Raw genomic sequence first — 216,584 nt, 5'->3', positions numbered from 1 at the left:
CAGAATGTTAGTGTTGAGGCACTCCAACTCCAGAACCAGTCCTCGCAGACATGACCCTATGAAAGCTCCCATTAAGGTGCCCTTCAGATGCCATCAAGCCTCGTGCTTTCAAATTAGGAGGCGCATCCACTGGGGATACAATTTCCACTAGTCCACGCAGAGTTTTATGAAAATCCATGTCCAGGTTCTCAACCAACCTGGTTCTCCTTCCCCACCTTCCCTTTTTCAGCTGCCCTTCTCCCATTTGACAAAATAAAAGTGCATCCCTTATCCATCCAAACCTTCCCGTGGGGCATTGCCCTAGATGGACCACTCTGGCTTGGGGGCAGAGAGGAGAGGGCACCGAACAGAGGGAAGATTCCAAAAACTGGGGAACAGGAGTTCCTTTTTTTTTTTTTTTAAGATTTTATTTATTTGACAGAGAGAGAGAGAGATCACAAGCAGGCAGAGCGGCCCGAAGAGGGAGAGGGAGAAGCAGACTCCCCGCTGAGCAGGGAGCCCGACGTGGGGCCCGATCCCAGGACCCTGGGATCATGACCTGAGCGGAAGGCAGATGCTTAACCGACTGAGCCACCCAGGCGCCCCCAGAAGTTCCTTTAACAAAGACTCCAAATCCTTCTCCCATCCATATCATTAAGAGAAAAACCTCTGGGTGGCTCAGTCGTTAAGTGTCTGCATTTGGCTCAGGTCATGATCCCAGGGTCCTGGCATCGAGCCCCACGTCGGGCTCCTTGCTCTGGGCTCCTTGCTCTGAGGGGAGCCTGCTTATCCCTCTCCCTCTGCCCCTGCTTGTGTTCCCTGTCTGTCTCTCTCTGTCAAATAAATAAATAAATAATCTAAAAAAAAAAAGAGTTTGTCTGTCTCGGGGTGCCTGGGTGGCTCAGTCAGTTAAGCTTCTGCCTTTGGCTCAGGTCATGATCCCAGGTCCCTGGGATCGAATCCCACATCGGGCTCCCTGCTCAGAGGGGAGCCTGCTTCTTCCTCTCCCTCTGCTGCTCCCCCCAGTTTGTGCTCTCTTTCTCTCTCTGCCAAATAAATAAATAAAATGTATATATTACAAGTTTGTCTTTTTTTAAATGGATGGCGGTGGGTATAAAATCGCTATGTTTAAATGTCATTGGATGTATATAAAAGAATGATGTAAATTTTATTTTTAAATGCTAATATTTACAATATGCAGGATATGACATCCTTTACAACTATTTAAAACCACGAGGACAAATTTTTTTATCTACATGATTATGTGATTTTTTTCAGAATTCTTCTGGAGGTACAGGAGCAAAACAATCAAACCAAAAAAACCCGCAAAGTCCTCTGATTTTGCCCAGCCTCTCTTTTTACAGATGAGGCATTTGCAATCCAAAGAGTAAAAAGGATTTACCCGAGGTCACAGGGCAGAACAGTACCTGAGCTAGGACCAAAAGAAAAGCCTCAGGACTCCCAACACCGCCCTGTTTTCCTTATCAATGCTGACTTCCTGTGTCATTCAGAGCCCCAGCAGGTCCCAGCATTTGAAAGCCATGAAAGGCAGGAAAGTTAATCACTTGTCTATTTATGGTGGTGAGGGCAGGGTCAAGGGAAAGCCATTGGGGCTGGCGAAGTACCAAGGACTAGCAAAGGTGCAAAGCCATTTCCACCCCTGGGCTGAAGGGGCAAAGAGGAAGAGAGCTTACCTGGACTCTGTGGGACCTGTAGCTGGAGGAGAGCACTACCAAGTGCAGGAACCTGTCTTAAGTAGAGGAAGAGGATCTCCGACACGCCACACCTAGCAGGGAGAGAGCTGGGGGAATAAATGCAATGATCTCTGTCTCCTCCCTCATGGCTTTCCTGCTGGTTCTTTTCATTGGTCCAGTCTCTCAGAAGCCAGAGGGCAAGGGAGCTGGTTGATACATTCCTTAGAGGTCAACCTCCAGGGCACAGAGCAAAACAGAGGAGGGCGGAGGGTGGGTCAGGACCACTCTCCAGGTGACCAGAAAATGTCCACCACGCTTTCCATTTTGAACTTGACATTTGTATTTAAACAAAAAGATTGGGCTTTCCAGTCAAGGTAAGCTGCAGCACAATAAAGAGATCTGTCCCCAGAGGAATGCCAAAGCCTATGTTTATGAGGCAGGAGGAATTTCAGGGATGTTTAGAAGGATTTTTATTTTTCATTTTGTAACCATGATACACACAGATAGCTACTTATTTAAATAGTATAATTTTTTTGGCATCTCCTTACATTGGAAACTGATCTTTATTTCTCTGACAATTCCCTTGTTAAATCCCCATTCATGGATGCTTTCACAGATCACTACAAACTCCAACTCAAACCCAGGAGTTGAGGGAAAGTCTCTGAGAAAAGTAATGCAAATGGACATTTTAAACAGAATTATATTATTAAAGATAACAACATAAATTATTAATAGTCATCTATTAAAGACAGATTAATCCTGCTACAATTAGATTGAAAGAATGCATGCAATTGCCATACTCCAAAATGCTATAAATTTAAATCACCTTTCTAGGCAACTTGTGGTTTTAGGCTAGAAAGAGCAGCGCCATCTAGGGGTAGGGAGCTCCAATGACCTAATGCCCTTTGACCTGCGCTTTTCTGGCTCAAAGCGGGTGTGGTGGAGTCAGGTAGATAGGGAAGAAGGGTGGGGTAGTGAGGAGGCTTACTCTTATCCCCAGTCCTCCGCCAAAAGCAGGCAGCTGGGTGATACACAAAGGAAGACCCAAGTTCTAGTTCAGGTAGTTGTTGACTCATGATACACCCTTGGTCAATGTCCTTCTCTGAATCCAAGTTTTCTCACTTGTAAATATTTGTCTCCAATATTTCTTATACCTCAATTGCCTTAGCTCTAAAACTAGAATGATAAAAACAAAATTTTTACATGGTTGTCTTGGGCACCAAATACAGTTAATACTTGTGGGGAAAAAAAAACTTGTCAGGTACTAAACCAACACAATGGAGGTCACGTGGTGTGGTACAGAAAACACATGCTCAGTATCAGTTAATCAGTATAAACTATAGCCTCAAATTTAGACATTTGGCTATGGCCATGTAAAGAGATGAAGAAATATAAATATTTGAAGAAATAATAGCAAAAAACCCCAACTTTGAGGAAAATTTTAATTTAGACATCCCAGAGACTAAATGAACCCCCAGTAGAATAAATACAAAAGATCCATACCTAGACACTTCAGAGTCAAAACATAGAAAGACAAAGACAAAGGGAACATCTTGAAAGAGAGAAAAATGATTCAGCACATACAGGAAAACATCAATACTTTCAATTACTGGCTTTCCATGTGAAATAATGGAGACTAGAAGGACGTATTAAAAGCACTGAAGGGAAAAAAAAAGCCTGTCAACCAAGAATCTTATATTAAATAAAACTATCCTTCAAAAGTGAAAGCTAAATAAAGACATTCTCAGATTAAAGAAAAAATGGCTGAGAGTATTCATGGCAATCAGACTGCCTTACCAGATACTATAAGAAGTCCTTCAGGCCCAAAGGAATTGACACCAGATGGTAATTTGAATCTACAGGAAGAAATAAAAACTATCAGAAATGATAAATATGTTATAAGAGTTAAAATAAGAGAATTAATTTGAGAATCTATTTTATTCTCTTAATGTTTGAAAAAGACATAAAATTGTATAATTTTATAAAACAATTGTATAAATCATATAAATTTGTCATATAAAACAATATTAACACTATTGTTATATATAATAACATATATATAAAATAAGAATAGCATAAAGGAAAAGGTAGGAATGGAGAAAAGTTTCTATATTTTGCCAAAATGAAGTTCATATTAATTTTAAGTACACTATGATAAGTTAACATGCACATTATATTCCTAAAGCAACCAATAAGAAAATAACTAAAAAATATATATAGGACTTAAAATAGCACACAGAAATATTTAATACAAGATACGAACTGAAGGAAAAACAAGAACGAAATAGATAAGAGATCCATAGAAAACAAATTACAGAATGGCAAATGTAAATGTAAATGGTCCAATCACTTCAATTAAAAGGAAGAGATTGGGGGCACCTGGGTGGCTCAGTCACTTGAGCTTCTAACTCTTGATTTTTGCTTGGGCCGTGATCTCAGCGTCCTGGAATCAAGCCCCAAGTTGGGCTCCGTGCTCAGCACGGAGTCTGCTTGGGATTCTCTCTCTCCTTCTCCCTCTGCTCCTCTCCCAGCTCGTGCTCTCTAAATTAATTGATTAATTAAAATCTTTTAAAAGGAAGAGCTTTTTTTTTAAAGATTTTATATATTTATTTGTCAGAGAGAGCATGCACAAGCAGTGGGAGCAGCAGGCAGAGGGAGAAGCAGGCTCGCTGCTGAGCAAGGAGCCCAATGCAGGACTCAATCCCAGGACCCTGGGAACATGACCTGAACCGCAGGCAAATGCTTAACTGACTGAGCCACCCAGGCATCCCTAAAAGGAAGAGATTGTCAGATCATGATCCAACCACATGCTCTCTATAAGAGACATACAAAACTATGACATGCACACAGTAACCAAAAAAGAGCTGGAGTGGCTATGTTAATATCATAAAAACAGACCTTATGACAAGAAATATTACCAGAGTCAAAAAAGGACATTTCATAATAATATAGGAAAATGCAAATGTTATATGAGGCATATAACATGCCTCATAATACATGAAACAAAACTGACAGAATTGAAAGGCAAAACAGACAATTCAGAAACAATAGTTGGAGAATTCAATACCATGCAAGGCCCAACCCATGCACTTGGGAACCTTCCCCCCCCACCCCCCCGCTCCACCTACCCTAGCTCTTAACCACCATGACCCCCCAAACCAGTCTCCTTTCCTTGCCCCTCTCAGGTTCTTTTATGTACTGCTTGGCAACCTTCCCCAGTCTTTCCAGAAAGCCTCATGATGTGAGTAATAAACCTTTTCTTACCCTTGTTGGTACATGTGTAGCATCATCAGATTTGAATGCAATAATCCTCAACAAAATACTAGCAAAGTGAATTCAGCAGCACTGTAAAAGTACTAAACACCAAGACTAAGTGGGTTTTATTTCAGAAATGCAAGGTTGGTTCAACACACAGATGTCAATCAATATGATGCATCTTATTAATAGAATAAAAAGAAAACAAGCACGGGGCGCCTGGGTGGCTCAGTTGGTTAAGCGACTGCCTTCGGCTCAGGTCATGATTCCATGGTCCTGGGATTGAGCCCCGCACTGGGCTCCATGCTCGGCAGGAAGCCTGCTTCTCCCTCTCCCACTCCACGTTGCTTGTGTTCCGTCTCTCGCTGTCTCTCTCTGTCAATTAAATAAATAAATAAAATCTTAAAAAAAAAAAAATACAGCACATAACCATCTCCATAGCCACACAAAAATCACTTGACAAAAATCTAACAACTGTTCAGATAAAAACACAACAAACTAGGAAAAGAGAGGCATCTGCAAAAAAAAACCCCTGTTAACATCTTCCTTAATGGTGAAAGACTGAATGCTTTATCCTTAAGATCAGGAACAAGGGAAGGATATCCCCTTCCTCACACCACTTCAGCATTGTACAGGAAGTTTCTGCCAAGTGCAATAAGGCAAAAACAACAACAAACAAAACCAACAACAACATACAAATTGAAAAGGAAAAAATAAAATCACAGATGACACGATCCTTTATGTGCACAACCCCAAGGAGTCCACAAAAGAGCTGTGACAGCTATGAAACAAGTTGAGAAAGGTCACAGGATACAAGTTCAATGTGGAAACATTAATTATATTTCCATATACTAGCAACAAACCATGCAATTAAGTGATTCCATTCACAATGAAAAAGAATAGAATACTTAGTAATAAGTTAACAAAAGTAGTGCTAGACATGGAGACTACAAACTATAAACATTTCTGAGGGAAATTCAAGAAGAACTAAAATTGGGAAATATCCAATGTTCATGGATTGGGAAACTCAATATTGTCATCAATTCTCCCCAAGCTGATCTATAAATCCGTTCTCTTTCTGAGGAACTTGCTTAACCCCTGTTTAAGGGCTGTCTCCTCATCTGCAAAATGGACACAATAATCCCTTCCTCATGAAGTGGTTGTGAGGATTAAATGAGATAATGTATGTCAGGTGATTAGCATAGTATGTGGCACAGCATAAGAGAAATATAAGGAGATATATATTAAATGGAGGGAGAAAGATGGGGATATTCAGATGGCACTTCTGATGGAGGTGTGAGTTATTTTAAGGCCTTGTCTGCATTTCCAATCCAATTTTGATCACAACTTTTGCTTTTGCTAAATTTCATTAGACTATTTTCAATTCCCATTTCATAGAGCCCATAGTAATCTGTGCAACCAAGGTGAAGTTACACCAATTGGCTAAGAAACTCATGTCTGAGACAAAGATAGTATCCCAGGCCACTTTTGGGTTGACATTTAAGGAAACTTCCTTACTGAGAGGTTGGGCACTGAATTCTTTTGCAGAAATGTTCATTTGTTCAACAACATCTATTGAGAACCTACTATGTGCCAGAGACTGCAAATAATAGCCGTGGAAAAGGACGTTTTCCACCACAGAGCTCACAGTCTAGAGAGGGGGACCAGTGATGAACAGATAAATATAAATATAAAAATATTGTTATATAAATACAAAAGCAAACATCGCATAGTGTGATGAGTGTTATGGAGAAACACAAAGCAGGGTAAAGATACAGAAAGATACGGGGTGCTATATTAGCCAGGGGGACCAGGAAGGTTCTCTGAGGAGACATTTCATCAGAGACCAGACAGAAGTGAGGGAACCAGCCACCTTCATGGCTATTTTCATTTTTAAAAGGTGGAATTCTGGGATCAAATAAATTTGGAAAATGCAAATTCAATGTGAGTTGACAGGTCCCTTCCTAAGCCTTTTTCAGGGGCTTTATTGTGCCTACTGGCCAAGAACATCTCCAGGAGGGAAATATGGTTTGCACCACCTCCCAACGTTTCTGAGCATGGCCTCCTCTATCCCAGAGTCTCTTGCAGAAGCACCATTCCACCGGGCAGTGGGACGCCAGACTGGGAAACCCTGATCCTCACCAGCTGGCGGTGTGGTTTTGCTGGAAGCAGGCACGGGCATTCTAGCACCCCAGCATGCCGTGCTCTGGGTTCAGAAGCCACACGAGGGTGATGGCAGCCTTCCAGCCAAGATGCATCTGTTTCCTGAAGAGAAGGGGAGCCCGCCTGTGCCAGCTCTTTGGAAGGAGCCTGTTCGGGGTGTAGCAGCTGAGCTGAAGTCAGCAAATGTAAAACACGCGGCGGCCGAGACCAGCCCGCCGTCACCACCCACTGATGGTGCGAAGACAGGCAAGGCAATGGGGGGAATCCCCTCTTCTCGGAACTTCCTTTTTTTTTTTTTTAAAGGCTCGCCTCTTCCTCCGAGAAAACATGTGGCTGGGGGGGGGGGGGGGGCGGAGGGAGGGGCCTGGGAGTCTTGACGGCCACAGCAGCCTCCCTGGGTGACCTTCGCCAAGTCACATCTCCTCTGGGCCTCAGTAGCCTTGTCAGTTGATCGGGAGGTCCCGAGTCTCTGCATGACGCCAGTCTACGGGGAACGGCAGGTAGTGGTGGGATCTCGGGGAGTTCTTCGGTCTGATCAGACCTGATGCATCTAATAAATATATTTAACCACGAGGTAAATGACAGCAGCAAGGGAAACTCCACTACTGAGCTCACATCTGTGATCTTTATATACATTATTTCACGTAAAATCAAAACTATTCTGTGAGGTATGCACTATTATTAGCCCCAAGTTCACAGGTGAGGAAGCAGGCTCAGAGAGAGAAAGTCAGTTGCCCAAGGTCACACAGCATTTAAGTGGTTGAATTATTTTTTTTTTTTTTAAGATTTTATTTATTTATTTGACAGAGAGAGACCCAGCGAGAGAGGGAACACAAGCAGGGGGAGTGGGAGAGGGAGAAGCAGGCTTCCCACTGAGCGGGGAGCCCAATGCGGAGCTCAATCCCAGGACCCCGGGATCATGACCTGAGCAGAAGGCAGATGCTTAATGACTGAGCCACCCAGGCGCCCCTAAGTGGTTGAATTATTATTTGATCCCCAAATCCTATGCTCTTGGAGTACTCTGTCCTAATCCTTGGCCCCCCCGCTGGGTGAGGGAGCCAGGTGGAAGGAGTAGGAGGAAGGCAACCAGCTCTTTCTCAGCCCATGCCAAAACCTCAGTCCCTCTGGCTTCTCACCAGTCACAGAAAAGATTTTTGCCAGCTGCTGGTGGGCACTACTTAGGCAGAAAAAACAGGTTAGGGTTAGGATGTGCCAGACACAGAGATGAGCCTTGTTCCTCGATGAAAACTTGTTGAATGAGTGACTGGTATTGGGAACAGGAGGCAAAATGAGATTTCATCCCAAATTTTCATGGGTTAGTAAGGGGTTTACTGCATCTGGCCCAGTCCTAGGGCCTCAGCTACAAAGCAGGTAGCTTCCTGGGCTGGTGGAAGGCAGAGTCTGATGGAAGATACAGGTTCATAAGCAGTTAATAATGTGGGTGATGAATCGCTGGGCTGTGTTCTGAGCCAACGGGGTTGGTGAGGATGGAAGTTGCGAGTGGTAAACTGGGCATGGCCATGTTCGCCCTTCGCAGGGGCGCGGTGGGATCTAAAGAGGAGTGGTGGTCAGTCATCAGCGCAACAGAGAATGGAACCAGAGAGGCGAGTGGGCAGGGTGGAGCCCATGCACTCAGGGACTCGTTTCTGATCCCCTGGCAGAGGGGACAGAAGCCTAGATCCATGAGCTGAGGCAACTCAACACACAGATCGTTCCTGACTGTCTGGGGGTCTGAGGTTTTTGAGGGAGTTTTCCCCCAGCCCGAGGAAGAAGCACATGGGCTTCAGCTGCCCAGACTCCCAGACAGCTTGGCGATCTTCTCTCATCGCACATTTATACCATTTACAGTGGCCAACAACACAGTCCTCCAGAGCCTGGGCCAGTCCTTTATGATCCATCCCCTGGACTTCCCTCCACATGGAGCTGACAAAGCGTGTGTATCTGAAGTATTAAAGACCAAACTAAGTTGGGTGGCAGCCTAAGCGTGATTTAAAAGAAATATTATTGGCAAAAGTCATCCATGTCTAGTGTTGAAAAAATCAGCAAAAACAGCAAAAAAGTAAAATCATTTTTAAGCCTCCCACTAAAGCTCACAAGTCTTAGTATTTTATTGCACAGCCTGACAAATACTTTCTACATTTATGTATAATACAGATATGTAAATAATAAGCTTTTAAAAACAATGAAATGGGATTCTATGTGCTGCCTGGGATGGTACTTTTATAGTTGTATCATGAACCTGTCTCCACGTCAATAAATACGTATTTATAACATTTTAATGATAGTATAATATTTCATCACATGAATATGCCATACCCGTATGATATGGTACATATAATATATGGTATATCCAAATATGCCAAACACTCATTATATGGTATATATAAATATTCCAAACCTTTATTATTGACCATTTAGGTTGTTTCTGATATTTTCATTCACAGAGACAATATTGTGAAGAGCTTCTTGAACATTCCTGTTTATGAATCTTCCTGAATATTGTTTTAAAAGGAATTGCTGCATCAGAATTATGAACATTTTAAGAATTCACCTAAATACTTCCAAATCCACCTCCACTCCATCCCAAACCATTGCTCCAACGCAAATTTTCTTTTCTCCACACATTAACCGGTGGATAGCATGATTCATTTTAACTCTTGACCAGTGTGCAAGGTGAAAACTGATAACCTTGTTCTTATGTTCAGTTTGATACAATCGAGTTGAGCATCTTTTCTTATGCTTTCTGGCCACTCCTGTTTATTCATAAATCTGCCATAGCTGCCCACGTTTCTATTGGAGTGTTCAAGCTTTTCTTATTGATCTTTGGGTCTTTATTTTTTACACTATTCATTATTTTTATGCAATTTTTATATTATTGTGTAGTCAAATCTTTTTTTCCTATGCTTAGAAGAGCTTTTTCTAGTTCAAGATTATATAAATATTTCTCTGCATTTCTAATTGTTCTAAGTATCTCCTTGATATTTAATTTTTTTTAAGATTTTATTTATTTATTTGACAGAGAGAGACACAGCGAGAGAGGGAACACAAGCAGGGGGAGTGGGAGAGGGAGAAGCAGGCTTCCCGCAGAGCAGGGAGCCCAATGCGGGGCTCAATCCCAGGACCCTGGCATCATGACCTGAGCCGAAGGCAGATGCTTAACGACCGAGCCACCCAGGCGCTCCTCCTTGATATTTAAATCTTTGATGCTACTGGGATTTATTTTGGTGTATATGAGTTAGGCATCTAACTTTTTTTTTCCAAAATGACTAGCCAGTTGTACCACCATTTATTGAATAACCCTCTTTTTCCTTTGAATTTGAGATGTCCCCCCTGTTACATACTAAATTGGTATACACCTGGGGTGTTCTGGGGACTTTCTATTGTTTCAATAATGTGCCTATTTATTCTAGTCTCAAACCTACGTTATTTTCATACTGCATTTTTTTTTTAAAGATTTTATTTATTTATTCGACAGAGAGAGTGAAAGAGCACAAGCAAGGGGAGCAGCGGAAAGAGAGGGAGAAGCAGGCTCCCCGACACAGGGCTCAATCCCAGGACCCTGAGATCATGACCTGAGCCAAAGGTAGACACTTAACCGACTGATCCACCCAGGTGCCCAAATACTGCAAATTTTTAATACATATTAACCTTTAATCAAACAGACCCAACACTCCCACCCTTTCTTTTCCTCGAGATTTTGTTTTGCTCTTCTTGCATATTTATTTTTTTAATCACATTTGGTTCTCTATAAACACTCTAAAAATAATTTTATCAAGTTCAAAATTAATAACATTGTTAAATACACAGATTAACTTGGGGAGAGTTCTATTTTATAGAAAACAGTATTGAACCCTCTCATTTAGGATAATGATATAGCTTCTTTTATGTCCTCAGTCAAGTTCTGTTCTTCATATATGTTCTGCATATATTTATTAAGTTTGAATGGTCCTTGCTGTCAAGGAAAGGTGTATATAGATGTAGATCAATATAAATGTTGATTCACACACAGACACATACGCATTTTTATTTTGTGATAGGTTTTTCTTACCAAATGCCCGAAGTACTCTGAATTTTTGTTTTATTTTCTTGGCTTTCATATGTCGGTATATCACCACCAAAGAGTGATGATTCTAACTCTCCATCTGAAATATTTATAATTCTCAGCAGAGCTGATATTCCGTGGTAGTTACCGGTACGATCTACCCATCTTTAAATTTGGAAATACTTCCCTACCAATTGATAAGGAGTGTACCCATAACAGCAAGGTACGGCAAAACCCATTAATGCTAGAGATTCCAATGTAACTCCATTAGTTCAAGTTAATGGCTACCGCATGTGACGAGTGCTGGGCTGTGGACCTCCCATCAGAGTGACACCCGAGCTATTTGTGTAGCATTCCCTGCCAGTCTGGCTGGTTTCATGGAAGGCAGCAACAAGGCTTCGTGGCAAATACTCTGAGAAGCACTCGGGACTTTAGGACAGTGGTTCTCAGCCTGCGGGTGGGTGACCTCTGGAGGACTCTGAGACCCTTTTAAGAATCTGTGAGGACAAAACTTCTAATGATCCCCACACATCATTCGCCTTTTCCACTCTTTCCCCCAGGAGTGTGAGTGGAGTTTTCCAGAGGCCATGGCGTGATGTGTGATATCACAGCCCATTGAACTCAGAAGCGGACCTCGGCATCCAGCTGAATTCTATTAAGCTAGACATTAAAGAGATTTGCAGAAATGTATAACAATGGTGGTACCCTTTTTTTTTTCATTTTGGAAAACAATTTTCATAAAATATTTTATGTTAACCTTCACCAGGTTATTACTGTTATTTTTAACCGAATAAATACAAAAATGAAAAGTTCTCGGTTGTAACTTTTTTTTTTAATATTATTTATTTGACAGAGAGCACGCACACAAGCGGGGGGAGTGGGGGGAGTGGGGGGGGGAGCGAGAAGCAGGCTCCCCGAGGAGCAGGGAGCCCGATGCGGGGCTCGATCCCAGGACTCTGGGATCATGACCTGAGCCGAAGGCAGACGCTTAACTGACTAAGCCACCCAGGCATCCCCTGGTTGTAACTTCTAATAGCGTAAGTATCGATAGATGTCACCCACATAAACAAAAGACCTAAGGCTGCCTTAACTAATTTTTAACTCTGTGAAAGGGTCCTGAGACCAAAAAGTTTGAGAACCGCTGTTTTGAGAGAATTCACATTTTATTATTATGCCCGAATTATGTAATTGCCCCTCCTCTAAATATTGCAATTTTTACTTTCATTTTACAGTTAGTGTGCTGTAATTCTTTGTGGAAGTCGTCATGGTGCAGTGTTCTGATGTTTATAAACTTAATAATAAAATATTAAAAATGAAACCCAGAGTGAAGATACAGTAGAGTTTGGATAAGTTTCTTCAGGTTCTCTTAAAATATTATAAACATGTATCTTCTGACTGTGAAGACCAAAGAAGAAATGATATTAATAATGAACCACCCCTGGAATAGCTTCTGATCCTAAATGGAAACCAAAACCCGGGACATCTTTTGAAACTGCGTAAGAAACAAAGCAAAATAAAATGAAGAAGTTGTATAAATGGCATGAAAACAACTCAGTTATTCCAATAAAAATAACATGAGCGACTATAGTTAGCATGTAAGTGTTGCTCAGATGACCAGCATGCAAACCTTGTATACAATTAAATGTTGAAAGTGTGATACTCTCATCAAATGGCAATTATGTTCTGTTAAAACTCATGGTTTAAATAAAGTTTCTCTCCTCGACGAGGAAAATTATAAGAATGTTATAAATCCGTTTCACATAAAAAACATTTGTAATAATAAAAACTTCTGAAAAAATGTATCACAATATTGATAAAGCAAATGAAAACCATCTAGAAAATACCATCTGTATGGTTGAAACTAATTGAACATTGTCAAATATAAAATATTTAATAGAACTTTTAAAAAGAGCAATATCAATATGGGTTTATCATAGCACTCTAAATTTATGGACTTGTTTGTTGCAAAATATTTATCTGCTGGTATGAGAAAGCAAGTTTTTGGAAAATGTATAAATCAAGGCATTAAAATTTCAATCATTATTGATGAAGCTTCAACTCTTTCATATAAACTAGTTTTAATAATTTACTTAAAATGTGAAATTCAAGACTTTGAAGATAATTTAATGGTTTTTGTTGATCTCATGAAGCAGGAAGGAACAACATCTGAAATAATTTATCAGAATTTATTGTTGACACATGAGAAAAATGGTTTCAATGGGAAATATTTTCATGAAAACCTTATTGAATTTTACACAAACAGTGTCTGTAAATAGCAAGGGACAGAGTCTGCAGTTTCAGCCAAAATTTAGGAAAATTTTTGAATGTTTTAATTTGGCACTGTCCAAGTCACTGAATTCAATTATCCTTGAATGATGCAATAAAATACATAAAGTAAGTAATTATAAATGTTTTCTTAATTTATTACCGTACATCATGTAACGTCAGGAAAAATTTAGAACCTGTCTGAAGATTTGGGTATTGAGACCATGAAAATTAGAATCTTTGGCCAGAATGCCAGTATTACAAAAGCAGTTTGAAATTCATTTCAAGTTTACCAATTGAACAAAAATTGTGTCATGAAGCAAATGGTTAACAATTACTCTTTTTTAAAAAGAGATTTTACTTTAAGCTAATTCATTCATTAAAATATCAATGATGTATTTAGCTTATTTTTTTTAAAGATATTATTTATTTATAAACAGAGAGCGAGAGAGGGAAGACAAGCAGGGGGAGTGGGGGAGGGAGAAGCAGGCTTCCCGCTGAGCAGGGAGCCCGACGCGGGGCTTAATCCCTGAGCCAAAGGCAGGTGCTTAACGACGGAGCCACCCAGGCGCCCTGATGTATTTAGCTTAATAGAAAGTTTTACTAAGTATAGGGGACAATTAATGCCCCCAAATTAAAAATGTGTAAGTAGGGGCGCCTGGGTGGCTCCGTCGTTAAGCGTCTGCCTTCGGCTCAGGTCATGATCTCAGGGTTCTGGGATTGAGCCCCGCATCGGGAGCCTGCTTCTCCCTCTCCCACTCCCCCTGCTTGTGTTCCCTCTCTCACTGTGTCTTTCTCTGTCAAATAAATAAATAAAATCTTTAAGAAAAAAAAATGTGTAAGTATATAAAACTAAAGAAAAATGGAGATTTTATAGAAAGAGTATACTCTTCTAAATAAGATAAAGGATTAATTGAAAGAGAAAATGTATTAAATTGATAAATTATCAGAAATGTATTTGTTTAACAACAAAAATAAAAGTAATAATATTTTAATTTCATTTACCTTATTTTTTTAATAAATAGTGTTCTTTAATTTATTAAATTATTAATGTTGCTTTGGCCATTATTTGACCAAAAATAGTGTTTATGAAGCCCATGGATTAAAAGTAAATGAAGATTAATAAATGATTTTTATAATTAAATACAGCATTATAACAAAAACATTTGTGGCTTATTTAAAATAGAAATTAAATATATAAAATCCCAAATATATTATAGGCTAAAGAAAATCAGCAGAAGCTGAGCTGAGTCACAATTGTGTACAATATTTTGGACCCTAAGAGACATGCTTTTAAGGGCACCTGGGTGGTTCAGTTGTTAAGCGTCTGCCTTCGGGTCAGGTCACGATCCCAGGGTCCTGGGATGGAGCCCCACATCGGGCTCCCTGCTCAGCCCGGAGCCTGCTTCTCCCTCTCCCACCCCCCCTGCTTGTGTTCCCTCTCTTGCTGTCTTTCTCTCTGTCAAATAAATAAAAATCTTAAAAAAAAAAAAAAGACATGCTTTTAGGGGCACCCGGGTGGCTCAGTCGGTTAAGCACCTGCTTTTGGCTCAGGTCCTGGGATCAGCTCTGTGTCAGGCTCCCTGCTCAGTGAGGAGCCTGCTTCTCCCTCTCCCTCTGCCCCCTCCTCCTGCTTGTTTGTGCTCTCTCTCATAAATAAATTAAATCTTTAAAAAAAAAAAAAAAGACATACTTTTAACCAAGTCACTCAGTGACTACCAATTAATGGTAAATTGTATAAAGAATTTGGTGCAATTCATGTGTCAGATTGTAGCTCAGAGAGAGCATCATTTAATTAAGATGCCTATGTTTTACAAAATTGCACCAATGGTTTCTAAAAATCAGAAAATGGTTTGGAAATTATTAGAATGATCTATCTGATTAAAAAAAATTTATCTATAACCTCTACTGATTGGCAATTTTATATCTCAGTTTCCTTAGAAAGCAAAAGGGACCAAATTTTAATGTTTTTAATGAATGTATTGGTTTATATTACTATCTCCTTGTTAAATATTTTAAATATTAAAAAAATATATATTTTAAATATTGCCCCTGCTTTTGGTACAGTTTATCATCTAATTGTGTTAGGAAGCACTTATATTACAAAGTTAAGTAACATTAATGGTAGAGGGCCTTGTCTTCTTTCTGATTTTAATTACAATGTTTCTAGTGCTTTGCCATTAAGCATAATGTTGACATTTGATTTGATATAGATTAAAAAAATAAAACTGTGTAAGTATGATCTCTGGTATGTAAAGAGTTTAATATGGTTTCCCATCTTTGACATTAATATGATTAGTTATAATAGTGGATTTTTAATATTGAATTGACCTTCTATTCTCATAATGAGCCCTATTTGGTGGTGGTATATTATTTTTCTAATGCACATCTGGGTCCAATCATGCTTTTATTTTTTTAAAGAAACTTTATATCCATAACCCAAAGCATGACTGGTTATTAGTTTTCTTTTCTATATATGTGTATGTTTCATCAGACTTGAGTTTGAAAGATCTACTGATGAAGCTGTATAGATTTAATACCTTTATGGTACAATTCTCTGACAACCATCTTGAAATCAGCTAGGATTTGTAGTCTATACACATTTTCTATTTCTTTTTGCATCCATTTCGGGGATACATATTCTCATAAAATAATCTAGTTCTTTTAAATTTTTAATTTTTGGAGCATAGAGCATTTTCTAATTTCTAGGTAATATGTGCTTACAAACAACATTTTCCCCTCTAGATCTTTGATTCAAACTGCCTTATTATTCCCAATACTGTGAATTTTTGTATTGAGATATAATTCACATAAAATTCACCCTTTTAAAGTGAACCATTCACCGATTTTTAATAGATTCACAGGTTTTACAAGCATCGCTACTATGTAATTCCAGAATATTTTCATCATTCCAAAAAGAAATCTGGCACCCATTAAGTGGTCACTCCCCATTGTCCCCTCCCCCTCAGCCCCTGGCAACAGTGATATACTTCCTGTCTCTATGGATTTGTCTAATCTGGACATTTCATATAAATGGGATCACACAATACGTGGCCTATCATGGCTGGCTTCTTTCATTCAGCATAATATTTTCAAGATTCATCCACACTGTAAAATATATCAGCATTTTATTCCTTTTCATGACTGAATAATATTCACCCTTGATGAGTGTTCGGGTTGTTTCCATTTTCTGGCTATTATGAATAATGCTGAACATTCATGTACAGGTTTTTTGTGTGAACACATGTTTTTGATTCTCTTGGGCATACACCTAGAGGTGGAATTGCTGAGTCATATGGTAACTCTATGCTTATCCTTTTGAGGAACTACCAAACTGGTTTTCAAAATGGCTTTACCGTTAGACATTACTTACAGCAATGTATGAGCGTTCCAACTTCTCCACGTACTTGCTAACACTTTTTATTGTCTATCTTCTATATTATGGTCATCCTAGCAGGTATGGAGTGGTATCTCATTGTAGTTTTTATTTATAACTCCCTAAAACATATATTCTTTGGAGAAATGCTTATTCACATCCTTTGCCTATAGGGTTATCTTCATTTGAGTTATCTGTCTTTTTAGGGTATTTTTTTTTAAGTTTGTTTATTTTTTTAGTAATCTCTACACCCAGTGTGGGGCATGAACTCACACCCTGAGGTCAAGAGTTGCATGCTCCACCAACTGAGCCAACAAGGTACCCCTGTCTTTTTATTGTTAAGTTGTAGAAGTTCTTTATATATTCTGGATACAAGTCAGTTTCAGATACATGATTATCATATGATTTGCAAATATGTTCTTCCATCTTATGGGTTGCCTTTTCAAGTTCTTGATAGTTTTTGAAGCATACAAGTTTAAAATTTTTTTTGGAATGTGAAAATTGATTACTATCCTGTTTTCACCTTCAAAATTTACGATCTTGGTCTTTTCTTTTTTTTTTTTTTAAGATTTTATTTATTTGACAGAGAGAGACACAGTGAGAGAGGGAACACAAGCAGGGGGAGCGGGAGAGGGAGAAGCAGGCTTCCCGCCGAGCAGGAAGCCTGATGCAGGGCTTGATCCCAGGACCCTAAGATCATGACCTGAGCCAAAGGCAGATGCTTAAAGTCTGAGCCAACCAGGTGTCCCCCCCCCCCCCCCGCTTTTTTTTAAAGACTTTGTTTGGTCTTTCCTTTTGTCTTTGTAGAAGGCCAAGAGAGACATTGGTTACTTTGACAACCTTAAAGTGAACTCCAGGAACGTCACCTACAGCATGACCTTTGTGATCAAATCCAACAACCAGAACTTCTTCATTTTCCTCACTCAAATTCAAATAACCATCACTGAGTACAAAGGCTGTGATTTTCTTGCCACTCTTGATTAGCTGGACCCTGACACACTTCCTGATGGCAGAATCTGTCTGTTGGGCTTCTACCCCAACTTTTCCCAGCACAATTCCCTTTGTATGGGAAGTGCCTCCAAAAGGGTTGGCCTTCAGGGCTGTGCCCAAATGGGCTTTCTTGTACTGTTTATCATGCCACTTCTGATCTCATCGGTGACCACAGAGCTTCCTGGCACCACAAATACCTTGACACTTGCCCATCCTGCTAGCGCCATGGGCCTGAGTAAAAGAGGAAGTTTTAAATTTTGATAAAATTTATCGATTTTTCCCCTTTGGTTCCTTGAGCTTTAGATGTTATATCTAAGAAAATAATGCTCAACTAAAAATCACAGCAATTGAGCACTACTGGGTATTTACCCCAAAGATACAAATGTAGGGATCCGAAGGGGTATGTGCACCCCGATGTTTATAGCAGCAATGTCCACAATAGCCAAACTGTGGAAAGAGCCAAGATGTCCATCGACTGATGAATGGATAAAGAAGAGGTGGTATATATATACAATGGACTATTATGCAGCCATCAAAAAGAATGAAATCTTGCCATTTGCAATGACATGGATGGAACTGGAGGGTATTATGCTGAGCGAAATAAGTCAATCAGAGAAAGACATGTATCATATGACCTCACTGATATGAGGAATTCTTAATCTCAGGAAACAAACTGAGGGTTGCTGGAGTGGTGGGGGGGTGGGAGGGATGGGGTGCCTGGGTGATAGACATTGGGGAGGGTATGTGCTATGGTGAGCGCTGTGAATTGTGCAAGACTGTTGAATCACAGATCTGTACCTCTGAAGCAAATAATACATTATACGTTTAAAAAAAAAAAGAAGAAGAAGAAGATAGCAGGAAGGGAAGAATGAAGTGGGGGAAATCAGAGGGGGAGACGAACCATGAGAGAACTGAGGGTTCTGGAGGGGAGGGGGGGTGGTAGGATGGGTTAGCCTGGTGATGGGTATTAAAGAGGGCATGTTCTGCATGGAGCACTGGGTGTTATATGCAAACAAGGAATCATGGAACACTACATCAAAAACTAATGATGTAATGTATGGTGATTAACATAACATAATAATAAAAAAATAAAAATTAAAAAAAAATTTAAAATATTTTAAAAAATCACAGCAATTGAAACTTAGTTTTCTTCTAAGAGTTTTATAGTTTTAGTCTCTGTTTTACCTTTGATCCAATTTGTGAAGTAGATCTCTATGGTGTGAAGTAGGGCTCCAACTTTATTCTCATGGATGTGGATAACCAATTATTCCTGCACCATTTATTGAAAAGACTCTTCTTTCCTCATTGAAGTTTCTTGGCCCCCTATGGGATATCAGTTGACCATAGGTGTATGGGTTTATTTCTGGATTCTCAATTCTATAGCACTGATCTATATGTCTCTCCTTATGCTATTACCACAATGGCTTGATTACTGCAGCTTTGTACTAAGTTTTAAAATTGGAAAGTAGGAGTCTTTCAACTTTGTTTTTCCTTTTCAAGGTTGTTTTGGTTATTCTTAGTCCCTTGTATTTTCACGTGAATTTTAAGATCAGCGTGTGAATTTCTGAAGAAAAAAAAAATGACAGCTAAAATTTTAATGTCAGAGATTTTTCAAAGTCCAATGCATATCTCATTCCCCAGGTTCTTTTATTAAGCTTTTTTGTTTTATCTATTGTTTGGCCCAACTATTTTCCACCACCTTGAGGAGCCAGAAAGTTAAAAAATTGCCTGTAATTGTTTCTGACAAACACCTTTAGGGAAGAGGTTCCTTGCACAGGGCAAGCACTGACTCGGGTTAAAGATAGCATTGAACATGGAGTTTTCCAAGTACTCACTAGATGGGGCAGATCATGAAAAGTGATTGGGAATAAGGCTTTGAAAAAGATATAGTACTGTTCTGCTCCATCTATTAGCCACCAGGCTACTGGTTTTCACCGCAAACGCAGACTGTTAGTTTTCAAGACTACTGCAGAGCTGGAGAATGGAAGATCAGATTAAAGCAATTAAAATACCACAAAGTTTTCTGTTCTTACTGGGATTCAGCTGTTTTCTTGAACAAACACTTCCCACAGAACTGTAAGCCTTTGGTGAATTTCCAGAGTTCTGAAAAAGCTGATTCTGACCACTTTTGCCAGTTTTCTCATTATTTTTATGAAGGAGCAGATTTCTGGATGTCCTTGCCTTGTCCTTTTTATTGACATCACCCAAATAACGTTAATTTAGCTTTTTTTTCTTATCTCTCTCGCTTTCTTGATTAGTTTTGCCAGAAATTTGTCTTATTGTTACTATTTTTTTAAAACCAAATGTAGGCTTTATTAATTTGTGGTTTCCTTTTTTTTCCAATTCATCAACTTTAACCTTATTAATTCTTTTCTCTTTCTTTAGGAAAATCCAGTAAATTTCCCTTCTTTACTTCCTGAAATGTTTAGTTCATTTATTTTGACTCTTCTTTGTTTCATAGTAAATAACATTAAAAGTTATGAATTATCCTCTGAGCATTACCTTAGCATCTCATAAGTTTGATACAGTGTTATCATAATTATTTTCCAGCCTGTAGTTGCAATGTTATTTTGTTTTTGACTTAAGCTTTATTTATGAGGGCATTTTTAATTTTCCAAGTGATGTTTATTTATTATTTTGCAATCCATTTCTTATTTTATTGCATTGCAGTATGTGAATGTATCAGTGAAATCCTACTTCTATAGGATTAATTTTTTTCTTGGTAACCTATGAGATCATCAATTTAAAAACTGGTCTGAGAATAATGTATGCATAGAATATCCTATTCATTTTTTTCTCTCTCATCTATCATAATTAAACATAATATTCAGTTCCTCTATTTCCTTCTTTGATCTATCAAAGACTGAGAATTGTTTCTTTTAAATCAATTTCATTGATTTAAACAAAAACTAATTTCTGTATAAATTACATACATTAAAATGTATTCATTTTAAGTGTACATTTTGATTAGTGTGACCCATGCTCCAGTCAAGATAGAGAATATTTCCATCATTCCAGAAAGTTTTCTTATGGCCTTTCCAATTCAACCTTTTCCCTCTCCCCTCAAAGTTGGCCCCAGACCGAAACTCTTCTGTTTCTTGTTACCAGAAATTAGATTTGCCTCTTCAGAATTTCATACAAGGGGTGAAATAGAGATTATACTCTTTTGTGTCTGATTTCTTTGGTCGGCATAATATTTTGAGATTCATCCAAGTAGATCCTAGTATCACTAGTTCCATTTCTCTTTGTTGCTGAGTTGTGCTTCATTGTATGGATATACCACAGTTTGTTTTTCCCCTCACCAGTTAATGGGCATTTGGATTTTTTCCAGTTTGGGTTACTACAATTAAAGCTGCTATAAATATTTGTGTACAAGTCTTCATGTGACATATGATTTCATTTCTCTGGGTTGTATTTTAAGTGAAGAGTTAACTTTATAAGAAACTGCTAAACTTGTTTCCATAGTGGCTATGCATTTGACATTCTCATCAGCAACATGGGAGTTTCAGTGGTTCCACATTCTCACTGATATCAGTGTTTTAAATTTGGGGCCATTAAAGTGAATGTATAGTGATATCTCATTGTGGTTTTAATTTCCATTTCCCAGATGATTGATGATGTTTGTGCATTGACACTTTATACATCTTTTGTGAAATCATCTGTTTCAATCTTTGCCCATTTTAAAAGTTGGGTTTTCTCCCTTTTATACTTGAGTTGTGAGAATTCTTTATATATTCTTTTTTTTTTTTTTTTTTTTTTTAGGTAGGCTCCACACCCAACATGTGGCTTGAACTCATGACCCTGAAATTAAGAGTTGCATGCTCTACCAACTGCGCCAGCCAGGCACTCCACTTTATATATTCTTGGTACAAGTTTCTTGTCTGATAGAAGTCTTGATTACCCCAGCTATATGTCTTGAAATTCGATAGACTGATTCCTTCCACTTCCTTTTCAAAATTGTTTCAGCTATTCTAGCTTCTTTGCCTGTTCATACAAATTTTTTAAAGTCTTGTGTATATCTACAAGATCTTACTGGGATATTGATAGAAATTTCAAAATTTCATATCAATTTGGGGGAGAATTGATATTTTACTATGTTGAGTCTTCCAAAACATGAACATAATATGTCTCTCCATTTCTTTTTTTTAAAGATGTTTTATCTATTTATTTGACAGAGAGAGAGACAGCAAGCAAGGAAACACAAGCAGGGGGGTGGGAGAGGGAGAAGCAGGCTTCCCGCTGAGCAGAGAGCCTGATGCGGGGCTCGATCCCAGGACCCTGGGATCATGACCTGAGCCGAAGGCAGATGCTTAACGACTGAGCCACCCAGGTGCCCCTGTCTCTACATTTATTTAGATCTTCTTGGCTTTCTTTCATTAGCATTTTATAATTTTCAGGATATGAGTCTTCTTTATGTTTTGTTGGATTTATACCTAAGTATCTAATTTTGTTTTGAGCAACTGCAAGTGGTATTGCATTTTAAATTTTGGTGTCCACGTGTTTATTGCTAATATTTAGAAATGCAATTGATTGAAACACTTGGGTGGGGCAGTTGGTTAAGAATCCGACTCTCAAGGTTGTGAGATTGAGCCCCTTGTTAGGCTCTGCACTCAGCGTGGAATCTGCTGGAGATTCTCTCTTCCTCTCCCTCTGCCCCTCCTGCTTGTGCTCTCTCTTGCTCTCTCTCTCAAATAAATAAATAAATCTTTAAGAAAAAAGAAATGCAGGGGCGCCTGGGTGGCTCAGTCGTTAAGCGTCTGCCTTCGGCTCAGGTCATGATCCCGGAGTCCTAGGATCAAGCCCCACATCAGGCTCCCTGCTCAGCAGGGAGTCTGCTTCTCCTTCTCCCTCTGTCTACCACTCTGCCTACTTGTGCTCTCTCTCTGTCAAATAAATAAATAAAATCTTTAAAAAAAAAAAAAAGAAAAGAAAAAGAAAAAAGAAATGCAATTGATTAACATTTTTTTTTTTTTAATCTTAGAACTTGGAACCTTGCTGAGCTCACTTATTAATTCCAGGATTTTTTTGGAGATTCCTTGGGATTTTCTACATAAACAATTATGTCATCTGTAACCAGGGACAGTTTTATTTCTTTCTTTCTGATTGGTATCCTTTTTAATTTTTTCTTGTCTTATTGCACTGGCTAGGCTCTCCAGCACTAAGTTGAGTAAGAATGACATAGCAGACATCCTTCCCTTTCCCCAGACTTAGGCAAAAAGCACTTATTCTTTCACCAGCAACTATAATGTTAGCAGATTTTTTTTGTAGATGTGTTTTATCAATCTTAGGAAATTCTCCTCTTCCTGTTTCTCTGAAAGTTTTAATCATGGATGGGTGTTGAATTTTGTCAAATGCTTTTTCTGCGTCACTTGATATGATCATGTGATTTTTTTTCCTTAGTTGATCACATTGACTGACCTTTAAATATTGCATCAGCTTTGCTTTTTTTTTTTTTTAAGATTTTATTTATTTGTTTGACAGCGAGAGAGGGAACACAAGCAGGGGGAGTGGGGGTGGGAGAATCAGGCTTCCCACTGAGCAGGGAGCCCGATGAGGGGCTCGATCCCAGGACCCTGGGATCATGACCTGAGCCAAAGGCAGATGCTTAATGACTGAGACACCCATGTGCCCCAGCCTTGCATTTTTGAAATAAACTCCTCTTGATCATGGTGAATAATTCTTTTAATATATTGCTAAATTCTACTTGTTAATATATTTTAAGAAATTGTATGCCTAGGGGTGCCTGGTTGGCTCAGTCAGTAAGCGGCTGCCTTTGGCTCAGGTCATGATCCCAGGGTCCTGGGATCGAGTCCCGCATCAGGCTCCCCGCTCTGCGGGAAGCCTGCTTCTCCCTCTTCCCCTGCTTGTGTTCCCTCTCTTGCTGTGTTTCTCTCTGTCAAATAAAAAAATAAAATCTTTAAGAAAAAAAAAAAAGAAATTGTATGCCTATATTGATGAGGGATATCAATGTCTAGTTTTCCTTTTTTTTTTTTTTCTTCTACTTCTTTGTCTGGTTTTAGTAGAAGAGTAAAACTATCTTTATAAAAGGCATTTAAAGTGTCCCCTTCTTTTTTTTTTTTCCTGGAAGAGATTCTGTTAAATGTTTATATGTTTGCTAGAATTCTCCAGTGAAGCCCTCTGGGCTTCATGATTTCCTTAGGAGGAATTTTTATTTTATTTATTTTTAAGTTATTATTTATTTATTTGTCAGCAAGGGAGGGAGAGAGAGGACAAGCAGGGGGAGCAGCAGAGATCATGACCTGAGCTGAAGGCAGACGCTTTAACCAACTGAGCCACACAGGCACCCTGTGAGGACTTTTTAAATTACTAATTTAATTTCTTATAATTTATAGGCATATTCAAATTATCTATTTAATATTGGGTTGTGGTAGTTTGTATTTTTCAGAGTTTAGTCCATTCCATCTATATTTTCAAATTTATGTGTTTAGAGTTGTTTTTAGTATTCCCTTAAAACTCTTTTGATTTCTGCAGTCCATAGTAATTCCTCCTGTTTTATTGTTGATATTGCTAAACAGGCTTCTCTCTCTTTTTTTTTGTTAGTATTGCTAGATAATTCTCAATTATTGATCTTTTCAAAGAATGAGTTCTTTGTTTCATTTATTATCAATTGTTTTTCATTTTAAAATTTCATTGATTTGTGTTCTTATATTTATTATTTCCTTCCTTCTTGCTTTTTTTTTTTCCCCCTGAGATTCTTGATGGGGGAGCTTGGATGATTGATTTAGGACCTTTTCTCTCTTTTTTTAATTTTTAATTATTTATTTATTTATTTATTTTTAAGATTTTATTTATTTATTTGACATAGACATAGTGAGAGCAGGAACACAAGCAGGGGGAGTGGGAGAGGGAGAAGCAGGCTTCCCGCGGAGCAGGGAGCCCAATGTGGGACTCGATCCCAGGACCCTGGGATCATGACCTGAGCCGAAGGCAGACGCTTAACAACTGAGCCACCCAGGCGCCCTCTCTCTTTTTTTTAAAGTAGGCTCCATGCCCAGTGTGGAGCCCAATGTAGGGTTCAAACTCATGACCCTGAAATCAAGGCCTGAGCTGAGATCAAGAGTCAGATGGTTAGGGACACCTGGGTGGCTCAGTCGGTTAAACATCTGCCTTTGGCTCAGGTCATGATCCTAGGGTCCTGGGATCAAGCCCCACATCAGGCTCCTTGCTCAGCGGGGAGTCTGCTTCTCCCTCTCCCTCTGCCTGCTGCTCCTGCGGCTTGTGCTCACTCTCTCTCTGATGAATAAATAAATAAAATCTTAAAAAAAAAAAAAAAAGAGTCAGCCGCTCAAACAACTGAGCCACCCAGGCATCCATCTTTCCTGTTTTCTAATATATGCATTTACTGTTACAAGTTTTCCTCTCAGGACTTCTCTAGTTTTGTCTCACAAATTTTGATACGTTGTATTTTCACTTTCATTCACTTCAATGTATTTTTTTTTTTTTTTTTACTTCCCTTAAGACTTCCTCTCTGATCTATGGGTTATTCAGAAGTCATTTAGTGTTTGTTAGTTTCCAAGATTTTGGAGATTTCCCTGTTATCTCTCTGTTACAGTCTTCTAGTTTGAATCCATGTGGTTGGAGAACACACTATTATTGCAATTCTTTTAAATGTGTTGATATTTCTCTTACGGCCGAAAATGTGGTCTTTCTTGATATATGTCCTATAGGGACTTGAAGAGAATATGTGTCCTTCTCTTATTGGGTAGAATGTTCTATGAATGTTAATTAAATACTGTTGGTTGGTGGTGGTATTGAGTTCTACATATTTGCTGATTTTCTGTCTAGCTGTTTTACCTATTGTTGAGAGAGGACTGTGGAAGTCTCCAAATATAACTGTGGGTTTTTCTATCTCATCTTTAAGTTCTACCAGTTTTTGCTTCACATTTTGCAGCTTTATATTTTGGTGCATACAGATTAAGGATTGCTGTGTCTTCTTTGTGGATTAATTTTTTATCATTATATAATGTCTTTCTTTGTCTCTGATAACTTTCATTCCTCTAAAGCCTCCTTTATTTGATATTAATATAGCCATTCCTGGTCTATTTTGATTAGTGTTTGCATGATACAGCTTTTCATATCTTTTTACTTTCAACTTGTCTATATCACTATATTTGAAATGGTTTTCTTGTAGTTTGGTCATGTCTTTTAACCTATTCTGTCAATATCTGTCTCTTAATTGGTATATTTAGACTGTTTACATGTAAGGGGATTATGGATATATTGGGGCTTAAGTTTCCCATTTTATTTTTCTGTTATCTGTTCTGTTTTTCATATCTGTTTTCTATTTCCTGTCATCTCTGGGTTACTTGAACATTTTTAGAAATCCATCTTGGCTTATCCATCATGTTGTCTGTAGTGTATATCTTTGTATAGATTTTTAGTGGCTGCTGTATTACTTAGATATCTATAGGTGTTATATATATAATATATTATCTACTATACAGATATATAGAGAGATTTAGATATATCTTATCACAGTGTACTGGTTTTCTCATTTTACCAGTTCAAAACCTTACTTCCCTTTATGTCCCTTTACCCTTCCCTATTTATATATAATCATCAGATATATTTCCTCTACATTGAAATTCAAGGCATATCAAACAGTGCTATACTTTTTCTTCAACCATCAAACATAATTTTGAAGATTCAACAGAAGGAGAGTCTCTTGTATTTACCCATATTTTTGCCTACTGTGTTCTTTATTCCTTCCGGATGTTCCAAGATTCCTTTTTTGTCTCCTTTCTGCTTGGAGAAATTTCTTTAGCCTTTCTTTTAGGGTAAATTCTCTAGTAACACATTTTCTTAGTTTTCCTTCATCTGAGAATGTCTTGATTTATCCTTCATTCCTGAAGGATATTTTCTCTGGATATAGGATTCTGAGTTGATAATTCTTTTCTTTGAACACTTGAAAAATACTGTGTCACTTCCTCTGGCCTCTGTGGTTTCTGATAATAACCCCTTTGTCAACCTAATTGTTTTCCCTAGATAAGGTGTCATTTGTCTTCTGCTTTCAAGTTGTCTTTTGTTTGTTTCTTTCTTTTGTCTTTAGTTTTTGGAAATTTGACTATGAAACTCTTGGTGTGGATTTCCTTGGGTTTTGCTTAGGATTCACCAAAGTTTTTGAATCTGAAAATTTATATCTTTTGCCAAACTGGGCATTTTTCAGCTATTTTTAAAGTACTTTTTCAGCTCTGATCTCTTTCTTTTCCCCTTCTGTCACTTTGGTGACACAAATATTATATTTTTTGTTACAGCTTCACAGGTTCCTTAAGCTTTGCTTATTTTCTTTTTTCATATATTTTCTCTCTGTTCTCAGGTTGGATAATTTCAATTGTTATGCCTTCCAGCTTACTGATTTTTTTCCTCCTGTATCCTCTCCATTCCACTCTTGAGCCTACCCATTGAGTCCTTTATTTTGGTTATTGGATTTTTCAGTTCAAACATTTCCATTTGGTCTTCTTTATGCCTTCTGTTTCTTTGCTGAGACTTTTTGTTTCTTTGCTGAAAATCCCTAGTTTTTCATTTGTTTCAAGCATGTTTGTAATTTTTCTGATGACTGCTTTAAAATTTTCATCAGCTCTAGCATCTTTGTCATCTCAGTGTAGGTATATACTGATTATGATTTTTCATTCATTTGGAGAGCTTCCTGTTTCCTGGTATGACGAGTGATTTTTTATTAAAAGCTGGACATTTTAGGGGCGCCTGGGTGGCTCAGTCGTTGGGCGTCTGCCTTTGGCTCAGGTCATGATCCTGGAGTCCTGGGATTGAGCCCCGCATCGGGCTCCCTGCTCGGTGGGAGGCCTGCTTCTCCCTCTCCCGCTCCCCCTGCTTGTGTTCCCTCTCTCACTGTGTCTCTCTCTGTCAAATAAATAAAAATCTTTAAAAAAAAAAAAAAAGCTGGACATTTTAGGCATATTATGAGACTTGTATGTTACTTAGACTCTATGTTTTGCCTGGATTACTCTGGCACCGCCTCAATACCGCCAGGTAATGGCAGTCAACTAATTTTCCTACTCAGCCTCTGGTTGACACCCAAGGTGGAGCACTCTTCATTACTGTTGAGCTTTATGGGAATTCCAGATTCCCGTTAGGCCTCTACTAATACCTTCTTGGCTGGAAGAATGAGAAATGCCTTCTTCCCGCTCCCCTTGGGCTCTGTTGGCTCTACAGGATGGCCCTGGTCTTGCTGAGAGTAGTGGCAAAAGTCCTTACTTTCCACTCAGCTTTTTGAGGAGCACCTGGGTGGCTTCATCAGTTGAGCAGCTGACTCCTGACTTGGATCAGGTCATGATCTCAAGGTTGTGAGATCGAGCCCCATGTCGGGCTCTGTGCTGGGCATGGAGTCTTCTTAAGATTCTCTCTCATCCCCCTCCCCCTGTCCCTCCCCCCACCACTCACACATGTGCACATACACTCTCTCTCTCTAAAAATAATAAAAATAATAGTAATAATACAGGCAAAATAGCAAAGGATATTCTGAAAAAAGGCAATAATAATAGATGACATTTAAATAACTCATTAAAGAATAACTGAAATCATGTGGTACTAGAGCAAATTAGATCTACAACTTGATGAATCCAAAGGTCCAAAAACCAATGATGACATAAGAGAATTTAACATATGAAAAGGATGTCACAAAAATGATAGGAAAAGGAAACACCATGGAGTAAAGGAATTGGACAGTAGACAAGCAGAGAAATTAGTTTAGGTGTACACCTAGAAATAAATTCCAGATTTAGGATGGATCCATTAAAAAATATAGAAGACCCAGTGAGATATACAATGGTGTATTTATCATATATATATATGATGTCCAGGGTTTTTAGTTATAGTCAATGGAAAAAATAAGGAAAACTCCATCTACTCCACCTTCTCCATCTTTTACTTACTCTCTGTTTCATTTTGGATAGTTTCTATTGTCACGTCTTCAACTCTACTAACCTTTTCCTATACAATGTCAAAACTGCTGTTCATTCTAACCACTGTATGTTTTATCCAAGATATTATAATTTTCATCTATAGAATTTCGATTTTTTATATATTTTTTTATATCTACTGTGTCTACACTTAACTTACTCTACCTTTTCTAGCTTCCTGAACATATGAAACACAGTTATAATACTATTTTAATGTTCTTGCTTACCCATCTATATCATTTCTGGGTCCATTTCAATTGACTGATTTTTCTCTTCTTTATTGCTTGTATTTTTAGATTTCTTTACATTATTGGTAATTTTTAAAAAGTTTTATTTATTTATTTTTAAGTAAGCTTTACACTCAGTGGGGGGCTCAAACTCATGACCCCAAGAAAGTCGCAGGCTCTTCCAACTGAGCCAGCCAGGTGCCCCCATGATTGGTAATTTTTTTTTTTTTTAATCTCAGACTTGCCTGAACTCAGTTGCCTCATGTATTCTGTTCAGTTTTCTAGATGTTTATGGCAGGAGGGCTAGTCTGATTCCAGTTACTCCATCATGACCAGAAATGAAAGTGTGGGTAGTGTTTGTAAAGCCTCTCATTGTGAATATTTTCTATATTGTTTTTTTTTTTAATTTTTTTTTATTTTCTATATTGTAATGTCATGTTATTTAGTGCCTAAAGTTCATGACATCATAAATGAGAATTTTACTTTTATCAAAGCAATTTAGTCCTATCTTATGTAAAATTTTGGTTTGAATTTAATGTTTTTTCCCTTTTAAAAAAATTTAAATTCAATCAGCCAACTTTAGTTTCAGACGTAGTGTTTAATAATTTATCAATTGTGTATAACACCCAGTGCTCATCACATCATGTGCGCTCCTTAATGCCCATCACCCAATTACCCCATCTCCTCACCGACCTCCCCTCTAGCAACCCTCAGTTTGTTTCCTAGAGTTAAGAATTTAACTTTTTATTTAAATAGAAAGTGTATAATTTATTTTATTATTTTTTGAAGATTTTATTTATTTATTTGAGAGAGAGAGAGCACATGAGGAGAGTGAGAGGGAGAAGCAGACTCCCCACTGAGCAGAGAGCCCAAACATGGGACTTGATCCCAGGACTCCAAGATCACGACCCGAGCCGAAGGCAGATGCTTAACCAACTGAGCCACCCAGGCGTCCAAGAATTTAACTTTTTATAATAATATTGTCCTTGTATTTTGCAGACTAACAGTTGCCTTATATTTTTTTTACCCATTCTTTTACTTTAAACATTATCATTTTGAGTTTGCTTTTAGAATTAATATGATAATCTTTGTCTTTTGATAGAGAAGTTTGAACTATTGATCTATTTATTGTGATGACTAATATATTCTTAATTCTGTCATTTTTTTAAAGTTTTCTTATTTTTTTCTGTCTTTTGTTATATTTTCATATTTTTCATTTTCTCATTTTCTACTCCTCCAGAAGTTACATGTATTCTCTTATTTTTATTTTGGTTGATCCTATTTTTAAAATTTAAATTCTATTAATCTTTGACTCCTTTCCTGCTTGTTTGACATTTGGAAATTTCACCAGGATACGTCTAGATGTATACTCTTTTAATTAATTTTACCTGCTCTTGGTGGCTGCTTTTCTCTCGAACTGTTATCACTACTTATAGATTTACTCTGATGTTTTTGCTCATCTTCTTTCATTTCACTATGCTTCTCTCAGAATTCTAGATTTTCTTTTTTTAACAGCCAATTTAAATTATTAATTCAGTGTTCTTCAATGTTTAATATGCTCTTCACTGCCCCTACATTTTAAAAATACTGTAATCATGGTTTTTCATCTTAAAGTAAAATCGTCTTATCTCAGATGACTACCTTTTCATAAATACATTTTCTAATCTCATGGAAAATAGAAATTTTATATTAAAAATTTTTCCTTCTGGTTCTTGGAGTAAGCCTGCTTTATAGGGGAACATTTGTTCAGATTGTATGTCTGATTTAATTCCAGGTGAAAGTAACAGTTTGATGCTTGTCCTTGTTTATTTACCCTTTGGAGACAGGTCTGGGTTTTCAGTGAAAGTTTCTTGGAGGAGCATGTTCAGTTCTTTTGATCTCAGACATGGAGACAGAAAAATTTGATGTTTCTGAAGGTTTGGTTGGCTAATCAGGGCATTCAATGTACCACATGGGGTAGGTTATAACTGTATGTAAGGCAATCATTTGGTAGGGAAGCTCCCTTCTCTGTGGAACATGTCCTTTCACCCCCTCTGGGTGCGGGCATGGGCAGACACAGTAACTCAAGCCATTCTTGGGATTGAGATTAGCTCTCTTCTCATTGCCTCATGACTCACCTTCAATGTTAACCCCTAATTCTACGCATCTGGATGAAGTCTTAGGTCCAGATGCCAGTGGGGATTGGAAAAGGTCTCTACTAAAGGGCCCTATAGATCAGGGACATTCAGGGTTCAATCAAACATATCTTGCTTTTAATATGAGTTAGTGGGGGACACAGGCTTCTTCATGAGCCAGTCTGACTATCCATCTCGACTTAGTGTACCACATTTTAGTGTACCTCAGGGGAAAATGGGCAAATTCTGCAGCCAAGTGCCCTGAGTATGGGCCTGGAGCAGTTCCTGAAATCTTTTGATTTGCCTCTATTGACCACCGTGTGGTCCTCCATAGTCATGATTTGCTCAGAGTTTTAGGATTTTCAAGCTTGCTTGTCTTTGCTTCTTAGGTGGCTCTTTTTTTGGTCCCATTCCTCCATCCATCCATCCATCCATCCACCTGATATTTATTGAGCAGTTACTATGTGCCAAATACTGTTCTGGATGCTAAGATTCAGTGGTGGAAGAAGACAGAAGTGGATCTTGCATTCTAGAGAAGAAATGCATTACTTGATGTGGGGACTTTTATCTCCCTCAATCTGAGCTCATTTATATCACATTACTTTAAAATATCTTCATATTCTAGCAATGATCCAGATGTTTTGAATGCTCTATGAGTTTGATAGGATTTGGGGAGGTAGGATGTTCAAATCACGATTATAAAGTATAAGAATCACCCACTTGTAGGAAAGAAGAAAAAGGAAAAAAGAGAGAAAGAGAAGATAGGGAACTAACAGTTCATCATAGAAGTTCCTAGGGCCCTACTTGTCTCAGATAGCTCATGTGGATAATTAGACGAAGTCAAAGGTCCTGGATTTGAGTGGCAGCCCCATTTGTCTCTACAATCCCTCCCTTTCTTATATTCTACTCTAGTATGATGTCCTCTCCATCCTTGGCATAAAGCTTTTCATGTATTACATTAAGGGCAATTAAAAAAATAAATGTATCAGGCGCCTGGGTGGCTCAGATGGTTAAGCGTCTGCCTTCGGCTCAGGTCATGATCTCAGGGTCCTGGGATCGAGTCCCGCATCGGGCTCCCTGCTCCTTGGGAGCCTGCTTCTCCCTCTGCCTCTCTCTCTCTCTCTCTCTCTGTCTCTCATGAATAAATAAATAAAATTTAAAAAAATGTATCATTCATCATCATTTTTGTAATTAAAACTATACACTTTCATTTTACTTTTTAATTTAACATATCATAATCATTTTTAAATTTTCATTTTAATGGCCATATATTATTCCATTATGTTGATTCCTCAAATTGTTTAGCTGTTCCCTGTCCTTTTCCTATTTATAGGGTTCTCCTTTTGCACTACCACTATTCATAAATGGTGTGATGAGAGTCTTCGAGGAGCTTTGTTCCCGAAATTTATTTCATGAGTATAAATTCCCAGAAAAAGGACAATTAGGTCAAAAAGTATTGATGTTGTGGGGCTCCTGTTAGATATTTTAAATTACTTTTCTAAAGGGACCAGCAATGTGGCAATTTTCCTGAAACCTCATCAACATTAGTTTGCTTTTAAAAATCAGTTTCATACCAATTTGATAACTTAGTAGACAAAAATTGGAGCATATTTTATGCCTATTGATCATCTGTCCTTGCGTTTACTATTTCTATCTCCTTTTCAGTGAATTGTTTGGTCATGTCATCTGCTCATTTATTTGGCTTTGGGGTGTTCTTACATATTTTAATGTACTCTATTCTGTCTAGATGAGGTATTCTTTTTTTTTTTTTTTTTTACTTTTATTTATTTATTTGAGAGAGAGAATGAGAGACAGAGAGCACGAGAGGGAAGCGGGTCAGAGGGAGAAGCAGACCCTCCGCTGAGCAGGGAGCCCGATGCGGGACTCGATCCCGGGACTCCAGGATCATGACCTGAGCCGAAGGCGGTCGCTTAACCAACTGAGCCACCCAGGCGCCCCTAGATGAGGTATTCTTAATCTTGGAGCCAAAGAGGGCCTTAGAAAGTCCATCAGCCCCATACAAGTATACCTACCATTTATGTGCATCTGTGTTTATGTATGTGTAGGTCTGCATGTGTCAGTGTGAATGTGTATGTGTTCCTGTGTGTCTTTGTATGTATGTGTATGTATGCATGTCTACATATATATGTGAAAAGGTCCTAAGTTTCCTTAGATTCTCAAAAACATCAAATTTTGAAAAAGTTAAGAGCCCATTTGGTAGCAATCTTCTCAATACATTCCTTTTCTTTTTCAGTTTATGTTTGCATACATTTAGCTTTGTGATACAGCTTACTCTATCATTTTTTCCTCTTTGAATCTCTATTTCTTCTATCTTGACTTATTATTATTATTTCTTAGATAGGATAAACATACCATTGTATATTTCACTGGGTCTTCTATATTTTTTGATTGATCCATTCTAAATCCGGAATTTATTTTTAGATGTACACCTAAACTAATTTCCCTGCTTGTCTACTGTCCAACCCCTTTATTCCATGGTGTTTCCTTTCCCTATCATTTTGTGACCTCCTTTTTATATGCTAAGTTCTCTTTTGTCATAGTCTGCTTTTGGACCTTTGGCTTTAGCAAGTTATAGATCTAAATTGCTCTAATACTACTTTATTTCAGTTATTGTTTATTAATGACTTATTTATTTTTAAGATTTTATTTATTTTAGGGGGAGAGGGGCAAAGGGAAAGGGGAAGAGAGAGAATCTTTTTTTTTTTTTTTAAAGATTTTATTTATTTATTTGAGAGAGAGAGAATGAGAGACAGAGAGCATGAGAGGGAGGAGGGTCAGAGGGAGAAGCAGACCCTCCGCTGAGCAGGGAGCCCGATGCGGGACTCGATCCCGGGACTCCAGGATCATGACCTGAGCCAAAGGCAGTTGGTTAACCAACTGAGCCACCCAGGCACCCGGGAAGAGAGAGAATCTTAAGCAGGCTCCACACTCAGCACGGAGCCTGATCCAGGGCTCAACCTCACAACCCTGAGATCACGACCTGAGCTGAAATCAAGAGTTGGATGGATGCTCAACCAACTGAGCCAACCAGGTGCCCCTCAAAATTATTTTTAAATGCATGTTATCAAATTCTGTAGGAAATCCTTTTTTTTTTTTTTTAAGATTTTATTTATTTATTTGAGACAGAGAGAATGAGAGAGAGAGAGCACATGAGAGGGGGGAGGGCCAGAGGCAGAAGCAGGCTCCCTGCCAAGCAGGGAGCCAGTAGGAAATCCTTTTGTATTATTCTGAGATTATCTTGACTTAATAATCAGAAAATTAGAGTATTTATACTTTTTGTTGAGAAACATGATATTTTTCTATTATTCACATTTTCTACTATGCTTTCCAGGAAAATTTTGAAATTTTTTGTGTCCCATGTTTATGTCTGGGTATTTAATTAGTTATATTGGATTATGAATTGGATCTCATTCTTTAATTTGTTTCCTGTCTTGTCTTTGCATTTAGTTAAGAAAGTTATTGATTTTTAAAACACTTCTCATGGGGCACCTAAGTGGCTCAGTTGTTTAAGCGACTGCCTTCGGCTCAGGTCATGATCCTGGAGTCCCGGGATCGAGTCCCACATCGGGCTCCCTGCTCGGCAGGGAGTCTGCTTCTCCCTCTGACCCTCCTCCCTCTCATGCTCTCTGTCTCTCATTCTCTCTCTCGCAAATAAATAAAATCTTTTTTTTTTAAAGATTTTATTTATTTGTTAGAGAGAGAGAGACACAGCGAGGGAGGGAACACAAGCAGGGGGAGTGGGAGAGGGAGAAGCAGGCCCCCCGTGGAGCAGGAGCCCGATGTGGGACTCGATCCCAGGACTCTGGGATCATGACCTGAGCCGAAGGCAGACGCTTAACGACTGAGCCACCCAGGCGCCCGCAAATAAATAAAATCTTAAAAAAATAATAATAAGGGCGCCTGGGTGGCTCAGTTGGTTAAGCGACTGCCTTCAGCTCAGGTCATGATCCCAGGGTCCTGGGATCGAGTCCCGCATCGGGCTCCCTGCTCTGCGGGGAGCCTGCTTCTCCCTCTCCCACTCCCCCTGTTTGTGTTCCCTCTCTCGCTGTGTCTCTCTCTGTCAAATAAATAAACAAAATCTTAAAAAAAAAAAAAATAATAATAATAATAATAATAAAATAAAATACTTATCATGTATCCATAGCTAGCCAGTTATTGAACTTTTATATTATTGCTAATGGTAGTTTAGATGAGAACATCAGATTTTTAAAGGCTATAATTGTATCATCTGCGAATGAAGCTTTCTATCTTTCTAATAACTAGTCTTACGGTTTCTTTTTCGTGTCTTATTACATCAGCCAGATTTATCAATATGATATTAAATAATAATGGTGATAGAGAGCTTATTTATTTTGTGCCCCTTTTTAATGGGAAAATCTCTAATGTTTTTCCATTAAAAAGGATGCTGGCTCGGTTTTAAATAGATCCTTATTATGTTAAGGAAGTGTCATTCTATTCTTATTTTTAAGAATGTTTTGACATCTATCGAAATGCATTTTTTGGCATCCATTAGGATGAGCATATGGTTCGTATTATTTAATCTATTGATCTGATGTGTTGTATTAATAGATACCCTTGTGCTGAACTTTCTTTGCATTGCTAGAGAAACCCTTTGCGGTTATGGTGTTTTAGTCCCTTAATGTGCTGCTGAACCCTATTTGCTGGGACTGTACTCTCAAATGATATTGGATCCTGTTTCCTTTAAAAAAAAATTCCCTATCACGGCTTAAAATCAGGACTGCATTTGCCTTGCAAAATGAATTAGCAGTTTTTTAAAACCATTTTTCCTATGTTAAAGAATAATTTATGTAACATGGAAATGCACTCTCCTGTAAAATTTGGAAAGATTTATCTAGAGACTTCAGGGTTGGTACAGATGTCCTGTTCAGGGGTGGGGTGGGTCATTCTTTAATAAATTTCTCATTCTCTTAGAGTTTTCCTTGTTTGCTGATCTAACTTACACTTCTTATTGTATCAGTTGGATTATTTTATTTTTTGTCACCTATTGTCTGTTTGATAATTTAAAATAAATTTGCTAAAGAATTATGTACAATGTCACCCCCCCTCGAAATTTATAATCTGTTAGATCTGTCATTGTAATCACTTCTTCATTTCTGATTTCATTTAGGCCTTTTTTCTTGATTATATTTGCTAGAGGTTGGTCTATTTTATTAGCTCTCTCAAAGAATCAGCTTTTGGTTTTATTTACTGATTCTACGGTTCTTGTGTTTCCTAATTTGTTTATTCCTGCTATTATCTTTCTTTCCTGCCTACTATTGTCCTTTGGTGTGTGGTGGGGGTGGGTGGAGGTGGGGCAGGGAGGTCTGTTTTCCAAGATCTAAAGCAGTAAGCTTAGGTCTTTTTTTTTTTTTAATTTACAAAGCATCTAAATTGTAATTTATCCTTTGTACTAACCGAGTTGCTTTTCATGACCTTAGCATGCCGTGTTTTGGACCCCTGTCTGTCGGTCCAATGCGTAATGTGGTATGAACTTGTATTGGGCTGTGGCGTCATGGGTGGGGGATGGTATCTGACCCAAACATGAACCCTTGTTGGGATTCTTTTATGTCTCCCCGTGTCCCCTTCACCATCTTGGGCTCCATAGGTGGCTGACTGTTTGTGTTCATGTGTTTATAAAAAGAGACACCTTTTCCAAAAAGAGAGCTGATGCAGTGTGGGACGCTTCATCATTAATAAAAACAGTTTCCAACACCTGCATGGGCGATTAACTGTAGGTGTACAGTTGGAATTCAGGAGGTTTGTAAATTTGAATGGGAGAGAAGACTATGTTTATTTTTCTTTACTTTCACTAATTTTGTAACGGAAATGTAGCAGTTCCTCCCCTTTGAATGTAGGCAGCAAACCACAGTCACATTAGCAATATGATGATGTGCCACCCATAAAATCACAGATGTTTTTCTACCACAATACAGGTGCTGCAGACATCTCAAAATATCATTTAGGGTCATCCTTATTTCAGAATCGTGTTAGCTGTTAGACCTGTCGCTGGAGCTTGTTATTTAATGCATTAATAAGGCAACGTATCTATTACTATTTTCCGTATTTGTTCCTTTAATATGTTGAAAATGATATTTCAATGTAATTGATTTTCTTTGCCATCTTATAAAATACTTTCACCAAAAAAATCATATGCACTTAAATATATATACATTATTTCCATTTAAAAACATTATTCTGAGAGGGGATCCACGGGCTCCCCCAGACAGTCAAAGACGTCAACGGCCCCCCAGAAATGGTCAGGAACTCTGCTCTGATGCATGGTGGTAACAGGGTCTTCCAGACCTCAGTGGGATTTCAGGAGGATTCAAAGAATGTTGTGAACATTTTGAAAAGCTATACCACCCAAAAGGGGAGGGGAGGGGAGTTCTTCCAAAATCTGATTTTAAAATATTGCCACTTTCATTCTTTTTTTTCCAAAATGGAGTGTCTGCAAGGTGCCCGGCAGAGCCGGAGTCCCTTCCCTCAGAATGGGGGCAGGGCGGCAGGCATTACAGGGAGTCACCTGTTCCTGCCCCTGCCCCCAACCTTCCTACTTAAGGCAGATGCCTAATAATAACAGGGGTAACTTTGGGGCACCTGGGTGGCTCAGTCGTTAAGCGTCTGCCTTCGGCTCAGGTCATGATCCCAGGGTCCTGGGATCGAGCCCCGCATCGAGCCCCGCATCGAGCCCCGCATCGAGCCCCGCATCGGGCTTCCTGCTCGGCGGGGAGCCTGCTTCTCTCTCTCCCACTCCCCCTGCTTGTGTTCCCTCTCTCACTGTGTCTCTCTGTCAAATAAATAAATAAAATCTTTAAAAAAAAAAAAATAACAGGGGTAACTTTTACCGCAAATTGGTCTCTCCTTCCAGTTTTAGAGACAGCCTGTGTCTCCTCAGTTCTGTATTCTCTGCGCCCCAAGCAGGGGGTGGTGTGGGGTAGGCAGTAAGGACATGGATGATCTAGGACAGGAAACGGACCTAAAAGGTCCACTTTCTGTCCTGTGGTTTCATATGAAAGCCCTGGCATTTGTGTCGACCTTTACAAAACTCAATTGCTTGCGCCATCTTGCTTGACCAACCCATTTTACAGATGCGGAAATGAAGGCTCTGAGATGTTAGGACAGCTATTCAAGGCTACAGCACTCGTTGATGACCATTGTTAAGAGTTAAACTCAGCTCTTCTGACTCCCAGTTAACTGCTTTGCCCACTTTGCTGCAACGCTTTCTGTAAATTTTAATTTTCTCTACTCATACGTGTAGCGCAATGATTGTGGGAATTTTTCTTCATTTTCGATATTACTCTATTCATGTCCTAAATGGGACTACCAAATATGCTTGAGGCGTTTCTAGGTAATGGAGATGACATCCACCAATCTTCTGCTTCAACCCGATATGTTTCCCCTGAGCTCTGGGGAAAATCTATAAATCTGGAAAATTCTCCCTTCAATCCATCTTTGTTCGCAGTCACAATCCTTCCCACTGAAACTTTTCTTTAGTGGAAAGAAAAAATAACTTATCACTCTTCGTGCATTTGTTCAAAATTTTTAGTTGAACACCTACTATGTGCCAGGCGCTCCACCTGTGACATGTTGGGTGTAGAAAAGTGTAGAAACACAGAGAAGACAGCCCAGATGTCCACCAGCATTAGAATGGGTAGCTGAATTGTAATACAGACACAAAATTGACTACTGCCCAGCATAAACACGCACTAACTGTAGCCACATGCAAAACAAGGATACATTTTAGAGACATAATCTTGATTTAAAGACAGCATACCCACAAAGTACTACGGTATGATTCCATTTTTATAAATTTCAAAAATAGGGAAAAAACTATTATTTGGGGATGTCTGGTCTGGAGTAAAACTCTGAAAAATAAAAACAGAAACAAACAGCTGCCTGTCAAGAAGCAGGAATTGGTTTGTCGAGCATCGAGAGGCCTAGGGGTGGCAATGAAGGTGGTTCACTTTCTTTTCTTTCTTTCTTTTAGATTTTATTTATTTATTTGACAGAGAGAAAGAGCACAAGCAGAGGGAGCGGCAGGTAGAGGGAGAAGCAGGCTCCCCACTGAGCAAGGAGCCAAGGAGCCGGATGCAGGGCTCCATCCCAGGACCCGGGGGATCATGACCTGAGCCGCAGGCAGCCGCTTAACCGACTGAGCCACCCAGGTGTCCTGGTGGTTCACTTTCTAATTATTTCTTCACCTCCACATTTATGTGTCATGCACTCATCTGTATGTGTGCTTTATTTCACTTAAAAAAAAAAAGGTTTAAATTTTCAGATAAGGAGGAGGAAAAATAAAATAAAATAAAGGCCAAAAAGAAAAAAAAAAAAAGCAGAAGAAGAAGGGGGAAATCCACGTTTCTACCCCTGACTGTGAACACTTTGGGTGTATTCTCCCCGCCACTTTTCCTCTGTGCCTCTACAGTTTTCCCTAACAAAAGTGAGAGCACACTGTAATAAAATTTTGATTTCTCATTGTTCCCTTATCAAAGATTCTTAGCCTCCCTTCCCGCAGGCGCCCTCCCGCCAGGCGAGCACAGCGGGTGGGCTGGATGGGGGAGCCGCCCTGCCTCAAGGCCAGCAAAAGGACCTGCGCTGGGCTTCCGAGTCGCTGAACTTGCTGCCAAACGACCGCCCCTGAAACTCGGAGGAGAGCCTGAGCCCCCAGCCTTACACCGTACAAAGCCACGCCCTTGGGCCCCTGTCCCGCTTTACAGATGGAGGGACAGAGGACCAGAGAGCGAAGTGACTCGCCCAAGGGCACGGAGCAAGCAGGTCAGTGGCGCAGCTGGCCTCCTTCTCCGGCCTCGCCGAGCCCCCGTTTACCCATTCTAAAATAAGATCGCCCCCTCCTCCCCGCCCCGAGCACCCACTCTTGCTTCCGCAGGGCGTCAGCTTGCCTCCCCAGAGCCTGAGCGGTGCGGCCGCCGCTCCAGCGAGGGAGCGGGGATGGCCCGGGGCTGCGGGCCGCGCGCCTGCCAGGGCTCCGGGGGCCGCTGATTGCATCATCACTCACGCCTTGTCAGGTCTTATGGCTCCAACATCCCCTAAATGACAAAGTTGGATTCATTAAGTGTAAATTCAATCAAACTTGAGAGTGAGAGAGAAAATAAAAGTGACTCGGAAGAAGAGAAATGGAAGCGCTTGGTAAGCGGTTGTCACTTCGGTTGGGAGAAGGGGTGCGCGGCTGCACGGGGCCCCGCAGTCGGGGAAGTGTCAGGGCGGGGCTCGAGCTGGGGCAAGTCTCACCCCCCCACCCCCCCCCACCCCCCCGGCACTTGCTAGCCACGAGGCCTCGGGCAACTGCGTCACCTCCCGGAGCCTCTACCTTCTCATCCGTAGGTGGGGTACTGGCAACCCCGAGAGCTTGCATCCAGGATCTAATGGCCTGGGCGTGCTATCAGACTATTACATAATGGAGGGTAGGCGGTTACCAGATCTTTCCCGCTGCTGGGGAAGCCGATGGCCCCGCGTCGAAATCTAGCTGGGTAGGGGTGCCTGGGCAGCTTGGGGCAAAGGGCAAGAGATATGGATTGCAGAATACGGAGTTGGAATCCCCCTCAGATGGGCTTCTCAGAACTGAGAGACTCTGATGCATAAGATGAAACCCCTTTTACATCAGGCATTTTGGGTAGTAGACACATGCACATGTGTGTTTGTGTATATAAAATTGCGACAATTAATAAAATGTTTAGCCGTACTATGACAGATATATGCTAGTATTTTTTAAATTCTTTTCTTCTAAACACCCACGAAACGGATTTCATGACCTACTAATGATGGTGCTGGCTAAGGTCACGTAGCAAGCTCGAGGTGAAACTGGGGCCAGAACCAGATCTCCTGGCCTCTAGTCGATCCGGGGTGACTTCGATCACCTCTCCCTGTCTGGTATCCAGTTTAGGCTGGGTGAGTACTCCATCCCAGTGAGCACGGCCTAGGAAGCAGTGGGAGGTGGCAGACAAGGAAGTTGACGGGATTGGGAATCGCCCAGGCTGGAGCAATAAATTGCACGGCCAAGCGCATGGCATTTGTACCCACTAGGAATCTAATAAATAGGGGCTGAAGGACAGATGATATTCAGAGACCCCTCAGCCTCTGGGTATGATCCTGGTTCTGCCATTTCTGCACTTCTACTCACTGGGCTTCACTTTTCCCTTTCTGGATGTGTGTATGGGGTGGGGGGTGGGAGGGCTCCATGTACTTGGTGAGAAGGGTTAATAGGAAGTTCCTTCAGGCAGCCCACAGGCCGCTTTGAAGCACTGCCACCTACCGGTCACTCCCTCTCATTACACCCCTGAGGGCTCTACCTTGGAAGAGTAACTCCTTAAATGCTTGGTCCTTTCCAAAACCCACCCATGTGACGCAAGTTCCCTGAATCCTCCGAGCAACCCTGTGAGAAAAGCTGATATCCTTATATTTACCTTATCGAGGAATTTGGGGGTCAGAGAGGTTAAGTGATTCACCCAAGGACACACAGGATTTGCACAAGGATGCCCTGATTTCCCAGTTCAGTGCTCCTGCTGCCCATACTGGGTAAGGACCCCCAGCATGCTGGTGCAGGGGTGCAGATTTCTGATCATAGGGGAGGTGAGGGCAGGACAGCTTATTTGGGCAGTGGGTGCCAGGAAACACTGTCCGGTGTGGTACATTTCATCCTGGCCAGCCTGTCTTGCTTTGTGCACTCTAAGAGCCTAGACAGAGGAGTGATTCCAAAGCAATGTCATCTGGCTTCATTCTGTTTGAGGTGGTTTGGGGATGTGACAATTTCCAGGTTAATTTGGTCCATGCAGACAGCTGAACTGTCCAGCTTAGACCCTGGCAGAGTCCGATTTCATTTTTTTTTTTCAAGATGTAATAAGCAAACAGAGCTGGCATGGTATGATGGCTAAGAGGCGGGTTCTCATGGCATAATCCCATTCTGCCATTTTACTTGCCACGTGACCTTGAGCCAATTACTCAGTTTCTTCATCTGTAAAATGGGGACACCAATATAGTACTTTATCTCACTGGCTGTTGTATGAGTAAAAGGAGCTAATGTATATAAAGTATTAGAGAGTAACTGGACTGTGATAGGCACTTAATAAATATTAAATATTTTTATAAGACTTGGGAGGAAGAATTTGAGTTATGCCGACCTGGATGAAAATCCCAACTTTCTCACTCGTTTTGCAATCTTGGGCAGTCCTCCCCCTTTCCGGGTCTTCCCCACCTGGACCACCCTGCTGGGCCGTTCGCTGACTCCCGTGACCGCTGTGTGGTGACCATGTCACAGTCGAAGCTCACACTCAAGGTCAGCTCGGGGGTGGGTTCCCTGGTGTGCAGGAGGGGCGGGCGGGCTGGGACACATCTGCTCCCTTGGCTAGAATTACCCTCGTCTATTTTTCCCCCTTGGAACTATTTTATGCAGCAAGGTCAAGCGAGCAAGTCTACAAATCAATTTAAACAAAAGCGCTGAGGCAGGTACCCTTGAACTCCAGTGACTTAAAATAGCCTCGTCGTCATCCTTAGCCAAACACTCAGTACCTGAGTTCACTTAGCCTGTCATCGCCAACTAATAAACCATCCCCCTCATGGAAACTGACCGGAATGAAACCTTTGAATCAAAGTGGATGTGAGGCCTGCTTGGATTAATATAGCTGCATCTGCCTCCCCCTATGTTCCCGGGATCGCTAGAGAGGTTGATGCATTCTTAGGGAAATGAATATCTTATTCATTAATATCGGGGAAGACCAGCCCAGCCATCTTAATAACCACCCTGGCTGCTCTGTGAGTAGCCAAGCATAGCACAGCCTCCTTTGTGGAATGCCTCAAAGTTCGACCTTAGGAGCGGGGGTGGAATTGTTTAAAGAGGGGTGAGGATGGAGGGGGGCAGTGGGGAGTGTTTGTTGGGAAAGGAAAGAAAATGAACACTTCGCACTTACTGTGGGCCTAGCTCTGTGCTAGGAGCTTTAGGTACCACAAGTCATTTCTTCTCCACAATTACCCTGTATGGTGGATGTTTTGATACCAGCTTTTAAAATAACAGCTTTATTGAGGGCTAATCCACATACCATCTGTACTAGTCAGGGGTCTCCAGAGAAACAGAACCAATAGGATATATAGATATAAATATATATCTGTATATCTATCTATATATATACATATAACATATATAAATATATATTTCTAAGAGAATTATAAAAAAAAGAGGCTTATTATAAGGAATTGGCTCCCGTGGTTATGGAGGCTAATTCCCACAATCTGTTAGTTGTGAGCTGCAGAGCTGGGGACAGCCAGCCATAGTTTCAGTCCCATTCCAAAGGCCTGAGAACCAGGAGCACCAATGGTGTAAGTCCTGGTCCAAGGGCAGCAGGAGATGGATGTCTCAGCTCAAGCAGTCAGGCAGAGAGAGAATTCAACCTTCTTCTGCCTTTTTGTTCTATTCAGACCCTCCATGGGTGGGATGATGCCCATCCACTCTGGGAAGGGCAGTCTGCCTCCTTCAGTCCATGCATTTCAAATGCTAATCTCTTCCAGAAACACCCTCACGGATACACCAGAATCATGTTTCTCATCACCCGGGCACCTTGTGTCCTAGTCACGTTAACACATACAATTAACCATCACACCATCAGGTCACCTTTTTGAAGCAGACAGGTCAGTGGCTTTAGTACATTTACCAAGTTGTGCAACCCTACCATGTCTACTTTCAGAACATTTCAGCACCCCACAAAGAAAACCCACACCCTGGGGCGTCTCTGTGGCTCAGTCCGTTGGGCGTCTACATTCGGCTCAGGTCATGATCCCAGGGTCCTGGGATCGAGCCCCATGTCGGGCTCCCTGCTCAGTGGGGAGCCTGCTTCTCCCTCTCCCACTCCCCCTGCTTGTGCGCATGTGCTCGTTCTCTCTCTGTCAAAGAAATAGATAAAAATCTTTTTTTTTCTTTTTTTAAAGATTTTATTTATTTATTTGAGAGAGAGCACATGAGAGGGGGGAGGGTCAGAGGGAGAAGCAGACCCCCCGCTGAGCAGGGAGCCCGATGAGGGACTCGATCCCGGGACTCCAGGATCATGACCTGAGCCGAAGGCAGTCGCTTAACCAACTGAGCCACCCAGGCGCCCCAAGAGATAAAAATCTTAAAAAAAAAAGAAAGAAAGAAAGAAATCCCACACCCATTCCCGCGCCCCATTCCCCCTCCCCCAGCCTCTGGCAACCACTAATCCACTCTCTGTCTGCATGGGTCTGTCAAATCCAGACATTTCCATGTAGAGGGAATCATATCATATGTGACCATTAGCATCGGATTTCTTTCACTTCGCATGATGTTTTCTTTTTTTTTTTTTAAAGATTTTATTTATTTATTTGAGAGAGAGAGAGAGAAACAGCATGAGAGGAGAGAGGGTCAGAGGGAGAAGCAGGCTCCCCGCTGAGCTTGGAGCCTGATGTGGGACTCGATCCCAGGACTCCGGGACCCTGACCTGAGCTGAAGGCAGTCGCTTAACCAACTGAGCCACCCAGGCGCCCCTTCGCATGATGTTTTCAAAGTTCATCCATGTGGTAGTGTGTGTCAGTACTTTGTTCCTTTTTATGGGTGAATAATATTCAGTTGCATGGATATGACACATCTCGTTTATCCAACTTTCAGTGGATGGACATTTGCGCAGTTTCTACTTTTTGCCTATTACGAATAATGCTGCTATGAACATTCACATACACATTTTTGTGTGGACATCTGCTTTCAATTCTCTTGAAATTGGGAGAAGTGCTGAGGGTACAAGTGTGGGGTCATATGGTCACTTTTGGAGAACTGCCATACTGTCTCCCCAAGGAGCTACGCCATATTTCCCCCACAGCCACACGGGAAGGCTCCATTTCCTTCAGGTCTTCAACAATGCTTGTTAGTGCCCATCTTTTTTATTGTAACAACCCTAGAGGATGTGTAATCGGATCTCACTGTGCTTTTGATTTGCATTTCTCTAATGACTAATGGTGTTGTTGAGCATCTCTCTATGTGCTCATTGGCCATTCACATGTCCTCTTGAGGATGTGCGCATCTGAGAAATGTGTATTTCAAATCTTTTGATATCTGATTAAAAAATCCAATTTTAATTGGGTTATTTATCTTTTTATTGTTGAACCGTAAGATTTCTTTATATATTCCCTTATCAGATACGTGATTTGCACATAGTTCATTCTCTCTGTAACTTTCTTGATGATGTCCTTTGAAGCACAAAAGTTTTTGATTTTGATGAAGTCCAAATTATTTTCCTTTTGTCACTGATTTTTTTTTTTTAAGATATTGTTTGCCTTTTTTTTTTTTTTAAAGATTTTATTTATTTATTTGAGACAGAGAGAATGAGATACAGAGAGCATGAGAGGGAGGAGGGTCAGAGGGAGAAGCAGGCTCCCTGCTGAGCAGGGAGCCCGATGCGGGACTCGATCCCAGGACTCCAGGATCATGACCTGAGCCGAAGGCAGTCGCTTAACCAACTGAGCCACCCAGGTGCCCCTGTCACTGATGTTTTTGATGCCAGATCTAAGAAATCATTGCCTATTCCAAGGTCATGAAGACTTAAATTTATGTTTTCTTCGAAGAGCTTTATAGTTTTAGCTCGTACATTTAGATCTATGATCCGTTTTCTGTTAATTTTGGAATGATGTGTGAGGTAGGGGGTCCAATTTCATTTTTTTTACATGCGGATGGCCAGTTGTCCCAACACCATTTATCCAAAGAGTATTCTTGCCCCATTTCATTGTCTCGGCACCTTTGTTGAAAAATCAGTTGGCCATAGATGTCTGAATTTATTTCTGCATGCTCAGTTCTATGTTATTGATTTATATGTTTCTCCTTATGCCAGGACCACACTGTCTTGATTACTATATGAAAGTTTTGTAGAAACTTTTGTGGAAGTTTTGTAGAAAGTTCTGACATTGGGAAGTTATAGTTGAAATTGTGAGCTTTCTGACTTTATTTTTCTTTTTCCAGATTGTTTTTTTTTTTTTTTAAAGATTTTATTTATTTATTTGAGAGAGAGAGAATGACATTGTAGAAAGTTTTGACATTGGGAAGTTATAGTTGAAATTGTGAGCTTTCTGACTTTATTTTTCTTTTTCCAGATTGTTTTTTTTTTTTAAAGATTTTATTTATTTATTTGAGAGAGAGAGAATGAGAGAGAGCACATGAGAGAGGGGAGGGTCAGAGGGCGAAGCAGACTCCCTGCCGAGCAGGAAGCCCGATGCGGGACTCGATCCCGGGACTCCAGGATCATGACCTGAGCCGAAGGCAGTCGTTTAACCGACTGAGCCACCCAGGCGCCCCGTTTTTCCAGATTGTTTGGGATATTCTCAGTTCCTTGCATTTCTTGTTTTCAGGTTGGCTTGTCAGTTTCTGAAGAAAAGACCTTGGGATTTTGCAGAGATTGTATTAATGATGTAGCTCAATTGATAATGAGTATTGGTAAGTCTTCCATGAACACAGGATGTCTACATTTATTTAGGTCTTCTTTAATTTCTTTCAAAAATGTTTTGCAGTTTTTAGTGTACAAGTCTTGTACTTTTTTTTTTTTTTAAAGATTTTATTTATTTATTTGACAGAGAGAGACATAGCAAGAGCAGGAACACAAGCAGGGGGAGTGGGAGAGGGAGAAGCAGGCTTCCCGCGGAGCAGGGAGCCCAATGCGGGGCTCAATCCCAGGACCCTGGGATCATGACCTGAGCCGAAGGCAGACGCTTAACGACTGAGCCACCCAGGCGCCCCAAGTCTTGTACTTCTTTTGTTAAATGTATTCCTAAGTATTTTATTTTTTTTAAAAGATATTTATTTATTTATTTATTTATTTATTTATTTATTTATCAGAGAGAGAGAGCACAAGCAGCAGGGAGGAGCGGCAGGCAGAAGGAGAAGCAGGCCCCCTGCTGGGCTAGGAGCCCGATGTGGGACTCGATCCCAGGACCCTGGGACCATGACCTGAGCAGAAGGCAGACACTTAACCGACTAAGCCACCCAGGTGTCCCTATTTTATTCTTTCTGAAGCTATTATAAGTGAAATTGTTTTCCTGATTTTCTTTTTGGATTGTTTTTTGCTAGTATACAGAAATATGGTTGATTTTTTAAATATTAATCTTGTAAATTAATCCTGCAACATTGCTACTGACACTATTTTACAGATGAGAAAACAGAAGACCAGATGGTGTGAGTGACTGATTTAAGATTACATAGTTTTTTATCTTCCCAATCTCTTTTTCTTTGCAAAACCACTTTTCCTGGCTGCATGGAAATCCTGTTCAGTCTGTGTATCAGGCTCATTCTACCTCCTCTTGCTCACCCCAGGGATGGGCTGTGGCCATCCTTTCCCATCATTGATGAAACCCTGCTGAGGAATGAAGTCACTATAGAGAAAATCACAGCTAAGAGTTGGGGAGAAAAAGAGAGTTCTGTCATCATCATTGAGCGCCTGGATCCAGCCATACCTAAAGCCAGTTCCTTTGGGTTTTTAGATACATTAGCTAATTATTTTTTTTAGCTTAAGATAATATCAGTTGAGTTTTTTTTTTAAAGATTTTATTTATTTATTTGACAGAGAGAGACACAGCGAGAGAGGGAACACAAGCAGGGAGAGTGGGAGAGGGAGAAGCAGGCTTCCCGCGGAGCAGGGAGCCCAATGCGGGGCTCGATCCCAGGACCCTGGGATCATGACCTGAGCCAAAGACAGACGCCCAATGACTGAGCCACCCAGGCGCCCCTCAGTTGAGTTTTTGCCTCATGTCACATTCTTTTTTTTTTTTTTTAAGATTTTATTTATTTATTTGACCAAGAGAGACACGGTGAGAGAGGGAACACAAGCAGGGGGAGTGGGAGAGGGAGAAGCAGATTAAGGCAGACGCTTAACGACTGAGCCACCCAGGCGCCTCTCATGTCACATTCTTTTGGTGAAAGGAATCCTGACTTATACAGCTAGTAAAGGGCAGAGTATGGGCTTGACACCAGGCCTATATGATTCCAAAGTTGTACTCACTTCAGTGTCTCTGCATTGCCCCTTCCGGACACTGAAACTGGTTGGGTGAATGTTTGAGTGGCTTCCAGGGAGAAGTGGAGCTTGCAGCAGATAAGGAACAGGGAGACCAGAGTTCAAGACCCCTGAGACACACAAGTGTGAGGAAAGGCTCAGGAAACCAGGCACAAGGACAGCTGGGGTCAAAGGCAGACCCCAAATCTTCCTGCCTGTGGGGCCTTGGCCAGTCTCAGTCTCTCTGAGGCACAGTTTCCTGGGATCAGACACCTTTTTCTTGTTGTATTTCAGGCCTATCTTGGGCACAAAGGCCCCAGAAGAGATCAGGACAGTTCCTAAAATGCACCTGCCTATTAACATATGAAATTGCCAGGGGAGCTCTGGGAGGCCAGGAGGGCAGGTGATCCTGGCCATTGTATAGATGGGGAAACTGAGGCTAGACAGGGTTCAGTGACTTATTTAGAGACTTTCATCTCCTGAAAGGCTGAGTGGAGCCTAGGTCTCATGTCCTTGTGCCTAATATTCTCACAGTAAACCAGGGGAGGCGGTGGTGCCTCCTTGGGATTTGCCTGGGGCCTGAGATTTCCCATAATCCAATTAATAAATTGTCCAAGATGGAGGGCCAGCTCCCAATTAGTCTTCCTCCCTCCCTGGTGCCTCTCTGAGCTTTGTGGGTAGCAACTCCCTGGAAAGAGAGGAGAAGCCCCCACCCTGCAAGTTCCCTCCTTGGGAATGAGGGGTCTAGAAATTAGCTGATTCTTGATAAGCCCTAATTATAAATTAGGTCTTATTATCTGTGGCTCCTGAAACTATGCTGGATGAATTAAAACTCTAGGAAAAGGACTATTTCAATTAACCATATGAACTCAGGTAATTGCCTACCGAGGAAAAGCCCTTACGAACGAGTCCTGGAGCGGTTATGAGGACATCAGAAGGGGAAGGCCAGAGCCAATGTGTGCATGGTCTGCGTGAGCCCGAAATGAGGCGTGGGCCCCTCGGAGGCAGACGTTTTCTAGACACGTGTCCTGGAAATGGCAGGACCTGCAGATGCCTCGTTGCCAGCACCCGGGGCTTGGAATCAGAGCACCAGGGTTGCGGTCCTGTCTCTGCCATCTATTGCTTTGGAGACTCTGTGCCTCAATTTCCTCACCTGAAAATGGGCCGGTCACAGCAAATGATGGCTACGAGAGGGTTCTGTCAGCACGCACACCAGGCATTATGGTTTGGGTGCAGTTAGATGCCCGTCAAAGGGAAAGAGAGAACAAGGGAGAAGGGGCTGGAAAATTTTGTTTTAACTGACTTCAGGAGGCAAGAAGGGGTGATTTTAAAAGGGCCCCGGCCTCTGTTGACATTCATTCATTTGTTCATCCTACCAACGTTTCAGGGATGTCCTCCACATGCCAGGCGGGCACTGAGCTCGGCAGCTTAGGGCATGGAGAGTGGAGGAGTCAAGTGCGTAGGGAGAGAGACTGGAAGGCAACCAGGCAGGGCGCTCAAGGACAGGGTCGGCCGGTAGCTGCCTTCCGTGAGGATATATTGGATGAGGGCAACTGACGCCCACGATGGCCCTGGGGCCCCTTGAACAAAGCAAAGGTCAGCATGAAGTCATGGAGATTTTCCCCCAAACGAAGCCATACTTTCCCTTCCAGTTTATACACAGAGCCGGCGAACGACTGAGAGTCCCAAACTTCCTATGGGGAATTCCAGAAATCCCTAAAGTATTTCCAACCCCCCCCCCCCCCCACCACTGCCGATGGCTGGAATCTGATTCCTGAGGTCTAGAAGGAGGTGGAGATGCCAATCCTGTGACAAGGTCACTCCTTGTAGTAGGCACAGACAGCACTTACTCCCCCCGAGTCCTTCCTAGCTCTCCTGACCACTCTCTTTAAGAAGGCACATCAGAGAAGTCTGAAGTTTAGAATTACGTTCAATAAGATTCAGCGTGAAGCGTATGCAATGACTCAGAAGAGCCCGCCACATCACCAGGCCTGCAGGAATGAGTGACCAGAAAAGAGCAGAATGGATGAGTCATCTGAGAGGAGCGCATTTTCTGCTAGCAGGAACGTGCCACTAAAATCCTGTAAATTGGTGATAAATTCCCCTTATAACCTTCCCTGTCACTCTTGCTAAAAGATGTTCCTGTGCGGGTCCCATACACAGATCTCTGTACCTCAAAAATACTAATCCCTTCTCCAATGTTGGAATCCCCTTTATAGCTCAGCAGTTTACAAGTTAGGCTTGAATACCACCAGCAATGGGGGACTCACTACCTCAAAAACGAGTTCGGTCCATCACCAGATGGTTGTCGTCATTGTAAAGTTCCTCTTTATAAGGGACTGAAACCTCACTCTTGCTACATTGGTGGGGAAGGGCCAGGATTGTTGCTGGATGAAGGTAGGAAAGTCCTTCGTATCCAGTGAAGGAAACCTCCTTCCTCTTATTTGCTGGTGCAACCAAACATTTAATTATAAAAGCTTCTCCAAGGCAATAGATGTTAAAAATGAAGATGAATACACTCATTTTGGCCAGTAGCACAAACTGCTATTACTCTGAAAGTCCCAATTCATTACTGTATATTGTAACGGAACATTAACACTCGCATAACGACCCTAAGACCTGTCTCGCATGCACAATCAGTACGCCCTGCCCAGTCTCCTTTATACCCAGGAAAGAAAGGAAAAAACCCAGATGCCCTCAGAAAATTGCCTTTCCAGCGGAAACATTAACAGACCTTTAATTACAAGAGCTTACCATGCACAGGCTGATGCCACAGCTCAATTCCTGGGCCAGCCCAGTGATGTGGGGGAAGGGGAGGGAGGCAGGGGAGAAGCGGGGCGGTGGGGGGGCCAGGTTCTCCAGATCTCCTGACCCACCTGAATGCCCTTCTGCTGCTGTGTCTCCTCCACCCGCCAGAGACTGCCTCAGTTTCCCTGCCCGGAGTGCCTGGGAGAGCTGGCTAAAAGTCAGGCAGGCATCCAGGGACTATTCCCCATGGACCCCACCCTCCGCCCCAGGAATATCCAGGTACCTTGGAGACAAAGAGCAGCTCTCAAGTGGACCCTATCATCCTCTACTTGAAAACCTTTAATGGCTCCCATCGCCCTCGGGATAAAATCCCAAGTCCTGACAGAGGCCCATAGGCGGTGTGGTTCAGTCCCAGACTAGCCCTCTGGCCTCTTCCTCTTCCCTTCCTACCACTCTGGACTATCTTCTCTGTCTCTCTAAACTCTTTCCTGACTCAGGGCTCTCGCACATGCTGTTCCCTCCACACCATTCCTCTCACTTCTGGGCTGGCTAATTCCCCTCCTTTGTCAGCTTGGAGGACCCCCTTGATGGGAAAGTCAGGGTGATGGGGATACAGGAATGGGCCACGTTTCTCTCCCACCTGCTCTAAATCAAGGCCTGTTCATTCTCATTAAGTCAGCTGTGTGACCTGAGAGCCAGGGCTTCTCAAACAGGAATTTTCTTTTTTTTTTTTTTTTTTAAAGATTTTATTTATTTGTCAGAGAGAGAGAGAGAGAGAAAACACAAGCAGGGGGAGCGGCAGGCAGAGGGAGAAGCAGGCTTCCTGCCGAGCAAGGAGCCCGACGTGGGACTCGATCCCAGGACCCTGAGATCATGACCTGAGCTGAAGGCAGATGCTTAACCAACTGAGCCGCCCAGGTGTCTCTCAAACAGGAATTTTCTTAAAAGCACAGACACATAAACTCATGCCCATCCTACTTTGTTAATGCAATGAGCTTGTGGACAACCATGAAAGGAGGTCCTCCTCCATTCCTGTCCCACAACGCTGTGGCCAGGACACGGGCCTGTGGTCATAGACAGCTTGTTTTGTTGTAAGGATTTTATTTATTTATTCATTTGAGAGAGGGAGAGAGAAAGAGCTCAAGCAGGTGGAGGGGCAGAGGGAGAGGGAGAAGCAGACTCCCCGCGGAGCAGGGAGCCCGATGCGGGGCTCGATCCCAGGACCCTGGGATCATGATCTGAGCCGAAGGCAGACGCTTAACCGACTGAGCCACCCAGGCACCCCCAGACAGCTTATTTTCTTTTAGGTGGGACAATATTCTGAAACAAAAATGAGTATTTTAGAAGTATTTCCATTTACCACTTGACCTTTCCCTCATTTCAGTCACACAGGCTAGTATTCTGTGGGGTATGACCCCTCAGCAAGTAATGAAGTCAACATCATAGGTGGCAGCTCGAATTGAAAAATCAGGAATGGGTGCCTGAGTGGCTCAGTCGTTAAGCGTCTGCCTTTGGCTCAGGTCATGATCCCAGGGTCCTAGGATTGAGCCCCACATCAGGTTCCCTGCTCAGTGGGAAGCCTGCTTCTCCCTCTCCCACTCCCCCTGCTTGTGTTCCCTCTCTCGCTGTGTCTCTCTCTGTCAAATAAATAAAGTAAAATCTTTAAAAAGAAAAGAAAAATCAGGAGTGGTGGCTGGAAAACCCCCAAAATGTGTGGGACATGAACCAATGGGTTCTGGGCTTCACATCCCAGGGGGGAGCCTTAGAGGCCTGCTGGATATCCTCAGAGAGGGGGCCCCAGAGAGCAGGCAGGGCCTCAACTTTCTCCCCGAGGCCCCTGTACCTAGCTAGGTGTGCCAAAGGCGGCACAGAAGCAGCAGTCCCTCCAGGGTCCCCATAGAGGGGACATGGAGGTGACTCAGTGGCCGCTAGCATGGGGCCACAGCTGAGGATGGGGTGAACCGGTAGCTGTCCCAGCAGGTGTCCCTAACACCTTAACACTACATAAGGGCCTTGGAACTTAGAAACAACCTCAGAAAAAGAGGGTGTAGGGAACTGACAGGGGCTCAAGGGAGGAATTAAAGTCAGTGATAAAAAAATATTTATATACATTCATATATTTGCAAAACCACATTCACTACGATATTATGATGTCCATTTGAAATCAGAGGAAGTGGAGGCCCGCAGTGCTATGGATGCAGGCCACCATGTAATGGACGGGTACCATGGACGAGGTACTGTGTGATCATCGTGGGGCCGGGGTCTGCCTCCTTCCACCTTGGAATTCATCTGCCCCGCACAGCGCCCGGCATCAAATTAGTGTTCGGTATGTCATAGTTAAATACACGATGGAATTTCCCGTGTGCATAATACCTGCCATCTTTTTTTTTTTTTTTTTAAGATTTTATTTATTTATTCATGAGAGACAGAGAGAGAGAGAGGCAGAGGGAGAGAGAGGCAGAGGGAGAAGCAGGCTCCCAAGGAGCAGGGAGCCCGATGCGGGACTCGATCCCAGGACCCTGAGATCATGACCTGAGCCGAAGGCAGACGCTTAACCATCTGAGCCACCCAGGCACCCAATACCTGCCATCTTATTTAATTCTCATGGTACCTCCATGAATTAGGTATAATCCTCACCCCCCATTTTGTAGACGAGGAAACAGCACAGAGAGTTGGGACGACTTGCCCAAAGCCCCCCAGCTGTGAGAAGCAGGCCTGGGATTCAGAGCTTAATTTTCCTCTGTGCGATGCCTGCTTTCAAGAAGGTACTATGGATGTGTTGGGCTCAGCACAAACACTCTGAGAAGCCTTCCTTGATTCCTCGACTCTTGCCCTGATCACATAGGTCATACCCCCTCTTTGGACCTCCCAAGGCTGGCACTGCCTTGTTCTTGTTTATGCCAGTGTCCGGTTTAGTCTCTCCAAGGCTTCGCTGAGTCCTCCGTGAAAGTTTGCCGGATGATGGATGAACCTGGAGACTCTAGGAATGGGTTGGAGATCTGGTCTGGGGGGTGGGGGTGGGGGGCAGGAAGTGAGCACTTACTACCTAGCTTCACTAAAGCAAAAGTGAATTGCAATCTGGCCAACAAGGGAGAGGTCATGGGGCGCTGAGCTCCCAAGCTCACCTTAAGATGTTCTCAAAAATCACACCGTGGTGCCTGGTCAGACCTTTTGGGCTTGGCTCTTCCAGAAGACATCAAAGCTGAGGCCAAAATTGGCTCCCTTACCTAACACTCTGTTTGCTTGCTGTGCTCCCAGTAATATACTGCTTCACGCATGACTTTTTAAAACAATGAAAATGTAAAATTAAAGGGCTCAGCTACAAGGAGAAAGATGAATGATCAGGACTGATAGACTTGATTTAGTGTCCATTTCTAAGTAAATGGGGGAGCGTTGACATTACCCAGAGCACCCTGAATGCAGATTGTTCTTTCCCAAGATTTCAGGGAACAGAAGGTCGAACAGCCCCCACCAACCCTTAGTTGATTTAAAGGTTTTCCAATTTGTAAACAAATATATTTAGAAAAAGACCCCCTGTGGGAGAACTAAGTCAAATTCCTTTTGTCAAGGAAACTGTTGTCAGACATATTTTTCCTCGAATTTCCAAAGCCAGACTCTTAATCTTGGGTATCAAGATAGAGTAGCTATAAAAACCATGAATGTTAATTTTGAAAAATCCCAACCTCGCCATCCTTGGGGAAGTTGGATTTGCCAGAACCACTTTGTCCCTTGTGTCATGATTGTTCCTATACGTGTGTTCTTTATCCTTCTCTCTAGATTGTCAGCCCCTTGAGGGAAGAGTCCATTAGGCATCTTCATCCTTCACCTTTCATCCTCCCTGTTTCGTAGCGCTGCCTGAGTCCCATATGCAGCAGCAATGGTGAGCTAGTGGCCCCTGGCAGAGCAGAGTGGGTGCCAGGGTTAAATGGGAGAGTCTACCCCCAACCCCTGCCCACACACCTGGTAAAGGAAGGTTAGCTTGTGTTTGGTGATGGGGACAGTTCGGGTGACCAGCCATCTTGGCTTGCTGGGGACTGAGAGGTTCCTGGGATGGACAGTCCTGGGTGATCAGAGTCGTAGGGATGGCAGTGATTCCTGAGTGTGGATGACTTGTCAGGAATGGTGCTGGGTAATTATATGGATTATCTCACTTAAACCCCACAACAGCTCTGGGAGCTGGTTGTGAGGATCTCATTTTACAGAGGCAGAAATGAAAGCTTTGTCATATCTCTTCAGCTGCTAGCTCCTTACCCCTTAGAATACTGATCTTTAAACTAAGAAATGAATTATTTGTTGTTTCATTGCACTCTACTAAATTGAACGCCTCTCTTCCTGCCGATTCTTCACTCCTCTCTGCAGCTACACCCTTGCCATGTGATTTGGGTTTGGCCATGTGACTTGCTTTGACCAATAGCATGTGGACAGAAGTGTCCCACCGAGCCAATCCCAGGCATTCCTTGCATGTTTCTGTTCATCTTCCTGAGCCTCTCCCACCCCCATTGGAAGAGCATGCCCTGGCCAATCCGCTGGTCCAAGGAGCTGGGAGATACACAAAGCAGAACTGCCTAGCTGAGTCACACACTTGCAGTGAGAAGAGGTAGACAAGCCCAGCCTAGATCAGCCAAACCCCCACTGACCAACAGATGGGTAAGTGCCAAAGAATAATTCTTTCTAAGCACCTGAGTTTTGAGGTTTGTTACACAGCTCTAGCTAACTGATATATCCACCATCTTGCCATAATGGTGTGGATGAGCAGATTTTATTGCTAACGGTGTCTGATGAGCTCAGCTTATGTATTAAGTCTGGCTAAGTATTCCATATTGCTAGGGTTTTAATTTAGGGAACTGTTGCTATTCCTTTTAGGGGTATTTCTAAAGGGTTAGAAGGGAAGTGGAAGGAGGATGCTTACTGTGTGCTCTGGGCAGTGCTCAGTGCTTTCAGATGTTTCCCGCTTCAGTTAAGTGACATGGACCTGCTGCTGGCCCTGAGCTAGCCCGACCCTCTCCAGGCCTCTGCGTCCCCATGGCTAGCTAGTGTTTGGCACTGGCTGTGGCCAGGCCGCCCAGAGCAGCTGTGTGTAAGGTGGTTTTGCACAAAGGTTCTGGAGCCAGACCCGGGTTTCTATCCTCCTACCTGCTCTGTGAGCTGTGTGAGCTTGGGCAAGCTGCTTCACCTCTCTGATCTCAGCTCTCCTCTCTGGAAGAGAGTCACTGTGAACCCTCAATGCAGCAACAGAGTGATGGGCCTGGCACGGGAGGCCCTCAATCAGCGGTGCTTGTTATTACTAACATGGCACAACTGGTTAGTCTCCTGAAATCAGTCATCTCGAAATAGCAATCAGTTACTTCCAACAGAGTAAATATTTTTCTTCTTCTGCATCATTTCAAGCATTCCCTCCTTAATTTTACAGTTGCACTTACAAAAGAGTTATTTACAGCGCAGAGGGACAGGATGGGCTGCCTCCTTGAAATGGCTTCGCCAATTCCCTCTGCTTCCTGTTAAGATATTAGCGCCCAGTAATTGTCGCTCTATATAAATGTGGAGCCTCGGCTGCGAACGCGCCCTGTAGTAATTGTGAGTTGTCTTGACGCTAATTACAGAGGGGAGCCTGTTTAATTGCCAGTTAAATTGACTGTGTGTGTTTTCTCTAATCTGTGTTTCCGGGCAAGTTGGATGACATCAACTGCCCGTTGGACTAAGCCTGAATTTGGAAGACCCGAAGAGGCCGCTGTGGGGCGGGGTGGGGGGTGGGGGGTGGGGGGCGGAAAAGTGAGGCCAGTGGAGGGTGGGTGGGGAACATCAGCCAACAACAATGCGACTGTGTATGGTTCCTGGGAGCCAGCCTGGCTCTCCTGGGATTGGGGAAAGGAAGGCGATCTGGAGGAAAATCGAGGTCGGGCCGCACAGGGCAGGACGCGCATCAGCTGAGTCCCACCCGATGGCACCCAGATCTGCCACAGCATCGCTGTGCCGGCTGCACCTGCATGTTCCCCTCCAGGCCTCTGCTGATGCTGGGTCCTTCTACCTGGAGTAAGGGTCCCAGTCCTCGGTCCCCCATCCTTCTAACTCCACATCTGTAGTGTCATTTAATGCCTCCTTTTCCAGGAAGCCTTTCTTGATTTTCCAGTTGGGAGAAAGGATCCTTTCTTTCTGGCCCAACCCCCCCAGAACTTCTCTGTCTTCTCCTGAGTCCATGCCAACTTTCCTCCTTGTATTTGAACTAATTGAGAACCAAAATATGAGCTTCCTGAGGACAGGTGATGCCTCCTACAGAGTGAGGGCTAAGCAACCGGAGGCAGGGATCAGGAGAGAGGAGGGAGACAGGAAGAGGTGGAGGAGGGGGGAAGAGGAGGAGGGGGAGAAGAGAGGTAGCAAAGGAAGAAAGAAAAATGGAGGAGTAAGAATAGCAACTAATACTTTTTTTTTTTTTTAAGATTTTTATTTATTTATTTGAGAGAGGGAATGAGATAGAGCATGAGAGAGGGGAGGGTCAGAGGGAGAAGCAGACTCCCTGCTGAGCAGGGAGCCTGATGAGGGACTTGATCCTGGGACTCCAGGATCATGACCTGAGCCGAAGGCAGTCGCTTAACCAACTGAGCCACCCAGGCGCCCGCAACTAATACTTCTTTGTGGTGTGTGTTCATGCACCAAGCACTGTCCTAAGTACTCCATCCTTGTTAATTTATTTAATCTTCCCCACAGTCCTGAAGTAGGTATCATTATCACCCCCATTTCACAGATGAGGGAACTGAGGACTTTGAGAAGCTAGGCAACTTGTTAACAGAGCTTAAGTGGTAGATCCGGGACTACCCGGGAGCCTTCAACTCCAGGGCTGAGCTATCTAGAAAGAAGGAAGGGAGGGCCGGAAGAGGGAGGCCGGGAGGCAGGGAGGGAGGGAGAGGAGAGCTGAATTCCATAGCATGAGTTCTCCTGATGTTTAAAAACCTCTCCAGCCTTCCACACATGCTTTCTCCTTAGCTCAAAAGCTAAATTAGAGTGGATTGCACTCTCCTCACTTTAGTAATTTAGATAAAAGTAAAATTTTGTCTGAGAGCAGAAGCAATTATAGCGCGGGTTTTGTGATTAACTTGATTAACACTGTTTCACTCTAAAAATGATACCCCCCTCCCTTTGCTGGCGTACTGTAATCAGAGCCCTGTCTTTCAACTGTGTTACAGCTGCTGTCTCTCCCCCCCACTCCCCAAAAAGGATTTTGACATAAATACTTATTAGGGAGAACTCTAGGCTCCGGCTGGAACAGTCAAGCAAGGAGGAGGAAAACCTCTCTCCACATTAGCATCTGTAGCCGGTTAAAAGGCTGTCGCCCGCTACCGGGTTACTGACAAAGATCCCAATTATGCGGCAATGAAATATACATACGTGATACAGGAGGGCTAATACATTTTTAATTTTTTTTTTCAAAGAGAAAACGTTCAGAGCAAACTCTAATTAGAGATTTCAGTTCTTTAAGAGGAAAATGATATGTGGGTTCAAGAAAGATTATTTGGGGTTATGGGTGGGCAATTGTGAATCCTTCCAATCCCAGGGCTCTGCTCCTGAGCAAGGGACTGGAGCCAGCTGGGTGACTGGGCAGTTATGGAAATGCTGAGGTCTTTGAGATTTGAATCCCAGGTGGGTTTGGGGTTTGGGCGCCTCCTCCCCTGGGACACTCCTCTGGGCTCCTGGCACTCACACTCTCCTCCGTTCCCCTGATTCTCAGACCAGCTTCCTAGAAGTCCTGCCCAGATCTTCCTGATCATTAGGGTAGCAGGTGCTACTTTAAAATCCCCCCATCCAGCCAGGTGATCCACAGAATCCTCTCATTTAACCAAACCTACCAACCTAGAGGTAGAATTTGTGATTACCTGCATGGTGGCAGATGATAAAGAGATGAGCTCCGAGAGCTCAGGTCACTTGCCCAAGGCCACATGGTGCTTGGTGGTGAAGCTGGATTTGAACCCACTGCCTGCTGACTCCAGAGCCCCAGCTTACTCTCCTGGCTGTGCAGACATTTGGAAAATCAGAGTGTTAAAGCTCAGAGGGACTATGCGGAGGGGTGACCACCCCACTCAGCAGCAGAGGAAACTGTGGCCCCAGAAGGGTAAGGGACTTGTGTAGAGCCACAGAGCCTCCAGTCTGAGGTAGGCTGTGTGGCTGGCTCCCCAGGCCCTGGCTCCCCACCTCTGGGGTCAGACCAGCTCCGTCTGCCTTGCAGGTGGCCACCCTCTCGGCTCTGTCTTCACATGACCTTTTCTCCATATGTGCACACTTTTGGGGTCCCTTCCTCCTGGCTCCCCAGGCCCTCCGCCCACCTCTGGGGTCAGACCAGCTCCGTCTAGCATTCCTCTGTACTGACCTGTATGAACTGGATTTTGTCCTCTCCCCTCTGCCCCCCGCCCCCAATTTCATATGTTGAAGTCCTAACCCTCAATAGGACTGTGTTTGGAGATTGGGTCTTTAAGGAGGTGATTAAGTTAAATGAGGATATGAGGGTGGGGCCCTAATCCAATAGGACCTGTGTTCCTATAAGAAGAGGAAGGGACCCCAAAAGTGTGCACATATGGAGAAAAGGTCATGTGAAGACAGAGCCGAGAGGGTGGCCACCTGCAAGGTAGAAACCAACCCTGCTGACACCTGGATCTTTCTGACCTCCAGAACTGCAAGGAAGTTTCTATTGTCACCGCCCCCCCCACCCCCCCACCCCCATCTGTGGCATTCTGTATCGCACGCAGCCCAGGCTGACTCAGTGTCTAAGACTTGCCTGCTTTAGCATCCATGCTTGACCCGGGTCGGAACAAACAGAGGAGGGGGCTCCTATTCCTGGAATCCACAGGCTTTTCCTAGAAATGTGTTTGCCACGGCTGGCTTCTAGACCATCTCTAAAATCTTTTCGGACCCTCTGACACCCCTGTGTACACAGAAGTCCCACACGGCACGACTTCCCTGTCCGTGTCTCTGCAGTTTATCTAGAGCTTCTCACTGAAATCGAATTTCTGCACATTTCATGTCATCGATGGGCTCAGATTTTTCAGTTTATCTTGATTTCCCATGTACCCTCCATGCAGGCAATCCCATCTGGACACCTAGAGCCTTCTCTCTGTCTTTCTCACCCCATGTACCATGGCGGTGTTCTCCCGGGGAAGGCAAAGCAGAAGTGACATTGGGATGCCTCATTGAGAGGAGCTCTGGGGCTACCCTGGGTTCAAATCCCAGCTCAGCCCCCTCGTCAGCTCGGTGGCCTCCAGCAGTTTCATTGACCTCTCTGGGCCTCAGTTTCCCCATCTGAAACATGAGGATGGCAATAACTGTACAGATCTCCTAGGACCGAAGTTAAATCAGGTTATTCGTTGAAGGTACACAGACCAGAGCGCGGAGTGGACTCTCCACGGTAGCGTGGTTATCATCACGACATGCATGCCTGGGCTGAGCCCTATGAATCGGTCCTTCTGCAGGGTAAAGCAGGTAACCTATCTGTGGTTCCATATGTTCCTACCTAATATCTACTGAGCACTCAATAGATATTAGATGCTGCACTTGACAGACGCCACCTGGGTACGTACGTGCGGATGGGGACACCCAGAGAGGGCCGGGCCACAGCTGGTGGAGAGCAGAGCAGGAATTCAAACCCAGGCCTCCCGGTTCTCAGCCTCCTGGACACGCAGCCTCCCCCCGCAGCCTGAGCCACATCTCTGAGCCCCAGGTCCTGCTCTTTCTTCCCTGCACCTCCCTCCTCCTGCCCAGATGGAGGCAGACAGCCAGCCTGCGGGTGGAGGCACGGGGCTGGTAGAGTTCATCCTCTTCCTCTCTGTCCCCCTGTCCCGGAGGGGCCCATGGGAGTCCATCTCCACCCCAGAGGCCCTCCGGCCTTATCAGCCCCCTCCCATCCAGCCCACAGCTGGCCTCCTGATTTCCCATCCTGTGCCACCAGCCTCCTTCCTGCCTTTCCTGGGGCGGGCTCAGGCCTGGCACCACTCCAGAATGGCTTAATCAGAATAAATCCTGAGAAAGCACATGTATTATTTATTCCAGCAAAGGTTAAATAATTTGATGAATTTCTCAGGACGCTGCCGGAATGCTGATGGCCTCTTGGAAAGAAAAAAATAAAAACTCCACACACATATAAACACAAACAACAACAACAAAAAACGCCAACACATTTCTCTCCACACACACGCACAAACACACGCACGCACACGCGCGCTCGGGGAGCAGCTACTGTCCCTTGCCCCATGTCCCTTGCCCCATGTCCCTTGCCCCATGTCCCTTGCCCCACGTTGGCTCATGCAGGAGACAGGGTGGGCAGGCCTCAGGGACACAAGCGCTGGGGCCCAGGAGAGGACATAGATTTTCCTTCTCGCAGACTGAGGATGGCAGTTCCGCCCCCGGTCCTCCTGGCATGATGCATTATCTGGAGCTTGACTATACCTCTGATTCTGCAAATGGCCAAGGAGAGCCTATTGATTTCCCCGCCCAAATGACGGCCTTGCCCGAAACATATTTGCTTATGGAGCTCCTGGCACTCGTGGCTCTGGGGCCCTTGAGATCAAGGAAGGGACTTCTGGGGAGACAGGAGAGTATGGGGAGAAGCCCCTGCCTGGGGACTGTGGGTGACCGGGCCTGTCTTGCCCATGGCCTCCACGGCGGGTTGGCTCACCTGAGTGGGGAGGCCAGACACAAAGGCAAGTTGGAGCAGGTAACAGGTATCCCCTGTTCTTGTTCTCTTCCTCCCCTAATCCTCCCCCTAATCCTCCTCCTGGCTCCCAGAGTGGCTGCCATCCACCTACCACTTACATGTGCCAAGCACGGGGCTGAGTGTTTTATGTACATCGTGTCCTGAAATCCTCCCAAAAGCCCCGGTGAGCTCGGCACTTGCATTTAAATCTCCATTTAAGAGATAAATAGTCCCCGAGAGGTTCCGTGAGTTGCCAAAGGGCACGGAACCATCAGGGAGAGCCAGGCTTCTCGCCTCCGCCTCTCTGGGCACCAGGCCTGCACTCTCTGCAGGGGGAAGGAGCACGAGCTCTGGAGGCAGATGACCGAGGGGGAGAGCCTGCTTCTACGCGGGCAGCCGTGTGATGCTGCCGAAGGTCCCCAGCACCCTGTCCCTGTAAGATGGAGATGCTCCTGGGGCTGGGGTGCGAGTTGCGTGGGTTCGTGTCATGAATGATGCTCAGAGCCGTGCCTGGCACAGACTCGGAGCGGAGCGCCGTTGACCCCCGCTGTCTTCGCTGCAAGCAACCACACCCCACAAACCTGACACGCGCTTCTTCGTCACACGGATTCATCCAGTCCTTAGTTCCCAAACCCATTTTACAGACAAGGAAGAAGAAGAGCCAGAGAGGTCTGGTGGAGCTTCCTCCAGTTTCAGAGCACCCCCAGGGAGGCAGCAGATGTCGGATGGAGGGGATGCGGTCCTTGGGCCGCATAGACCTGGACAGGAGTCATGGCTCTGGCCAATTTGTGGCAGGAGCAGGGGGCCTTAAGTTCTAGCTCTCTGACCTTTAGTTTCCCTTTAGGGAAAAACTGGGGGAAACACAAACTTTGTCATAGAGTTGTTCCTTATGTGGACCCGGCACTGGGCTAAACACTGCGCAGGCGTTTCAGACTTGACCTTGTCACATGTGGATGTCCTGCCATGCCTGGTGTGTGGTACTTGGAGATCGCAGCCGCCACTACCCTCCCACTGAACTGTCCTGCCGGCCCACCCCAAGTCTGCTCCCTCCCTCTGCCTCCTTGCTTCTTTGGGCCCTGCCTCCTGTTTAACCTCCTTATCCCATCCCCGCCAATGCGCTCCCCACCACTCCCCCCAAAATAAATTTGTACTAATTTCCTACTCCAGTGATGCCCTTTAACTTTTCTTCTGCCCATGCAGACTGCCCTTTGGTCTGGAGCCTGCTGTCCTCAGGGACACTGCCTTCTGTCCCACTTTGTTTAGTGCTCTGTTCCCTGGCAGAGGACGGATGTGTGTTCCTTTGGTTTGCCTGGATGGGGCACGGGTGGGGGGTAGGTCAAGAGACACTCTATGAACCTGCTGATCTTCTGGGGATAGAAGGTGGAGGCTTCAGAAGCCTCCCTCAGACTGAGTGCCCCTCCAAGGCAGGCATGGGGTTCACTGCTCTGTTTCTGGCAGCCCTTTAAGGGACCCAGTACACAGTAGGTGTCCAGAAAATGTTTGCCAAGCCCCAAGCTAAGCCTGGACCCAGGGTCCCCAGCAAGGTTCCCACAGCTGTTAATCTTTCCAAACAACATCCTGCCCTGAACACAGGGGATGTGATTTATAGACTTAGAAGCCTACTTTGGAGTCATTTCAGAATGCGGTTGTTCAGTGTATTTGTGTTAGTCACGAATACTTCTAAGAGCCGCCTCGTAGGGTGGAATTGAATGTTAATCCACTGGTCATGCAGTCCAGGCTACAGCTCACTGAGAAGCATCCAGATTATATGATGCCTGAAGAGGCTTCTTCTCCATGATCTCAGTCATCCATGAAAGGTGAGAAGAAATAGTGGAAAAGCTACCAAGATGGATATGGAACGGTTACCAGAACAGTGTTGATCCATGGGCATTGCTTCTAACTGGGTGAATAACATGTATACCCAGCTTTCTACCCATCCATCCATCCATTCATCCATCCATCCATCCATCCACCCACCCATCCATCCAGCCATCTATCCATCTGTCCATCCACCCATCCATCCATCCATCTATCCATCCATTCATCCAGCCATCTATCCGTCTGTCCATCCATCCATCCAACCATCCACCCATTCATCCATCTAACCATCCATCCATCCATCCACCCATCCATCCATCCATCTATCCATCTGTCCATCCATCCATCCAACCATCCACCCATTCATCCATCTAACCATCCATCCATCCATCTATCCATCCATTCATCCATCCATCTATCCATCCGCCCATCCATCCATCCAACCATCCACCCATCCACCCACGCACCCACCCATCCATCCAGCCATCTATCCATCTGTCCATCCACCCATCCATCCATCCATCTATCCATCCATTCATCCAGCCATCTATCCATCTGTCCATCCATCCATCCAACCATCCACCCATTCACCCATCTAACCATCCATCCATCCATCCATCCGTCCATCCATCCATTCAACCATCCACCCATTCATCCATCTAACCATCCATCCATCCATCCACCCACCCATCCATCCATCCATCCATCTATCCATCCATTCATCCATCCATCTATCCATCTGTCCATCCATCCATCCAACCATCCACCCATTCATCCATCTAACCATCCATCCAGCCAGCCAGCCACCCACAATATGGGTGACAGTTCAGCCACAGCCCCTGCTTGCCACAGTGCATTGGCCTTAAAGCTTCAAAAGGATTATGAGACCCTAGTGTTAGTCAGGTTGGACTGCCATAACAAAATACCACGGATTCAGTGGCTTAAACAACAGAGATGTGTTTTCTCACAGTTCTGGGGGCTGAAAGTGTGAGATCAGGGTGCCCTCATGGTTGACTTCTGTTCTCTCTTCCTGGCTTAACAGATAGCCACCTTCTTTGTGTGTTCACATGGCCTTTCCTCAGTGCATGTGCATGAAGAGAGAGATCTCTTTCCTTTCTTCTTCTTCTAAGGCCACCAATCCCATCAGGTTAGGGCCTCACCCTTATGGCCTCATTTAACCTTAATTGCCTCTGGAAAACCTTATCTCCGAGTTCAGTCACATTGGGGATTAGGGCTCCAACATGAATTTGGGGGAACACAATTCAAACCGTTGCAAGCCTCAAGGACAGGATCTCTTATTGAGCCCCCTCCTCCTACACTCATAGCTTAGCAGGATACAAAATATCTGCTAGTCTACTATTTGGCTTTGACCAATTTTACCCCCACTACCATGGGAAGTAAGAAGCGCAGGCTGGAATATTTGGCATCAAGCAGATATGAATTTAATTCCAGGCTCTATCTTTCAGCTGGATAAGAGACAGCATTTAATCTCTCAGCACCTAGTTTCTCCATCTGTAAAAGGGGGCTAATTATAATACCTACTTCATAAGATGAGATCCCTCATGTCAAGCACAGAGCATAGCTTCTGAAACAGAGTAGGCATTTAACAACTGGCAAAGCCGACTATTAGGAAGGGGCCCATGCCCAGGAAAGAGCATTTCATAAAGGTGAGAGGCAGCTGAGTATAGTGATTAAGGGAGTGAGCTCTAGAGCCAGACTCCGGGAGTTTAAATCCTAGCTTTGCCTCTTCTTGTTGAATGACCTGTGGCCTGTGCCTCAGTTTCCTTATCTGGAAATACGGAGACGCTAACGGCAGCTTATCTCATGAGAATGGTATGACTTGATACCTCCAAGTTCTTAAGACAGTAAAAATTTAAAATATTGGTTCTGATGATCTGAGAACCAAGGAATTGTGGCTAATCTCCAGGGGGCAACACTGTTTCCCCTCAGATGCACTTTGTTAATTTGCAATAATTTTTATTAACTTACACCACTTGCTGGTGTGAGACATAGGGCACTCCCTGAGGCGTGTCCCCATGTCTTCCCTCCCTCTGCGCCTCACCCGGGCGAACTCTGCCTGGGCCAGGAGCATAGGCCCCGGGGCAGACCCCCTAACTGCCCCGGGTCCCACTAGATCCAGTGGGCCAGGCCCCAGTGGGAAGATATGATTGGAGAGACAGCATGCTGTTCCCCCTTTTTAATTACTGCTTCCTTAATTGAGTCACAAGTGGTGTTTGTGTTGCCATCAAACCCACGAGGACCTTGTTGTTTATGTGAATGACTCTCAGTGGAGTGACAGCTCTGAAATGTGAGATGTTCTGTTCGTACCAGTTTTAACAAAGTGGCGGGTGTTGGCTACACATTTCCTTCTTAACACACGGCTTGGGAGCTCCTAAGAGGGGCTAGTCTTTCCTTTGCAAAGAATGACATGAAACAGAATGGAACCCTGGTGTCACAGGACCCTGGAACCATGGGACATTGGAGCCAGGGAACCTTAAAGTCTTTGAGCCATGGAAGGTCTCCCATCTGCTGCTCGAATGTTCCTACAGATGGTGAGCTTTGTATCTTCTAAGGCAGCTCATTCCCTGCTGAGACCACCGGCTGTTGGGAAGATCTCCCTTGCTCATTAAGCTACTCTCTGCATTTCACTGACGCTAGCTGAGTCCTCTGGAACAGTCCTGTCTGGAGGGACAGTTGAAATGGGAAACAGTTGGAGGGGGCCAGGACACATGGTGACTCAGACCGTTAAGTCAACAGCTATATACCGAGATTTACTAGGGGCTGGGCTTGTGCTGGCAGCTACAGAGAGGACAAAAGGAAGTTCCACCAGGGCTCTGTCCCTGAGAAATCCCCATCCAGGCTGGCAAGGGCCACAGCCACGGAACAATGGCAGTGGTACTTGAGAGAATTAAGAACGGGGTCTGGTGGCATATATTCTACACATAACCAGGGAAGGAAGTCAGGGAAGGCTTCCTGAAGGAGGGAATATGGTGTGAACTGAGCCATGAGGGATGAGCACAGTGAGGAAGGATAAGGCAGGAGGCGGAGCAAAGGGAACAGGCAAGGTTTCTAACCCTCAGCGGGTCAAATGCAGCCACATCCCACGCACTGTCCCCTCACACCCTCCCGAGACCCTGGCCAGCCACCAACCCCGGAGGAGGCTGTCAGTGGAGTTTCCCACTTATTTATTTTTTTCGGTTTATGAAAAGATAATTCAGGAGACATTATTTCAATCAGACCCCTACGCAGTTTAGGAATGCTAATGCTTCCTCTATTAAAAAGGTGTGGAATAATTAGGATGCTGATGAAGACTGGGGGCGAACTCTGGAGAAATCCATTACCCAGTGCTCAAGGCTTTTCCCGTCCCCTCCGTATCCCCGAGTGACAAATTAACACGAAATAGAACAACGGCTACTAACACTTAGGGCACGTTTAGCTCGGATTGGAAGCTAGGATTTTCCTGGCTCAGCCTTGGAACAATGTGGGATCGAAGAAAGGAGCCAGAAGAGGGGAGCAGTGTAGAGACCGAGGGCCAGGGAGGCACAGAGCCTCAAGGCCATGAGACCAGCACTGGATTCGGGAAAGAGGTCTGGGTTTTCATCCTGTGGACTTGCAGTGTGACCTTGGGGTACCACAACCTTCTATTTGGGGACAGTGAAAGAGAGAGCCTCACTGGAGGGAAGAAACAGGGAAGGCTTCAAAAAACATAAAAATAATAGTAATTAACATTCACGGAACACTTCTTCTGAGCCAGGCACTCTTCAAAGGGTTTACTTGTATGGATTCATTTAACCCTCCCTACAATCCACTGGAAGTAAGTACTGGTATTATCCCCATTTTAAAGATGAAGAAATTGAGGCACAGAGCACATAAGTGACCTGGGAGGTGGCAGAACAGAAATGAGAACTCAGACATAACTATGAGCAGTGTGGAAGCCAGAACTGGGACTCCCCAGGACTGGGAGTGCCGCGCAGCCCAGGAAAGACCTTCCAAATCAGGTGTTATGGGCTGAGTGAGCCCACCCAAAAGATGTTGAGGTCCTAACCCCACTACCTGTGCATGTGACCTTCTTTGGAAATAGGGTCTTTGAAGATGATCTGGTTAAGGTGAAGTCGTGCGGGCGGGCCCTCATTCAATATGACCCGTGCCCTTGTGAAAAGGGGAACTTTGGCCACAGAGACAGACGCACACAGCGGGTGAGGTGAAGACCCAGGGAGAATGCCATCTACCAGCCGAGGATCGCCCGAGGCTCCTGGAAGCTAGGAGAAAGGATAGAACATGCTCCCTCCTCACCCTCAGAAGGAACCAACTCTGCCAGCACTTCGATCTTGGGTGGGCTTCCCAGGGACCTGGGCAATGAGGAGCTATTGCAGATTTCGGAGCAAGGGAATCACGTGCAATTGGCACTTTAAAAAGATTACTCCAGTGGTATGGAGACCCAGGGTCTGGTAGGGTGGAAAAGGGGGAGGCAGGAGAAGAGCTACCACTATCTTGTGTGAGATGGTGTGAGAGCCGGCTGGGGGCTGCCTGGGGACCGTGGGGTGGAGGCAGGAATCCTGGCATCATCAACAGGAAAAGGATGCAGTAATAATGACATTAAATAACTGTATTCACTAAATCAACTGCCCGCTTTCATCGCTTCATCCCCAGGGAAGACTGAAATGCTCTGAGTTAATATCTAAAAGAAAAAAAAAATGAAATTCAGGGATCAAACAACTTTTTTGATGAGGGAAGTGTTATTTCTACCAAGCTAAGACATCAAAGCCTGTGAATGGCGCTTTTTAGGTAATATTAAAGTGGGCTCTAAATAATGTTTGAATATTTCTCTGCTTTTCCTCAGGGATCACAGATAGTCTACCCTAGAGGAAGAACACCAGTGATGCCCCAAGCCAGCCTGCTCGCCAGGAGGACCAGTGGGTTTCCCTGGAATGCAACCCTTGCGTAGATATGGCTGAAATTGCATTTCGCAGCCCAGGCATTAAAATTCATTGTTCTAGGCATAACACGCATTTCTGTAGATTACATTGGCTAAAAGCCTGACAAATAATTCAACTATGTTCTGACAGTTCTATTCACTTAGATGGCCCTTGCATTAGGAGATATATCTGCATTATGACAAAGTCACCTATCAAGTGAGTTTCTGAAAAACATATTTCATTTCCTCATTGATTCCTGTTATTAAATGGTAAAATAACTTTCCAATCTACTTGTAACGGTTAGCTTCTGCTGTGTAACAAACCATCCCAAGACCTAGTGGCTCATAACAACCACCATTTTATTATTGCTCATGAATCTGTGGGCCGACTAGACAGTTCTGTATTCAGCTAGTGGGTTGGCTGAGGGTTGGTGGGTCTGGAATGGCCTCACTCACATATTGACTAGAGTGAGCAGGGGGAAACTAGCCACCTGTCTCTGCCCATCCAGTAGACTAGGCCAGGCTCCCTCACATGGCCCTAGTTTCAGAGTTCCCAAGTATATTTTGCAAGTCTCTGCTGGTGCCATATTTGCGAATGCCCCATCACCCAAAGCAAATCACATAACCACACCCAGTTCCCACCTGGAGATAGAGATTCTGCCTCTAGAATGGAGGAGAGAGAATATCACTTTGCAGGTGGGTATGCTACAGGGATGAAGTTTGGCCCAAACTTCAATCTACCATCCTCTTTCTCCTCGTAAACATAAAGGAGGCTAGCATATTTTAACTTACTCTGGGCCAGCAAGGTTCTTTATAAATTAAATCTCATTTAACCAGAGAAGTTATGTAACTTAAGATCACACACCTAGTCATCACTGGAGCCAAGATTCAGCCTCAGGACCGCCGGAGCCTAAATCTTATACTATTTGTTTCTGTCTCCTAATTGTGGAGTTGAATTTATCATTTTTGAGTTCTTAGAGTACATTATTCAACTCTTCATTATATTTTAGTTTCTGTTCTATTTTCTCCACTGGTTAGTCATCCAATCTCCACTTGCCTACCTCCAATGACAGGGACCTCACTACCTATCTGGACAACCTACTTAGAGTTGAAAGCTCAATCTATTACAAGCTTCTTTAAAATCAAAATGAGATGCTAAAAAACCTGGGTGGGAATGAGGGGAGTTGACAAAATTTTGTTTAAGTTTTCTTTTCTGCTCTGATATCTACAGTTTATCTTTCTGAGCTGCCTGGTTTTGTACTTGTGGTTATCTTTCGTTCTGCGTTATTTGGAAAATGCAATTTGCATTGAAAGAACCAACATAGGAAACTTTTGATCAGCTAGGTGAGGATTTTTTTTTTCCTTAAAGAAAAGAAAGATAAGAAAACAAATGTTTAAAAAGGCTTATTTATAAAACAGGAACGATGATAATCACCTCCCTGGAACTCCTGGAGCCATTCACTTGTGGCGTCTCTGACAGTTTGCATTCTGGGAAGGCAGGGGCTGTGTGCAGGGGATGATGTTCATGGAATCTTTCATTCATTCATTCATTCATCAAACATGAATAGAGGTTACTATATTCAAGACACTCTATTGGGTAAACTAGAGAGTATATGAATTATAAACAGCCCTTACTCTAGGCTTTCCAGAGCCTACAAGGGGAATAAGGCAGATGAATCTGGCCTAAGGAAAGAGGTGCCAGGGGCTTTTTAAAGGTACCAAGTGCAGGGGCGCCTGGGTGGCTCAGTTGGTTGAGCGACTGCCTTCGGCTCAGGTCATGATCCTAGAGTCCCGGGATCGAGTCCCGCATCGGGCTCCCTGCTCAGCGGGGAGTCTGCTTCTCCCTCTGACCCTCCTCCGTCTCATGCTCTCTGTCTCTCATTCTCTCTGTCTCAAATAAATAAATAAAATCTTTAAAAAAAAAAAAAAAGGTACCAAGTGCAGCAGGGGCTCAGAGGAGGATGTGATTACATTGAGGGGGATCATTTCTGGGTCTTTCCCCTTCACCTGAAGGCAGGAAACTGCTCATCACACCGTGCATGAAATTATTAAACCTGGCTCTTGAGGACTACCCTTCTCTGAAAGCCCCTCCAACCACACACACACACACACACACACACACAGTGTGAAATCTCAAAAGTCAAGGCTGTTCCTATGCAAATTCAAAACTCCAAAGGACCCAGAGATGAGCAACCCTGTGGTCAGCCTCTAGTGGGTGGAAGGAGTGGCTCTGGGTGGTGGAGACATTGGGGAAAATCAGTCCCAGAGCTGGGGCACTCCGTGAGCTGCTTCAGCTTCCTCCCTGCAGATGGTTTCAGATGTTCTCTCAATAAAAATTACCACTGGGCAAACACAAATAAACTTAACGGATTTAACTGACAGAGTTAAACAAGCAGAAGATAGGATTTCTCTTAATGAGAATAAACTACTTGCATATGAAAAAGATTTAAAACTAAAGCCCCAGTAACTCGCCAGAAACTTGGAACAGATTCACAGAATTGGATGGGGAGAGGGGGGAGCCCTCCGGGCGGGAAAACCCCGTCTGGAAAGTGGGTGCTGCTGAAGGACAAGGCCATGCAGCGGAGGCAGTGGGAAAGGCACGACTGTGGGAAATGGGCCTGCAATGAGCTCCAGCCCCAGCCACTGACTGGCAGACCAGCAGATACCAGTAAAGGGTTTCAGCAGAAGGGGATTAAATGAAGTCCATGCCTTTGAAAGATTACTCCGCTCCGCTGCACAACGGGAGGCGAGGAAACAGGTCAGAAGGGAGTTGTCAGGCTGGGAAGTGATCCAGTTTCAGGTTTAAGACTAATGTCAGAACCTGGCCACTGCCACTGCCTAGCTGGTGAACTTGGCCCTTACCTTACCACTTAGTGCTTTAGAGAACAACGCCTCCCTAGCAGGGTTTGTAAAGGATTCTAGGGGATAAGACTCATGTATTATTTATTTTTTTAACAAATATTTCCTGAGAACCTGCCACGGGCCAGGTACTGTTCACAGCACTGAGGATGCAGTAGTGAACAAGATTGATATGACCCCCTTGGGGCACCTGGGTGGCTCAGTCGGTTATTATCTGCCTTCGGCTCGGGTCATGATCTCAGGGTCCTGGGATCGAGCCCCACGTCCGTCTCCTTGCTCAGCAGGGAGCCTGCTTCTCCCTCTGCCTGCCACTCCCCTTGCTCGTGCCCCGCACTCTGACAAATAAATAAAATCTTAAAAAAAAAAAAAGATATGGCCCCGCTCTTGCACAGTTATGTTCTTGTGGACCTTAGATTCTAATGCAATCGTCTGAACTTTTTGTTTGCAATTAACAGAAACCCAACTTGCTCAGGGAATGGACTGGTTCCGATGGTTCGATGTATCATGAGGTAGCCCACTGAAGCTGAGGAAGAGCTATAGGGACCAGGGTCTTGGCATCTGGAACTGAGGACTGGATTCTGAACCACCAACTGTCCCTCTGCATGTGAATCTTTTTTTTTTTTTTAAGATTTTATTTATTTATTTGAGAGAGAGAATGAGAGAGAGAGAGCACATGAGAGGGGGGAGGGCCAGAGGGAGAAGCAGACTCCCTGCCGAGCAGGGAGCCCGATGCGGGACTCGATCCCGGGACTCCAGGATCATGACCTGAGCCGAAGGCAGTCGCTTAACCAACTGAGCCACCCAGGCGCCCTGCATGTGAATCTTGTCTCTGCTTTTCTGCACGTTGGCTTCTTTCTCCCCTAGCACAGAGATGCCTTCCCACTGGGGTGGGGACCTGGCCACCAGCAGCCCCAGCTTCTTAAGCCCCAAAGGGAAAGTGCTTCCGTCTCCCAGCATCTGCAGGGCAATCCCAGAGAAGGTCCCTCTAGACTCTGCTTGGGTCACCTTCCCCCACTCTAGAACTAAGTAGTTATTGTTGCCAGGAGGATAGAGAAGCATGATTGGCCATTGAGGGAGGTTTACTGTGTACCGCAATTAGTGGCTCCACCAGAAACACATGGAGAGGAGAAGGAACGTTCCCCCAAAAGAAGGGAAGCAGGGAAACCAAAACAGCTGACGTCCTCCCATGAAAAGCACTCCCCAGGGCACGTGTGATAAGGGGTAGCTTGAAGTGGTGATCGTCCTTAGGAAGCGCTGGGAGAAAACCCAGGTTGTCTTTATCTGTTCTGCTAATGGGAAAACTAAGGCCCAGAGAAGGAAAGGACCAATCTTAGAAATGGGGATGCAGTCTTTGGAAAATCCAGTCTGTAGTCTCCGATGCTCCTCTTTAACCAGCTGAGTTATCCGAGGAGAGCTGCCACCCACTGGATTTCTGTATCTCAAGCCCAGATGGGACCGCTGAGAGCCACCCGGGGATACTCACGTGGCCGCCATAGGATTAAGTAAGAGGACGAGTACAGCACACAAATATAGGCAGAAACCGAGTCCTGGCAGCTGCAGCTGAGTCTGGTCCACAGATGTTTTGTTTGGCTCATCCAATGTTTGCAAAGAGTTGAGCCAACATTTAATAATTGGAAGATTTTACATTAAAAATGCAGATTTCTGGTTTCTCTTGAAAAAAAGTCAAGAGACCTGACAGCATCAGATCTGAATTCCCACATGGCAGCAGTCAGCTGAAACTGAGTAGCGACCGTCCCTTTAGACAGGGCCTGTGCCTGACACTGCTCCCCGCAGTCCCCACCACTCCCTCTTGTCCCTGCCACTGAGGCCCAGGCACAGGCCCTGTTTCTCACTGTGCTTGCACTGTTGTTTTCCTATAGTGGAGAAATGTATCTCTTGGTTCATTTCTTGTTCAGAATGCAAAATCAAATAGAATTGAGGAGGTCACACGATGTTTCTTATACCCAGTGCACTTCTATTCCTGGCCCCCTTAGGCATTTCAGCTTGTGAATATTGTTGTATGGGATTATTACTTCTATTAGGTTATTATTTCCCAACCAAGAGAACAACAGGCAGGCATGGCAGTAACCTTTCTAGAAATAATAATAGCAAGCACTTTCTCAGCACTTATGTGCCAGATACCATTCTAAGCCCTTCACATACAGTATTTCAGTGAATCCTCAAAACAACCCTATAAAATGGGTGCTATTATTCTTCTCATTTATAAATGGGGAAACTGAGGCACAGAGAGACTAAGTAATTTGCCCAAGGTTAGCATTGCAGGGATTTGAACCCACATCACCTGACCCCAGAGTCCAGGCTCTCAACCAGAAATTCTATCAAGATTGCTGGTGGGGGCGCCTGGGTGGCTCAGTCGGTTAAACGTCCAACTCTTGGTTTCAGCTCAGGTTGTGATCTCATGGTCGTGGGACTGAGCCCTGCGTCAGGGTCCACACTGAGCATGGAGCCTGCTTGAGACTCTCTCTCCCTCTGCCCCTTCCCCCACTCACAAGTGCTCTCTCTTTCTCTAAAATAAATAAATCTTAAAAAAAATAAAAAGAAAAAGATTGCTGATGCACATATGTGTGGGTGGACACAGATTGTGTGTTATTGAACGTATACACAAGTGTAAGTCGTAATGCTGTGGATTATATGGGTCGGCCAACAGGATGGCTGCGTGGAAAGGACCAAAATATCATGGAATTGAAAACTGGATTCTGCTCTGAAAAGCAGAGTGGCTGGATCTTAGTCATGAGTCTACTGCTCATTTGGGCAATCTCCCCATGAGTGTGGGCCTCAAGTATTCCATCTCTATAATCAGGTGAAGGGTTTGGATTAAATGATCTCTAAAGAGTCTCTTGGCTCTACTGTTCTGTGATTCTCTGACTTTCTCTCCTCTCTTTCTAACTGTTACCCAGAGATGAACCGTGGCCAAGTGGGAGCCATGTGTCAGCTTGGAAAAGGCAGGGAAGCTTTATCCAAGCTGGTGTCTCCATTTAGGCTGTGCCAGCGACGAGAGTGTGCCGTTCACTATGGGGGAGTCCTGCCATTGCAAATTCTTAGCAGCTGGAGCCCTGAAACAGCCTGCCAAACTTCCAACTGGCTTGCCAACTTCTCCCATGGGATTTTCTTGGAAAACTGGAAGATATGTTCCTTAGCTACTTGGCTTCTGGCTGCAGGGAATTTTCCAGATTTTGAAAGAATGATGGCCCGGCAGCCTGGAGACCTGAAACCTACTTCTGGCCCTTGGAGAGTGCCCTCAGGACCTGTCGGGGCTCTCATTCCCCATGTGACTTGCCCCCTTTGAGCCTGTTTCCTCACCTCCCTTGCCTTAGCAGTCTCTGAGTGCTATACAGGAGGAAGGGATGATTGACATTATTTGCACAGAAGTCAGTTTCCCCTTAAACTGGCTGGGACCATGGACTACAGAGAGACCTCCACAGAATGAGGAAGGGTGACTGCAGGGGGTCCTGGACCCCCTGCTAGACCCTGTGGGAGAGACAGCAGTGAGGAAGGCTGGATTCCTGCAACCCTCCCCTCGAAGAGGGCAAAGTGACCCCCACCCCCCAAGATATCCACCCTCTACTCCCTAGTACCTGTGAACATGTTAGGTTATAGTGGCAAAAGGGACTTTTAAAGTAGGGAGATGATCCTGCATTATTCAGGGGGCCTAATCTAGCCACAGGAGCCCTTACAAGCCGAGAACTCTCTCTGGCTGGACTTGGGAATGCAGGCGCCTCTGGCAGCAAAGATCCAGCCCCAGATGGCAGCCAGCAAGGGAACGGGGATGCAGTCCTACAGCCACAAGGAACTGAATTCTGCCAACAACCCACATGGGCTCAGAAGCATAATCTGCCCTGGAGCTTCCAGGTGAGAGCCCAGCCCAGCCCCCACCAGGTGAGCCCTTCAGCCGAAGACCCAGCTGGGTATTGTGCGCAGACTTTGGGCCCACAGAACTGTGAGATAATAAATGGCTGTGCTTTTCAGCCACTCAGCTTGTGGTAATTTGTTACGGCAGAACTAGACAGTGGATATAGGCCTCTTGTCACAGGTTGAGACCAATGGGAGAGAAAATGGCAGCATATGGCCTGGTGAGGTTCTGACTGGGTCGGGACGTGAGCTCGGAAAAGGACAGCAACGGCCACTGGCTTAATGGAGCGCACTACTCAGGGAGCAGAGCTGGAAGCGTCGGTCAGATTGGGAGACAAGAGAGCAAGGGCAGCTCCCTCTAGGGGGGATTTTGCCCAGTCCCCAGAAAATACCCACGTCAGTGCCACAGAGAGCCTCTGGGGGTTTGAATGACCCTGCTGAGCAGAGAAAGAGAGGGGTGTATCATGGGAGAGCAATCTTTAGATGCCGGAAGCATCCCTCGGTTCATGAGTGTTCCAGGGAATCGATAGCCCTCTTCAATGAACATGATAAATGATTGCACTAATATTTCACACTTTCCCTCTATTACATATTTCCTTCATGTCTGAAAGGCCATAGAATCAAAATCAGAAATGTAAATGACCAGAAACAGAGGGTGTTTGTAGGATGAAATTCTTCTTTGTAATCACAAAATGATGATAAATCGGGCCCCTCCGCCATTTCCTCCTTTGTTGCAGTTTTATCCCACAAAGTCTAGGCTGAAAGGGCTTTAAAGGAACAGGAAGGTGACAGACTTCTCTGCTGACTCAGTTCAGGCCAACAAGCATTTACTTCACACCCACTGTGTGCTCTGAGCTCTGCAAGGAAAGTAGTGGGATAAGGACATTTTGAAAATCATGGTGGAGCTGAAGTTCGTGCCTGAACAGGGACGGTCATTGACCTGATCTCATCATGACCAGTTTTGTCTTAAAGTAGATTAGCAAAGAGCAAAGCAACACTGTACTTCCTAGCATTCACACATTCACATGTCCTGTTCCTGTCCCTGGGCTTGCACTCCCTCCTCAGACCCTCCACTTCAGTTGAAATCTGATCTGTTGGGACTGGTAGTCTATAGTCTTTAAAAGTCTCAATATAGTATTTGCCCTTGGACTCTGCAATTTGCCTTCCAGGAATTGATCTTTTATTTTTTTATCTTTTAAAGATCTTATTTATTTATTTGACACACAGAGAGAGATAGCCAGAGCAGGAACACAAGCAGGGGGAGTGGGAGAGGGAGAAGCAGGCTTCCTGCTGAGCAGGGAGCCCAATGTGGGGCTCCATTCCAGGACCCTGGGATCATGCCCTGAGCCAAAGGCAGACACTTAACGACTGAGCCACCCAGGTGCCCCTGATCTTTTATTTTTTTTAATGAAGATTTTACTTATTTATTTGAGAGAGAGAGAGAGCACAAGCAGGGGGAGCGGCAGGCAGAGTGAGAGGGAGAAGCAGGCTTCCCCCTGAGCAGAGAGCCTGATGTGGGGCTCAATCCCAGAACCCTGGGATTACAACCTGAGCCGAAGGCAGATGCTTAACCGATTGAGCCACCCAGGTGTCCCTAGGAATTGATCTTTCAGAAAGAACGATGGATATGCACAATGATGCATGTCCAAAGTTACTCATCACAGGTTGAAAACCACCTGGATACCCACAGATAGAAAATTGGTTACACAAATCATCATGTATCCATAACACAGAATATCTATGTGGCTGTTCAAAGTAATGTAGATGCATGTTTACTGTTATGGAAACAGTCATCTTGCAATGCCAGAAGGAATCCGGTCTACGAAATACTACACCAATATCAGTTTTCCGAGACCTAATGGTGATTTACCCACAGCAGAGAACCTCTTCAGGATAGTAAATCAGAAATCTTTCCTCCATAAAGAAAAATCTATAAATACGTTCCGGTTCAGAATATCAAATGTGTCTCTGGACGCCAAGCACCTGAAATTGTCAGTTTTCTCAGAATTTCAAAGATATCTGGTACCCAGGCACAGTTTTAAAGGATCTTGTCTCAAAAATATAAAGGAAGGGCTATAAGCTGAGTCTGCAAAGCGTAGCCATGGGCCAGGGGCACAACCATGGGGAGTGCCAAGGATCAGGAAGGAGGGAGCCGGGCGCCTGGGTGGCTCAGTTGGTTAAGCGACTGCCTTCGGTTCAGGTCATGATCCTGAAGTCCCGGGATCAAGTCCCGCATCGGGCTCCCTGCTCGGCAGGGAGTCTGCTTCTCCCTCTGACCCTCCTCCCTCTCATGCTCTCTGTCTCTCATTCTCTCTGTCTCAAATAAATAAATAAAATCTTTAAAAAAAAAAAAAAGAGGAAGAAGAAGACAGGCAAACTTCCTGGCATGATAAGAAATAAAAAAAAAAAAAAGAAAAAAGGAAGGAGGGAGCCTCCTTCCCTCTGGCTTCGGAGTTTATCAGTGAGAGCAAGAGAAAGGCAAGAGGTGTCGGGATCTTTGGCAGAGGAAAAGCCACAAACGAATATGTCCCCAGACTAAGTGCATCTTTGGGGAAGACAATAGACTCAATTAAGAACCAGACTCATAAAAGTACGCAAATTTCCCAAACAAAACATAATTGAGCGGAGAGATGAGACCTGATCCCATAAATAACCCACCGTAATTAGAACATATCAACAGTTCCTATTAAAGAAACATCAGGCAGTCAGTATTGGAAGTCTGGGAAAATTGAGTTCTTAATTAAATCCTCATCAGAATTACTAGTCCCCATATCTTCCACATCCCATTTCCCCAAGTCTCAATTGTAGGTGCATCAGGAAGTTGCTTGGTTCCGTGTAATCACATGAAATGAATTCTTCCCCCCGTTCAATCCTAACAAGGACCGACACAGAGGCACTGGGTCCTAATTCTTGAAACACTACACTTTAGAGAAATCTGGCTGAATTTCAGTATTCCCAGAGAGGAGCCATGCATGCAGTCATCTTTGGGGAAAAAAAAAAAAAGTTTGTCTTCTCTTAATTACACTGCTCTTACTCAACACCCTGCCTTGGTTCCCTAATGTCTATAGAGTATAGTTGGAATTCCTAGAACTGGAAATTCCAAAGACTTCGCCTCTCTCTCCCTCATTCCCTAAACATGGCTCATTCTTCGTTGGCCCCTTTTTTTCTGATTGAGTCTCCTTAGCCTGGAGTGTTTTTTCATTCTCTGCCATCAAAATCTCACTAAGATCCCACCAACCTTGACTTATCAAGGCCACCTGCCATGTCCACTCTTCAGCCCCTCTGAGCAGCATTTGGTCTGGGGGCCGCTTGATCCTTCTAGAAAGACTCCCTAGGTCTGTGACTCCGTTCCTTCTTGGTTTCCCTCCCATTTCTCTCCTGAGGCTCCTTTTACGCTCCTCCTCCCCTCGCCCAATCTAAAGAGCTGTGTGTGGTTCCCTGGATTCTCTCCCTGTCACTGCCTCAGTGGTTACCCCTGCACCCCGTCTCTATGTCCATGACTCCCCGGCCTGACGGGTAGGAGTGGGAGGCCTGGGTGTGAGGTGTGCTCACTGCTCAGAGGATATCATTGCCTCTGGACCTTCTCAGTTGACAGATCAAGGAAACATATGGGTGTTTCCCAACCCACGTAAATACACTAATGTATAACTTTTTCAGTATATAACCATCTATATCTATATATTTTTTTTAAAGATTTTATTTATTTACTTGACAGAGAGAGACCTAGCGAGAGAGGAAACACAAGCAGGGGGAGTGGGAGAGGGAGAAGCAGGCTCCCCGCAGAGCAGGGAGCCCGATGCGGGACTCGATCCCAGGACCCTGGGATCATGACCTGAGCTGAAGGCAGTCGCCTAACCAACTGAGCCACCCAGGCGCCCCACCATCTGTATCTACATTAAGCTGACTATGAATTAATACTGATCTTGTCTTCATCGTATTGTTCTGGACTTGACTTAGGAACCAAGTTCAATTTGGAAAGGAGCACATGTTGGGCATCTTTTGCCGTTGCGGATTTGAGCAGAGCTGAGCTGGGTCTCGAGCAGCTTCAGGACGCGGCGGAGGTGTCCTCCTGCTGGGAGCAGAGCTAGCATGTTTCTGAATCCAACCTTGGTGGCCCAGTCCTGCCACGTGGCTCTAGCAGTTGTATCTCCATGCCTGTGCTGGGCTTCATTTCCCCATTAACTGTGCAACGAAGCTCTTGCTGCTCACAACTGGCTACAAAAGATTTTATTCTCTGCAGGGGAACCATGACAGACACGCTTTGGGAAGCATGGAAAGGAGATGCTACGGCCTTCACTGTAGATAAAGGCAAGTCTTTTTTTAGGTCTAAGAGAGCCTGGAGAAGGTGCTGTTACTGAATGACGTCATCAATATAACGTCAGTACTTGAACAACTGGCTGAAAGACGGAGACGATTTGATCTGGCCAGCCTCAGTTTCCTTATCTCTAAAATGGGAATGATAATGCTGGCTTCATAGGGTTGTTGTAAGTCTTAGAGGCAACAGTGAACGCTTAGCCTGGCATCTGGTCCAGAGCAGGTGCTCAGTAAAACCTTCAGGAATTAACAATAGTTATTTACCTTACATTTGGGTATATTCTTCGGTGTTAATAATCTGGCCATTTTATTAATTTTTGGTTGCTTTATTTATAATGGTCCTGGATAAAATTTCTGGATCGTTAACAAGAAACGGGTGAAGTTTTTTCAATATTACTTAAAATTGTTTTTTAATCAAGGACATCGTCAACTAGGAAAAAAAGTCGAGGGTATTTGTGAAGGGATCAGTCCTCCAGTGGTCAAAGCTTGAGCAGGAGAGCTCTAATCAAAGCCACTGCGAAATATGAGGGCAGAAGCAAGGACTTATCAGCCACTAACGGTATTTTGCCTAGAAGTGTTTTCCACTCTCAAGTTTTTCTGTGTGTTGGTGAGGCATTTTTTTTTTTAAAGCAACTTTTGCCAAAAATAGCATCATTTGATTCATCATCTCTTTTGACAAATATGTAATGAAACAGGAAGTGACTTTGAAAGCCCTCTTCACTACCCTGCTCCGCATTCGTTTAAGCTGTGGTGGGGGAGGGTGCTCAACTGAAGAGACTGAAAGAATACTGGCTCTGCCCAGAGAGTCTCAGGAGGCTCAGGGCCCGTGCAGCCCAGAGCAGCGCCCCAGGTCAGAAGGGGTCCAGGAAGTCACCACCAGCAGAGCGGCCACCCAGACTCTGTGGCTTGCGCAACCCACCCCAGTGATGGGACCCTTGCGCTGTCACTGTGCCTGGTGGCCACTGCCACTTGCCACACCGAATTTCTGCCAAGTTTCTAATTCTTTTTTTTTTTTAAAGATTTTATTTATTTATTTGAGACAGAGAGAATGAGAGAGACAGAGAGCACATGAGAGGGGGGAGGGTCAGAGGGAGAAGCAGACTCCCTGCCGAGCAGGGAGCCCGATGCGGAACTCGATCCCGGGACTCCAGGATCATGACCTGAGCCGAAGGCAGTCGCTTAACCAACTGAGCCACCCAGGCGCCCCAAGTTTCTAATTCTTTATGCTGCTGGTTTCTAACTCAAAGTCCGGGGTTCTATAGGTGAACATCAGAAGCTGCGTAGCATACCTCTACCCCAGCTGCAAGGGAGGCTGGGAAAGTGAGTTTGTGCCACTCATCTTTTTACAGCAAGAGGTGGCCTCTGTCTCATAAAGATGAAAACCCTCCAAGTATGTACATCAGGATGGGGAGTGCAATTAGGGCCCCAAAGTGAGGATGAAGAGTTAGCCCTAGGCACTCCGGACTCTAAAGAGCCAGGAACAATTGGGGCAGGGCACCCCAATCGGGGTCTCCTTGAGAGGCAGCTGAGCAGGCTGTGCCCCGCTCACATCTAAGCAGACATGGAAGCTGGAGGGAAAGGCAATTAGTGAACTATCTACAGGAAGGACAGTGTGTTTCCCATCTCTGTGCACTCTTTGGGGGAGAACAGGGTGCCGCTCTTTTGTCCCCAAGGCAGGTGATGCGGAAGGCCTCCAAGTAATTTGCTCATAGAGACTGAGGGTGCATGCAAAAAGACAGGTAGCTCATGCCCCCAAGTTGGTATTTACTCAGCAGAAGACTTGTCCATCTGCCCTTCGGTCCTATTTGAGCAGGAAGAAGAGAAGAGAAGGTAGGGTGGAGAGAGAGAGAGCAAAATTTCTAGATCAGGTGGATGCTGGCCAGGGTCTTGCCATCTTGCCAGGACCCCACTCAAAAGATCTGCCCACCAGGCAAGGGACCCCGGCAGAGGCAGGAGGGTGTTGGGTGGAGGGGGGAGGGCACTGAGGAAGCCAAAGGGATCACCCTGGAGCTGCATCTGAAGCATCCAAGGCGCTGTGTGCACCTGCTGCCCAGAAGGGCGTTGACCTTCAACAGGCCTGGCTGGAGAAGCTGGAACAGCCAACGGAGACAGGACCAAACCAAAATAACTAAGTAAAGAGAGCATTCTTCCATCTCCCGTTCTCCCCTCAGGCCACAGTGCCAGAGGCATCAGGTCCAAGAAGGGGGAGTAGGAGGAAGTCTCAATTCTTCTTCTCCACGCTCTGATGCTGGAGCATGAGAAGGAGGAAGCAGACCGCGCAGCCCGCTTCGGGTCCACGGGCCACAGTTCTGGCTGCTGGCAGGTGCGGGGAAGTGGGCTTGGACATGGGCTTGGACCTGACTGACTCTTGACGGCCACAAGGGCCCCAAAAGCCAGGGGAGCTTTCTGAGATGCCAGTAGGGATTTGCCATTGGTGAGGGGACTCCTCATGGGGGGAAATAAACCCCCTGCCCACCCGTGGTCCTCTAGATTCACACTGCTCCATATACCAGGCACAGACCGGAAGAGCTTCAGAGACTGGAAGACAAAATGAATGAAAACTGCCCCCTACAGTCTTCAATACTTAGTTTGCTCTATGGACAGACTTCAGAACAAAGGGAGTGGGGATAAAACCTTTGGAAATGTGGTTCACAGATATTTAATTTCTTTTTTTTTCTTTTTAAAGATTTTATTTATTTATTTGACAGAGAAAGACACAGCGAGAGAGGGAACACAAACGGGGAGTGGGAGAGGGAGAAGCAGACTCCCTGCCGAGCAGGGAGCCTGATGCGGGACTCGATCCCGGGACTCCAGGATCATGACCTGAGCCGAAGGCAGTCGCTTAACCAACTGAGCCACCCAGGCGACCCTGATATTTAATTTCTAAAAATATCTACCAAACTTCTTTCAGGCTGGTCCCTGTCAGACAACTGCAATGCCAACCAAGTTATATACTGCCCAAGACAAGTCTGAGAACTAGATGGAAAAGTCGATGATGGGGAAGAATATCACACGTTGAAAATGATAGCATTCATGGAAAATTAGAGGCCCTCCCAGGCCCTCAGCACCAGTGAGATTTCCTCAGTGGAAACGTGCTCTGTTGAGCATTGTCCTGAGATAGAAGAAAAAAGGACCAATGAGGCAAGTGATCTGACCTCTCAACAGGATGAGGCTGTCATCGAGAATTTTTTTTTTAAGATTTTATTTATTTATTCATGACAGGCAGAGAGAGAGAGAGAGAGAGGCAGAGGGAGAAGCAGGCTCCCAAGGAGCAGGGAGCCTGATGTGGGACTCGATCCCAGGACCCTGGATCATGACCTGAGCCGAAGGCAGGCGCTTAACCATCTGAGCCACCCAGGCGCCCCGAGAATTTTTTTTTAAAACGTTTATTAAGTAATTGCTACACCCAATGTGGGGCTCGAACTCATGACCCCAAGATCAAGAGCCACTCCCTCTAATGACTGAGCCAGCCAGGTGCCCCCGAGAATTTTCTGAGGTCGTCTTGAGAACACTGACTGTACCATGCACCTTTCTACCGCTTTCTGAGGCTCTACCCTTCAAATCATTGATGGGGCTTACAAAAGTAAAATTAAAAATCTTTGAATCCACGTATTCACCCAAGTCTGGATTCTGAAAATACTGTAACTAAGAGAAGAAAACTGGCCTGGAGTCTAACCTGACGGGATGGCATCACCCTTCCAGGCGGCCCCCTTTCCCTGGCAGTGCCGGACTCGGGCTGCCGAGTGCACGGTTCCCATGCTTGGGTTTTAGAGTCACGTGGGCATGAGTTACTTAATCTCTCCAAACAGAAGAAGAGCTCACGGCGTGATAACTGGCAGAGAAGTGTCCAGTAACCAGCAGTTACTGGTTTTTTTAAGATTTATTTATTTATTTGAGAGAGAGAGAGAGCACACGTGCAAGTGGGGCTGGGGTGGGGGGCAGAGGGAGAGGGAGAAGCAGACTCCCTGCTGAGCAGGACCCCGGGATCATGACCTGAGCCAAAGGCAGACACTTAACCGACTGAGCCACCCAGGAGCCCCAACAGTTACTCTTGCTACAGAAAGTGACTCCCCATTCACCTATGAGCCAGCTCGAAGTCTTTTGTGGTTGACTTTTGGTTTTCCCCCTAGTTGGGGATCATTTTAAGCACTTCCGTGTTATAAACATAAAAGAGTATGAAGTGGGGTACAAATCACATGAATTTTTAGCCTCAAGCACAAAACTTGAGACGCATTTCCACTTCACCATGACCCCTGTGGGCATTGCCCCCTGCTCCCGTGGGGGAGGCAGCTGTGTGGCTCAAGTTCTTACTCCCTTTCCTCAGCCATTAGGGAGATTTGAGAGACAAGTCTGCAGGGCACACAGAGAGTTCTTGGGATGACCTGTTACCATCGCCTCCATTCAAAGACAAGGAACCAGAGGCACTGAGAGGTCAAGATCATCTGGCTGCAAACCCTTTTGGTCCATCCCAAGGATCTTTCCTTGCTGCAGTGCCTTTCCCTCTGTACTGTGTGGGGATCCTTTGCCACCCCTGCCAGGGCCCGTTCCCAAATTTGTAAGGTCAAAGGTGATCCTTTGGTCAAAATTTACCAAATGCTTCCATTTGCATGTCTGAGATGTTAAACCTCAGCTCCCCCCTTCTCTTGAACATTCATTTCTTTCCTGCAAATAAGCAAAACATAGTCTTTTCCTTGAAATTCTGCATGTTCAGCGGGGTATTTTTGGGCACTGAGGTGGATTGTAATGCAAATGCCCTTGATTTCCTTGGGACTCTCTTTCTCTTGTGAATTTCAGTGAGTGATAGGCCCCCTTGAAATAAAAGCGCTTTTGATAGATGAAAATTCCCTTTTTCCTTGTGAAATGTGCTTGGCAGCAGATACTTCCATTTGGTGGCATTTGCTTAATAACACAGTGTCATGCAGGGCTCAGCTGAGCAGACCTGTAAGAGGAAGTAGGACCCAGGGCTGGGACTCAGACAGGGCCCTTGGGAATAGGGTCTGGGGCTAGAAACTGGGTTTTCCCCATCAACCGAGAGCCAGGAACTGGGGTCACCTGGAGGTGATTAAAGGGGTGCAAAGCACACACTTAGGTCCAAGGTCAGCAGAGTGGGGAGAGGGATACGGAAGAGCAGAACCCGGGAGTGGGAGACACCAGGGTAGCTTTATTCTGCTCTCTGTATGGAAGCTGCAAATGTCACAAGAGCCACATTTTACGCCATACATGCTTCTCTGTCAGAGTCCTTGCTGGAGAGCAACCTGTGGGCTCTCTCCACTGGAGCGCTTGGGGGTGTGAGCAGCTTTGTGTGGTGGTCTTCAGCTCCCCAAAGAAACCTGTATAGGGTTTGTCACAGGGCCAGTGCTTTCCAGCATCATGGGCCTCTCACAAGGTCGTCATAGTCAAGGGACCTGGGGGGACATTGGCCCAGAGAGGAAAAGGCACAGCTGTGTTGAGTGGACACTGCAGGGAGGCAGCTTTCAACTCATTATAAGGAAGAATTCTCTCCTGGTTAACTCCTGCTCATCCGTCAAGTCCCCTCCTCCTGGAAGCCCCCCTTCCGTCTGCCCTGAGAAGAGATTAGGCATTTCCTCTGGGCTTCCACGGCTCCTGTCCTTCCCATTTCATAACACTTCGCAGGCTGCTCTGTAAGTGACTCAAACACTGGGAGCAATCAGGGACCTAGTGGTCAGGGAAACGTCTGCCTGTCCGTCTTTGAATCCCCAGTGCCCAGCACCCTGCCTGAACCTAGTGAATGCTCAGTGCAAGCCTATTGATTTTGAAGTGGTTGAATGTCTGCAATCACTATCCCCCCAACCCTTTTGGTCAGACCTTAGGCTGCCTGGCAGAGTGCAGAGATTTGGTTTTCATGGCTGACTTTGGAACACTGGGGCCTGAAGTTTAATTAAATTTTTTTTAATTTTTAAAAATTAAAAAATGTCCCCCAAATTCATCCTATGAGTATGAAGATTTCTTAGAAGGTTAATTGAGTCAAAAATAGAGAACATCTGTCTTTTACTCCCAGAGAGAAGACAGCATCCCCTCCACAGAGGCAAGTTGCTAATGAACAGAACGCTTAGCTTAGAGAGACCAGGACTCTAATTCTGGCTCCTCCATTAACCTGCTGTGTGACCTTGGGCTAACTGCCTACTCTCTCTGGGCATCATTCATTTGACAAATATTTATTGCAGTCCTACCATGTCCCCAGCACTTTGAAAGTTACAAGGTAGAGAGAGGTAATTGAACACATTCACAATCCTTGCCCTCTGGGGATTTACAATCTAGTGGAGAGATAGACAATACATCAGCAAATGACCAAAAAATAAATATCTAAATATAAATTGTGATAAGAGCTACAAAGGAACTGAATAATGTAGAGTAACAGAATAATGGAGGTAAGTATGAAAGAAATCTACTTAGATGCTGAAGAGATGATATTTTTAAGTCTTAAGATATTAAGGATACAAAAAAAGCCAATGATGGAATGTTCCAAGCAGATGGGTAATGGCAGGTGCAATGGTCCTGAGGCATACATAATTAAGAAAGAGAGGAGGGGCACCTGGAAGGGTTAGTTGGTTGGGCATCTGGCTCTTGGTTTCAGCTCAAGTCATGATCTCAGGGTCATGAGATCGAGCCCTGAGTCAGGCTCCACACTGGGCGTGGAGTCTGCTTAGGATTCTCTCTCTCTCCCTCTGCCCCTCCCCCCTGCTCTCTCTCTCTCTCTCTAAGGGAAAAAAAAAAAGAGATTGATGGGCCTACAGAATAATGCGTAAGGGGGAATATCCTCATGTTGAAATGAGTGTGGTAATGTTTGCACTAGCTACCTCTCAGGACTTTAATAAGTGCAGGTGGTGGTCAGATTTTTCCCAGTACCAAGCACATAATAGTTGATCCACAAATATCAGTTGAATGAATAAATGAATGATCTCGTGCTTCCTTTGCAAGAATGAAAATATTTGAACTGGCAATTATTGGCCATTCATCAATAATTTTCAAAGGTTGTATTTGGCCTTCAGGATTCCCAGGGATAAGAACAGCTGCTTGAATACAAATCTGTCTATACATTCTCCTAAAAACTTTACAGAACAAAAAGGAGAGCAGATAAAATTACTCTTCTCCCATGTCTATGACATAACCACAAGTCAGAAAATACTGGAAGCTTCAGTTTATTTGTAAGTGGGAAAATAAGCATCTGCATCGAGTAGAGTTGAATCTGAGTCCACAGCAGAGTGTAATTCCAGGCAGAGTCTGCATGGAAGAGAGACCAAGGCTGTGAAAGGTCCTAGAGTGATAGAACCCAGATGACACCAACCAGATCTCACTCCCAGAAAGAGAGGTATTTCTCCATCCTGAGTAAGAAAGCACCACTAAGAATGGGTCTGAGTCCTGGCAGATTAAATATTATCTGTGGAAAGTCAAAAGGAGAGATCCATGAAGTGTGGCATCCAGAAGTGGCAGCCTTAAGTGACTGCTTCCAGGAAGAGGAAAGATTCTTGGAAAGGAGAGTATAACTTGGCTTCGTAGTAGTGAAAAGAAAGAAAAAATAACCCAAAATACTCAAACACGACACTATGGAAGAATCAGACTAAGTTAGATAAAAAAAGACCCAATTTATTAAAGAATCTGCCTTTATCTGTGGCAACAAAAGAAGGGAAATTTCAAACCCAGAATCCAACAAGCCCTCCATCCTCTCTTTAGGCTTACCTGGTAGGAAGGTCCTACCTAAAGAAATAACAATCAACATTTTTTAAAAACCCACAGAATCCACACTAAGTTTAAAAAGAAATTAGAAAATGAGAATCAGAACTTTTTAGCCAATAAACACACACACATAAATACATGACCCAGAGGAAAACTGTAACACAACATTCCAGCAGGAGCTAAATATAATTCAACAAGAAATTTTAGGTATTAAAGATCAACATTTTTTGAACAAGTTCAAAACTAGGAAAAGGAATGGTATAAGTAACAGGAAGACAGAAAATGGAAGGTGGCTAAACTCAGGAAATAAATGGAAAGAAAAGTTAAAATCACATGAGGAAAAAAATTAAATTATGAGGTATCCAAGGAAAAACAGACAGAACCAAGTGGATGGAAATGAAGAGAGTCAAGAAAATAAAACCAAGGGGCGCCTGGGTGGCTCAGTCAGTTAAGCGACTGCCTTCGGCTCAGGTCATGATCACAGGGTCCTGGGATTGAACCCCGCATTGGGCTCCCTGCTCTGTGGGAAGCCTGCTTCTCCTTCTCCCACTCCCCCTGCTTGTGTTCCTGCTCTCGTGGTCTCTCTCTCTGTCAAATAAATAAATAAAATCTTAAAAAAAAAAAAAAAAAAGAAAACCAAAAGAAAGGGTTTTAAGGATCAGAGAGAAAGTGATAGATATAGAACATAAGCAAAGACCAATATGTGTATAATTGGGGTTTTTGAACTAGAAAAGAAAACAATGAACAGAACTCTCCATTAAAACTATAATTCAGGAAAACTTCCTGAAATAAAATAAGACATAAATTTACATATCAAAAAGCCACCCTGCTTGCCTGGGGAAATTGACCCAGAACACTGAACACCAAGTCCTATCTTAATGAAAATATTAGATGTTCAAGTTAAAAGAAAATATCTTCTGAGCCTTCAGACATAGAGAGCAAGGAAAAAAAATAATCTTGGCATCGTATTTCTCAATAAGAACATATAAAACTAGTCATCAATAGAGTAACATATTCAAGAAACTCAAGTATATAAAATCATGGAAGGAAGAAATTTTATATCCAGTCATCTGTTCTTCACTATTAAGATGAAGAAAAATAGTTCTACATATGCAAAGATTCACACAATATTGTATTCATGAGTCTTTCCTGAGGAATCTACCAGAGGAAGAACTTCATCCAACCCAGAGATGATTAGAGAAACACTGGTCAAAAGACTGAGTTCGGTGACAGATCTGTGACTAAAATTTAGATTTCCACAAATGTGGAAAAACAGTATGCAAACATCATCTGTTCTGAGAATGATGAAATTATATAACTAAAAAGGGGCAAGGAGAGAGGAAAAGCAAAGTAAAATTAGTTCATTATTGCTGCATAGTGAATGAATACCATTTAAAGTTACTACCCAAATAGTAGAAAACACAAGGAAAGAGAGGGGGAGTAAGGGCACTAAATGAAAGCATTAGTGTGGACAAAACCACTAAAACAAAACCACAATCCTTTCTAAACACCAAAAGAAACCCAAACACGAAATAAAAGAGAAAAGTTTAAGTAAATAGAGTCCATAGCAAAAGATACATAGTAAATATAAAATAAGACAGAACAGGGCGCCTGGGTGGCTCAGTTGGTTAAGTGACTGCCTTCGGCTCAGGTCATGATCCTGGAGTCCTGGGATCGAGTCCCACATCGGGCTCCCTGCTCAGCGGGAAGTCTGCTTCTCCCTCTGACCCTCCTCCCTCTCATGCTCTCTGTCTCTCATTGTCTCTCTCGCAAATAAAATCTTAAAAAAAAAAAAATTATTAAAAAAAAAAAAAAAAAGACAGAACTGAGCCTGAACTTAAATCCTATCAGTAATGTAGATAGGCTTAACTCATTGTATTAGTCAGGTTTCTCCAGAGAAACAGACTTAATTGCATGTATGTCAATATAGAGAAAAAGATTTATGACAAGGGATAGGCTCATGTGATCATGGAGGCTGAGAAGTTCTGTGACGATATGCCATTTGCAGGCTGGATACCAGGAAAGTCGATGGTGTAGTTCCAGTTGGAACCCCACATCCTGAGAACCAAGGGAACCAATGTTGTAAGTCCCAGCCTAGGTCCAAAGGCCCAAGAATTGGAACTTTGATGTCTGAAGGCAGAAGGATGTCTCAGTTCAAGCAGAGAGAGAATTTGCCCTTCATCCACCTTTTTGTTCTCTTCAGGCCCTTAACGGATCGGATGCTGCCCACCTGCATTGGGGAGGGTATCTCCTTTACTCAGTCTACTGACTCAAATACTAATCTCTTCTGGAAAGACCCTCACAGACACATCTAGAAATAATGTTTTACCAGCTCACTGGGCATCCTTTAGCTCGGTCGACAAGTAAAATTAATGATTGATTACAAGTATTTCTATCTTCATCTGTTCAGGTTGCTATAACCTGAATAACAGAGACTAGGTGCCTTTTAAACAACAGAAATGTATTTCTCACAGTTCTAGAGGCTGGGAAGTCCAAGATCAATGCACCAGCAGATTCAGTGACTGGTAAGGGTTTCCTGGTTCATAGACGGCTATTTCTCATTATATCCTCACATGGCAGAAAAGGCAAGGGAGTTCTCAGAGGTCTCCTTTATAAAGACACTGATCCCATTCACAAGAGCTCTACCCTAATCACCTTCCAAAGCGCCCCCCCAATACCATCACATCTGGAATTAAGTTTCAACATGTGGATTTTGAAGTGGGACACAAGCATTTGGTTTATAGCACTTACCTACTAGAAGAAAAAGATGTTCAGATCGGCTTACAAACAAACAGACTTGAAAGTAAGCGATTCAGGAAAGCTAAACATAAAGGATTGGGCCAAAGTGTGCCAGGCAAAAAGAAAATGAGTACTCTCATCTAAAACAAGCTAAATAAAATTCAGGCCAAAGAAATTAAGGGAGACGAAGCAGAACATTGATAATGTTACAGACTGCAATTCGAAATGAAGATGTAACTGTTGTGAGTATCACTGCACCAAATAATGCACAGCAATCTCCATAAAGCAGGCACTGTAGGAGATGCAAAGTGAAATGTACAGAAACCACTAATGAAGTGAGATTTTAGCACATCACTCTCACTCCAAGAAAGATGAAGTGGACAAAAGATAAAGATGGATAGAACTCCTAAGCAACATTAATCAATAAAGTCGATCTGATGTATATCTATCAAAATGTATACCCTGATTGATAAGAGAATATGCCTTCTTCTCAAGTTCACATGAAACATTCACACAAATGAACAATACATTAGGTCACAGCAGAGACCTTAGTAAGTTCCATAAAAAATAAAAGCCCACAGGCTAAACAGATAGAGAACTAAGCCATGAGAAATGTGCAGAAAGAACAAATACACAAAATAAGGTTATAATACAAAGAAGAAATATCTATTGAAACAGAAGAAATTCTTAAGATCTCTTTGTAAGATTGTATGCAAAGAAATTTTAAAGTCTAGATGAAAAAGACAATTTTCTAGGAAAAATGCCATTTACCAAAATTGACACAAATAAGGGTAGCTTATATAGATCAATTTTCACAATAGATAGAGAAAGTTATGAAAGAGCTAACTCCATAAAATTTCCAGGCCTGGATGTTGTCTTCCATTGTTTTGAAAATCAGATAATCCCACTGCCATTCAAACTGTTCCAAATAACAGAAAAAAGAATGCAAACTTCTGAATTTTTTGCATAAAGTGAAAATAATAATGATATATAAACCTGACAAATATTGTGCAAGAAAATCTGCAGACCAACCTCAACCTTATCAATGACCATACAAAAATCCCAAATAGAATTTTATTAACAGATCCAACAGCACATTTAAAACAATATATATGACCACATTTTATTACAACAATTCAAGGATGGTTCAATATTAGGAAATAAATACAATTCTAAACATTAATAATTCTAATAATAAAAATGATGTGATCACCCCCACAGATGTTCTTCTCAGGTAAGACAACTTACTCCATCCAAAGGTAATATAAACAGTCAGCATTTTTCTTTTTTTTAGCATTTTTCTTTTTTCTGGAAAAAGACAACTTGATTTTTTTTTTTAAGATTTTATTTATTTATTTGAGAGAGAGAATGAGAGAGAGAGAGCATGAGACGGGGGAGGGTCAGAGGGAGAAGCAGACTCCCTGCCGAGCAGGGAGCCCAATGCCGGACTCGATCCTGGGACTCCAGGATCATGACCTGAGCCGAAGGCAGTCGCTTAACCAACTGAGCCACCCAGGCGCCCAAGACACCTTGATTTTAAAGTTCATATGGAAACAAGCAAGAGCATCCAGAAAAACTCCAAAACCTTAGAGCAATGGCAAGGGGAATTAGTTTTCTTAGATGTGAAAACATGTAAGAAAGCCTCTGAAATTAAAATAACATGGTATTGACACATAACTTTTTTTTTTAAGATTTTATTTATTTATCTGACAGAGAGAGAGAGACAGCGAGAGAGGGAACACAAGCAGGGGGAGTGGGAGAGGGAGAAGCAGGCTTCCTGGCAAGCAGGGAGCCTGATGCGGGGCTCGATCCCAGGACCCTGGGATCATGACCTGAGCCGAAGGCAGACGCCCAACGACTGAGCCACCCAGGTGCCCCGGGGGAACCTTTTTTAAAGGCACAGGAGTTGACTTGAAGGGGCTCCCATTTGCCAGATTAGGACAATGCAAGCATTAAAACCAATAATGAAAGTAATGGATTATAACAGAATGCATGAGTTTAAAAATCCATGAATCCTTAGTGAATGTGGAGAGAGAGAGAGACTCAGATGCCAACACTGAATGTGACAATTACTCCAATTCCTTACTTTGAAACTTGGTATTAAAAAGGAAAGCATTAAGCCCTACTTGATCATTTCAGGAAGATCTATAGTCTATGCCAACTAGTTCATGGAAAATAAAAGGGGTAGAGGAAAAAGTTAAGTTATACTGGAAGGAAACAATAAGAAAGCTTCAAAATGCAGCATATTCTGCAAGACAGAGGCCACGGATTTCCAAAAATCAATAAAGGCCTGTGTGTGAGAGACATTTTAGATTAAAAGAGAAAGCAGAGCTGTAACAGTCAAATGCAGTATATGAATTTTGATTGGTTCTTGGTTGAGGGGAAACTATAAAAGATACTTTGGGGACAACTGGAGAATTTTAATGAGGACTGGATCTTGGATTACAATATAAAATTAGTATTAATGTTCTTGGATGCAAAATGGCATTTGGTTATAGATTTCCTTATTTTTAGGATATATGAGGGATAGAGAATCATTGTGTCTTCTACCTCCTTCAAGTGCTGCAGCCAAAAAAAAAAAAAAAAAGACAGATGTCTAGATAGATCTAGATAGATAAATAGATATGTAAGTAATGGATGGATGGGTATATAGATAGAGCTAGATCTATAGACAAAGTATATATAGCCAGATGTTAACAACTATTGAATCTAAGTCATGAATATGCAGGTGTTTTGAACACACCTATACACTTAGATACATAAATATTGCCTAAAACTCAGATTTCATGGTTATTGACGTCCTACTATGTGCCAGGCCCACCGCTCGGCACTCTTACATATATACATTTGTACTTAATCCTCATTAATGCCCTTTTAGGTAGGCATTTCTCTATTTTTTTAAAAGATTTTTTTTTAAAGATTTTATTTATTTATTTGACAGAGAGAGACACAGCGAGAGAGGGAACACAAGCAGGGGGAGTGAGAGAGGGAGAAGCAGGCTCCCGGAAGAGCAGGGAGCCCAATGCAGGGCTGGATCCCAGGACCCCAGGATCATGACCTGAGCTGAAGGCAGACACTTAATGAATGAGCCACCCAAGCGCCCCAGCATTTCTCTATTTTATGAATAAATAAATGGAACTACCAATTCTTCATTAGTGTCAAAAGTGTAACTCAAACCCACATCTGTCTGACCTCAAGTCCAACGTTTATTAAACTGCAGCCTTATCTACAAAGGAACCAGGCAAAGTTAGGAAGGCAGAAACTTAAACACAACTCATGAGAATCATATAGAAAATATTAAACTAAAATATTAAATTAAGATATTAAATTAAAATATTAAATTAAAATCACTCCAAGTCTCTTCCAAGTATTCTTCCAGGTATTCCCAACAGAGGGCATGGAGCAAACAGAGGCAAGAGGACTGGAAATGGAGTATGCTCTAGAACAGCATCTGTTCCTGGCTTTGGGAGTGTGTTGGAAGAGAGAAGCTGAGCTAGAAAGGGTAGTTGGGCCAAGTCATGGCAGGTCTTGAACGCCATGGTGAGAATCATGGGCTTTCTTTGGTTGCCAAGAGGGAGCCATGGAAGGTTTGTATACAGGCGAAGGACATGACCAGATAGTGATGTGTTCACTGCTTTCTTCCTCCCCAGGGGGAGACCATACTAAAACAAACACAAACAAACGGAATCTAAGAAGAAATTGGAACAAATTTTCGATGTTTTATTTATGAACTGAGCATTGGTCAAGTGAAGAAAAAAAAAAAAACACCTTAACAAGATTAAAAATTGATGTACGAAGAACCACTCAGTGGCTTGTAATAGCCCTTAGTAGAGAGGGAAAAAATGAAAAGCTATTTCATAAAAGATTGAAACTCCAGGGTACTCAAGGTTTAAGTGCAGGCAGAAAGCTCTCTTGGCACCATGGCTCTTAAGTAAATGGAGTGTTTCTGGGATGGGAAGGCTTCATGGGGAGTAGACATTTTCTGTGCTGGTTGGGGCCCTGGCCATTGTCCCAGGTCATCCGGAGCCACCAAGCCTGGGGAGGACCCTCCTACCCTCTCACCACACCACTGGGCCAGAGGCCAAGGTGGGGAGTCCTTCAGACTTGGAAAGGCTAAAAAGGTCCAGCACCCTCCATCTGGTTCTTTGAATCCACCCTCATCATCGCCATCAAGGGATTACCTGCATTTTCTTCTCAAACAAGCAAACAAAGCATTTACTGTTCATTTATTTCTGACCACAAAACTAACACATGTTCACTGGTAATTTGGAAAACATGAAAAGGTACAAAGAAGAAAATAAAAGTCACTTATCACTTTACCATCCAGAAACAGCTGGTTATATACATCTAACAAAATGTAATGCTATTGAATATGCTATTTTGTAATGTGCTTTCTTTACCTAATAATATAAAATTTTACTCATGTAAATGAATAATCCTCTATGGTACCATTTAAAATCACAATTTTACATGTGCCTGGGTGGCTCAGTCAGTTGAGCATCCAACTTTTGATTTCGGCTCAGGTCATGATCTCAGGGGTCATGAGCTCGAGCCCCACATCAGGCTCTGCGCTCAGCATGGACTCTGCTTCAGATTCTCTTTCCCTCTCCCTCTGCCCCTCCTGCTCATGCTCGCTCTCTCTCTCTCTCTCTCAAATAAATAAATAAATCTTTAAAAAAAGAATAAAAAGAAGAAAATCACAATTTTACTAATCCCCTTTTGCTGGACATCTGTTTCCAAATTAAAAAATAATAATAATTACAGGTCACTCTTGAACAGCATGGGGGTTAGAGGCACCAACCCACCATGCAGTCAAAAATCCAAGTATAATTTTTAATTCCACCAAGACGTAACTACTAATAGCCTACTGTTGACCAGAAGCCTTACTGATAACATTGGCAGTCAATTAATGCATTTTTTGAATGTTCTGTGTATTATATACTGTATTCTAATAAACTAAGGTAGAGAAAAGGAAATGTTAACAAAATCATAAAGAAGAGAAAATACATTCATACTACTGTACTGTATTTATCAAACAAAATCCGCATCTAAGTGTACCCACAGTTCAGACCCATGTTGTTCAAGGGCCAACTGTATACACAATGCTACAATAGACGCCCTTGAACACAAGTCTTTTTGTGCATTCTGGTTAATCCATAGAAAAATAACTTTTCAAGATGTAAAAGCCCACGTTTTTCCCTCTCTGTGAGTCATGGTGTCCTGTCACTCCCCATCTATTAAATCAACGGCCTTGTGGTTTCAGTGGGGAGGCCTAGGTACCACCCAGAGTGTAGATCAAGGATGTCATTGCCCAACTTCAAATCAAACTAGTTTTGAGGCAAGATAGTAGCCTTGAAAGATAGGCTTTGTTGAGAAAGATTAAAGTCTTTACATTCTAAATGTTTCTTTACTATCAAGAAGAAAGCCCAGAGGTGTGAGATTATTGAATTTTTTCATAATCCTATCATAGAAGACAATGGGTATCAATGAGGTAGGTTCCCATCAGAGGGAAAGGGGAAGGGGTAGAAAGAAGTGGAGAGAGAAGGAATTATACGGACTGTGGATGAGAGACTTAAGTGTCCTGGCTCCATTTAGCCTACAGGATGAACTACAGAATCTAGTACTGGGGCCAAAATGCAGGGGATGTAGTACCAGGTAGAGCCATTGGAGTGGGGACTTGGTTAACGGGAAAATGGCAGAACTTCCTGCGAACAACCATGAAGCATTTCCAGAACACTGTCCTCTATAATGAAGTGCCTTATCCTTCCTGTTCTTGAAGTCACTGTCTTAGCTCTTTTCTTTTTGAGATTTAATTGACATGTAACACTGTGTAAATTTAAGGTGTGTATATATTGATTTGACACATCTGTACTGCAATATGATTGCATCATGGTGTAGCTAACACCTCTAGGTGAATCTCGTAATTATTATTTCTTTTAGTCCTTAGCTGTTAAGGTGCCTGGTTGGATGTAATTCAGGGCCTGAATTCTCAACACTGGAAATGCATTCACCACTTACCAATGGGGACTTGGATGCGTTCCTTGCCACTGGACACGACCATGGGAAAGAATGGAGAGAAGCAGCTTTTTCTTGACCAGTGACAAGAAACTCACTGCCCCCCAGAGAAATGTACTTCATCTTTGCTTATAACAAAATGTTCTTGCTTAACGTTAATGGGCTCTCCATCATTGCCCTATCCCTGTGTTCCAGATAAAGTTTCACAAGTATGGTTTATCTCTTACTTCAGCTCCATTCAATTGGTGGGGAGAGTTTGAGGCACTGTGTTGAGAAGGATTCTGAGGTTTGGTGTGGCTCTCTAGGAAAATGTCCATGATCAATTAGTGTTGTTTGTCACAGACTTGAGATGGGTGTGGTGGCACTGGGGCCAGTTATCTGCAATCCCTTTTCTAAAGCCAATAAAATAAAAATAATCTGGCGTTTACACACTAGTCCTGCAGTTATGGAAGACTGCCCTTACTTTCATTCTGCCTTCTCTTCTCCAGGTTCAACATCCCAGGATTTTTCCTTGTCCCCTCAGTGACATGGTTTCCAGACTCCTTGTTAGTACTGGGCAGTTTAGTTTTGCCGCCCCACCCCCACCATAAAATGGGACACACAGAAACAAACATATTCAAGGCTTAATACAGAGACTCTTCACACACTCACTGAGCATTTACAAGTACCCGCCATGTTCCAGACTCTCCCGTTGGCACAGTGTGAACAAAGAGACGGCTGCCCTGACCTGTTTCTACGTGGTGTGACCAGGGAGCATTGCAAGAGATGACCACCTGCCCTACTTTGGTCATGAGGAGTCTGCTAAAAGATCTGGAATCACCATCTGCTGACACCCCTAAGGTCTTTGCATGCCTGCTACTGTGGAGCTCCATCACCCTGACTACACTGGGGCCTCTACACTGGGGTTGGAACTCGGGACAGGACATCCCTTCTGTCTCTGTCCATTCCATCTGACTCGGTTTGACCCATCTCTCCTGGCTGTTGAGGTTTCTCTGACTCAACCCTGCCACTCCTCATGTGTGTTCTCAGGCCAGTCCTCATGGAAACAAAGGGGCCCGATGGGGCTCCAGCTTCCTACAAGATGGAAAAGCAAAGCCAGCCCCACCACCACAGGGCCTCACTGCAGAGCGTACGCTTCGTCATCCCCGGCCAACCGTCTCTTGCACTGGGTTCCTCCCTCAGTGTCCAGCAAAGTTGGGAACACACAAGCATGTGATACATTCCACATTCATCGAAAAGTTATCGCACATGTGCTGTGTGCCAGGCATACGTGTGGGTGTACAAAGATCCTAGCCCTTGTGGAGCTTACATTCCAGTGGGGGTGGCGGGGTGGGGAGACAGACAAGAAAGTTAGTAAAGCATATAGTGGGTTAGAAGCCAATAAGGACATGAGGAAAGAAAATGTAGTTTGGAAACGGGCATGCCGATGGATGGATTGCAGCATTCAATCTGGTGGTCAGGTGGGCATTATTGAGAAGGTGACACTGGAATGAAGGCTTGAAAGAGGTGAGGGCATGAGCCACGCAGATCTATGGGTGAAAAGCAGAGGAAAACGGCAAGGTCAGTGTGGCTGAAGCAAAGCAAGTGTCACAGAGGAGGCTGGTAGATCAGGTCAGGAAGGCAATGGGGGCCGATCATGGAGGGTGTGTGGTCCATGTGAGGATCTGGTTTCTTCCTGGGGTGAGATGGGCAGCCATTCTGGGAGTGCTGGGATCTGCCCATACGTGTATAAAGGGCAAAGGTGGAAGAGGAGACTAAGTCAGGGAGACCGGAAATGGAGCCCCGAGACAGGCTTGAGGTGTCCAAGGTCACACAGAAAGTAGGGGAAAGAGCAGGAAGAGGACCAGTTCTCCCTAGTGCTGCTGCCCAGGGCTCTTCACTCCACCCCCCGCTACACCAGGCGCCCCCCTGGCCGACAGTCCAACAGTCCAGCCGGTCGGAGGATCCTCAAGCCAGTCCCCAAGCCCCGAATGAGGCTTTCATGAAGACATGGCGAGAGCAGCTCTGTGATTACAGCCTTAATTTTGCTCTGATTCAACACAGCTCTCCCCTCCGGCATGATTAGTCAGGTACCATTACCATTTTGTAATGAGATTAATGAGAGAATTCATTCAGAAGTCATTATCTTACCTAATAATGACCTTACTGATTGCTGTATCTCCTTCAACTAGGTTACTGATTTTGATGAAAATATAATAAATATAGCTTGCAGCACCTGGAAATTTGTTCTCTGCCTGGAATAGTTCTGAGGTGAAGACTTATTTTTAAGAATTTCTTGAAAGTGATTAAATATTTTGGTTCTCCTGAGGCGGTATTTCTGTGTTTTCACAGATGACATTTTTGAAATGTATGAAATATTTGATGATAAAATATTTAATAAGCCTGGCGTTCATATTTTTCAGACATCTGTTTCTACTTTGAGACTGTCTGAATGTGATTTTACATGAAATTTCTATTTGCATGTTGTGTTGGTTTAAGAAAAGGCTGTGCAATGCATGACATGTGCGTCTCATAAAATAATGAATGCCCGCGCCTCGCAGTCCAGAGATATTGTACAAGAAGCATTGTGGTCTGCATATTAAAATGCACCTAAACAAATCATTAAATAAGAACAGAACCATTTCCAGGGGGGTAATAACGCAACTCAACTCTGATTAATGGAGAACCTACTAGGTACGAAGGTATTCTAGAAAATAAGGGATTAATTTTTTTTTATATAATTTTTTTTTTATTTTTATTTATTTATTTGACAGAGAGAGACACAGCGAGAGAGGGAACACAAGCAGGGGGAGGGGGAGAGGGAGAAGCAGGCTCCCCACAGAGCAGGGAGCCTGATGCAGGGCTTGATCCCAGGACCCTGGGATCATGACCTGAGCCGAAGGCAGTCGCTTAACCGACTGAGCCACCCAGGCGCCCAATAAGGGATTAATCTGATATGAGTTTTGTCCTCAAGATTCAGGTTGAATAAAGGTATCTTGAGCTCCTACACAGCACCTGCCGTTTTTAGATGCATCATTTCATTTATGAGATAGAGTGGTATAAGGACTTAGGTTTCTGGACTCAAATACAAGGGTTTTGAAGGCTGCTTTATTTCTTGGTCATCATGTCACCTTGGGCAAGTCACTTCTCAGTGCCTCAGTTTCAAGAACTGTAAAATGGGGTTAGTAACAAACTCCTCGGTTTATTGTAAGGATGAATAACAGAATGAGAAAACAGATTCTAAGGGGTTAAAAGACTTTCTCAAAATCACAAGTCTAGCTGGTAGTGAAGCTGGGAGTCCCGGACCCTCAGACTTCAAGCTCCAAGGCCATTCTATTGCGACATCCTGTCTCTTATCCCTGAAGTTCAACCTTGCTGTGAAAACAAAACAAATTTCAATTTTGGGACTTGGTGAAAGCTCTTATGTGATTTTCATAAATCTAAATAGTTATTGTATGATACCTACTCCACTCCCTGTTCATCTTAATCTATGTGTCACCTGTAAAGATGGATGAATAATTTGGAAGCTTGATTGATATGGGTTTTGCCTTATGACTTTCCTCGAAGTTAATGGGAGCCATGCAGTCCCAGATCCATGAATCACCACAGCTGGAAATGCTCCATTAGAAGGAAAGAGGACAGAAGATCAGAATGCTGGGGAAACAGCCACACTCGGGGCTAAAAAACTCAGGGTAATAAAACTTGGCATTTGGAAGTATGGAGGGGTGCAGCAAGCACTGGACCTGGAGTCAGATCTGGTCTCGACTGTGCCACCATTCTTGCTGTGGAATCCTGAATGCAAGTCATTTCTCCTCCTTGAGTCTCGGGTTCCTCAGCTTCCCCCACAGGACTGAGGAATTATAACATCACCGACTGTGATCGAGGGCCTCCTGTGTGTCAGGCTTATTCTGCGTGCCTCACATACATTATCTCATTCGATCTCCACAAGGACCTTCGGAAGCATCATTAGCCACATTTTGCAGATGATGAATTGGAAGCACAGAGAGGTTAAGTAACTTGCCCAAGGCCGCGCAGCTCAAAAGTAGCAGGGGCAGGATTTGAATATAGGTGGGCGGACTCTGGAGCCCTGGCCCATAGCCTCTACCTATACTGTCTTGTGGGTATTAAAGTGCTTCGTGCACATGTGAGGCCTGCTGTTACCATTAGCTACGGTATCCTGATTCAGGTTCTTAATGAAAAGGGGGGCTCAAAGAAAATGAAAAGAAATGACTTTGTGTAACAGGGAAAGACAACTCAGGGAACAAGAGTGGCATACACAAACATCAACATGTTGCTGCCTGGTTGTCCAGCTAGGGAAAGAGAATCGGACAAGATGGAGCAAAGTCTGGGAGAACGGCCCCGCAGGAAAAATGTATGAAAATAAGGAAGAGTCAAAGCTCTACATAGATGGAGATCCGCCTCCATCCTTGAGTTTATCTGTCCATACCCCCTATGCAAAACCGAATGGGAAAACTTCTGGATGGCACGAGCAAGTGAAGTGTTGCTATTCGAAACCTGCTAGGTGAACCAATAGCGACATTACTCAGGGCTGGTTGGAAATGCAGACTCTCAGGCCCCAGGCCCAAGGCCCACTGCATCAGAATCTGCATTTTCACGAGACACCCAGGTGATTCCTTCGCACACTGCAGCCGGAGAGGCCCTACTCTAAAGCCCCATGTTGGCAATTCGGGCGGGATCAGGCTGCCGATCCAGAGGTGGAAATTGTGACCCAGGAAAGCAGGCTCTGTTTGAGAGATGCCTAGTTTATGTTTTCTCAAAGGCAAAGGACACCAAGTCATGGAAATTAAGCCACAGAGAGTAGACATACAAATGGGGCTGAGGCTCGGGTAAGCTCCGGCATTTTTATTGGGGTGATTAGTCTGAGTGCAGTAGCCCAGTAGGAATCAGACTGAGGGGGGTCTCATCTAAACCCTGACACCGTTGCCCTGTGAAACTTCGGAAAAAGCCAGGTTACGGAGTGGACAGCTGGACAAGTGCCCAGGGCACAAATCCATGAGGGAAGCTAACGGATCGCTAGAATAAATGGATGAGATAGAACAGGGTTCTGCTTCCACCAAAGTACACAGCGCCCTCCAGTGGAAAAGAAAGTAAAGTGTTCTTCCCAAGCGCGGGCGTCTTCAGGGGACGACAGGTCACGGCGGCCCACGAGTCTGTAAAACTCTGTTCCACGGAGCTGGGCTGTTTACTGGGAACAAGTGGCTTGTTTCAGTCTCTAAATATGAAACCCTTTAAGATATCCGCCAGAGGGTTGTACAGTTCAGCAAATTACAAAAGAAAACGGAAACGTGTAAGAACCACAAGATAGTGGGAATATTTGGCAGGTGTTTCTGAGAACGTTGATACCACTTCTGCCCAAGGAGGCAAATTAGCAAGGGAATTTCTTTTTCTGCACCATTTCTGCATAGTCTCTCCTTGCCCTCTTGATAAAGATGCTCGACAACTATTTAAGGACATTCGTTTGAAAGGTTACCAACCAACCCAGCAGCCCGAGCCCCTCATGGACTTTAATCCCGCTGTGCCCCATCCAGTCCTTCCCTCCACACGGGTAGTAGGAGGCTCAAGGGAAAACGTGGAATTTCAAAATAGTAGGCAGGGGCGCCTGGGTGGCTCAGTTGGTTAAGCAACTGCCTTCGGCTCAAGTCATGATCCTGGAGTCCCGGGATCGAGTCCCGCATCAGGCTCCCTGCTCAGCGGGGGGTCTGCTTCTCCCTCTGACCCTCTTCCCTCTCGTGCTCTCTGTCTCTCATTCTCTCTCTCTCAAATAAATAAATAAATAAGGGCGCCTGCGTGGCTCAGTTGGTTAAGCGACTGCCTTCGGCTCAGGTCATGATCCTGGAGTCCCGGGATCGAGTCCCGCATCGGGCTCCCTGCTCGGCGGGGGGTCTGCTTCTCCCTCTGACCCTCCCCCCTCTCATGTGCTCTCTCTCTCTCTCATTCTGTCTCAAATAAATAAATAAAATCTTAAAAAATAATAATAATACATAAATAAATAAATAAATAAATCTTTAAAAAAAAAAATAGTAGGCAAAGTGCTTCACACCTTCAAATCCAACACAGGAACATCCCGTGGAAAAAGAGTTGAGAATGTCCCCAGGGCAGCATCACTGGCAGTTGTTCTTCAGTGAACTGTCCTGGTAAAGAAACTTGGCTGAACGCGGGACTGGGACAAAGCAGCAACAAGCATGAGCCAAAACACCCAGGCCTTTAGACCAAACTGCCATGAGGCTTTCAATAAATTCTTGCTTAGCAGTGCTGGGAATGGGGAGGTATTTTATTTAACATCTCCCTCAAAGTGCTTACAAGCTACTGGAGCTAGTGACGAAAAGCCAGAGTCTGGAACTAGACAGACTTGGCTGCAAAATTCCCTGCCACCTAATACCTACGTGAGCCTCACAAGTCACGGTGCTTCTCACAGTGCTGGCTTCCTGGTCTATAACGTGGCAGAACAGTGCCTCTCGTTAGGGATTGCTTTGGGGAAACCTTCATTCCCCTTCCCTCGCATTCCCATTGGGATGGAACAGCAGGGGAGCGACGCTCTGGCCTCTTGCCCCACACCTTCCCCTTTCCGCCCCGCGGAGGAAGAATGAGCTACTGGATGTGGAGCCTTTGGACCACACTTCTCAGTGGCTGGAGCTAATTCATTAAATGGCTGTGAGACTGGGGCATGTTTTCTTGTCTTGTTCCCCTGTTCCACACTAGTGCAAGGCTGGAATGCCGAATACGTGGGTGACTCTGAAGTCCAAACTTACCCCCTGGTGGGCTGTTCAAGGTCCATAGGGGAAAGTGGAGTGCAGAGAGCCCTTTGACCACAGATATGAAGCCACGCTGTCCGGCTTATCAATAAAAAGCTCACACTGCTCTCCCATTCACCAGTCTCCTGGATCCTATTTCCATTCGATCCTCATTTTGGAAGGGAAAGAGAGAAGTGTTTTTATTGAGCCCCTAAAATCCCACTAAGGGCATCATGGGAAGAAAACGAGATACCTATATAAAGTATCTGCTTTTAATAGGCATCAAGAAAAGATTACTGTGGTCATTTTGGCCCAGCTAGTAGCTCACAGAGGAGGCTTTTTATTTACATCTGAGGAAGATTAGCATTACCATATAGGATTCCATGAGGAGATCAAGCATATAAATTGAGCCTTGAGAGATGAGAGATGTCAGGGCATTTAGACAGAAGACTTATAGGAGTAAAGCCATGGATGCTTTGTTTCCTCAACATGCCTTGTCATCTGTCCGTCTTTGATGTCACCTTCTCCCTTATTGGACTTCCTTATGGTCAAGTCCATCTTCATCCACCCTGGCTGGTCTTTCTGTTCTCACAGCCATCATCCGCAGCCAGCCGTTCTCCCATATCAGCTCTCCCCTTTCCCCCCATGGTGATAGAGCCTTCCCTGCCTCTCTTGCAGCTGGCTGTGACCACGTGAGTCAGTTCTGGCTAATGGGATGTGAGAGAAAGTGATGTATGCAACTTCTCGGCCATGCCCTTGAAACGGGAAGACCTGCCCTACCTGCTCACCTCCATTTTGGAGGGCTCATCCCGGATCTTCTTCTTGTTCTTCCTCCTCTTCCCCACCCCCGCCCCAGAACAGTGACAGAGAGCCATCTTGAACAGTGAGGACAAAGGATGTGTCTTCAAGATATAGAAAAATCTAGAAGGAATCTGCACTACAGACAACTCTGTAAATCAGAGCCTCTGTGCCAGTGAGGTCTTTTAGGTGTAAAAGCTGCTAACTACTATCTAATGTAAGCTACTGTTATTTGGTCCATCCATATACTGCTAAAATGATCCTATTATTAGCTGCCTATGACAAAATATATGAGGAAAGGCTTCCAGGAGGAGGGAAGAGCAGGGATGTATCTCTAGGTAGAGGGCACAGCATAAATACAGGTATGGAAGCTGGAAGAATTCTCAGACCTGCAAGTAGCTGGGTGTGTCTGGGGTCCAGTTCAGGGTAGAAGAAGAATGGATAAGGATAAGGCAAAAGAGGCTAGCAGAGTCCAGAGCAAGCAGGGCCCTTTATGGACTTGACAGATTTGGATGGTACGCTGAAATCATGGAAGTGTTTAGACAAGTGAATTCACCTGTTAAGTGAAGTATAACGACAAGGCTGTCCCAATATGCAGGGAGTTGGAAGAGTCAGATTGGAGCCTCCATCAGGGGTCTCCTTCTCCCCAGGACAGAATTGCCCACCTGCCCCAGGAGACACATCCCACCATCTTCTCCAAGATCCATCCCTTCACAAGAGAGAACCTACAGATCAAAGAGGAGGTTTGATTTCAGCTGCTTATTAAAAAGAGGTTTCTCCAGAACTATGTCTGCCATTCCTCTATGTCTCAACACTAAAATAAATGAATTTCTGGACCCTTCAGAGCTATATCCCTAGCCGACTATTATTATTTTCATTTCTAGAACACGGACAGATGGGTTGATCCATAAAAGCCAACAGGAAATGTTCAAATAAAGCCATTCATTGTTTCCTCATTGTTGGGCCTTCCATCATATGGAGAAGTTTGTTCTTCAACCTTCAGCTGTCACCGGAGGCACCTGATCCTCAGGCCTACTACCCAGAAACCACTTCCCCGACGGTCGTCAGCCCAGCATGGACCACAGTGTATTTAATTCCTCTCCCCCTCTCCTAGAGAAGGAATGGTATCTTTTTGCTGCTGGAATCCCCTCAGTGCCTAGGACAACAAGTTGCACCCCATAGAAATTCGATAAAACTTGGTCAAATTGGATCAGGCTAATCTATGCCTTAAACTTCTAGCTCGTGAAGTTTTCTCCAACTGGGCATTACAGTTTTTCATCCAGGTTCATATATATGTCTACAAATATCATAATTGGATGGAATCATGGTTTTTCTGGGAATTAATTCTATCCTCCACAGAGCCACTTCTTCACCCTCATAAAACATGCTTGACAAAAGAAAAGGAAAAGTTCCTTGTTATGGTGATTGGTGCCTTATTTCTGTGTTTTCCTAGAAAGCAAAATTAAGATAGATGCTTGGTATATTTATACAATTCTGAAAGCAGCCACAGTAGTTTTGTCAAAGAAACAGACTTGTTTCTTTGTCAAAGAAACACACCAGGGGCAGTGTGCGGGCATGCCATAAATAGGTATTGTCATTTTTAATCATTTTAGGCTAATTTCCTCATCTATCAGGGCAGAGAGTCACTAGATACTGTCTCGGGTTGAAAAATAGTTTAAAATTTTAAATGATGGCAGACCTTTCACAATGTCGAGTCGAGATGACATTGTTCATTATGCCTCGTCTACCCCCGACACCCCTCAGCCCTCTTGCTCCTAACCCACAGTGACAATAAATAAGGAGAGAAAATTAAAAAGACATTGTCCAGCTCAAACACAAGAAGCATCTCCATAGATGAGAAATGAAAAGTGGGAGAGAGGGCTGTAATATGAACCTCCAGGGCTCTAGGTTGGGAAGCGAGCAGAGGGAGAGGGAATTTGGCTCCTAGGATGGGGGCAGGTGTAACAGCCTCCAACAGGGGATGGGGCACTGGAACCACATCAAGGGTTTGACTGGGTACCCTCCCCTCTTGAAAGGAAGGGGCCAAAGTCTTCGGATGGCTTTCAGGGATTACATCTCATATGAAACTACAAGCTTAGGGAGAAAGAGGAAGGACAGAGCCTTACATCAGGACCTCAATCAAGCTGCGGACTCAGTGAGATCTGCCATATGCCCAGAGTCACGCCTGTGATAGAGCCCCGGGCTGCTAATGCAAGAGCTCATTCTGAACTAAGGGTCCCAAGGAGTTGGGTAGAGAGCGCCACATACCTGCCAGGCAGGGAGGAATGCAGGGAGAGAAAAAGAGCTCTCCTACTTAAGATGAGCCTAGAAAACAAAATTCAAAAACCAGATGAACAGGTAGTATCGGTGAAAATGGCAGAGTAAGGACTTCCAAAAATTCTCGTTCATAAAAACAAGAAAACTGAAAAAAAATTTCAGAATCAACTTTTTAAGAACTCTTGGAAGTGAATCAAAGGCTTGCAGCAAGCCAAGGAACATTTCTTCAAGAAAAACAGCTAAATGTTGGTAAGGTCAGCAAGGGTTGTGGCATTTTAATTTGCCCTATTCCTGTCTCACGCTACCCGGTTCGATGGTAGCCCTGAAAATCAGCACCCCAACATCACGGTAAAAGCCAATACCCTGATGGCCACCCTCTGGTGGAGCAGAACAGAGCTGAAGCTCCTTCAAATTCCAGAGACTTGGGGCACCTGGGTGGCTCAATCGGTGAAGCATCTGCCTTTGGCTCAGGCCATGATCTCAGGGTCCTGGGATCGAGGCCCGAGTCAGGCTCCCTGCTCAACGGGGAGCCTGCTTCTCCCTCTCGCTCTCCCTCTGTGCTCTCTCTCTCACTCTCTCTCGCCATCTCTCTCTCAATAAAAATCTTTAAAAAAAACAAAAAACACAAATTCCAGAGACTTATCGTTCTTTGACCTGTTTCATGGTGACCTGAAGGACCCCACTTAAAATGCAGTCTTGGGGTGACTGGGTGGCTCAGTCGGTTGAGCGTCTGCCTTCAGCTCACAGGGTCCTGGGATCGATCCCCACATCGGGCTCCCTGCTCAGTGGGGAGTCTGCTTCTCCCTCTCCCTCTGCCCCTCCCCCTGCTCGTGCTCTCTCTCTCAAATAAAATCTTTTTAAAAATATATATATATATATATTTTTATTATTTTTTTAAAGGCTGTCTTTATATGACCTGACTCATAGCTCACACAGTGCTGAGGATAGCCACCAATCTAGATTTCTCTACCCTGCTGAGCCATCATTCCAGAGGGAGGGCAAAACACAGATGTTTTCCCCAGATGTACCATTTACTACCCACTGACCTTTGCATCAAGAAGAAGTGTGAAATTGAAGAGAAGAGAATGTAAAGAAAATGATGAACATAAGAGTTGATAAAATATGGTAGCAAATTTATTATTGAGGGAATAATAACCATCATGCCATTTCCTATATTTTGACAGAAGAGAAACTGAAGACCCACAAGGAAGATTGGTTAATGAATGTGAGAAAAAGTGTGCCAACATCCTCAACCTACTCTACAGAGTAGTAAACATACTGAGTAACTTCAGATTGCATTAGAGTAACTAGTCATTGAATACACACATTCATTTAAAGATAACCACCAAAGGAATAGAAATAAAATCTAAGCTTCCTAACCAGCCAGGACAAAAAGGAGGAAGATATACAGAAAAATTCATTAGTTCAACAGAAGGCAGGAAAGAAGAAAAAGAAACAAAGAAAAATAATAAAAATGCTTAAAGATGGAAATAAATCCAAAAACTGGGGATCGAATAAGTATAAAAAGGGTAAACTGACATTAACACCAGAGACTATCAGATTTCACTGAGAGAAAAATAACAATGGTTTTGACCACTTAAAGTTTTTCATACCATTCATCTCTTAACTTTATTATTTTTTTTAAGATTTTATTTATTTATTTATCAGAGAGAACAAGCAGGGGGAGCAGCAGGCAGAGGGAGAAGCAGACTCCCTGTGGAGCAGGGAGCCTGATGCGGGACTCAATCTCAGGACCGTGGGATCATGACCTGAGCTGAAGGCAGATGCTTAACCCACTGAGCCACCCAGGCGTCCCGCATCTCTTAATTTTAGATGAATCTTCAGCAACCAATATTGCTTCTTTGCATAAATGTTTATTTGAAGTCTCACTCTGTTTCTTTCTCTATTGTTAAATTTAAGCATAATTAAATTCAATGATTTCAATTTTAAACTAGCATGGACATTATAAAATTCTCATGAGATTATTTCTTTCTTTTTTCTCTTTCTCCCCCATGTCTTCTCTCCTTTCTTTCTGGGCATATCCACAGGCAGAGGCTGACATGGTCAGAAGTAACCATATGCTACCTGGTCTTGTGGGAAGCTGTGACGTTTGCACTGGGCCAATCTTGAAGTAAGACCCAAACATACCTTGGGTCTATCATTAAGAATTCCACTTATTCCAGGGGCGCCTGAGTGGCTCAGTCGTTAAGTGTCTGCCTTTGGCTCAGGTCATGATCCCAGGGTCCTGGGATTGAGCCCCACATCGGGCTCCCTGCCCTTCGGGGAGCCTGCTTCTCCCTCTCCCACTCTCCCTGCTTGTGTTCCCTCTCTCGCTGTGTCTCTCTCTGTCAAATAAATAAAATCTTAAAAAAAAGAATTCCACTCATTCCAGAGGCACCTGGGTGGCTAAGTTGGTTAAGCATCTGCCTTCCGCTCAGGTCATGATCCCGGGGTCCTGGGGTTCCCTGCTCAGCAGAGAGCCTGCTTGTCCCTCTCCCTCTGCTGCTCCCCCTGCTTATGCTCTCTCTCTCTGTCAAATAAATAAATAAAATCTTAAGAAAAAAAAAAAAAGAATTCCATTCATTCCAAAGGATTTGTGAGCTGAGTCGATGTTGCTGGCGATATGACAGGAGAAATAGAGACAGTGCTCACTGCACACAATTAGCGCAAACAGTTCAATGAATCTCCATCAGATACCCCCCAGTCAAGTCCTCCTATGGCACCATGGTCAGCTAGGAAGGACCACTATTTCCCTGGACCCTTCCCTTCTCTCTCAATCTTCTCAGCCTCTGACTTTAGCTCCCTGCCTCCTGTAATCCTCAGCCTCTTTCCCTTTCTCATGCAGGGCAGCCCAGCTTTGCTGAAGCCCCTCCTCTTATTACCCGTACCCGTCACCCCACTTAGCCAAGTTACTAAGGACGCTCTGCTCCCACTCCCGCTCCCAATACCAGGATGCCTTCTCATTAGAAAGTAGCAAGGACTATGAATACCGATTAACTAACTCTTTCCTTTCACATAAGAATTGGCCTAAGTGGTTATCAACAGTAGCCAAACTATGGAGAGAGCCCAAATCCATCAGCTGATGAATGGATAAAGAAGATGTGCTATATAAATACACCATGGAATATCACTCAGCCATCAAAAAGAATGAATTCTTGCCATTTGCAACGACTCGGATGGAGCTAGAGAGGCTAATGCTGAGTGAAGTTCGTCAGTCAAAGACAAATACCACATGATCTCACTCACATGTGGAATATAAGAAACAAAACAGATGAACATATGGGAAGGGGAAGTGAAAAAAAGGAGAGAGGGAAACTAGCCGTAAATGACTTAATGATAGAGAATGATAGAGAACAAACTGACGGTTAATGGAGGGAGGCAGGTGGGGGATGGGCTAGATGGGGGATGGGCATTAAGGAGGGCGCTGCACGTGATGAGCACTGGATGTGTAAGTGATGAATCACTGAATTCTACTCCTGAAACCAATATCACACTGGATGTTAACTACCTAAAACTTAAATTAAAAATAAATAAATAGGGTGCCTGGGTGGCTCAGTTGGTTAAGCGACTGCCTTCAGCTCAGGTCGTGATCCCAGGGTCCTGGGATCGAGTCCCACATCAGGCTCCCTGCTCTGCCGGAAGCCTGCTTCTCCCTCTCCCACTCCCCCTGCTTGTGTTCCCTCTCTCGCTGTGTCTCTCTCTGTCAAATAAATAAATAAAATCTTTAAAAAAAATAAAAATAAAAAAATAATAAAATAGAATAAAAACCTCTTTGAAAAAAATGAAATGGCTTAAGTGTACATAAAACTTAAAAGTTCATCTTTGGTGTTTTCAGTGGAACCATATTGCTGAAAGAAAAATCCAAACAAGATACTTAGATGACTTCTTTCAGACGAATGGCGGGGGGCGCGGGTGGTGGGGTACAATAACCTTAAAGAGAATTTTGAGTAAAAAATTCCACCACCCTAGTACAGCATTATTGTTACTGTTGTTGTTGTTGTTGTTGTTATTGTGTTGCAATCTCCCTTAAATTTCCACAGGTTTTAAATCAATTCACCTATGGTCAGTTCCCCAAGAAGGATTCACCTACAATGTAACCCTGAGTTAAATCCACTGAGCATCTTATTCTTTCTTGCCATCTTTTTAGCATCTTATACTGATTAAATCATCAGCATTCCATAAATGATACTTTCATCCTTTAGGACATCCATCCATGTCTTGCTTGACCCCATAACTTTGGTGACGGAATTCTTGTGAAGGAGCAAGACAGAGGAGCTTTGACAGTTGATTATACTTAGTGTCTTGGGTACCCTTGAAAAGTGTGTTAGGAATATTAAATTTTGAAGAAAGGATCTTTAACAAATAGCCTAACAAGTCCTTAAATTATTCAAAAGTAGATTAAAAAGGAACGAATTCCACACACAAGAATAAAAACAATCCCATAATCAAGGATGGTGCAAATGTTTAAAATACCTCTTCAAAATATGAAATTATCAAAAGGACCCTTAGACAGTGGATAACAAATACTTAACACGTCAAAAAATGATAAAATGAAAAAGAGGATGATAACTGAATAGACACAAAACACCTAAAGGCAGAGGGGTGAATTTTCAGGGAACTGGTTATTAGATGTATCGATAATTAGGCAAAGTGGTTTTCAGAGATTTGACCTGTTACCGTTTCAACCTAGTTGCAATCTGAATATTCATTTCATGTTGTATTTCCTCATTTCACATTATAACTAAAGCATTTTCTTCTTTGTCCCCCTTCTTTATAAAGAATTAATTGCTAGTTCAATGACATTTTTTTTCCGATTATAAAGGTAGTATGTGTTCATTATAGAAAAATCGAAAAATACGTAAAAGCATAAAGGAGAAAACAAAAATCAACTATAATCCCCTCGATCAGGAAATAACCATTGTTTGTTTTAATGAGCATCATCCTGGTCTGCGTGGGTTGGGAAGGGTGCTAATATGCATGCAGTCACTATTTTTAATGTCAGTTTGTGATTCTGTCATAAATTGTTCTGTAATTCTATTAGTTACTTCCAATTTGTGGCTTACTTTTTTTCACTTCTGCCTTTTGCCTCTATAGATAACACTCTAATTTTCTGCTTTTGTTGAATTTTTCCCCCTGGAGGGGAGGCGGGGGGAGGAATATTCCTAAGTGTTAGATTACAGGATCAAAGGTTCTTATTATGTAAAATTTCAACACTCCCCCGCTCCCAACCCTGACTGCTCAAAAGAGAAGACTGAGGCCCAAAGAGCAGAAAGGACTTGTCTGAGGTTATTCAGCCTTTGAGTAGCTCAGGACCCAGGTCTCCCAGCTCCTGTGGTTTTGAACCCCTCCGCCATTTAGGATGGCAAGACATTCCAGATATGGAGACTCCATTGTTGTTGGAGGCCATTCGTTATTCTTCGCCCATTAAATTAAAGAGCTATAAAAGTTTTCTAATAACCAAATCCTTCAAAATGAACTGTTTGAAGGCTCTGAAGTCTCACCCTGGGGCAAGACATTTACTAGACTAAAATAAATCTCTGCAAAGCCTTTATAGGAGCCTTAAAACCCGATTCTGCGGCAAAATGCTTGTTTTTATTATAAATTGAGTTTTTATTATCAGCACGAATGCAAACCGTGCTGCCACCACGGTAAACGTAAAGCATATGAGCCGTCATAAATATTCCACATACCTTTGGCAGAAACAGTGGTTACCTGGAGCAACAGTTCTGGCCAAATTCTGCTGGGCACTCCCGGAGAAACGGAGGATTGGAAATGTGAGGCTGTCCCCGCTCCCCGCACAGGAAACGGCGGAGGGGGACAAAGATGGCTGAGAGGGTCTGGGTGGGGGTGGCTGCTCTGTGGGAAACATGAAAGGCCCGGACAGAGGGGCCCTGTCTGTGCAGGGTGCACAGAGGCGGCGCAGGATGAGAAGACGGGCCGCCGGGCACCACGGTCCCATCCACCCCACTTCTGCTTTATTTCCATTGTGATAAAATTCACCGTTTTATTTTATTTTATTTTTTTATTTTTTTTAAAGATTTATTTATTTATTTGAGAGAGCGAGAATGAGAGAGAGTACATGAGAGGGGGGAGGGTCAGAGGGAGAAGCAGGCTCCTCGCTGAGCAGGGAGCCCATTGCGGGACTTGATCCCAGGACTCCAGGATCATGACCTGAGCCGAAGGCAGTCGCTTTAACCAACTGAGCCACCCAGGCGCCCCAAATTCACCCTTTTAAAGTGTATCGTTCAATAGCATGTAGTACAATCACCATGTTGTGCAACCATCAGCCCTACTTCCAAAACTTTTTCGTCACCCAGAGGGAAACCCCGCAGTCACTAAGCAGTCACTCCCTGTGTCCCCATCCTCCCCTTACCCTGCCCTTGGCATCCACTAATCTGCTTCCCGTCTCTACCGACTTGCCCGTGCTCAACATTTTGTGTTCATGGAATCATCCACCGTGTGACCTTCTTCTGTGTCTGGCTTCATTCACTCGGCATCATCGCTTCAAGGTCCGGCCATGTTGTAGCAGGTGTCAGGACTCGACTCCTCTTTATGGCTGAGTAATATTCCATCGTGTGGCTCTACCATATCTCGGTCATCCATTCACCAGTTGGTAGACATTTGGGTTGATTTTTACCTTTTGGCCATTGTGCCTAGTACTGCAGTGAGTGAACACAGGTCCACGTTTTGTTTCACTACCTTTTCCAACTCTTTTGGATCTATTCCCAGGAGGGCACTTGCTGGGTCACATGGAGTTCTATGTTCAGCTTTGTGAGGCACTGCTCAACTATTTTCCACAGGGGCTGCACCATCTGACATTTCTACAGGCCATGTACAAGGGTTCCAATTTCTCTACACGCCCGCCAACGCTTGTCATGTTCCATTGTTATTATAATTCTCACTCAGTCAAGGGTAAAGTCGGCTCTCCTGTGGTTTTGCATTTCCTTAATAACTAATGATGTTGAGCATTTTTCAGGTGCTTGTTGGCCACTTGTAGACCTTCCATGGAGAAATGTCTCTTCAAGCCCTTTGCCCATTTTTTTTTTTAAAGATTTTATTTATTTATTTGAGACAGAGAGAATGAGAGACAGAGAGCATGAGAGGGGGGAGGGTCAGAGGGAGAAGCAGACTCCCTGCCGAGCAGGGAGCCCGATGCGGGACTCGATCCCGGGACTCCAGGATCATGACCTGAGCCGAAGGCAGTCGCTTAACCAACTGAGCCACCCAGGCGCCCCAAGCCCTTTGCCCATTTTTTAATCAGGTCTCTTTGTTGTTGGGTTTTAAGAGTTCCTGATATACTCTAGATACACCTTCCTTATTAGATATATGATTTGTAAGTCTTTTCTCCCATTCCACATGTTGTTTTCCCCCTTCTTGATAGTGTCCTCTGATGTACAAAAGCTTTTAATTTTGATGAAGGTCCAACTTACCTATTTTTTTCTTTTGTTGCTTCTGCTTTTGATGTCATAGCTAAGATTCATCACCAAATCCAAGGTCATGAAGATTTACACCTATGTTTTCTTCTAAGAGCGGTATTAATTTTAGCTTTTACATTTAGGTCTTTGATCTATTTTAAGTTAATTTTTCTATATGGCATGAGAAAGGGTCTAACTTGATTCTTTCACATTTTGCAACTAATTGTCCCAGCACCTTTTGTTAGAGAGACTCTTTTTCATTCTTTGCACATTCTTGGGATCCTTATCAAAATAACTGACCACAGATGCATTGGTTTATTTCTGGACTCTCAATTCTATTCCATTGACTTATCTATGCATCTTTTTGCCAGCAACACACTGTTTAGATTCCTGAAGCTTCGGAATAAGCTTTGAAATTGGGAAATAGGAGTTCTCTGACTTTGTTCTTTTTCAAAACTCTTTCTGCTATTCGGGATCCCTTGCAATTGTATACGAATTTGAGGATCAACTTTTCCATTTTGCAAAAAAGGCCAGTGGGAATTTGATAGGGATTGCATTGAATCAGTAGATCATTTTAAGAAGTATTGACATCTTAACACTATTAAAATCTTCCAATCTGTGAACAAGGGATGTGTTTCTATTTATTTGGATCTTTTACACTTTCTCTCAGCAATGTTTTATAGTCTCCAGTGTATAAGTTTTGCATCTCTTTGGTTAAGTTTACTTCCAAATATTTTATTCCTCTTGATGATATTTTAAATGGAATTATTTTCTTAATTTTCTTTTTAGGTTATTCACTGCTAGCATATAGAAATGCAACTGGGGGCGCCTGGGTGGCTCAGTTGGTTAAGCGACTGCCTTCGGCTCAGGTCATGATCCTGGAGTCCCTGGATCGAGTCCCGCATCGGGCTCCCTGCTCGGCAGGGAGTCTGCTTCTCCCTCTGACCCTCCTCCCTCTCATGCTCTCTGTCTCTCATTCTGTCTCAAATAAATAAATAAAATCTTAAAAAAAAAAAAAGAAATGCAACTGATTTTTGCATGTTAATCTTTTATCCTATAACATTGCTGAAATCATTTATTAGCACCAATAATTTGTTGATTCTTTAAAATTTTCTCTAAGATCATGTCATCTGTGGGCAGAAAAAATTGTACTTCTTACTTTCTAATCTGGATGCTTCTTAACTCATTTAAGAAATTGGCTCGACGGCCCTAGCCATTAACTGTTGAATGTAAGTGGCAAGCATGGGCATCCTCCTCCTGTTCCTGATCATAGGGGAAAGGCTTTCTGTCCTTCCCCCCACCAAGTGTGATGTTAGTTGTGGGTTTTTCACAAATGCTCTTTGTCACATTGAGGACATTCCCTCCTTTCCCCAGTTTGTTGCATGCTTTCATCCTGAACGCCCTAGTTCTTATTCACTCATTTCACAACACCTACTAGCTGTCGAGGTATCCTGTGATTTGTGCTGGGAAGTGCCTTCTCGTTCCCCGCTCACACTGACATGGGGGAGGTGAACACACAGACAATTATAACACAGAATGGTAGGTACCTGAATAATAGAAAAATGGAAAGGCATCTACCCCTGTCTGAGTGAGAGCAGGGGTGTCTAGGTTTGGGTCCCTGGAAAGCAGAGCCTGAAGCAAGGACTTGGGAGCAGGGAGCTTATTTGGGTGGCAATCCCAGGACACAGGAGTGAGGGCATGGGGGTATTAGACAAGGAAAGAAAGCCACTGAGGGTGTAGAATTGGGGTGGGTACATTGTGGTAACCAGGGCTCAATTCAAGGGGACGCTCTGAGAAACTGTTCAGAAAATGGCTCAGAATCGTCCTTCCAAAGGATGGGAGAGTGGGGCCAAAAAGTCAGAGAGCCCTTGCAGGCCCTCGAGGTGGAGGCCTGGCCTGGCGGTGGGGGCAATGTCCTCAGGAAGTGCCCACCCGGGTTGCAGCAGCAGGTGCAGGGGATGAGGGGGTGGGGGTGCAGCAAGGTGGCATGAAGACCAACGGCATTTCCTATAAGGAGGCAGGGGAGCTCTCCAGAAGGGAAGTTATGGCAGCATCAAGAAAACGGAGAGCAGTTAGCTGGACAGAGTAGGCAGGGGAGATCATGCGGGACTCCGGACACTTTGTTCTGAGCGCACTTGGGGAACCACCAAGGAAGGAGTTGTGGCCTGGAAGGGCCCTGATGGGCTTGAAGCTTTTGACTGATGTCTCTGGTCGAGGCACAGAGAAAGAATAGAAGGGAGGCCAGTGTGAAAGCAGAGGTAGCAGGTCAGAGGCTGCCGCAGAGCTCCAGACCCGAGATAGGGGGCCTTACGGTGACTGCGGCGGAGCAATGGATCAAGCCGGATTTGCCAGGGGCTCAGAGGGGCGGCTCCACAGCAGGGGCCGATGGACCGCGCGGAGGAAGTGAGTTGGAGGAAGTCACGGATATCACCCCAATTTGGGGCCTTGGCTGTAAGGTTTCCAAGGGTGTCGCTCATGAGGACAGAGAATCCAGAAGGAGAAGACCAACATGATGAAGTCTGCTTGGGACAAGCAGAAGTGGAGATACCTGGGGGAAGCTCCAATGGGGAGGGAGGTCCCCACAAGGCGGCTCCAGCCTCATCTCGCCAGCCCTAAGAGCCGAGCTGGTGTGCTCTCCTTCTCAGTAAGGAGGCAAGAAATCTTCGTGGCTTGAATAAATGAGCCACTGACCGCTGGCCCTCAAAGCTACCTTGCTCACTTTGCTCTGGTCCCTTCGTTTCTTTCTTTCCCTTACCTGTTTATCTGGCCTGTTCCATTAAGAGCCACCTGCTCCACGAGCGGCCACCTCTGTGGCCAGGAACCCCGAGGAGCCCTGGGGGTCGGGGGGTGTGACACACACGGGGATCGCTCCATCGGCAGGCAGCCGCTGGGGTGCAGAACGGATTCACGCGCTCCTCTGGCCTGGACATAGCAATGATGGAGGGCCTCCAGAGCAAGGCCCAGGCTGTAAGGAAACCTCTGCGGAAAAGGCCAGACATGCTCAGCTGATGCGGGAGCAGGGAGCCCTCTGGCTGGGACCGTTCCCTGTCTGCCCGCCCAAGCATAAGCCTCATTGATGGCAGCCCCGGAGCCAAGAGGCCCTGCCAAGGCGGCTGGAATGGAGCAGTTGCCTGTGATGTGGGTCAGTGTGTCAGACGCAGAAGCCGGGAGGCAGCCAAGAAGGACGAAGCAGGCGTCCCTGCTCTCGGGGCCCAGGAGCAAGCTGCGATGGGGGGCAGGAATGGCAGTGCAGAGACGCTGCCAGGTTCCCAGGCCTAAGGCATGCCTTCTGGGCCAGTCGGCTCCCTTTCCCCACAGTACCCCGCACACTTGGCACTGAAGTCCCACATCCCTGCCTTTGCTTCTGCAGAACTATCACCGTGATGCGTTTCCCTGTTCTCTCTGCCCATCCCCAGGCTCCTCCTCGCTCACAGCCTGAGTCAAGGAGATGTTCAGTCCTTAGCGGTCACTTCTTTGATTCAGGGTCACTTGCCCCAGGGAGCCCTCCCTGCCTCTTCCTGCCCCTCCCAACCTCCCCTCCTGGGGGCACCTATAGTCCTGAGGTAGCCAGTAGTGAAGAGAGACTAAAAGGCCAGACTCTGGGTTCAGACTCTGGTTCCAGCACTTAAGAGCGGTGAGCGTCTCAGCAAACGGCTTACCCTCTCTGCGCCTCGGCTTTCTCACCCGGTTTGCGCCTGTTAACAGTAGTTCCTACTCCTACACCGCAGAGCTGTTGGGGGCGGAAGTGGGCAGTGCTTGTGAAGTGTTAGCACAGGGCCTGGCGAGGGGAAGGCTTAGCAGCCACTGTCACTTGGGAAGTCCCCATTCCCTGGACTTTTCTCTGATGTGCGTGTGGGTATGAACGTGCACGTGCCCGTGTGGCAGAGCGTCTCTCTCCAACAGCAGTGGGCTGGGGAAATTCAAACACTCCATGCTTCCAATGCAGTTTATAAATAAAATAACCCCGCGTGTTGCTTTTGATGAAGGTCAAGGGACAGCAGTCAGAGAGAACCGGACATCTGGGAGGGGCTCACTCCCCAACCGGCCCGAGAGGGAGCCGGGTTTGCAGAGCCCTCGGCCACGCCATCATGCGCCCCACGTATACCCCAAGTCAGGGGATCTCAGGAGGTTTACCAGCTCATCCTCTCCCTTTGCTTCCCCTAGTCAGATTAATCAGCATGCAGCATGAAGCTCCCGAAGGGCAGGGACCGGGTCCTACGCACCGCACGGCGCCCCCTGCAGGGACTGGAAGGAAGCGGCCATGCGTTGAGCACTTACCACGCGCCAGGGGCCATCCCGAGGGTTGTAGATACGTACTCTCTAATGCTCACAGGGGTCTCCTGACGTATTATTCCCTCCACTTGAGAGATGAGCCATCTGAGACTCGCGAGGTTAAACAGGCAGCCTAATACCATCATGGCACCAGGGGTGGCAGGATGGAGTCCCCACCCATAGCAGTGCCAGGCACACAGTAGGTGCTCATATGTACTTGCCAGGGGACGGGTGGGCCCCTCCAGCAGTCCTCTTCGAACTGCCCATCGCCCCATCCTGACAGTCGCTGGGAAACTCTTAAAAACACATTATTTAGGGGCGCCTGGGGGCTCAGTCCGTTAAGCGTCTGCCTTCGGCTCAGGTCATGACCCCAGGGTCGCCGGATAGAGTCCCGCATTGGGCTCCCTGCTCAGCGGGGAGCCTGCCTCTCCTTCTGCATGCCATGCCCCCTGCTTGTGCTCTCTCGCTGACAAATAAAGAAAATGTTTTTTTAAAAAACCACGTGATCTGAAAGAGTCTTTAGAGGGTGCTCCTTTGGACACAGATCTTGGGCCTGCAGAGGGATTCCTGTAGGGTAGCAGCCGGCCCAGCAGGAAAGAACTCACGGCAGATACCTTACATGTGGACCCGGCGAGACCGAGCTGCTACCGCCCTGGGCGCCCCAACCAGCTACTCTGCGCGGAGAGATGAGCCTTCCCCCACCTGGGACAGACAGAGGGAAGGCAAAAAGTATTGAAATGAGGCTATAGGGACTGTCCCCTCATTTCCAATCCCCTATTGGTTTCCTTTTTCTTAGACACTGTATATGCCCCTTAACCCTTCACCCCCCAATCCAACCACTGAGAGTATAAACCCCCACATGATAATCTCTGTTATAGGTAAACTCGTGGGTCTGAGTGATGAAAACCTTGGACTAACTGAGAGTCTGTCAGGCTTGGATTTGAATCTACCTGCCAGCTCTGTGAGCTTTAACAAGTTATCCCACTGGTCTGAGCCTCAGTTTCTTCATCTGTAAAATGGGGACAATGGAGCTCATTTACACGGTTCTGTGAGGGATAAAATGAGATATTGTCTGCAGAGTGGAAGTGGTGGTGCATCGCCCAACCTCCTCCTTCCAGATGGGGGCTGCCGGCAGGAGGGGCTGAGGCCTCCCTTGCACTGAGGCTCAGCTTCTCTGTCTGTTTCATGCTATTTTCTTCTTCTTCTTTTTTTTTTTTTTAAGATTTTATTTATTTATTTTACAGAGAGAGTGAGAGCACACGCAGGGGGAGCAGTAGAAGGAGAGAGAGAAGCAGGCTCCCCGCCGAGCAGGGAGCCCGATGTGGGGCTCGATCCTAGGACCCTAGAATCATGACCTGAGCCGAAGGCAGACGCCCAACCGACTGAGCCACCCAGGCGCCCCTGCTTTGTGCTATTTTCCTCACTCCCCCAAGAGCACTCCCCATAAACCATCTGCATGCGCCTCTCCTGCTCAGGATCTGTTTCCCAGTGTGATGGTTAATCTTACGTGTCAACTTGGCCACGGCACCTAGGTAGTTGGTCAAACACCAGTCTGGATATATTCATTATGGTATTTTTTAGATGAGATTAATATTTAAATTGGTAGGCTGTGAGTTAAGCAAATTACCCTCCATAATGGGGGGTTGGCCTCATAAAATCAGTGGAAAGCTTTAAGGGAAAACAGACTGAGATTCCAGGAAAAGGGTATTCCGCCCCCAGATTGTCTTCAGACTCGAGCTCTAGCATTAGATCTTCCTTGGGGCTGTAGCCTTTGACCTGCCCTGCAAATTTTGGATGTGCCACCCTCCATAACCTGGTGAGCCAATTCCTTAAAATAAATCTGTCTATATCTCTGTCTATATATCGTGCATGCACACATACATCCTACTGGTTCCGTTTCCCTGGAGAACCCTGACTAACAAACCCTGGAACCCACCCTGAGACTTACAAAGTGCCTGTGGGAAGCACTCCTCAGATGGTCATTTATATTAATTCACTGAAGAGTTAAGGGGGGGCGGGTCTCTGTACCTCTGTGGGACTCTGTCTTCTCGACTATAAGTGGGGGCCCCATCTTCACAGTCTCTATCAGCTCCCACACCCTGTGGATCCATGTAGATATTCCTGGCTAGGCTGATATGGGATGCTTGAATAAGACCCAAGATCCTTAACTCAGGCTCCTTGCAATGAGATGAACTTTGAGGGAAGACTATATCTGGAGACTCTAACTCATGTTTTCCCTTTGATTTCCTTTCTGGTACTGTATTTTGACATTAGCCTGTGTTAAATAGAAATGGTTTATGACAAACTAAAATTTTTCTCCCAGCAAGTACAGTGTGGTGAGTAGCCACGTTCCCGCCTGGGTAACATCTGAGCGCTATCATTGGGTTTTGGTGTCTACAATAGTTTCCTATAAATAGACGTTAAAAAAGACATACCCTAAGTCTTACTCTGCAGTTACGATTATGAACATCTGTCCATGTTTACAGAGGACCCAGATTAAGTTAGAAAATGTCAAAGCAAAGAATGTACAAGAAAACACCCACACCCGTCAGCTTTTGCTTTCATCCACAAATGTGTTGGGACACTCAGAGCGCAGTCCTCCTCATGGGGTGAGTTCACGATCGTGAAAGCACGAAACCCATGTGCCAAATGTGCCCATTACATCAGCGGTCCTCGATGCAGGATCTTTCCAGGAGAAGGCAGCTCAGTTTGAAAAGCTGGACCTTCACCAGAATTTAGGTGTGTCTGGATGCACAAACCTGGCCTAGGAGCACACTCCCACGTCTTCAACCTCCCCAAGCAAAAGAGGGGGAGGCTGTGCCCCAGAAATGGCTGAGCTGTCTTGGGGCTTGGAAGAAAATTTTAGCCTCTGGCAAATGATGTCATCTGGTCCGGCAACTCTGATGCATGTTACTAATATTTTGAGGCTCATCTTGACATGCTTGATCAGCTTCTGGCAGAGGTTTCCCTTTCTATTTATTGATTTGATTAATTTTTATTTTGTCAAGAGGAAAGGAAAGCTGACTCTCAGAACAATTTGGCCTGAAAGCTAGATCATGCTGCCTGGGTTTTCCTGGTGTCTGATGCGCAGCCTGTGAACGGAGGTATGTCTTTGGAGGCCCGCGGGAGTGTATGTATTTGTCAAAAATGAGCCCTTCTCTGAGGATGTTCCTATTGTAGGACCATGAGACCGTGCACGGCATTTCATTATCTGTGTTAATCTCTTTTATCTCAGGAGTTACGCCCCTTTCTCATTTTGTTTGTGTCCTTTCTTCCTTTGATTAGATTGCCAGAGTTTGTATACTTTATCATTCTTTTTTTTTTAAGATTTTATTTATTTATTTGAGAGAGAGAGAATGAGAGAGAGAGCACATGAGAGGGGGGAGGGTCAGAGGGAGAAGCAGACTCCCTGCTGAGCAGGGAACCCGATGCGGGACTTGATCCCGGGACTCCAGGATCATGACCTGAGCCGAAGGCAGTTGCTTAACCAACTGAGCCACCCAGGCGCCCTACTTTATCATTCTTTTTAAAGAGCTAGCTCTCGGTTTTATTTATCAATTCCAAAGGCTTTGTTGTTGTTGTTCTCTAATTTTTTTAACTTTCATCTTCCTTATTCTATTATTCTTACTATTTTCTTTTGGGTTGTTTCTGTTCCTTTTCTAGTGAGTAAAGTTGGCCCGTTTTCTTTTTTTGATAATAACATTGTTGTGCATCTCCCTATAAATACCCTATAAATAGCTGCCTCCTGCAAAATCATCTCTTTATTATTTTGATTGGTCTAGATATGTTTTTATAGACACATGAGATATTTGAGATATTTTAGAGGAAAAATCATGATAAGCAACAAAACAATCAAACAAAAAAGGAAAAACCTGAACCAGAACTCTCATTTCCTAGAGAGATATGTTAGTATTTTAGTACACATTTGCTAGGTTTTTAAAAAATCTTTACAAAATGGCGTCACCCTTAACACCATTTTGCAATATGCTTAATTTATCTAAGTAATAAAATTAGAACATCTTTCTTTGTCATTATACTAGATTTACACTATCGCTCTTAATAGCAGTCAAGGATTTATTCCGGGGTGCAGATATTCCATAATGTACATTACCAGTGGCCTATTATTAGACATTTAGACTGTTTTCACTTATTTTATCATCATAAAACACACACACACACACACGCTGCACTCTATATTCTTGTTATGGATATTTGCAGACCTCTGTGATTATTTCCTCCAGATAAGGGAGTAGTGACAGACTCGCTGGCTCAAGGAGCAAGTATGGCTTAAACTTTTTAATGCTTCATCTTTCATTTTTCCCCAGAACAGCTATATGTTTCATTTTGGAGTATTGGTGGGGGGAGAAATGGTGATTTTCTTCTGAATTTATTTTATTATTAGATTTTTTATTATTTATTAGCAAATTATGAGTTTTTTATACATTTACTGGCCCCTGTCTTTTTTGGACTGCCTTTTCCTATTCCTGACCCTTTCTTCTTTATTCTGATGAATCTGCAAAGGCTTTTTGCTCTTTGTCATATTTATTACAAATATTTTCGCCATTGTATTGTTACACATTCAAATTCATTTAGGTATTCCTGCCCTACGGAATTTTAAAAGTTCTACTCAGCTAAGTGTATCAAACTTTTTCCTTTCACAGTTTTCATCTTTGCACCTGTTTCGAAAGATCTTACATAGTGAAGATCACATTATTACTCATTTGTTATGATTTACTTGTTTACATTTAAATGTTCTAAGCATGTGGGATTTATTTTAGTGTGTGATATAGAAGCCGATTTTATTTTTTCCTGGTAGCCAGTTGGTCTCAGTCGTGCCCCATCCTTTCCCTGAGGAAATGCCCTTATCATATAAAAAAATCTATACAGATACACACAAAATCACACCCTTACATATTTCAATTTTTGCAACATTGTCCCTTATTCTCCGAACCAGCTGCAGGTCACCGTAGGGGCAGAAAGGGCTAGCCCTGGACCCATTTTGCCAACACTCGAGCCTGGCCCCCTCAACAAATGCATGGACCTGAGAGCAAGTCACTTAAACTAACTGAACTTTGGTTTCCTCAAGGGTGGTTGTGAGGATTAAGGAAGAGGATGTGGACAGAGTTCCTGGCTTGGTACCTGGCACTTTCCAGGATTCGATAAGGTGGATGTGACCTGCTGTTGACGCAGACATACCAGCGGAACCCGGAGGTCAGCCAAGTACCCTCTCGCCCCTCCGGGTAAACTTGGCTTCATCCCCCAGAGCGGGTGGGAAGAGGGAGTTGTGCAAACCCAGAGCCCACTCAAGATTCCAGCACATGCCGGGGCATCCCTGCTGATCTTGACTACTCATCCCAGTTGTGAAGGTCTATCCCTGCTTAGCGTTCCAGCGCCCGCCCCATTAGATTTCTCCCCCACAGCACTGATGACCACAGACTTTCCTAAGTCCAGGAAGTGGGGGGAACAGAGGAGGCACTCATAAAGACGGGCATATAAAGTGGAGGAGGCCCCACCCTCCACTCGGACTGCTGGTCAGGCTCCCACCATGGGTGTCCCTTGCCTACCTCTCTGCATAACCTCCCCTCTCCCACCCTCCCCCCCCCCCACTCCTTTCTCAACCCCCAGAATCAAAACCACAAATGCTTCTCATGCCTCCAACATTGCAGCGCCCGCATGTCTGACACCCGGCTCCTGACAAGCCCACACCCACGGGCTCTCCTCCTCCCCAAGTGGACCTCACAGGGCGTGTGCCCAAGCAAGACGCTGCCTTCCCTAAGAGGGGTTCGTGCCATGTGCCAAGATGCTGGAGTGGTCTTCATCTTGTTATATTTCTACAACTACCACTGCTAATAATAATGATAGCATCCAGGGGTGCCTGGGTGGCTCAGTTGTTAAGCGTCTGCCTTCGGCTCAGGTCATGATCCCAGGGTCCTGGGATCGAGCCCCGCATCGGGCTCCCTGCTTGGCGGGAAGCCTGCTTCTCCCTCTCCCACTCCCCCTGCTTGTGTTCCCTCTCTCGCTGTGTCTCTCTCTGTCAAATAAATAAATAAAATCTTAAAAAAAAAAAAAATGATAGCATCCATAGTTATTCAATGCTTGCTGTAAGCCAGGCGCATGCTCTGCATTATGTCTTTCAAACTTCACAACAACTCTACAAGGCAGCCATTGGGTGGGAATGTTACGGGAGGAACGTGATTGGGGTTCAGAGAACATGAGACTAGACAGGGCCACGGGGACGTATTGGTGGGGGCTCTGCGCCTACAGATGCCTGACTCCAAAACCTGGGCTCTCACTTAGACCCTGAGCACCCGCCTTTTTAAGGCTCTTGATAAATACTTCTAACTTGTCCATCTGGAAGTTTCTACCAGCCTGCTGGTTTCAGGCAGGGGAATGACAGGATCCAGTGTGCATGAAAGAAAGATCCTCCTGGCTATAGTCAAGAGGGTAGAGGGATCACCTTGCCCACCATTATGCCTGGCCCAGGACTCTACATGGCATGGATTTGGGCAGCATATTTTAAACAGCACTGTTTATCTTCTGCCCTGAGTTTGCATCTCTATAAAATAGGGTTTGGGGTCTCTGCTTTCATACCACTACACCTGGACGGTGACATAAAGCTAAATGCACATCCCAAGTAACAGCCACAGGAGAAAGTTAGTCAGGTGTCCTTATACCCACTTTATAACTGGAGGGACGGTGAGGTACAGAGAGGTTAGGTGACCAGGAAGCTCTGGACAGCAGGTTTCTGGCAGAGCTGGGATAAAATTCCAGACCTCCCAACACCAGGACTGGTGACACCTGCTGAGCCACACTGCTTCCAGCTACCTGTTCTCACAGCCCCTCAGGGACCCCCAGGCTCTGCTTCCAAGAATAGCTCCCATGTCTTCTTTCTGCCAGGAGTGCTGATCTTGCTTCTTTTGGTTACACTGAGTCTCTGTTCAGGTCTGTGTTATACGGGGGCTGAATTGCCCAGACCCTCCCAACCCTTACATGGTCAGGACCTGGGCTGGTCACTATATCCTCAAGACCACTCTGTGAGAGGGAAATTAACATCCCTTGCACCGGGGCTGCCCTACCCACAGCCAAGCCTCGCCTCCCACAGCCCCTGCTGGGAAATAGAGCTGGGTGCTCCTTTGTGCAGGACCAGTTCTGATTGGTCCAGGGAGCCACTTGGCCCACAGAGGGCCCACTCACAGACTGGCCACCTATGACACAGTGGACCCTGCAGTTCCCTGCACACATCAGTGCATGCATACATGCATTCTCTCATTTTCCTGTTGACATTCTACCTGCCCCTCAGAACCCATTACAACTACCCCTCCTCCAGGAAGTCCTCCCTGATTTCCCTACACACAGTTCTCTCTCCATCTTCATCCCACAGCTTCCTCCCCTACCCTAAGTGGTGGGTCATCTCTGCCTTTGACTGGCTCCCTAGCAATGACAGGACAGGACCTGGGCTATATTCATGTCTGAGAACCCAGCACCTGGAGCTCTGCAGGTTACAGACTACCCTCAAGTCCATTCTCTGTCTCTAACGCTGCCCAAGAGCAAGCAGGGCAGAGACCCATCCCATTTCACAGACGAGGGAAGTAAGCCTGCAGGAGGGGTGGTGCCAGCCAGGCCCAGGCCACACTGGCCTCATTAAAAAGTTCTGTTTCCTGGACTTGACTTTGCAATGCAGATTTCATGCAAACGCTGGGCAGTGAGTGACTCCGAATAAATATTTACAGGTTTGTCAAGTGTTGCAATGAGCCCGCAGATTCCTGCATAAAGAGACCTCATGAACGCCAATGAAGTCACACTTCCCGCACCCAGAGTCCCTGCCTGCCGGCGCCAGGGCTGTCCCTCCCAGGGTGAGTTCCCGCTGCATATATTCACATGCAGCAGGCCAGGCGCCATCGGCTCGTGGGCCCAGTTGGACGCCCCACATCCTCACTAAGCCAGCTGAGGAAGAGGGGTGAGTGATGTTCCCCAGTCTTGGAATAAGCTTGAAGCGGGCACTTTCTCGCTCACTGGGGAGACCTGGAATTGGGGTTTGAGCAGGTTACAACTGGACCCCTCCCACAGTCTTTTGCTCTCTCTGAATCAGTCAGGATGGTGCGTCATGCAGTAACAATTCCCAAATCTCTGTCCCTGACACTACAAACGTTTATTTCTTGCTCCTGAAAATCCACCATGGTCCCAGCCAGCAAAGGGACTCTGCGTGCGATACAGCCAGCTTCGATCTCCCGGCCCATCCCCATCAGCGTGAGGGCCCCTCCCCAATTGCTATGGCAGAGGAGGGAGAAGCCAGGGAACTCAGGGACCTGCACTGGGACTACAGTGGCCTGAAACCACCACACAGCACTCCCACGCATGCTGGGTACGCCAGAAATAGTTACATGGTCCTGACACCAGCCAGAGAGCTGGAGAGTTTCCTGTATGCCAAAGGGAAAAGGGCATCTGGACATTCGTAATGTCCATTATATGCTTTTCAGGGACCCAAACATTGTGGGTCTTTCCATTTCCCCTCCATTCTTAAAGATACTCATCTTGGGGCGGGGGGGGGGGGGGGCGCACCTGGGTGGCTCAGTCGGTTAAGCATCTGCCTTCGGCTCAGCTCATGATCTCAGGGTCCTGGGATGGAGCCCTGTGTTGGGATCCCTGCTCAGCGGTGAGCCTGTTTCTCCCTATCCCCCTCTTCCCCACCCATGTGCACTCTCCCTCTCTAATAAATAAATAAAATCTTTTAAAAAAAGATACTCATTTGGGGACGTGCATTAGTCAGCCCCTGGTATGTTAATGCTGTGTAACAAACCATTCCAAAATGCAGTGGTTTATAACAATAAGCATTTACTTCTCTTGTTCACAAGTCTGCAGAATGACTGCCATGGCTGTGCCCCAGGTTCCAGGCTGGACTGGCTTGGCTGCAGGCACTGAGTTGGATTCACTCCGTTCCTTGGATCAGCAGCTGCTCTGGGTGTATTCTTATCTTGGTGGATATCAGAGCACAAGAGGCCAGACCATGCAGCATCTTTAAGGCCTCTGCACACATCACATCTGCTAAGAGTCCACTGGCCAAACCCAAAGTCAGGGATGGGGAGGTGCCCACCATGAAACCATGGCCAGCATGAGGATGGATAATTCTCTTAAGGGGAAAAGCAAAGATTTGGGAACAATGATCCAATCACCAGGAAAGCTCTTTGGGGAAACCCTGGTGGTTTGAATCCCAGCTCTACCCTGACCAAGCCTCTCTACCCCATGTGCTTCAGCAGCCACTTCTATAAAAGGGGCTAATACCTTTTTCTCAGATTTCCAGTGTGAAGCAATCATCACAAATAACACCACATGTCAAGCACCAGGGGAAATGTTTTGTCCACCAATAGCTCTTCAGCCCTTGAGGGCACCCTTCCTTCCCCCCATCACTCACACATTTGTGTGGATTAGTATGTGGAGTGGATCCCAACCAGAGAATAGATTTGGGCCCTGGGAGCCCAGGGATCTACCAGAGCAGAGGGAAGGGTGCTGAAAGGAAAGCAAGAAAGATCTGAAGGTCAAAGTCTCCAACTTCACAGATCCTGTGACTGCTGCCCCATGGGATTTGGAAGCACTGGGGATTCAAGGGTGCGGCACTGCCATACAGATCCCTTCTCACTCTTGCTCAGGCACTCTTTCCTTCAACAAGTGTTGATTGAATGCTAGCCCTTCCCTAGGCTCTAATGACGGGGAAACTGACACACAGAGAGATTGCCACACCCCTGTTCTTACTAAATGTACAGTGTGTATTAGTCAGGGTTCTCCAGAGAAACAGAACCAGTGGGAGATACAAATGGAGAGACAGAGAGAGAGACTTATCATAAGGAATTGGCTCAAGTGATTATATGGAAACTGAGAAGGCCCAAGATCTGTAATCAGCAAGCTGGAGACTCAGGAGAGCCAATGGTATAAGTTTCACTGCCAAGCCAACAGGCTCAAGACCTAAGAAAAATCAGTATTTTAGTTCAAGACCAAAAGCAAAAAAGGGGGAAAAAAGCCCATGTCCCAGCTCAATCAGTCAGGTGCAAAGAGTTTCCTTTTACTCAAGGAGGATCAGCCTTCTCTAGTCATCCCTTCAACAGATTAGATGAGGCCCACCCACATTAGGGAGGGCAATCTGCTCTACTCAATCTACCAATTCAGATGTTATACTCATCCCAAAACACTCTCAAAGATACACCGAAATAATGTTTGACCAAATATCTGGGCTCCCTGTGGCCAGTTAGGTTGACACATAAAATGAACCATACACAGGCTAACAAGGAAGAAAGAAACTGAAGGAGAAAATACAAGTGGGACGAGGATAAGGGAGAAGAATCAGGCTCTGTGAGAACTCACAGTGAGGGGTGTTTGCCTGGCGTGAGAATACTTTGTGCTTGAATGATGGAAAGAGAAGCAGAAGACACTCAGTTTCCAGAGTCCGTGAGCACGTGAAGGGGGCATTTTTGGAGCTAGAGAACTTTCTCTCCGCCCATGAATTATGCAGGGATGATCACAGCCATCAAGCTCTCCATGGTGCTTGGAGGGGAAGGCAGTAATATTAAGATTTCCCACCGAAATCAAAATTCTTACAGGTAGAAAAATTTGACTTAGTGTGGTTGATCTGTGAGAGGATTATCAAGATTCAATGGCAATATTGGTCACCTCAAGGTGAGAGTAAGGTCTTGCTAGTCCTTGGCTTTTTTTTTTTTTTTTTAAGATTACCAGGTTTCGGGCGCCTGGGTGGCTCAGTCGTTAAGCGTCTGCCTTCGGCTCAGGTCATGATCCTGGAGTCCCAGGATCCAGTCCCGCATCGGGCTCCCTGCTCGGCAGGGAGTCTGCTTCTCCCTCTGACCCTCCTCCCTCTCATGCTCTCTGTCTCTCATTTTCTCTCTCAAATAAATAAATAAAATCTTTATAAAAAAAAAAAAGATTACCAGGTTTCTTTTTATTATTTATTTATTTATTTATTTAACAGAGAGAGAGAGCACAAGCAGGGGGAGCGGCAGGCAGAGGGAGAAGGAGAAGCAGACCCTCTGCTGAGCAGGGACCCTGATGCGGGGCTCGGTCCCAGGATCCCAGGATCGTGACCTGAGCCAAAGGCAGCCACTTAACCAACTGAGCCACCCAGGTGCCCCCTTTCGAGTTCTTTTTAAAAAATTAATTCATTTCATCCTCACAACAATTCTCTGAAGGAGGGATTATTATTTCTATTCCTTTTTTTCAGAGAAGACACTGAGGGGTTAAATAACCAGCCCAACTTCCCACAGCCAGGCAGCCCCGCCTCAGGGTTTATGCTCCAACACCAGACCAACGTCTCACCTGGTTTTGTCCACCCAGAATTTCAGTGTCTGTTTCTCAACAGCTGGATGACCTGTGTCCGCCCGAGGATCCCCTCCAGGAGGACCTTCTGAACCAGACTGGGTTAATGGTGACTGCGACAATCCACATTCACTTGGCTACCCATTCCCTTATGTGAACAGCCCACTGCTGAACGTATACACATGGGAGGGCGGTACCTGCCTTCAAGGACTCCCCAGATTCCTGACATTCCACACCTCCACCTTCCCTCCTTTGGCTAAAGGACTTAAGGCCACTTTAACTAGAGAGTCGTGCAGTTAGGCAAGTCTAACTAGCTGCCGCAAGAGGACCCCAAATCACAGGCTCCGCCATGGCTCTACTTTGCATCTGAGCACCTGCCCATGGCTCTACTTTGCATCTGAGCACCTGCTGCAGTTTTTCTGGAACAAGAATGGGCTTGAGGTCCTCTTGGTTAAGGGTAAACCAATATTTGCTCTTGATTTTGAAAAAGGGAGGGGATCCAATCTGCCGGTCCCAGCCGTGCCTGGCAGAGGTTAGAAGGTGACTTTTCCATTAAAAGCCCAGCTCATGTTTTATGTATTTCTAAAGAGCCACAATTTGAACTGAATTCCTCTTCCTTTTAAGAAAAGAACTCCAAAGTTAGTATTTAAAATGTCACATGCAGCCCGCGGCCTCAGTGGGTCACGGAGGGCTGGACAATTTATACTGGGAAGTAATGAAATTGATGCTGAATGACTTCAAGACCCTGACAGTTGCCCAAGAGGTCGGGAAGAGAACACTTGAAACCAAACCATGAATAAATCTTAGGAAAGCTAAGAGCAGAGCTTTCAAGAAAGGAAGCTGGTAAATAGGCTGAATTTTAACTTTGAATCCACATTATGAGGGTTAGTGAAAGGCAGTGATCCTTAGGCTGGCAGTGAACTGTGGAGGGTCAGTGTGCGCCTGAAGTCGGCCCCTCACCAAGGTCACCTCACCTGGAGCGGTGTCCTTGTTTGCCAACAAGACCACTGAGACCCTGGGGCCACAGAGCCAGCAAGAGGCAAAGCTGGAGTTTGAGCCCGAGTCTGCCTGGATTCATGCACACGAGGGACTGGGAACAGGGCTGGGCACTCAGGAAGCACTGGATCCATGCGGCTGTTACTTTTACTGCTATTTATTACTATCAGTTATTACTTCACTCTTTATTACTATCAGTTATTACTTCAAAGCCTAATGCCATAAGCTTTCAGGCCTCGTGGGTCTCATGGTGTGATCCCTTCCAAAAAAAAAACTCTTCCAAAAGTGACCTCAGTGCTTCTGGAAACTCAGAGGGTGTGTTGTCATGAGTGGAACGTGGCAGAAGCTGTTAACCATCACTGACGCATCCCCCTACCCATGGCTGCCCCCAAATAACCGCAGGGAGTCACAGCTTTCGATTGCCCCTCCTATCTTGCAATTGCTTTATTTACCAACACATGTGCACACCTCCCCATATGGTACCCAGAGCGGGCACCTCCGGACCCCTGGCCACAGCAGGCTGCAAGGTTTAAGACTCCGGCAGCCCTGGGGCCAGGAAAGACGCCCTGTGCTGTGATGGATTTTGTGCAGCTTATCATCTCTCCCCATAACCAAACCTAATTATTACCATCCTTCAAATTAATTCCCTCTGAGATGGAGCAATTTGGCCATGAAGTTTGGGTGGGTCTGTGAACCGACTCCATGCTCGCATACACACTGGGGCGTGGAGGGCAGGGCCACTCCGTTTTGTTGAGTTCTGGTCTGTTCTGTTTTGTGTAAGCATCTACACCCCTAGAGCAACTCTTTTGCAGTTTCTGGCTGCACAATTCCTCCATTTCAGCCCTGCTCAGCCCACCCTGCCCCTCCCCAGCCTTTCACTTCCCCGCGGAATCCCTGTCCTCCCTCGAAGCCTGTTGCTCCCAACCTGGGCTGCACATGTGAACCACCCAAGGAGCTTTTGAAAACTCCTGAGGCCTGAGCAGAGCTCCAGCCGATTTAACCAGCACTCTGGGGGCAGGGCCTGGGCATCTGGGGTTCTGAAGCTCTGCAGGTGACCCCAATGTGTGACCAGTGGGAAACACCCAATTCTAAACCAGCCCTTAATGCTTCTTTCTGCACACGACCTCTAATTTCACCTGCTCCCACCATAACGTACACACACCCCACAATTATTTTTCTTTATAATAAAAATGTTCCTTCTCTTTGTTCATTTTGGAGGAGGTAATAGAAGCAACAGTGTAAGAGTACAAAAGAGTATGGGAAAAAGTCTTCCTCCCACCCGGTCAGCCCCCAGCCCCGCCACCGCTGCGCCGCTCACCACCCCAGAGGGAAAGGCTCTCTGAGGGGACCGTGACTGGGGAATGGCAGAGTCTTTGGTCACAGAGGCCTGGGTTTGAGTCCTCCTTCTGCCATTGATTTCCTATAGGACCTTGGATTGGTCATTTCAGCTCTCCGATACTGTTTCCTGTCCGTCAAGGGAAGTCAACAACCCCTGCCTCTGGAAGATGGGAAGGAGGGTTAAGGAGGCGTTTGGGGTCTCTGTTGCAATCATCTTAGCAAATGATCCCAGCACTTAAGAAAAACAAGCATTCTCTTTGCTCATGGTTCTATGCGCGTGGAACTCAGGCCTGGGTGGTCCTGGTCCCTGAGGTGTTCCCTGGGGTTATTCTCCTGGCTGGTGGCTGGGCTGGACTAAGAAGATCCAAGACAGGTCCCCTCACCTGACTGACACATTGGGGCCCCTCGACATGGCCCCTCCCCTGGTGACCAGCTTGGGCTTCCCCACAGCATGGCGTCTGGGGTTTGGACACAGATGGCCCTCAACAAGCACGTAAAGCAGGAAAGTGGATATGCTGCTAATCTCTTAAGAGTATCAAAACTCACACGGCCCACCCAGATTCAAGGGGAGGAGAAATCCACACCAAGTCGCGACAGGAAAGTGGTATAGTCACACCACAAAAGAGCATGCGGGACGGGACACTGTTGCAGTATCTTTGGAAACACGATGCACCTCAGGAGGAGTGAATGCAGAGTGCCCAGCACGTGGCAGGTGCCCAACCAATGTTAGTTCCCATTTTTCTTAGCACACAGCTTTTCAGCCTTTTACACTCTTCATTGTTTAGATATGTCCTTTCTGTTCCATCCCCAGTGCCTGGCCAAGAGCCTGGCACAGAATAGACGTCCAGTGAATGTTTCTAGGACATCTCAGAGGTGATCCTTCACTCAGGCCTGTGGGGACAACTGGGGTGGATTCCTAAAATGCCAAGTCATGAGATTCCCCCTCCCTGACGTCACCCTACCCTCTTACCTGCCGGCCCCGGTCTGCTGTGCCTACCACCTGACACGTCCTCCTTGTCTCTTCTCATCACGGAGTCTTCCTGTCCAGATTCTCCACGTTCGCCACCAGGAAACAACTCACAGTCCCCTTGTGCCCGAAGACTCCTAAGCGGGAAGACAGAGCACATCTATGTTTGAGCACCTGCCAAGGCGTGGACTCTTCGACAGGCACTGGGTAAGGACAAGATCAAGAGGGGATTAGGCGACCAGGCCAAGCAAGGTCTCCAATGCCCTGTAAAGGGTTGGAGCTTCATTCTCCAGGCAAAAAGGGAACCCTCGTGGGCATTTCTGGGAGAGGAGAGACATCACTAGACAAACAGGCATCTGGGCAGCACCAGGTGAGCAGGGGGCAGAGACACGAGGTTTCACTGCGCACCATCTTGGTAGTCCGAGCTCTGACACCTGGACAGTCAGAGCAAGGCTATCCACTCCAAAATCCCCTCCTCACAGACAGGGAGACTGAGGCCTGGGAGGGGAAGGGACCGAGGGCCACGGGGACCACGGGCCTTTGGCCATGCAGCTGGATTCCAGAGGATTTGTCTGCAAGACATGCGTCTGACATTGAGAAATGTCTTCGCAGCAGAGGGGTAATGATTGATAGGTCTGATGAATGCATCCCCATTATTATTGAAATTTATACACAGTCTACCAATCGAAGACTCTCTCCGTGTGTGCATCTCATTTTGCATTCACAGCTGTTGTTTTTCAGCCGGGAACCTGGGAGTCTGGCCCCTGGATTGACAAAGCTGAAAACTGGGGGCATCTTCCAGAAAGCAAATTCTGGACATAAAGGCCCTATTTGGAAACTGCCCTCTGCCACTAATTCACAAGGGGCCCCGGGCAAGGTGGCTATTGAACATGAGCCATATTCTAGGAAGATGAAGCAGGTCACGCACGAGATGATCCAGCCCAGACCCTCACATAGCCAAGAAGGCTCTGGTTCCCTCCAACAACTCAGTCATTCATTAACAGCTATTTTGAATACCTACTATTTGCCAGGTGCTACAGCAGGTGCTTAGGATACAGGAAGATAACCATAGGCAAGGATTCTGCTCTCCTGTGCCTTATTGTGATGGGGAGCAGACAGACTATAAAGGACACAAATCAACAAAGCAAAATAAAAATAAATACAGCTCGTGATAAGAGCCGTGAAGGAAATGAGCAGAATGTTGTGAGAGGCATGCACTGTGAAAAGCTATTTGATTTGGGGGTATTATTGCATGAACGCTCCTGAGCCCTAAGACATGCCGGACTCTGGGCTGAGCCTTTATAAGCCAATCAATAGAGCTGGCCCAAGATTGCAAAGGGACAAGTGACGTCCGGAGCTAGACATGGCACAGAGGCAGACATCAGCATTGACCAATCTGCATGCTCACCCAAGTTTTGTCTCCAAAAACTCAGATAGTCTCTGCTCAGGGTTCTAACTCCACTATGTTCTAGGGCCTGAGACATACTGCTTAGCCTTGCGGAGCCTCAGTGTCCTGACTTGTACCATGATGGTAATGATAGGACTGCCCTCACAGGGTCGTTGTGAGGGTTAGAACATTTAGTACACATAAAGGCTTAGAACAGTGTCTGGTGCCTGGTCTTAGCTACTATTACTCCCCACATCCTTGGATGGGGCTGTCACTGGCTTTGAGGGTCTTTTGTATGGAGCTGGCTGAGGGGAAAGGGTGCCAGGCGGAGGCCTGTCTTCGTTTGGGATCCCCAGAAGCACACCCTGAGGCAAGGAGTTGCACATAGTAGCTTACTGGGGAGGTGAAGGGGATACTGCTAGGAAATGCAGAAGTGAGCGGGGAAGGTCGCCAGGAAAGGGTGTGTTATCATGCCCCTGTGCACTGTGCGTAACTGGAGCTTAGTCACCGAGGGGAACTCCAGAGCCAGTGAAGTCCACAGCCTTAAATTTATCCCATGACAGGGCAAGGGAGTTGGGGTACTGATACACCAGCTCTTTCTCATTGACTGAGGGCTACAGTCGTGGTACCAGGAGTGGTGGTGTGAGGAAGAGAGAGCATGAATTTTCAGCAAGGCTATCCTCCACCCTGGCGGGCAAAGTAGGCCCTGGCAGCCTCAGAAAACCCTCCGAGGAGCCATGGAGGTCTCAGAAGTCGGGACGTAGGCACTGCAGTGGCCCGGACGCAGAGATGAGGATGGGCTCCAACAGAGCCCAGTGCAGAGGTGCAGCATGAGGAGAGACACAGTCAAGCACAGCGGACAGCAGGTCATTATCTTCCAGGGGCTGAAGAAGAGCAGTGGGAGATACGTCATGCTGATCCCAGGACAGAGGGGGCCTTGAATGCCAGGCTAAGGAATTGGGACTCCATTCTGTGGGCAGCAGACCACCCCTCGAGGTGTTAGAGAAAGGGAGTGATACAGAGCTGTACTACAGATAAGAAACAACAAAATCATTGAGGTTGTGGGTCTATCCCACCCCGACACGTTCCCAGAAGCTGCTGATCCTGTTCCTGCTATGCTCCTCCCGCAGCCCAGAAAGATGGGCCAGCCAGGAGGTTTCCTAAAGACACAAACTCTAGGGATGGCTTAGGAGGGGTACTCGCCAAACCACCTGGGTGGGGGAAGATGCCCCCCAGGGACATTCTCAAGGAAGAGCAGGATCAATCACCACCTCCCAAGAATGGTAATAGGAATGAAGAGTCAGATATGCAAGTTTGGCCCAGAGCTGGATTCCTGGACACAACAGTCCAAGGGCTTCCAACAGAGGTTCTCCTTTGCCCCTCACCTTGGCCACCCCACCCTTCCTCTGAATAAATGTCAATTACTAGAGACTGTTGTTTGAAAGACGACCATGCCGCTAGTGTTCTCAAGACATGTAGGTCTCAGCCTGACCCTGGCACTACCAGAGGGGGACGGAGGAGGAAGAGAGTCACTGTCCCTTTGAGCGCCCAGGCACTGCGTTGGGTGTGTGCACTGTGCGAGGCCCCCACTCAATTCCCTCCATCACGGGGCAGGAAAGAGGGTGTCACCTCCATTATCCAGAGCTAAAAATGCAGGCTACAAGAGGCTACGTAGAAGTTTGTCTTAGCTAAGAGCAGAACTGGGATTATAACTGGGGGGATTCAAATACTCTGGATTAAGGAATCCAGATTTATAAAAGTACAAAAAGGTGATTGGTCAAGTACAAAAAGGTGAATCCATCAGAGTGGGAATCCTCCTGCAGAAGCCATGTGATAGACTTGAGGTGAAGGAGGGGAGGGAAATAGGCCCCAAAGTTCCCCAAGTCCTGAATGTTCACATCACCACAGTTTATAGACAAGACACCAAGTTGGGAGAAGGGAAGCAAGGGACAAATTGTTGGAAAGTCTGCGCATGAACCAGCCGGCCGTCTGCAGCAACACCTAGGAGAAAATGCAGAATGCCAACACTATTATTAAAGGAGACATTTTGCTGACATGAGTAAATCAGAGCCCGGGAAAAGTGACAGAAGGGGAGGCCAGGGGCATGAGGAGCGGGCGTGCAGCTCAGAAAGCCCAGGCACTGCTCCCGAGCTCCCAGAGGCAGCGAAAGGGATCCTTGCCCCATTCTGGACGTGTGTGTGTGTGTGCATACATGTGCATGCACAAGTCTGTGTGTGTACCTGGGGGGGGTGAGAGTGTGTGTGCTTACGCATGTATACATGCCTGTGAGTTTGTCTGCATGCAGGTGTGACCATGTGCTCACACTAATCTATTGTGATGTGTGCAAGCATGCATGGGAGTGGGTGCACACATCCACATGTGCATGTGCACTCGTGCACCCAGGCACGCGTGTACGTCGCGAGCACATGTACATTCATGCGCCTGTGCATTGGAGGGGAGGTCGCTATCATGTTTGCCAATCCAAGTGGCAAATTGGCGGGCAGAGGCAGGGCGCTCATCTCATAGTCTTGGCACTTAGTAGGTGCTAATATTTTAAGTCAGGCCTAAAAACTTGGGTTCTTGCCCTGAGCACTCACGGTCTGAGCCCCCAAAGAAATGAAGAGTTTAGGAGCAGCAGTTCAGGGTAGGTTTCCATTCTCTGCCAGCAGAATGGGAACGGATTTCCTTCCCTTGTCTTCCCTGTTGTGATTTCTGGTCTCACCTCATCCCTGCCTCCCCCCGCCCTTTGTTCCAGCCCTTCCTTCCGCTCCAGGGTTCACCCTCCCCTCCTCAGGACCTTCGCTGGGTGCTGATTCTAAAGCACTCACTCTCACACCTCCTTCTCCGTGACCCCAACCCTCCACCCAAACGTCACCTCCCTCCCCACTCGTGCCACTGGTCTCGGCTTACACATCACCTCTTCCTGGAAGCCTTCAGTGTCCCATGGTTGTTTTTGTTTACCTTTTTTTTTTTTTTAGAGCAGCTCTGCTGATATATTCACATACACGCAATCCACTCATTTAAAGTGTATAAGTCAGTGGGCTCAGTGTATTCACATGGTTGTGCTACCATTACCGCAGTCTAATTTTAAGACATTTTCATCCCACCAAAAGAAATCCCATAACCATTAAAGATCACTCCCCATTCCCCCTTCCCCCAACCACATACCTACTTTATGTCTCTATTCTGGGCATTTCACATCAATGGAATCCTACAATATGTGGTCTTTTGTGACCAGGTGATTTCACTCAGCCTAATGTTTTCCAAGTTCATCCATGTTGTAAAATGTATCAATACTTTATGCCTTTTTATTGCCAAGTAACATTTGGCATGAGGTATGGATGTACCACATTGTATTTAGCCCTTCCTCAGTTGATGGACATTTGGGCTGCTTCCATCCATTCTTTGGCAATATGAATAAGGCTGCTATGAACGTTTGTGGACAAGTTTTCTATGAAAGTAGGTTTTCAGTTCTCTTGGGAATATATGTAAGCGTGGAACCGCTGGGTCATCCGGTAACTCTCAGTTAAAATTTCCGAGAAACTGCCAAACTGTTTTCCATAGTGGCTGCAGCATTTTACATTCCCACCAGCAATCTAGGATGAATGCAACCTGTCCACATTCTCACTGTCACTTGGGAGGGTCTGACTTTGATCCGAGCCATCCTGTAGGTGTGAAGTCGTATCCCAGCGTGGTTTTGATTTGCATTCTCTGCTAACAAATGATGTTGAGCATCTTTGCGTGTGCTTATTGCCATTTGTAGATCTTCTTTGGAGAAACATCTGTTCAAATGCTTCGCCCATCTTTTTTCAATTGTTTGTCTTCTTTTTTTTTTTTTTTTAAGTTTTTTTTGACAGAGAGAGACACAGTGAGAGAGGGAACACAAGCAGAGGGAGCGGGAGAGGGAGAAGCAGGCTTCCCGCGGAGCAGGGAGCCCGATGTGGGGCTCGATCCCAGGACCCTGGGACCATGACCCGAGCTGAAGGCAGACACTTAATGACTGAGCCACCCAGGCGCCCCCAATTGTTTGTCTTCTTGTTGTTGCGTTGTAAGAGGGCTTTACATCCTTCTGAACACTACACCCTTAACAAACATACGATTTGCAAGCATTTTCTCCCACTCTGTGGATTGTCTTTTCATTTTCTTGATGGTAAACTTTGAAGCACAATTTTTTTTCATCTTGATATTACCCAAATCTACCTATTTTTCTTTTGTTGCTTGGGCTTTTGGTGTCATTTCTAAGAAAACCACTACCTAATCCGTGGTCATGAAAATTTACTCCTATGTTGTCTTCTAAAAGGTTTATAGTTTTAGGTCTTACATGTAGGTCAATGATCCATTCTGAGCATTCCACAGATTTTACTGAGCAGCTACTATGTGCCAGCTACTGATCTAGGGCTGGGGATACCTCAATGCGTCAGGGAACAAAGCCAGCAACCCCCCGCCCTTGAAGAGCTGCCATCCAGGAGAGGAAACAGATAATAGCCAAGGAAACAATCAAGATAGTCTGAGCAGGGATTGAGCCCTAAGTACTGAACCCACACGGCATGTTCAGGAAAGTGGGCAGTTTCATGAGCCAAGAGCCCTCGAGTAGGTGTTAGGGGCCTCGGTGGGAGGTGAGATCATGGGTGCTGGCCAAAAGGGCTTTCTTAATTCTTACCTTATTTACAAATGACAGACTGGGGGTGCCTGGGTGGCTCAGTTGGTTGAGCGACTGCCTTCGGCTCAGGTCATGATCCTGGAGTCCCGGGATCGAGTCCCGCATCGGGCTCCCCGCTCGGCAGGGAGTCTGCTTCTCCCTCTGACCCTCCTCCCTCTCATGCTCTCTGTCTCTCATTCTCTCTCTCTCAAATAAATAAATAATCTTTAAAAAAAAAACCAAAAAACAAAAAACAAAAAAAAAACAAATGACAGGCTGAGGCCCAAGGAGGTGAGATAAGGTGTCCAGCTCCGCACAGTGAGGCAGCGACAGCACCCAGACAGGACTTCTGGTTCCTATAGGTCTGACTTCTACCGCTTCCCTGCGGTTGGGAGTCAGGCTGTGGCTGCAGGAACACCGTGCATTTTCTACACAGCAAGGTTTGTGTTTCTATCCTAGCACGACGGGGAGAAAGTAGCAGGAAACACTGTGATAGTTCCTGAGCTGTGTCTTGCATGAAGTACTAAACCCCTCTCAGATTAGATAATCCATGAGGGGTGATTTTTATGAGCAATCTCCTCACTGTGAATGGTTCCGCTTTAAGATGGGCTATTCTGCCTTTGGTTTTGATAAGATAGTATCTCAGTTAATCCATTTCTCTGTTGGGCTCTGCTGAAACTTCTCCCCTAATCTTCATTATCTCCTACCGTGCACTTTGGTTGGGACTTGAGTGGACCAGATTCACCCCAAGGGCTTCCACAAAGCTCTAAGAATTGGAGATAAAATTCAGACCTCTGCCTGTCTGGGGCCAGATGGGCTGTCACTCACCTGAATTGTCATTTGTCATCAGTTGGACTCTTGGGCTCCCAGGCCATAGAAAAGTCCCGTAGCCTGACCCATTTTCCCTTTTGGGGTGGGGAGATCTGTGGCTACTTTGTGGGACCCTCTTGGCCATGGGAAAGAACAAAAACCCAAGTATTAGTCTGCCACGAGGGCTCTGTGCCAGGTAACATCATTTTGGGATTTTAACGGTAATTAGAATGGTCTCCATTGGAGACCATCTTGCAGGTCACCTCGGACCCTGTCCTCAGGGAGAGGGAGAATCAGCCTACCACAGTTGGGGGTGTGGGGGGGTCCCTTCCCTGCTGGTGGAGACAGCGCTCCACCAGGACTCAGGAGACTTGGGTCATGGGTCATTAGATAAGTCACACCCCGCTCTCTGGGTCTCGGTTTTTCTCTATGTCATTGCAGATCCAGCTTGGCGGTTGTGTAAGGCTCCTGGTGACTAAGCCGGCTTCGGAACTCAGGCCTGGTGACTGCTCCATGCTACAGGGGGCCTTCACTGGGGGGCGGAGGGAGATTTACTTCCTAGCTGAGATCATTTCTGCATGTTTGGATCTGCCACGTCCACCCAGCTGCCACTAGCCACATGTGACTTTTTTTATTTAAATGGATTTAAACTAAGTGAAATTTAAAATACAGGATTTTAAAATAAATAAGTTAATTAATTAAAATAAAGTACAGGACTTTGTTAGCAAAACTTCAAGAGCTTGATGGCCACACGGGGCAACGATGGTGCTGGGAACTTGATTCAGTTCCACTTGGCTTCCCAGAGAATGCTTTCTCATCCACAGTGTGATTCACTCCTCATCTTGTCAAAGAAAATGTCCTTGGGCGCCTGGGTGGCTCAGTTGGTTAAGCGACTGCCTTCGGCTCAGGTCATGATCCTGGAGTCCCAGGATCGAGTCCCGCATCAGGCTCCCTGCTCGGCAGGGAGTCTGCTTCTCCCTCTGACCCTCCTCCCTCTCATGCTCTCTGTCTCTCATTCTCTCTCTCAAATAAATAAATAAAATCTTTAAAAAAAAGAAAATGTCCTTGTTTCCTTCTTCTCAATGAGAAAACTGGCCTGAGAAGCAAAGTGATTTACCCTAAGTTACTTGGCGGGCACAGTGGCAACCAGACAGAGCGGGGCACTTGTATCCTCCAGATGCAGAGACCGAGGCTGGGGAGGTGACAGGGTGTGAGCCAGGCTTCCCCACTGGAGCTCCCCCCAGGGACCTGCCAGGCAGGTGCCCCCTGCAGCTGGACCTGGGCTCTAAAAGGAATGCTTTCTGTCTGGGAAAGGATAAAACAAGAGAAAAGTCATGCTTTTGCAGTGATGCAAAGGAAAATTTCCAATTTGCTAGTCAAAAGCATGTCCCTGTTTAGAGATAAGAGTAAATTTGAGTCTTTGTTATGAGTGATTAATTCATTACAATGCAAGTCTCCTTGCAGTACCCAGCCCCACTGCGTGGTCTAGGAGGCTGGCGAACCTGGTGGGAGGAGCTGGTCCATCCCCAAACTGTGCGTGTGACCCTGTTACCATGTCTGCGGCTATCTCATTAGGTCAGAAAAATGAGGGAAGTGTTCAGTGAAGCAGGCTTCTCACCAATATCTTAACACGAAGCACTGGATGGGGTGGGTGTTGGGAGACCCGGGCCCTGAGCCTTTCAATTTAATTTAATAAGAATTTATTGTTTTTCCAGAAAGTTGCTAGCCACCCGGGAGCAAAATGGGTTTCAGCTTTCGTGCTGGCTGTGATTGATTGGTAGTCACTGCCTCCAGTCCGACCTCAAGAAGGCTTCTGAGGACACCAAGAGGCTCTGCCGGCAAGAACACCCTGGTTGATTGTTCATGTCTGCTGGGGCCCCAGAGAGGGGAGTGGCCACATCCCACAGTAAACCGAGGTAAATAATAATGAGGATATACATAGTAATCATAGTAATGACAGTAAAACCTCCCTGGTCAGGTCACTGGGAATATCAGGTAAGATTATGGATGTGAAGGTGCTTTGTGACCTGGACAGATGGCTTCATGATATCTGGCCTCTTATTAATACTTTGCGAATCACAATTTCCCTGTTCATGCTACTTGATCTTTCCCGCTAGAGCGATGCCGGGTCTTACAAGCCTGGAGTGGGGCGACGTGGAAGGAGACCCAGGGGCCAATGCACATGCATACATTCATTCCTGCATCCGGCATCTCCAGCTCTGTTCACTCATCCAGGATACATTTCGAAGGGTCCTCTCAGATCTAGGTCCTGGCACCAAGACCAACCAGATGTCTATCTCCTCAGAGCTCCTAGAACAGTTGACCTCTGGACTTGATCTTCAGGGAAGGGAGAAGGTTTGGTTTCCACCCAGGCTCGTGGCCTCTTAGAGCCTCCGGTGCCGGTTAATTGCCACCCTGCCAGGACCACGAGGGGAAGATGCCAAGCTCCAGAGAGGAGTGCATGCTTTATTTGGTTGGTGATCCCAGGAAGCATTGTCAAAGGGTGGGGACAGGACTCAGGGAAGCAAAGGAAGCCGGTTCAGGGGGCATTCATGAATAGGTTTCCACTGTGGGTGAGTGGGGCTCCCTCTAGCGGGGCAAGGACAGGAAGCATAATATAGAAAGGCCTCCGAGCTGCCCCACCCCAGAGTGAGGAAGTTCGGGTATCTGTCCACCAGCTCCCATCCATCGGTGGTTGAGGACTCCTCCCTGCCTTTTCTGGCTATCCCTGCATGCAGGCCAAGTTTGCCCCTGTAGCCAGAGAAAGCAGCAGGGCAGAGTTGCAGGTGTTGGGTTAGGAAGCCTGGGGTATGTACAGATCTGGTGAGCTCCCAGAGGCCCTGGGCAGGGTACCCACAGCATCTTCTCCGTCCCTAAGCAGCATAGACATTCAGATCAGCTGCAGCATTTAAAGATCATCTGATCAGCCATCTCATTACCCGACAGGGGGAAACAAAGTTCAGAGAAGGTAGGAGACACACAAATTTAAATAACAGGCCAATGGCAATGGTAATACCCTAATAATGCCAGTTAACGTGTAATGAGAGCCAGGCACAGTGGGAGGGGCTTTGCATACTTGGCTCTAAGCCTTGCATTATCCCACGAGGTAGGTGTTACTGTTCCATTTTACAGTTAAGAAAACTGGACTCTGAGAAGTGATTTACCCAAGGACACCAAGCATAAGCAGCAGAGACAGAATTTAAACCCAGAATTTAAATCCAGGTCTGTACCCTGGGATCTTTTCATCACTCTGCAGAGCCAGCAGGAGTTTCCAGGGCTAGTTCTGAGCCCAGAGTTCTGCCCACTGCCCCAGGCAGTCAACACAAGGGGCGCCCTCTAGGTCAAGGGCCTCAAAGTGGAGTTGGTGAAACTCCCTCAAGAGCTCAGAGCTAGCCCACCCCGGGTGGCCTCTCTGGCTTCCCCTGCCAGCTATGCCTTGTCCTCAGAGGAATGGCCTGGAGAGAAGGCAGGAGTGGGTTGGGAGCCAAGACCAACAGGGAAGCAAAATGGGGAATCCCAGGGAGCTTAACATCACCAAGGAGCTGCAGAAGGAATCAGTTACCCATCTGCAAACGGGAAGATGCTAACAACAGGAAAGGGTTAATGGGCACTTCATGTACCTGTCAATCTTCTAAACACTTTAGATGTATGAACACACCGAATTCTCAAACTAACCACAGTGGGTACCACTAACACCATCCCCACTTCACCTAGGAGGAAACTGAGGCACAGAAAAACGGAGTGACTAGCCCCAGGTCATCGCGTCCTGGGATTAGAATCCAGGCGGCTTGATTGCACATCTGTCATTTTAACCACTCTAGGCACAAAAAAGACCACAACGTTGAGTCCCCTTCCCCCGGCTAGCATCCCTAGTCCGTGCTCACCAGGTGGTTTTGGCAAGCACTTATCATTCACAGGGTGAAGTACTACTACGGTCTGCATAGTTTTCTAAAGAGGACACAGATCAGAGAGGGGTCAAGGTCAACAGGAAGTCAGGTGTAGAGCCAAGTGTCGATGCCCCGCTCCCCAGTCGCGCGCGCTCTCTGGTCGGGGGCCCCCCGAGGGCGGAGGGGCGTCGGGCTGGGAGACGGGAGCGGGCGCGAGCTGCGCGGCGGGGGGCCTCCCCCTCTCGGCTCCCAGCCGCCCCCACCCGGCCCGCAGGGCGCAGCGCCGCGGCCGCGCTGACTAGGCAGTTCGCGGGCCTCGGGGCCCCCGAGCGGAGCCCGCGCCGCACCGCGCAGCCTGGCGACGTCCCCAGGGCACCTGCCTGCGGCGGCGAGGGCGAGCGCCCGCGGGGAGCGTTCCTAAGGGAGCCCGGCGCAGGAGGGATAATTGTAGAGGCTCCCTCCGGGCCAGAGAAGCCAGCGGGGGTTGGGGAGTAGAGGGGAGCGCTGAGGGAGGAGGCGGAGGGAGGTGGGAAGAGGGAGAAGGTTGGAGGACCAGCACAGAATTACTGGAAGCAGGAAAGCGCGATGATCCGCCACGTGTGGGCGGCTCCGGAACCCAGCATGATTCCCCGAACCCCCACATGTGTCTATAAGCCGCATTTCTCACTCTACCTGGCCACTCACCCCCCAACACACACAAAGAGTAAGAAAGCCACCAGACCAGGAAGCAGGGGAAGGGGGAGATAGAAAACCAGCAGAAAGGACTCCAGGAGGCCTCCTGGTCCAGTCCCACCTTGCTCAGAAGGAGAAACTGAGACCCAGGAGGAGGGGCCCAGGGACTCGCAAGGCCTGGCTAGAGAGTTACATCGGTAATCGATGTGCAGGGCCAAGTCCCAAGGCCCTCTCTCCCTCCTCCTTCACCTCCCTACCCTTCTCCTCCCCATCCCCAGCAGCTGCAGAGGTTCCAAGACGGATTGTCCCAGTCTCTGCCTGTAAGGGGACCCCCGTTTTCCCACCACCCTCAAAGACTTTCCTTTTCAACTCCTGCCTCTGTCCCTATAGGAGGGGTTGGCTTTGTCTGTGGGTGTCTCAGCCCACCTCCAATGCCCTGCTACTGGTGGAACAGGTTGGGGAAGAAAAGGAAGGAGCCTGAGCAAGCCTGGGGGACGGGAGGGGCTCCCCAGGCACACAGAGACCTGGCTTCCAGCCTCAGTGCCCCCAAGTTCCCAAGGACTCTGAGCTCCCTCACCTGTGTCGGGGACCACCACCACCACAAGTCCTGCTGCCCTTCAGGAGAGCCCACATTCCCAGAAGAGTCTGCAAGATCTAGTCCTACCTCCTTGGCCTTTCCTCCCTGCCCAGCTCCACGCATCACTCTTTCCAGTCTCCTAATTTCCTCAGGAGTTCCTTGCCTCCTGACCTCAAACATTTGCACCTGCTCTACCCTCCACCTGGAGTGCCTCCCACAGTGATTGCAAATTAAAGATGGCTGAGGACCCCTCCCTGCTGTGGGCAGAGTAGGGGTTGGGCAGGTCTGTGGGGGAGGGAGGAGATTCACAGTGTGGCCTCTCCAACCAGCTCCAGGACCCTGCCAGGCTGGAAGGCTTGGTCCATGGAATCAGAGCCGCCTGTGTTCTCTTAAGAAACCCAGTTCCCAGGGGCGCCTGGGTGGCTCAGTTGGTTAAGCGACTGCCTTCAGCTCAGGTCATGATCCTGGAGTCCCGGAATCAAGTCCCACATCAGGCTCCCTGCTCAGCAGGGAGTCTGCTTCTCCCTCTGACCCTCCTCCCTCTCATGCTCTCTGTCTCTCATTCTCTCTCTCGCAAATAAATAAAAAATTAAAAAAGAAAAAGAAACCCAGTTCCCAGGCCCAAGGGCGGAGGGAGGGTGGGCTCCTTTGCAGGGGGTGGGGAGGGAGAGGAGACAGTAAGGAAATTTGCACATCTTTGGGCCATTGTCTTCAAGGCAAGGGTTTTTCTTTTGAGTTTATTGGGGTGTGTTATTACACAAGAAATCCATGTTTCATACGGAATGCAAAAACACACCAAAAGGAAGAGAAAAAACTCCCCACACCCTCAGCACCCAGAGATAAAAAGCACTAAGGTTTTGGTGTGGAGCCTTCCAAATGCATACATGTGTGTATGGTGGGTGTGACTTTTACTCCAGAAACTCCAGGTGCAAGAAGTATCACAGCACCTTGTTTTTCTAGAATGAAAACGAAAGCTCACTCCAGGCCCTGTCTCACCTGCAGCCCCGTGCCGTGGGATTCTCAGCCCCAAGCTTCCTCCTCTGTGTCCCCACAGCCACTTCCAGTCCGGCCCACTCAGCAACCAGAGTCCTGGGCGCTCCTCTGTTCAAGCCCCACGGGTGGCTCCCCATTGCCCGGGGTTGGGTGGGAGGGGGAGACGCTGGCCCTAGCCATGCCCATGAGGGATGGCCCCAGCCTGCCCCACATCGCCCTCCTGCCCTGTTCCCGCCACTCCACCCAGAGAGCCTCCCTTCAAACACCTCCACACATACCCTTCCCTCTGCCTGAAATACTGTTCCCTTTTCTTCCCTTGCCCCTGGTTAAAGTCGCCCCCTTGTTCAGATCTTAGTGGAGCCGCTTTCCCTCCAGACTGCGGCCGGATCAGAGCAGCTCGTTACCCCCCCCCAGACCTCCCGCCTTGCCCGCACCCCAGTCTGTCATTTCATACACCTGCGGTAGGTCACGTGTGAGGGCAGGCCCGCCCCTCACTGCTCCGCCCCCAGGGCCCGGCGGTGGGGGGGGGGGGTGTAAAGCCGGCGGCCGGCGTGGCTGAAGGAGCGAAGGTGCCCGTGGTGCAGGCGTGAGTGTGTGGATTCCCACAGGTCACACCCGTAACGAAATGTCCCTTCATTCCTCTCTGCTTCTCACCCCCACATTCAGTCCATCAGAGAATCCCCTAGACTCTAGCTCCGCACCAAGCTCCAAATCCATCCCCTCTCTGTCCGCCCCTCCCTTCCCGGTCAGAGCCCTGTCCTCCCTCGGCAACAGCCTCCCACCGGTCTCCCCTCTTCCTCTCTTGGCCTCCCCCATACAGATTAGTCTCCGTGCGGATGAAAAGAGCAGCCAGGGGTCCTTTTAAAATATGTCATTCAGATTCTGCTGTGACCCCGCTTAAAGCTCCCTTAGTGGGCTTCCCGTTGTGCTTCAGGTAGCATCCAACTGCCTTCTGGTGGCTTCCCCAGCTCCACGGGGTCTCGACCGCCCCCTTCTCTGGCCCCTCTCCCACCCCACACTGCCCCATGGCTCTGCTTCAGCCACGCTGGCCTTTGGGCCTTCTCCAAACATGATCAACTGGTTCCCACCGGGAGCCTTGGCACTTGCCCTTCCCCCAGCCTGGCACCTTCTCCCCAGAACTCCACGGGCCTCGGCTCAGATGTCACCTCCAGGGAGAGGCTGATCTGGCCGCGTGTCCCCCTGTTTTATGGTCTTCACAGCTCTTATCATTTCCCCGACCTCTTTGACGAGACTATCGGCCGCCCCTCACCCCTCTGCCAGGGACCCTGCCCTGACAGCTCACCACCAGGGCCCCCAGCACCTCCACAGGCTGGTGCTTAGTAGGTGCTCAATACCTATTTGTCAAGTAACTGGAAGGACCTGCATGCGCCTGCGCCTCTTGTACATCTGTTTGGGGTTGCCATATAGACCCAGATGTGTTATTTTCCCTTGTTAATTACTGCAGAGTAATTATAGTGAGAAGTGTAAGTACAGAATGCATTAATGGGGGAAAACATAAAAGATTTCATGCACTGGCTCACCGAACGCCCGAACCAGAGATGAGCTTCCCTGTAGCCCGCTAGAATTCTCACTTGGGTCATTTCCTCCTGGGTCTGGAGCCTGAGCCCTAACCCACGCCTGTTTTCCTCCCCTTCTCTGGAAAGTTACTCCCAAGCCTGTCTGTGCCTCAGTAGAGATAGGGGTGGAGCTGGGAGAGCCTGGGCCCTTCTGGGGTTAAAATCTAGCTTCTGTGTGTCCCCAAAGAACTGGGAGAGGGGGTGATGTTGGGCAGATGAGTTAACTTCTCTGAGCCTCAGTGTTTCCATCTGTAAAATGGGGATAGTGACAGCTCCCTCCCAGGATTGTTGTGGGTTCTAGAAGGGAGACATATGCAAAGTGCTTCTAACGGGTTTCAGCCACATTGGCTCCCTCTGTCCCTCCCTCCTCAGTGTCAGAAGACATGCTCCCCACTTTCCCACCTCGGGCCCTTGTGACTCTCTTCTTCAGGAGAAATGGTGCCTTGCTTTTCCCTCCCCTACTCTGAAAAACCAGGCTGACTTTGACAAGATTGGTTAAAAAAAATGCCTTTAATATGGTTGTTGCAGACCCAGAGTTTTGAAAAGGGGGTGGGAGCTCCGTATCTTTCTGAAAGAACTCCCAGATGTACAGCCAGCTGTGCAACTTAGAGCAGCCTGTTTATGTCTCTGCTCACCCCAGACGCTCGCTTGCTCGCTCACTCACTCACTCACGCCCAGGCAAAGAGAGAACCACAAATGCCCCCAGGAGTGGAAATCGCTGGGAGGATGAGATCTGTGAGGCTCTAATAACAAGGGGAAGAGAAAGAGGCTAATGTCAAATGTAAAGTGCTGGAGAAGCAGGGTCACTGCTGAGATTCCAGAACCTGTTCTTTGGCCATTTACAGGTGAGGAGGTAGATCTCGGGCTTGAATTTTGCGTCCTGACGACCCTGAGACGCCCTCTTGTGGGCCTCAGCGGTAGCAGCAGGCTTTCCAACTTGCCCTGCCAGATGGAATACTGCTTTCGTTCCTTTTTAAAAAAAGTACTCTTTAATTCAGTGCCACAATTCTTATATGATACCCCCAAATAAACACTTTGCTACTTTCCATAGCACCGAACAATAAAAGATCCAATCTCATTATTGATCCTACCTTTAAAAAAATAAACATTTGGGGCGCCTGGGTGGCTCAGGCTCGGGTCATGATCTCAGGGTCCTGGGATCGAGCCCCGCATCGGGCTCCCTGCTCTGCGGGGGGCCTGCTTCTCCCTCTGCCCCTCACCCTGCTTGTGTTCCCTCTCTCACTGTCTCTCTCTCTGTCAATTAAATAAATGAATAAAATCTTTAAAAAAATAAAAAATTAAAATTAAAAAATAAACATTTATTTTGCTTTTGAAAAATCATCATGGGGCGCCTGGGTGGCTCAGTCAGTGAAGTGTCTGCCTTCGGCTCAGGTCATGATCTTGGGGTCTTGGGATCGAGCCCCACACGGGGCTCCCTGCTCAGCGGGGAGTCTGCTTCTCCTTCTCCCTCTTCTCTTCCCCCCCATACTCCTCTCTCTCAAATAAATAAAATCTTTAAAAAATTAAAATCATTATATAAAATTTTCAAAATACTGAAAAGCACAAAGAAAAGGGTAAAACTCAAGAGTAAGCTTTTCTAACTACAATACAGACAGCAGGAGAAAGGATTTGAGGTTACTGTCTTGGTTCACCAAGGGTTCATTGAGAAAACATTTCGGCAAAACATTTTGCTGCTTTGAGCTCATTTCCCAGCTCGTGAAGGAGGGCGGGCATCTGGCAACTCAGTCCAAGCTGTTGATCCCATAACTGAAATCTCTTTCTGAGGTCCTCTCCCCAAACCCACTTTCTTCCCTCCCACAGAGTGGGAGGTTAGCTGTGCAGTTAGCTCAGTGGAGAAACGGGCTCTGGAGTGTTGGGCTCATTCATTTATTCCACACTGTTTATTGACCATCTATTTGGGGCAACACTGTTTATGGACCATCTGCTTTGGGCCAGACTCCGTGCTGGCTCCTAGAGATACAGAGAACATGGTCCCTGACGCTCCAAACCCATGGTCTGGAGTGGACACAGATAATCCCGAGATGATGGGGGGAGGAACAAGGTACTATGAGAACATGGAGGCTAATCCTGGCTCCACCAGCCCCAGCTGTGTTAACACAGCCCCTCTCCGAACTTCAGTTCCCATATCTGTAAAATAATAGCGCCTCCCTCGTTAAATTATGGTGCAGACTGAACAGAGATAAGGACAGAGAAGTCAATTGTGAAATGCTACTTCTCTTCATCCATACCGTTGTCACTCTTTACTCTGGGAAGAGGAAACTTGACCACAATTCCCCGTCTGGACTTTGGGGGAAATCACAACATTTTAGTAGTTGGTGTTGGAAAGGATCCTAGACATCATTCAGCTAAGCCCCCTTATTTCAGAGAAGAGGACGCGGGGCCCAGAAAGGGAGGGAAGAGACCGAGGTGACACAGCAGATCTGAAGATGCACTGTGCTTGGTCCTTAGGATCGCAGCCTCCGGAGGGAGGAGCCTGTCCCGAACCCAGGGCTCCACTGCGTGCTGGCTTGGGCAAATCAGGTCAACTCTCCATGCCTCCGTACCTTCATCTATAAAACGGGTGTAACAACAACCTTCGTCCCAGGGCTTATGGGAGAACTACAGGAACTGACTCCCAATCCAGTGCTCCGTCTACTATTCCTAGAATTTACATAGCGCAGAATTTTAGGAAAGCACCGTTTCATCCTGACTCTGCACATCTTGCATCCAGAATTCCTGGGTCAGGACTTGGCTCAAAATCTTCCCGAAACGTAAAGGCCTCTGGGTGGGAGCCTTGGGTGAAAGGAAGCAAGCTCCTATTCCAGACAGCCTAGGGGTGAATTATGATCACACAGTTAAGATCAAAGCAGTACCTCCTCCCCACCCCCACCCCAGATGACCTCACTCGATTGACGTCACGTGGCTGGGTCATAATTTAAGAAAATAGGCAGCACCTTGGTCACTGCCTTTCTGCGCATGCCCAAGATAAATTATACCGGTTCAAGGTCAAAAACAAAATGCCAGCAATTGCATCAAAACATCAGATTAAGTAAAAATAAACACAAGCAAACAGTAGAATAAGTTAGCATCTGGGTGAACTATTGTTAATGGTGGTCAGCCCTCAGCGTTTCCTCTTTTCTTTCAAAAATAGCTATGTGCCCAGAAGCCTTTCAGGGGTCACCCAAATAGAAAAGAAATCCCTGGAGATTGGTTGCAAATTCCAGTTTATCCATTTCTCCTTCTATATCACAATGGAAAATCACCAAGGCCACATGGAGATTTGTAACGATTTTCTGTACACTCGTGTAAACAAAAGAACATACAATTTTCCTTTTCTTCCCAGTAGAGTGTTTTATTTCTTATTTTCCTAGTTCAGGGAAAGTGTTAAGATCATTGAGGGGGGTTGTTGAAATGTCTTGAAATCAAACACACAATATTAAAGAAATATTTGGAGAAGAAAGAAGCCAGTTGAAGGGGCTGTTATTTGTCGTGAGGCCAGTTGTTTTATTTCATTATGAGGTTTTAGTGTTTTCATGAAGCAAATACAAGAGGGAAGGGAGAGGTGGAAAGTTCCAGAAAGGGAAGGATGCCAGGCTCTGATGGAGGGCAGGTGCACCTACTTTAGGTGGGTAAGGCAGTTTATATTCTTAAATGGTTAGTTGATAGACCATTTTCAAGGACAGTAATTGCCCACAACCTGAGCACTCTGGGCGGCGTGGCAGGCCACGTGTGGAAAGACTCAGCTTTCAGCTCAAACTAAGGTCTCTCTCCAACGCTGCCATTATTGGCCAGTGACCCTGTACGAGTGGTTTTACCCCCATGAGCCTGTTTCCTTGTCAGCAAAGTGCGATGTTTATTATCGCAATATCGTTTGAGAAGCACCCAGAACAGGGCCCGAGACATAAGTTAATGCTGTTCCCCTTCACTCTATTGCTGTCAACATTCTCTGACAAATAGCGTCTCACTCGCTTCTCCGAAACATCTGAGGTTCTCAGAGTTGGAATCCTCATTCCTACTTCCCGTCTCCTGAAGACAGTTCACTTCTTAGTTAAGAGCGTGGGCATTTTGAGGGGCGCTTGGGGGGCTGAGTCACTTGTGCCTCTGGCTCTTGATTTCGGCTCGGGTCATCATCTTGGGGTTGTGGGATCGAGCCCCGTGTCAGGCTCTGCGCTAAGTGAGGAGTCAGTTTGAGGATTCTCTCTCTCCCTCTCCCTCTGCCCCTTCCCCCGGCTCTGGAGCTATAAATTAATTAAATTTAAAAAAAAGTAGAGCATGGGTGTCTTGAAAGGACAGGGCGACCTGGGCTTTAGTCCCAACTCCACCAAGTGATGCCCTCACTCGATGACATCTTGTATGTGATTTTATGTCTGCGTACCAAGTTTCCCCCTCTGTGTTCACCCACTGCCCTGGTTCCTGCATGAACAACATCCTGGACACGGAAAGAACTTACCAGATTCTGTCCCCTCTGCATGGTCCCCATACTTCAGGGAATAGCTTGGGGGCCATCAGAGCACCCAAGGACGTCCACGGAGGACAGTCTGATCAAGAAAGCAGGCAGCTTCCCCAAGCCGCAAGCTTGTGGGCCATACTTTTGTAGGATGGCCTTCCCCCTCATCATCTCATTTGTCTTCCCATGTCCCAGTTTGCCTCTTTCCCCAAGGGACCCCCAAGGGTCCAGCTGCTCACATCAGCAGGGCTGAGCTCAGGGAGAGGTCAGGGAACGTGACTGACGTGGTCGGAGGTGTGACGTCTGCGCACGACTTGGGCCCAGGAGGCCCCGTGGAGAGCATGGGAGCTCCCAGCTCCCAGCTCCCTTGATCCCAAGTGTCTGAGTTCATTTCAGCCTCCCAAATCTTGGCGCTCTGAAGCCAGGTTTGCAAGAAAGAGAAGGAAGGAGGGAGGGAGGAAGGATCTTCGAGATCAAGGGGAAAGGCTGTGGAAGAGCCCTGTGCAGCGTGTCAGGTGACCACGGGTCCTATGCTTGCTCTGCCTGGGTGACCTTGAATATGACCTCAACTTCCGCATCTGTACAACAGGAGGTTGAACGGAGTTAGTGGTGTTTCTCAAAGTCTACTTCAAAGAACATCAGTTCTTATTCCGGAGGTCCAATAACTCTGGGAAACGCTGTATGTCTTACCCGCTTTGGGTGATGCCTGTTAATATATTAAAGGCTCTGAGAAATCCTGCAGAAAAGAAAACTCTGCAACCTTCTTACTAGACTATAAGCCCCAAGCGGGGTTTCTGTCTGTTTGGGGTTTGGTTTTGGATGTGCTCCCAGACCCTGAAACGCTGGCACACCATACATGTTCCTCCCAAACTTATTTGCTCACAGAATCTTATTTTATTCCTCAGCACGCTCCCTATATCCCTGGAAGGTGGCCCTCCTAGGACCACACTGACTGGAGTCTAAGACGGTGACCAGGCCCCACTGAGATCCACCGAACCTGGCTGGGATCGGAACTTCTGAGCTGCCCCAGAGCTTCATGAACGGGTGTGGTTGTTACTTTCAGCCACTTCATTTTGGGGCAATTTGCCGCAGAGCAATAGAGAACTGATAGATACCATCAGAACTCTGCTGGTGGACCTCCTTCCTTTCTTCTTTTCTGTTTTTGTATTTTCCCCCCTGGTGGGTGGGGGCTAGGGATTTCCAGCCACCTTGCGGCCCAGCGGAGGGCAGTGCTGAGCCTTCTCCCCGCCCTGGGACTTCCCACCTCTGAGCATTCTGTGAGACACATGACACCTTTTCCTTACTCCAACCTGAGACAGTTTGTATTATTTCTTAGCCACACACATTCCCAAGACAGTGAATCAATAAATGACCTTGCTCGCTTAAGCTAGGTTGAGTTGGATTTCTGATCGTCACCAAAACAACCCCATACGGTGTTCCTGTTCATTGATTCCTTTTGTTTTGTAGCTTTATAAACACAGTTCTTATCAAATGGCAGGTTTATAAAATGCAATTTTTCATGGCCCCTTCTGGTGACCTTTCAGGCTACAGACCAAAGGACCTCCTGGGGTTGGGGCCACGGGGAGACAGTGCCGTGAGGTTGGTTGTAAGGTAGCTGCACACTTTGGAAACTTCTTGGGGAGGAAAAGTAACACCTGTGATCCTAGAGCCCATCAAAGTGTCAGGAGGCAACTCTGGGTCCCCTATTTCTCGCATCGAAGGTGACTTTCTTGTGACCAGGCAGTAGCTTGGCCTGCCCTGCAGAGCCAAGAATCAAAACACTTCCCACAAAGGCTGGGCTCTGCGAATCCCCTACTCTTTTTTCCAAAGGACCACGTGAGTGATGGTTTTATTTTAATCATCTGCTCTTTAGTTCATCGCTGGGAAATTTTCTCTGTATGCCCCGGAGTAGGAGCTGAGAAAATGTCTGTCAGGTGAAGGAACGGAAGAGTTGGGAAGGACTGTGTCCTCCCCTTCTCCCTCTCTCCCTGTCCCTCCTCTCCCTTGCCCTCTCCCTCCCCCCCCTCCCCCCCACTCTCTCTCCCCCTCCCTCCCCACCCCCCTCCTTCTTCCTCCCTCTTCCCTCTCCCTCCACCTCTCTCCCTCTCTCTCCATCTCCCTCACTCTCCCCCCTCCCCCTCCCTCCACCTCTTCCTCCGCCTCCCTGTCTCCCCCCACTGTTTTGTGACACCCCCTTTCTCTGCCATTCGCATCTTCCCCTCCCTCTCAGAAACACTGAGAAACAGGATGAGCCCCAGCCCCGTGGCTAGGTGATTACCCCATGCTTCTGAGAACTAAATATGACTCACCAAACAGAGATTCATCGGACCCGCCTTGGCGGGGGGTGGACTGGAGCAGGACACAGCCCCTGCCTCAGAGAAGCCCCCAGTCTGGCAGGAACATGGGTGTGGACAGACGATGACCGTCCAGCGCGGAGGTCCTCAGTAGAGCACACAGGACTGTGGCAGTCCAAGAGAGCAGCACCAGACCCAATCCAAGCGGGAGCCAGGATGGTCTCCCAGAACAAATCAGGAGTACTTGCTTCTTCTGGGTTAAGTAGGACTTCATGAGAAAGAAGCCCTTCCAAGAGAAAGAGAGACCATCTGCAGAGATGCACGTCCAGTTTGCCGCCCAGTGGTGCTACCTGTGGTCCCGAGGGGCTGGAAAGCCCGTGCGAGGAGAGGAGCAACCACAGAGGGTGGCTAGGGGCTGAGCACAGACAGGCTGACATTCCTGCTAACAGCCTTTAAAGAAAGACCTTCTTATACCTGCAGTGCAATCCCAGGGAGGGATGCTGATTGGCCCGCTTTGGTCCATCTGCCCATCCCTGGGTCAGGGGAGGAAGCAGTGGTTTTCAAACTTGGATACCTTCTAGAACCACTTGAAGCATTCTTAAAAAATCCTGATGCCCAAGCCATACCCCAGACCAATCAAACCCTAACATCTGGGGATGCCCTACCCGAGCCACATCAAGCGAGGAAGGGGCAGCTCCCTGAAGACAAGGACCACGGGGACTAGGGAAGGAAAGCTGGGTCGACCAGATGCCCCCCACCACAAGGCCAGGTGGGGAGGGAACACTAGGAATGGAGCTGAGGAGCCCAACAGGACTGGCAGCTCATGGGCAGAGAGGGAGCTGGCCTACGTCTGGCCTTCTCTTCCTGCCCTGGGGGATGGCTGGGATGCAGTGTGGAGCCCTGGAGGAGTAAGGAGTAACTGCAGGCCCAAACCTGGCTCTACCCCAATGCAGTGCCATGCTGCCCCTCTCCCGGCCTCAGTTTCCCTGCCACTACTAAGGCTCGTCCAGCACCAACAACCTATGATTCGTGCTCTGTCTAGCTGGGCCCGGCCCCTCCGGGCTGGATCTGCTTCCCAATGTCTGGAAGAAGGACACGTGCACATCTCCCACCCCCACCCCCCACCCCCCACTAGCCCAGACAGTGACTCAGATGAAATCGCAGACAAATGGATAGGGATGATTTGTAAGGACAGGAGCAAAATAACCGAGCAAATGCTTTGGGGGGGAAATTCAAATTCCGTGTCATTGGAAAGTAATATTTATGCCAATCATTAACCGAACAGCAGTGATAGGTCAGGGCACACAGGTTTCCTTTCTTAGGGGCGAAAAGGGATGAAACCAGGGCTGGCAGACCTCAGGGAGGGCACAGAGGGTCTGGCCCTGCAGGCTTTTGTCTTGGGCGCTCCTCGCCCAACCGTACTGGCATTCTGGGGAGTGCCGAGGGGTGGGGGCTCTTGGCCTGGCCTTTTATAACCTTGCTAGGCTGAAGGAACAGGTCCATTTGCTGATGGGGAACCGCTGAGGGGTCGGGGGCCATCAGCAGCTGGCCGAGCGAACACTGTTTGTTATTTAAATTAACCGTCAGGCCGCTCCGTTTCCTCCACCTGAAGGGGCACCTCGTGCATGTCGTTGTAATTAGCCAGAGGGAAACTGGTTGCCAGAAGACTGTGTTGTTGGAGCATTTGTCTTGTTTCTAACAGGGCCCAACAAGGCCATCGTCGTGTGGAAATCAAGAAACACAAACGAGTGATTCAAGGGAAATGGCAGAGAAAACAACTGCCATGGAGATGAGTTTGCGTCTATGAAAAGGCGAGCCTCGCGGCGAGAGATCTCCCCTCCCGACTGTGCCGCGGAAACACTAGAAACACTAATCGTACCTTCCAGCCTGGCACCTCGGGCTTTATTTTTCATCTTAATACAGTCTCGGCGTCCGGAGCAAGATCCCAAATTACGGGCGCCTGCCTGGCTCGCTCGGTGGAGCGTGTGACTCTTGATGTCGGGGTCGTGAGTTCGAGGTCTGCGTCGGGTGGAGAGATTACTTATAAAAAAAATAAATAAAAGATGCAGAATTAGGGACGCCTGGGTGGCTCAGTCGGTTAAGCACCTGCCTTCAGCTCAGGTCATGATCTCGGGCTCCCTGCTCAGCGGGGAGTCTGCTTCTCCCTCTGTCCCTCCCCACTGCTTGTGCTCTCTCGCTCTCTCTCTGTCAAATAAATAAATAAGAGCTTTAAAAAAAAAAAAAAAAGATGCAGAATTAGGTGGCCGACCCTGGTGCCCCTTCATGGGATCTCTCTCTGTGGACGAGCCATGGCTTTGCAGATTCACAGGGAACGAATGCATCAAAAGATGACTTTTTCATTCTTTGGGAGAAGTTATACCTTCCAAGAACTACCAGTGTCTCCCCAGAAGAACGCTGGACGAGACGTCTTCTCCAACGATGCAAGCCTGTTGGTTCCCCTCATTGTTTGTTCATCGATTGGTTGATGCGTTTGCTCCACCCACATCTGTTCACGAGGACTGTCAGCGAGGCAGGGCTGGTGGTGGGTGTGGGGATCCCGCAAAAAGCCAGGCAGGCTTGGTCCTTCCATGGCGGGGGGGGGGGGGGGGACTGACATTCAGGGGGAGAGACTCAAAACGAACCAGGACTTACAACCTGGAAGGAGGCTGTGAATGAAAGCAAGTGCACAGATAGGACTGGATAGGACGGAAGGGGGGTGGTCAGGACGCCGAGACCCCCGAGGGGAAAGTGGAAAGGCTCCCTGGTGTGCTCCCTGAAACGTGGGACAGGCAGTGGGAGAATAAACAGGGGCTGGTTCTTATAGGGCCTCGCAGGCATGAGCTCTTGGGCTTCATCCTGGGAACAAGGGGGGATGATGAATGCATTTTCGGGGAAGAGGTACCAGCAGTCTTGCTCTTTCCAGACACCCCTTTGGTTCCAGGATAAGTGGCTTGTAGGAAGTAGATGCGGGGAGGACTCTGCATCTTTTTCGATACTCAGCCGCTATGTCAGTCTATTTAGCTACTTTTGAATAGGATAAAGAGTTGGATTGCAAAACATCGATTGGAAAAATGGAGGAGCATCATACAAATTAAGGCATTCTCAAGTGTCGTCTGGCTTGGGTCAAAAGGAAATGGGTAAGTCAGGAGGACACCGGGTGTAACAAACAACCCCAAGTGTCAATGTCAAAAACACAATAAATGCTTAATTTTGCTCATTCAACTGTCCAGCGAGGGTGTTTCTGGTTATAAAACTTTTCTGGGTGTTTCTCCTACAAGAGGTGACTTGGGGACCTGGTCTCCTTCTCAACCGGGGCTCTGTGGGATCTCCTGCAACCCACCAGCACATAGAGTAAGAACATAGGAAATCACACGGGGAGGTTTTCGTGGATCAGACCTGGGAGTGAAATATACCACTTCTGGGGTGCCAAGGTGGCTCAGTCGTTAAGCGTCTGCCTTTGGCTCAGGTCATGATCCCAGGCTCCTGGAATCGAGCCCCGGGAGCCTGCTTCTCCCTGTCCCACTCCCCCTGCCTGTGTTCCCTCTCTTGCTGTGTCTCTCTCTGTCAAATAAATAAATAAAATCTTAAAAAAAAAAAAAAAAGAAATATACCACTTCCATCCACATTCCATCGGCCAGAACCCAATAGTTTGGCAGCACCTAACTTTAAAGGAAATGCAGGCAAACTGAGCCAGGAGGAAAGGGAAATCGTTGGAGGGAAATCCAGCCCATGTCTTCCACCGAGGAGCCACTCCTGGGAAACTGAGACCCCCGAGAGGAAAACTCCTTTTCGTAAGTTAACCCATCAGGTTGGTGATAGGAAGGAGACCAGAAACCTAAAATCTTGATTCTGAGGTCACACCACTTTCCCCTTCATTGCAATTGACACATTTATTAATGTAGGGTGGTGTCATGCCACTCTGAACTGCCAGATAATAGGAAACCAATTCAGCGGCTTTTATTAGGGCCTGCTGTTGGTGATCGGTAGAGAGAGAGATGACAAATAAGTGATTTTCCACCTTCTAGCTGCTCATGATTTCCCAAGTGGAGTGGGGAGTGTGCCAGGGGTGCTCAGAGGAGCAAAGAAATGGCTCCCAGGTCCTTGAAGGAGACAGGGAGGGTTTTACTTTTGCTTCTGTTCCCTTGTCTTTCCACTTTTACCGGCCCCAATGGCACCTCTGTGAGAACTAGCAAAGGCACCCCCTCCTGGCTAGCAGGCACGTGGTGATTTGTGTGAATGGGGGCGTTGGGGGCTCCCCTTCCTTCGGCATAACCAGCCCTAGGCCAGGGGCTTGACGTTGTCAGGGAGAGCCTGGCTTTCAGGATGCCCTCGGCCCCTCCACTCAGGGCCGCCGTGCCACGTCCTCAGCGTTGCTGGGAACAGCCCCCAAGGGCAGGGCCCCCGGCCCCAGCAAGCCTTCCTCTTTCTCTTTTTTTTTTTTTTTAAAGATTTTATTTATTTATTTGAGAGAGAGAGAATAAGAGAGAGCACTTGAGACGGGGGAGGGTCAGAGGGAGAAGCAGACTCCCCGCCGAGCAGGGAGCCCGATGCGGGACTCGATCTCGGGACTCCAGGATCATGACCTGAGCTGAAGGCAGTCGCTTAACCAACTGAGCCACCCAGGCGCCCCAAGCCTTCCTCTCTTGTCCCTGCATCCTTGGTGTCTCCTGCTTAAGTTCCGCCCTTCCGAGGTGGCAGAGGCGGCTTCCATGTGGAGTTTTCCCTTGCATATCTCGGATGTTAGTTCATGCGCACATCTCTTCATGAGCTGTGGCCATTTGACCCTCTGCCTCTGGGAGCTCCCTGGTCTCAAGCTTCGGCATCTGCCTGCCCCCTTTGTCTCTGCTCTCCTGTGCCGGACAGAAACCCCTAATTTCGATGGAGTCCAATCTAGCCATGTTTGGCCCCATGGTTTGTGCCTTTTTGGTCTTGGCTGGGAAGGCTTTTCCAACACCGCCTCCCAATCAAAAATCTAGGGTCCCCCGATTTTCTTCTATTCCCTATAGGGTGTTAACTTTATGCCTTTAACCTGTTTGCCTGTTTGGGGGGGTGGTGGCGAGGCAGGTCAGGCTCCGGAGAGCAGGCCAGCTTTCTGCACACTAAGGATCTGTCCTTCCCCACCGCCTCACGCACCTCCTTCCCATCACACCTATCAAGTCTGTCCCACTGTCTAGGGACTTTTCTAGATCCTTCATCACCGGGGAAGGACACATCACCCCTGGGGATGGAGCATACAAGCTCTACCCACAATAACCGGAACAGTCTGCCCCCTCCTCTTCACGTCACCAGCTCCTTCTTACCCTTCACCTCTTGAGCAAAACATCACCTCCTCAGAGAAGTGGTCTGCACCCCCCCCCGACCTAAGAAGCCCCATCTCTCCGTATCACAGACCTTACTCATGTCCATATGTTAACACGCGAGGTTGTGATTTGAAGAGAACTTGCTTATTTATAGACTCTTTCTCTCACCAGTCAGCAAACTCTTCAAGGACAGAAGCTTGGTCCTTCTTAAGGGGTGCCCAGCACACCAGGCCCACAGCTAGAGTTCTCATTTAATGAGTGCCTAGGCTCTATGCTAAGCACGTCCCCTGTATGTTTATTCACCCCCTCCCCATCAACACCAACCCTATCAGTAGGTACTGTTATTACCTCCATTTTACAGACAGGGAAACTGAGGCACAGAGAGGTTCAGTGACTTGCCCAAGGCCACACAGCTGCAAAGTAGAGGAGTTTGGTTTTGAACTCAGACAATCTGGCTCTAGAGTTCACGTTCACATCCACCAGCAGTCCCCCTCTCCATATACCACAGAGACAGTGAATGAATGGAAGAATTAATAAATGCAGGGGAGAGAGGGGAGGGTGGGCCAAATGATTACAAGAGCATTAGCAAACACACTTGGGCACAGCTTCTTTTTCCAAGTTATTATGCTGCTAATGAGAGTTATTTTTCCTCTAAGATGATGATTTTCATAAATTATGGAAAATTCTTTGGCCATTGCTTTTTATGTTATGGCCTGGGGTGGAGCACGGGGCGGGGGGGGGGGGGTGCAGTGATGAATGACTTTTTAAATTCCTTCACATTGAGTCTCTAAGACAAGACCGCATGTAGAATCTATAATTAATTATTATTCACACTTAATATAGTTAGATAATGTGAACACATACTTTCCATTAATTTATGTGGCTGACTCCTCATCATTTTCCCATAGGTATAGTTCACTGATTTCTCAAGTTATTAAAAATTAAAATTTATATTAGGGAATTAGAGGAGCCTGGTGTCCCTATACCTATTTTTAGTCTAAAGTCACAAGCTGGGTGGGGGGTTTATAGCAACTGCTTCCTTTGGACAATTTTACACTAAAATGGGTAGATGCATTTATTCTTTGACTTGTTAATTCCTTAGATGTTAATTCTGGACTACTTTGGCAGTTCTGGGCTATGTGCATGGGGGTCTCTGTTTCTAGTTAACCAGGACAAGAAACCAGCTAATAAACGCTATCAAGAGAGCTAGGCATTGAGGGTGCTTGGGCTTGCCTGGGGTTGGGGGCAGGAGGACGTAATATCTAAGCTGGCCTGTGAAGGGCCAGGAGTTAGACAGGCAGAAGAGAGAAAAGGTTGCTGGGGCACAGAAACAGCATGTGCAAAATGTGAGAAGAAAAGGTGGGGCAAACAGTTCCAGGGGGTGGGGTGGGTGGCAAACGAGGGGTGGTGGGATTGAGTGCTGAAGAGGGCGTAGGGCCAGGGTCATCATCAGCAGAGTTTTGAAAAAAAAGAGGATGGTACTTTTCAGAAGCCTTAATATGGGATCCTGGAGACTCAGGTCATCACAGGGCTTTAAGCTCATTCATCTATTTTGTTTAGTTTAATTTTAATTTATTTGTTATTATTTTTTAAGGAAGCTCTACGCCCAATGTGGGGCTCAAACTCACGACCCCAAGATCAAGAGTCACATGCTCCACTGAGTCCCGCAGCTGCCCCTCATCCACCCATTTTGGAGATGAGGAAATGAAGCCCACTTGTTTATAAAGTTTATTCTCTTTTAAATAATCTCTACACCCAACGTGGGGCTTAAACTCACAACCCTGAGATCGAGAGTCGTATGCTCTTCCGACTGAGCCCGCTGGGCGCCCCTGAGGCCCACCCTGGTTAAAAACAAAAACAAGAACTTTTCAGGTCAACTAAATTCATCCCTGCCCAGATATGTGGCACTAAGATGGTCCATATGGCAGGGGCATTTACATTCCAGTTCCTGGGTACACTTAGAGGGGACTTGAAAGCGGGTGTGACCTTGTGGAAAGCTGCCCAGTACCCTTCCTGCTGCCCAAGCCACCGGGAAGCTCTGCAGGTAGAACTTTTCAGATCAGAGAAGCACAGGTACTATCCTGGTTACAACACAACCAGGGCCACCCCTCATTTGCATATTCTGCATAGCTTTGCATAAAGCATTGACAAGTCTCTGAACCTGTAAAAGAAAACTAATTAGAGCAGCATCTTTTTTTTTTTTTTAAAGATTTTATTTATTTGACAGAGAGAGAGACAGCGAGAGAGGGAACACAAGCAGCGGGGAGTGGGAGAAGCAGGCTTCCTGCCGAGCAGGGAGCCCGATGCGGGACTCGATCCCAGGACCCTGGGATCGTGACCTGAGCCAAAGGCAGACGCTCAACCATCTGAGCCACCCAGGCGTCCCCTTAGAGCAGCATCTTGCCCTGGTATCCAGACTTCACATCCAGGGGAAGGGGAGGGGGCGTTTTTGTCCCCCTAACTGCTCACTCAAGCATAGCTCTGGGAGCTGGTTTAGAATACTGGAATGAGAAGCTGGGTTCAAATCCTAATTCTGCTGCTTACTATCTGGGTAACTCTGGGCATATCATCTCACCCTCTGAAAGTAAGTAATCGGTGACCACCAATCCTAGATGCACAAAGGAGTGGGCACGGTCAGATGCTTGAGTGTGTCCATCATGCCTGCCACAGTGTCCAACACATATTCAACACTCAACAGATATTTAAGAACGTGGGTCTGATCCAGGTGCTGCAAAATTTTCCACTAAGATTCATTGCCAAAAATACGCTGATCGCACTTCTGAGCTGATTCCTTTATACCTCCCAGGACACAAAAACCTACCCCTAAAACGGAAGGGAAATCCCAGGTCCCCAGAAAATGACCTTCCACTGATGAGGTCATGGTATCAGAACCTTTGTACTGAAAATCAAATCCAACCCAGCCAGAGAACTGAAGCCCAGACGAGGGAAGTGAAAATCAGGGGCTAGAACCCAGATTTCCCGACTTCCTGCTGGAGTTCCCGCAACTGTCCCACATGCACCTGGATTTAGGACATTTTTTCTTCCTCGTCTGACTGTCCTCAGGATTCCAGCCCCGTAGGGATAAATCTGGCTGGAGTTTCCAAAGATCAATGCTGCTTCCGATACTCTCTCCCTGAGGCAAGCTCACGACATATTTTTTCACAAGTAATAATTAGCGACAGAAATATCTGACCTACTTACAACTCCACAAATACACACATTTGGCGGCTTCCACATCAGCTCTGAGGCCGTCAGAAGGAGCCTGTTTGGGAATAGCTTTTTTTAACCTGGTTAAATGACAATTCCACAGCGGGCAGTTCAGGATGCTAATTTCTGCCCACCTTAACGTGTGAGGCCGGCTCTGCCCCCTGCACTCCACCTCCTCCTGTCAAGGCGGCATTCAAACCCTAAAGCTGGTGATTATTTTTACATTCTGTTCCCATGAGCAAAGGAGGATGGAGATTCTGTCTTTGGAAAGATACATTATGCCTAAGTCTTTGCAGATTTCTAAAGCAATTTAGGCAACGTGGTGTGTATTTCTTTTTAATGCTAAACAAAAAAGGGTAGTTTAGTGAATGTCCAGTTATCTGAGGTTGGTTCTGCCCTTGCATTTTCTAAACACAGACTTTGAGGCTTTGGGCAGAGCCTTCTGCCTGTTATCACTGTTCGCGTGTACCGCGACCAGAAGTCCCCTCTTTTTCCTTTGCCCGCAAATGCTTTCCTGGATTCTACAGTGTTCTTAATAAAATTGCACTAATAGGATGTGTGGTCTGGGGGCAGGCCAAGGGCAGAGCTGAAGGATTTGTTTCAGAAGACTGGGATATTCTAGAGCTGCCTTGCTAGAGAAGGTGGACCCTTCTGACTGTTCTTCCCAGGAGCCCAGCACGTCGGGATTAGGTCTCCAGGGGACATTGTACAGCACTTCCTTCTAGTGGAGGTTCGGCTCGGGTAGGTTCGCCCGCAGTGATTGAGGCCCTGCTCCTGGGCCCTGGAGACCATGAATAAGACCTGCCCCTCAGAGCCCAGTGCAGGAAGGGATGCCAGAGTGTCTGAAACTCAACTGGATCCAGGAGGCATGGAGGGCACGAATGGATGAAAGAATGCAGCATGGGGTGGTGGTGGGGGGAACCTCACCCAGTCAGGGACATCAGAGACGGGTTCCTGGAAGAGATGCACCCGAGCCCTATCTTAGTCTCCTCCAGGTAGAGATGGGGTGGGAAGGGCAAGGCCATTGAGCCCAGGGAAGCAGCTTGTGTGAAGGCACAGAGGTCTGTGGAGAGCGTGGTGCATTGAGGAATGGGCACCAAGTCCAAGGGCAGCGTGGGGAACTAAGGCTGGAGAGGAGGGAATGATGGATCCTCTACAGAACTCTGGGAAGCATAATAAGGGACTCAGACCCTCACTCGAGGGCAATGGGGGAGGGGATAAGTTGCTTCAAAAAGGGAGTCATATGATCAGCTTGAGTTTTTCTTTTTAAGACTATTTTTAAGTAATGTCTACACCCAACGTGAGGCTCAAACTTACAACCCCAAGATCAAGAGTCACATGTTCTACAGACTGAGGCAGCCAGGCGCCCCTCAGCTTTGTTTTTTTTTTGTTTTTGTGTTTGTTTTAAGATTCCATTTATTTATTTGACAGAGAGAGACAAAGCGAGAGAAGGAACACAAGCAGGAGGAGGGGGAGAGGGAGAAGCAGGCTTCCCACCGAGCAGAGAGCCCAGTGTGGGGCTCAATCCCAGGGCCCTGGGATCATGATCTGAGCCGAAGGCAGATTCTTAACCACTGAGCCACCCAGGGGCCCCTCAGCTTGGGTTTTTAAAAGAATACTTCATAAGTACAAAGAGCCATCTGGAAGAGAAAAAAACAGGAAAATGCTTCACACCTTCTCCTCCTCCCCCTCCCCATTCCCTGACCCAGGGCCCGTGCCAACCAGGACATGAGGAGCTGTCCTCTGTAACCTTCAAAAATTGAAGAGGAGAACGTTGGCAAGAAGGCAGCTCTTCTGAGACATGGAGTCCAGTCCAGAGGGAGGCATGAGAAAATGTCCGTGGTAATGCCCCCAGTGGGGACAATTCTGTCAACCAACGTCACTCAGAGGGATGGAGAAGCAGATGATGGAGGTGACAGGCAAGTCACAAAGACCCCGTGAAAATCTGCCAGAGACAGGAAATTGGACTGCTATGTGCAAACATCCACTTGCCCTCCTGCTGGAGGACCAGAGGTGCAGATCCCCAGCCCTGCAAAGAGAGAGCAAATCGGCCATCCAGCCTCACTCAAGGATGAGTAAGGAGGGGAAAACCAACATGGAGGCTATGAGCAAAGCAACTGCAGGGCACCTGGATGGTTGGTTAGGCATCTGGCTCTTGGTTTCAGCTCAGGTCATGAGTGCGTCGGGCTCCACATTCAGTGGGGAGTCTGCTTAAGATTCTCTCTCCCTCTCCCTCTGCCCCTCTCTCTCGTGCTCTCTCTCAAATAAATAAATAATAATTTAAAAAAGCAACTGTACTTTCTCTTATGAGAAACGTGGCCGTGTCTAGGAGGTGAGCAAACCTTCAAAAATGACCCGCCAAAGGTCATTTCAGGCATCCTCATGAAGCCCAAGAAGGCAGGGAGTCTCTGAAAAGCAACAAGATGAGATGCAAAAGGGGGGTGCATGAGATGTGGGGTGGGAAGGATGGCAAGGAAGCCAAGAGCATGAAGGCAGGACCCAAGCCACACTTAAACAGTAAACAGTAAACGGAAGCATGGATGCCGCACATCATCGAATGGGTGGTTTGAAGGAAGAACGCAGAAGAAAAAGACAAATGAATAAAAATCACAATTGATAGCATGATTGTTTCAGAAAAATGGGGAAGAAGAGACAAGCAATGAATAAAAAAAAATGATGTTCATGAACAAGAACCCACAAATGAAACAATCTCTATCATTAAAGAGGCAACACAAAGAACCTCTTCTGAGCTGCAGAAACAACTGTGTGTACAGATCAAAAGGACCCAGGACATTCTGGGTGATGTCAGGGCAACATTTTCAAAGCAGAAATAAAAAGAAAAGTCCTAAGAAGTATCCACGTAGAAAAGGCAGCTCATACCGTGGGAAGCGGGATGGAGAACAAACAGAATTTCTGCAGTTCTAAATGCCAATGAGATAGGAGCTCATGTTTACAGATGGTGCTGCACTCTAGACTTAACCCTGCTTTTAAGATCTGTTCCAAGGTGCCATCAGGTCACATACTTGGTAGCTGCTCTTTGCCAAATGGCATCCCTTATGGACGTCCTCCTCTGTGCTCACTGAGTCATTCCCCAGGCGCCAGGCTCCTGGGGTGCCTCTTACTTCCCGTTCATCCCAAACAGTGCTGCTCTGGGTAAGGATTTCTCCAGGTTGTAAAGTCAAGGAGTGGGTTTGCTGGTTCCAGATGGTTCTCCAGAATGACCATACTATTTGTGTTTGTATCTACAGCTGCCCTCCCCGACCCCCGCCTAACTGGTGGTGCATGATGGCTGTTTCCCACATTCATTCCTACATTTAATACCATCCAACTTGCTACTTTGCTAATCTTCTGGGTGGGTTGTGTTTTTTTTAAGATTTTATTTATTTATTTATTTGAGAGAAAGAGAGAGCACACGAGTGGGAGGGACAGAGGGAAAGGGAGAGGGAGAATCTCAAGCAGATGCCGTGCTGAACATGGAGCATGATGTGGGGCTCGATCTCACAACTCATGACCTGAGGCGAAACCAAGAGTCAGACGCTCAACCAACTGAGCCACCCAGACACCCCTGGGTGGTGTTGGGTTTTTTGTTTTGTTTTGTTTTTTAAAGATGTTATTTATTTATTTGACAGAGAGAGAGCGAGAGAGCACAAGCAGGGGGAGAAGGAGAGGGAGAAAGCAGGCTTCCAGCCGAGCAGGGAGCCCGATGTGGGGCTCGATCCCAGGACCCTGAGATCATGACCTGAGCCAAAGACAGATAGTTAAGTGACTGAGCCACCCAGTTGCCCCTGGGTGGTGGTGTTTTTTTTTTAAAGATTTTATTTATTTATTTGAGAGAGAGAGAATGAGAGACAGAGAGCATGAGAGGGAAGAGGGCAGAGGGAGAAGCAGACTCCCCGCCGAGCAGGGAGCCCGATGCGGGACTCGATCCCGGGACTCCAGGATCATGACCTGAGCCGAAGGCAGTCGCCCAACCAACTGAGCCACCCAGGCGTCCCGAGGGTGGTGGTGTTTTAACTTGTACTTCTTGAACGTCACTTGAGCCCAGATACTTATGACACTTATCTACAAGTGATCCAGTCTCTATGTTGGGAAATCGCCTGGTCATCTCTCTGGGGAGAGACTTAAGTGGCCTCAATACAGCCACCGCTTACACTGGGCTGGAATCCAGGCCCATAGCCTGTGTCTGCCGCTTCCTTTATGCCCCCTCGTGTGGAAAGGCCAGCACTCGACCGGAGTGACAAACACGGAGTACCAAGCAGCCAGGTAACAGGACCACAGGAGACAGGCACACCCAGGGCATGGTGGTCCCTTGGCTCAAACACGACAATCATACAGTAGTTCCAAAGGACATTTCTCTCAGTCACAGTGATTCAGTCTTCAATCACGGCAAGTGTGAACACTCCATCGCAGGCGGGCGGATACCTGCAGCCAAAGGGATCGTGGGCACCTTTTTTTGTTTACTTGTACTTTCAAAAATTGTCTATACTAAAACTACATTACTTGCGTAATTTTTAAGAATTAAACCAATTAGGGGCGCCTTGGTGGCTCAGTCGTTAAGCATCTGCCTTCGGGTCAGGTCATGATCCCAGGGTCCTGGGATCAAGCCCCGCATCGGGCTCCGGGCTCAGCGGGGAGCCTGCTTCTCCCTCTCCCACTCCCCCTGCTTGTGTTCCCTCTCTCGCTGTGTCTCTGTCAAATAAATAAATAAAATCTTAAAAAAAAAAAAAAAGAATTAAACCAATTAAAAGATCCAGTTCAGGGTACCCATCACAGGGTCCCGCCTCCTTGTCTGCTCGTTTTAGGGGGATTCACATGCATCCCCTCATTCTTCTTCATGTCCTCATCACTGCCCGCATGATTTTATACAGCTCTGGGAACCTGCTTACTCTCGGCCCCCCTTCCCCAGCAGCAATTCCATCTGCTGTCATTCCTGGCCCTACCTCTGCACCTCGGAACAGGAACTGGCACATAATGCGTGTTCAAGTAACACTGACAAAATGAACTCCTGGTCACATATCAGACAAGATGCCCTTGCTCCTTGCCAGGCCTTTAAAAAGTCTAAATGCTTCTCTTTATAAGGCAGTGAGAGAAAGATTCAGAACTCCAAGAGGGAGACACCGGCTGAAAGGGGTTTTCTGCGATCGACTCAAAACAGTATCAAGTTGTGATCCCAGGTCTTCAGGCCCCTACTACTGAGGTTTCTCTCATGGTTTTCAAAGTTTCAGCTGCAGAGATGGCCCCTCCCCTGCTACAGATTAGGCGGCCCCCAGCTCCCCCACTACACTGAGGAACAAGGGGACCTGCCCCCTCTTACATGGAGGTGACAACACACCTGCTCATAACTTTGGCCTTTTGGGGGCATTCAGAGAGGAGGACGCCCTCCGTCTCCTAATAAAAATAATAGCAAGCAAGCAATAACTCAGAGCCAGATTAAAAGATTGTGAAAAAAATCTCACGCTTTTGTTCTCTCTCCTGGTTAAAACTTTGATCTCTTGGGATGCAGGGCCCACGGCCCCCTGGTGACACTTTATCAAGCCATCTTTTCCTCCTGCTGCCAGCCTTCTCCCATCCTCCCCTCCTCCCCTCCTCCTCTCTCTTCCTCCCTTCCTTCTCCCTCACTCCTCGACTCATTGAACACCAGTCTGGGTCAGAGGCCACATGAGGTCCCCAGATACTGAGCAGAGCACAGGTAAGTCTCCCCCAAAGAGCTCACAGAGAAAGGGGGGTGGCAGATGCTCCAAGCAGAGGAAAGCACTGTGAAGGCCTAGAGGTGAGAGGGGACAAGAAGGGGTTAGGGGGTAGTGGGGAGAGTGGGGACCAGGCCCCACGAATCACCCACAGCATTTGGCAAAACCAAGCACTCCGGGGTGGGCAAGGCTCCAGGGTGGCTGAGAGTTTCCCAGAACGGGGAACCAGGGAGAGACCTCGCCTCCTACATGCTGCCATCTGAGAAGTGGCCACAAGGTGGCAGCAGAGGATCGGTGGGGTCATCTGGCCAGGGCCGGAGTCAGCAGATACCCCAGGAGCCCTGGTCATCAGGCTGTGGCTATGCCAGGCCCTGAGGCAAGGCAGACCTGCCCCAGCAGGATGGGGGGGGGGTCAGAGTCAGGGTGTCACAAGTGCATGTGCGTGCACATGCATGCGTGTATGCATGGCCATCTGTGTGGACATTATGGTCGTGTGCACATGTGTGCACATGGGTATGTATTGTATGCATACGTATGCATCCATGTCCATGCATGTGTACATGTGCATGGGTGTGCATATGAGTTCATGTGTATACATAGGCATGTGTGCATGTCTATGTGTGCATATACTTGTGCACTCACACCTGGTCACACACGTGTGCGTATGTTTTAGCAAAAAATTCTGCTCAGCCTAGCAAGAATCCCCCTACCCTTGATATCTACTAAGTTCTTGACCTGCCTTTAGCAAGAATCCTATTAGGTCAGTTTAGCAAACACTTCCCTACCCTTCCTCCTCTTAGTCATTTCCCATCCACTGACAGCCCCCTCTGCTCCTTGCTATAAATCCCCTGCTGTCTTTGCTGTATTCAGAGTGAAGCCCAACCTCTCTCCCCTATTGCAATAGTCTTAAATAAACTCTTTACTATGCTAGCAAGTGTCAGAAAAACTGTTCTTTAACAAAGCAAGAGCAGAGTGGAGTGATTGAGGGGAAATTGGAGGAAAGGAAGTGGTAGGTGGTGGGGGCAGATTCTGTGATTCCAAAACTTTGGAATCAGCCTCTGAGTCTTCATCCCTGTTCCCTGGTTGTCCCTGCCCCTCCCACCTGGACACCTGCAACAGCCCCCATCTCGTGTCCCTGGTTCAGGTCTCACTTCCCCGCCCCTGCCCACCCCTCCACTCTGCAGCCCAAGGCTCTTCCAAAGCCCCAACCTGACCACGTCCTTCCCCTGAAGGGCCCCCAGCACACAGGCAGCCCAGTTCCTCAGCCTGCTAGGGAAGCCTGAACCTCAGAGCCTGTAGTGAGCTTTATTTTTTCACCCTCCAGCAGCCGCATACCCCATTCCCTCTGCTTCTGCCCCTCCCACAACATTGTGCATCCGAATCCTACTCATTTCTCTAGGCCCACCCCTCACCTCCTCTGAAAAGCCTTCCTTGGCTCTCTGCACCCTTGGCCTTCATCTCCCTCCTTAGCAGGGTTGGTTCTGGGTGGACCTGCCCACCTTTCTGTGGTTTGGGGGGACCTGCCCACCTTTCTGTGACCCAATCAAGGCTTGGTGAAGGAAGGAGTAATGTGTGTGAACAGACCTGTGAGAGGCAGGGGCCATCCATGGTACCCTCTCTTCCCCAATCTCTCCAAGCCATGGGACAGGATGCTACTCAGCCATCTTGGATGGTTTGGAGACAGGGGACCAGCCAGGATGAGCTCTTCTGATCCTTCTTGGCTAGGGAAGGAGGGCACATGGCCCTGGATTTGTGGCGACCATCACTGAAGCCTTGGATGTCAAAGCTCCTAGAATTCGCCCGTGTAGCATGGTGCTAAGGAGAGAGGTTCTGGAGCCAAAACACCTGGGCTCAAGTCCTGGTTCCACCATTTTGCAGCTAAGTGACCTTGGGCAAGTTACCTAGCCTCTCTGTGTCCTGTTTCCCCCTCTGCAGGTGGGATAACCACAGGGTTGTTGTCAGGATAAAACAAGTTAACACACATGTAGGGAACACTGAGTTTGGCGCCTGGAACAGCACTGGGGCTCATGTAGCTATCAGCGGTGATCATTACAACCGGACTCAGATCTGGTGGCATCTGTGTGACCTTGGACGAGTCAGTTAATGCCTGGTCCATCAACGTGCTGGTCTCTCTCTCACACACACATACACACATTCTGTGTGTTCATGGCATTTACTGTCTTCCCTCCTCCTGGCAGACTAAATGGACGCTCCATTGGGGTAGAAAGTGAAGCACCAGCTCCCAGCAAAGTGCTTGGTAAATAATAGGTACTCGATGAATATTTTCCAGCTAAATGAGCAGATGAGGGCTTTCTTCATTGATTAAATGGGCAATAATAACCCCGGTCTCACAGGGCTGTTGTCTGCAGTAACAACACAGCGAAAACTCCCAGGCGGTTTCCTTCATGGAGCGGGAGGGCCTGGGGCCGTTATCTTAGAAGTGGACACCAGGGGGCAGCACAGGACCAAGTCACTTAGGCCACACATAGCCCTTGCCCAAGGGAGCTGGAAGAGGGACTTCCTGGGAGAAGGGGAGGGGAGAGGGGAGCTGGACACCTTTAAACTCCACGCCCCCCCCCCAAGCCCAGGCTGTCAGGGAGCCTCTCACAGGTCTGTTCACACACATCACTCCTTCCTTCACCAAGCCTTGATTGGGTCACAGAAAGGTGGGGGCAGAGTGTCACTTTCATGTTGCTCACAGCCTAGAGAGGAGACAGTCTCTGAACAAGTAGTGATTAAAGTAATGACTTAAATTAAAGTAATTAAAGCAAACAAATGTGTGTTCCGAAGGTGGTGTGCAGGCTGCTTTGAACACAATGACCCTGTGTTTCAGGCTGAGATGTGCCAAATAAGCAAGAGATAAGCCGGTAAAGAGGGAGGCCGGTGAGCTGAGTTGTTAGGCAGGTGAGTGCTGTTAGGCAGGGATAACCAGGGCAAAGGCCCTGGGGCAGGAAAAAGCAGGGCTCTTCAATCTTTGGCGGGAACGGAAGAGACTCCCTGAGGCCGCACAGTGAGAAGCAGAGCCAGGGCCGGAGCCCAGGCTTACTGGCTCCCAGTCCAGGGCTCCTTCCCTCGCCCCTGGTTCCCCTTCCAACAAGCTTCATGTTCGATGCCTCGATGCCTCAGCGGCAGCTGTGCCCGAGGCAGAGGGATTTTGGCCCCCATACCGGCCAACCCAACTTCCCTAGTACATGAGCTGATAAGAGATTTTCATTCTGATGTCTAGACTAAGACAATGACCAAACGTCCTGCAGCAGATTGGCTGATAAGAGCCTGTATTTGGGGGAAGGGGCGGCCCTCTCTGTGCTCATGGGTCAGTGGCCCTCGGCCAGGGCAAGGGGATGGCCAGAGGCTGGCAGAGCCAAGCTCAGAGGCTCCTAGCGGGGTGAGGGCATTGGCTCGGGTCGGAGACGCTTGGGAAGTGCCTGCTAAGACTGACCCTCCTCTAGATGAGCGTTCCAGAGAGCCTTGGCCAGGGACAGGGCAACCCTGCTTTATCGGTGGTATAGATAAGGTTGTACTGGAAACAAAACAATTCCCAAATCCAAGAGGCTTAAAGCCACAAAGACGTATTTCTCACTCATTCAGAGTCCACCCCGGGTGCAGGCAGGACCTCGTGCAGGCTCCGCAGGGCCCCTGCCTGTCAACGTGGGAAGAGAGCTAGGGAAGCGGAGCCTCTGTAGTTAAATGCCTCCACCTGGTGGCCACAGCAAGGCACGTGGCCATGCCCAGCCTCAAGGTGATGGTTCCCCACGGCCATCCCATGGGCCAGAAGAGGAGACCTAGGAGGAGCAGTACTGATGTCCAGCCACCCACAGCAGAATGGACAGTCAGAGGTGCCTGGGAAACCTCAGCTGGGGCCAGCCCTCACTTAGGTGAACATTCCAGAAAGGCTGGGGCTGGGGCGGGACAACCTGCCGTGGGCAGTCATGTCATTTACTGAGCACTGGCCGTCAGCCCAGTGCCCCACTGGCATCCTGATATTTAATCCCCACAACCACACCGTCGGTGGGTACTCATGTTCTCTCCCATTGTACAGATGAGGAAGCCGAGGTACAGAACGCTTTAAGCAGCTTGGCCAAGTATAGGATGCTGGAGTGAACTGTCACACCCAGGCATCCTACCTGCAAAAAGGATTCTATAGGGAACAGTTTCCCTAACAAGTGAGACTCTGAATAGAAGATGGGTGGAGAGGATATTTAAGATATTTTTTCTGTCACAGGATGTAAGTCTTAAGTCTTATCTGTTTTTCTCTTGGAGAGATTTCAGTCAGGATTTATGGCTTTTCAGTGCCTTTTTTTATTTTGAAAATGTTCTAACCCACTGGATGGTTGAGAGAATACCCTTCACCGAGATGACCTCTGTGTGTGCTCGAGTCTGTCTGTCTCTGTCTCTCCCTCTCCACACACACATTTCCCTTTTGCCAAACCACCCAAAAGGAAGGTGGGACATCATGATACTTCATCCCCAAACACGTGAGGGTGCATCTCCCCAGAAGGAGGACATTGCCCTCCACAATCCCACACCAACAATAATCAGCATTAACACGGCAATCACCCAACATCACCCAAAGCCATGCTCACGTCTCCCCGGTGGCCTCCCAAACGTGCTTTGTGGCTGTTTTTCCTAGCCCGGGATCCAATCAAGCATCATGTACGGCCTTGGGCAGTTATGTCACCCCTACTCTGTTCCTCATGATACTAGACCCTTTGAAGAACCCAGGCCAGAAGCCCTGCAGAATGTCCCACAGGATTCCCATGTTCGCCTGAGGCCAACTGTCTCCAGCAAGGGTGGTATCTCAGCATGGCCAAGGTCCAGCTGATGGCCCGTGTAGGTGGTCACTGCCAGACCTCCCAGCACCAAAGCACACTCCCCTCTGTAGTTAACAAGTAATCTTTGGGGTGACACTTCCAAGACTGATGGTATCCTGTTACCCAACACTTCCCACCCTGTGGCCCCAGCGCACACGGATGATTCTTGCCTGAGTCACTTATCACACTGGAGGTTATGATATGTTCATCTTCTAATTCTTCAGTTGGACAGAGAAGACCTGGTTTCTTGGGGATACAGCACCACCTGAGCCTGGTGTCAGGCACTCTGTGCTCTCCAGGTCCACTGACGGCAGGTGCAGGGAGGGTGGGCAGGTGCAGTGGGGCAGAGGAGGCTGGCGGCAGCCCCAGTGCCATTACTAAATAAATGGCTGTGGGGTCCAAGGGTGACCTTGAACCAGCAACATTGGCTCGCCTGGGAGATGCCTGGAAATGCAGGTTCCCGCATTGGAACCCACAGCCAGACTCCCCCTGGGAGTCTGTGTGCCCGGGACTGTCAGAGCAATGGGCTGAGGAACACCCCGAGCCTCTCTGAGCCTCAGCTTTCCCAGGTGAGACCATGGGGTCTGGCTTTGTCAGAAAAGAGGATTCTAACAGCTGCTCGTGGGAGAAGATGGTGATGGTGGTAATGACGACCACTTCTAAGGACGGGAAATGAGCTCAGACATTTCATCAAGATTTCTGAATGGCAAGTTTATAATAAATAAGAGCAGAGTTTGCCAAAGGAGGGGTCCAGGAGTGGGGGGAGGGTTGACCTGTGCAGTCACGGGACCACACAAACTTTCTCCCTAAAGTTCCTCTCCTACAGAAAGAGAATGGGACAGGCACCAGCAGGGGGGTGGCGGTGGAGACTGGAAGGGAGCAGGGCAGAGCCAGGGAGGGCAAAGCCTGCCCTCGGCTTGGGGTCTCTCCAGCCTGGTGTTTTACCTTCAGTCCGTACGCCACATTGTCCTTCTGTTTCAGAATGTATTCATGTTTGCTTCAATATGTTCAAAAACGTCTTGAGTTGCCATCAGAAGAGAATAAGCTTCCTACCCTATTGGCCCCGTGTCCCTTGTCCCATGGCGCAGCCCCAGGACCCAGCAGTTTGTGGAGTCCGTGAAGCAGGCATGCCGAGGTCACAGGCACACCAACCCAAGGCCCCGCCCACAGCCGCAGGAGGGCCGGCGAGACTCAGATTTGTCCGGAGTCACACCTGAAGATGATTTCTCTCTGCACAATCCTCACCTGTGTCCAGTGCTTGACTTTGCGAAGGTCTCCCCTTCCACCACCCCTCCCAGCAGGTTTTATACAAGCCCCGTGGGCCCTGCAGGGGTTATGAACATCTCCATCCTACAGATGAGAAAACTAAGGCCAAGAAAAGCAAAACAACTCACCCAAAATGACATAGCAAGTACTGGTAGACTCGATGTGGTGCAGACTCAGGTGTTCTCATTCCCAGACCAGTGAATCTTCTGCTGGCCTGTCCCAGAACTCTCGTCCCTCCTCCCATGAGGTCCAGGCAAGGGCTCGCAGGCTCCTCTCCTGCCTCGGGGGGAGGGGGGGGCGGGCGGGGAGAGAGGACGGTTCCCTCCTGCCGGCCCACAGGGCAGTCCCAGCCTCAGCGGGAGCCAGGTGAGGGGGCTGCAGGGAGATCCGTCAGCGCTCGGAGCAAGGGAGCAGCCAATGGGCCCACTTCCAGGAGGGATCTTGACTAGGAGTCAGGTGGAGGGTACTTTCTCATAGTCCGAGCTAACCTGCTCCAGGAAGTAGTGAGCTTCCTGTCTGGGAGTGGTCCAAGCAGAGGCTAGTTGACCTCACTCTCCCACAGGGATGCCGAAGAGGGTTTAGGGCCAAGAACTGTGTTGAGCCTCTGAAGCCCCTTCCATTAGGAAGGTGAAGTAAGCCTCCGTGCTTTGATCCTTGCCATCATTTTCAGCTCCCCCATGAGGGGTGATGGAGGCCCTCAGCGCGGAAGGCCATACCTGCTGTCCCCACATGGTCTGGCAGAGAGAACAGTGGTCTCCTGGGGAGGAGATGACCGCAGAGCTAGAAATCAAAAAACCTCCATCCAATCCCACAGTTTTGTGGATGCTGTGTGTCATTGAGCAAGTCACTGCACCTCTCTGAGCTGTCAATTCCCTTCAGGGAGTGATAATACTGCTCTTCCTATCTCAGAGGGCAGGCTTTGGAAGCTCTCAAGAAATGGACAGATTTTCAAAATAGACTCTCTGCTGTCTAGAAGGCCTTAGCATACTATTACCCCATTTTTCAGATGGAAAAACTAAGGCCCAGAGAAAAGCAGCAGCTTGTCAAGGTCACACAGCATGTCAGAGACAGACTTAGGACTTGAACCTGTGATTCCCAGTTGCAGTGCGGAGTTTTCTCTCTCAAAAGACTCCACGAGCAGGGTCACCAAAGACAGGCAGGCTCTCCTCTCCCGGGGGATGCATCTCTTTGCCAGTAAAGGGTTTAGGAGCCCAGTGTGGCCTTGCAGCAGGAATTAACCTGACTGAACAGGTGGACGCTGGCTATCTTTCCCCTTCCTAGAATGGTGGGTGTCCCTTCTGGAAAACCTCATGGCTCCGAGGCCCACACTCAGGCCAGATAAGAAAGATGATCACACCTACCTTGTGGTACGAGGAAGGCTGGGGACCCCAAGCATCACCCTAATCTGTAAGGTGTCCTAGTTCCTAAAGAGCGGGGTGACCTTGGGCACGTCCCTGCCATCCATCAGTTTTCCCCATCTGTAAGTTGAACCAGGCGTTGGGGTCAATCTCGAATTCCCTTTGGCTCAGAACCAGCTCTGGTGTATACTACAAAAATGAAGATTCAATTTCTTTCTTAAACCGGACAGATTAAAATATTTGGCTCTGAGGCAGCTTTGTTCTGTGTTTAGCCTCCCCTTGGCTCTAAAAACCGAGCATCCTCCCAGGTCCGAGGGCTCCTCTGGCTGCCACCCCCCCTCCCGCTGGCACCAGGCCAGATACGGCCCAGGGCACATCTGCTTCCACTCAGCGTGCTCAGCCAGCTGCTCTGCCAAGGGCTTGGCCCACGGCCTCCCCAGGTCTCCAATTATGGGAGAGACAAAGGCCCCTGACAGGGCAGCACCTGCAGCTCTCACAAGGCCCTCCCCACCCTGAACCAGCAGCCAGGCCTGCCCTCGGCTCAGACCCAGTCAGCCAGCCGGGGCGGTTGCTGAGTGACTGGGGGGGCAGCTCGTGGGGACAAAGGAGATGCTAAGACAGGCCTTGAGTGATTTACTCAAACACTGACCCTATGGGGCCAAGGCGCAGGGAAGGAGGGCAGGACCCAGAGGTCTAGTCCAGGCCCTGGGTGCCGGAGGGAGGACTGAGGGGCAGCCTGGGCCTGGTTGTGGATGAGGGCATCGGCTTCAATGTTGGTGGGACCTGAGTTCAAATCTCTGAGACCTCAGATCTCAAATCTAAGACCTCAGGCACACCCCCCCGCTCTCTCTGGTTCCTTATCTGTAAAACGGGATGGTGATGTAAAACTAGGTTTGGGGGTGGCTTGTTACCCAAGTCATACAGCCACTGTGAGCAATGAACAAGCCAAGATACACAAAATATCTTACGCAGAGTACGTGCCAAGTGAATTGCAGTTGCTAGTATTACTGTTAGTATTAGTATTGACATTAACGTTGCAGAGGACGAAGAAGGTCCCGGTTCAACAACATGCTTCGAATACGCTGACCCAAATGGTGAGTTGGGCAGGCTTGCCCCTTGGGCCACAACACAGGGGGATGGAGCAGAGGATCCCATGGGGACTCAGTGGGTAGAATCAGACCCGGGAGGCAGAGGCCGGCCTGTTCCACTGATGCGACCCCACCCGGCGGCCTCAGCCCACCGACCCCACAGGGGCTCAGGACCCGCAGGCTCTGATCTTTGAGTTCTGAAACTCCAGACGTCCTCCCTCACAGGGTGGCCTTTAATCTATTTTAAGATCGAAGCACAGTGGAGCAAGGCCTACACGTCCCCTGGGGCAGAATGGCCTGACCCTCGGGGCAGGGCGGTGTGACTTCCAGTGGGAGCGTGGCTGCCGGCCGCAAGCATTCAGGCTGTCCTGTGAACCTCATTTCTAATGACAAGGGCAGCCTTGGGGCTCGGGCTAAGTGTGGGAGCTGCTTTCTCTAGGACCCCCCTTCTGGGATATGGCAGCTCAGGGAAGGGGACTGACCTCCCAGAGGCACAGCGTAACATGTTCTCCTTTCTCCAAGAATGCAGCCCTGATGGGTCATTAGCTGATGCACAAATGTTTCTTGAGCAATTTCTATGTGTCAAGCCCTGGGCTGAGCCTGGAGGCACGAAGAACGCACAGAGTGGTCCCTGCCTCCTGCCAAGCCCTGGGACCACACACACACACACACACACACACACACACATAAGAGGATTACAGGTTGTGCTGGGGGCTGTGAAGGAAGCAGACCGGGGCTGTCACCGAAAAGAACTGGGGGAGGACCATTGTCCCCCAGGATGGTCAGGGGAAGGTATGCAAGGAAAAGGCAGAGTATAAGAAGGTACTAGACAGAAAGAAGGGGCAGGGATGAAGATGCCCCTATTTTGCTCCTTTCTCTGTGTCTAGACTTTGCCCTGAGACCTTACAGTTCTTCTCACTCAAGAGACAGAGTCTATTTATTTCCCCACCCTTGAATCTGGGCTTGACCATGGACTTGCTTTAGCAATAGGCCATTAGGAGTCTTGACCAGAGCAGAGGCTTGAAAGCATGCTTGCCAGAGCCTACCTTCCTTTGGGCTTCTGCCTTCACCCCTAACAAGCCTGCTGGAGAGGTGGCAGAGGCACATGGAGGAGAGCCACGGTGTCTCAGCCATCCCAGCCAATGCCAGCCTAGAGCAGCCAACAGCCCTTGGATCAGCAGTGTGTGAGGGAGCCCAACCAAGATCAACCAAGTCCCTCCCAGACCAGCAGAACCATTTGGCTGACCCACTGGCTCCTAAGAAATCATGAATGGTTGTTGTTTTAAATTTTTTTTAAAGATTTTATTTATTTATTTATTTGACAGAGAGAGAGAAACAGCGAGAGAGGGAACACAAGCAGGGGAAGTGGGAGAGGGAGAAGCAGGCTTCCCGCCGAGCAGGGAGCCCAATGCAGGGCTGGAGCCCAATGCAGGGCTCGATCCCAGGACCCTGGGATCATGACCTGAGCCAAAAGCAGACGCTTAACGACTGAGCCACCTAGGCGCCCCTGGTTGTTGTTTTAAGACACTAGGTTTGGGGGTGGTTTGTTACCCAGCAATAGTTAACTGATACAAGGAAGAGCATTCCTGACAGTGGGAATAGCATTTGCAAAGGCTCAGAGGCAAGAGAGAGCCTTGTGGTTTGAGAGAAACAGAAAAAGACGGCATGGCTGGAATGCAGTGAGAAACCGGGAGGGAGAGAGAAAATGAGATCCAGGGGGTGGACAGGACTGGGTCAGGCAGGGCTTTGAAGGCTATGGTAGGTGATTGCTTATTTTCATAAGCTGAGTGGGAGCCAGTGGAAGGTTTTAAGAATGTGGGGGAGCAAGGGCAGGGCAGTCATCTGATGCATTTACTATAAAAACTCCCTCCGGCCACCCTGGGGAAATGAATTGGAAGGAGCATTTGTGGAAGTTAGAGGGCCATTTACATACACATTTGTCAAAACATACATTTAAATGGATACGTTTTATTGCCATGTAAGCTATATTTCAATAAATCTGCTTTTTGAAAGCATTCTTTAAACAAAAAATTTGTGGAAGGCAGGTAGAATGGAAGAATCAACAGCATTTACTAATCATAACTCCAGCATTTACTGAGGACCTATGATGTGCCAAGGTCCTCTTGGAAGAACTTTGGGGAGAAGGCAGACAGATGATGCTTTCAAGGAGCTTGCAAAATTGTTACAGGGAGGTTGGCGCCATAGAGGGTAAGTGGAATCCTGTCATATTCGAAAGTTGGTTCTTAAGTCAGCATGTAAAAACACTGGGCATCGTTATAATCATCCTTGAAAATTCTTTACAGAGGTGCCATGTTGGAGAACAATATTCTAGAACATCTCTCAGTACATCCAACACAGCCAGCTTCCCTCCAGCATGGATCTGATTGCAGTTTCATTGATTGAATGCAAGATGAGATGAGATAACTGGCTTGCTGGGGCTTTGTTGCACACATGTTTTCAAACACCAGATTCACACCCAGCCTGGAAAGATGCTCAAGCCTTGAGTGGCTTGTGGGAACTGATACCTTTAGGGAGAACCAGGGATCAGGGCCGGGGAAGGGGGTGGGGTGGGCAGACACATAAACATCTATAATCCAGTGCTAAGTGCTTCGAAGGCTGAGTGCAGAAGTTCAGAGGGGTGTGTGTGTGTGTGTGTGTGTGTGTGTGTGTGTGTGTGAGCAGAACTTGAAAGGTTGATTCTAAAATGCGTATGGAGGGACGCCTGGATGCTCAGTTGGTTAAGCATATGCCTTCAGCTTGGGTTGTGATCCCGGGGGTCCTGGGATCGAGCCCCACCCCCCATCGGGCTCCCTGCTTCTCCTTCTCCCTCTACCTCTCCTGCTGGTGTGCTCTCTGTCTCTCTTTCGTGCTCACTGTCCCTCTCTCTCTCAAATAAATAAATAGAATCTTTAAAAAAAATAAAATGCATATGGAAATTCAAAGGGACAAGACACTCTTTTTTTTTTTTAAAGTATTTTTAAGTAATATCTACACCCAATACGGGGCTTGAACTCAGGATCCCAACATCAAGAGTCACATGCTCTTCTGACTGAGCCTGCCAGGTGGCCCAGGACAAGACACTCTTAGAGAAGAGTAACAAGATGGAAGACTTGCTCTACCAGTTGTCAAGACTTAGTATAAAGCTATAGCATAAGGACACCTGGGTGGCACAGTCATTTAAGCATCCGACTCTTGGTTTCGGCCCAGGTAGTGATCTCAGGGTTGTGAGATCAAGCCCTGTACTGGGCTCCCCGCTCAGCACAGAGTCTGCTTGAGACTCTCTGTCCCTCCCTCGAGCACTCGCTCTCTCTCTCTCTCTCTCTAAAGTAAATAAGTAGGAGTGCCTGGGTGGCTCAGTTGTTAAGCGTCTGCCTTCGGCTCAGGTCATGATCCCAGGGTTCTGGGATCGAGCCCCACATCGGGGTCCCAACTGGGCGGGAAGCCTGCTTCTCCCTCTCCCACTCCCCCTGCTTGTGTTCCCTCTCTCGCTGTGTCTCTCTCTGTCAAATAAATAAACTAAAAAAAAAAAAAAAAAAGAATGGACACACAGTCCAGTGAAACAGAATCTAACAGATCCAGGCACAGGTAGACACCTGATTTATGAAAAGGGGATGTAGTCAGGAAAGAACATTTTTTTCAACAAGTGATGCTGAGTCTATTGGATATTCATGTGGAAGAAAAAAATGAACCTCGATCTCTACCTCACACCATACCAAAAAACCACAAAAAAATAAAATAAATAAAAACTCAAGCCCGTGTAGACTGCAGATCTAAACATGAAAAGCAACTATAAAGTTTTAAAAAGATGTTATGAACCCAAGGTAGGGAAGGATTTCTTAAAAAGCACTAAACATAAAGGAAAAGTTTGATACATTTTATTACATTAAAATTTCCCAAGTCTGGTCACCAAAACATGCAATTAAGGGAGTAAAAGGACAAAACTCAGGGTGGGAGAGGATATTCACAACACATGTCTGACAAAGAACTCGTGTCCAGAATAAATTCCAATAATCAATAAGAAAAAGAAACAACAAAAGTCTTGGAAAGACACTTCCCAAAAAAAGGAAATCCAAATGGCTTATAACAATATGAAATGATGCTTAAGCTTACCGGTCCAGACGGAAATGCAAACGAAGATCATGAGATGCAATAATATACCCACCAGGTGGGCCAAAATTTAAAATCTGGCAATAGGGCGCCTGGGTGGCTCAGTTGGTTGGGCAACTGCCTTCGGCTCAGGTCATGGTCCCGGAGTCCTGGGATCGAGTCCCGCATCGGGCTCCCGGCTTGGTGGGGAGCCTGCTTCTCCCTCTGACCCTCTCCCCTCTCATGCTGTTTCTCTCTCTCTCTCTCTCTCTCTCTCAAATAAATAAATAAAATCTTAAAAAAATAAAATAAAATCTGGCAATAGCAAGTGTCGACAAGACCATGGAGCAACGGAACTCTCATTCACAGCTAAGGGAGTGTAAATTGCTACACTTTAGAAAATAGTTTGGCATTAATAAAATTGATGCAGTGTATATCCTCTGACCCAAGGGTTCCACTCCTAGGTATATACCCTAAAATTTGAAGGCACGGGTGTTTTAGGAGACAAAAGAGAAAGCCTATAGCAGCACAGTTAAACTCTAATGAATAAATAAATGGTGTCACACTATAGAATATTCTATCTACAGCAAAGGAAATGAACTGCCATCACATGCTGCACATGAATGAGCCTCCCAAACATAATATTGAGCCAAAGAAGCCAAACACACATAAAAAATATGTGCAGTATGATTCTGTGCACATAAATCTCCAAAAATGGGCAACATTAAACTCTGTGGTTTAGGAATGCCTATGTAGATAGCAAAACTATAAAGCAAGAAAATGATCAAAAAGCAAGGTCAGGGGCACCTGGGTGGCTCAGTTGGTTAAGCGACTGCCTTTGGCTCAGGTCATGATCCTGGAGTCCTGGGATCGAGTCCCGCATCGGGCTCCCTGCTCGGCGGGGAGTCTGCTTCTCCCTCTGACCCTCCTCCCTCTCGTGCTCTCTGTCTCTCATTCTCTCTCTCTCAAATAAATAAATAAAATCTTAAAAAAAAAAAAAAAGCAAGGTCATAGCTAACTCTTGTGGGGAGGGACAGGCACACTAGGGGTTTGAGTTGCAGATTATGTTCTTTATCCTGACCTGGGTGGTAGTTAAGTGGGTGTTTGCTTGAAGATTATTTTTTTTAACCTGTACACACACTTTATATACTTTTCTGTATGCATAAAATATTTCAGAAAAAAATTCATAAGCGAAGTCAGATGAGAAAGAAAGCAATAAGAGATGTGCAGATGTGAGAGAAACTACCTGAGGAAATCAGGGAAGAGTTCATGGAAGAGCAGATTCACTCTTCAGATGCATAGTGAGAGTTCTCCCCCTTCTAGACTCTGAGATGACAAAAGTGATCAACCACCAGGCTCTCTGCCCTTGTAGAATTTACATTCTAGGGAGGGAGGCATATAGGAATCATACAAACACACTATAAATGCTTAATTTACAGACCATGATGATGACCTTGAGGGTGAAGCCCTTACTCTGTGTGAGGTGCCATCTGAGCTGAGATCTGAATGGTGAGTATGGGTTGCTCAGAAATGGTGGGTGGGAGAATCTGGAGGGAAGCAGGGCCGTGAAGGTTCTCAAGAGGCAAGCTGGCCCCAAAGAGCCCCTGGAAAGCTCTTGTGGCCACATGCAGAGAACTACTGAGGAAGTGGCATGAGATGAGTAGCCCGGAGAGGATATTTGAAACTGGGCTTTGAAGGTTGAATAGGAGTTCATCAGGCAGAAACTGTAAAATCCTCAAAGGCTGGGATCCTACGTCTCGCTTACCTATGCTCAGTCCATAGTTGCGCTCAGTAAATACACGATTTCTCTCAGAAAGTGAAAAGCCAGAGAACAGAAGACGAATTTAGACGTTACCAAACTGAGGCCACAGAGAAATGGGGGTGCAGCACGTTCAGGGCTGGGGGAGGGAGTTTCCTTAGCATCGTGGGCTCAGTCTCCTCCAGGAGCAGCTTTAGTGGGCCGGTGAAGTCACCGACAGAGGGAGGAGGGAGCTGGAAAGGAAAACGCCAAGAGAAAAGCCATCTGCTCCTGGAAGCAGCTGATGCCCCACCCCAGCCCAAACCCCAGGGTCTCATGAGAGTGACAGCAGCAGGGCCCGGGGACACCGGAGCCAGACGCATTGGGAGTGAGCAGCCGCGGCTGCGGTGGCCTCGGGAATCTGGTCGTTAGCGGGCAGCTGAGGGAGTCACGCTGTCTCCCCTGTGTTTACTTGGCTTCACTGAGGGGCTGGAAATTTGATCTCCATGGGGACTGTGCCTGGTCAGCCCCTGCCCAGAGTCTCCGGCAGAGCCCTGGCCTCTCAGAGCTGCTCAGAAGAAGATGTCCTGTTATCTGGAGAAAGTGAGACCAGAGAGCAAAGCAGAGACAGGACTTGGCCCAGTCACAATCTGAGTGAAAGCAGCCCCCATTTGTGGGGGTGCTTATGACGTGCCAAGCACTGGGCTAAATGCTCTACACGCAACATCCCTGCAAAGAAAGTGTTCTTGTTAAATCGTTGGGGAAACGGAGCCTCAGAGAGGGCAAGGAACTTGTCCAAGGTCACACAGAGCTGGAGCTGGGGTGGAGTCCAGGTACGCCCAATTCCAAAGTCAGTGCTCCTAACCGTCCTACCCTCCTGCTTCCAAGGGGCATTCACTATACAACTGGGACGCGAAAACCCAGGCACTCCAGTGAGGGACTCCAAGAACATCTCCATCCACTGCGAACCTCCCTCTGTGACTGATCCTGGAGCTAGGGACATCTGTCCTCACCTAGCCTGACCTCTGGGTGCCCTCTCTGATCCCACCTTTCTCAAGCACCTGCATCCCTAATGAGGCTTCTTGCTCCCTGAATGCCTCTGGGATGGGTCTACAGACTTTGAGTTTCCAACAGCAGAAATTCCTCCTCTGAACCAGCCAGAGAGGGTAAAACCAGGAGGATGGGGTCTGACCTGTTGTCCCTAGAATCCCCACCATGTGGCACAGTGCCTGGTAGAGAAGGAATGAGATAAGGCCCCAGCTGGGGCATCCAGCGTGGACATCGGGGGCACACTGGGGAAAGCCAGGTCTACCCCTGGCAGCTGTGTGGCCCTGAACATGGGATGCAGCCTCTCTGAGCACACCGCCTCTCCATGATATAGGGACCTTTAATACTATTTTCTCCACGTATTCCCCAGTCTCTTGTACACAAAGTACTTAGCGCCCAGCAAGCGCTCAATAAATACTACATCCTGGATTTGAACTTTTATTGTTTTTTACTTTTGACTGGTTTTCAGACCCCTTCCAGCAACGGGCTGCAAGTTTCTGAGAAACAGCCCATGTACCCATTGCCAAGACACCCAACACAGTACCAGGAATATGACCGATACTAAGAACTCCACTGTTGATTTGAAAGCTTATCTTCCCCCATTCTTCTCCGTTTTTGCTCAGTTCCTGTGGGTTTCTGTAAGCCGTGTTGAACCTGTTTACAACTTCCGACTGAAGCCCATATGGAGTAAGAGACCCTAGTGATTGCTTTATCAGGTGGAACTGAGTGTCTAACCTGAATCCCTCTTGCTGTAATTCCAGTCCATTTTCTCACACTCAGCCCTGAGGTGATGGGAACAGCTGTTCTTTTTCCTCCGTGAGGTCACTGCCCTAAGCAGGAAGAAAGCACCCCCCACCCAAGAATGTCCCCCGTACCTTTCCTACCGGAAATTTCTGCACCAAATTGCTTTCCTTTTCTTTGATGCAATAATGTTTCTTTGGGCCAGTCATTCACCCACCAGGCCTTTTAGGGGAATACTCCTGCATTTTCCCAGCTTGGGGAATTCCAAGGAATTCCAGTCAGGCATCCAGGACCCTGCTCACCCCACAGGAGTGGCCCAGGCCACTTCCAGATGGAAAGGAAAGAAAGGATGATGGAAAATAAGGTCACCCAATGAGTTAGTGGCGCAGCAGCTTCGTGACTCAGTGTCTCCTACTCCCAGGCCACCGGACCCACCTGTGGGGCTCTCAATCCCCCTGTCTCCTGAGGCCGGGCACCCTCTGGCCAGCCCCAGGGAACAGAAGCCAGGCTTGCTGCATAAAGAATGTCAGGGACACAGTGGTCGCCAAGCCTTCAGCTCTCCCCTGTCAACTTCCTCCTGGAATTTTGTGCCCATATCCTGTGTCAGCACCTGTGACCTTGAGTGCAGACTATTCCTTGTGAGGTGACCTCACCAGAAGGCTGGGGCTCTTGGTGAGGGAAATAAAGCAATGTTGATTCAGCACGCGCACGCACACACACACACGTGCACGCACGCATACCACCTCTGCATGTGTTAAGGGCCACAGTGGCCTCTTGGGTCTGCAGGCTTTCTTGGCACCCCCTGGCCCTCTAACCTCATGACCCAGGCCTGGAAACTCACCAGTAAATTCCCACAACCCTTCCCAAGGCCTGAAACTAGTCACAGAATTGAATCCTAGAGCGAGGACCCTTCTGTGCTCCTGCCCAGGGCAGCAACCCCCTACCAGTTTGCCTAGGGACAGGGAGCTCATGACCTGTCAAGGGACCTCACCCCACTGTCAGCCTCAGCCCCTGAAGGCTGCCCGGAGGAGCAGCGGGACTGGGGCTCTGGGGTCAGAGAGACCTGAGTTCAAACCTGACTCCAGGGCTGGCTAGCTGCGTGGCCCCAAGGGAAGTTGCTCTCCCTCTCTGTGCCTCCACTTCTCATCTGCACAGCGGGGAGCTGAATATTTGCCTAATGGAACTGGTGTGAGGACGAAAGGAGAGAACATATGGGAACCCAAATGTCAGCCGCAGTCCCCCTGTCCCTGAAGATACGGAGCATAGTGACTATCATCATGATAACCACGGGTTTACCATGGACTGCGTTCTGTGCCTTATGTGCATTATACTACCTAATCTTCACAATGAGCTCCACGGGGAGCGCTGACGTTGCCCCCATTTTACAGATGAGCAAGCCGACACTTAGAGCTAAGTGTGTGTAACTTGCCAAGGCCACACAGCTAACTGGAACTGATAACCTGCTTGCTTACCCACCCCCCCACCCCCCCGCCCATTACATATGACTCTCCAAACCTGCTCTGCGTGGGTAAGCAGTCAATTAATGCCAGTCGTCCTCGAGATTGGAGTTACTGGATTGCCATGAGCCCCTGGCTCCCAGTCCCAAGCCCTCCCCAGGATTTCGACGTGAGAGGTTTTCTTTCTCATGGTTTCTCTGCTTCTCCTCTGCAACCTGCTCAGAGTTAACTCAGTGGGGATGATTCGGGAGCCCCTGGAGCACTGTCTCGGTTCCTTGGTGCATCTGCTGGGAGCCATACTCAGCCCCTTCCTCTACTACCAGGAAGAACCCATTCCCCAAAGGCATCTGTGGGGGTGCTCTAGATTTAGCTAAAGAAGGAATGTGGGAAAATGTTTACACTGCAGAACACAACTTTATATTGAACATTTGACATCCCTGTTTTAAGGCATCCTTTTTTTCTCACCAATTCCACACCTCCAAGAATTTTGCCCTGCTCACTTTGCCTCCTGGGGCCCCCGCCTCCCAAGGACCCAGCATTCTGCCCCCTGAGGGTCTCTACCCCCATCCTACCTCTCCTCCCAGGCCCCAACTCCAGCCTGTTAGGGACAGGACTGCTGCTGCCAGCCCTTAATCCCAAAACTTCCCTCAGTGACACCCACCAAGGGGCCTTCCAATTAACTAGAGTCACCCTCTTACAGGGCAATGCGGTCTTTGATGGCTTCCTCGTTCCTTGGCACTGTGCCTGATGCTCAGTGGGCTCAGTGATGGTAACTATAATAGCGTGAGAAAATTCTTCCTCAGATTAAGCAGCAACAGGCTTTTTTTCCCCATTAATGATCCTAAAATACCAAAAGTCTCAAACCTTGAAAAATTATCTTATCCAGAATTCCTCAATGAGACATGACCAGCCCTCACTGTGTGGGACTGGCCCACACAGTGGGACGTTTAGAATCCCTGGCTTTCGTTAAGCAACTGCCTTCGGCTCAGGTCATGATCCTGGAGTCCCGGGATCGAGTCCCGCATCGGGCTCCCTGCTCGGCGGGGAGTCTGCTTCTCCCTCTGACCCTCCCCCCTCTCATGTGCTCTCTGTCTCTCTCATTCTCTCTGTCTCAGATAAATAAATAAAATCTTTAAAAAAAAAAAAAAGAGAATCCCTGGCTTTCCCCTGTTCTGTGTCAACAGCACCCCACCTCCGTCTCTGTGACAACCCCAAATGCCCCCCATTTCCCAAGCCCCCATCTCTCCCTCACACACACCTGTACATACAAGCACATGCGTACACACACATGAGCTCACACACACACACACACACACACACGGTGGAGAAGCACTCCTCCCATTTTCACACGAAGGGTAGCAGAAGGTCACCCCACAATATGCTGCTTTGGTCTATTCATTATTTTGAGCTGTCGGCTCCTGAAAAGCCGCAGATGCAGGAAAGGCTTTCTCTGAACTCCCCGATTTGCCTAAAGACAGGTCCTCCTAAAGGAACTCAACAGTCCTAGATCCCCTGGTGTGTGTGTGGGGGCGGGGGCAGGGGTTGACTCTAGACTCAGGAGAGGATCCTAGAAAGTGAATGCCACACCCAGACACACAGTGTCACAAACTATCACACCTCCCATCTATTCTTCTAAGAGCCCATTCGTCTTTCCGAAAAACCACTTCCTCTCCTCTAGAGGTCTCCATTCCCCTCCCCCCTTTCCCTATTAAGATGGTGCTTAAGCCTGAATTCTAAGGGGGGGGTTACTCTTCCTGGAAATCTCCCTTGGATCCATGAAGTATACGTGGTAATAAACTGCTGCTTGGTTTTCTCTTGTAAATTTGTCCTGTATCTCAGTTAAGAGCTCAAAAGGGTAGAGGGAAAATTACGAGTCCTCCCTACATCTGCATGGGCTCAGGTGACCCTGAGGGCAGCCTGCTGTGCCTGAGATCACAGGGCAAGTGAGGCGGGGGCGCAGGACTCTTGCCTCTGGGGGCGGGCGGGGGGGGGGCAGCCCAAGAGAATTGCCCCCCCACTTATCCCTCATCTCCTTGGGCTCCAGGTCTCTGTAAACCCAATTCCTTGGCCCTCCCTGGAAGGGCCAGGAGGGTGCCAGGCAGACACCAGCAGAAAAAACCTCAGCATCTCATATTTTGAGGACTCCATGGATTCTGCCTGGTTCCCAGTAAACCAGAAACATCGACATCAAGTGAGGTTAGCATGGAGCTCTGCCTGAGAAAGGCTGAGCCAGCCAGACCTCCCCCCTGGCAGCTCTCCGGAGAGGAGGCAGCGATCCTTCCCAGAGCCTGGCCCCCTCCAGCCTGGCAGCAGGGCTCCTGCTGTCAGCTGCTCAGAGATGGAGGGTAGGGGACAGAAGGGGGGATTTCCAGAATCTAAAAGCCAAACGTGCCAGCAAGCCATGCTTTCCAGACATGAGGACCCACAGGCCAAACACACAGCTCCAGTCCCTGCCAGAGACAGTGCCTGGGTGGGGGAGGGCAGGCCCAAGGAGAAGGGCATGACCTTGACTGCACCCCTGACTGTGCACAGAGCACCTCTACTCACGCTTGAAAGGCTCCGAAGACCCTGCAGGGTAACTCACCGCACCCCCATTCCCCAGACGGGGAGACAGAGACTCTAAGGCAGGCCTGTCCCTCACAGAGGCCCGCACATCTGCCACTTACATGCTGTGTGACCGAGGACAAGCACTCTCATGGCTCTGGGCTTTAGTTTCTCCTTCCGGATCATCAGGAGGGCGATGCCTGCTTCTAGGAGCATCGTGAGGCCATATGAGGCTTGCGCTCCTTGCAGCAGGTGAAGGCCTGGCTCACAGCAGCTACTGGAGCCAGCAGGTTGAACAGGCCGGGCGGGTGAGAGAATCAAAAACAGAACTTGATTTTTGTGTCTCCCGATCTCTTTGAAATGCACTCGATGGGGGCAGCTCTGGGTTCGAGCAACTTTTCGGCTTGGCCCTAGGTAAGGACAGTCCTTCTGAGACAAATCATGAGAATCGGAATGCCCAGAACCAAGTGGAATTTTCTGGTCCAGAAATAGGGGCAGGAGTTAGCATCTTCTCTCCCCACTGCCACAGCCCAGAGTCCAGGCTGCAGTTTGAACCCAGCCAGGGTTGAGCAGCAGTAGGGAAGCCAGCACAAGGAAGGAACGGGGAACTTCTTCCCCGGCTGCTTCTGTGTGAGGCTCCCACTTGGGCCAGCGTTCTCCCTCTGCCTTCCCACACACAGTCCCCCCCCCCCACCCATGAAGGCTCCTCCCCATAAACACTCCCCCAGGAAGACCCCTCCCCTTTCCAGAAGATTCTCTTGTGCGGGTCTACTCTCCTGGCCCACAGAGGCTTCAGGGAAGACCCTCTGGGAGGAGGGTCACTCATCCCTGACTCAGTGCGCCCCCCTTCCCTGACAGAGGCTACTTGCACTTTCTCCAGTCCCCAGTGACCCCCGACTTCAGGGAATGCATGTCAAGCTCTCTTCAGCTGGTTCATTAAGGCACAGGAGGTAGAAGCCCCCTCACACCCCTGCCCCCCTCGTGCCCCAGCCCCCACACAAAACCTTCCTTCAAGGAGTTTCTCACAAATCTTCTCTCCCTTTCCCTTTTCTCAATGGTTTAGATTCAAGGGTCAGGGCGTTCTCTGCCCAATTTCTTGCAAATTCCATATCGAGTGACCTAGCCCAGCCCTCCTGGGCTCTGATAGCTTTTTTTTTTTTTTTTTTTGCTTTTTTAAAAATTGTTATTTATTTATCTGTCAGAGAGAAAGAGAGAACACAAGCCAGGGGGAGCGGCAGGCAGAGGGAGAAGCAGGCTCCCCACTGAGGAAGGAGCCCGATTGATTTAAAATCCTATTTTAAATCAATAAAGGAATATGTGTTCATTGCAGAAAATTCAAACAAGCTTAAAGAAAAAGAATGAAAACCACCTATAATTCCACCCACAGAGACAAATGCTATAAAAATGTCAAGTCTTGTGCTAAGTGTCCTAGAAGAAGAGGGGTAGAGGGGCTTTAGGATCAGAGAGGAAGGAAAAGAGGGAGGGGTGAGGAGGGGAATGGAGGGGAGCCTGGAGGGGGTGGCTTTGAGGAGGTCCAGGGAGGCTGAACCCCAAACACACCCCACTCCCCCAACCCCCCTCCATACCCCAAGGAAGCACCTGGCCAGATTGAAGAGAACCTGAAAGGCCCACCTCCCCTGCTGGTGAGGATAGAGAGGAGAGGAACGAGCCCCCAAGTGACTGAGACTGAATTTCCTACTGGTTCAGTGGGCCAGGGTCTGAGTCAGATCTAAGGTCATTTTAAAAATTGAGACAGGGCGCCTGGGTGGCTCAGTTGGTTAAGCGACTGCCTTCGGCTCAGGTCATGATCCTGGAGTCCCGGGATCGAGTCCCGCATCGGGCTCCCTGCTCAGCAGGGAGCCTGCTTCTCCCTCTGACCCTCCCCCTCTCATGTGCTCTCTGTCTCTCTCATTCTCTCTGTCTCAAATAAATAAATAAAATCTTCAAAAAAATAAAAAATAAAAAAATAAAAATAAAAATTGAGACAGACATGACATTTCTTACATGTTTGAGTTTGTGGTTGCATATCTGTACTTCCTACTCTCTAATAATTTTTAGAAATTGTGGTCTGTATAGATTATAGCACATATTGCAGCTAGATTATGTACCCGCCATTATCCCTTTAATAAATCATGAGCACTCTCTATCATTGAAGACGCTTTTAATTAATTTCCTGAGATGTAATTCACATAACCTAAAATTCACCATTTAAAATATACAGCTCAAGGGGCGCCTGGCTGGCTCAGTGGGTAGAGCATGTGACTCTTGATCTCCAGGTTGTGAGTTCGAGTCCCACATTGGGGGTAGAATTTACTTTAAAATTGTTTTTCTTAAAATAATAAAGTGTACAACTCAGTGGCTTTTGGTATATTTGCTAGGTTGTACAGCGATCCCTACTAATTCCAGAACATTTCCAATCTTCCCCAAAAGAAACTGGTACCTATTACCAGTCAGCCCCAAATCTTCCCTCTCCCTACCGCCTGACAACCACTAATCCACTTTCTATCTACAGATTCGCCATTCTGGAGAGGTCATCAATGGAATCATGTCTGACTTCTTTCTCTTAACATGTTTTCAAGGCTGAGCCGTGTTGTGGCATGAATATTGGCTGAATATTATTCCACTGTGTGGACTTACCATGTTTTGTTTATCCCCTCATTAGTTGATTGACATTTGGATGTTTCCCCTCTTTGGATATTATGAAGGATGCGGCTGTGAACATTCACATATGAGTTTTTGTGTGGACAAATGTTTTCATTTCTCTTGGCTATATACCTAGGCATTGAATTGCTGGGTCATATGGTAATTCTATGTTTAGCTCTTTGAGAAACTGCCAGGCTTTTTTTTCCACAGCGGCCACACCATTTCACATTACCATCAGCAATGTTTGAGAATTCCAATTTCTCCACATCCTAACCAACACTGCTTATTTCCCCTCACCCTTCTTTTTTAAATTACAGCCATTCTATTGAGTGCGATGTAGTATCTCATTATGGTTTTGATTTGTATTTCCCTAATGACTAATGATGTTGGGTATGAATATGCTTTTAAACAGTGATTTTAGGGGCGCCTGGTGGCTCAGTTGTTGGGCGTCTGCTTTCGGCTCAGGTCATGATCTCAGGATCCTGGGATCGAGCCCCACATCCGGCTCCCTGCTCGGCGGGAAGCCTGCTTCTCCCTTTCCCACTCCCCTTGCTTATACTCCCTCTCTTGCTGTGTCTCTCTCTGTCAAATAAATAAATAAAATCTTTAAAAATAATAATAATAAAACAATAAACAGTGATTTTAGTGACCATGTAAATTCCTGGTAGATTACTAAATGTATTTTTCATTGGCTATTCTTGAATATTCAAGTTGTTTCATTTTCCTAATTCACTCATACATATAAGCTTTTGTATATTATAATTATCTCTGATTCAACCTCATTCATTCATTCATTCATTCAATCATTCATTCAGCAGCTGTTACTAAGCCAGACCTACTCCAGGTGCTTCTGCCCAGCACTGAACACAACAGGATTGATCCCTGCCTTCCTGGAGCTTAGGTCTAGTGATTTAGTAAACAATCCTGCAAAGAAGTCTATCATTAGAAAGCCTAATGAGTATGATTAAGGAAATGTACAGGGAGGAGTGTGTCACTCAGAGTGGGAGGCCAGGTAGGGCCCGAGGAGCGGGACTTGGCCAGCAGGGGGAGTGCAGGCAGAGAAGAGCATTCTATTTTTTTTAAGATTTTTATTTACTTTTTATTTATTTATTTTTTTTTGAGAGAGAGTGTGTGCACATGAGCAGGGTGAGGGGCAGAGGGAGAGGGAGAAGCAGACTCCCTGCTAAGCAGGGAGCCCCACATGGGACTCGATCCCGGGACCCTGGGTTCATGACCTGAGCCAAAGGCAGATGCCCAACTGACTGAGCCACCCAGGCACCCAGATAGATAGATAGATAGATAGATAGATAGATAGATAGATAGATAGATAGATAGATAAGATAGGTGATAGAATCTATCTATTTTTCTAAAGTAATCTCCACACCCAATGTGGGGCTCAAACTCACAATCCTGAGATCAAGAGTCAGACGTTAGACCAGCTGAGCCAGCCAGGTGCCCAAAAAGAGCATTCTAGATAGAAAAGGCTTTGCTGGATTCCTGTCTCACATTTAGGTCTTTCATCTATTTTGAGTTTATCTTTGTGTATGGTGTTAAGAGAATGGTCCAGTTTCATTCTTCTGCATGTGACTGTCCAATTTTACCAGCACCATTGGTTGAAGAGACTGTCTTTATTCCATTGGATATTAGTTAACCGTAGAGTTGAGGGTCCATTTCTGGGCTCTCTATTCTGTTCCATCGATCTGTGTGTCTGTTTTTGTGCCAGTACCATACTGTCTTGATGATGACAGCTTTGTAATACAGCTTGAAGTCAGGCATTGTGATGCCCCCAGCTTTGGTTTTTTTGTCAAAATTCCCCTGGCTATTCGGGGTCTTTTCTGGTTCCATACAAATTTTAGCATTGTTTGTTCCAGCTCTGTGAACAATGTCAATGGTATTTTGATAGGGATTTGACTCTGGGAAACAAACTGAGGGTTGCGGAAGGGGAGGTGGTGGGGGGAATGGGGTAACTGGGTGATGGGCATTAGTGAGGATATGTGATGTGATGAGCACAGGGTGTTATACGCAATTGATGAATCACTGAATATCTGAATTATCTGAAACTAATGATGTACTATATGTTGGCTAATTGAATTTAAATTTTTTTTTAATTTAAAAAATTTTTAAAAAGGCTTTGCTTATTTCTGCAACAGAAGACCTGAGTGACTGGGTGGGCGTGAGGAGAGAAGGGGCTGGGGGTGAGGTGGAGCATGGAAGTGGAGAGAGAATGGGCCTTTGATCTACAGGCAGCTGCAGGATGGCGAAATCTGCAGACAGTTGTTTTCAATGTGTCATTTAAAATAGCAAAGGAGAGGGACGCCTAGCTGGCTTGGTCAGTAGAGCATGCGACTCATGGGGCTCGAACTCACAACCCTGAGATTACTTAAAACTAAAATCTTTAAAAAAAAATAATAAAATACTGGGGGTGCCTGGGTGGCTCTATCAGTTAAGCATCTGAGTCTTGATTTTGGCTCAGGTTGTGATCTCAGGGTCATGAGATCGAGCCCTGTGTCAGGCTCCGCTCTGGGCATGGAACCTGCTTAAAATTCTCTCTGTCCCTCTGCCTCTGCCCCTCCGACCCCCTTCATGCACTTGCTCTCTCTCTCAAAAAAAAAAAAAAAGGCAAAAGAGAGGTGACAAGAAGGAAGGAGTAGGGGAGAGAGGATTTCTGAAGACAGCACACTTAAACGCAGGGATTCTTCTCCTAGATGTCCCTGTACCAATCAGTGACTCCCAGGTGCCCGGCCACTTCCATCACCGGCTGTGTCCGCGCCCCATCTGAGCGGCTTGCATGCGGCCACCAACAGCATACTGCATGATCCTCCCCCGGGGCCAGAGCTGCCTGGACCAAAGTGGGTGTTTGACCTAAGAGCAGCTGATCTTGAAGTTGGCTGGTGGCCTGAGAAGTGGTCTTTGTTCCTGGTTCCTCATACAGAGGTCCTAAATCCCTTGGAGTTGACTGTCTTTTCTATGCTAATGAGACACCTTGCAGGGGGCCCCTGGATCGGTTCAGGATGGGGGCTGGCTGTCCCCGCGGCCCCTCCAACCTCCTGGGAGGGGAAAGAGGCTGGGGATGGAATTCAATCACCAATGGCCAGCGATTAAATCTACCAGGCCTACATAACTTCTCTAACAACCCCGAAACAGGGTCCGGAGAGCTTCCGGGTTGGTGACTATGAACTTGCCGGGGGAGAGTGGCAGGCCTGGAAAGGGCAGGAAACTGTGCCATCCCACCCACCAACTGCTATATTTCATCCTAGGCATCGATCTCTTCCCAATGCCTGCTTGTGAGTTCCATCTGCTCTAATAAACCTGTAATACTAAGTAAAGCACGTTCCTGAGTTTTGTGAGTTGTTCTGGCAAATTATGGAACCTCAAGAGGGGGATGTGGGAACCCCTGAATTCATAGCCCGTTGGTCAGGAGTACTGATGGTCCCTGGGACTTGGGACTGGCATCTGAAGTGGGGACAGTCTTGCGGGACCGAGCCCCAAACCTGTGGGGTCTGCACTAACCCTGAGGGTTAGTGTCGCGATCGAACTGTTGGACATCCTGTTGGTGTGAAAGATTAGAGCCCGTGTATAGGAGTTCCTTTAATCCATGGCTTGTCCGGGTCGGGGACTTCCAAGCCAACCAAGTCCTCTCTTCGGGGGACACTGAGTGTAAATTGGGAGTGAGAGCCGGGGCTGAGAGATACATGCAGGGAGGCAAAGGGAAGCCACAGGGCTGCAGAGGGCTTGAGCTCAGAGGAGCTGTGCGCAGCAGAAACCAGGGGCAGGCAGAGGCCACGAAGCAACAGAAACCCTGAGACAGCTCGGAGAGGCCAGGAGGCAGGAGGCGACGGTGGCAGGTGCAGGACGCCAGGCTGACGTTAGAGAAGGATCCTGGAGAAGACAGAGTACCCGGATCTGATCGGCTCTCCAGTTCTCCACCGAGCTCGCCAGCCCTGCGGCCCCGGCCCTGCTGTAGCCGAGCTGCCGTCTTCCTAGCTTCCCCGTGCATCCCGCGTGCTGGAAGTGACGCGCAGTATCCCCGCTCCTTACCCGCGTCTCATGTTCCAGGCACAGGAGCCTGGGCCTGGCTCAAGAATCTGCGGCCCCATTTTGCAGAGGGGGAGCTTGGAAGCGGGAGAAAGCTCTGTGGAAAGGCATTGGAAGCCCTCAGCCTGAGCGATGGAGCAGCTACTGAGAACAGGGGTGTTGGCGGTGGGGGGGGGGGGTGTACAGGGAAGGCAGTTGGCGCCCGCTCAGTCCCAGGAGCCAGAAAGCCCAGATCTGACTCTGCATCACAGTGGGACCCTGAATGGATCCTGCGCCCTCTCCCTACAGTTTCCCCGTCTGTGAAAGTAGCTGACTTCTCCGTCCCATCTCAGCGAGAATATGTGGCGAGTCCAGGACATGAGAGGCAAAAATCGTCGTTTTAAAAAAAAAAAAAAAAAAAAAAAAGCCCTGGAATCTTAAAAATCCAATAAGCCAACAAATATTATCATCAGTTTTTAAGAAGCACCGCATTACAAAATTTAAGATGATCACTGCAGTTTTGTTTTTAAAATCTGGAATGAAAAATCGCATAAGGTCAGGATATTTGAAATACTGGCCCCAAGTGCTGGTGGGAGGAGAGAGGCCATGTCTGCTGGTGAATGTCCATCTCTACACCGAAAGGGCATCTTCCACGCTAAGATCGAAAGGGCCCTCAGTTTAAATCCCTCAACATCCCAGGGCGCCTGGGTGGCTCAGCTGGTTAAGCAACTGCCTTCAGCTCAGGTCATGATCCCAGGGTCCTGGGATCGAGTCCCACATCGGGCTCCCAGCTCAGCAGGGAGCCTGCTTCTCCCTCTGATCCTCTCCTCTCTCATGCTGTTTCTCTCTCGCTTGCTCTCTAATAAATAAATAAATAAAATCTTTTAAAAATAAATAAATAAATAAATAAATAAATCCCTCAACATCCCAGAATGTTCAGAAGAGTCCAAGATTCCAAAAGTGCTCCGGATTTTAATATTTAACATTAAGGTTAGAAAATTTCTGAGATTTCAAGACTTCTGAAGATCCCCAAAGCTCTCACATTTCCAAGATTCTCAAAGTTCCAAAGGCCTCAACTTCCCAAATTCTGAGCCCCCCAAAACCCACTTTGGGCTCATGCGGGATCTGGCCTGACGAACTTGAAGGTAGGGCCACCATCTTTACCTCCTGCTCTTTCTCCAGCCAGCAGGGATGGCCATCCCTTTGGTTCATGGCTATCCCTGAGGGTCCGCGGAGGAGGTGGTGTTTTCGGAGTTCAGAGGGGTCTCCATGACTCCTGAGCAGCATGAGCGGGGCCTTGGTTCTTCTCCATGTCCCACTGAGCCCTTGCTGCTCTTCCTGCCCCATTGGGGCCCCTAATCCTTCTCTAGGAAAGGACAGTGTTGTCTGGGGCCCTGGGACCCCAAGTCCCACCTCCTCATTTATTCCAGTGCTCTGCCCTCAGATGCTCATGCAGTAAGGAACCCAGAAAGGGATCTTAGCAGTGCAGGGGCATGGCCTGGCTTGACTCCTTTTTTGGGGGGCGGATCTGAGGTCCTGGCCTACCACTTACTGCCTGCCACCCTGCGGCTGCACCCAGGTCCCATCCCAAGGATGTCAGTCCCTGGCTCCTGCCAAAGGAGGAAGATTCTTGGAGGGTCTAGTTAGCAGTAGGCTGCTGGGCACCCCAAGATTATTGCCCACCTTGACCTCCTGCTGGCTTGGACCCGTCGCTCTGTCTGCCCACCCCAAGCCCAGTTCTCCACCTCATGCCCTATCGGGGCATCTCCAACTCAACTTCAGCTCTGGTTCGGCAGCTCCCTAAGCTGAAGCCTCATTTTTGTCCCTGATCCTCAGGACATGACCACACCTCTAGGTCTCAGGGAGAGAAGAAAAGCTGTCCGTCAGGACCTCCCCAAGGGGCTGTCGCATGGCAACAGCAGGGAAAGGGAAGAGATTTGGGGAGAAGACACAGATCCAGAGCCCAAATTTGATTATATACCCCTTGGCTGTGAACTCTGGAAACTTCCATTTCCTCCACGTAAAAGGGGATTTTCAATCTTACCTCACAAAGCTGTAGGGGAATTGGGCTCCTTGCTTGTTAAAGGAACCATCAGTGCACTCCACCCCTCCCCTCGGGTCCCCCTTCAAGGCACACAATCCCCCCAACCCTGAGCAAGTCTCCCCTCCAGCAGCCACACACAGAAGGGGCGGTGCTGAGGCCCAGGGGTGGAGAGCCAGGGGCTCGGTTTTAACACAAACACTAATTGTGGGTCCCTGAATGGCCCTCCCTGGCTCCATTCATGAAAGTGGTATTTTTAGCTCAGAACTGGCCGCCTGCTGTCCCTGGGGGGGCGGCCAGGCCATGTGTCATGTCTGAGCGATCATGGACTCACTCTGCCCAGCAAACAGGCCCACGGGACCAGCTGCGGGATCTCAGCGCTGCCACCACATCTGGGAAAAGGTAGATGGTCAGCAGCATTGGAAGCTGAAACCTCCTCACCCGAGCGGGGTACCACGGGGCGTGGGCTGGGAGCTGTCGTTAGCACACGGGGTAGTCGCTCGTGTCAGGCGCTGTTCTGACTTTACATGTATTAACTTACTTAATCCTTACGATGAGATAGATATTATCATTATCATTCCCATTTTATAGATGAGGAAATTAAGGCTGGAGCCATTCATGTAACATACTTGAGCCCACAAGTAGCAGCGGGTGGAGCAGGACAGTCAGCTCCAGAACCTTCCAGCTTGTCTGGTCACTTAGAATCTGGACCACAGGTGGACAGTCAGCTACGGCCACTAGGTTCTCCTGTTCCAGGCTCCAGAGCCTGACCCCACTCTCAGCCCACAGAGTTCTCTGGGATTGCAGTGAACATCCGGTCCCACTTTCCTTTGGAAGTAAGGACATGGAGGCCCAGAAAGGAGTCCAAGGCTATGGAGCCAGTTGGCTATGATGCTCAGGCCAGGACTCTTCTCTCTGAATGATTCCATGGGACCCGTTCATCTTGTAACTGCCCACCTCCTCGGCCTATCCCTGGCTCCAGAACTCAGCACTAAGGCTCTTCAGAGTAAGGAGCCTAGGCTCTGGAAGCAGATCTGAGCCCAGCTCCTGACTTGCTGTGTGACCTTGGGCAAGTCACCTCCCCTCTCTGACATTCAGTTTCCTCCTGTAAAATGGGAGGGATTGGGATATCTTCATAAGACTGTGTGGCATGTATAAATTGCCTGGGGAGTCAATAGAGGTGGATTTCCTTATCTTGGGCTTTTCAAACCATTAACCAATCTTTCTTGTGAATAAGACAACAGTATTCACCTGCCCAGGGCTACTTCTGGAAATAGAAGATGGTGGAATTGCAGACACTGTGACCAGCTTTGGGGGAGACATTTGGAGAAAATCATGCCATGCAGGCACCTGCCTAGTCCTCAGATTCCCAGCTGATGAGATTGTGGCAGAAGAGAGAGGAAACATGGCCTGCCAGCCTCTCAGCCAGTTGCCCGAATAGGAAGCAGAACAAGCATGGCAGAGTTCAGGTCCAGCTTAGCCACATCCCCACATACCCTCTGGGTGACCTTGGGTCTGTCTCTGCCCCTCCCAGGGTCTCAGTCTCCCAAATATAGAGAAAAGAGCCAGGGCTCTTTTGGGGCTTTCATGGCCCCAATTTTCTGTGAATTGATTAGGGCAAGCTTGGAACTTGGGACACTTGTGTTGCCCCTCCCCCCATCACCATCACCACCACACCCCCTGCCCTGCATCTCTGCTCAAGGGATTCCATAGCCTAGCTTCAGGCTCTGGGCTTGCCCATGACCCATGAGGGCAGCTCCCCATGGCGGTCTCAGCCCCTGAGTCACAGGGCCTGCAAGTTCAGCTCCCCATGGGTGACTTTTTCCAGTTCTGAGTCCCAGTTGCAAATTTCCTGGCTAGAGAATCTGATTGGCCCGTGTGAGATCAGGAGGCCAATGAGCTGGGTCTTGTGTCATGGGCTAGAGATGGAGCAGTTTCTCCAAGAACAGGGTGTGGATGAGGAGGAAATGAAAGCATCTCTAATTCAGAAGCAAAACAAATCCACCTGGAATGTAAATTACTTAGTGGAAAATGGTATCTGCACTAATTTCTCATTTATCCAGAAGATGATCAGAGGCCTTTGGGACTGGGCTTAAAATTAGAAAGACAAGACTGCCTTCGGCTCAGGTCATGATCCTGGAGTCCCGGGATCGAGTCCCACATCGGGCTCCCTGCTCGGCAGGGAGTCTGCTTCTCCCTCTGACCCTCCTCCCTCTCATTCTCTCTCTCTCAAATAAATAAATAAAATCTTTAAAAAAAAATTAGAAAGACAAAAGCTATCCTCTATTCCTAGCTGCCAAAATAAAAGTAAAAAGTCAATGCCCTCAGCTCATCAGAGAATCTTCTCATCTGTTGCTTATTAACTCTTAGGCTACAAAGAATTCTAACGTGTGTGGGTTACCGGTTTTCCACTAGAGGGCGTCGTCATGATAGTGGTAAGAAGTAATTGCCCACGTGCTGTGAGGCAGAAATATTTCAAAATAAAATAATAAAAGCAAAACAAAACGTTTAAAAGCAAACACAAGATTTAGCATCTTGGGGGGGGGGCTGTATGTAGTGCTCAGGCACAGTGACCACACAGTTCAGGAGTCCCTAAAAGCATTGTGCATACAAGAGCTGAAGCTCACAATGACAGTCCTTGGGCATCCAGGAGTAAAATTATGTTCCCTGACCTCCATTTCAGGTGATATAAATAGGTAACACATACTGAAAGACTTCCATTTAATATAAAAAGAAAGATTTTTTTTTTCTTAGTTTTTCACAGAAGGAATAGACCTCATCTGGAAAATGCATTCTTGTGGAATAATGCAGTTATAAATGATGTATGACTATACAAGGGTTTACAAGCCATTCCAACAAAAATAATAAATGGCACAATTTTGAAACCAAACTCTATAACTAGCAGCTCGAGTTTCATCACTGGAGGAATAAAGTGCTTTACCAGTGACTTCAGTTGGATTGAGAACCTTGGGGACCCTGCCAAGAGCTTGAAAGCAGATAATTTTCAGGAGCAATGCCCAGTCCCGACCCACCACATAACTGTACCCCTCCCCTCCGCTGAGACCCTCACACTTGGTGATTAGAGGGGGAAAGGAGACCCTGCAGAACTCTAGTGTGTTCAAACTTGAGACCTGGAGGAGGAAATGTGGGGTTCTTCAGGCCCCCAAATTAAGCGCATTAAAATCACTTGGAAGCTCATTCAAAGCTGTAGGACATCTGAGGGAGGAATCAGGAATATGCATTTTAAATACATTCCTTAAGGGATTCTGATCCTGTGATCCGTGGACCACATGTTGAGAAACCCTGCTCCTCCCACTTCACAGATGGGGAAATTGAGGCCCGGAAAGGGTTAGAGCAATGGCTTGAAGTCACACAGCAAGTCAGAAGCTGAGCTGGCCTCTGGCCTGTCCAGGGCTCCTTTCCACCAAATTCCGCCTGCCCACGAACTGCCTCCCGGGGCTGCTAACATTCCAAGGAACCTTGTAACAGGAAAGGAAATGTCAGCCGAGCCTGTTCTGATGTTCAGGCTCCCATCGTGACTCCAGGTTCTGCCAGACACAGCCCCTTGGAGCTTGGGCAGCCAAGCTCTGTGAGCCTGGCTTTTCCAGATGGGATTGGGGATGGGATTACAAGAACCAGCATTTATTTTTATTTCCCCAAGAAAATAAAAAGGCAGTTTTGCTCCAAGAAAAGTGGTCAGAGGAAGCAGTGTTCCTAGCCAGGAGGAGGTCCTGGACCCTGGCCAGCCCCTCACGGCCCCCTCCAGGGCCGCCTTCACATCCTGAGGGTGTCTGACATGGAGTCGCGTCCTCAGACAAAGCACCCGTGAGCTTCAGATTCCAGAACCCTCTCCTGCCCACAGCAGTGGCTAAAGGGCTCAGGAGGTGGAGGGCTACTTTCTTCCTGGGGACAAAAGGAACTTTTCCCAGCCTCTCCTATTGCAAAAAAGTCTAAAAATGGAAGGTGGTAGAATATGCGATTGCGGCCGGGTTCCACAACTACAGAACTGGTTCTCAAGGGAGGACGGACGGTTTTGCTCTCTCCTGGGGTGGGAGGGGACATCTGGCAATAGCTGGATCTGTTTGTTGGTTGTCACAACTCAGGGGAGGTGCTCCTGTCATCTAGTGGGTAGAGGCCAGGGAGAGGCCCACTACACATTCTACATTGCACAGGACCGCCCCCACAACAAAGCCCCCCTCACCCAAAATGTCAACAGTGCTGAGACTGGGAGACCTTGAACTATGGGCTATTGGCCCAGAGTGTCAGGAGTTGGGGTGTGAGTCCAGTGTTTTTCCTCTAAATCCTGTGTGAGCTTGGGCCAGGCCCTGCCCTCTCTGAGCCTCAGACTCCCAACTGCGTAAAGAAGAGGTGGAGAGGCTTCTCTCTGGGGACCCTTGCGGTTTTGCTCATTCATGGCTCCAGAAGCTCAGCCTTCTGCACCTTAGATGTGTCTGTCAGAGTGTTTGTGGGGGGTGTCTACCCAGTCCCCCCCCATGTCTAAGGGGGTGGATAACCAGCTCTCGCGAACCCCTCCCCCACAGCACAATATCTGGAACTCCTGCTCCACCAGGAACGGAAAAACCATTATCTGCAGATGATATCACTTTGCAAAAATGCAAGCGGGTGGTTGCTGAGCAGAACTCCAGGGAACGGGTGGGAAGAGAGGGCTGAGCGTACCAAGCCCAGACAGCGCCAACATCCAGCACCTGTGTGCATCTCAGGACAGCCCAGGGCAAGTCACTCAACTTCTCCGCACTGCAGCGCCCCCATCTCCACAGGGAGGCGCTAGACCTGGGGGATGGACATCTTCCCCTGGGGAGAGCCCAAGACCCTGTGACTCTTCCAGGTTAAGTCTTGGAGGGCCTCTGGGCTGCAGGTGGACACAGGGAGGCCCTCCAGGCACAGGGCATGCAGGGTTGGGGGATGGAAGGCGAGAAAAGCGGCCACTCTGCCCAACTGAGCCACACAGAGGTCACTGGTGCCACCAAAGAGCTTGAAAACAGACTCTCTTCCCAGAGGGCTGGTTGCATGTCTCACTCACCAACCCAGTTTTTTTTTTTTTTCCTGGTCTGGAGTTTGGAAGAGCATCCTGAACCAGTAGAGTGCTGGGGGCCTGCTTCAGTGGATGCATGAGACTAATCCACGATCCAGCATCTTTGGGCCTGTGGGCTCCCAGGAGGTGACAGCCCAGTCACGGCTGCCTCTGGTGCGCAGAGCAGGCCCGGCTACACTGGAGGACCCCTGGGATGACAGGCAGGAGGCTGGGGGGCTAGTCCCAGCTGGGAGACAGGCCTCCATCTCTCCTTCTGAACAATGAGAAGCTTGGTCCAGAGAACCTGTGGAGTCTCTCTCAGCTCTAGGATTTGGTGGCCCCAGGAGCAGATAAGAAGCAGCCAAGGTTGGACCTCCCATAGGGGCAGAGCTCAACAGAGCTGGATGTCTTCAGTGAGTGACAGGTCCCTCCCCTGCCCCCAGCCCCATCAAGAACAAAATTTGCCATTCAACCTGATGACTTTCTCAGTGCAAGAGGAAGGAGGGAGAAGGAGGCAGATCAGCCTGGCCAAGTTCAAGGGAGGGGCTGCCACCGTGGCTGAAGGAGCCCCCTCCCACGCTGCATGAGCATCGCCCACCACCAGGAGACAGCACAGCCCATCGCTAGAATATTCAGGCTGGCATCACCTAGACCAGTGTTCAAATCTTGGTCTGATGACCTCCCAGCTGTGCGGAATTTGACTCCGTTTCCTCAACTAAAAAATGGAGTTAGTGACAGACACCTCTTTCAGGGGTTATTTTGTTTGCCCTGCCCCTTGCCCCCCAGATTCACCTCTCCCTGCCCTGCTCCCCAGGAGACTGACCTCACCCAGGCTGGAGGTTGGAGGGTGCCAGGAGGAGAGAGAGGTCAGGGAGTTTCCATACGCCCTCTGCTGGGCCATAGTTCTGGGGGTCACCTCTCCTGTCGGGCAGCCCCTATTCCACACCTCCTGTTCTGGTGGGTTCTGACAGTGCTGTGCCCACCTCTTGCCAACAAGTGCTTACAGCTTCCTGCTGGCACTGGTCTCTGGGGCGTCCTCATCCCCTATTGGGTCCTTAACCCCTCACCACACTTCAGTGAAAAATCCTTTCATTGATCTCCCAAGATGATAGAGAAATGCCCAACAAGCACACAAAAAGATGTTTCATGTCACTACACATTAGAGAATGCAACTCGAAACCACAGTCAGGTGGCATCTCCTATGAAAGGCCATTATCAACAAAACAAAACAAACAGGAAATACCAAGTGCCTGCGAGGATGGAGAGAAGCTGGAAGCCTTGTGCCCTGGGGGGGGGGGGGCAGGGGGGGAGAACGTGTGATGGTGCAGCCACTGTGGAAAACAGTATGGAGGTTCCTCAAAAAATTAAAAATAGAACTACCCTATGATCCAGCCATCCCACCTCCAGGTCTTGAAAGCAAGGTATCAAAGAGATATTTGTACGCCCGTGTTCATAGTAGCATTATTTACAAGAGCCAGGAAGCCATGGAAGCAACCCAAGCATCCACAAATGGATGAACAAATGAGCATGATGTGGTTCACACCTACAATGGAATATGATCCAGTCTTAAAAAGGAAGGATATTCGGACACCTGCTACAACATGGATGGACCCTGAGGACACTCTGCTAAGTGAAATAAGCCAATCACAAGAAGATAAATACTGTCTGAATTCCACTTACATGAGGCACCTAGAGTAGGCAAAGTCACAGAGACAGAAAGTAGAGGGATGGTTGCTGGGGAGGGAGGAGGGGGAGATGGGGAGTCGTTGCTTAATGGGTACACAGTTTCAGTTTTGCAAGATAAGAAGTTCTGGAGATCCACTGCACAACAATGTGAATAGACTCAACACTACTGAACCATAACACTTAAAAATGATTAAGATGGTGAACAAAAACCTCATCAAATTATATAGTTTAAGTAAATGCAGTTGACTGTATGTTAACAATACCTCAGTAAAGCTCTTTTTTTTAAATCCCTTTATTACACTTTTCACGAAAGCCCACAGTGCCCAAACTTGTCAATACACTAGAATCTTCTGGAATCCTTTAAAAATTTCAAAACCCCAGGCGAACACCCCAGACCGATGAAATCACAACCCCTGGGGGCAGGACACGAGCACCAGGGTTCTGATGCCCCCAGTGACTCAAGTTTGACACCCACTGAATCCACTCTTTCATCAGGCCTTGTGTTTCTTTTAGGAGTCTGCACCATTAACTACTTCTCAGGCTTATTGTGCGGATCGAAAGCAAGAATGAACGCAAAGCATTTAGCACGGCTACCAGTACTTACTGCTTGATAAAATGCACCAAGAACATCACTGGCTTTACGATCATCATATTATTCTTACATCATCATCACTTCTCCAATTGCCCTGGATCTCCGAGAAGCTCCAGAGGAAGTGAGAGGGGTGTCAGGATGAAATCTAAAGTAAGACAGGAAAGCTCTCGGCAGGTGGGAGGGGTCCAGGCTGAGGCAGAGAAAAGCGGGGATTGCAGGGTGGCTGGGAGTTTTGGGAGCAAGACTGTGAGGATCCCTGAGTCAGGAAGATGGCAGACTCGCCACAATGCCAGGAGGCACCTGCTTCTAGGGGCTGTCGCTGCTGGCACCACTCAGAGGCTCCAGCAAACACTGAGGGACATCTAGGGCCAATGGGAGAGTTGGCCCAAGATGCAGCATGGGCTGCAGTGGGCACGAGCGTGCACGGACGCACACGCACACACACTCACCCCATAATGACTTTTAGCTCATCTGCCCCTGGGGGACCCCCTTCTACTTTTTCAGGGGCCCCCAACCACTCCTGGTAGCCCCAGTACCCTTAAGGTCACTACTGACCATCACCTCCATTTACCTCCCAGTGTCTGCGCTGGTGTCCACTCACCTTGCTGGGCTGGGCACTGTGGGGGATGGGGGAGCAGCCTTCAGGCAGCCAGGTCTCCCTCGGTGGCTCATGGAACCTGGAGAGGAGCGAAGGGCCATTGCATTGGGGTTGCCCGAAGGGGAGGCGTCTCTCCAGGCCAGGGAAGGACTTTGGCTGAGGAGGCTCTGGCCCAGCCTGGATTTTCTCCCCAGGCCATCCAGCCATCCCGCAAACATTCCCTGAACCCCCACTGTGTGGCCTGCAGGGCCTGGGATCCCACGATGGTTAGAGGGGGCAGGGGGTGGCAGGAAGGACAGGATCCCGAGGCAGAGCGGCCCCAGGCTGGCACACAAGGCTCGGATCCCAGCTCTCCTCTGTAACTGCTGTAGGTCTTGGGGAAAGACGATTCACCCCTCGGGCCTCAGTTTTGTCTTCTGTGAAAGGGTGACAAACCCATCCTCACAGGTTCCATGGGGGAATGAGACAGGATGACATGAGTGTCCCCATTAAGCATCACTTGGAAGTCCCGTCCCCAGGAGGGAGGAACAGGCCTCATGGGCTTCTCACCTGCAGCGCACGGCTGATGGGGGCGACAGCTTTCTGGGGACAGAGTTGTATTGGGAAACCAGCCCCTCCTCCAGAGCCTGGGTGCCCACCCTACTGGCTGTTGGTGTGCTGGGTGACAGAGGGCTGTCCCTTCCCCATCTGTCATCAGGGCCTCATGAGCCGGCCCGGAACGGATCTTCCAGAGAAAGGGACAAATCTCACGGTCCCATTTTGCAGGAAGCCTTCCTGTTCCCCATATCAGACATGACCTCTGCCTCCCCTAGGCCACCAGAGGACTCCTTTAGTTTGGCTCTGGGCATCTCGAGTACCCATCTGTGTCCCTCAGTAGAGGAGTACCTGGGGGCAGAATCCGAGTCACAGATGACACCTGCCTCTTGCCATCTTGTCATCCTTGCACCAAGAATTGAAAGAAGGGCTAAGTGACCCCTGGTGCCCTGAGCCCACAGCAGGACAAACGAGCAGGGACTCTTGGGTCCCCACTTGGGACACAACTCCAGGGTAGAGGTGGCTGGAGGCTGGGCCCGGCGCCCAGACACAGGCATGGACCCCGCCTCCAACGGCTGTTTGTGTTTTCCTTCTCCCTGGGCAAAAGCTGCGGGGGCTGTTCTAAGCCACAGCTGGTTTTTATTGCATCAAGGCTCAAAAAAGGTCTGAGCATATTTTTAGAGAGAAGGGGGAAAAAGAATATTTTCTTCCCTGACCCAAGAGGAGGGCTTGCTCCAATTTTCCATCTGCTCTCCCTTCTGGGTGGAGCTGACCAGGAAGTTTCTCTGCAGGAGGATCCTGGGGATGGTGGTTCATGAGCTCATAGATGTGGCAGGGTGAAGGCTGCCCGGCACGATGCCCGCCTCCCTCCCCCAACACACACACACACACACAGATACACACATGCACGCACACAGCCTCGGGCCTGGGATGTGGAGAGAAGCCATGCACAGGATGAGGACAGTGGAGGAGCAAGAGACTTGGAGCCCAAAGTCTCCCTGGAAGGGAGAGACTGAAGGGTGGCTCGAACCAGGGGTCCCCACCGTGGCATCCCGGAGCTCTGGCATGTGCAGCATCCCCACTGGGGTGCCTGGATCCATACGATCTGGGCACTGTCTGGGACCAGAATAAACAATGTGTTTGGTGTAGCTTTGAATGGCTGGTTTCCACTTGTCCAAAGACACTCTGGGGATGAATGAAATGCCAAATCATTTTTGAGCATCACCAAACCCCTGAAGCTTTTGTTATTTTCTCAATCAAAAGATGCTAAATGGGGCTGCCTGGGTGGCTCAGTTGGTTAAGCATCTGCCTTCGGCTCAGGTCGTGATCCCCGGGGTCCTGGTTGGGCTCCCTGCGCAGCGGGGAGCCTGCTTCTTCCTCTCCCTCTGCCCCTCCCCCTGCTTGTGCGTGCACGTGCTCTCTCTCTCTCTCATGTAAATAATTTGTTTTTTAAAAGATGCTAAATACAGGGGTCTGCTTCTCCCTCTGACCCTCTTCCCTCTTGTGCTGTCTCTCATTCTCTCTCTCAAATAAATAAATTAAAAAAAAATCTTTAAAAAAAAAAAAAAGGGCACCTGGGTGGCTCAGTTGGTTAAGCGACTGCCTTCGGCTCAGGTCATGATCCTGGAGTCCCGGGATCGAGTCCCGCATCGGGCTCCCTGCTCAGCGGGGGGTCTGCTTCTCCCTCTGACCCTCTTCCCTCTTGTGCTGTCTCTCATTCTCTCTCTCAAATAAATAAAAATAAAATAAAAATCTTTAAAAAAAAAGATACTAAATATCCTAGAGTTCTGTAGGCATCTGTGTGTGTGTATAAATCTGTGTCTGATAATGTATGAATATGGCCCATGTGTATGACATGCGTGGTGGAGTATGTGCATATATATTGTGTACGTGGAGATGGGCTTTTTGGAAAGAAAGACCCAGAGTCAAGGCCTTTCTACAGAGCCCAGGGGCCTTGGGCAAGTCCTTCTCCCTCCCTGAGGCCTGGTTTCCTGGTAAGGTAGGGATACAGGATCTGCCTTCTGGGACAGTTGGGGAAGCACATGTGGGTGTGTGAGGCACGTGGCCCAGGCCAGGCACCGGGGAGGCACTTGACTGACGCGTGTCCTGTTCCCGGCCCCGGCCGCCCAGGTCAGCGAGAGTTACAAGCAGGGCTCGACTGGCTTGAGGGCCCCTCCCCTCCTGGCCCGAGCAGGAGCTGCATGGGAGAAAGAAACAGCAATTCTTGGAAAGCCACCATCAAGCCCTTCTTGGAATAGGCAGGCCATTCATCAAGATGCCATCCAGGAACCACCCCAACTGCCGAGCCTGGAGTGGCCCTCTGCGACCTCTGGGCTGCCTGACACCGAGCTCCCTGGTCCTATTCACCACTCCACGTGTACCCCGACACCAGGCACTGAGGGCTCGTCAAAGGCCATTGGGCATTTCCCTCCCTGGGATCACGTCACTTGACCACCCCTGCGTAAAGCCTCTCCTGCCTCCCCATTGCAGTAAAGCCTTCAGTCACATCTCAACACCCCCCTCGGTCAGGCCAGCACCCCTCCTCCTCTCTCCTGCACCTTCTCACCTTGAACCTATCACACCAGCCAGTCCCTCGTGGCCACCTGCTTTCATTACCTATGGGGAGCACTTCGCTGGGGGCCTGGCACATGGGAGACAGCTCAGCAAGGTGGGATTCAGCCTCTGCAGACAACAGGCGGATGCCTTTGCCCTCCTCTGGCAATCTCCGATGCACATTTCAAGACTCACCTTAGTCTTGGGGTCCCCGGGTGGTGCAGTTGGCTAAGCGTCGGACTCTTGGTTTTGGCTGGGGTCGTGATCTCCGGGTCGTGGGATCAAGCCCGGTGTTGAGCCCCACACTCAGCGCAGAGTCTGCTTGGCATTCTCTCTCCCTCTTTCTCTGCCCCTCCCACCGCGCTTACGCTCTCGCACGTGCGCACGCGCTCTTTCTCTCCCTCAAATAAAAAAAAAGACCCATCTTAGTCTTCACTTCCTCCAGGAAGCCTTCCCTGATGCCCACCACTCCAAGCCAGTGTAGGTGCCTTCTTCCCAAGGAGAACTGCCTGTTGTCCCCATATCCCCCTGTCCTGTGTGATAAGATTACTCCAGTCCCCACCCTGCGGCCTGGCATATCCTCCCCCGGGGTTCATGTGGATTTCGGCAGGCTTATGTCCTCATTGGTCCTCCTTGCTCTCTGCCCCTACAGCTGCCCTCCGTCCCAGCGGCCCACTGGGCTCCAGTCTGGAAACACCGCACCCCCCACCTTATCCCAAAGGCCTTGCAATGCAGAGTTACTTTGGATAGCGGAGTTCACTGGCGTCGTGGAGACTGCGGAGAGCGATTCCAGCGCCCACGACAAGCTGCCATTCAGGGGCAGCGCAGCTCCCGGGAGTTTGTCAGGCATCCCTGACCCCAGAGAATCTCTAACCAGCTGGGACGGCGGAGGGACCTGCCCTCCTGAGAGTGTTCTGGAAACCCCGCCCCCTCGGAGCCCCTCCCCCTTCTCCTGTTCGGTGGGAGACCTCCCTCTGGCTGGCTCCTGGGAGACTTGGAGACCCCTGGAGGGGCCTCACCGGAGACAGATTCACTCTGTGCCAGTAGGCAGAGCAGCTGTTGTCTGTTATTTTAAAGAGCCATTGTTCTGGGCTGAATTGTGTCCTAACCCCAGGCCCCCAGAATATGACTGTAGGCAAGATAGGGGCCTTCGAAGAGGTGATTAAGTCAAAATGAAGTCAATAGAGTGGTCGGAATCCAGTGGGACTGGTGTCCTTATCTGAAGAGGAGATTTTGACAGAGACTCGCACAGAGGGCCATGATGTGGAGACCCGGGGAGAAGGCGACCACCTGCAAGCCAAGGAGAGAGGGCTCAGGAGAAACAACTGTTCACAACTCAACCTGGGACTCCCAGCCCCCAGCACAGGGAGGAAATCGTCTCTGTTGTCTCGGCCAGTGGGTCTGTGGCGCTCAGCTATGGCCCCAAGGAGGCTCGCCTAGCGCTGCTGTTTTCATGCATGGGTCTCAGGGCACTGCCGTCACCGACTGGTGGGCCTGCCGCCCCTTCCAGACTGAATCGCCTGCGGGCACTGGACAGAGCTGCCCTTCCCATCCTTCAGAGCTGCCAAGCCACCACACCCCCAGAACTCTGGGGAGCATTTCCTGGCTGAACAGCTTCCGGGATGAACAGCACTTCGGTTCCTGGCTCTTTAAATCATCGAAAGCTGGGAAGGAGAGAGGCCCCACCACGCACGACCCCTCCCCATCTCTGGAGCATCATCCCCCTTGGCCCCTGGTTCCACCCCAACAACCCCGAAAGTGCACAGATGAGTAAACTGAGGCCCAGAGAAGGCAAGTGATGTGCCCAAGGTGGTTCATGGAGTCAAAGCCGGGAGGAAGGAGAGACCAATGCCCACAAGTCCCAGGGAGGACCTGAGAGGGGGAGGCAGGGGCCGGAGAGCCCTGCAGTGTCCCGCCCACCGGATGGAGACAGAGAGGACCTGGGTCCAAGTCCCGTCTACGCCTCTTGCTCGCTGTGTGAGCCGGGGCCTCAGTTTCCACATCTGTACAATGAGGCTGACAAAGACGAGACGGCACGTGTGGTGCTTAGCCCAGGGTCTGGCCCGCAGAAAGGGCTTAAGAAGTGTTCGTGCCGCGGCCGCTGAGAACAGTCTTCTGGAGCGGCTCAGCTGGCCCAGCACCTGGCCCCACAGGAAGTCTGACAAAGAGCTCTCAATAGAATCTCTTCCTGCCTGTGGGCTGGTCGGCATGGGGGGCAGGCAACTTCTGTCCTCCGGGCCTCGAACACTGCCCCCCTGTCCCCAGCACACACACTGTCACTTGCCCTCCAACGGGCCTCACAGGGCACAGGGCTGGATAAGGCTCAATGGCCCATTGTTCTCCCTCCAGGCCCAGAGCAGGCCCGGCCTGCCGGGAACCAGCCGCTGAAAATAGTCCCACCGGAGTGTTGGGGTCCAGCTGCTTATCTCACTGCAGGGGTCAGGAGCGGCCCCACTCTTCCTGGCCACTACTCTGGGCCAAGTCCAGCTTGGCCAGCTCCCAGATCACCCTCAGGGGAGAGTCCAAACTCACACCCGCAAAATATTTAGTGGAAAATTGAGACCAGTTATAATTCCCTGAGGGCAGGCCCTTGGTGCGGACTGTGGCTGGTTCCGAGGAAAACCCTGGAAGAACAGGCCATGACTGACAAAGCAAAGAGAAATAGGGAAAGGCACTCCAGATGGCGGGAACAGCAGAAGCAAAGGGAGGAGAGACGAGGCCAGGCAGAACAGTGAGAGGCTGTGGGAAGGGAGCCTTGAAGGGCAGCTCAGGCTCCGTGGAGCAGGGCCCAGAATGCCAGGCAAGGCTTTCCTGACCTTCCAGGCCATGCCTTGGCTGGGGCGGGTCTGTGGTCACGCTCACTTCCGGGTGAATATGGTGGAGCAGTCCTGAAGGAGAAGCCCAGGGCTGAGGAGGACAGAAAGGTGCCCTTGGCACCCCCCTCCAGGCGTGAGAGGGCGCTGCTCCCCAGAGACACATGAGGTGGACCCCAGAGGATCTGCCTGTGGGGCTGTGATCACCACAGTCAGCTTCTGGACATTCAGGCTTTCAGCAGTCAGCCTTGAAGCTCCTGCTTGGTGCTGAACCCTGGGCTGGGTGCCGGGGACCCAGACAGCCACTCCGTTCCAGCCTTTGAGGGGCTCACAGTTCAGAAAAGAAGCAGTGAGTGGCACTGGGGCAGCTCAGAGAAGCGTTCTCCTGACTTGGGACGTCGGCAAAGGGTCCCTGGAGGACATACCCTCTGAGCTGAGTTTTGAAGGTTAAGAAGGAGATGGCCAGGTAAAGAGGAGGCAGGAAAGCCATGAGAACAACATGTGCAAAGGTCCTGGGGTGCACCTGGGGTGTGTGGGGGGGTACAGGGCAGAGATGGGTGTGCCAGTAATGAGGCTGTAAATGTCTGCAGGGACCAGATTTCATTCTTCTCTGCATTCCCCACGGACGCAAACACAGTACTCACTAACACAAAGGCTGGTGAATGAAACAGTAAACAGTTGAAAAACTGGGAATGGGGCATCTGGGTGGCTCAATCAGTTGAGCGTCTGCCTTTGGCTCAGGTCATGATCTCGAGGTCCCGGGATCGAGCCCCGCATTGGGCTCCCTGCTCAGCAGGGAGTCTGCTTCTCCCTCTGCCTCTGCCCCTCTGCCTGCTGGTGCGCACTCTCTCTCAAATAAATAAAATCTTAAAAAAAAAAGAAAGAAAGAAAGAAAAATGGGAATAAACTAAATTGAGTAGATTAAATCCTGTTTTCGGAGCTCACTTACAGTCTGGGAATTTGATAACTGATTATTCTGTAAGCAAGGTCTTCTGTCATTTCCACATTGGGGGTTTGATTAATAAGCTGTGCTTAAGTTGAGAGTACCTATATCACACAGACCCATCCAGAAGCCCCTGGTGGGAGGGTCCAGTCAGGCAGATGTGGATTCCAGTAAGGACCCGCATGCGCTGGCCTGTGAGTGCTTACAGCCTGGAGTGAAGAGCTTCGCTGGGTGAAATATACCCCAAAGGTGAGCTCCTCTGTGATTGCCCCATTGGTCCCAGTTCTTCACCCCTCCCAGCACGCACTCGGTTTGCCATGTGAGTTCCCAGCTCCGCCTGCTGGAGGTGGACCATCCTTCCCACCCTCCCCGTGGGGCCCAGCCAGGTGACTAATCTTGGCCAATAGGACAACAGCAGACAAGTTTCAAACAGAGGCTTAATGTACACTTGCATCTGAAAGAAAAACACCCATTCTATACAATCTGTCCCAGAAAACAAAAGACGAGGGAGCACTTCCCAATTCCTTTTAGGAATCCAGTATTACCTTGATACCAAAACCAAAGACAGTACAAAAAAGAAAAACCACAGACCAATAGTTCTGTAGATGAAGCACAAATCCTTAACAAAATATTAGCAAAGAGAATTCAGCAACATATTAAGAAATCAAATACCATTACCAAATGAAGTTTATTTCAGGGAGGCAAGACTGGTTTGATACTTGAAAAATCAGTCAGTGTAATCCACCATATTCACAGGCTTACCAAGAAAAGTCCTATCATCATACCAATTGATGCACAAAAAAAAAGTTTTTAACAGAATTCAACACCCACTCAGGGAAAAACTTTTCAGAAGATTAGGAATAGAGAGCAATTCACATATAAACAAACGTCCTCTATAAACATATGTAAATATAAATATATAAACACGCTACATAAATAAAATAGCTTAGTAAATAGCATTTAGAAAACACCGACTGCTCATATCATTCCTACTGGTGAAAGACTGAAACCCAACAAGACTAGAAAGGTAAGTAAATGACATACGGATCAGGAAAGAAAAAATAAAACTATCTATTTGCAGATGACATGATTGTTTGTGCAGAAAACTCTAAGGCATCTGCAAAAAAACCTCCCAGAACTACTGAACTCAGCAAGGTCACAAGCTACAAGGTCAATGTACAAAAATCCACTGCCTTCCAATGTGCAAGCAATGAACATGGAAACTGAAACTCATATTCTTTACAATCACTAAAAAAAGAATGGAATACTTGGGTTTAAATCTAACAAAATGGGACTTGTATGCTGGGAACGACAGTATGCTGATGAAAGAAATCAAAACAGATCTAAATAAATGGCGAGACATGGCAGGCTTGTGAATTGGAATATTCCACATCGTAAAGATACCAGTTCTCCACAAATTGAAATACAGGTTTAACACAATTACTATCAAGATCTCAGGAAGACTTTTTGTAGACGAGGCAAGATTATCCTAAAATTTATATAGAAAGGCAAAGGAACTAGAAGAGGTAGAACAATTTTGAAAAAAAAAAAAGAACAAAATAGGAAAATCGGTCTACTTAATTCAAGACTTAATTATGTAGCTACAGTAATCAAGACCCTACAGCATTGGTGGAAGGACAGAAACACTGATCAACAGAACAGAATAGAGAAGCGAGAAATAGACCCCTAGAAGTATAGCCAACCGATTTTTGCAAAAGCGCAAAAGCAATTCAATGATAACACCTTACACCCATGAGGATGGCTGAAATAAAAAAGACATTATAACAAGGGTTTAGTAAAAATGTGGAGATTGGAGGCCTCACATACTGCTGGTGGGAAAGTACATGGTGAAGCTTGAAACGCAGTTCCTCCAAAGTTTAAGCATATAGGGTTTGTTTACGACTAAACCTACATATACACACAAGAGAACTGAAAACGTATGTCCACCCAAAACCTTGCACATGGATGTTCATAGCAGCACTATTCATAATAACCAAAAAACGGAAACGACTCAAAGGCCCATCAACTGATGAATGGGTAAATACAGTGTGATCTATTACATGGTACATAGGATCGATACAATGGAATATTACCAAGCAGTACAAAAAAAAGGAAGGACTGATCCACAGTATCACATGACAGACCTTGAAAATGTTATGCTAAGTCAAAGAAGCCAGACAGAAAAGACCACATATCGTATGATTTCATTTGCATGAAATGTCCAGAATAGGCAAATTGTAGAGACAGAAAGCAGATTAGTGGTTGCCCAAAGCTGGGAAGGTAGGGATGTAGAGAAGGGAGTGACCACTAATAGGTATGGAGATTTTTTAGGGGGTGATGAAAATGTTCTAAAATTGATTGTGGTGATGGTTGTACAGCTCTGTGAAAATACTAAAAACCATTGAGTTGTACACTTTAAATAGGTAGATTACATGATGTGCAGTTACATCTCAGTAAAGCTGGGTTTTTTTAAAAAACAATTTTATAGGTGAAGGATAGTCTTTTCAACAAATGGTGCTAAAGCAAATGGACATCCTTGTGCCCCCCCCAAAAAAACCCAAAACAAAACAAAAAACAAACCAAGAATCTCAATTTCAACTTCACATCTTCCACAAGAATTAACGGGGGACTATAGATTAAAACATAAAACTATGAAATGTGTAGGAGAAAATCTTTAGACCAAGGGATTGGTGAAAAGTTTTGAGACATAACACCCAAAACATGATCTAAAAGAAAAAAAGCAGGAAAAGCATAACCACCACAACAAAATAAAGAGAAAAGGACAGAAAAGAGAAAGGAAAGGAAAGGAAACAAAAGGAAACGAAAGGAAAGGAAAGGAAGAAAGGGGGCACCTGGCTGGCTCAGTCGGAGAAGCGTGTGACTTGATCTCAGGGTTGTGAGTTTGAGCCCCATGATGGGTGTAGAGATTACTTAAAAATACAATTAGAAACTTTAAAAAAACTAAAAAGAAAAAAGTGATAAATTGAACTTGGTCAACATTAAAAAACTTTTGCTTTGCAAAAGATGCGTTAGGAGCATGGAAAGACAAGTTGCAAACCCAGAGAAATGATTTGCAAATCACATACATGACAACGGATTCATTCACAGAATATATAAAGTGCTCTCAAACTCAAAATGGTAAAAAAGCAAACACTCTAACTAGGAAATGAGCCGGAAACGTGAAGTGACATTTCACCAAAGAGGATATACAGATGGAGGATAAGTACACAAGAAGATGCCCAATATCAGTCATCGGGGAAACACAAATGAAATCCTGAGATTGCACCCCACAATTATTGGAACAGCTACAGTAAAAAACATAGGGGCAACATTAAATGCTGGCAAGGAAGCAGAGAAACTCGATCTCTCACTGTGCAGCTACTCAGGGAAGACAGTGTGGCAGTTTCTTACAAATTGAACCTATACTTACCATACGACCGAGCAATTGCACTCCCGGACATTTATCCCAGACAAATGAAAACTTGTGTCCACAAAAAATTCTCTGCACAACTGCCCGTAGCAGCTTCATATGGAAACTGGGTCCGTCAATAAGTGAATGGTTGGGACGCCTGGGTGGCTCAGTCGGTGAAGCATCTGCCTTGGCTCAGGTCATGATCCCAGGGGCCTGGGATCAAGTCCTGCATCGGGCTCTTTGCTCGGCGGGGAGTCTGCTTCTCCCTCTACTCCTCCCCCCTGCTTGTGCTCTCTCTCTCTTTGACGAATAAATAAATAAAATCTAAAAAAAACCAAAAAAACAAAAAAATAAGTGAATGGTGAAACCAGATGTGGTACATCCATACCACAGAACACTACTCAACAATAAACAGGATCGAACTATTGGTACACACAGCAACTTGGACGGATCTCAAGGGCATTATGATGCGTGCAGAAAGACAATCTCGAAAGGTCACATAGTGCATGCTTCCATTTATATAACATTCTTAAAATGACAAAATTATAGAGCTGGAGAGCAGATGAGTGGTTTCCAGGGGTTAGGGATGGGGGGTCGGGGATGGGTGTGACTATAAAAGAGTATCCAGGGAGATCTTTGTGGTGACACGGTTCTGTGTTTCCATTTCCATAGTGGTTCCATAATCAACACATGTGACAAAATAACAGAAACACACACTGTACCAATGTCCGAATTTGGTTTTGAGATTGTACTATAACTATGGGAGATGTAGCTACAGGGGGAAACTAGGTGAAGGGGACATGGGACATTTCTTGGCAGTTTCCTGTGAACATATAATTATTTCAAAATGAAAAATGAAAAAGAAAACCCAAACCACTTCCATTTTGGTGAGACCTTTCCCTGGGGAGAGGCTGATCCTTCTGCCCAGAGCAGATCTGAGCCCAGGGGTGGAGTGTGGTGCATTGGAGGACCTGAACACGGACCAGGAGGATGGTAAGCAGGGAGCTCACAACCTGCTTTCAGCCTCCACAACAACCCTACTAGTGGGAACTATTTTTACCCCCTCTTTCTCGATGAGGACACAGTGGCTCGGAAAGATGAAGTGACTTGTCCACGGTCACACAGTGAGTAAGCGTCCGAGCCTGGAAGCCCATGCTCCTCGTCACCATTCTCCACTGCCTTGCAATACGGACAGATTCCGGGGAGCAAGCTGCAAGAGCACTTCAGAGGGAGAAATGAATGCAACCTAAGGTCAGAGTCAGACGGCTCCTCGAGAGACCTTGGAACGCCCCCCACCCATTTTTCAGATGGGCCAAGTGAGGCCCAGTGAGGGAAGGGACTTACCACAAATTGGCAGCAGAAGCAGACGGTGGGGGCGGGTTTCCTTCCCGCAAGTCCGGGGACTGTCAGCTTTGCCTTTGCACACTGGCTCGGCTGCTGGAAGGTTCTCTGGCTGGGCTCAGGGGCTGTGTGTGTAGCAGAGGTAGGGGAGGTGCGGGTTTTACCTGGAGGGAACGGGTATGTGAATAACGAGCACATCCTTCCTCGGCTCAGCCCGGCTAGAGGACACGGACGGCAGTGTCCTGAGGCCCCTCCGGTTGTCTGGGGAGGTAGCTAAAACTCTGTTTTCAGTCCTAACAACACACACGCACGCACACACACACACACACATTCATAGGCAGATACACCTGGCCTGGATCCCAGCCCCTCACATCACACAAAGCACCATCTGCCCCCTCGGAAGGTCCTCAGACAGACAGAAAGCTTGGTCCTCCTTGTTTTCCAGAAGAAATCAACAAGAGAGGGGAGGGGCCTCACACAAGATCACACGCAGGTTTGGGACAGATCTGAGGGCAAGGCACCTCCTGCCAGCAGGGATGCTATTCGGTAGTCCCTGAGACAGCATGCGGGACCCTGCGGAGCCCACTGAAGCCTGGGGCCCAATCCCACCACCCTGGGGCCCCGCCCTTGTCCTTGATCACTGGTGACCTTGTCTTAGAAACTGGCCATGGAGCCGCTGTGGTGGCGGCTTCCTCCTGCGCAGCTGCTCGCTTGGCCTGAACTCACCTCTTGATGCTCAGTGGTAGCCCTCTGTCTGCCCCTCCGTGGGGAACCCACTCTGTGGCTGGCCCTGTGCTGAGGGTTTACACCTGTTCTTTATCTCACTGAGTCCACGTGAGACCCGTCAGGTGGACTTATTATTCCCATTTTATAGGTGACATGATCGAGGCTGGGAAAAGTAAGGCAATTTATCAAAAGCTCTACTGAGAACTGAGAGTCAGCCCAGGACCAGACATCCCCACACGC

The 216,584-nt window shown here is 47.1% G+C and overlaps 1 long non-coding RNA gene and 1 pseudogene across 3 annotated transcripts; both read right to left on the bottom strand.

The window, feature by feature from the left end:
- Nucleotides 1–4,842: 4,842 nt before the first annotated feature.
- LOC123849930 (uncharacterized) lies at nt 4,843–174,081 on the bottom strand. 3 transcript variants are annotated; one of them, XR_010407631.1, is made up of 4 exons: nt 173,486–174,081; nt 154,966–155,126; nt 131,807–131,940; nt 4,843–5,303 (listed from the first exon to the last, which is right to left on the bottom strand). It is a non-coding gene; the product is annotated as an uncharacterized LOC123849930 (long non-coding RNA). The 3 variants fall into 3 exon arrangements; XR_006792199.3 differs by lacking the exons at nt 4,843–5,303; nt 131,807–131,940 and adding exons at nt 147,813–151,370; nt 153,102–153,372; XR_010407632.1 differs by lacking the exon at nt 154,966–155,126.
- LOC123849929 (small ribosomal subunit protein uS12-like) lies at nt 16,616–17,977 on the bottom strand (annotated as a pseudogene).
- Nucleotides 174,082–216,584: the final 42,503 nt, after the last annotated feature.

This window comes from Mirounga angustirostris, unplaced genomic scaffold, assembly GCF_029215605.1.
Source record: "Mirounga angustirostris isolate CCGP_5_RB_7025 unplaced genomic scaffold, mMirAng1.0.hap1 SCAF_15, whole genome shotgun sequence".
NCBI classification, from domain to species: Eukaryota; Metazoa; Chordata; class Mammalia; order Carnivora; family Phocidae; genus Mirounga; species Mirounga angustirostris.
This window is presented reverse-complemented; position numbering and strand designations above follow the sequence as displayed.